The 255937-nt window shown below is 35.0% G+C and overlaps 7 protein-coding genes and 1 non-coding gene across 13 annotated transcripts in view; 6 read left to right on the top strand and 2 right to left on the bottom strand.

Moving 5' to 3' along the window:
* Positions 1-10459, bottom strand: part of LOC125658509 (putative pre-mRNA-splicing factor ATP-dependent RNA helicase PRP1) — a 16188-nt gene extending 5729 nt beyond the window's left edge. The window contains exons 1-7 of the mRNA XM_048889786.2: positions 10359-10459; positions 8241-8338; positions 7173-7321; positions 5087-5277; positions 4282-4483; positions 2925-3101; positions 1432-1686 (exon numbers count right to left, since the gene is read on the bottom strand). Of these exons, the coding sequence (XP_048745743.1) occupies positions 1432-1686; positions 2925-3101; positions 4282-4483; positions 5087-5277; positions 7173-7321; positions 8241-8338; positions 10359-10411 (1125 nt within the window). The 5' untranslated portion in view covers positions 10412-10459. The remainder of the gene's footprint in view (positions 1-1431; positions 1687-2924; positions 3102-4281; positions 4484-5086; positions 5278-7172; positions 7322-8240; positions 8339-10358) is intronic.
* A 3826-nt stretch (positions 10460-14285) lies between these two features.
* LOC125659131 (probable ATP-dependent RNA helicase DDX56) lies at positions 14286-41327 on the top strand. The gene is made up of 17 exons (XM_056148760.1): positions 14286-14443; positions 17525-17686; positions 19719-19799; positions 19934-20007; positions 21521-21691; positions 24238-24328; positions 24416-24480; positions 26889-26993; positions 29649-29720; positions 29814-29933; positions 31261-31380; positions 33508-33608; positions 38605-38678; positions 39927-40016; positions 40110-40215; positions 40504-40616; positions 41208-41327. The coding sequence occupies exons 1-17, from the start codon at positions 14387-14389 to the stop codon at positions 41280-41282; spliced, it is 1677 nt and encodes a 558-aa protein (XP_056004735.1). The 5' UTR covers positions 14286-14386; the 3' UTR covers positions 41283-41327.
* Positions 41328-41865: 538 nt separating this feature from the next.
* Positions 41866-41938, top strand: Trnaf-aaa (transfer RNA phenylalanine (anticodon AAA)). The gene has a single exon. It is a non-coding gene; the product is annotated as a tRNA-Phe (tRNA).
* An 8395-nt stretch (positions 41939-50333) lies between these two features.
* Positions 50334-200919, bottom strand: LOC125657502 (26S proteasome non-ATPase regulatory subunit 1-like). Its single transcript, XM_048888095.2, has 31 exons — positions 200773-200919; positions 198852-198895; positions 198215-198288; positions 197999-198062; positions 196988-197093; positions 195389-195531; positions 194854-194916; positions 194552-194695; positions 193106-193174; positions 192312-192484; positions 189741-189807; positions 186066-186203; positions 182991-183079; positions 181374-181452; positions 180778-180877; positions 174861-174934; positions 172566-172626; positions 163082-163132; positions 162781-162857; positions 162137-162352; positions 156319-156383; positions 82525-82639; positions 72830-72946; positions 70472-70574; positions 64135-64304; positions 56455-56631; positions 54601-54744; positions 52948-52998; positions 51324-51399; positions 51056-51144; positions 50334-50533 (listed from the first exon to the last, which is right to left on the bottom strand). The coding sequence occupies exons 1-30, from the start codon at positions 200795-200797 to the stop codon at positions 51074-51076; spliced, it is 2946 nt and encodes a 981-aa protein (XP_048744052.2). The 5' UTR covers positions 200798-200919; the 3' UTR covers positions 50334-50533; positions 51056-51073.
* On the top strand, positions 94817-107355 carry LOC125657504 (5-hydroxytryptamine receptor 2C-like). The gene is made up of 3 exons (XM_048888100.2): positions 94817-96856; positions 97378-98005; positions 105374-107355. Exons 2-3 carry the CDS (start codon positions 97627-97629, stop codon positions 106615-106617), a joined length of 1623 nt encoding a protein of 540 aa, XP_048744057.1. The 5' UTR covers positions 94817-96856; positions 97378-97626; the 3' UTR covers positions 106618-107355.
* Positions 120623-142633, top strand: LOC125657503 (uncharacterized). 4 transcript variants are annotated; one of them, XR_007363355.2, is made up of 2 exons: positions 120623-121039; positions 121281-123227. XR_007363355.2 is itself a non-coding variant. In XM_048888099.2 (2 exons), exon 2 carries the CDS (start codon positions 138491-138493, stop codon positions 140714-140716), a length of 2226 nt encoding a protein of 741 aa, XP_048744056.2. In that variant the 5' UTR covers positions 120625-121039; positions 138435-138490; the 3' UTR covers positions 140717-142633. The 4 variants fall into 4 exon arrangements, 3 of the variants coding, with proteins under 3 accessions (XP_048744056.2, XP_048744055.2, XP_048744053.2); XM_048888099.2 differs by lacking the exon at positions 121281-123227 and adding an exon at positions 138435-142633 and having other exon boundaries at positions 120625-121039; XM_048888098.2 differs by lacking the exons at positions 120623-121039; positions 121281-123227 and adding exons at positions 129607-129982; positions 138435-142633.
* Positions 200920-203027: 2108 nt separating the features above from the next.
* On the top strand, positions 203028-226266 carry LOC125658432 (uncharacterized). Of its 3 annotated transcripts, XM_056148747.1 has the most exons (11): positions 203070-203273; positions 207519-207551; positions 208649-208702; positions 214207-214284; positions 214390-214512; positions 214609-214674; positions 214845-214947; positions 220862-220882; positions 221120-221464; positions 224137-224475; positions 225094-226266. In XM_056148747.1, the coding sequence occupies exons 1-11, from the start codon at positions 203190-203192 to the stop codon at positions 225345-225347; spliced, it is 1500 nt and encodes a 499-aa protein (XP_056004722.1). In that variant the 5' UTR covers positions 203070-203189; the 3' UTR covers positions 225348-226266. The 3 variants fall into 3 exon arrangements, with proteins under 3 accessions (XP_056004723.1, XP_056004722.1, XP_056004724.1); XM_056148748.1 differs by lacking the exon at positions 207519-207551 and having other exon boundaries at positions 203028-203273; XM_056148749.1 differs by lacking the exon at positions 203070-203273 and having other exon boundaries at positions 207539-207574.
* A 6693-nt stretch (positions 226267-232959) lies between these two features.
* Positions 232960-254775, top strand: LOC125659175 (aprataxin-like). Its single transcript, XM_048890764.2, has 6 exons — positions 232960-233217; positions 239356-239474; positions 252102-252155; positions 252651-252754; positions 252919-253000; positions 253651-254775. Exons 1-6 carry the CDS (start codon positions 233053-233055, stop codon positions 253730-253732), a joined length of 606 nt encoding a protein of 201 aa, XP_048746721.1. The 5' UTR covers positions 232960-233052; the 3' UTR covers positions 253733-254775.
* The last annotated feature ends 1162 nt before the right edge of the window (positions 254776-255937 follow it).

Genomic DNA, 255937 nt, shown 5'->3' with positions numbered 1-255937 from the left:
TCTTAAAGCGAAATCATGGCCCTGATTTTTTTCTTTTATATAACTAAGAAAATTTACTCTCAATCTCTCAGAGTGAAATTTGGGTTCCATAAAACATATTTCATTGTTTTCACTTTCGATCTCTTAAAAGTGGTGGTAGCGTATACAAACTATCACTCAAGCATATAATTATTTCAGCTTGGACACTACCTGGTTCACAGTGAATGCCTGCCGCTAGTTCGGCCTTGTTAATTAGGTGTTTATATTGTTGACAAATAGTCGCATTTCCTTGTGGGGTGCATAGTTAATTGTTTAATTGGTCAATTTAACCCTCCAATTGTGCTTTGTTTTTGATATATAATTCAACTATAGTTAAAATCTACAACTTGTTGGGACTTGACAAGGATATAACTTAGAGACATGCCAAGAAAACATCGTTATTCATTACAATGTGTACTTTGTGTAAAGCGACTGTAAATTGTGACCATTGTACTCTGTGTAGTAAGTGACTGCGAAACTTCATTATGTACAAGAAATATGTACATCTTTCTTACCATAAATAAAGAACAAATAAATACATGGACTTTAAAAATTTTTGTTTCATGTTGTTGAAATCAAGTAATTCACCTAAAAATATGACGGACAACAAGTGATAACAATGTGAGGATGTTGTAAATATGCACTACAGTTACTATAAAATTCTAACCATAATGGTCGGAACTTTAATTTCCAGATCTGACTCGACCTTCGATCTCTTTTTAACTCTCCTCCATTGTGGCCCTACTCTACGACAGGGGACCATAATTTGAACAAACTTGAATCTACTTTATGTCTGGAAGCTTTCATGTAAATTTCTTCTTTTCTGGCCCAATGATTCTTCAAAAGATTTTCAAAATTTTTCCATCATATTGTCATATAACGTTTAATTTTATACATAGCATTGTGTGGTCGTCCAGTTGGTTGTTGTTTTTTTTTTGTATGTTAATTGATGTGTCAACATGTGCCTACCAAGAAAAGTTGTTGATTATGATTTTACCAAAATATGTCAGCTTACCTAGATTAGTTTGTAATATTATCTATTGTTATGGTATTTACCTGTTGTTTCTTTGTCGTAGGGGTGATAATACAAGGGAAAGAAGGGTGGATATTTACATTTCATGTTTTTGGCAGCCATCATACTTTACTTGGATCGTCACTTCCGGTTTAATGACGCCTAAGCTATATGTGTCAAGTTTAGAACGTTTGCTTAGATTCTAGATTATACTTCCTAACTGAAGTTGTTCAGTAGTTTAACAAAGTTTCACGAAATTCTGTTGAGTGCTCGCAGAGGACTTACGCTGACAAAACAGGGACCAACGGATGGGTCAAAAACATTATACCCTCTGTAACTTTGTTGCGTGGGGTATAATTACATTAAATCTTGTCTATGTTCCTACAATACTATAAACTTACTTTCTGTTTAGCAAATCCCGGATCAATCACAAACACAACCCCATCTATTGTAAGTGATGTTTCTGCAATATTGGTGGAGACTACGACCTTCCTCCCGACAGCACCATTAGCTTTGGCAGCGGGAGGGGCTTCAAAGATTCTCTGTTGTAAATTGGGTGGTAATGTGGAATACAGTGGTATACATTTCATGTCTCCCACCTCTGGACCTAGATTGTCTATTTCCCTCTGTAGTCGTTTGCAGGCCTCATCAATTTCCTGCATAAGAATGGTAGAAAGAAAATAAACAAAAATTCTTTAAAAAACCTCTTTGTATAATCTGAAATGTCACCATCTTGAGTTAGAAGTCTTCAAGAACCTTAATTGAATTTCCCCTCCCTTAACTTATCTACATAAAAGAGAGGCCCACAGGCCTTATCGGTCACCTGAGTATTAGTTTTAAAAAAGCATCACTAGCCCCAAGGGCTAAGAGATCTATAATAGTTTTCCAGTTCTGTATATCTAATATGCATGTATTCAGCAGTAGAGATGTGCTCTTTTCTCTGGGTCCCTGAACGTGCCCATACTGATAAAGAGACTTTACATGATACACCGTCGCTGTGCTCCCAAATGTTAGTATCTCGTATTTTGATACCTTTCAGAAGAGACAAAAATCTTTCTTTTCTCATATCAATTCAGCTTACACAAAGTCATTGGCACTGTTTTTGACATGGTGGTTTACATTTGATGCTACCACGTCTTAAAGAGAATACAGCCAAAATACCATTATTTATCTTCATTTGTGATAAACTCCTGGTGCATGCCACTTTTTGTTATTTCAAACGTCACAGGTAATTTTAAAATTAATTCAAAAGAAGTCAGTAAATTATCCTGGAATTATTAATTAAAGTTTTGGAAAAATAAAACACGTAACTCCCCACAATACCAGCATTGGCTTTGATCTTATTTCAATATTTGGTCATATTGCCGTGTGAAAAAATTGTATTCCTGAATAGCTATACCCTTTCTGCTCAACAAATAAAACTGGTATTAATTACAGAATAGAGAAGATTTTAGAAAATTGGTCAATTTTAGGCAGTTTTTGCTCCTCCCCAAAGGCCCCAGGGGTGCAGGAGTCCTGAAATTTACAATTTATGCCCCCCTTGTCCTAAAGATGCTTCATACCAAATTTGAAAAGAATTGGGATAGTATTTATGAAGAAGTTAAAAATGATCTATTGTTATCACAGGACGGACGACAACCAATTGCAATAGGTCACCTGAGTCTACCCAGGTGACCTAAAAATGTTCAATAGTTATCACATGATGGATGACAACCATTTGCACTAGGTCACCTGAGTCTACCCAGGTGACCTAAAAATGCTGCCCAAGTTAAACTGGTTATATGGTAACAATTCAAGAACATAAATTTATCTAAAGGATCTAATCCATGAATTTCTGTCCTCATGGACATAAAAAACTTTACTATGAAACTGAACTTCATTGATATCCTCAAACCTCTTGTCCAGTAAGGAATAAAAGGATGTCGCCTGGCCCTTCCTCACACATGTGTATTTGGACCACAGTTCGGATGGCTGCTTCCAGATAGTCTCTTTCTGCCTCTGGAGTATAGAAAATTTCCACTGGATGTGTTCTTCCTGGCACGGTCATTAGTGGAGCATTGTCAAAGTAGTTCTGATGTAAAAAGTGAAATACCAGTTATTGTAAAAATATCACACTGGACGCATGTATGTGAATATGAAAGACCTATAATAGTAAAAGAATTTTGAAGATGATCAAAAGTCCTTTAAAACACAACTATTTTTTAAGTTTAAATTCTGGTTTTTGTACACTTATTAAAGCACATGAATACAATCAAGCCATATATTTGTATCATTAGGAGAGGAGAGGAGAGAGGAGGGGGGGGGGGGGGGGGGAGAGTTTATCTGTTTCACCGAGTCTCAGACTTTTCCTTTTCACCATTTTTATACTAGATATATTTCTGTGTTTCATAAAAAAAAAATAATCCTCATTTGTGACATTACAGATAACAAATTTAAAGTTTCTCAATGCATCTTGTATTATAACATAATACTTCAGCCATAAAATGATAGTGTATATCACTATAATGTTCAATATAAGCTAAAATAAAGGATTTCTTTGAAATTGCTATATGTTGCTTATTCTTTGTCTTTCAAAAGTTGTTAAAATTCTACTAGAAATAGTTGTAAACAATCACATTCCCATGTTCTGTGTTTCCTCCTCAGAGTGGCAAAGTTGCAATATTTAGAGTCTATTCTTTTTATTTGAATAAGAACATGTAATTTTCTAAAATATTGAAGAAAATCAAAGTCCTTGCCACATGCATATCTTTAATACTCTTACAAACACTCTGTAAAATAAGAAGGTTCTCGCTTGAAAATTGTGGGAGGAGTTTGCCAGAAAATTAAGTACCCTCCATCTAACATTGATTTTCAAATAGGCATGAAAAGTCGAAATGAATCAAAACTGCAACATGATTTAGAGTGACCCACAAAGATGTGTGACAGAGAAATGAAAATAGAATCAGAAAATCCCAAAGTGACAGGCATACAGACATCGCTGTACCATAATACATCCCGTCTAAAGACGAGCGTACAAAGAGGGAACAAAAATGATTTCCGATGCATCTAACAAAAATAGCATAGCATAAAAATTTCCACATATATAGTAATGTACATGTAGAGCATTGCAATCCTGAATGGGATTCCATTCCATCTATTAAGATTTCCATTCCACCTGTTGAGATTTCCATTCCACCTGTTAAGATTTCCATTCCACCTATTAAGATTTCATTCCACCTGTTAAGATATTGCATTCAAAACAACAACCCTACCTGAAATTTACCAGCATCCAGTGTGGCACTCATGACAATGATTTTCAAATCGGCTCTCTGTTTGGCCACCTCTTTCAGGAGTCCCATAAGAATATCTGTAGCTAACGTCCTCTCGTGGGCCTCATCCAGCATGACAACACCATAAGCTTCCAACAAGGGGTCTGACATAGCCTCACGTAACAACATACCATCTGTCATGTATCTGTACCAAAGGTAAAATATTTCACTGTTATGTCCAGAGTTTACACATCGATAAATTCTTCAAAAAGAAGGTTTGATTCTTATAATTCCAATTCGTTCCCTGTATTATTAATTTCAAAAATTTGAATAGTTTCCCTGCAATATGTTATTTGTGTTATGGCGCGTATGTATACATAGTGTTTTTGGATTTATTGATGTGTAAATTCTCATGAAGCTTTATTTTTGTCCAATCAAAACAACTGTAATAAATAACATTGGAATTATACATGTATATACTGCAGCTCCTTATATCACGTGAGTACTTCTAAAATTTATGAAATCACTGTTCAATTTCAATTACTGAGAATGTAAAATCATCAGTAATATAATAATATAGTAATGTGTCTATACTCATTTACTGTATACAGATAATCCCTAACTGCTATAATCTTCTGTAGTCAGTTCATTTTTCTTTCTTTCTTTTTCTATTTTTTTTTTGTGTGTGTTGAAATGTTACTGCTATCAATTTTGACTTTGTTCTTTTGCATGTTGCTCTTTATTGTATGCCCTCAAGGGCCCCAAATTTTATTTCAATAAAAGCAATAAAAATGTTCAATGATCTTACTTAAGGAGAGTTTTGGAGGATGTGCAGTCTTCAAATCGAATGCTATATCCTACTTCCTGACCCAGTCCCACATCCATTTCCTCCGACACACGCTGTGAGACGGACATGGCTGCCACTCTCCTGGGCTGTGTGCAGGCCACACCCTTTTTCTGATATCGACATCGGACCCACTCTAAACACCACTGAGGAATCTGTATATGAATAGTTCAATACCTGTATTTGTTATGACTAGAAGTCATTGCTTATCTAATAGGACTGGACACATAATATGTTCCAATATTGTACATGTATTTTTTGGGATATAAATCGTTTATCTAGTGTCTGGCTGCTGCTTTTATTAGTCTTCTGGTTCACAATATTTTTTTTTCACATACAAGGCAAATGTTGTGAATGACCTTGATCTTTGCAAAAATGACCTTGAGTGACCTTTGTCCAAAGGTCATTTGCCTATTACTTATGAAATCCTGTTCTGTATATCTAAGCTAAATTCTAATATTTAGAAAGAGTATAAAACAAGATGTGTTCTTGAAACTTAACGTAGTTCCACCCTCCTGTGACGTCATAAGATTTTGCGAAGTCAATGATTTATTAAGATTTATGCATGACAAGAAACTTTGTAAAGTTTTTCAATTCCTAGTATAGAATAATCATCAATACTATGAGAATCTGTATAGAAATGAATAGCAACAGTATAGAATAATCATCAATACTATGAGAATCTGTATAGAAATGAATAGCAACAGTATAGAATAATCATCAATACTATGAGAATCTGTATAGAAATGAATAGCAACAGTATAGAATAATCATCAATACTATGAGAATCTGTATAGAAATGAATAGCAACAGGGTCATCAGTTTCTCGTCTAATAAATGACAAATTCAAAACATGCCTTTGGTATAAAGTTACCCCAGTTTCTCCACATATACAATTTTGTTGCATTTTTTGCAAAACACTCCATAAACTACATTGCTGGATTTACAATTGATATAATTTTTTATATAATATTTGTTCCTGTTGCAGTCCTCAAATTGATTAGTTTTATGACATATTGACATAAAGTGCACTTTTAGCACTACACAGCTAGCATAAATTTTCTTTTCTAAAAAAAAAATAGATTATTGTGTTTCGTATGTACCAGAATGTCTTATAAATTTTTGTCTCTTTTAAAAGCCACTATGGGCACATCTCTAAAACCGTTTTTGAGTTGGTCAGAATTTTCAAGAATTTTTTGACTGTTTTTTAAAATCTTACAAATATTGGGAAGCCCTTTAGAATAGTTTACCAAAAAGGGAACACGGTTACCCTGCTTTGTCTTTTTTCTGTAGTTTAGGAAATTTGATCAGTCGAGTTTATCTACTTCCTTAAGTTCTTTTTCTACATCATTATCTAAATAACTGTTTTCTTAAATTTTTCTTTATATTTCCTTTAGTTGATTAACATAGATGACATTTATCGTCGCTTTAGAGAAAATTTATGGAAGAAAAAATGGAATACTTATGTATCATTCGGAATAAACAAAAGGGAAAAATTTTTGTCTTTAATAATTAATGTCTTGTATGCAAAGAACGTGTTATAATAACTGATTTTAACAATATTGATGTATTTACAATTAACTACTTACTGTAATATTTCTTGTTTGTATTCACTTAGGCCAGAAGTTAACTGCTTTGTGAACAAACATTTCTAAAATTTTGCTACATTACTTACCAAATATTTAATTGAATGCATAGTCATATTTTAGGATGTATCCATGAGGTCGGGTGAGTATTGTTCATTTTATTATTAGACTCTTACCTTTTTCAAATGTTTTTCGCACAATATCAACTTTGACGTTACTTTTCAATTATATAATACTTACTGTGACGTCATAGTACTTTCGTGTATGTAGTCTTGCGTTATGTTGCTATGACAAATAAACACGACTGAAGAAGACCAGTAACACGGTCAAAATATTTCTAAAAAGTGTTTAGAGTTTTTTTTAAATTTTACTTCGAAAAAAGAGACTTAAAAATAAAAATTCAAGCAAATATGTACCTTTTCAGTGATATGAATAAGTTTTTATAAAATTTTCACTTTACATACCTGAGTAGTTTTCCCACTGCCTGTTTCACCTACAAGGACAAGAATCTGATGGTTGTTTAGGACTTCGCAGAACTTTTCTTTGTATTCCCACACTGGTAGTAGCTTCCTCTTGTTAAAAAGTTCAAAATATCGAGGTGTGTAGGGTAAACCTAAAAAACAAAAATAACAAGAGACTCATGGGCAACATCGCTCATCTGATTCACCTTGGCCCTGATGTTGTGATTATTAAGTGTTTTTTTTAAAATTTCATCTTATTTATTGAAGAGCTGTTTTAAGTTAAAGCATTATCCAATCAGAATCAATGCAATGTGCATGCACTTTTCAGGTGAAAATTTCACTATATATATAATATCTATTGAATGATTAAGAGGAACTTATACGCTACAATAACTACTACTTGTTCTTGTCAGACTCATTGCTGACAATTGTCTAATCGTTTTCAGCCAACATTTTGTCCCTCTTGAATGAAAAAATAATATGTACAGGTCAAATCTGATGTATTTGACCGCACTTGATTTAAAAAAAACGTATTTAGTTGAATATCAAGGCAATGAATCAAACATTAAATTGAGCAATTATATTGAACTGTATTAATATTTCAGTGAATGTTTCTGCCCTAACGTGCAGTCACTAGTTATGAAATGAATACCTTCATTGTGGATATAATGTAACTCATTTTCATTTTTGCAAAGTATAACTCATAAAACAATGCTGATAAACTAAGATTTTCTCTTATTTAGAATAGATACATTTTCAGAAAAAATCATTACACACACCCCAGTGCATGGATAAAAGTAAACAAATCAGAAATTAGTAATTTATATCCCAATTAAAAAGTTTACAGGGGCAAATTTCATATCTCAGTATAATACTGGATAGGTCTATAAGGAGTTGTCTTTCCTAATCTGTGGGAGATGAGTTGTAAGAATTGTAATATTCAATAAAATTGGTAAAAAAAAAAGGTAACATATTGATGGACAGCCATCATGGGAAGCTAACTACACAAGGTTGACCGAGTCACCTTGTAAAAATGACACACTATATTCATACCACAGTCCTAGTACTCACCTGTGAAAGGATTCATCTGTATAGTAGGTTTGGCAATCCCAAACTGTTCAAACACAGACTTGTATGCCTTCTCATCTTTCTTTTCTTTCTCATCATCTCTAATCAATGTAAAAATAATTCATCAAACTACAATGCCAATGAGAGGCAACAACAGCATTACAAACAAGAGGCCCTAGGGCCACATCACTCACCCGAGTCACCTTGGGCCATATTTCAAGATTTTTCCCTACATATTCGATGTAAAACTTTAATCCTTATTGTGGCCCCACTCTACCCCTGGTGGCCATGATTTTAACAAACTTGAATCTGCACCATGTCATGAAGCTTTCATGTAAATGTAAACTTTTCTGTCTTGGTGGTTCTTGAGAAGATTTTCCCTTTATATTGCAATGTAAATCTTTGATCCCCTATTGTGGCCCCTCCCTACCCCTGGGGGCCATGGTTAAACCGTTTAACAACCTTGAATCTGGACTGTGTCAGGAATCTTTCATGTTAATATAAACTTTTCTGGTCCAGTTTATCTATATATTCACATCAAACTTTGGGGGTCGTGGTTTCAACAAAATTGAATCTGCACTATGTCAAGCAGCTTTCTTGTAAATTTCAGCTCTTCTGACCCAGTGGTTCTAGAGAAGATTTTTAAATGAACTCACCCTATTTTTGCTTATCTCCCCTTTCAAGGGGGGGGGGGGGGGGGGGGGGGGCATGGCCTTTCACTTAAACAAACTTAAAAGCCCTTCACCCAAGGATGCTTTTTGCCAAGTTTGGTTGAAATTGCCCAATGGTTCTAGAAAAGAAGTCGAAAATGTAAAAAGTTTACAGACAGACGACGGACAACAGGCGATCAGAAAAGCTCACTAAATTTTTTTTCAAAAATCAGGAACAGCTCAAAACAAGGATAAATCAGGAAAATCGGGAGTTGCTTGATAAATTTTTCAACCTTTTGGGTAGAACTTATAAGAACAAGTCTCAAAGCTCTAATATATGTAAATGAAAACAAAAGGAAAATAAATCATGTGCAGTGCAGTTTATTGTCTGCAATAAATCTACAATATATATTTGATTCAATTTTCCTGTTTTCTGTTTTCAAATAAAATAAAAATAAACATGAAAGTCTGACAACAGTTTCCTGTTATCAGACTTTCATGTTTATTTTAAAAATATAACTGTCCTAGATTTTGTACCTCACCTAGCAAACTGATACTGTACCTCTGTTAGTAGGTGGCACTCGCGGCATAAACAAAATTCAGGGAGGGAGGGGGGTGTCTTAGGCCACAAGCGTGTACAGGATAGAACCCAGGTGGGGGTAAAGGATTAAATAACAAAGCAAGACCAAGCAGCCATCTTTGTTCCAATACTCAAGATGTCTCATTGCAGAAAATGATCTTTCGCAAGGCACAGAACCAATTGACTTACAAGTTACTTTCCTGCATGTGTAATTTCTTTGTTTTGATCTCACTGCTTTGGTATAGTCTTATAATCTTTTCCATCAAGGATATTGACAAAGAACAATTAAGATATTCATATGTAATTGAAACAATGATATTTGTGTAGAATTTTATACAAAAATACTGTCGTTTTCCTTGTCCGTAGCTAAAATAACCAAGGGTAGGTATGTATATTAGCGTTTTGAAGCTATATTGATGCTTATTTTTAATAAAATAACGTCATATTCACATTCTGCACACCCCAAAAAGGTAATACAGACATCAAGTTAACTTCTTTGTGATCTGTTTTAACTAATATCACATAAGGTCAAGTATTTACACAAATCTGAAAAATAGCTTCATTGAAATGGGTGAGGGTACTCAGTCTCATGTTTGCCTGTCAATTGTGATGCAGGGAAAGAGATATTTTAAAATGCTTATTGATTTTGAAATCAGCACATCTAAATTATGTGGAATAATTAATAAAATGTTGAAAAAATATTGTTTTTAAAAATCACCCCCTGTCGCTTTTAAATGATGGGTCGGGAGAGGGCCAACATGCAATAAGAGGCCTAATAATGGAAATCTTAGAAACCAAGATACAGGGTAGAGAATAAGCCTTCAGTTTAAAGACCTTTTCAAATGGTTAACGCTAAAACATTAATTACTGAAATAAAATCAGTTTCTTCACCTGGATCGTTTATTCAACGAGTCGCCGACGTCTATACGGTGTCGCTTCGACATTTTCTAGCGTGTTGTGGTTTATGCATTGTGGGTAATATTTTCCAATTGTGAGAATGAGGTAAATCAAATAACCCGGATGAAGAAAGATTCAGACGGTTCCTAGACTATTCGACCCAAGACAATATTAGGCGCTCTTGAAATTTTCCAATATTGGGCAAGAGCTCAATCTTAGGATAGGAATTAAAGAGACCAAAAAATTAAGGCAGCTCCACCCCCATGTGACTTTATCAATATCAATCACGAGGATTGTTCTATACATTTGTATATTCGCAAAAGCGACAGGCGGTAAATCTAGTGCTCTCCACTCCCAATGGCCCCAGATTTCGATGTTTTATAGATATACTATTGAAACTGGCGAACAGAATAACTTCATACTTCTCAGAAACCATCATTGTGTCCAAATTGATTCACACAATAAAATTAACAACAACAATAATAGGTATGAATTGCCGCATACTCAAAAGCGGCCACGGTAAATTTAGTACTGTGTTGTAAAACGGTTTTAAACTTTTAAGGATGTACTCTACATCTTCATAATGGTTGATTTCCTTTTAAAACATGGATAAAAATAAAAATATCAGCAATATTTGTCTATTCATTTCAAAATAATCGCCTAACTGAGTAGCTCAGTATAGGTTAGCACCGCGTCGACTACTGAACTGTGGATCGGGGGCTCGAGTCCAGCAGGAGTTTTAACTTTTTTCTCCAGATTAATTTCTACTAAAACTGCATTTTTTGACTAAATAAAGAAAAAAAGTACAGTTGAAAATTTTCAATTTCAATGTTGTACATGTCCACCACTTTTCATCCATATCAAATTTATTTGGTGTAGCATACATCCTTAATGTACCGCCTACCAACAGAAGTTTGTTATTTCTTTTAAAAGCAAAGATTGTTGACGAAGTTTTCAAAATAAATGGATATCAATCCAAATTTATAATAGATATCACATTACAGTAAACCTTAGGTAAAGTGTGTCATATCTGTCTATCTTTATCTGTATAGGTACGTTGAATCATCACCTCTGGCATGTGATCAACGAAAGTGTTGAAAAGTAAAATTTGTGACTGTACAAAATTACTGAAAAAGACTAAAAGACTCGCGTCTTTCTTTACATAACATAGAGTTAAAGCTGGAATATTGCTCTTATCCTTGCATTCAGAAGGTCCAAATTTTGGTTGTCAACATTTTAAATGAGTTATATTTTTTATTTTTAACATATAAACGAAAAATATTTTTTTTTCAAAAATAAGACACCTCTATTTCTGGTTATTTTATCTGATTAACAAATTAATCTAATAATCGCTTTATCCCCCCCCCCCCCCCTCGACACCGCAGTTAATTGAGATATTAATAAAAAGAACAGAACTGAGATGAAAACATTAAATCCGCATTCAAATAAGGACTAGCATTTATCATAAATATTTATGAAAAGCGAAGATAACGAACACTGATCAATCTCATAACTCCCACATTAATGCATCACTTCGTTACAAACTCAAAATAATCTAATAGCAATGCTAATGTATTTCATAGAGGTTAAATGTAATGTGATAAAAGAATTATAGATAGGTCACACGAGGAATGTATTTTGGTTCCAGCTGACAAAGCTTGTAACAACATTGTCTTTGTTTGTAATGCTCATTAATACAGCTGTATTTTAAACGAACTTGGCATTAATTCCACTTTTGGTAATCGTACTTATACTCCAACTGCCCTTTCAAAAGATGAAACTCTTCCAGACCATGCTTCAGTTTTAGGCACATTTGGTATCCCAGTCGGTGGGTCGGATGCATGAGTTACCGTACATATACTGGATTCCTAAACTTCATAAAAATCCTTACAAATATACATTGCAGGATCCAGTAAGTTTTCTACCAAGCCCCTATCTTTGGTCCTCACGAAAATATTAACAGCTGTGGAGAAACTTCAAACGTACTGTGCGACTACATGTACATGTACATATGTCAGAAGTGGTGCAAATCAAATATAGATTTTAAAAACTTTCAAAAAACTTTTAGTAAACTTGAAGTCACAAAACTTGTCTCAAATCAACACAAAACGTATGACTTTTCAACACTTTACACGATCATTCCTCACGACAAATTAAAGACTATACTTTTTTTTTTTTTTTTTTTTTTTTTTTTTTACATCATAGACAGTTGCTTCTTCAACAAAAATGGAAAGCGCAAATATTCATATCTAGTGATCAGTCATCCAAAATTACTTTGTTAATCACCACTCTGATTCCACGCACAAGTACTCTGAAGTTGAAATCAAAAATATGCTGGAGTTCCTCATTGACAATATCATCGTGGTCTTTGGTGATCAGGTCTTCCAACAGTCTGTTGGAATTCCCATGGGCACGAATCGTGCTCCTTTGTTAGCTGACCTGTTTTTATATTCCTATGAAGCAGGATTTATTCAAAAACTTCTACGTGAGAAGAAAAAATCTCTTTCTGAGTTTCATTGTGGCCTTCAATTCGACATTTAAATATATCGACGACGTTTTATCCATTAAAGTAATTCCACCCTCCTGTGATGTCATCAGATTTTGCAAAATCAATGATTTATTTAAATTTATGCATGATAGGAACATAGATTTTGTTGGGGTCTTTTCTGATAGGTATTGTAAAAATTCTTGTTAAAAATAAACTATTTCAAAAGTCTAAGTTATTGATGAATAATCAATGATAAGTTTCAAAATATTGAATCCAAGGGCAATAACTCTGTTTTTATTGATTTCTCCATGAAGACTATTATATGATAGATTTCCTTTATTTTTACAGACATTTTGTATATTTTTGTGAAGATACGTTTCATGAAATTGTTTTGAATGCTATTATATCGTCATAACCAGTTTGTATGACATTTTGATAACGTTGTTTAAGGAATATTCCAATTTTCTGACGTTGATATATGATTCTGTTTATGTACGTCTCGCATCTTAAAAAGCGTGATGACCTATGTATTTTATTTGATAATTTGTTAGTTTTAACTCAAATGAATGGAAATAAATGCAATTTTTAAACTTGTATCAGATAAAACTGCAAGTATGGAATTACCTTAACAATAATAATTTTCATTCATTTGTTGATTCGATATATCCACGTGAACTCGAAATAAAAGACACCACATATTCCATAGAGAGGACAGCTGATATATTCAACAAGAGATGTAAATACCAAGTCTTTTTATTCTTCATTTACTTAATATTATTTATAATACTTTACATATATATATATATATATATATATATATATATATATATATATATAATAATGAAATATCCTTACTAAACGTACTCTTCAAAAATTTTTACCTAGCTATTCACAAAACGGGTTCAAACTGTCCCCTTAGTCTGGTTTTATTTTTACACTCTTCGTGTCTCAATCATCGAAGCGATGTCCCATAGAAAGAAGGACGATCATTTATATATAACAAGTTGAATATTTAGTTTGAAATCTTTTTTTTATTATTATTATATCAAATTAAATATAATAGGCAATTTCCATAAACCAAATTCACAATGAAGATTCTTGGTGATCGTCTTAAAACATGTATAGTAAGATATTTGAAGAAAAAGTAACCTATAACGATAAATCAGCGAACATTAATATCGGGACATCGTGGGACCCCGAACTACATTTACACCCACCCTAAAAAAAAGAAAAAAGATGATAGGATATATAGCGTTACTGTCATCTTACTGCAAGCTCTGGGGTCGGTTTATCGTGATTTATTTTCTTTGAACATTATGTAGTTACGTATCTGGTCTAGCAATAGAAATTTTATTCCACACAAATAGCAAATCCTATGCACATCCATAGAAGGGGGCTAAAATGTTATTGGACCGAATCGTCGTGTTACCCATTTTAAAAGTTGATGAATACTTCCGGTTGTAAAACCCATCAAAACAGTGCCATGTGATTTTCGTTATTCACTGTAGTACAATTCTGTGTTAAATTTGTCGAAATGTCTAGTGATGCGCTGTCATTCCATGAAATGGGACTTGATGACAGGCTCTTGAAGGTATTGAATTTTGAACAGACCAATTGTTAATCAATTATAATATTCACTTGAACACATGTACCCTTTACAGTAATGACAGGTAAAAATTTTAAGTTGTAAAATCTCACATATTTTATATCAAAAGAAAGGTAATTTCACAAGGATTAAAATGATGCCCAAAATAAAAAATGTTCAGATCGCTAAATGTATGTCAAAGAGATGGATATTTGAAAATATGTATTTTTAATAAACTTATCTGCCATTTCCCCCCAGTTATCCTCAAACTGAATAAAACACTTTAAAAACAATGTATCAACATTCACTTCAACTATCTAAAGCAATAATACAAGTTAGGAAATGCTTTGAGTATAAGAAACATGGAAACAGTCTATCAAATTTTAATTTTCAAGTCCCCGGATTCCAGGACCCAGTTGCTCGAAAGTTAGTCAACTTTAACTAACTGTTAATTTGTCATAAACTCTTACATTTATATAGTGTTGACTGGACGTTAACTGTCTGTTAAAGTTAACTTAAGTTTGTGCAACTAAGACCAGGTCATTTTTCAGCTTGTTAACTCCATCAAAAATCAACGAACCAAAACAAAATTCAAACTTGATCTGTAACTCATCAGTTTACATCTGCATACAAAAAATCAGCTTCAATATCTCAAGACATTTAGAAAAAAAGTCTGGAAAACTGGGTGTTGCAGAAGGACGCACAAGGGTAAAACTATATGCTCCGACCACTTTGTGGCGGGAGAATAAAAATAGTAACAGATCTATTTGAAACTATTATAAAAGCGAATGACGATTTCTTAATGTCCTTAAACATCAATGTTTGAAATTAACCATAGACCAATAGACCTAGTCTTTGTCAAATGACACTGGTCTATGCCAATTGTAATTGAGATAGACCATATTGTCTATGCCGATTTTCTAGATTTAAAGCAGTAAAGTTATTCCAAAGGACCCTGCATGGTTAGTCGACGTCTGATAAACGTTAACATGTGACAGAATGGGAAAGAGCCTTAAGTCATGCATGACTGTCATTGCTACCCTTACAGAGGAATAACACATCGTGTCATTATATATATGGGTGTGTCATTACATACATGATCGTGACATTTAATAACACATCGCGTTGTTATGTAAACAGTGTTCGAACTTGGTATAGACCACTGTTCTATGCGAAAACAAGATGACATAGACCTCATTGAATTGACATAGACCACAACATTTTAAAAAAATAACACAAATTTAAAACATTTTCATTTATTTCTAATGTACTTGGAAAGCATATATTCTTTCAATTTCAGTATCCTCCTTTCCTCATAACGTTTATCAGATGTCGACCGACCATGCAGGGTCCTTTAATTCGGATAATTTTATTGCTTTAAATCTAGAAAATTGGCATAGACAATTTGGTCTATCTCAATTACAATTGACATAGACCAGTGTCATTTGACTAAGACTCGGTCTATCGGTCTATGGTTAATTTCGAACACTGTTTATATGGGTGTGTCATTACATACCCATATTAAAATAAATATTATTTGACATTTAATAACACATTGCGTTGCTATATATATGGGGGTATCATTGCATACATGATCGTGACATTTAATAACACAATAAACACATCATGTCGCTATATATATGGGATTTTCATTACATACATGATCGTGACATTTAATAACACATCGCGTTGTTATATATATGGGATTTTCATTACTTACATGATCGTGACATTTAATAACACATCTCGTCGCTATATATATGGGGGTGTCATTGCATACATGATCATGACATTTAATAAAATCATTTATTTCAAGTCTATTGTACTGACATAAACAAGCACATAACATCATTTTTCAAAGGGGGAGGGGGGGGGGAGGTGAAGTTGGTAGTTGACCAGCAAAAAATAAAAAGAATTAAGCAGTAGTGCACATTATTCATTTCCACATGGGCTATATAAACAGTTCAGAAATATAGTTGTAGTTGATATTGGTAATTTACTTTATCGACCAATAACACTGAATATAGTCAGTGATCTTTAGAAAACTCACACAAAACATTTTAAACTTATACAAATTTATCCTGATTTGATGCTTTTAAAGTTTTAATATCAAGATATGAGCATTTTCTATTCCCTTGGACACCTTTTCATCAATAGGCCTAATTTGTGTGCTGTTTTTGTATAAAATTCAAGATCATATTGAAGTTGATAGAAATGATGAAATACATATAATCATATTTGCATGTAAGTTGCTCCTGATGCATTTTATTTAAGTTAATATGTTGTAATTAATGCTAATTCATTACTTACCATATTCTTTGCTTGGTTGTCAATATGCTTATCTAGGAGTGTTAAGTCTCTCTTGTGAAATCTACATGTTATGTGAAATCTACCTGTTATGTTAAATCTACCTGTTATATGATTCATAAATTTTTATCAGTGCAAGCAAAGTGAAACAAAAATAATGGGTTTACTTTCAGTTATGAAATGGTTTTGTTGCAGAGTGACCCCATAGATTACATTCTTATCCGCACGTTTGAAAATCTGGACCATCAAGTAGTATCATCTTTAATATGTGTTATTTACCACAGAAATGGAGTCGATGTGGAGTACAGGGCAAAAGGCGTATTTTTTAGCTATTTTCTGAGAAAAATTCTGAAATTGGTCAATTCGGCTGACGGCAAAGTTACAATTTTCAATAAAGCATGAAATTTGATGAATAAAGCAATTTCTATAAGTATTTTGCTTTTATCAAGATGTTGAAGGTAAGGAGACAGGGTAATTAGGAAAGTGATCACATGATATGAGAAGAGGTACTGAAATACATTTGCACATACACATTGATGTTAATGTGTTTACATCAGTAAAATTACACAATGTGAGATTTTATATCAGTCTGAATGAGCATGATGAAGCATGGTCATTTAGAGAAAGTCGGAGACACTTAATAATCTCAGCTGGGTCATGAATTTGTGGTAAAGGTACCGTAGAAGTTCATACCTAATACAAAGCTTTTAGGGGGTCTCATAAGGAGGTCTAGGTCAGGGGACATTTGAGTAGAGATTATAATCCAAATCATACTTGCAGGCTGTTTCTCACCTGGGCTGGTCTGAGCCAACACCAATACAAGAAAAAGCCATCCCATTAGCATTAGAAGGAAAAGACATTCTGGCACGAGCAAGGACTGGATCTGGGAAGACTGCTGCCTTCTGTATTCCTGTCATCCAGAAAATACTCACAGCAAAACAGGTATTATTGCTAAATCATCTGTATGCCCCTACAAATGAAGTTAAGTGGTATATTGGAATCTTCTTGTCCGTCTGTCCACTCGTCCAGTTAAGAAGTTTTATGAGCTGGTTTTACACCACCTGCTACTGCTAAATTGTCAAAACTAATGCATGACGAACATTAGTTACTAATTGCAGGCATGATTTTTCTCCACTTTAAAGCAGAATTCCATTTTCTGGACTTGAAAAGTCCGTCCTCTATAGAACAATTCTGCTTCCTGAGATTTCTAGGTTGTAAAAAATTTCAAAGATGGGACATATTATGGTATGGTGCCGTCCGTCTGTCTGTCTGGGCTTGTAGGCAAAATATAAAATGAACTGTGATCTCTAGGATCTTACAACGTGGTATATTTGATCACCATGATGAGAGGAAGATGCCTATTGTTTCTCAAGGTCGAAGTTCAAAATCATAGTATCACTTAGTAGGAGAACCTTGTAGGCAGGATACAGACCGAACCATAAGTTCCAGGATCTTACAACTTGGTACATTTGATCACTATGATGAGAGGGAGATGCCTATTGTTTTTCAAGGTCAAGATCATAGTATCATGTAATATGAAAACCTTATTAGCAGAATACAGATGGAATTATTGTGACTAGGACCGTCAAACTTGGTTCATGTATTGCCTTGAAATTTTGTCACAGCCTCCCTCTCAGAGAAATACATAATCAGTTCACATTTCAACTTGATTGGTGCACTGTGACCTACTTTAGGGCTAAAAGTAGGTAAAATAGTTTCCTGGACTTTTGCTCATCATGGATACAGATATTGCACTGAAGGTCTGACGGGCGTATGTTGTACGGTTTGCGGTACTCTTGTTAGCCATAGATTTACCTTTTTCACACACAGGTTCAATGTGGGAGAAAGATAAAATATGTAACACTTTTATAAATGATTAAGAGAGCCAAATGTAAAGTCATCAAAGTACTGCTAAAAGCATTAGGAATATGCTCTTGGGGTGTGTTCGCAGCTTACTTCTCTGATATTGAAATTGGTTATTGTGAAATACACCTATTAGTTGTTTTGAATTAACATATAGGAAAAATCTCGAAAAAGCAGCAGGGCCATGATAAGTATTACAAGCATCCACAGGTAGTTCAAATCATGACACCACTCCCCACCCCCACAGGTAGTTCAAATCATGACACCACTCCCCACCCCCCACAGGTAGTTCAAATCATGACACCACCACCACCACTACCTCCCCCCCACCCCTCCCCTCCCCAGGGTAGGATGGGGCTACAACAGGGGATCAAAGTTTTATATTGGAATATAATTATAGGGAAACATCTTTTTAAAAAAATTCTTCTGAGAGACATCAAGGATTAGTCACATTGATATGGAAGCATCTTCAGGTAGTGCAAATTCAAGTTTGTTCAATTCAGGGGCCCAGGGGGAGGGTGGAGCCACAATAGAGGATCAAAGCTTTATATTGGAATATGCAGGAAATGAATTAAAACAAATTCTTTTGAAGAGAAGCAGGGCCAAACTAAATCATATCAAAATACATATGTTCCTAAGTTGTGTGGATCCCCCCCCCCCCCCCCCCGGGCATATTGTTTTTGTTCTGTCTGTCAATGTGAACTTTAACCTTGCCCTTAACTTTTGAATGGTTTCAGAGCAATAGGGCTGCCATATTTCATATGTGAATTCCATATGACAAGACCTTTCTTTTGTTACCAAAGTTTTTTACCTTGCAACCTTGACCTTGGAGTTTGACCTCCTTTTAAGGAAGTTTCATCAACTGTTTAAGTTAGGGCTTTCCTATTTTGGATGTAGATTACTCATGGCAAAACTTCATTTCATACCATGGTTTTTGACCTTGTGTCATAGTTATCTCATAAACCATTAGGGCAAGTTTGGGGTCACAATATTGGGTCAAAATATTTTATAATTAGGATTGAAAAACAAAATCTATCAAAAATCATAACAGCTCATCAGCAAGGCCAAGGTGATTCAGGTGAGTGATGGACTTTAAATTTATATTTTCCAGTCGAGCACAGAGCAGTGTGTTAAAGCTCTGGTGTTGACACCCACCAAGGAACTATGCCAGCAGGCCTACAAAAACCTAATGGTAAGGATACCAGTGTGGACATTTTGTTTGAAAAAGGAATATCATAATTCTGTTTTTTTTATTCAAATTGTCAGTTCGATGAAATATTGTTAGGGATTAATTTTGTGAATTTATATATGACCTTGTAATTTCAGGATTTGACATCAAGTTGTTCTAGAGAAGTCAGAGTGCTTGACATTTCACCTCAAGTGTCTCTTCCTACACAAAAGTAAGCTGGTATTTGAAACTGCAGTAATTATATATATATAATGTATATATGTGGGTGTGTAAATAAAGATAACCTAAATGAATTCTACGTTTAATGTCAAACCATGTATACACGTTTTTTATTTAGTTTACAAAATACAAAAGAACAGGTTGTCATTTTTTATACCCCATGCAACAGATTTTGAACCCGTCCATCTTGCAGTCTTGATCTTGTCAGCACAAATCCTCTGAAACTGTTAAACAGAATTTCATGAAACTTTGTTGTTAATAAGGACTTACTGTGTAGATGTGCATATTCACAGGAAATTCAGATTCAACTTTTTTCTGGGAGTTATACACCGATTTAGCCTAGAAGTTTGGCCTTTGTCAGTCCTGTTCTTGTCAATGCAACTCCTCTGAAACTGCCAACAGATTAGAAGTTTGGCCTTTGTCAGTCCTGTTCTTGTAAGCACAACTCCTCTGAAACTGCCAACAGATTAGAAGTTTGGCCTTTGTCAGTCCTGTTCTTGTCAGCACAACTCCTCTGAAACCGCCAACAGAATTTCATGAAACTTTGTAGTTGATAAACTCATACAGTGTATATGTTCATATTGGCAGGAAATTTTGATTTGAAGTTTTTTTCTTGGAGTTATGGCCCTTTGAACTTAGAATTTTGGCCAAAAGTAGATGTACTACTGTAACAGTTTGTTAACTCCTCAGAAACCAATCTACAGATTATCATGTGACTATATCATGTGGACATACTATGTAGATATGAATATTCACAGGGAATTTGATTTAAAAAAATTTCTTGGAGTTATGCCCCTTTTGAACTTAAAAGTTTGGCCAAAATATACTTTTTTGTGCCAGTTTTCAAGTCATATAATTTTTAAAAATATTTGTTTTAATATTTTACACGAATTACATTTCTTAACAATATTACATATCACTTAAGTAGTGTCATCTAATTATACGTGTGAAAATAGTTACAGTACAGGACATAATAATTTGTTGTATTTCATACATAGCATTGTCATTCATTGTGGGATATGTGAGCTTGCTAACTTCTTCTTTCATTTATCAGTGTTTGGAAACTGGAAAGTTTATTTGTTAAATTTTTCACTCCCTTTCACGTAGCTTTAGAAAATTTACCTCATGTAAATCGTAGAATTTAATTTGGTTGCTGTCCAATGTGTTATTCGTAAGTAGATGCCACACTTTAAGAAAAGAAGTCCCACTTTGTTTGAGAATACCTCAACTTTGTTAGAGGAAATGTACCTAATGGTTTAAAGGTAATTTTCCATCCAATGCCGTTCTGTCATGATAGATATTGCAAATATATATTTATATGTATAGAAGCATTTTATTTTGTATTCTAAGAACACTGAAATATAATGGTATGTATGGTTGTCTGGGTGGGTGTGGATGTCTATACACACATTGTTTTAAATGTTGCAATAAAATCATCGGACTGGTCACCTGGTCCAGTATTCTTTGACATTGGTGAAAGGTGTGTGCCTCTTGTTACTTTATAGACCCATGTTGACGGAGAAGCCAGATATCGTTGTTGCCACGCCCACTCGAGCCCTGGCACACATCAAAGTCGGTAACCTTAATCTCAAACAGTCTCTAGAGCTGCTGATCATTGATGAGGCAGATTTACTCTTCTCCTTTGGTTATGAGGATGATGTGAAGGGAATTCTCAGGTAAATACATGCATTTCATTTTTGTTTGTGATTTACAATGATTGAAATCTGTCTGTAAGTTTAGATTTAATCGTAACTTGATTCTGATAGATTGATTATTTTTCCTTAGCTGGCATACTTCATGAAGCACATTAACTCCTCATGAAAATTATACTGGCATGAAGCATTGCAGTTCACAGCCTCATTTACATAAAAACACCAAGATTCGCGATAGGAAGATTGTCAATATAACAAATAAACTAAATGCGTAAACAAATAAAATATCGGTTTGCCTTCAGATTAATGATTGCGTTTCCAACTTAAGGTATTTCCACTGGCAAGAATATTATTCGCTAATGTTTATATGCTTATGTGTACGATGAAGAATTTTTATTCTACTTGTGGTGAAAGTTTCCTGTTGAACTTGATCATTTATTACAGCAATTACAGAAAAATATAAGGTCATTATTTAAGCGCATATTGGTACTTGTATTACCTTCCAATTAGAAATTTCTTTTGGATATACATGTAAGGGATATAATGAATATTGCAATCCTTCACTATCATAACGTAATGTGCAAATCTTGTTGTAGCTATCAAAATTTCATTAAATTGCTTCAAAATCTACAACATTTCTATCAAGTTTTCCGTTTAACATGAAAATTGTTTATCGTGTTTTGTGTTTATCAGGTTTATAGTTTATCCTATCATATTGTACATGTATCCTATCCTATCGTGTGTGTATCCTATCCTATTGTGCGTGTATCCTATCTTATGTGTAAATCGTGCTCTGTCGTTTATCATTTCAAGAATAACACTGCGGGTAGTGTAGTATATCATCATGAAAACCCGGCTTTCAGTCCCCTTGGTACTTTGATTGTTTAGAATTGTTTTTATTGAGTGATGATTTGATTGATTTTATATTGTTTAACGTCCCTGTCAAGAATGTTTCACTCATGTGAAGGGCTGCAAAATTTAGGCCTATGCTTGTCGCTTAAAATCTTTGAGCAGGAAGGGATCTTTATTGTGCCACACCTGCTGTGACATGGGGCTCAGTTTTTGCGGTCTCATTTGAAGGAATGCCCCATTTAGTTGTCTCTTACAACAAGCAAGGGTTACTGAGAACCTATTCTAACCCAAATCCCCAAAGGACTTAAGTTATAGGGAGAATGAATTTAATTGTAATTAAATATATTATTGAGTAATTGTTTTGGATCAGAATTGACCCAAAGACCAGCAGAAATAAAGTGTAATGAGTTCAAAGATTTAACAATTTATTTACAGAAAATATATCAATAATAAATCACTTACGCACAGCAGGCCCGGGCCAATCAAAGTTCACAAAACAGTGTCCGATGTTTGTTTACCGCCAAGCTGAATTTAAACACGAGAATAAACTGTCCTGAATCAGCCATCAATCTCGGTCACCAGTTGTAGAATATAGAGTACTTATCACTACAAAGTTTACAGTCTACTTATACTAAAATAAACTTCAAGAGAATTCTTCTTCTGGAACATACAGTGTAAAGGCAAATTTAACACATCATCTTTCTGATCGACTCTGACAAACATCGTTCTAAAATTAGAACATTTGGAGTCTTGGCTAGGTCACAGGTGTCAATCAAGTACAGAAGTATTACACAACAGTTATAATTAGCACATGATCTGCACTAGATTATGTTGTGACCTGATATCATACTTTGTTATTAAGAAGAGCAGGCCTGGTGGTTATTAAACATTTTTGAGCACGTTTTCATGCTCAAACTCAAATTCCACGCTCTAATTGAAATTGTACTCGTACTCAAAGTAAAGGTTATAAAACTTTTATAAAACTATTCTCGTACTCAAATGGAGTACAAGAATAGTTTTATAAAAGTACTCAAATGGAGTACAGTCCCATGGGGATCCGGGTTAGAATAGGTCTCCAGTATCTCCTTGCTTGTCGTAAGAGGCGACTAAATGGGGTGATCCTTCGGATGAGACTGCAAAAACCGAGGCCCCATGTCACAGCATGTGTGGCACGATAAAGATCCCTCTCTGCTCAATGGCCTTTAGCGCCGAACATAGGCCTAAATTTTGCAGCTCTTCACCAGCAGTGGTGACATCTCCGTATGAGCAAAATATTCTCGAGAGGGACGTTAAACAATATTCAATCAATCAAATGGAGTACATGCTCAAGATTTTTCGAGCATGCTTGGAGCTTGCACAGAGCTGTACTAAAACAAACATGGCTGAGTTTTGAGTATGAGTACGATAAAAGTTTTATAACCTCCAGGCTAGTGTAGTGTGATTTTCACAAGCCAATTGTGTACAAAATCAAATTTTTCGTTCCTATTTGACAAGTTTATTCTAACTTGCAGATTCGTACACATATTTTTACTTTGGTGCCAAAGCAAGAGCACTGATTTATGGTTGCACTATGACGATCCATTATCATACACAACAGACATTCTGATTGATGTGTGTGTCATATACTGGTTATGCATTAGCTCCAATCGCTCAAAATTTTGAATGAGCAGAAATGAATATACGAATATATGTATGCATTGTGTGAAGTGTTTTTTCAGTCACCTCCCCAGGATCTATCAAGCCTTCCTAATGTCTGCCACGCTGAGCGAGGATGTCCGGGCCCTGAAGAGGATGGTTCTCCATAATGCTGTGAGTACAATGAGAATTTTCAGGAGGTCTTATTTTTTGTGTATTTCAATGTAAAAACATTTGTAGGTGATCTTGAAACTTTTGTAGGTGATCTTGAAACTTGAAGAATCACAACTACCAGAGGCATCACAACTGGCTCAGTATCATATAAAGTACGTCAAAATGTAATAAACTGTTCAAAAGACCATGAGCAGAGAAACTGGCTGAAGTTGAATAGTCTGTTAGATGCATTTTCAATCTTTAGGATCTTCATGCTTCGATCATCTTCATCGAAATATTGAATCATTCTTCCAATAACAATACACTGCAAAGTAGCATTGCTTGGAAACATAAAGTTTAGAATTATATAAATTTGATTTTTGACTTACAGGTCAAATGCACTGAAAATAGATTTACTTCTAAATAATGACTCGTCGGAGGGTTCAAAGCCATCTCTTTTCAAATTGAACATCCAAATTTTCCTTAAAATTTTTGTCCTTTGGAAATCCATGACCCAATTTCATAGTGCAATTCAAAGCAGCGCACTGCACCATATTTCCATAGATACAGACAAACTCGTGTGTGGTTATCTTTTGCCTGCATCTCTCCGAGTGTCTCTGATGACCGGAAATTACCAAAGGGAAGTAATTTGAAAGTAAATAGATTGTTCATAACACAGGTAAAGATTTTGATGTCAATTCAAAATAGTCTATTGTTTGAAAATTACTATTTATGAGCAAGCATATTAGTTTCATTAGATTTGTGAGTAAATGAACCAGGAGACACGAATCCTTTATATACTGTTCAACTTGACCTTTATCGCAATTCACCTTTGAATTAGAACGCTTTGGTCGATATACTATTGCGTTGTGTGACGACACAATTGAATCTGTTTGTAATACAATTGCGAAATGCAACAGACACTCTCATTGGTCCATATGTATAAGTCCGCCCAAATTCCCTTATACGGGAGTAATCAGCATTTGAAAACATGACGGCCAGATGCTAGATGGAAAAAAACTTCAAAGGAAGAGAAAAAGTTGTATTCTTGTGTTGTTGTCTCATAACTTTAATATCAAAAAAATTCCTAACATATTTTCCTACTATACTTGTGTCCAAACATACCTTCAAATATTTATTAAAGCCCCAAAACTCGATCACAGCTTTTGATGATTTCGTTCGTAGATGTAGCCATGTTAGGTAGCCAGTCAATTCGAATCCCAGTTCATTTCCATACTAGCACAATAGCGTCTAGATGTGTACTAATACCCCACAAATATTTTAGCTAAATAGTTTAGATAATATACCACCCCAGTCCCATTAAATGATAATTATTAAAATAGCTAAACTCACGGCAATGCGGCTTTCATTAGCCATGAGCGGCCGCGCCGGCCGGTCTCCATCTAATGGGCTTATGTATCATTTTCGTTAATCAAGAGCTTATTTTACCTTTACAAAAACTGGTACAAAAAATGTTTTAATTTCTATTAATTATTCGTGTTGATAATAAATGAAGAGCGAATACATAATTACATACATGTACAACCAATTTTATGAATAGATACCAATAGCAAGAGTTCGAATTGACCGGCTACCTAACATGGCTACGTCAACAAACGAAATCATTTGAAGCTGCGAGTTTTCGGGCCGTGTGTGGCTTTAATGAAAATTTGAAGGTATGTTTGGACACAAGTATATAGTAGGAAAATATGTTATTAATAAGATTTTTTTATATTGAGTTTATGAGACAGCAACACAAGAATACACCGATTTCAGGCCTCAATCGTCCGCAGCTTTTTGTGACCCGTAAATCGAAGGTTTTTATAAGGGGTGGATCTTTTCAGAGAGCTATGTACATTTCTCCAGCTACACTGACTCTGCTCGAGAAAGTGGGCGGGCTGTAATCGGCCAATGAAAACTCTTGTTGTATTACATCAAACATGTCATTCAAATTGTTCAATCGTCTCATTCAATTGTGTTGTCACACAACGCAATACTATATCGGGTAAAACGTTCTAATTCAAAGGTGAATTGCGATAAGCAAATCTCAGTTCATAGCATGATAATCACCATGGGTGATGGCAGAAGAACGAGTCGGGTCAAAGTGTCGTTAGAGACGTCCTGTTGATATTCTTTCTACAAGTCAATCTTTCGGTAGAGAAGTCCTGGACTGCGTTCAAGCTCAAAGCGGCTAGCTTAGCTGCTAGGCTAGATATCTAGGTCTATTGAACGCACTGTATGAATTAACGCTTGTTATCCCTATGTAGCACATTGTTCAAGATCGTATCTCTACCGAGCCCTACGTAGCCGCTACGATCTTGAAAGCAGCCCTGTTGATATTCTTTCTACAAGTCAATCTTTCGATGCAGATCTTATAAACTCTTATTTCAATGTAAATTTGTATATAAACAGTGTTTAAACTTGTTTTATGAAATTTTTAAATGTTTAGTATAGTCACTGTAACAGTATATGAAATGCTTAATACATCTTAACTATCAATGGAAAAGATTATGCATATTCATAATGTTTGTAAATGAACTCTGCATTAAAACTGATGTTCACTGAAAGCTTGATATTTTAGATGTGAAGAGCAGGATAAATTTACCTTAGTGTATGCTCTGTTGAAACTGAATTTACTTCAAGGGAAGTCCATTATATTTGTAAATGAAGTCAACCGATGTTACAAGTAAGTATACTGTATAATATTAGAGATATTATAATCATTCATTATGATCATAGGAAAACCACCATATGTATATGAAGGGTTTTAAATATAGAAATATATATTCCTTTTCTCTGCTTTTTACCATGTACTCAGAAAGTTTTTCTACATGTAGCAGTGTAACAAATCTACAGTATTCAAATTGTTTGATAATAACTGTCACACAAAAACTTTTCAAGTGTCATGATAGTATGTTTTAAAGAAATCATTGGAGGTCCTTTCACCTTCGACAAATAGTTCTTAAGTGATGCTGTTTTTAGCTCACCTGAGCTGAAAGCTCAAGTGAGCTTTTCTGATCACCCGTACTCCGGCGTCCGTCCGTCCGTCCGTCTGTCCGTCTGTAAACTTTTCACTTTTCAACTTCTTCTCAACAACCACTGGGCCAATTTCAACCAAAGTTGGCACAAAACATCCTTAGGTAAAGGGAATTCTAAATTGTTAAAATAAAGGGCCAGGCCACCTTCCAAGGGGAGATAATCAAGAAAAGGTAAAAATAGGGTAGGGTCATTAAAAAATCTTCTTCTCAAGAACCACTGGGCCAGAAAAGATGAAATTTATAGATAAGCTTTATTAGGTAGTGCAGATTCTAAATTGTTAAAATCATGGCCCCCAGGGGTCGGATGGGGCCACAATAGGGGTCAAAGTTTTACATACAAATATATAGGGAAAATCTTTAAAAATCTTCTTCTCAAGAACCACTGAGCCAGAAAAGCTGAGATTTATATGAAAGCTTCCTTATATAATGCAGATTCTAAATTGTTAAAATCATGGCCCCCGGGGGTCGGATGGGGCCACAATAGGGGGTCAAAGTTTTACATACAAATATATAGGGAAAATCTTTAAAAATCTTCTTCTCAAGAACCACTAAGCCAGAAAAGCTGAGATTTATATGAAAGCTTCCTTATATAATGCAAATTCTAAATTGTTAAAATCATGGCCCCCGGGGGTCGGATGGGGCCACAATAGGGGGTCAAAATTTTACATACAAATATATAGGGAAAATCTTTAAAAATCTTCTTCTCAAGAACCACTGAGCCAGAAAAGCTGAGATTTATATGAAAGCTTCCTTATATAATGCAGATTCTAAATTGTTAAAATCATGGCCCCCGGGGGTCGGATGGGGCCATAATAGGGGATCAAAGTTTTACATACAAATATATAGGGAAAATCTTTAAAAATCTTCTTCTCAAGAACCACTAAGCCAGAATAGCTGAGATTTATATGAAAGCTTCCTCATATAATGCAGATTCTAAATTGTTAAAATCATGGCCCCCAGGGGTCGGATGGGGCCACAATAAGGGGTCAAAGTTGTTTTTGTTTTTTTTCTTTTTTTTTTTCGTTTTTTTTTTTTTTTTTTTTTTTGATATAGTGCAGATTCAAGTTCGTTAAAATCATGGACCCCGGGGATTGAATGGGGCCTCAAGGGGGGCATCAAAGTTTTACATACAAATTTATAGGAATAATCTTTTAAAATCTTCTTCTCAAGAACCACTGAACCAGAAAAGCTGAGATTTATATGAAAGCTTCCTGATATAGTGCAGATTATAAATTGCTAAGATCATGGCCCCCGGGGGTCGGATGGGGCCACAATAGGGGGTCAAAGTTTTACATACAAATATATAGGAAAAATCTTTAAAAATCTTCTTCCCAGAACCACTAAGCCAGAAAAGCTGAGATTTATATGAAAGCTTTCTGATATATAGTACAGATTCTAAATTGTTAAAATCCTGGCCCCTGGGGGTCAGATGGGGCCACAATAGGGGATCAAAGTTTTACATACAAATATATATGAAAAATCTTTAAAAATCTTCTTCTCAAGAACCACTAAGCCAGAAAAGCTAATATTTACATGAAAGCTTTCTGACATAGTGCAGATTCAAGTTTGTTCAAATCATGGCCCCTGGGGTAGGATGGGGCTACAAGGGGGGATCAAAGTTTTTCATACAAATATATAGGGACATTCTTTTAGAATCTTCTTCTCAAGAACCACTGAGTCTGAAAAGCTGATATTCACATGAACAGCTTCCTAACATAGAGCAGAGCTAAGTTTGTTCAAATTATGGCCTCCTGTTGTAGGATGGGGCCACAATAGGGGATCAAAGTTTTACATACAAATATATAGGAATTTTTTTTTAAAAATCTTCTTCTCAAGAACCACTGAGCCAGAAAAGCTGATATTTACATGAAAGCTTTCTGATATAGTGCAGATTCAAGTTTGTTCAAATCATGGCCCCTGGGGGTAGGATGGGGCCACAAGGGGGGATCAAAGTTTTACATACAAATATATAGGAAAAATCTTCAAATATCTTCTTCTCGTGAACCATTGGGCCAAAGAAGTTCACATTTACAAGAAAAATTTCTGACATAGTGTAGATTCAAGTTTGCGAAAACTATGGCCTCCAGGGGTAGATTGGGGCCATGATAAGGACTACGGTTTTACATGCAAATATATATAGAAAGTCTTCTGATATGGACCAAGGTGACTCAGGTGAGCGATGTGGCCCATGGGCCTCTTGTTATCTGTGATATTGCTGTCTTTTCTTCAAATACCAAACAGAACTTAGTTCATGAAAAATTTAAAGCAATTTCTCTGATTAATTTCTATCAAATTATTTTCAGACTAAAATTATTTCTGGAACAATTCGCAATACCCTCCTGTGTGTTAAACTCAGAACTTCCAGTTAATTCTAGGTACGTATCACCAGCTCATTAAAATGTTCAAAATTGTCTACCACAGCCATCACAGTTTAAAGATGTAATCTGGTTCCTTTGTGATTGTTACAGATGTCATATTGTGAACCAGTTTAATGATGGACTTTATGACATCATCTTAGCCTCTGATGAAAACTTGTTGATGGATCCAAAGGCCAAACCACAGGATCAAGAGAAGGAAAAAAAGAAAAAGTAAATTTGACTTACTTAAGCTGATTGCAATAGACCAATATAATTATTCAGAACAATTCTGATCAGATGTATTAAGTATACACTGAACATCACCATGTGTCAGGTAATACTAGTACCCAAGATGGCAAATTTTTCTCCAAATTATTTTTGGTGAATCATATTCATCTGCCAAAAAAGCCTACCTTTACCAGTTGTTATTTTAAGCTTTCTGATTGGCTGAGATCCAACAAAAAATAGAATGCTATATTAACCTCCATGTGTCTTCAAGGTAAATATAATGTTTGATTTTTCCAACATTTGACAAAAATAAATTTGGAATTCCCAAAGGATGAAATGAAACAGCTATATGAAATGGTGGCCAATACATTTATAGAAATAATTTTTTTTTGTTTCGTATTAAAATTTACATGATTCAACTCATTGACATTTGCACTTTTATGATTTAAATGTTACATGGTGCATAAATTCGCCACAAACGGCATATCACTCTTGAGTTTAAGCTTGGGGTTTCCTCAATAGCTGAAATTCCCATAGGAATTTGGCTCCACCCATTCTTTAATGATCTGGAAATATATGGACGATGGTAGGTACAGCTAAAATCATTTAGGCTATAGTTGTCTATTATTAAAAACTTTTAAATTTTGTATGGCGATAAATGTAGCCCACATCGTCGATATTTTGAAATAAAGATTAACAAAATTTTCACTAGAAGCCTCTCCATTATGGAAACCTGTTTGAACTCGATGACCTACCCAGAGTAGCTCACTTTATACAGTACAGATGTGATTATTGCTGGGTGTTAGGTAATTGGCATTATTATCGAGGGTAAAACCTATTAAATTTGACCTTTTTGTGTGTGAAAATCAGTGGCATATGGCATTATGCAGGGTTGGCATTATAACAGGGGTGTTAACATGGGGAGAAATCTGTTCTTTACGATTTTCAGGCAATAAGCGGGGCTGGCATTATAATGGGGGGCAATATATCGAGGGAGCACTGTATATGAGGGCATGAACTGCAACACTTCCCATTGGCATGCTTTCATGTTCATGAAGTATGCTGCTGTGACATGTTACAGTTAATGCCATCATGTATTTTCAAAAATGAAATTTATTTCTTGCTCTTGACAAATGCTCTTGACAATTTTAAAATGACTAAAGGATATATTAATGTTTACTCTCTCCTTCAATAATCGTGTTTTCTGAATATTCTAAACATTAGAATATATGACTGTCTACAAGCTGTACATCTAATTCCGATTTAATCATGTTTGAAATTGCACTAAATTTTAATTCTCGAAGTAGAAGTGAAATGTTGGATATTGTAGACCTAAAAAGAAAGACAAGGAATATGGAGTCTCCAGAGGCATTGATTTTCAGAATGTTTCCAATGTCATCAACTTTGATTTCCCTCCTGATGTAGACACCTACATACACAGAGTCGGAAGGTGAGGAATTTCAAGCCAAGTTCATCTCTGAAAAACTATTTCATGTAAACAATTACAATTCTAATATTGCTGACTTGACTTTTCCCTGTGTGTCAAAGTCATTACTGATAGTGAAGGCTTAAAACACAACATTAGAGTCTGCAAGTCAAAACTTAAATATTTCATTCTCTCTCTCTCTCTCTCTCTCTCTCTCTCTCTCTCTCTCTCTCTCTCTCTCTCTCTCTCTCTCTCTCTCTCTCTCTCCTTGCCATTCATTCAAAAGGGATGGGGTGAAGGGTAATTTTCAAGTTCTGTTATTTATAATAGGTATAAAGCTCCAAGAAAATACCCCTGTGTATTAATTAAATCTCCTTTGGAAACTTATTATTTTTACTCAGTTCTTCTTCATATGATTATTGATTTTTATTTTTATTTTCGCCTTCTACTTTCTTGCTAAATTTGTCAGGAGAGCAATCTCAGAATTGTTAGGTGAAAAGTTCACAATATTTTATGGTTTGATATAGGCCTGCATGTGTTCGTAAATGATCCTAAGCATTCAAGTTTTGCAATATTTGGGAGGGAAAGTATATTTCTGGAGTATCAAAAGGGATTCAGTTTCAAATTTTTACTATAGAAGTCTATTGGAAAATTGTAAAACATAAATTTTAATGCCTCAAACTTTTACATTGTCCATGAAAGGACTAGGTACGTAAAGGATTATTTTTGGCCCTACCTCAAAAATAAAAATGATATTCTTAAGAATTATCAAGTATTATTCTTTTTTTATAATCTGACATTATTTTTCAAAATATCTTATTTAAACTATCAGTTTGGGACAAAAGACTCAAAATGGATTTCTGGAAATGATTTATTGAAATTCCATGAAATGGTTTCAGGGTTTTTTAGGGTCTGTAGGGGGCTGATATAAGGTCCCATTCCCAATGCTAAAAAGCAGGTATTATTCCCAATTTTTGCTTTAATTTCTTTGGCTAGTCCAGTTAGCTAATTGGTAGAACATCAACATATGAACAGATTTTAAAAGGTTTTGGGTAAATGCTAAATGAATGTTCATCTTGCATTGTTTTCAAATTTGGTATGAAGCATCTTTGGGACAAGGGGGACATAAATTGTAAATTTCAGGACTCCTGCACCCCCAGGGCCTTAGTGGCAGGCAAAAATTGACCAATTTTTAAAAAAAACTTCTCTACAACCGTGCATCTGTTAGAAAACTTAAATACATTGTGATGTAGAGCAGGAAGGCCTCTATCAGAATTGTATATTTCATGATCGCCAGGATAGAGGTTCTGACTCCAGGATGAGGCCAAACTTGGTGCATAGTGTTTATGTTTAAAACATTTAATTTACATTGTCTTTCGTGCTATTGATACTAAAACAAAATTTATGGATATTAAGAAAGATCAAGTAGTCCTTTATCAAAATTGTAAATTTCACAATCCCAGGGGTAGGAGTTTTAGTATCAGGATGGGGCCAAAATGTTCATTGATTAAATGTGTTAACAAGTGAACATTTTTAACTTCTTGATAACTACCATTCCGATTCTTATCACATGTTACACCCCCCCCCCTCCCCTTTTCGGTTATTCATTTAGTACATTTTTAACTTCTTGATAACTACCATTCCGATTCTTATCACATGTTACACCCCCCCTCCCCTTTTCGGTTATTCATTTAGTACATTTTTAACTTCTTGATAACTACCATTCTGATTCTTATCACATGTTACACCCCCCCCCCCCCCCCTCCTCTTTTCGGTTATTCATATAGTGCGTTACTGTATTGTTGGGAATTTTGCTTCCTGACATTGTGTAAACAAACTACGTAAAATTGATGTTTGTTTGTGATGTCACAAACGACGTAAAAAAACATAATTTAATAATTAAAATTTATGTAATTATATGATAGGTGATATCCACTAGATATAGGAGTAAACATGTGGTAAATATGTATATTACATGTTACAGCTTTTTGAACATCTGACAGCATTGTGATGCCAATATTATCATTATTGTTGCGGATGTGATTGTTATTTTGGGATTGGGATTTCCATTTGATGTTGTCCTACAACATGATTCAGATTGAATTTAAATCACTGTCAAAAAACTACTCATTTTTTATTTCACTTTTATAGGACAGCAAGAGGAGGTAACCAAGGCAATGCCCTTTCCTTTGTCAGTGTCAAGGATATGGAGTTACTAGAGGAAGTGGAAAAGGCACTCTCAGATTCAGGCTGTTAGTATGCTCTTGTATTGTTTATTATCATGAACCATATAAATCAAAGGTATAATATATATGCATGAAATAATTTGTACAAAAATACATAATAATTTTCAGTGTGATATATATATATATATACTAGCGAGAAAAAGAAACTGTGCATTATAAAATTTAGTATAGAGGTAGAGTGAGGTTGTTAGTATGAGCAGACTCTGGTGAGGGGGAGGTAGAGTGAGGTTGTTAGTATGAGCAGACTCTGGTGAGGGGGAGGTAGAGTGAGGTTGTTAGTATGAGCAGACTCTGGTGAGGGGGAGGTAGTGTGAGGTTGTTAGTATGAGCAGACTCTGGTGAGGGGGAGGTAGAGTGAGGTTGTTAGTATGAGCAGACTCTGGTGAGGGGGAGGTAGAGTGAGGTTGTTAGTATGAGCAGACTCTGGTGAGGGGGAGGTAAAGTGAGGTTGTTAGTATGAGCAGACTCTGGTGAGGGGGAGGTAGAGTGAGGTTGTTAGTATGAGCAGACTCTGGTGAGGGGGAGGTAGAGTGAGGTTGTTAGTATGAGTAGAATCTGGTGAGGGGGAGGTAGTGTGAGGCTGTTAGTATGAGCAGAATCTGGTGAGGGGGAGGTGGTGTGAGGTTGTTAGTATGAGCAGACTCTGGTGAGGGGGAGGTAGAGTGAGGTTGTTAGTATGAGCAGACTCTGATGAGTGGGAGGTAGAGTGAGGTTGTTAGTATGAGCAGACTCTGGTGAGGGGGAGGTTAAGTAGAGGGGGAGGTAGGGTGAGGTTGTTAGTATGAGCAGATTCTGGTGAGGGGGAGGTAATGTGAGGTTGTTAGTATGAGCAGATTCTGGTGAGGGGGAGGTAGTGTGAGGCTGTTAGTATGAGCAGACTCTGGTGAGGGGGAGGTAGAGTGAGGTTGTTAGTATGAGCAGACTCTGGTGAGGGGGAGGTAGAGTGAGGTTGTTAGTATGAACAGACTCTGGTGAGGGGGAGGTAGAGTGAGGTTGTTAGTATGAGCAGACTCTGGTGAGGGGGAGGTAGAGTGAGGTTGTTAGTATGAACAGACTCTGGTGAGGGGGGGGGGGGTAGAGTGAGGTTGTTAGTATGAGCAGACTCTGGTGAGGGGGAGGTAGAGTGAGGTTGTTAGTATGAACAGACTCTGGTGAGGGGGGGGGGGGGTAGAGTGAGGTTGTTAGTATGAGCAGACTCTGGTGAGTGGGAGGTAGAGTGAGGTTGTTAGTATGAGCAGACTCTGGTGAGTGGGAGGTATAGTGAGGTTGATAGTATGAGCAGACTCTGGTGAGGGGAGGTAGAGTAGAGGGGGAGGTAGAGTGAGGTTGTTAGGATGAGCAGATTCTGGTGAGGGGGAGGTAGAGTGAGGTTGTTAGGATGAGCAGACTCTGGTGAGTGGGAGGTAGAGTGAGGTTGTTAGGATGAGCAGACTCTGGTGAGGGGGAGGTAGAGTAGAGGGGGAGGTAGTGTGAGGTTGTTAGTACAAGCAGACTCTGGTGAGGGGGAGGTAGAGTGAGGTTGTTAGTACGAGCAGATTCTGGTGAGGGGGAGGTAGAGTGAGGTTGTTAGTATGAGAAGACTCTGGTGAGGGGGAGGTAGAGTGAGGTTGTTAGTATGAGCAGACTCTGGTGAGGGGGAGGTATAGTGAGGTTGTTAGTATGAGCAGACTCTGGTGAGGGGGAGGTAGAGTGAGGCTGTTAGTATGAGCAGATGAATACGTTAAAATTTGTGTAAACTAAATTGATTACATTTTTTCTTAGAAATCAAGATGAAATGTTATGATAAGATTGTTTGAATTAAAACAAATAATATATAGAAGATATCGAAGAAAAAAACACATTGGAAATGTAGATATATTGATATGAATTTTGAAAAATACTAGTAGATAAGGAAATATTCATTCATGGCATTTCTTTGTTATACAAACATACATGTTCAAGAATTAATGAAGATAAAAAAAAATAAGAAAAAAAGGCAAACTTTGGATTATAGATCTTTTCACAAAAAAATATTTTACCATCTATTTATTGTAATTATGCCCCCCTTTAAAGAAGAGGGGCATATTGGTTTGCACCTGTCAGTCGGTCGGTAGACCACATGTTGTCCGCTCAATATCTTGAGAACAATCCACTTGATCGTAATGATATTTATACCCCCCGCAACAAGTTGTGGGGGGGGTATACTGGAATCGGGTTGTCCGTCTGTCTGTCCGTCCGTCCGTCTGTAGACGCAATGGTTTCCGGGCTCTAAAGCATTATCCTTTCCACCTACCGTCACCATATCATACATATGGACTACCCATGGGATGAAGATGTTCCCTATCGATTTTGGGGTCAAAAGGTCAAAGGTCAAGCGCACTGGACATCGAAGTAGCAATATGGTTTCCGGGCTCTAAAGCGTTATCCTTTCCACCTACCGTCACCATATCATACATATGGACTACCCATGGGATGAAGATGTTCCCTATCGATTTTGGGGTCAAAAGGTCAAAGGTCACGCGCACTGGACATCGAAGTAGCAATATGGTTTCCGGGCTCTAAAGCGTTATCCTTTCCACCTACAGTCACCATATCATACATATGGACTACCCATGGAATGAAGATGTTCCCTATCGATTTTGGGGTCAAAAGGTCAAAGGTCACGCGCACTGGACATCGAAGTAGCAATATAGTTCGGTTTGTCATGCCATTTGTTTTTTACACTCAGAAAAGAGGTAGTTTATACCTATTACCAACACCCTTTGGGAGATTGGGGTAAGCGGGGGGTATTCTTAGTGATCATTGCTCACAGTACCTCTTGTTCATATGTGGGTTGGTTATGAAAAGAAGAGGACCCCTATTGTTTTTCAGGTCAAAAGGTTAAAGGTCAAGGGTCAACCTACTCTGGACATAGGAATATACTGTCCTCTCAATATCTTGAGAACCCTTTGCTTGACAGACATCAAAATTAGTACACTGGTACATCTTCAGGAGAAGATGACCCCTATTAAATTTGATGTCACATGGTCAAAGGTCAAGGGTCAAACTGGACATAGGAATATACTGTCCGTTCAATATCTTGAGAACCCTTTGCTTGACAGACATCAAACTTGGTACACTGGTACATCTTCAGGAGAAGATGACTCCTATTGATTTTGAGGTCACATGGTCAATCCACTTTTGATATAGGAAGATATTGTCTGCTCAATATTTTTAATTGATGATACTACTCTCAGTTAAATGATGTGTGTGTATAACCCTTTATAATTTTGCACCATGGGGGCCATATGTGTTTTACAAACATCTCTTGTTTTTCACTTCCTTCCACTCCCGATTCGACAGTCTTAAAGTATCAGCTTTTATCAGAACTATCCGCGATAAACTAACAGAATATATAACAATAAAAAACATATTGAAGAAATGTGTTAAAAATTCCAAACTTTCGAACTTTCACAAATCAACTCCAAAGCGCTGTGGGGAAAAGGGTAACGTCATCATTCAAAATGCAACTGTTACGTCATAGGTGGCATGATAGGCAAAGAGTTAATCTATGACTGCCAGTATTACAGTGCAATCTCTTAATTGTTATTTCAAGCTATATGGTAGAGAACACCAAATTCTAAGACAATGCATAGAATCCAGAGACACAACATCCACAGGAGTTTGGATTTATAACTTGTGGGGGTTTGGATTTATAACTTGCGGGAGTTTGGATTTATAACTTACGGGAGTTTGGATTTATAACTTGCAGGAGTTTGGATTTATGGAGTTTGGATTTATAACTTACGAGAGTTTGGATTTATAACTCACGAGAGTTTGGATTTATAACTTGCGAGAGTTTGGATTTATAACTTGCGGGAGTTTGGATTTATAACTCACGGGAGTTTTGATTTTGGATTTATAACTCATGAGAGTTTGCATTTATAACTTACGGGAGTTTGGATTTATAACTTGCAGGAGTTTGGATTTATAGAGTTTGGATTTATAACTTACGGGAGTTTGGATTTATAACTCACGAGAGTTTGGATTTATAGAGTTTGGATTTATAGAGTTTGGATTTATAACTTACGAGAGTTTGGATTTATAACTCACGAGAGTTTGGATTTATAACTTACGGGAGTTTGGATTTATAACTTGCAGGAGTTTGGATTTATAACTTACGGGAGTTTGGATTTATAACTCACGAGAGTTTGGATTTATAGAGTTTGGATTTATAGAGTTTGGATTTATAACTTACGAGAGTTTGGATTTATAACTTGGGGGAGTTTGGATTTATAACTTACGGGAGTTTGGATTTATAACTTACGGGAGTTTGGATTTATAACTTACGGGAGTTTGGATTTATAACTTACGGGAGTTTGGATTTATAACTCACGAGAGTTTGGATTTATAACTTATGGGAGTTTGGATTTATAACTTACGGGAGTTTGAATTTATAACTTACGGGAGTTTGGATTTATAACTCACGGGAGTTTGGATTTATAACTCACAGGAGTTTGGATTTTTGATTTATAACTCACGGGAGTTTTGATTTATAACTTGCGGGAGTTTGGATTTATAACTCACAGGAGTTTTGATTTTTGATTTATAACTCACGGGAGTTTGGATTTATAACTCACGGGAGTTTGGATTTATAACTCACGGGAGTTTGGATTTATAACTTACAGGAGTTTGGGTTTATAACTTACGGGAGTTTGGATTTATAGAGTTTGGATTCATAACTCACGAGAGTTTTGATTTATAACTCATGAGAGTTTTGATTTATAACTTATGAGAGTTTTGATTTATAACTCATTGACACGAAATACAGATCTTAAGGTCATGAGACCAGCTAAGGCATTCAAGGATAACATTCATTATTATAACTGTACATCATTCAAAACACCATTGTTAAGGTTGAGCATGCACAATAACTCATAATTAACTTTGCACAAATGCATGTGATGACTGTCATTCATGACAGTTTAAAATGTAAAAAAAAAACAACAATGAAAATATCAACTTTTATATTTTTCTATTACAGCTGAGGAGGAAAGTGTCTTTAAGCCGTATAATTTCAAAATGGAGGAGATAGATGGATTCCGATATAGGGCAAAGGTAATGATATTAATCAACTCAGTAACTCAGAGGGGTAGGGCAAAGGTCATTTTGTTGATTATTCTAAAGTGATTCAGATATGTGGCAAGGATAAGCATGTTATTCTGATTGTTAGGTACAAGACAAAGGTAAAAATATTCAAATTTACTGCAAAGGTGTTGATGTTATATCAGTAGGAAAGAATTAGATATAAGGGAAGAGTACTTATGTTAATCAAGCGATTCAGATGTAGGGTGTTATTGTTATTGACTAAGTGATCAGATATGTGATTCAGATGTAGAGCTCAGGTATTAGATATAGGTTAAGGTAATCTGTGAATTCAGTGGTTCAGATCTTTCCTGACAGTATTGATAACATCAGTTGATATCTGACAGTATTGATAACATCAGTTGATATCTGACAGTATTGATAACATGTTGATATCTGACAGTATTGATAACATCAGTTGATATCTGACTATTGATAACATCAGTTGATATCTGACAGTATTGATAACATGTTAATATCTGACAGTATTGATAACATCCGTTGATATCTGACTATTGATAACATCAGTTGATATCTGACAATATTGATAACATGTTGATATCTGACTATTGATAACATCAGTTGATATCTGACTATTGATAACATCAGTTGATATCTGACTATTGTGATAACATCAGTTGATATCTGACAGTATTGATAACATCAGTTGATATCTGACAGTATTGATAACATGTTGATATCTGACAGTATTGATAACATGTTGATATCTGACTATTGATAACATCAGTTGATATCTGACTATTGATAACATCAGTTGATATCTGACTATTGATAACATCAGTTGATATCTGACTTTTGATAACATCAGTTGATATTTGACTATTGATAACGTCAGTTGATATCTGACTATTGATAATGTCAGTTGATATCTGACTATTGATAACATCAGTTGATATCTGACAGTATTGATAACATCATTTGATATCTGACAGTATTGATTAACATCAGTTGATATTTGACTATTGATAACATCAGTTGATATCTGACTATTGATAGCATGTTGATATCTGACTATTGATAACATCAGTTGATATCTGACTATTGATATCTTGAGTTGATATCTGACAGTATTGATAGCATCAGTTGATATCTGACAGTATTGATTAACATCAGTTGATATATTTGACTATTGATAACATCAGTTGATATCTGACTATTGATAGCATCAGTTGATATGCCTTAATGTTTTCTGTATCTTAGGATGCCATGAGAATGGTGACAAAAACAGCTATACGAGAGGCTCGCCTGAAGGAAATTAAACAAGAGATGTTAACCTCCAATAAACTAAAAGTAAGGAACAGATTTCAAACATGACTCACAATGATAATCAATAAAACATCTGTGAACAATTGATTGATCATGTATTAAATGATTCCATTTTAGAGCTACTTTGAAGACAATCCTCGTGATCTGCAAGTTTTAAGGCATGATAAAAGTCTCCACACGATTCAAATACAGAAACATCTGAAAAATGTTCCAGATTATCTAGGTAGGTACTGAGAGATGAATCCTGAGAAAGCCGAGAAATGTTGGGATTTAATTTTGTGTAATGTGAATGAATCTTGTTGTTAAACAACCCTCTCTCGGAACTTTATTCCCCCCTCCCCATTACCACCAGTTGATACTAAACATTTTTACTCCCACAAAAGTCGATACCTACAACAATGTGTTAAATGTTTTTATTTTGGATGTATGTTTGATAATGTATCAAGACGAAGAACACAATTTTGATCATATTTCTATAATTATGTTGATTTATGATGGCTTATTACTTCAGTTCCCAAAACTCTGAGACACATGCGCAGTACCACCACCAAACCTGGAAGGTCAAAAGAAAAGAGGAGAGCCTCAGCACCAAAAGGGCCCACCCGGGCAGAAATTAAATACAAGGTACTTAGTGCCATTCATAATAGACTAATTAAATACCAGATTTAGACTAATTTTAAACATACAAGGTACTTAGTGTCATAATAGATTAATTAAATACCAGATTCTTAATGTAGTAATAGACTAATTAAATACAAGGTACTTAGTGTCATAATAGACTAATTAATTACCAAATACTTGATAGAGTAATAGACTATTTTTAAATGTAGTAATAAACTAATTATTAATAAATACAAGATACTTAAGGTAACAATAGACTAATTAAATACAAGATATTAAATTTAGTGATGTAATTCATTAGATTCTAGGTAGTGTAGTAATGTGCTCAATTACATAACACAGGTATTTACTGTAGCAATGGACTAAATTAAGTACATGTACATCCAGTGAAAAGGACTGCCCAATTACAATACTCAGTTTGCAGAAAGGAAATATTGGTCATAAAGCAAGAATAATATTCTTCTGAACCTGTAGAATTGGTGATTGAATCTGCAAAATTACAAAACTGACACTTGCAAAAATCAATGTTTGAAATTTTTTGTTTATACGCTGAATAACATCCACTTGAAATTATATATGTGTTGATTCTTCCAGAAAAGAAAAGCGGATCCGTTGAGAAGTTTTGAATCAGCAGGATTAGTAGGTGGAGGCAAGAAGAAAAAGTTATAGTTGTTAAAATTTATGTAATAGAAATAAATACATTGTTAAAATTTGTATCATGTGTTTATGCTTTAGTATCTTCAACAAATGTAGCAGTCAGATGGGTTCAATTGCTGGTGGCTAGATAACTCAGTTTGTAGAGCCCCTGACTATATATTCAGGGGTATCGAGTTTGAATCTTGGTCTGGTTTGTTACATTTTCTCCCTTCCTGTTACATTTTGTGCCATAGACCACCCCCTGGAACTGAAAGGTGAAAATGCCTGCCTGGGGATAAAGATCCTGGGTTGATGTCTTCAAAGGGTGAAGACTTTTAAGGAGGGAGGAATTTAGTAGTCAGCCGTGTTCGATCGCCAGTGCCGAGATAGCTCATTTGGTAGAGCACCTGCCTAGAGATTCTGGGGGCCCGGGTTCAAATCTCAATCTGTTCCTTTGTATTTTTCTCTTCTTGTTACACTTGGTGCCGTAGACCAGCCCCTGGAACTGATAGGTGAAAGTCTTGCCAGGGGCAAAAAGAATCTGAGTCGATGTCTTCAAGTGTGAAGACAATTCAGGAGGGAGGAATGTAGCGGTCAGTCAGGTTCGATTGCCAATGGCGAGATAGCTCAGTTGGTAGAGCACCTGTCTAAAGATTCAGGGGGCAAGGGTTCGAATTCCGTTCTTGTCTGTTGCATTTTCCCCTTCCTGTTACACAATGCAGAAAGAGGAACAATTTTTATGCCCCCTTTAAAAAAGGGCGCAAATTGTTTCGCAACTGTCGGTCAGTCTGTAGACCAAGTCTTGTGAGCGTGAGAGAGAGAAACGGGGGCGCAAGACATGGAAAGGGAGTAGGGAATGCGCAACAGAGACCGGGAGCGCACGACAGAGAGGGAGTGTGCGAAATACAGAGAGGGACAAGGAGCATGCGAGGGAGAAGGCAACAGTGAACGCGACAAAGAGAGAGGGAGGCAGGGAGACAAAGTGAGCGTGACAGAGAGGGGGAGGGGAGACAGGGAGACAAATTGAGCGCGACAGAGAGAGAGACAAAGTGTGCGACAGAGGGGGGGGGGGGACAGGGAGACAAATTGAGCACGAAGAGAGAAGGGGAAAGGGAGAGTGAGTTCCAGAGAAATAGTGGGAGAGAGACAGAGTGAGCTCGGGATAAAGTAGGGAAAATACTGGATATAGGAGACTCCGAGAGAGAGAGTGAGTTCAGGAGCGGGAGAGGGGGGGGGGGGACGCGGGAGGGAGAGAGTAGACTAGTGAGAGAGGGCACGGGAGTGAGAAAGGGAGAGAGTGGACTAGTGAGAGTTGGCACGGGAGTGAGAGAGTGGACTAGTGAGAGTGGGCACGGGAGTGAGAGAGAGGGCACGGGAGGGAGAGAGTAGACTAGTGAGAGAGGGCACGGGAGTGAGAAAGGGAGAGAGTGGACTAGTGAGAGTTGGCACGGGAGGGAGAGAGTGGACTAATGAGAGTGGGCACGGGAGGGAGAGAGTGGGCACAGGAGTGAGTGGAGGAGAGTAAGCGTCTACAAAGATGTCGGTACTGTGTCTGAAATCACAATCGTTTAATTACTGTTTTGAAGTGTAGAGAGATGCTAGAGGACATATGTGTTGCTAACGCTCAAGAAAATTTTTCCGACAAATTAGGATGTATTCCATACGAAAAAGCAAATATTTGATGGATAGGAGGAAATCAAAATTCAGTGGTTTTCTGTGCCTGAGTTAAAGAAACGATCAAAATCTCTCCCTATAAAGAGCGGCGATTGTTCACACAATTTTACTTTATTACTTTCAATTATCACAAATTGATGTCATTTGGCAAATCGTAGTATATTTTGTGTGTTGTTAGACCTCCGATTTCACGTTCAGTAGAAGGGTTAATTAGCCTGGTAATCCAGTTAACATAATATTTTGAGATGACCACAGAAAGTCGGGGTTCCGGGCGCTTATGGCTGTGGATGCTTTTTGATAAGAATATCTGTATTCAGAATTGTGTTGTCTATAAAGTCGAGTCTACTGTCCTGTTGTTGTCATCTCATGCCTTATATATATACACGTATATAGATGTATTAGTAATCCTGACTGTTCCAGCCGTCATTTTATCACGACAAAATGGACTAATCCTGTTCATTTGGAGGTAGATGCTGCTTAAATGTAGACAGACAATACGATCTAGAAGAATCGGTTTATTTCTGTGGTGGTAAATCTTCATATAGACAGCGAGCTTGGTCCCTGCTATTGGAAGTGGTGTCCATGGGATGCAGTCCTAAAACCCTCTTGAAAAACGCCTCTCCATTGGAACAGTTATAACTTACGTCGTATATATCTTGTAATAAACAATGAAGTTCAATATTCAAATTTTAAAAGCATCACGAAAACGCCAGACGGTGTCACAAAAACCCTGCATCGTAGCAAATTGTTAATGTATTAGGAAATGTTGTATCCTCTGTTATACGTTCATAGAATGGTTGTATCCAGCGTTATAATTTAATTATATCAACAATCGCCTTTTCATTCATACTTTATTTACTCCTAAAGGATATTTACATACAAAATGTATATACAATAGAAGAATAGACATGACATAGATTGTATATAAGACAGAAAAAATCAGGAGAATATAATGTAGTAGGTAGGGCTATACGGACCGTGGATATCGGCCTGGTGAGCTCGGTGGTTAGAGCACCTGACTAGTAATGCCGGGCTCGATTCCCGGTCCAGCCACAGAATTTATCCTCTCTTCTATATACTACAATATATCAATATAGGGCTCACGGCGGGTGTGACCGATCGACAGGAAATGCTTACTCCTCCTAGGCACCTGATCCCACCTCTGGTGTGTCCAGGGGTTCGTGTTTGCCCAACTCGTCATTTTGTATTGCTTATAGGAGTTATGAGATTGATCACTGTTCGTTATCTTCGCCTTTATAGGAGTAATGAGATTGATCACTGTTCGTTATCTTCGCCTTTATAGGAGTAATGAGATTGATCACTGTTCGTTATCTTCACCTTTATAGGAGTTATGGGATTGATCACTGTTCGTTATCTTCACCTTTATAGGAGTTATGAGATTGATCACTGTTGGTTATCTTCACCTTTATAGGAGTTATGGGATTGATCACTGTTCGTTATCTTCACCATTGTAGGAGTTATGAGATTGATCACTGTTCGTTATCCGTTATCTTCACCTTTATAGGAGTTATGGGATTGATCACTGTTCGTTATCTTCACCTTTATAGGAGTTACGAGATTGATCACTGTTCGTTATCTTCAGCTTTATAGGAGTTATGAGATTGATCACTGTTCGTTATCTTCACCTTTATAGGAGTTACGAGATTGATCACTGTTCGTTATCTTCAGCTTTATAGGAGTTATGAGATTGATCACTGTTCGTTATCTTCACCTTTATAGGAGTTATGAGATTGATCACTGTTCGTTATCTTCACCTTTATAGGAGTTATGAATTTGATCACTGTTCGTTATCTTCACCTTTATAGGAGTAATGAGATTGATCACTGTTCGTTATCTTCACCTTTATAGGAGTTATGAGATTGATCACTGTTCGTTATCTTTACCTTCCTTTGAGTAATACCAGAGGTACTCGATTTAGAGAAAAATGTTTTCTTCACATCATACGTTATACGTATATTATACATGAAAATATACACACATATGCACACATCTATATTGACAAATACACGTATATCTTCATATGCATATCCAGCTTTAAATTTTCATTATCGAGTACAGTGTGAAATACGACATTGAGATATCTAAACTGGGAAGTTACATTGGTTTGCGATTGTTCGCTCATGTAGCTAAAGGAGACATTCTGTAGACCAGGCTGCTGCATCCCTTGATGAACGAAATTAAGGAGATGTAAACTGGAGGATTGTTCAGAAAACGTAAGGCCTGGCAGATACCTTCCACCTAAAAGAAACGTATATAGGTCACGACTGCCAAGTCCACACAACTCAGCGGATAAGCTGATATCAAAATTTTCTACTATTGTTTGCCACCAAGCCTCTCTAAATACAAAAGTTCCTTTGCATGCTGTTGAAGCATGCTCAAAAACATCTGTAAAAACACGATGACAAATTCTACACATTTCGGGTGGAGCATCGACAAGAATTCAGAGTTTTACAATGAATTTGCAAAGTTGAACTTCGTGCATGTCGGTAGGAATTTTCCAGGGCATGTTGGGATTTCTACTCTGGGTTATACATCTAAAGAATGTGAAGTCAGGGTCTCTGAGTATACGTGCTGATCTAGTTTCTGAGAAATGGTTGGACACAACAGAGTTTACAGTTCTTTTCCGTTCTACTTTGGTGGGAAACATTCCACTTTGGAGATATGAGTGGAGATGCATTTGAAGGCAATACTTGTTGAGGAGATCGAGCACACAACCTATGTTTGTGTTTTAGAAAGTCGATGCATAAAAAAGCTGATTAAGAAAGATTTTAACATCCACGATACACGGCTTGAACAACATTCTCTTATTTTTCGCTGCGAAATCTTTGCATTATTGCTCGCATGTTAATGCTCAATGGAATGGTGAATACGCATAAAGCCAGGGTCGTCAGCCGGTCTCCACTCATCGTGAATTTCATACAGCTTTTAAATCCCCCTTGAGCCAGAAAAAAAGTGCTCAGTTTCACTGGAGGTCGCTGTTAAGGTGCAGCCTATGTACAGGAGTGTTTTGATGTCCGGGAAGAATTCTGTAATCCTAAACGTTGCCAGCAAACTGTCAGGTCTGTCCCCTTCTTTCATGTTTGCACAAGTTCTCCTCCACTTAATTGCATCTAAGGTAATCAGGATGTACACTTTCCAAATCTTTCCCTCCAAAACATCAGGTAATTTGCTACGCGACAGAATCGCCCAGTTTAGCCAATTGATCAGGGACCAGTGATAATACTGAATAGCCGAGACCATCATCTTTCTGGAACCTGTAACGTAATTCTTGATATAAATAATCAAGAAAGGGAATAGTAATAGTGTCCTTAAAATAATCACAAGGATCAGCGCTATCACCAGCATTGTCTCTGTGTGTTTGCCTCTTACACCATCTTGGGACCTTTGCATCGATCTCCAACTCATCAGCCATCTTTTTGCGTTCCGTAAACCAACTTTGTGTGCATATCTTTGTCATTATTTGAAGGACAGTCTTAACGCACAGAAATGTCACAGGAAAAGAGAAAGATGTCGATGTAGACCAAATATCTTGGGCAGAGACGTTCTTCTGAGCACCCCGTGCCCAATTGTCCTGTATTTTTTTTTTTTAACTAATTTGGTACGGTAGAGTTCTCTTTGGTTTGTCCTGGTTTTTGTTTTTTTTTGTTTTTTTTTTTTACTAATTTGGTACGGTAGAGTACTCTTTGGTTTAGCCAAACTTGTTTTAAGAATCTGATGCTGTATACTCGCCGCCTTGTGATAATCGGAACTTTCGTGTTCTGCCAAGGATCCATCCTTGCCAACCGCTTTTTTGAAGTTAGTGAATGGTTTGGATACAAAATTGTTGTAGATTTTCATATCCACTTGTGGGGAAGGGAAAGAACGCAGATTTTACAAAGACCGCCTTGAAGTTCATGCCTGTTTATTAGCCATTTGTTTTTGCGTCTATGATGCTTGGAAGTAAAGCTCCCCCCCCCCCCCTTTATCCTTGCCAACACAAACATTTGAACGGCAAAGTAGTACCACTAAGGGTCAAATTTGGCCTATTTTCAGAAGTTGGTAATCTTATGTCCCAATACTATGTAGGGTGTGTACTTTCTATATATAGTAATAGGAAATGTCAGATTTTATAATTGCACAGGGAAGGCGATTGATGAAAGACCCTTTTTATTATTAATTGAAAGATTTCGTTTACTAGTAACACACGCAAATATCACCCATCGCCTTGTATGTGCACATATCAAAATATTGACATACTTAAGTAAAATTTTGAAGTTTTGGTTAAAAAATAGCGATCCGGTAAAATCGGGAGCGTATTATTCTGCTATGTGACGTTTTGGTGCCATTTCGTTTGTATATTTGAAGAGAAGATGTTGCCCCCAACTGACTTCCATAGGTAAAAGTACGTCATCTTCTACTTTATTTTTCTTGATTTTACTAGGCCAAATTTATATACTAAGCGTACCTTCTCCTTTTGCGATGATACTGTTTCAAGTGTAGTTTCTGCTGATTTGACCTTTTCTGACGATGATAAAGAGGAGATAGATATTTTGTCAGTAACAATTTCACCAAAGTGGATCCCGAGAGTGGCTGTTTGTTACCAGGCTATTCCTCTGGCATGTAAAAACGTCTTTCTCCTGCTCACCCGGTTGTTACTTGGCACATCTTTGTCGAGATTGTTTGGGTCATTTGAACGACAATCCTAGGAAGGAAAATCATCCGATGTTTTCTGTTTTTTCAAGGTGGACTTTTTGAGGTATACTTTTGAGAAGAATTGCCTTCCTCGTAGCTGCAATAATGTAGCCCTATCCGGTTTTTATTCCGGTGTTTTCGGGTGTGTGTGTGTGTGTGTTAGAGAGGGCTACATTATTGCAGCTACCTTCTCGTGACAAGATAGGAAATGGTTTGGTCCCCTGAAGTTGGATGTACGAGTCCACATTATAAACATTGGAGGACTACAAGTAAAGGTTGAGAAAGAGGACGTATTGTCTGATCGTGTATATCCCTGTATACTGTCACATTTTGTATTGATGGGAATACTGTGACAACTGCTCTACTCGATTCAAGGCATTTGCAGGTGCAGATATGTATCAATGACGAACAGTAACCGTCTTTCACCGATCGCAATACCGGTATCTCATTCTGCAGAGTTTATAATGTCATCCGACACCCAAGTTCGTCAGACCGACACGCTAGCTTCGTCAGACCGACACCCTGGCTTCGTCAGAAATGGACGTTTCAAGAACATACCGCGAATATGTCCGGTTGTCCAACATGTAATGTGTATATATCGTGGCGGAGATATTTGTTAATGTTCATTTCTAATTCGATAATACAACGGAACGACATGTCTGCCCTGTGAGCCAAACAGTGAATTGAAAACCGTCCGAGTAAAAAAAAAACCCCACCCCAGTTCCTATCCCCAATAGGTGCAAGATTTTGATGCAAAACGTCATTTGGCATCAGTAACCTGAACTTTGTATCTCTTCCCTAACAGACGGCGACAAATTGTTTAATTTCATGCTAGTTACAGGAAAAACACTTCGTGTTAGCGATTTCTCTCTTATTGAAATCTGAAACAGTGAATTCCAACCTTCTCTTGTGGGTTTGGAAAGAACTGAATGAGCCGATTCGAACGCTTTATTCCATCCATTTGAAAGTTGTGGCTTAACCTATTTGAAGTAGTAACGAAAGTTGTGTCGCAAAATCTACCCAAATAAATCTAGTGTTTTTAAAAATGTCAAAATAGCACTGTGTAGCTCGCAGCTGTAAAGCTACATATATATCTCACTGACAAGTCACGTGTACATACATGTATTATCTGTCAGATATACAACTACCATCAATTATTGGTATCGCTGCACAATGACCTTGAGTACCAAGTAAAGGTCAAAATTTGAAGCTATTCCACCAGCACCGGTGACGTATCTATATGATTGAAATTTTCCCCGAGAGGGACATTAAACAACACGCAATAATCATGGTACCTCATGTCTGAATCGGGAGTCAAGTCAACTCGTACTCTGACCGACTCGTACCCAGGTCAACTCGTACCCAATAGGTCAACTTGTACCCAAAAGGCAAAAGTCAACTCGTACCCAAGAATTTGCCCATAATGCAATATATCTATGCGCATATAAGTGACATATCGCTTAGGTACGAGCTAGTTGTCATCATATTGAAGAGGAGGAGTCAACTCGTAACCAAATTCTTGGGTACGAGTTGACTTTTGCCTTTTGGGTATGAGTTGACCTATTGGGTACGAGTTGACCTGGGTACAAGTCGGTCAGGGTACGAGTTGACTAGAAATCCTGAATCGCAATCATAGTCTCAAAATTCCTCGGAAATCGGAGGAAAACTGGTCAAAAAAGGACGAAAACACCTCATCCTACCTGGAAAAATATTTTCTGTCACTTTAAATCAAACCCAGAGTGTTTCATTTTTTTCTTTCGAAAACTGACCAAATCAGAGGATTTCCTCTGAAAAGAGGAAAAAGCACACCCTTGATATAGTTGAGATAACATAAAAAAAATTTCATCCCGAGAAAACCATTGTCAACTGAGGTACAAATGAGGGGTGAAAATTTTCAATGTTACTCGTAACTACATGCACTATTTGTTTTATCATACTTAATTTACATACATTCATTTACTAAATATAACAAAGCACAACAAGAGTACCGCAAACGGTACATCATCCGCTAGTCGGAGAGTGATGACAAAATTTCAGTGCAATATCTATCCATAACAACAAATAGTCCAGGAAACTATTTGACCTACTTTTAGCTTTAAAGTAGGTCACAATGCACCAATCCAGCTGAAATGCAAATTCACTCTTTCGCTTCTTGAGGGAGAAATTGTGCCCAAATTTCAATGCTGTACCTGCATCTGTTACGGAAAAGTCCAGAAAAACACGACCTTGGATGGACAGCGCCATAACAAAACATGTCTGACGACGGGCGTATAAAATAGTCTAACAATTTTTTTAAAATTCAGATTGTCGTAAACATACATGTACATTGGAACAGGAAAACTTTAACATGGAGATATTAAGTTAATCCCGTCAGACTGCCGGTTCTTGTATGTTTCTTCAATCTTTGTATTCAGCACTGTAAAACACACAGTCCACACCTATTTCACACGTCTAAATGAATCTTCAGCAAACCTTGCATGCATCAATTGTATGCATGTTTTATTTTTCATATCATCACCTGCTGTCAAGTAATCCATGATTTTACTCCCACAGGAAAACATGTTTTTTCAAACATTTCTCGGGCAATCAGAAATGAGTATTTTACATGGCCGTATGATAAAATAAATAAAAACCATGAAGTGGGATACCATAATCCTTTGGGTTTATTGTTTCTTGGGGGAAGAGGCTAAAAAATAAAACATTCCAGAAAATGCAATATTTCTTTGACATAATTTATTATGATTTTCGATTTTGTTTAAATTTCACAAAAATGTATATATATCATGTTGGTATAAACCCAGTCTCTTGTATCTATCATGTTGATGAAGGCCACACCTTCTGAAAACAGTCACTAATGTCATTGTTCACTTTTACACACTTGTGATACAGCTGTTGTTGGGTACACAATCAATTCACATCTACAAGACAAAACAAAGCATTGAAAACATTTCAAGTCAGCATTGGTAGCTGATATACATTTATAAATAATGCATACATTTCCAATAGTGCAACAGATGACCAACTACATGAAATTTGACCTCAACTTGGTTACATGAACAAAGTTTTGACCTTGACTTTTCCACTGACTATAACCTTGACAGTCACACATACCTGATGCATAGTTTTAACCTTTACAGGCACGCATACCTCCAATCTTAGGATCGAGATAAAATGGATCTTATATATTTAAAAAAAAGTTTTGTTTCATAGATATTTTCGTGACCAGGAGTAAAGTTAAATTTTGCAAAACATGGAACATTACTTGATTTTCACTGTATGAACAACACACTGGTACATGTATATATCTGTCTAACTTGTAGACTGTCTACTAAGAGTGACACAGACTGAAACACATTCTGTGATACCCATATAATCCTGTCTCCTCAGACTTGTAGACTGTCTACTAAGAGTGACACGGACTGAAACATATTTTGTGATACCTATATAATCCTGTCTCCTCAATCCTCAGTCCATTCAAATGGCTCCGGAGGTTCAGGTTCTTCCTCCTCTTCAATCTTTGGTCCTCCAGCTGAAAAAAACCCCATAGAGTTAAAACATACTAGTCTCTAGTCTAACAGATCTCCTGTACGGTTAGGGTTAACTGTGTCAATACCCTACATATGTTACTTTGTATTGTAATATTTTTTAGTTTAGTAAATACTAAAAATTCTAGATCCACCCCCTTATCAATCACTCTATCATGCATACCTGCAACTGGCTCAATAATTTCCTCTTGTTCTCCTGGCTTGCTGTTCCTTAACAAAATGATGCCGCCATGCGAAACCTAAAATCACAGTGTCCACATCACACAATGCTTGTTTCATAGTACTTACTCAAGAAAGAAATTTCATTTTTGAAAATACTGTCAGATTTCCCTGCCATTAAAACAGATGTACTATAATCATCAAGTAATTCTGAATTCATTTGCACTTTGTTTACAATTGTACCATGTTGCTGAGGAGATGCCTATCAGTACAATTTGTAAAGATATAAAAGGCAAATACATTGGAAATGTAAATATTCAGTTTCAACACAAACCCTTCAGTCACACTTGTAGAGTTGACCCTCTATAAACCACCACCTTTTGTTCTTTTGAATTTATAAAAATATAATGAATTGGGCGATGAATTGAATTTCTGCCATCTTAAGGAGAAAGAGTTAGTATTCTTGTATAAGTAAGAGTTAATTTTCCTATACTTACAATATTTATGTAATCACAATACTGCAAAAATATCTCGTAAAAAACCATTAGGCTTCATTTCTAAGTTTCATGTAAATTTCAACTTTTCTGACTCAGTGGTTCTTGAGAATATTTTTAAATGACCCCATCCTATTTCTGCCTTTCCGTACATAATATGTCCCAAGGGAAAGGGTATATGATATTTTAGGCTCAATCATGTGATTTACTCAACCAGTAGTATTTCAATAATCTCGTACAGTACTAGTGTCATTCCCTTAAGGTGTGATAATGAATAATTTATAATTAATCACATCAAATGCTGAGGTTTGAACTGTATCACATGATATCGACCTACACAGTTGAACTGCATCACATAATATTGACCTACACAGATGAACTGTATCACATAATATCGACCTACACAGTTGAACTGTATCACTTAATATTGACCTACACAGTTGAACTGTATCACTTAATATTGACCTACACAGTTGAACTGAATCACTTTATATCAATCTACACAGTTGAACTGTATCACTTAATATCGACCTACACAGTTGAATTGTATCACTTAATATTGACCTACACAGATGAACTGTATCATTTTAATATCGACCTATTTCTTTATTACACCTTTATCTACATTCTTTATTCTTCAAGAATACAGTGTAATCGTGAGTACTGTTTTGTTTCAATCATATTGTTTTAGAAAGAGTTTTCTTTCAATGAATTTTTGTGATTAGAAAAATTAATACTTTGAAAAACTGAATTTCTGAAAGATGATGAAGAGACAAAGACTGAATGATGAGTGAATGGTAAATACACAGTGGGAGAATGATGAATGCTTTGTGAACGTAAATCTGTGAATGGTGAGCGAATGAAAAAAATTGAAGACTCTCATGGTAAATCACAGAAACTTTACAGAAATCTCCCAGAGAGACACATTCAAAAGCTTTTAACATGTCTGCACACAATTTGTAAAGATTTAATGATACCTTTCGCAATGCAAAGACTGCTAAAAGTTACTAGTGACATGTTTAGAAATTGCAGAACGAATTCTTCTGGTTTTTTTTTTTACTAAACCAATCCTACAGTTCAGCTAGATGTAGAATTTTACATGACGTTTTTCGTGTGTGTTAGATATGTGCTTACATCTTTGACAGCTGAGTACTTGCTTCCCTCTGGCATCACCAAAACCTTCAGCTGCAACAGAAGAAAAAGAGAATTTGAGTTATGTTTCTTTGAAAAAGACAGGTTCCACAACGCTTGCATCAACTTTCATGTTAGACATATATGGCTTACTCAGTGCCTTGTGAAGTTCATGAAAAAAAAAAAAACAACACCCAAGACAATCAAAAGTTGCATAAAGAACAAAATCACATGAGATAATGTGCAAAAGATGTATCATTTCTGCAATACTAAAAAATATTGCATTGAAATCATTTGGTTACAAAATTAACATTTCCAAGGGACTGTACATGATATGGTTCTAAGACGAATTTCAATATTCGAAGGCTTTGATGAAGGATGTATACACAACTGGTATCTGCTTTATACAAAAAGCTGATGATCTTATATGATATCATAAATGTATGGTTTTTCCCTGGATTGTTGATGAAAAAGTGTAGATTAAATTTGTTTTAACCATTTCTTTTTTGTGAATGGAGAGTGCATTAGACAATTTGTGAAGTTAAATTACAAGAAATGGTGTGAATCTAGGTGTCAATATTGTTTTGTCACACAAGAATTTAAGTTTGAAAAAAATAAAAATCTAGATTTCACATTAATTTACAAAACTTTTAGGGGCTAAATTCCACTTATATATATATGTATACGGTCGAAATATTTCTACGTGTTTAAGAGTGTGTTTTTTTTTTTTTTTTTTTACATATATCAATATATATATATATATGTGTATGTATGTATGTATGTATGTATGTATATCTTTCTTAGCATTTTCTTGTGATAAAAACTACCATTTCGTTTAAATTTCCTCTGATATTTTTCACGGAAATACTCTATACATCACACATGAAATTTCTTCTCTTCAATGAGAACTACGTTTCTTGAACCCAAGAAATCAGATCCCTACACAAAATCTATAAAAATGAACTGTTTGAACTCTATGCAAAAGGAGGTATGTCTAACAGCAGATCACTCCTATGATATTCACACATTCATGTACATGTCTATTTGATGTGAAATTTATCAATTTAACAACCCCTGTGTACAAGCATTAATGGAAGGGTGGTATCTACAGCCCACTTACTGTGTTCCTAACCTGACCATCAAAGTGGTATGAATTATCAAAAGTGGTGCAGAGTACATAGTAATACTGTAAACATACATTATTACGTGTGGTACTTATTTCTGCTATGTCCATCGTCGCATAAAATCTGCGGAATTTCGTGCCAGTGAACTTAAAAGCATGTTATCTATTTCCATGTAAGCCATATGCAACTCGGCGGAATTTCGTACCGTGGACCGAATAAAAAATGGTAATCCGTGAAACAAATAAAAAATGGTAATCCGGGAAACAAATAAAAAATGGTAATCCGGGAAATCATGACTCCCTGGAATTAAATACTTTTAAAACCTACAGTATCTGGAATTACATGGTGCGCATGTTACTAATGGTGTTACTAGTAGTATGTGTTATGCCAATAATTACCAAAATATCTGATATATGCAACACACTAAATGATATACATAATAGATACCATTGAAGTGGAATGTAAATATAAAATCTATCAAATCTTTGCTGTGCAATTTCACTTGATCACATTTTCTGATCCAAATATTTACCTGAGCTTTCATCACTCTGGCTGGATTGTTTAATATTTGGAAATTTGCCTCTGGTTCTTTCTCCAATTTCTCTTTATCTTGTTTTTCTTTTTCTCCTTCCTCTGTTTCCATCTTTTCATCCTCTTTATCTTTCTTTTCATCATCCTACAACAGAGTCCCATCTCCACACATAAAGCTAGAGTTTTATCTTGATGTGCATTGAAATTTTATCACCAGCTATCAACATAGCACAGTATGGATTTGGTTTATTGAGGTCATGTAAATTGTATCCCATGCATCTTCCCGAGATGATATATCTTGTCAAAAAGATGTTCAAGGTAGAAAAACTATATATGTGCTATAATAAACCAGTCAATACATGGTACTGCCTCGATCTCACTCATGTTCTTCACACCAATTTTAAAAGTTAACCTATGTCCACTGAATCTGATTTGGGAAATTTTCTTTAATATTGGGATTTTTTAAATGCTGAATTCTCTCATGAACACACACGAGGTTCACAGGCCTTATTGATCACCTGAGTACTAGTTTAAAGTATCACTACTCCCAATGGCTATGAAATCTAAAAAAAAAAAAAAAAAAGAAAAAAAAAAGAAAAAAAAAAGATGTGTTTGTGAAACACAAATGCCCCCGATAATGGCGAATTTTGAAGATGGCCAAGGTCACAAGGGCAAATATCTTGGTACCAGTAGAAAGATCTTGTCAAAAGAAATGCTCATGTACAATATGAAAGCTCTAATATTTACCATTTAGAAGTTATAACCAATGTAAAAAAAATAAAAAGTAGGTCAAAAGGTTTAATACCAACGGAAAGGTCCTGTCACAAGGAATACACATGTTAAATATCAAAGCTCTATCACTTACTGTTCAAAAGTTATTAGGAAGTTTAAAGTTTTCAAAAAGTAGGTCAAACTCCAAGGTCAAGGTCACGGGGTCAAAAATGTTGGTACCCATGGAAAGGTCTTGTCACAAGGAATACTCATGTGAAATATCAAAGCTCTATCACTTACTGTTCAAAAGTTATTAGCAAGGTTATAGTTTCAGACAGAATGACAGAATTACAGACAGGACAAAAACAATTTAGTATCAATAGTGTTACAGCAGATATTATTTGTATGTTTTGTACATATATACACTATATATACTAAGTTTGGCCCTGCCCTGGAACCTCTACCTCAGATATCATGAAATTTACAATTGTGGTCAAGGCCTTCCTGCTCAACATCACTATGCATTTAGTTTTTCTTAAAGATATGCAGTTGTAGAGAAGATTTTTGATAATTGGTCAATTTTTGGCAGTTTTTGAGAATAAGTTAGAAATGTTCATTTAATCACCGACTACTTTGACCCAACCCTGATACCAAAAACCCCTACCCCTGGGGTCATGAAATTCAAGATTTTGGCAAAGGACTACCTGCTCATTCTAAATATACATTTAGTTTCAATTTAGTACTGACACTGATAACATTAAAACACACTGAAGAAATAGTTCATGCTGTCTACTACAGGGGCTAAGCCTGTCTTGGGCCCGAACTCTGTGATACCATAAATATTCATTCGGGTCCAAAACGGGCTTAGCCCGTGCTGTCTACAAGTCTTTAAGATTTTTAGGGATTTAACAGCACACATTCACAGTATACACACATTGCATTCCCAATATCTTTATCTGTCAAGATAATAGAATGATAAATTGAAGTATTTTTCAACCTCCAAACTTCATATGCAGTATCTAAATTAAAGATGGTCAGTGAATTCCTAAGGACCCATGATCTTAAAGTCAAGGTCACAAGGTCAACATTAATCATGATTTTGTCAGTATGTTATGGGATTACCATAGTTTACTTGTTAACCTACCACATCCATCTTCTCTTCATCTTTCTTCTTTTCAGCCTCCTTCTTCTTCTGTTTGGCAGTGATGCTAAGAACTGCAGTCAGTACTTTCTCTTTTGTTTTCTCCTTCTTGTCCTCAAGGGGCGGAACATAGGCATATTGTGAGGCCTTGGCATTAGAACGGAACTCCAACTTTGGCATCTGTCACCAGAAAAAACAATACCAAAATAAACTTCTGAAATTCTCACAATATTAAGCAAATCATATGTGCTATTTAAACATTAGGCCATAGTACACCATTTCTTGGTTTTACATCCCAGGTAAGAACTGTTAACTGTATATGGTCACATGGATGATGTTCCTCAGTACAGCTAGGGGGTGGGGGTAAATATTGTTTGAATATGGTTATTATGTAGCAGGTCAAGGAAATTCTTGTCCTGAATCGAGCAGGTCAAGGAAATTCTTGTCCCGAATTGAGCAGGGCAAGGAAAGTCTTGTCCTGAATTGAGCAGGTCAAAGAAATTCTTGACCTGAATTGAGCAGGGCAAGGACACAAGCCTCATTTCTACCATCATGTCTGAGTTCTTTTTAAGAATTTCACTACAAAAACGACGAAATCTGTAAACAAACAGTAGTAAACCACATATCAGGAAGCTTTCATGTAAATTTCAGCTCTTCTGGTCCAGTGGTTCTTGAGAAGATTTTTAAATGACCACATCCTATTTTTGCATTTTTGTAATTCCTTTGAAGAGGCATCGCCCTTCATTTAAACAAACTTGAAAGCCCTTCACCCAAGGATACTTTTAGCCAAGTTTGGTTGAAATTAGCCCAGTAGTTCTGGAGAAGATGTTGAAAATGTAAAAAGTTTACAAACAGATGGACAAATGATGCACAACAGGTGATTAGAAAAGCTCACTTGACCTTTCAGCTCAGGTGAGCTAACAATAGATTAGACTTTCCTGCAAATATGCCCATTTACACAGTATTTCCTTATTAACTACAAAGGTTCAAGAATTTCTGTTACATGGTTTCAGAGGTGTTGTGCTGACAAATTTTTTCAATAGTAAATCTAAATTTGGTCAAACTTCTACGTTTAATAGAGACAGAACTCCCTGAAAAAAAACTGAATCAGACTTTCCTGTGAATACGCACATTTACACCGTATGTCCTTATTAACTACAAAGTTTCATGGAATTCTGTTAAGTTGCCCTGACAAACTGTAATCAGTAGTATATCTAATTTTGGCCAAATTTCTAAGTTTAAAAGGGGCATAACTCCTAGAAAAAATAACCTGAATCGGAATTTTCTGTTGTGAGTATGCATGTCTAGCATGTCTACACAGTATGTCCTTATAAAGCGAAAAGGCGAAGATAACGAACAGTGATCAATCTCATAACTCCTATAAAGGTGAAGATAACGAACAGTGATCAATCTCATAACTCCTTAAAAAAAAAAAACAAAATTGAGAGTAAGGCAAACATGGATCTCTGGACATACCAGAGGTGGGTTCAGAAGCAAAATACAAAGTTTCATGAAATTCTGTTCAGCAGTTTGAGAGTTGCGTTGATAAGAACAGGAGTGATGGAGACCAATTTATTGAATTCAATAGGGGCATAAGTCCCAAGAAAAAAATTGAAGAAGAATTTTCTGCGAATACACACATCTACACAGTATGCCCTTATTAAGTACAAAGTTTCAAGAAATTCTGTAAGGCGTTTTCAGAGGAGTTGCGTTGACTTGCTGGTAAAAACACTATACCCTCTGCAACTCGTTGCATGGGGTATAAATATTGTGGAAAACCAAGTGTGGCAAACTGACTGACAGACAGAGGAAGAGGAAACCTAAAGTCCCCTTCGGTTTCACTAGTGGGGACTAAAAACACATAACCTCACTTCTAAAAAATTGAGAGTGATGTCAGATTATAATTACATTCAACATTATTTTTCCTTTTAGATTATAATGAAAGCTTTAGAGATTTATTCCATACATACCCCCCCCCCCCCCCCCCCCCCAATGGGGAATTATTAGAATGATCAAGCATTGACTTAATGGACTTATTATATTGACATTCGTTGTGCAAATAACACATAATGGTATGCAGACAAATTTTCAAAAGGAGCTACATGTATTGTGTTACTACCACAATAGACATCAAGATATAATTATCAAAGGCTTAAATAACTCTGCATCCAGATATCAATTTTCATAATTGCAAAAAATTCCAATTACAAAATTGAGTCACTGCATGTATTCCAAAGTGATATTGATTTTTTTTTAAGAGAAAAAGACTTTTAGTTTAAAACTCCACGAAGGTTCAATTCCATCAATGGCTGAATTTTCTTTTATTTCTTTGTCTTAAAATTGTTTACATTTAATTTGTAATATTCTTAAACAATGGAATTAGGGTTACACTGAACAGGACTCTGAAAAACTACTTGGTAAAAAAGTCCTAATTTTCAAAAGTACGAAATAGAAACTATTTCTAGGAAGAAAATTATACTTTTGATATTCGAGAGCAGCTGAGAAATGAACAACACCCTATTCCTCTACTGGTAATGGAAAAATTTGACGGATCACGATTCATTAATCCTGTTTACAATTCTTCCATGTTTTCATATTTTCTGTTCAATTACAAACAAGCATGACCCTGCATATTTCACTATGTATTTCTAATTTGTTTTTTAATAAATAGATTTTAAAGATCATCAGCTAGCACTTGCATTGAATTTACAAACCCCCAAACTACTGTAAGCATGTCTGCATCTGGAAAATGTCCATCTCTTCCCTATTTTTCCTTCTTTTCACTACATTCAGTTAAAGCTAAGTTGATTGAAGTCTGGAGTGAATTTAAATAATTGCTATGTATCTGTTGTGGTCAGAAAGATTTCATCTTTCACCCATTAGTTGATTGATGAGTTGGTTTCTTTCATTAGTCTGCACGTACAGTGGAACCTGGTTAATACGATGTTTTATTTTCCAAACTATTTCATCACATTAAGTGGAGCATTGTAATAAACAACTTCATACAAAAACAGGTTATGCTGAATGTAACATGCTTTCTCTATTAGTTTCAGTTGAATTGCTAGATGTAAATGCAGAATTAAAATTTACTAGTTGAATTTATGGAAAGAAAATACTGAAAACCTTTCTTCTTTTAAAACCGTTTCATGGCAGCTTCATTTTACCGGTCTTAGCTTAAAACTTTGACAAGTAAGATGGACAAACCAAGAGTTTTTTCTTTGTCCTTTGCTAAATAGATAGATTAAATGATATTTTTTTTGACCTTTCATAGAATTGAATTTATAATGGTGAAATAACTTTCCATAATGCCTGATTAATTGATATTCAATTAGACACATAAATCAGATCTTACAACACTCATTGTGTAGAATTAATTACACTCGTGTTCCATGTCCATTCACTTAATCTTCTTCTTTATTTGAAGAACTGATGTTTACGTTTATCTAGCATATATCTATGGTATCTTGTGTTTTCATGTTTTATACATACAATCAGGACAGGTACAGCTGCGGACTGTTTACATGTGATAACGCCTTTTATATCATTGCTTTTTAATGTTTTATTTATTTTCTATGTATAATGTGTATAACATTCTGTTGTAAGGTATATATGCATTGTAAAGCACCTTTGAGCGTACATAGTGTATGAAAAGGTGCTATATAAATATGGTATTATTATTATCTATTATTATTTGTACACAAAGTTGAACATATTTTAATTTTTTTAGTCAAATTTGCTCAATGAAGAAAAAGGAAATTCAAAAAATGAATTAATGGAAAATGGAATATATATGTTCTGTTCATCAAGTTGAATGATATGAAAAAGCTTTATAGCTGTATGCATTGTGTACTGAAAGTCTGATTTTACTATAAAACATAAATTGAATTCTACCTATAAATTAAATAGATAAGAATATACAATTAAAATTAACAATCTTTGCTTTTTACACCCCACCCCCAAACAAATATAACAAAACCAATCAGCAGTTTCTGCATTCAAAAATTTTAATTTGAAAAAAAAAATTGTGAAATATGTTAACTTACAAAATGATCATACCCTGTGGTTTTATCATGTTTAAGTTTCAAAACAACTGCTATCATTTCTTTACATTTTTTGCATTTAATAGGTTCATTAGCATCATTAAACATAAAATCCAGGTTTCGAGCGCAATATCATAAACCAACATTCTTCTTGTGAGGAAGTCTTATTCTAGAGTCAGATTTCCAGGGGGAAATCTCAGTTTCTATAACACATCAGAATTAGGAGCTATATAAAGTACAGCAGAGGAAATAAATACAAGTCTAGTTTTATCTGTAATTCAATATCGCCATACAACTACTGACTAAATTTCACTTCAATATCTGCTGGCATGTCACCACGGACACGTCTTATTATCATCCAAGTTCCTACACTTATTGCATGGCTTCTTGGGGAACAGTCAAAAAACAAATGTCTTGAGATAGGGAGAAAAGATCGAAGCCGAAGAACAGTTTCCCAGGTCGTCTCTCCTACCCCTGCCAGTTTCTACTTACTCCAAACAAAACATTGTTTAAACAATTATGAGTGCATAATCATTTATTTGACCACATTTACAAGTCATATAATACAGGGAGATAAAAAATATCACTTACTAAAAGTCTGCAATAACATAAGTCAAATACAGTCAGAACTATACTCACATAAAGCCTAAATCAATTACTTTAGAACTCCTGTGTTTTCAAACAATTCTAACAAGTCCATTCTGCCTTTAATTTTGCTAAGACAAGTCACATGGCATGGACTGGCTCCAGGACGAAGAGTTTGAGAGATACACAAGAAACACTGTCAATAGCTTTTTGAGAATGAAATCAGCCAACCAAACTTTGAATTCCTTTTTTCAATGCACTCTAGCATTCTTTGTTCACAAGTTTACCTGAATACTAGTACTTGAGTTAGAAATTGATCATAAGATCATATCTATTTGCAAGTAATTCTGAAGCTATTTTTTCATAAACCGATGTAATGGGATGGACAAACTCGCAACAGTAAGACCATTTCTGTGTAGGAAGGGGTAGGGGTAGGTAGAATGAAAGCTTTAAGCAGATAACTACCTTGTCAAGATTGCAGTTAAAATTTAACCTGTTTATTACAATAAATGGAAACCATGCCAACTATGACATGTCTCCCTGATCCTATCCCTAATTCTCATCACATGCGTGGGTGGAGCTCAGCATCCTATTTAATGAAAATCTTGCAAGCCAATTAAATAGAAAGATTAAATATCCACTTTCCACAGTTAATTATCTGTCACCCGCATGCCATTTATCATTATGACATTGTGTTCCACCTATGATGTTTACAGATAATACATCTTGGTTATAAAGGTCACATGACCTTCTATTATAGCAAATGATAGCCCTTTTCAAAAGCAGCATGATGTACTAGTCCTTGTATCAGACCTTTTTTCATTTGTTTAGTTTTAATTACATTTTGTGCAGTGACTTTACATTTGAAAGTTTTAAATGAAATCCAATTCCTGCTGGTTCTAATGAAGAATCCAATTCCTGCTGGTTCTAATGAAGAATCCAATGAACCAGAGCTTAAGTAAGCTCTACCAACAAGTTTGTTTAAATGTCAGGATTCCGGTTCTAGACTCGTGCAAGCTTCATTAAATGTCAGGATCCTGGTTCTAGACTCGTGCAAGCTTCATTAAATGTCAGGATTCTGGTTCTAGACTCGTGCAAGCTTCATTAAATGTCAGGATCCTGTTTCTAGACTCGTGCAAGCTTCATTAAATGTCAGGATTCTGGTTCTAGACTCGTGCAAGCTTCATTAAATGTCAGGATTCTGGTTCTAGACTCGTGCAAGCTTCATTAAATGTCAGGATCCTGGTTCTAGACTCGTGCAAGCTTCATTAAATGTCAGGATTCTGGTTCTAGACTTGTGCAAGCTTCATTAAATGTCAGGATCCTGGTTCTAGACTCGTGCAAGCTTCATTAAATGTCAGGATCCTGGTTCTAGACTCGTGCAAGCTTTAAATGTCAGGATTCCGGTTTCTAGACTCGTGCAAGCTTCATTAAATGTCAGGATCCTGGTTCTAGACTCGTGCAAGCTTCATTAAATGTCAGGATTCTGGTTCTAGACTTGTGCAAGCTTCATTAAATGTCAGGATTCTGGTTCTAGACTCGTGCAAGCTTCATTAAATGTCAGGATCCTGGTTCTAGACTCGTGCAAGCTTTAAATGTCAGGATTCCGGTTTCTAGACTCGTGCAAGCTTCATTAAATGTCAGGATCCTGGTTCTAGACTCGTGCAAGCTTCATTAAATGTCAGGATTCTGGTTCTAGACTCGTGAAAGCTTCATTAAATGTCAGGATCCTGGTTCTAGACTCGTGCAAGCTTCATTAAATGTCAGGATTCTGGTTCTAGACTCGTGCAAGCTTCATTAAATGTCAGGATCCTGTTTCTAGACTCGTGCAAGCTTCATTAAATGTCAGGATTCTGGTTCTAGACTCGTGCAAGCTTTAAATGTCAGGATTCCGGTTTCTAGACTCGTGCAAGCTTCATTAAATGTCAGGATCCTGGTTCTAGACTCGTGCAAGCTTCATTAAATGTCAGGATTCTGGTTCTAGACTTGTGCAAGCTTCATTAAATGTCAGGATTCTGGTTCTAGACTCGTGCAAGCTTCATTAAATGTCAGGATCCTGGTTCTAGACTCGTGCAAGCTTTAAATGTCAGGATTCCGGTTTCTAGACTCGTGCAAGCTTCATTAAATGTCAGGATCCTGGTTCTAGACTTGTGCAAGCTTCATTAAATGTCAGGATTCTGGTTCTAGACTCGTGAAAGCTTCATTAAATGTCAGGATCCTGGTTCTAGACTCGTGCAAGCTTCATTAAATGTCAGGATTCTGGTTCTAGACTCGTGCAAGCTTCATTAAATGTCAGGATCCTGTTTCTAGACTCGTGCAAGCTTCATTAAATGTCAGGATTCTGGTTCTAGACTCGTGCAAGCTTTAAATGTCAGGATTCCGGTTTCTAGACTCGTGCAAGCTTCATTAAATGTCAGGATTCTGGTTCTAGACTCGTGCAAGCTTTAAATGTCAGGATTCCGGTTTCTAGACTCGTGCAAGCTTCATTAAATGTCAGGATTCTGGTTTTAGACTCGTGCAAGCTTCATCAGTAATTTCAAACTTAATACAGTCATGTAATAGCCCAGTTTTAAATCTTTGGTGATCCAACAGTTAGCAACCATGCTATTGATTTCCAATATTTAGAAAAAAAGAAGAACATCTTACCAACTGTCTGCAGAAAACTTCTTCTGTCACCAGACATTTAGTTAAACAGGCTGTGAATCTTTATAGGACTACATGATTATCTGTCTGACCAATTAATTAATCAAAAAGTGCAGGACCTAAAAAGACATCTGGTCCATGCAGTATCTATCCAAAGTACATAAGATCAAAGTGAATTTCTACCAGATGATTAGTCAAACAGTCCAGTCTTTTAAAGGAAATCTGCAGTGAGTCATGAATAAAATATCTATTGATGATTGGATAAAATTCCCATTTATGATACTAAATTAAAGGTCATCATACAAAGCCCATTCTTAAAAAAAATACTGATCTTATAAGATCCAAATCTAAGCCTGTATTTTTTATATATTGACCTTATGGTCCTAATTGAGCTCCATTCTTGTTAGATACTGACCTTGAGGTCCTCGTTGAGACCCACCAGACAGGTTGGAGTGAAGGCCATTGACAGGAAATGTGTCAGGGGATACCAGAACCAAAACTGTGTGAACACCAGCATGCCCACCACTGCCTCCATGTTCATGTGGCCAGTGCGAGACTGCAGTGAAATTGTCATGTTACGTCCTCCTGCGAAAAAATGGTATAAAACACATGTCATTCATCTACATACAACACTAACTGTCATTTTAGCTGCATGATGTATACAACATGTATGAATAAACAAGAAATGTTTGTAAAACACATATCCCCCCCACCACCCCGTGCAAAATTTAAAAGGGTTATGCACATGCACCATTTAATTGATAGTAGTGCCAAAACAATTCAAGATATTCATTATCTTCCCATGTCCAGAGTAGATTGATCCTCGACCTTTGACCATGTGACCTAAAAATCAATAGAGGTTGTCTACTCATTAGGATGTACCAGTATACCAGGTTTGGTGTCAATCAAGCAAATGTTATTAAAACATTGGAGAAAATATATTACTATGTCTAGTTTGACCCTTGACCTTTGAACCCAAAATTAATAGGGGTCATTTACTCCTTATGATGTACAAGTGTACCAAATCTGATGTCTATCAAGCGAAGGGTTCTAAAGAGAGCAGTCTCTTCCTATGTCCAGTTTGACCCTTGATCATGTGACCTCAAAATCATAAAGAGTCATCTACTCTTTTTGATGTACCAGTGTTCCAAGTTTAATGTCTGTCAAGCAAAGGGTTCTCAAGATATTGAACAGACAGTATATTCCTATGTCCAGAGTAAATTGACCCTTGACCTGAAAAAAATAGGGATCCTTTTCTATTCATTACCAACCTACATATGCAATATTATTATGATCAAGTGGATGGTTCTCAAGACATTGAGTGGACAACATGTGGTCTACTGACCGATAGGGGCAAAGCAATATGTTCCTCTTTGAAGGGGAGCATAAATATCAGCTATAATACCATATAGCATTTTCTTTTCCACAGGATGATAATTTTGGCTTCTTTCATTCTGCCAAATTGTTAAAATAACTAAATTTGCACCCAAATATGTCTGCATACTATATATATATATATATATATATATATATCTTACCAAGAAAGATAACTCGATCTGTATATCAGTTTTTATGTGAAAGGTATATGCAGCACTCTTCACCTTGTTCGATAAATAAACTACGGGGATTATTTTTATGATAACTGTTTTTTATGACAGCAAAATGTTTTACAAATAAGTAATTAACACTACACTGCTCATCAATTTTTGTGTTTTGAAACTCCATGTCCACTAAAATATATTCTGTTAAAATTATTTGTATACCTTTTTGAGTTAAAAAAAAATTGCTTAAGTTTACACTTGTGAAAAAAACTCAATGCTATATGGTATTGAAAATAATGTTCAAAAAGGCAATAACTCGGCTATTGATTCAGACTTGTAACCTTGATCACATTGAAATGAAAAGTTGAAGGTAACGATCTGATCACCAATCTCATAACTCCTATAAGGAATACAAAATTAAGAGTTGGGCAAACACGGACCTCTGGATATACCAGAGGTGGGATCAGGTGCCTAGGAGGAGTAAGCATCCCCTGTTGACCGGTCACACCCACCGTAACCCTATATCTTGATCCGGTAAACAGAGTAATCTGTAGTCAAAATCAGTGAGTAAAGAATGGCCCAACAATTGGTATGAAACACGTCAGACAGAATTTTACCCAATAACATTGACAAGTTGTATTGGCAAAGTAATCATTATAACGACCATAGATTTTGTGAAATGCTGGCTTTAAACGAGACTTCAGAAACCCCTGTAACACCAATGAAACATGTCAGACAACATCTGACCCAATGACAGCTTGTATTGGTAAACTAGATTGTTATAACGAGTCTATGGCCAAGTTTATGGTATGGGATGTTTTGTTTATTACAGGTTTTCCTTTTAGAATAATATGACAAAAATGCAGAATACAAAAGTCACTAACCTAAATTTATTTCATTTTCCAAATGAACATGTTTAATTCATTATGTAGTTGTTAATCATATGAGCAATAAGTCTTTATAGTCAATATCATAATTATGTTCATCATAACTTCATGACCAGAACCTTCACACTGTATTCTGATATCAGTATGTTAAATAGTTCCTCAAACTGGTGTTTTGTCAAATCTGTCATGTTGTGGAAATCGATGTAACATGAAAAAACCCTAAAATATATATCTGTAGGTCTCGAACTTGGAATCACAAAAACTTACAACTAGCTCTAACCACGTAGGCATTGATATGAAAAAGATTTATTTATGACAGGTTTCTCTTCAGAGTAGAGACCAGATTCATACTGGTTGTAGATTTTAATCATTTTCAACATGCAGGGCACCTTTAACCAAAATTTATGCAATGGAATTAAGAACAGTGATACCCAAATAAAACCATTTGAAAAGTTTGTATTCTAGTTAAAGGTGGCCTTTTCCAACAATTTGTGATTGGTTGGACGATACCTCTATATCTACCATATACAAACTCAATGAATTTTGTTCTTATAAAAGAACTACATGTAGCGATGTTTAAATATAATTTTAGTGTAATCTGAGTTCACACATGCATTAAGATTATATAATAAAGTAAGTTCTGTAGGAGAGAGTATTAACAACTTCAGAGGATGACTTTGAAAGTTTCAGAAGACGCATGCTGTGAAAAGTCATTTCCAAATATACACCAGTCATTGTTGCTGATTCTAATAGCACCATCTAAAATTACACCAGCATCAGATTTGGACCCGAGATTTGACCTTTTAAAATGGAGGTCGTGTCACGGCAGGCATTGGCATGTTAGAGAACCCTCACTTCTATGGCCATGAGCACCAAGCATAAGTCTAAATTTGTGGTACTTCACCTACAGCGGGTGACATGAAGTGTTTTTGAAGGGACGTAAATCAAGCACACAAGAAACAGATTTAAATGAACAGCTTACTAAATTTAACAAAGAATGTAAACAATAGCTAAAATTCACAATGTTTGTTTTCAAATATCAATATCAGCCTGATTTGCATAAAAAACCAGTCTCACTGAATTTCATCTTGGGTGGTTTCAACTAAAGTGAAACATACTTATAATAGACGTTTTGTTTTTGCATATTTTATCTCCTTGTGATACACAATAATTAAGATTACTGAGCTAACTTCATTTCCAAGCCTATTAATTGAAAGTACCGATCCTAACCATTGACCCTCAGAAAGAGATGGGCCTGATTTCTAGTAGCTTTTTTGTTAAAATCAAATTCAGAGAGCACTTGCCTGAAAAGCCAGTTTAATTCATTTTTTGTCTTAAAATTCTTCCAATGTCTGAAATTTTCAAAGCAACATAATGCAGAATTGCCCAACCTTTGATTTTCTGATAAAAAAAAAAACCCACCCCCACACAACATGTACAAAGCTAAGAGGAAGCATCAAGAATTGTCAAAAATTATCTCTAAAGCTTCACAAGTTCCTTCATTCTGAACAGTATCTAGTCTCCATCTCACAAAATTAATAGCATACTCTTGTTAATTTTGTTAGCTGAACGTACAAAAACAAACCCAAAATGTGGTCAAAATATCTCAATGCAACAAACTTTTTTCATGGCAAACAACATAACTAATAAATCTGGGATTGTGGCAGGGACCAAAATCCACTAAAACAAATCTTACAGATCGTTTTTTGATAATCTTTGGCAAAACCCTAAAAGAAATCTGTGTACACACACTGAAAAATCTATGAAAATCTGCATCTTGTAAAATTCCAAAGAAGAAGAAGCAAGCCAAAGTCAATAGATTATTGTATGCATCTTGTAAACAAATAATGTTTTTCCAAAGACATTCAATGTAAACTAAAGGATTTCCAGAATGAATAATAGATGCATTTACTTCCTGCATACATTTCACAATAAAGAGCTATTCTGGAAACTCAGAATGTACTAAAAACTTGTAAAAAAAATTTCATTAAAGGATCGATTCTTTTCATGTTTATTGGATGCATTGAGATGTTATATTTTATCTACAATAAGTGTAGAATGTATACATTCTTTTGACAAACAGAAAAGTGGATTCCCTGGTTCTTGTTTTTGTGAAGGTCATTTCAAGGTCACACTCTTTTCAAATCAAAGAACATAGAAACTTTGTTTGAGCAAACAGAAATTGTATGACATTATATACTTGTGATTTATAATATTACAATTCTTTTCTCAGTTTAAAGCATAATCACTATGTGTGTACATATTTCTGTTTGCATAGGAAAATGAACACAGGTAATCTCAGTAAGTTATCTGGTAGACTGAGTTTCCTCTTGAAATCACGAAATTTACAATTTTGGTAGAGGACTTCCTGCTCTACATCACCATGCATTTAGTTTTTCTTACATATTCACAGTTGTAGAGAACATTTTTGAAAATTGGTCAAATTTTTGCAGGGGGTGGGGGTGGGGGGCAGTAGTCCTGAAATTTACAATTTATGTCCCCCTTGTCCAAAAACTGCTACATATGAAATTTTATAAAATTGGAATGGTAGTAGTTATCAAGAAGTTGAAAATGTTTAATTGTTGTTAGCACACGGCGATGGATGCAGACCAATTGCAATAGGTCACCTGAGTTTAGGTGACCTAAAAAAGCAAAATAATAAGGATGTATAACAAACAAAAATGGAAATAAAACATTATTTACTTTTCAAGCATGAAGGGATGTAAGGAAAACGTGTTTATTCCTCCGAATGTCCATAACACCATTTTCTGCTGCCTTGAGTTTCAAATTTACGGAATAGATTTCAAAATAAAATTAATCTAATATATCACCCATGAATGAGTAATATATCCATGTCGCAAATATAACATTTTCAACTTCTTCTCCAGAACCACTGGAACAATTTCAATCAAACTTAATGGCACAAATCATGTTTGGGTAAAGGGATTCAAGTTTATTCAAAGGAAGGGCCATGCCCCATTTAGAGGCGAGCTGATAATCAAAGCAAAAATCAAGTGGGGTCATTTAAAAATCTTCTTCTAAAGAACTCACGGGACTAGAAAAGTTGAAACTTACATGAAAGCTTCCTGAAATAGTGTAGATTCAAGCTTGTTCAAGTTATGGCCCCTGGGGGTAATAATAACATCTGACAGGATGATAAACACTTCAAACAGAAATAAAGGTGCATAACCTATAGGCTTGTGAGTGAATGGTAAATAGAAATGGATCAAGATGCTTACTATTGACCTATTGACACTGATAGCAATCATACATAAATCTAAATTTCCAAAAGTCGAAAAGTCATCCCAGATCTTTACGAACAAGGAGTCTTGAGAATTTGAAGGAAATTCTAATACACTTCATGAAGCATGTCTTCTGGAAGGTTTGCAGTTCATACTCTCGTGTATTTTCAAAAACGAAATTTATTTCTTAAATGACATGCCATGAGATCAACCTGAATTTTCTCATAGTATTTGGAGCTCTATTGATTCATTTATTTTTGGATTCTATTAAAAAGCACAGCATAACACTGTATGTAGGGTTTGTTAAGCATTACAATCAATTTATCCTTGCAGGTTTTTTAACACTAGGATTTAAGTGCCCAATTCCATATCTTGTGAAGAGCAAAGTCTTATCAGCCACATCACCTGTTCTTTTAGTCTCAAGGGCCATCAAGAATTTTTCTCTCTGTAATGTTTACCAGGAAATCATACCTATCGCTTCATGAATCAAACTGTCAGATTATAAACATGCAGATTATAAAACATGCAGATAACCCATTCATTTCCATCTCTTCCAGATTCAAATTTGGCATGGTTAATATTACTTTGATCACCTCATTCAGGGTTAAAATACTGTTATTGACATTAAATGAAGAAAAGAATGCTTATGCAGCATTGATAAAATAGATCTTGATCAATTTTTGTTATCACTGAGAGTATTTACTAGTTCTAAGAATCACAAAAATTTACATACCAGTCCATTTCACCTCGGTTAATGAAATTTGATACACAAACTTCAGTTGAATTTTGTGGCAAGTTTAATTACTTCAGAAAAAGTTATAGAATTTCGGTGCAAGAAAACCTTAATTACTACAATTTTTGGTTTCCTATTGGTAAAACCAAAGGGGAGCTGACATATGTTTCCTCTCTGTCTAACAGTCAGTTGACAGTTTTAGTTCTGAGACACTGATATGAAACTTCCAATGTAGCTTTTCTAGTAAATAATCCACTTTTGTGAGAGTTATGACCCTTTTGTATAAAAATTGGGGGTCCACTGTGAAACAATATATTCTCAAAATGGTCTTTTTTTTTAATCTTCTCACCTGCATCTATAATTCCTTGAGCCAAGATTGCACCAAACTTTGCCATAACATCATCATGTTTGTCACTAATGATTTTTGAATAAAGGCTTCTGTAGTGAGAGACCTGCAAAACACAAGACAAAATTACATTGTTGATCCGAGATGTAAATAATAATAATACCCCCCCCCCCCAAGAAAACAAAAACAAAAACAACAACAAAAAACAAACCCACCAAAAAAAACCAAAAAAAAAAAAAAAAAAAACCTCAACGAATAAAAAAGAATTTAATTCGGGTATAGAAAAAAAGTCAACCCCCAATACATGCATCGATTTTCATTTCACACCTTGTATTTTCTGTAAGATGCTACTTTCTGTGTAACAAAGAACTATGTTCAGTATGTATACATCAAATATTAAACTTTGGTAATTTCCAGTTCAAACATGCTTTCTTGAGCCAAACTTCCTATCATTCCATGAAGCATTTATTCAACAGCTTGTGGAGGAACAGCTGGACTTACAAACAAGGAACAGGGCATGCAAACTTCAAAGTTCTTGATTTTTAACAAAACCAGAGGCCCACAGGCCTTGCAGTCACCTGAGTATAAGTTAAGAGTATCATTAACTCCAAGAAATCTAGAAAACAAGAGGCCCATGGGCCACATCACTCACCTGAGTCACCCTAAGCCCTGCTGATGTTCAGCTGTTGCGATTTGAAATTTTTTTGGTTATCAATCTTTATTCCTATGAAAACTTTTGATCCCACATTGTGGCCCAATTAAGCCTAGCCCCAAAGGTTCACAACATAATTGAAAATGAATTAATATAACACAGAGATGCCTTAACACCAATATGACTAACATGATCTTGCTGTTCTGGATGAAACCAAGGTCACAAGTTGATAGATCATGGTATGATATGAAAGACATTGCCATGAAAGCTCTATCTTAAACAAGGGCACCACTAAGCGGAGCATCCCCTCGCGGCAGGAAATATCATGAACATATGCATGCATTATCAAGGCATAAATGTGGAATGAGGCCAACACACACACACACACACACACACACACACACACACACACACACACACACACACACACACACATATAATAATTCCCAGATTTTTATACCATTTAATAAAAATTAAACTTTTTCAAAAGAACACGACGATGAAACACTGACATTTATAGTTTGACATTTTGAATTCTTTTGTGATATAATAAAACGTTAGTAATCATTACACATGTACATGCATAATAGACAGCGAATACAAGGGAAGCAGCTCTCATACTTTTCAACATTCTGCACTCCATGTAAACCGGCCAATTTCTTTGGAACCACACACAGCCGGTTAAGACAGATTATACTGTAAAGCTATATTTATTATTGATTAAAATTCAGATACCTCTAACATCATTTGGTGGTGGTGGTGGGGGGGGGGGGGCATAATTAACATGGTATTTTTAATAAACCTATCAAGGTGCAAGTTTTTTGCAAAGACTGGATAACCCCACCTTATTTTTTTTGCCTTTTTTTTTATTACCCCCACCCCCTTGGAAGGGTGGATGGCCCATCATTTGAACAAACTTAAACCCCCTTCCCTTAAAGATATTGTGTGCCTAAATAGGTTGAAATATTGGCCCAATGGTTCTGGAGAAAAGATACAAAACTTGTTACTATACTTTGTAATTGTATTATGTTGAAACTTACATGCTCGCTTTTAATGTTGAATTCGTACGATATGATAATATAATAATGATAATAATTGGTAATCATTTGTGCTGTTCTGAATCTAAGAACCATCCGATCATAGTCAGCTTTTCCTAGCTGATGAAATTGTAAAAATAAGTTTACACTGACAACAATGGACAAATTTTGATTAGAATACCTATGGCTCAGGTGAGCTAACATGATGTGAAAAATAGCAATTTTTTTTTCAAAATACTGAAAATAACAGCGAAATGTCATGTTTATAACACTATAATTCCATTTCTACAGTGCAGGGATCAACTTCTGTCACAGTATGAATGCTGTTTTTCTTAATGGACCTTGTCATTTGCCAGTTTAAAGTCCTTTTTGTTTGGGTAACCTGAAACCCATCTGGGTAACCCGAGATCAGTACCTAGAAACTGTATGTCATTTTCAAATAGAAAATAACAAATGGGTTGCATTGGGATTATTGCACAAAATGCACTTAATTTTGAAAGAAAAGCATAAATGTTGATGTTGGTGGGCAAATAAAGCTTTATCATATATAGTCCTTTCACCTGGGGTAATTGCAATTTTATTTCTTGTAAATTTTCTTCCTCTGCCAAACAAGCCCAAATTTCTGTTGAATGGAAACTGTGCTGTATAATATACACCTTTATATATTCTTACCTTTGGACAGGTATTTTCATTCTGTTGAACTAACACCAAGGCAGATGCAATCAGAGCACCTTGACGAACATAGTTCACAGGGTCATTGGTCATGGGTTCCAACAAACTGATGGCTTCCTGTTTAAACAAAATATGATAAGAAAAACATCAAGAACACACAAAAATTTATCTCTCAATTAGTTTGACATGAAGTAATTGAAAACAGTTCACTTTCTTGAACCTGGCCGCAAAATCTAAAAGTTAGAAAGGCTATAGGGTTCATTGGGGGTTGGTGGAGTTGGAGTGAAACCTTTGTTGTTGTAAATATTTTTTTCTTTCTTAATTTCAAGACATACTCATTAAAGATACATCAGATTGTTCACAACATTGAATGAAAAGAATTACATAATGTGACCACATTATGTAATTCTTTTTGTTTGTCCTGAAGAAGGGAGAGGTCGTCCCGAAAATTTGACAATCTGGTTGTTTGTGTCGTTGGTCATTTTAGTGCTTTATATAATTATTTGTATTTGACCTTGTATCCATGTTGTGGATCCGACACTTTTAGGTATCGGGTGTTGTTGGATAATAAAGAAAAAATTAGAACGCCGAAAATAACTCCATCGGTAAGTTTAATAATTATTAAGAATAATTATTAAGAAAATTATGTTTAATTACTTTGAGTAATAAAGTATATATATATATTATATATATATATATATATATATATATATGAAAACTCTAAACACTTTGTAAAAATATTTCGACCGTGTTACCGGTCTTCTTCAGTCGTGTTTATCTCTCATAGCAACATAACGCAAGACTACATACACGAAAGTACTATGACGTCACAGTAAATATTATATAATTGAAAAGCAACGTCAAAGTTGATATTGTGCAAAAAACATTTGAGAAAGGTAAGAGTTTAATTATATATGTATACATACATTTGAAAAAGCTTAATCAGTCTAATTTTGTTCCTACTGGAAGAAAAACCACTTTTGTTTTATTGCATAGTGTTGAAAAAACAATTTCTGTGAAGATAATTGCCCAATGACCCTCTTAAAGAGTAAGTCAGAAACAACAGGCAGAAGTGATAACTATAAACATTTATTCTTATCCTGCAGCCTTATCACTCAAGTACCTCAACCAATGAATCAATAGGAAACTTGGAGGGTCCTGTTCCACGTTTTTTGTACATTGCTAGACACTGCTCCAGTCAGCAATCATGATCAATTTCATAGTCAATGAGATCGGAGGAGCTAAACCTTGAATGGAATCTTAATTGACTTTTGTTTACGTTCACAACCCAAATTCATATATTGATCTGAATGATGTATGAAAAAAACATGACAAAAATAAAATAGACCCAATCTCAGTTTCACACAGTTCATAGGATTAAATAAACTATTGACTGAAAATCACTAGAGGGATATGTATTTGTGAGATTAGTATCTTTGAAAGTCACATGATAAATTAGTTGGACAAAATTACAAATGTCATACATGACATTGAAATTTTTGTTCATCAACATTGTTTTGGTTTCAAAGATGCAACCAATCCTTTATTCATTTGTGGAGTTTAAGGGTGCAGCCCAGAAACTTCTCTGACAAGGGGACCCAGTGATATCCCTCCTGAAGGTGGAATCATTCAATACATTAATTCTAAATTGTAAGGCTACATTTGATTACATGTCCTTGCATGACCTTTAGTTCTGTAACTTTAGATAAAACTGAGATGTGTCGGCACAACACGAATGCCCCTGCCTGCAGTAAAGTCACATGTAGGAAATCTATCGAAGTACAGCGTTGAATGTAGTATTCAGACTGTATGTTACCTGCATTTAGTACAAAGAAGAACTTAACAATCCTCTACATATGTTTTAACTATGGTGTCCGGATAGGGCCATTTGCAAAAGCGTGACTGCGAGTTTGTCACAACACGCCGTCGTGCCAACAAGCAATGCGCCTTTGTGCTCTCACGCCAACCAGCAACGTGCCTTTGCGCAGACAAGCAACGCGCCTTCGCGCTCTCACGACAAGCAACACGCCTTGAGAGTGCAAAGGAGTGTTGCTTGTTGTCGTGAGAGCGCGAAGGCGCTTTGCTTGTCTGCGCGAAGGCGCGTTGCTTGTTGGCATGAGAGCGCGAAGGTACGTTGCTTGTTGTCGTGAGAGCGCGAAGGCGCTTTGCTTGTCTGCGCGAAGGCGCGTTGCTTGTTGGCATGAGAGCGCGAAGGTACGTTGCTTGTTGTCGTGAGAGCGCGAAGGCGCTTTGCTTGTCTGCGCGAAGGTACGTTGCTTGTTGGCGTGAGAGCGCGAAGGTACGTTGCTTGTTGGCATGAGAGCGCGAAGGCGTGTTGCTTGTTGGCATGGCGGCATGTTGTGACTAATGCGCAGTCACGCTTTTGCAAATGACCCTATCCGGACACCATATTTAACAGCCATAAAATTAATACAACTACATCAAAAATCAACGAACTGGAACAAACTTAAACTCGATCTGTAACACATTAATATACATCTGCATACAAAAAATCAGTTCAATATCTCAAGGTGTTAAGAAAACACCCAGAAAACTGGTTGTAACAGTAATTTTTCTATGTTAAAGGGGCACAACTCCATAATAAACAAACTGGAACAAAACTCAAACTCGATCTGTAACTCATCAATATACAACTGCATACAAAAAATCAATTCAAATATCTCAAGGCGTTTAGAAAAACATTTGGAAAACTGAGTATCATCAAGTTTGATGTCTGTCAAGAAAAGGGTTCTCAAGATATTGAGCTAACAGTATATTCCTAAGTCCAGTTTGACCCTTGACCTTTGACCATGTGATCTAAAGATAAATAGGGGTAATCTTCTCCTGAAGATGTACCAGTGTACCAAGTCTGATGTCTGTCAAGAAAAGGTTCTCAAGATGTTGGGCGGACAGTATATTCCTATGTCCAGTTTGACCCTTGACCTTTGACCATATGACCTCAAATTCAATAGGGGTCATCTTCTCCTGAAGATGTACCAGTTTACCAAGTTTGATGTTGGTCAAGAAAAGGGTTCTCAAGATATTGAGTGGACAGTATATTCCTATGTCCAGTGTGACTCTTGACCTTTGACCATGTGACCTCAAAATCAAGAGGGGTCATCTTCTCCTTAGGATACACCAGTGTACCAAGTTTGATGTCTGTCAAGCAAAGGGTTCTCAAGTAGTGAGGTGGACAAGGTCTTCCTATGTCTAGAGTAAATTGACCCTTGACCTTTTGACCTGAAAAACAATAGGGGTCCTCTCCTACTCATAACCAACCCACACATGAAATATCATTAGGATCAAGTGAATGGTTCTTAAGATATTAAGTGGACAACATGTGGTCTACCGACCGACAGACAGGTGTAAACCAATATGCCCCTCTTCTTTGAAGGGGGGCATAAAATCTTAATGAGTTTAATCATTCCAAGGGGATCTGGGTTAGAATAGGTCCTCAATTTCCCTTGCTTGTCATAAGAGGCGACTAAATGGGGTGGTCCTTTGGATGAGACTGCAAAAACCATGGCCCCATGTCACAGCAGGTGTGGCACGATAAAGATCCCTCCCTGCTCAAAGGCTGTAAGCGCCGAGCATAGGCCTAAATTTTGCAGCCCTTCACTGGCAATGGTGACGTCTCCATATGAGTGAAATATTCTTGAGTGGGACGTTAAAGAATATACAATCAATAAATCATGAGTTTAATATCCTCTCATATTTAAGGTCTTCCGTCTCCTGCGGAAGGCCTTACTATTATTGTTCGCGTTCTTCTTCTTCATTATTAAGGTCTTCCGTCTCCTGCGGAAGACCTTACTATTATTGTTCGCGTTCTTCTTCTTCATTATTATTATTAAGGTCTTCCGTCTCCTGCGGAAGACCTTACTATTATTGTTCGCGTTCTTCTTCTTCATTATTAAGGTCTTCCGTCTCCTGCGGAAGACCTTACTATTATTGTTCGCGTTCTTCTTCTTCATTATTAAGGTCTTCCGTCTCCTGCGGAAGACCTTACTATTATTGTTCGCGTTCTTCTTCTTCATTATTATTATTATTATTATTTTCCTTGGTAGTACACGCGTTTTTCTCAGCCATTTCTCGATCGATTTTCACGAAATTTTCAGGAAAGATGTCGTTTGGTGACGAGACTTTGCTTGCAAAATTTCGTGCTTGACGTCACTTCCGGTCAGGAGTTATCTCTCTTTTAGTGACTTTTTGAAGGGCCTTGTTGTCCACGCATCTCCTCCGTTAGTTTTGAAGCTAGAGTCTTGAAATTTCTACACAAGATAGAGTAAACATTTTAGAAGATTTGTGGGGGATTCGATTTTACCAGAGGCGATTTGCCTAAACGCTCGCCTGGACCTGAAAAAATGGATGCCAAAATTTTTCGCCGATTTCGGCGATTTTTGACCTTTCATCTCCAATATCTTTTTTCTTGCAAATATTTTGTTAAGACATGTAGAACAAAAGTTGTGCACATTTACGAGATCTTTTCGAAAATATCAAGATTTAGGGGTTAGCCCCTTAAATTAGGGATCTAGAAGGGCTCAAAGTCTAGATCAAATATCTCAAAAATCGTTAATATTTTGGTATAAGTCAAAGAACAAAAAATCTTCATCTCAACAATCCAAATCTATTCATATAAAAATTTAGGTCATATGTTACGTAATAAGGGATTTTAAGGGCCAAAACCATAAATTTTTTACCCCTTGTATCTCGAAAACGACAAATATTTTGAAAAGCAATAACGAACAAAAGTTGTTCAGAATGATGATCTGAACAATATGCATATTTCGTTTTTACCCTATGTGGCCCCGTTAGGGAGCTACAGTTTGGCCCCTAAAATTTACTTCTAGAAATAACTCGAGAACGGTAAAGAATTTCTAAATACTTGTTGAACAAAAAATGTTTGAAATGTCATGACCTTTCTTATGATATCAAGCAAAAGGGGCTGACCCTTTAAATTAGGGGCCCAGAAGGGTCCAAAGGTTTATGAGAAGATCTCAGAAACTATTAATATTTTGTAATAAGTCATTGAAGCGGAAATGTTCATCTAAACGAGCTTGTTCTTATCAAATCAAAAAGTAGGTCATATGTTACGTAATAAGGGATTTTAAGGGCCAAAATCATAAATAATTGACGTCTCATATCTTGAAAACGACAAATATTTTGAAAAGCATTATTGAACAAAAGTTGTTCAGAATGATAATCTAAACAATATGTACATTTCGTTTTTTCCCTATGTGGCCCCGTTAGGGAGCTACAGTTTGGCCCCTAAATATTTCTTGTAGAGATAACTCGAGAACGGTAAAGAATTTCTAAATACTTGTTGAGCAAAAAATGTTTAAAATGACAAGGCCTTTCTTACGATATCAAGCAAAACGGGCTGGCCCTTTAAATTAGGGGTTCAGAAGGGTCCAAATGTTTTTGAGAATATCTCAGAAACTATTAATATTTTATAATAAGTTGTAGAAGCGGAAATGTTCATCTCAACGAGCTTGATCTTATCAAATCAAAAAGTAGGTCATATGTTACGTAATTAGAGATTTTAAGGGCCAAAATCGTAAATATTTGACGCCTCATATCTTTAAAACGACATATTTTTTGAAAAGCATTATTGAACAAAAGTTGTTCAATGTGTCATAACCTATCGATCAATATCAAAAAATGGGTCTGTGGGCCTCATGGCTCGCCTGTAGAGTCGATTTTTGTCGATATCAGTCGATTTCAAAAACTTGTAACTGGTAAATATTTTGTAAGGACATATTGAACAAAAGTTGTTCAGTTTATCGAGATCTATCGATTGATATCAAGAAATAGGCCTATGGTCCTAATGGCTCGCCTGTAGAGTCGATTTTTTGTCGATATCGGTCGATCTCAATAACTTTTTACAGGTAAATATTTTGTAAAGACATATAGAACTAAAGTTGTTGAGTCTATAGAGGGCTAACAAATGACATCAAGAAATAGGCCCGCGGGCCTTATGGCTCGCCTGGAGAGTCGAATTTCAAACGAATTTCACCACAACTTTGCTTCAGAAGCTTATGATATGAAAAATTGATTATATCTAAAGTGTCTTAAAGTCGGAAACTAAATTGGGACTCATTTGTCTTTTTTTTTTTTTTTTTTTTAACTCCGAGTGCATCAACAAATCGGACGGAAGACCTACTCATTGCTCGCAACGAGATCGTGTCTAGTTATTATTATTTTTTTTTTTTCCCTTTCGTCTCCTAGACCGTTGGATGGATTTTCCTGAAACTTTCACAGGTTATAGACAACGATGGTACCTCGAGGCATTTTTTTCATTTTTTCAAAATTCACTTCCGTTCGTGAGATACGTCCGATTTTCCGGTTTTTGAAAGAAACTTTGTCCGGGGGTAAACTTGAAAACCACAAAAGATAATCGAATGAAACTTTCAGGGATGATAGATCTATCTTCTCTATGGTGCATGCACGTAATATTTTTTGTCGCCGTCACTTCCGGTCGTCACCGGAAGTGATTAAATAAATCATCAATTTCAAACTTTTTTCTTTGAAATTGAAACCTATATCGGTTTACTAGGTCTAGTTCTAATTCTCAAAAAATGTTGATACCACCGGAAGTTGAATCTCCAACTTCCGGTTATATTAAAAAAAGACTATTCATTCTCTCATTTTTCAGTGCCATAAATCTCGGTCATGAAACTAGTTAATGAGTTGAGTTTTACATATATTATAGTCACTATAAATGTCTAGAGCAACGTCAAATATTTTTGTAAAATTCACTTCCGGTTGGCAAATACGGCTTATTAGCTGTTTTCGTTGTCAAGCGTTTTTCTCAGAAACGGTAAAAGATAGAGTCTTCAAATATTCAGAGTTAATAGATCTCACTTTGTAGGCGTGCAGTAGGGGGTTAAGAATGTCGGCTGTCACTTCCGGTCGTCACCGGAAGTGATTAAAGGAATCATCAATTTCAAAACTTTTTTGTTTGAAATTGAAACCTATATCGGTTTACTAGGTCTCGTTCTAATTCTCAAAAAATGTTGACCCGACCGGAAGTTGAATCTCCAACTTCCGGTTATATTAAAGAAAGACTATTCATTCTCTCATTTTTCAGTGCCATAAATCTCGGTCATAAAACAAGTTAATGATTTGAATTTTACATATGTTATAGACACTATAAATGTCTAGAGTAAATTTAAAACATTTTTGTAAAATTCACTTCCGGTCGTGAGATATGGGGTGGACATATTCAAACCTTGTTTTTTCAGTTTCTCAATAATGAATATAGATAGATGCTTGAAACTTGTAGAGTTGATCAACTAACATTAGTTTATTGTACACATACATTCAATATTTCGTTCGTCACTTCCGGTCTCTACCGGAAGTATTTGAAAAAATGTCGATTTTCCGATTTCTTGGAGTCTGCATATATTTTCTTGATATTTTCAGGAATAATGTCTTATGAAATGACCTTGCTATAATTATTTTTGTTTTTACAACATTCACTTCCGGTAGGAAAATATGGCCGATTTTCTGTTTCTCAAAAGGAATTTTGTCCAGCATTTTTCTTGGAAAAGGTAAAATATAGGTTCATCAAATATTCAGGGATGATTAATCTCCGTTTGTAAGCGTGCAGTAGGGGGTTGAACATGTCGACTGTCACTTCCTGTCGTCACCGGAAGTGATGAAAAGAATCGCAAATTTCAAACTTTTCCCTTTAAAATGAAACCTATACTAGTTTATTGACTCTCTTTCAAAGTGTCAAAAGAATATTGACTCTGTCGGTAGTCAAAACGACTACTTCCGGTTTCTTGATAAAATACCCTTTTACTTTTCGTCTCTTTGTCCTCATAAATCTCGCTTATATTTGAAGTCTTTCATATGATTTTCAGATGTCTTAATAAAAGTATCAACTTCTAAAGTTCTGATAATTTTGTTTTTCAAAATTGACTTCCGGTCGGTAGTAACCTACTACCTTTTCTTTCTTTAGTCTACTTCTTTTTGTTGAGAACTCTTTCAGATAGAGACGTGAAATTTTCAGGGAATATAGACAGTAAAGAGTCGCTGTCATTTATAGGAAAACGCATCTGAATATTACTTCCGGTCGTCACCGGAAGTTACGAGAAAGGAGTAAAAAATTCGATAATACATTTCTCATTCATTGTTAAGGCACATTTTCTGATACATTTAAATGGTTTTCGTAGGAATAGAAAGCTCTTTACCGGAAGTGGTCTAACGGAAGACCTACTCATTACTAGTAATGAGTGTCTAGTTAGAATACTGTTTTGGAATTCAGAGTACAATATGTTTCCTCTGATCTTATGAAAATTGCAAATTCTCCTAAACTTTTAGTGTACTTCCCTCTGTCCAATGTCTACCATAATGTCTACCACAAAAACAAGGAGATGATTAATGAAAGTGTTCTCTTTAGACTTCACTATGCAGCAATATTTGTCTAACACTGCTGGTCAATGCTGCACTAAACCTTTGTCCTTATAAATCTTCCAACATTAAAAATTCACTTAGAGAATTAATGGCCCATTTCTGTTATTATTTGGGTATTGTACCATAAAAATGTTGCCAATCAATCAAAGGGACAAAGACTAAACAAGGAAATTAATTAGCTATCCAAAATTTATTCAGTGCTCTTGAAAGTTAGATTTATCAATAGTGCACACACCTGCACTTTTGTCCATCATTAGTTAAGGTGCTGGGCCAAATCATTTGTTCATCTGAATAATTTACTTTAAATCAATGTTTTTGAAATCCTGAACTATACTAAACAGCTTTTTGCAAATTTCCAAAAACTTTGAGTTACTGAAGAATTTCAAGATATTGCGGTTCAGATTCATTAAGATGCATAAAGTACATGTATTGTAATTTTCATTATTGCACTATAAGTTATTAATGGATACTTAAGTCTGTGTGTATTCAAAGTTACAACCACTTTTGTTTCATTATTCTATAAAACTTGAGAATATTTATTTACTAAATGTCATCTTTTTTTTTTTACTCACATCACTTTGAATTCAAATCAAAATGTGCCCATGCAGTAATCATTGAATACCCAGATATGAATAAGATTGAGACTCTTTTCATTCACTGGTAAAAATTCATAACCAACTCTTGTGTCAAAACAAATTCTAGCGTCAAATGAGCCATCAGAGTGTATTGCTTTCTATGAAATCATACGATATTAAATTTCCCTCAGCGTTACACTCTTATTTTTTTTTTATTTATAAGGCTGAATTCAATTCGTAAAGGTCAATTGACCTCTGACACAACTGAATCTAGCGGGTCTACTGCACAACCGGATATCGATCACACAATTTTTGTTCACAACTTTCGGTTGTGCAGTAGCTTGATTGGTGCCTATATGTATTAGGACATAGAAATTTGTTGTTATTATGGGAATATGCCCAATACTAGGCACATTATTCATTGGAATAAGGTTTCTCGTCATTGCCTCTACAACATGTACAATATTGTAAAAACTTTGCACAAAAACTTGAATAGTACTGCCCATATGGGTGACTCAAGTGACCTACAAAAACCAAACTACCCCTCATGTCATGAATAAACAAAACAACAAAAACAACCAAAAGATAATATAAAAAAAACCGAAGCAAATCAAACACTTCTACATTATTTGTATTCAGAACTTGTGGTTGAATCAACGATTCTAAACTGCAAATCCCTTTGGCTTTCCCTAAACAATTTACCTTAAGACCTGTTCCAGCACAAGCAATTCCCAAGGCCATGGCTGCCCCAAATCGTACATGTGGGTTGTAGCTCTCCGACAGCAAGGATACCACTTGAGGGCATTGCTCAGGGGTTCTGAAAAAAAAAAGAGAGATTATATTGGTGGCATAGGAACCACAAACTGTTGGATATACATCCAAAACAGCAAGTTTTATGAAAAGATGCATTTTAGAATTATTCCCACATACATGTACATAAATCATATTGGAAGATCAATTATTTTTGTGGAGTTAAAGTAACACACTTTGAGAAAAAAATTGTTCAAATTGTCTTGATTCCATAGTTACACAGTTCTCATTCTTTCTTCTGTTCATGCAGGATTTGAATTTGTCAGTCCATACCAAAATAAGCATGGCTATGTTCAATTGTGTCAAATTTGACCTTGATGACCCCAAACTACAGCAGTCAATTAGCATTAACCTTGACCTTTCAATTCACCACTGTATGAGGACCCTGCCTTACATTATATGTAATTCAAAAGTTATGACCAAAGTTAAAGTTGTGGACATGCAAAGAGAGAGACAAACCCAATTAATATCTTCTGGGCATAAAAACAAAGGAAATAATATTCAGTGATTTACAGTACTTTAGTTTACATCATTCATGTAAACCTTGTAAATACACTATCAATTTCACATCAAAACCAAACTGGAAAGTATCGCTTAATCCATAATTCCACAGCATTTTCCTGGCATTCAATTGTGTGACAGAGGAAATGTTTTATTGCTTTGGTTTGTGTTCCGTTTATGATCATTCTAAGGTCTTTTCTACACAAATTGAGCAAATATGTAAGGATATTGCTCTTGTTTATTTAATTTGTTTGTTCCAGCTTTAAATAATTTGACAATAATCTGTTTAGGTTGGTACCCAAATCACCATCAAGCTCACAAGAGAGCAGCCATTTCATGTACCGTCAACAAGCATGAATATAGTCCTAATGGCACAAAGGTCATTGATTTCCTTGTTGATGGACCATTATTGATAAAAAATTCAATGCAATTAAGATATGGACATTAGTCCCTCTGAAAACAAAATACAACAACAGATTATGTAATGCAGCCTATACACTATATTAATAGTAAGTTCACTGTTCTACACACAAAATGACTTCCTACCGGACATTAACTTAGCTTTGTTCAAATCTGGTTTCTGCGGATATAACATAGCCTCAGGCCACTAAGTGATCAAAATTTTCAAAATAAGTACTCCCTCAATGTTTAGAATATCCATGTCATTTCAAAAAATCAAATAAGTTACTGTAAATCATGTATATTTCATAAGACATTATTTTCTTGATGTTGCCTTGTTGGATTAGCGCGAAATGAATTTTGAAAATTTGGGACTCCAGTAGTCTCAAGGGCCTATAGAGCCAGTGACATTCGTGAAAGTAACAACAATAACAGTTTTTAAAAATACCAAAAAGATGTAAAAATCACCATTATTGTGGCCCCACCCTACCCTTGAAGACTGTGAACGTTCACAAACTTTAATCTGCACTGTGTCAGTAAGCTTTCATGTAAATGCATCCTTCTTTGGCCCAATGGTTCTTGAGAAGATTTTTAAAAGATCTTTCTTATATATATTCACATGTATAACCTTGATCCCCTATTGTGGCCCCATCCTACCCTCCATGTCATGATTTTAACAAACTTGAATCTTTACTATGTCAGGAAGCATTCATGAAAATTTAAGATCTTCTGGCCCAGTGGTTCTTAAGAAGAGTAAGATTTTCCATATAAATTCGCATGTAAAAATTTGATCCCCTATTGTGGCCTCATCCTACCCCCGGGAGCCATGATTTTATCAATCTTGAAACTGCACTATGTCAGGAAGCTTTCATGTAAATTTCAGCTCTTCTGGCCTAATGGTTCTTGACAAGAAGATTTTTAAAGGACCCCATGCTAATTTTGCATTTTGGTGATTATCTCCCTTTTCAATGTCATGGTCCTTCATTTGAATAGACTTTAAAGCCATTCTCTCAAGGATGCTCTCTGCCAAGTTTGATTGAAATAAGTCCAATGTTTCTGGAGAAGAAATCCAAAACGTGAAAAGTTTACAGACAGACGGACAGAGAGACATGATGGACAATAGGTGATCAAAAGAGCTTCTAGTTCAAATTAGCTAAAATATTATTTTCTTCATTGGTATCAATAATTGGTAAGGAAGAGATTTTCCAAACACCATCTTGACAACTATTCAAATCATACCCATCACTATTCATACATGAATCATAATTGACAATTTATCAAATTTGGTTGCATTTTATCATAATTGACATTTTATCAAATTTGGTTGTATTTTATTGTAATTGACATTTTATTAAATTTGGATGCATTTTATTTTGTACGATTTGTTGTTTGTTTGAACCAAATAAATTAGGCATTATTGTGAAAGTTTAGAAAATCCTTATGCGAGCACATACAGTTGAACTTCGTGGGAGAGAGATTACTGTAACTTGTTGACGTCATTTTCTGTATGGCGCAATCATTAAACAAAAGGTCATGTAGACGTCACCCAAAGAGGATTATTTCAGATCCTTGTGTAGCTATCTACGTGAGCAGATCAAAGGATCTGATTTTAATCAGATTGCATTGATTTAAATTCTATATTGTAGTAATGTTACTATATTTTACATGTATCAGCCGCCTAGTTAGCTCAGCGGTTAGATCACAAAACTAGTATTGCAATTGGTTAGTAAATCTTCATTATATTTTTCAAAAATGAAAATAAATCAACAAGAGTTACTAAAAATGGCACATATTTAAATATGCCTGTGAAAAGCTAAGTGTTTTTCTTCAGCCATGATTTGTGGAACTTTGCTTCAGGTAGTACAGTCACGCTTTGACATACTTTCTTTGAATAAAAGGTCCTAGCTTAAAAACTTGAAAGGAGGTAGATATATAGACAAACCAAGAGTTCTGTGTGTAAAAACATTTCCCAAAAATTTTAAACATTAAAAAAAATTAATACAAAATCCTAAGCACTATGCACATCTTCAATTTATTTGCAAAGGCCCTTAGCTTCAAAACTGTGAGAGGAATCATGTCCTTTCTTTAATATAGTATTTCCTCAAAACAGACGAAGTTCAACAACCTGTAATTATCTCAAAAATTGAAGAAAATCAAAATCCTTGCCACATGCACATCTTTAATACTCATACAAACACCCTGTAAAACAAGAAGGTCTTCACTAGAAAATTGTGGGAGGAGTTCGCGGGACAAATTAATATGTACCCTCCATATTACATTATTTTTTTCAAATAAAGGGGAAAAACCCCTGCAAGAGAAGTAAAAATGGATCAAAATTGCAACATGATCTAGAGTGACCAACAGAGAAGCTACATAGCAAGCTTCAGTTTGATATATGTGACAGAGAAATGAAATTTGAAACAGAAAACCCTGAACAAATGGACGTATATATGTACAGACATTGCTGTACCACAATAGTCCTGTCTAAAGATGGGCATATAATAACAAAAAAAGCCCCACACCTTAAATAGATGGCTCTTAATTCTACAGCAGACATTCCTAATGAGGCCTTTTTCGATCAGAGACTCTCATTATAAAGACTGGGATCATGTTAGGCCACAGAGAAGACAGATGCTTGTTTTGATTCATTTAATGTTGGCATGCTATTTGACTTTCTGACAATCTTGAGAGTCTCTTTCAGTTCTATCCAGAAACTGTTAAATAACCATAGAAACAAAAGAGCAGCACCAGAAACACCCAGCACAAATACAGACTCAATAAAGAAAGGGTTTCAATATTTCCTGTGAAATATCATGAACAGTTTTATCAGGATGGACATCAACTACTCAGATATTTGTTGTGGTATTTTCTTCCATCACTAGAGATACTGGCAAACTATCGTGAAACTTTTAATCCTGCTTCAGTCTGGTATGCTAGCTAGGATGCTTGCAAAACAAATATTTTATGACTTGTTAAGCAAATTATTCAGCACCTTCCCCTGGCTGAAACTCTGTAAGTCTGCTTTATGTCACAAGGAAATTGCGTCTTGTTTATCTGAATGTTCAGGAATCGACAAAATGGTTCATTGTTACTATCCCATCCTGTTGTAATATTATTGTGAATTCAAGTGATCAGAATTATCATTGAATACAAAATCAAACAGATTTGAAATGAAAACAACATCATTTGTTTTCTTAGATAGAATGTTTTATAAGTGCAAAAACAGAATTTTCCAAGCTTTTAACAACCCTATAATAAATCAATTTTTTGTTATCACTACAAGAATGAAATAAATAAGTCTCAAAACTTTGTTTGGGAGACTTAACTACTGATACAATTATATAGTTAATGGCACCTAAAGAATTACTCACAGAAGGATAAAACATGGAAATGTGAATTTTCTTCCTTGTAATTGAATACATGTATAATTTAAAGTATTTAATTGTGTTACATATGATATATCTATACACAACTTATCTATCAAAATAATCTGAATATTTGGCATAATCAGCTTCTTTGTTACTTATGCAAACACTATACCTTACAGAATCAGCAAATTATATTTTTATTCTCTTTTAAAGCCAAAATATTTTACATAGTTGTTGAAACCCCTGCACCCATCAACTTGTTTATCAGTAGCCTGCCTCGATTTAAAAACTGATCATATGCAGAACAAGCTCTTGCGTATCGAATCAGTTGAGAGATATAAACACCATATGCAGGTGTTGTTAATAGTTAAAATGTCGATATATCTAAATGTCACATTGAAGGCCACAGCAAGAGATTTTTTCTTCTCATGTAAAAGTTTTTGAATAAATTCTGCTTCCTAAAAATATAAAAACAGGTCAGTTAACAAAGGAGCACAATTCGTGCCCATGGGAATTGCAACAGACTGTTGAGATATGAATATGTAAATTTCAATTTCTTTCCAGTTTGTGTAATATATACTATAGGCTGATCCTTCCAATATTTGAATGATATTAAAAACAGTTTATTGGTGAAACTTGTAAAACATCAAATGACAAACATTTGATGCCCAAAAACTACATAGGTCATAGGAGACGATTTTCAAAAAAAGTTTGTTTTGCATAAAAATGGTTGGTCGGTTGTATACTGTTTAACGTCCCACTCAGAATGAATAGGATCTTGATCGATCTTCTTGTTTGCCCTCCAATGAAAAATCATCGATGTGGCCGACATCTGCATTAATAAATTATGAATTCAAAGTGATATCCTTGTACAAAAAACTTCGGACCCTCATCCAAAAACTCCTCCAGATGCAAAATAAATCATCTACTGACTTGCTTTTGTTTTGCTTCACAGATCAGATTGTGGTCTCTTATGACGTCAAAAACTATAGGCTGGGTATTTTCAGGAAATTTCGTATTGCAATATTTTTAACTGTATTGTGATAGGCATTGTAATATCTTTAATAAGAATTAAATTGATCTTTTCATATTATTACTAGTAAGAAAATAATAAAGGCCCCCATCAGCCACATTGACTCAGACATTGCCGCATCGTGGCAGGGCATTCAGTGTTTCAACAGTGTGATATACGTCAGCTTATGATATTAAAATAATTGACAAATAGATAGAATTTCAGCTGCATGCAAATCCACCTCATCAGGAGTCTTCACTTTACAAACTTTATCATGCATTTTGATTATTTTTATAATTGATGATTAGAGTATATCCCCTAAATTTTTATTGCATTTCGTATGACACAATAGATATATCAGAAAAAAACGTCTTTGTCTCTTTGGAGGATGTGCCAGTATTTTAAATAAAATTTTTTTAATTCCACAGCTGAATTTGGTGACAAACACAAAGAGTACATGCCCTGTTTTTTGCTTTTATTAGAATTAACTTTGGTGAATAAATCATGGATTTCTTTCTCTTCTCAATAAAATATAAAGTCATCTCCAATTAAAAAAAATACGATCAATGTAAAACTTTATTTCTTGGTGTAAATAAAATCCTAATAACAAATATAATTTAACTTTATAAATATCAGAGAAATTATGTCTAATCTCATTTGCTCCATGGATGGATGTGGATTTGAAAATAAATGAACTTAAATTCTAATGTTGAATAAGAAAATTTTAATTTGTTTCAGTATTTCCTTTCATTTGTTGCCTCATCACAAAATACTGTTTATGGTTTTTTTTAAAATCAGAAATTGGATGAATATATTGTCTACTGAAAATGTCTAAGTCATGGGGTAAATCCGTGTTTGCTGATTTAGTGGAGTTGATGTCCATACACTGATAAAAACTCGATGTCATCTAAAGCTTCTATTCCTTACATTTTTTAAAAAGTCACTATAAACTTGTCAACCTTATTTCAGTGAGATAATTAATTGATTAATAACCCTGCTTGTTTCTCCCTTAATTGATAATTGCTATTCTTCCTTTCAACATCCCCTCTTGTACTCCCCATAAACCAGCCTTGTATGTTGTCACAATAAAGATTCTGTCCAGGTAACTCTGGGCAACCCCTGACGTCAGCTGATATTGCACTAAACTGTGCCTTTGATTTTATATGCATAATGAAGTTCTGTGCTCCATTCTATGGAGGAAATAAGATCTGATGAACAGATAGGGAAAATCGTGGGATACCTACGTGAGCATATATCACATAGTTCTAAGAAAGTACTAACGTACTTTTATCCATCGAAAACATAATGAAATTTAATCTATAATAGGACAAATAAAACTTAAATCAGCATTCAGACTTGAGACAAAGACTTCAAAATTCATTTGGGTTTTCTCTGGTCATACTGTAAGACCCCATACCAACGAAATGTATACATATTAAACTATTCAGACTCTTTATTTTCTTAAACTACATCGGTCATAAATACAAAATATTTACAAATATATACAAATAAGACAGTAGAGGGTGAGTAGACATACAGATACAATTTTGAGGACATAAAATCAATGCATTTCAACATACACATAACAATACACTTGAATAATATGTTGTTGCAAGTACAAAATTCATAAATTATTAGCCTGTTGTAGGAACTTTCCTAAATTATTGAGTTCTTTTGCATTATTTACACTAAGAAGCTTTACTAATTTGAAGACACTGGGTTTAAACAATACGATGCAGATACATGGGAGTCTATACAAGGTACACTTCAAAGTGACCCTATTTACTTTATGACTAGATTTTTCAATTATCTATTTCTGTCTGTCCCTGCAATAAAAACAAGTGACGTCAATATTTGTCCTCATTCATGTCTCTACAATTAGCAGCAAGTCCATCCTTTGCTTTTACAGGTAACATGTAGTACTATATAACTGTGCATGATGTCAGATCGTGCCTGAATCATTTTGAAAACAAACTCTCGGTGTAGAACTAATAATTCTTTGATAATAAATTGTATTCGCTAGATTGAGAAGTATGTAGAATGATTTTGACAATAATAACTTAAATAAACTGATCAAATTTTTTTTCTTTCAGTTTATAATAATCATTGTAGCATTGTTTCTACATAAATCACACATATACAAATTGGACTATACTACGGAAGCAGATAGGTGCCAGGGTATAGAATTAATATTTAATTAACTCGCGGCCGCCACTTAATTTATCTGGCGGCCGCCACTTAATTTATATGGTGGCCGCCACTCAATTTGAATCATTTATATGGCTGTCACCAGTTATTCAATTCCTCTCTCTTTCTCTATCTCTCTCTCTCAAAACGAAAGGGGTGCAATCCCTCCCCAAAGCTTAGTAATATGTATGTGATATATATATATATATATATATATACACAATTCAGAGCATTAAATTATTGTTTTTCGATTGTGCTGTTAAATACGTAGAACCTCGGGGCTGACCCTCCATTTTTTTGACAATGTTCAATTTCTATTATTTTCACATGCAAACTAAATTATTTTCACATGTGAAATAAGATTAATTGGCAGATTGGCCCCAACCCCACTCTTTTGGTGGTAGTAATGAATGGTAAAAATGTAATAATGAATGAACTGATCAATTGAAGGATGAACGGAGCCCCCTCCCTCCAATTTAGGAGTATGAAGTTTGGACAAAAGAGACATTTTAGGTTCCTTTTCTGCTTGTCAACAATTGTAGAAGACAATTTCTCCTCCGACTGTCCCTATGCACTTTGAAAAACGATGCTGCGTGTTTGCGTACTATTCTAAATCTTTCCAAAATAATCACTCAGCGATACGAATTACACTGTTTTTGTAATTGGCAGCCGCCATATATAAATTAAGTGGCGGCCGCCAGTTAATGCATATGGCGGCCCCCAGATAATAAGTGGCGGCTGCCACATAAATTAAGTGGCGGCCGCCAGTTAAATAAATATTAATTCTATTTGATATATTGAGCAGACAGTATCTGCCTATGTCAGGAGTGGATTGACAAAGTGATCTAAAATCAATAGGGGCCTGCGATCTGCTTCTTATGCTTTACCATTGTACCAAGTTTGGTGTCAATCAAGCAAAAAATTCTTAAATTATAGGAGACAATATATTACTATGTCCAGTTTAACCATTGACCTTTGACCATGTGACCTCAAAATCAATATATAGGGGTCCTGTATATAGTCGAACTATATGGTACTCCTGAAGATGTACCAGTGTACCAAATCTGATGTCTGTCAAGCAAAGGGTTCTCAAGATATTGAGCAGACAGTATATTCCTATATCCAGTTTGACCCTTGACCTTTGACCATGTGATCTCAAGATCAATAGGGGTCATTTTCTCCTGAAGATGTACCAGTGTACCAAGTTTGATGTTTGTCATTAGCAAAGGGTTTTCAAGATATTGAGCGGACAGTATATTCCTATGTCCAGTGTGACCCTTGACCTTTGACCATGTGAACTCAAAATCAATAGGGGTCATCTTCTCCTGAAGATGTACCAGTGTACCAAGTTTGATGTCTGTCAATTCAAGGGTTCTAAAGATATTGAGAGGACAGTATATTCCTATGTCCAGACTGCATGACCCTTGACCTTTGACCAAGTGATCTCAAGATCAATAGGGGTCATTTTCTCCTGAAGATGTACCAGTGTACCATGTTTAATATCTGTCAAGCAAAGGGTTCTCAAGATATTAAATATTCCTATGTCCAGTGTGACCCTTGACCTTTGGACCCCAAAAACATAACAACCTACATATGAAATATCAAGTGAATGGTTCTTAAGATATTCAGCGGACAACATGTGATCTACAGACCGACCGACAGGTGCAAACCTAAATGCCTCTCTTCTTTGAAGGGGGGCATAAAAATATCAAAATAGTTCTATGATCTGTGGAAAGCTTAAACAAGAAGCCCATGGGCCACATCGCTCACCTGAGTCACCTTGGCCCATATCTGAAGACATTCCATATATCCAAACATCCCTACTCAATATGTGTAACTACAGACCACAGTCTTAATCATTTTTTTAGCTTACCATAATCCTCAGTGATAAAAATCAAATGATTTAGCTTTACAGAATTTTCACATCAAAAGATGTACTATTCATACATGACATCCATAGTACCACTACATATGCAACCATGCAGACATGTTTAGGAGAACTGGACTAAATATTGACAATTCATAAAAACCACTAACTCTATTATTTATAATTGAACTGATTATTTCAAGCATCAAATTCTATTACACATAACATATCGTCAGCTGACGTACCTCATCACTATAAGTTCTATGAACGAACAAACATTTCTAAAATCTTGCTATATTATTAATACTAGGGTTGTCAACGAGTAACCCGTTACTCGAGTCTCGTCGGAAGGTCCGAGTATCGATTACTAAAATCAGTAACCGAGTACTTGAAAAAAAAAATTGTTTATTTCTTGTATTTTTTGTTTTGTTTCACTCATTCTATTTTCGCAGATCATCGTACGTTATCTCAAGTACTGTTCTCTCAATTACCTACAATGTATACATGTAGCCTGAATTAAAGGCCTGTCCTGTTTTGACAACAATTATTAGCACCTCTGTCGGTGGCAGCACATCGCTTTGTTTATAGCCAGGGGCATACCATGATTTGAATTCAACTTAAATACAGTTCAAATTAATTCAATTAAAAAAAGCGTGGACTCGTACAATTGTTAGTAGTAAAAATGCCTCCGTCCTCTAAAGTATGGAAATATTTTAAATGGACCGGCGATTCAAAATCTATAAAATGTCAACTCTGCGAGGTTGAATTAACGTTCACGGGAGGTACAACAAATTTGCTGAATCATTTGCGCATAAAACATGGTGATATTGAAGGAACTCCAGAGAAACAACCGTCTGTGGTTAATTTTCTAAATTCTCCGCGTACAAGAAATCTATCAGGCAAACAATCGGAAGACATAACATAGGCAATTGTTGACATGGTTGTTCTGGATTATATGCCGCTGCGAATAGTCGAAGGGAAGGGATTTCAGAGGCTAATGTCGACCGTGTTGCCTAACTATAAAACCCTCCAGAAACACGATTAAGGCAAGAATTGAAAAGACCTACGACGAACGGAAGGCTACTTTGCAATCGGAACTTGATAAAGTTGATACTGTCTCCCTAACAACAGATACATGGACATCACATGCAACAAAAACTTACAAGACAGTAACTGAACACCACATTGACCATGACTGGAAGCTAACATCAAATGTACTTGTCACTCGCGAGATGCCGGAGAGACATACGGGAGAAAATATCGCTGAAAAGTTAAAACAAGTCGTTGCTGAATTCAGTCTAAATAGTAAAGTGACCGATGTCGTACATGACAATGCAAGAAATATGACATGTGCAGGGAATTTATGCCCAAAGTGGACGGACGGTTACTGTTTCGGACATACACTTCAACTCTGCATTAAACCCGCACTGCAAATACCAACAGTCTCCAAACTCATATCGCGTGCGCGCAAGCTTGTTGGACACTTTAAGCATTCAACAACAATCAACGCAGAGTTGCGAAAACGTCAAAAAATATTGGATCTTATTCAAGATGTTGTCACGCGATGGAACTCTACTCAACTTATGAAAGAAAGGTTAGTAGAACAACGCCGCATCATTACTGATGTTATGCTTGACAATTCCGTAACAAAGAAAGCAGACGTTTATATGCTGCTTAAGGACAACGAATGATTCCTTATCACTTTCCGATGTGCTGGGGAAAGTTACAAAGGTCACTACTTATATGTCATCCGATAGTGTTGTTTTGACCTCTGTAATTTATCCAATTGTTTGCGGCCTCCTGAAAAACCATCTCACAATATCTGATGACGATACTTTGTGTTATAGCAAAAGTCAAACATTCTATTGCTAATGAACTGCGTTCGTTCATGGTTCAAACCTGACAATGATGCAACTGCATCAACCTCTCCGATCCTTTCCTCCCTTCTGGACCCAAGACATAAACATCTTCTGTTTCTATCTAAGACGCAGCGTAAATTAGCAACCGAAACTCTGGAAGTTGAACTTGAGGAAGTTCCCTTAAAACCAGCTTTGAATACTCCACGAGATTCGTCGCCGCCAAAGCCAAAAGCTCAGTAGATGCTTGACTTTCTCATTGAAGCGCCTTTAGACAAACGACATGACGATTGTGAAATTTCCTCTTACTTGCGCAATTGTTCAGAAATGGAAGATCCATTAAACTGGTGGCAGGAGAACTCGGCAAAGTATCCGCGACTTGCTGTATTAGCTCGCCGATACTTAGCGATCCCAGCAACATCTGTACCATCCGAGCGCATTTTTTCATCTGCCAGTCTAATTGTTACAAAACTTCGAAGCAGGCTATCTTCCTCATGTATAGATCAAATAATTTTCTTGAATAAAAACTAGTTTAAAAGAGCTCTAAGATGACGAACATACAAATTCGTAAATGTATATACGTTTAATACTTATAATGCTACCAAATTAAAGCTGGACTAAATAAAAACTGAATGTTTATTTTTATAATCATGTACATTTCTATTCATTAAAAAAATTATTTTTTTTCTTTGTACTCTTATTTAATGTCCGGATCGAGATCCCGAAATTACGAATACATAAACAGCAGGATGATGGATATAGACTGTGTTATTAAGTAGAATCAACTATGTTTAAGATTTGAATGTTCTCTTGAATGACGACCGAGTACGCGATCAGAAAGACAACCGAGTAACCGGTTACTAATTTTTGATCAATTTGACAACCCTAATTAATACCATATATATTTAATTGTACGTGTATTCATATTTGAGGATGTACGTGTCCACGGGGTCGGGTGAGCATTGTTAATTTCATTATTAGTCTCTTTAGACGCAAAACATATTTTTGTATTCATGCTGTTGGTACAAATGCTTATTGCTGCATTCATATATTGCCTAAAGGATAATTGCCTGACGTCATGCAACCACCCGAACTGCAGGGACACACAAATTTAGTAAGTTTATGAGTATTTGATAATAAAATAGTTCAAACAAAAATAGATAATCACCATCTTTCTTTGATTGAAGTATCACTCGTGTAGAAGAGGAAATAAATAATAATTTCATATCTAATTTAATGGCCTAATTGAAACAAATTATCCTTAATATATGGTCAGTTTAATGTATTCCAATTTAACGGCCGATATAAACAAAATTTCTGCTTTCATCACTTTTATCCTTATTTACATAGCCAGTCTATACTATTATGTATACATCTTGTACCCACCCAAGCATTCAACAGAAAGCAGAACGTACCTCCATCACCAAAGAGCTGATATCTTAGAAATTGCATATTGTAATACTCATTTTGACGTCATAGTATTTTTGTGTATGTAATCTTGCGTTACGTTGCTATGATAAATAAATATGACTGAAAAAGAGCAGTAACACGGTCGAAATATTGCAGGAAAGTGTTTAGAGTTTTAAAAAAGAAATTTTTTACTCCCATAAAAGAGACCCAGGAGCACGAGTTTCACAATATCACTTAAATTCAGTTCAGCTGTTTGGTGTCTACAACTCTTCTAGAAAAATTTCATAGAAATGTATGAATCATAATGTCCCATTCCCTAACCCAAGGCCATGAATTGCATAATACTGTATCACTATTAATAGTTTCAAGTTGTCTGTGTATGTAATTAGATGATAGCATATCCGTGGAGATCAACAAAATTTGCTAAATGTGAATTAAGAAATGTGGATTTAATGTCAGAAAGAAAGAATGTCAGGTTCATCCAATTTCAACATGCTCACCAAGCTGTATGTGCATCATGTGCTTGAAGGTTTCTTAAACTGTGACCATGCAGAACACATGCTAATGCAAAGAAAGATGAAAGATGGGCAAACATGCATGTCCCATATTGTGCATGCATTAATGCTTGGAACAAGGAGTAGTTTGGTTTTAGGCAGCCAATTAACATTCAATCAAAAACTAGTAACTCAAATCACAAACATTGATTGATATAATGCAGATTGCAGACAATGACAGGTATTGGTTCCCTTCTGATTCCACTGTGCAAAGTCTGACAATACAAGTACATCAGGTGAAGTATAGATGTAACAATTGATATCAACAATATATAAAGTTATCAGTGGTTGGAGAGCCTCTACAGAACACGACAGATAGGGGCTGCTTCTTCTGCCTCACACTACAAGACTGGAACTTTATCACTTATCTGATTCTAATTCAAAGGAGCATCCTGGATTGATGGTATTTTTAAAATCAGGTGTTTGAAGGATAGAATTCCACACACAATCGAAACTACCAAATGGATGCTTTAGATAAAAAGGAAAATTCTTCTCACCAAGGATCACAAATTCTTGTAATGAATAATGGACTTTCCATATACTTATTTTGCCAAGGATAATATGTGTTGGCATTTTTTAAAAGACAATTTAAGGATATTCAAAAAGAGTATCACTATTGTATTTCCATGTGGGATAATTTAACTGCATTGCAAAGATACATTGGTGGTAAGAACATATAAAGAAATTTCTGAATACTTCTCCTTCCGACAGAGAGATATGCCTTTGTAGCAGTTATCAAATATATACAAGGTGCCCGATACATGTGTACAACCACAAACTTTCAAGCGGGTGTAAATCTTATTAATCCATTGATCAATACAATCATCTCAGAAGAGGAAAAAAAAGGTACTTTCAAAATCAGATGATATAGCCCCCACTTGAATTTGTTTCCTCTGTATGTACGGGATTAATCAGATGCTGATCAGCTGTATCCCAGGTAGAAGGCATTGATGGGATAGATTTTACTTGTGTGTAGCTACCAGCACTACTGTGTGGACCAGTAAGTGCTAGTGATTCGAGGACTGCAGCTGGATATTAGTCTGCAGCTTGAAAGTTTCTGCATCAATCAGGTAAAAAATTATCTTAATAGTTTGTAATTACAAAGAAATGTGGAAGCTGCTTAAAACTTGAATCAGAGCAATTAAAATAAATTCATATTTGTTATTTTTCTATTTTTTTTCAGGAATGAGTTTATTATTACTCTAAAGTGCAATGTAATTGCAACACAATAAACAACTTTTAAAAAAAAAGCTTAATGTTAAAGTATCTGCCCTTGGACACAGGCATTATTTCTGATACACTATGATTAATTAGTGTCTCTTTATTAGTCTAATTAGCTTTCCAAGCAGAACAGAGCCCTTTGATTCATGGAAAATGTGAATGAAAATTAAGAAATTGTTCAAAATAAAAGTAGAGCATGCTTATTATTTTAACATAATAAATCTATCATCCCCATGGTGAGAAGTATTTCCAAATCAATAATATGTTGCAAATGTCAAATTGGTAACATATTTATTGCAGCTTTTCTTCCCTAAAAACTTGTTTCTTTAATGTATAGGTTAATTCATACATATTAATTTTTCCTCTGCAGGTAAAATTCTGTTGGAAGCTTAGATCATCCTTGAATGTGAGGAAATTTGGCTGCATTATTTTTCGACTGGAATATAGACAGATTGGTTGAAAATGCATGATTATACAAGGAAAATTCCTAACAATGGAATATAAGTTCAAGGTTTGCTCTAAGTGCCTTTACCATGTGAAAAGATAAAACGTAATTTTGGTTCAATAATCTACAGTACAAACCATTGTTTAAAATTCCAAAGGGACCAAATTCTTTTAAATGCCGATTGGAAATGTGAACACCTATGATAACATTACATCTTCCAGTGGATTAACCAATGGAATGTTTGTGCTGGAAAATAGCAGTGTCAGTCTTAGGACAAAGGGGTGTCCATTTAACCAAGGAGAATTCAATGGATCAGTCAACTGCACAGATATTCTTACCATTGAAGATGGACATCAGGGATATAATTGGCCAATACTTCTCCTGACCCCTCTGATATTTTTTGGAGTGGGTGGGAATATTTTAGTGTGTATGGCCATTTCTATGGAGAAACGTTTACAAAGTGTAACAAATTATTTTCTGCTGTCTCTTGCCATTACTGACCTCCTGGTCTGCATCATAGTAATGCCATTCACAGTTGTGAATGATTTCACAGGTAAGAAACCAATGCCCAAAATTGTCACTAAAACAAACTCTCCGAGCTAACTTTGATCAAAATCAGTCAGACCCAAAGGGAATAATAATGAATTAATAATAAACAAACAATTAACTCACAACAGGATATTACTATCTCTCAGAGATTAAACAGACATAACCTTTTAAAATAAATCCCCAAATGCTTCCCTTTCTTCCAAACAATTATTTAGTTGTCAGGTATGCTCAAAGAACAAGTTAATAAGCTTAATCAACTTTGCAGACAGTTTCAACTTAGTGACTTGTTTAAAGAAGATACTAAAAGAGATTGCATGGGCAATTCCATTGTTTTTCTTTCATTACCATTTGCTTTTCAACATTTAGTTAGTGTCTGCCACTGTGGAGATTAACAGAAAACAGACTAGTCATATCTCATACTGAAAATGATAGCTAAACTCAGGTTGTATGCTACCAAAGTGAACCAGTTATAAGTTACTATATGCACCCCCCCCTCCCGATTTCTTCATTTTGATAAAGTTATCTTTATCATGGTATAGAGCATGAAGTAGCTGCTGTACTTCAGAAAGGCAGGTTCTCTAACACCTACAAAATTCAAGCCCTGAAATAACTTTTATCATTATATTTCATTTCATAGCAAAAATAAATCTATGAATATTAATCCCGCAATTCAGACTTGCACAATGGCATCTTTGCAAAAATGTACAGAACGTTCAATGCATTATGATCCTACAGGTGGTGAAGCAATTATCAGCTGAGATCTTGTCATCACACCAGACAGACTTCAAATGGAACATCAGGCATCTGCCCAATTAGGCCCTTTCAGCATTTTCAAATCCCTACTTCCCCTTCAAGTACACAGACAACCAGGGAAAGCCAACAGAGAAATGCTCCCATCCCAACATCCAGTGAATTAATCCCTGTCTGATAATGTTGTTTCCATGACCACAAAAAATTCTAACAAGGATTTAACAAGAATTCCAGTTTTTAGGAAATTATTTTCCACTAAAAATACTTTCTACCACAACAAATCTTCATCATTATTCACCAATTTCTGTTGCTTTTTCTGGTTTAGAAAGACCTAGAAATTAAGTGATAAATAAAATAGTTTTTTAATTTAAAAAGAAAATATGAACATTAGCAGCATGTTCATAGGGGTTTCAACAGTCTCATTTAAAGTCAGCATTTTGCCACTTCTACGGTCATTATAGTGATCTAGTTTGCAAATACAACCTGTCATTGGGTTAAATGCTGTCCAATGTGTTTCATACCAATTGTTAGGCCGTTTTTTACACACTGATTTTGACTATGGATTACTCCATTTACCTGATCAAGATGTAGGGCTCATGGTGGGTGTGAGAAGTCAGCAGATGTGATCAGTTGTCAGGGGATGCTTACTCATTCTAGGCACCTGATGCCACCTCTGGTATGTCCAGGGGTCCATGTTTGCCCAACTCCTTATAGGAGTTATGAGATTGACCACTATTCATTATCTTCATCTTTTCATTATTAAAAGGCAATGCAATTTTATATTATAGCAAAGCCATGGATGGAAGATGGTCACTAAATTTCAATGAAACCGTAACTGTAATTGATCTTATACTGAATTTACACATTAAGATTAACAATTTTTGATATTTTCTGTGAATTGCATAATTTTAGTATGATTTTCTCCCATCAAACAGAAAACATTTTTTTTTCAGCTATCTTTTTAACTGCATACAATAATTAATATAAACAGCATGTCTGATTAAATGAGATCCCATCAAGACACCGACTCATTAACTAGCAACCACTTTTAAATAACGGAGATAACAAAAATTCCAGGGTGAAATTGTTTCTAGAAACACCATTTCTGTTTCTATAAATGCATGCTTTTTTGCGATAAACGTGTCATGTATATATATATCTTAATTCATCTAAATCATGGTCGTTAAAAATACCTCTTCACTGCAAGTATCTGATGGTGGTAGCAAATTAACCAATTTTCTCATCCACTGCATACATTTTTTTTCACACTTTTTGAAGCCACTTATCTTGTACATTACAGATCAAAAAATCCTTCCCCCAGCACCTACACTGTTACAAATATTAGGATTTAGGATGCAAAGTGTTGAAACGTCAGTTGCAGTATGCTGATTTTGTTTTCATCAATTCCAAATACCACAAATTATACTTACCATTGCCTACTGCTATTTGTATCAAACGCTGATAATATATCTTTAATATCTAACTACTTACAGACAATTTACATTTGTCAAAACTTTTAAAAGCTTGCATTCCAGAATCTCGTGTAGAAGAGAATTATTTTATATGGGTTAATATTACTTTGATATAAAAAATTAATTCCTTTCATATTAAGCCGCTGAGAGCCCTAATAACATCTCAATTTGTACTTTATAAATGCCCAAAGAGACAGATCCCCCCCCCTTCCCCCCTGCAATAATCCTGTTACTACCAGTGTATCAACCCATATAGGATTAATATCTAACAGGCTGCAGTATCAATATGAAATAATAAATATATATATATATATATATATAGATGCAATATTGATCAGCATTCATTCATTGCCATTGATACTGTCCAGGTGTATTGGTAGGGACATAAACTGATTATGAGCTGGAGGCATCAAAAATCACCTTCTCCTATGAGTAAAAGCAAAAAAGTGTTCATTTGGCTTGCCAATAAATGAAAATGACCTTGTTGAAATTTGATTTAAAAAGAGTGGAAGGGTGATAGAGGATTGATAAAGAGAGATAAATCTAAATTGAGTTCTTTTATTACTGATGCCCAGCAGGCTCACTAGGGGAAGAAATAAGTTTTCCAGCTCTTTGAAGTCAATGTGGATATGAGCTTCTAAATAACACATATTTATTGATGAATGGTAAAGCATTCATTATGTACAACTTTCAATTCAGCTTCCCAGGTGCAGTGAACAAACCTTTACATCCAAATTGGTCAAACTGACAATGGTTTTTTTTTTCCACATTGGGACAATGTTTAATCATATTAATCATATCATTAGCTTTGGTTGCTGCAATTCAAATGAATGTGTCTGATCAATACATTCATTACTTCTGGCACTGTGAACTTGACCCAAAATTGACATTTATTCATTATTCTTTATTGAATTTGTGTATGCAATTAAATGATATACCAATTAAGCCCCCCTCCTTCTCGACCCAAATTAAAAAAGCATTCATGGACACCAAAAACATGCTCCAAATCTCCAAATCCATAAAGGCAGAACAATATGGAACTATTAAGCCTACAAGTCCTTTGTTCTAGTAATCTGTTGGAACTCAAGAGAGACTCTCATCAAGACGAATATACACATTAATATATAGCAAGATGTCATTATCAATGACGCATGAAATGGATTGCCTTCAATGACCAAAATTTTTCAGCACAAATAGCATTTACTGCAGAGTCACTCAGCAGATGTATTCCATGAATGCTATATTGCACATTTATTTCGTTGTCGGATTTTATAATTACATGAATGATATAATTGAATATATCACAATTATCTTTTAGAATTAACTCACTGAGGAGAACAATTACTAAAACATTTCAATGGAGATCGGAACAGAAAACTGAATGAGGTGATGCCACTAATGAAATCACTTGGCAGTTCGTGTTTTTCTCTTTAGTCAGATTAATTATCACAAAACTTAATGGCTTGGAAAGCTGTTGAAATAATTGAAGAATATACAATTCTTTCGATAAATTTTTGGCAGCACCTATGTAACAAGACAACAAAAATAATCTGAAAAGTCTCTAACTCCGTTTTTAATCCCCATAAAACATGCTCAAGTTCTCAGTAGAATTCCCAGCCTAGCAGACAGATTGCTCCCTGTAATTTTTATCTGCTCCTTTTAATTTTCAGCTGCTCCATTTGGGAATGTGGTTAATTAACAATATCACACCTCATGACTCCAGAGAAATTCTGAATATTTTCATTCAGAGACTGATCCCCCTGCAACTGATACAGCTTTATAAAACCACTTTTCTCTTGTTATTTTCACTCCACTAAAAACTTTCTACATGGACATATTCTGGTCAATGGGAAGAATAACATGGACCCCTCCAAGAACATACAGATGGAATGCTTGAAATTCTGACATCTGACCTTGTTTTTCACTTTTCATTTTGATTGCTGAATTAATCTGATAATTTCAAGCAACACTGGAAAGTAGCAAAATGTCAGCTTCTGTCAATATTTACTTGACTAATGTGCTATATCTAGGAGTAGGAAATCCTTTAAAATATCGAAATTAGGGCATCAGTTACAAAATTGATTACTGGTATTTCTGTTGTGAAAGCTTAATTATGAATTTAAAGTAGTAGGCACTAGGCACTGCCAGCCTACCTGAGGTTCCATCTTTCTAAATTAATAGCCAAGAAAATCTAAATCATGATCTTTGAAAAATTCAGACACTTCGAAGTCAGAATTTTTCCTATCTTCCAGTACATAAATGCATATGAGACAACACTTGTTGCAGTATATAACTTTATCAGTCATATATATAGCTTGGACTTGACCTCTCAGTTCACCAAGCACCAAATTGTATAGTTCAAAAGTTATGATCAAGGTTATACATTTGATTAAATGTTAATGTTAATTATATGCCACACTCTTTCATCTTAGGAGTATAAAAATCACATGCAGCATCATATCTTAGAAAATCTTCTTCATATCACACTTCGATGATTATGATCCCCTTTCATCAATTAAACCAAAATGATCAGATTTATTCAAGTTCCTTAAAAAAAAAAAAACCCATGCCATTTGCTTATCTTTTGTAAAATGTCCTGTTCAAATACCCTCCAATTGTTTAATTTTTTTAAAGAAGTTTTTTAGGGTTCACTTGGTGGTCAATTCTTTTATCTTGAGTAGAACTTGCGCAGGCATTATAAACCATGCATTTTATTTGTTTTATTGAATGGGTGTTCAGCATTGGTTAATTATATCCAGTAAAAACATGATGGTAATATCTTTATATCCACACTAATACTATACTGGGCAGCTTTATAATTCTGTTGACCCGAGGACACTGGTTAGAGTAGCCTCCCTTCTAGATCGAGAGATGAAATGCCTGCTACGACATTAATAGAGAGCCAACAGAGTTTATAACCCATGCAAATGACATACATGTACAGCTCTTACTTGAATTCACCTTTTCCCCTGATTTGTCCAAATGTAGGAACATGATTTCAACATATATTACCAAAGTTCACAAAACAATTCAAAGGCTGAGCATTTTTGCAAAAATAATAATATTAAAAAAAAAGAAGAAGATAGAAGTATTTGCAGACTGCATAATACCAAAACATTTCTATCATTTTTTAAAAATTATTTTTTAACCTGAATGCATATGCATGCACACTCTATAAAAGTCATTTACTATTGAGCCATGCAGTTTTACCAAGGAATCCTCTACATAACAAACACTGAAAATCCATAGTAATTGCAATTAGCATGGTAATAAATGATCGAACATGACGCAACACCAGATTCCCTGAATGCTCATCCTGAGAGACTGACCAAGGTTTATTGTCAGGAGAAGAAAGATTCAGGAGATACATTTGGTCTGACAATGAAACATTAGGTCCTTGGACTCCAAAAAGGATATGCCCTATAGAAACTGTAATCTTTTTTCAATAAAAGCCCACAATTAATGGACCGACAGATAACACCCAATATGAATAAAAAAAGAAGAATAACAACTGTACAGCCTTGAATATCAATTAATAGAGAAAAAAACAACTAAATAGGAATTCTGCACAAGGATTAACAATTCTGTTTTTATTGATGAAATATTATAAAACTCTTAATGGGTGCATTACTCCCATTAAACAAAGTATCATTTCTAAACCAAGCTTTCATTAGAGCATAAAAGGCAGATGCAATGTAGTAATTCAAAAATATTGAGCTATATGTAAATGATGAATTATTGAAACACTTGTACAAAAATGAAAGCTCAGACCCAACAAAAGCTAATCAAGCTATTAGCTACTTCATTCTTCATTGTCAGACAACTTGATGCTTCATAAAATACACAAACTAGAACCAATCAACCTCCCTCCCCCACCCCCAAAAATCTATATGAATTAAAACAAGAGAAAACATGATTTTTGCAAGGAATCAATCCATCTCTGCATACAGTCAACTATGCAATAAGCATCAGTTATACACTGCATAGAATTTTCCCACAATTATTGGCTTCATCTGTTCAATGGAATAAACAGATTAGTGAGTGTCCCAAGTTTAAATGATTACAAAAGAACTATTAATTCATGTAGCCATGTTTTCATCAATGCTTAATTTTGATAATATATAGGCTGATTATATCTACACTCCCTCCAAGAAAAAGCACATTGGAAAATTTTATTAAAGAGCTAAATATTAAAGGGGCATATTAGCTGTGTAAGTGATGGCAACCATTCCCCCCCCTCCCAAAACAATATAATCATTTGATTACCAAAATTACAAGTTCATGTGCCTGCTTTGAGGATAAAAAGTCTGATATAATTAAAGACTGCAAGGTACTATTACTAAAATATATAATATAAAGCAATTTTCAATGAATTCAATTTTTGGTGACAAAATGACAGCTACAGCCCCTTTAAAGGGACTGGTTCACGATTTTTGATAAAAATATTTTTCATTTTTGATGTTAAACGTTAGAAATATAACTCATTTAATGTTGACAGCCAAAATTTTGACCTTCTGAATGCAAAAATGAAAGCAATATTTTAGCCTTAAATATGTGTTATGTAAACAAAGACTCGAGTCTTTTTATGTAAACAAACAAGTGAAATATTGATTTTGTAATATAATGCATCGTGATTTTACATAGTCACAAATTTTAACTTTTAGATGACACATTTCACCTCTAAAATGCTTGAAATATGAAAGATATAATAATTCTTTGATCGATATCCATTTCTTTTGAAAATTTCGTACACAATAGCATACTGCAATCTTTGTTTACAAAACAAATAATAAACTCTCTAAATTGAGCTTCTGTGATGATGTATAACCTTAATTTTCATGTGAAATATTTCAAACACATTAGACAGTATATTTTGATCATTAAAAGTGAAAAACAAAATTTTGGGTAAAATCGTGAATCAGTCCCTTTAAAACCTGGAGCTATGTTTAAAAATCCAAGAAAAACTTCTAAAACTTCGGAAAGTTTCAACAGTCTGGAACTCCAGCAACTTGTCATTTTGATATATTTTAAAATCATACAAGAAATATTTCTTAAATTGTTGTAACAATCAGTATTTAATACCTGCATTCTCAAAAACTGAGAACAAATGATTTAAATCTTAAATTGACTATACTCCATCTGTTTTTCAGGATACTGGTTATTTGGGCCAATCATCTGTAACCTCTATGTGACTGCGGATGTTTTAATGTGCACTGCATCCATACTGCATCTCTGTACCATATCTCTAGATCGTTACATGGCCATACGATCACCGCTGACAACTAGAAACATCTCCAAATCTATTGTCATCATTAAACTAGCCATTGTTTGGATCACCTCATTAGCTATATCTAGTCCAATAACCATATTAGGTTTCATTAACGAGGGTAATGTTTACTCTAATCAGCACTGTGCATTATCCAATGGTAATTTCAAAATCTATGGATCTGTCTGTGCTTTTTTCATTCCACTAGTTATCATGGTTTTGTCTTATGGATTGACACTGTACACCTTAATAAGCCAGTCAAACAAACTCCATGCTCAAGGAAAGGAAAATGAGCAGCCTGTTATTAGACGCTCCTTGAGCAGAAAGCCAATAAAACGAGGGACCAGGGTAAGATTTCAGACAAGAAATCGGGCCACCCACCATCAGGAAGATGCCAATGAACACCTATATACACCAATCATCAATCGAAAATCCAATCCCAAATCATTACATTCAAGTATGGAAAACATTTCAGAAATTTCAAGCCAGAAAGGCATTTGTGCATCATCTCCATTATTAGACAACCACTTACAATCCAGGAAAAATCCAGTGAAAGATTTAGAACTGTCAGATTCTACATGCCATTTAAATATTGACCAAAGCCCTGGTGACAAGTCCAGAAAGGTCACACCTTGGGCAAGGTCCCGACTAATCATACCAAATGGTCATTCTAATCACCTCAGAGGACTTGTCAGAAAGCACCAACTGGTTTTAAAGGCCACCAGCATATTACTAATGAAGAAAACTCATATTCAGAAGCTAGATGATGTTCACACTGAGAAGAAGGCTTCTAAAGTCATAGGAATTGTATTCGTCATCTTCGTTGTGTGTTGGGCTCCATTCTTCATTCTCAACATCATGACACCGCTTTGTCAAGACTGCAATTTTAAAGCAGCTTTGTATGCATCCTTCAACTGGTTGGGGTATGTGTCCAGTACCCTGAATCCAATTATCTACACCATGTTTAACAAGACCTTCAAAATGACCTTCAAGAAATTACTGTTGTGTCGCTATGACCGTATTCAGAGGAAACAGAGAGTCCAGAGCTGGATGGTCAGTAATGGGTCTTTTTACCACAACGGATCAGACTCCAACAACAGTATTGATAAGTGTGAAACGCCATGTTAAATGTTGCAATAAAAACAAAATGGAGAAAGGCGATGATAATCAGCACTGTGGATTACGACCAGCAGCAGTTGGAAACAGTAGAACATATAGGATGTTATAACTAGTAACTATTGACAGAACTGGGACTGGTTTCCTTAGTTTCATCCTATGCGATCTATTGACGGAACTGAGACTGGTTTCCTTAGTTTCATCCTATGCGATCATTTGAATCAAGAGTTCTGCAAACAAACTTTATTAGAAAATGAAAACTAAATTCATGTTGTTATGAGTAAAATGAATACAAATTACCATATGGAATATAATGCATTCCCATGAGTTCTAAATGACTATAAGTACAGTGGGGAAAATTTGTTATAGATTTCAATAACTTTTGACAATAGAATTTTAAAAAATGAAGATTTAAAAGAATGAAGTCCCCTAGCATTTAAGGAATTTTGTACTTTTGTACTTATTAAAACCAAACTAATTAAGCCATAAAATTGATATCAACCCATACATCCATTTTTTTTTGTCCTTAAGAATTTTTGTCTCTTAATTGTTTTATGATTATTCATTTTGGTATATTATATAATTTATGTACTGTCATAATTGTCCTATCTAAAATAAATGTACAATAATACAGAGAGTGCTTCAAATACTTGTTGCAATATATTTGTCACAGACTTGAAATTTATATACAGTATACTTCATGAGTTGATTAACCTGAGCTGTGATAGAATAAACATTTCAGATCAAAAATGTATTTGTTTTACTGAATATGCATGTTTCAATGTAAATGACATGCTATCTTAATAACCAAACAATATGTTTTAGAATTTTTGTTCTTTCTGTTAATACTGTGTATCAGACGCAAAATGGGATGGGGTGGGCATATTAAACATAACTACTTATCATATTCGGGAAAATATGGTAAAAAAGAAAACTGTTAATGTGTATTTCATATCACATATCAAAGAAGCAAGCACATTGATTACAAATATATGAAGATACATGCAATCAGTTAACCATCCTACTGATGATTTGCAAGGAACCCAAGTGTCCAGATTAACGAAGCTCCACTGTAGTACTTTATTTCAACAGTTTTCAATTACTTGTTATTTTCCCCATTATACTGTTGTTCTTCACATTTTCATTGTAAAGTTGAGAAAAATTTTATATCAGAAAATGTCTATTTCACATCTCTTTTTATTGCAAAAAAATATCCCCTCAGAACAACAAATCAAGATAAAAGATAATTCTTCTCGACTTCCTGTATGTAAGAGAATCCACATGAGGTAAAATGAAGTTTGCAACATGTCTAACCAATCAATGTTAATCAAAAGTAATTCACAAACACATCTGAATCAACAAAATACTTAGAAATAAGTAAATTGAGAGGAAAGTCAATGAAAACAATCTGAAAAAACACAGTGTTTATCAGTAATTGCTTTGAGAGTGGGATGAAAATCTGATAACATTAGAATTTCTATGCACTTCAAATATTTATAGAACGGATATTTTTTTTACGCAATAACTTAACGTACATGATTTCTCAACTCAATCAATATACAGTGGACTTCATTTAAAATGAGATAAAATATCTAGAGATACCACTTATTATGAGATAATGTTGGGATCCTTCAGATTTCTTTTATAAACATTACAGTTACAAAAGATCTCTGCTTGTTTTAAAAGTGGTCATCTTTTGGCGTCTTTCGCTACACACTGTTGCACAGTATTATGATTAACTCAATAAATTTATTAAAAATCAAAGTACTGAAAGTACTGAAATGAGGTGACAACGATACTATTGCTATATATACTGTATATCTATTCTGTTTAACTCCTATGCTACAACACTCTTCAAAACCAATCATACTTTATTTAGCTAACCTCCATAAAATAGCTAAAATATTGCCAATACGGCATTAAACCCCCCCAATCAACCAATGTTGCTAGGAAAGAACTGATGCCTTGAAGGTGAAAAAGAAAAACAATAGGAAGTAGATCTAAATCTAACTAAATTTGAAAATCCACATGCTGTCATTGTTTAAATTAACATTTAGCTATACTGTCAAATGATTGGGGAGTAGATACATAGAATTCTAAATCCACAGTAGATATCGCAGATTGGTTGCAACAGAGAGATTTAAGGTAGAAGCAAGAAAAAGGAAAGGACCATTGTCTTCAAAACCATCAATCATATTACCTGTGTAAATATTAGATATTAATACATGTGTTAATCGGAAGGTATAGAAATGATAAACACAAATCATGTAGATGAAGATATGAATGATTACATGAAACTATGACATTTGTCTGTACAACAAATCACCTTTTTGGAGCAATCCACTCTCCTACTGATTTTTTCATTAACCTCTTAATGAGCAATACAAACAAGTGAATTTGCTACACAGCTTCCTTCACTAAAAAATCCTGGGTGAATGTTAGCAGTTACACATTCTCTACAGAAATCTAATTATTTCCTAATTCTCTTATATTTTTGTTGTCCTTTCGTCTCATTATTTTTAGTACAATCGAGTTTCTTTTCACATTGTTAACTTTTGTTCTAAGGACATTATTTTGAAACTTAAATACCACCTGGACTGCGAAAGCAAAAATAAAACTATAGGGCTTGAGGTATCACCATACCAGTATAAATTTCCAAATAAAGATCCTGAAAACGGGTTGAAATTGACTGTACTCACCAGGCACATTGGTGGGATTTAAAAAAAACCCAGTTAGTTCTATGTGATATATTTATAGGTGTCGTGGTAATACAGTGGAACCCCGTTATTACGTTTCTCATTTTGTCATGATAAAATAACGTAATACTGGGGGCAACGTAATACACGTTGCCAGTGAAATCCGTTAAAAATATCATTTGGAAATTGCATATCTTCCATTGATACTCAGTGAAGGGGTGTGTGTGTGTGTGAATATTTCTCTACTGTTTCTTTGTTTAAATGACACTTGATTTATTTACATCTTATCTTAAATGTCCGTAATTCTTAATGTTCTCATCCCTTTTCTTTATTTCTTGTGTAGGATACATAAGGATGCTTTGATAAGCATTCCTTATCTGCTTTCGTTTCCGCCATTTTGTTCAACTTTAACAAAATGCGTTCATATAAATTTCTCTCAATAACTCTTTCCGCTTCGTATTCAACATTTGTACATAAAACAAAAAATAACAAAACATTGTTTTTATTAAATTATATGTCTACTACACGATATAAAACACAATTTTAAAAATCCCACCCAAAAAACAACAAAACTACGACACAAAATGCACGCGATATCTAACACTTATACACACTTTTTCACCAACGATAAACACGGAGAACAAACGCAATCCACTTTTTAAAAAATAATAATGCACTAATATTAAGATCACATTTATAACACTAAATGATGGCACTAAAATCACATGCACATTAACAAAAATATCAAGGAATTTTAAAATGTTCACTGAGCTAAAAGCCGTGCACGAATCGGCCGATAACACTGTGCAGTTTGATCGGCGTATTTATGGATGAGATCTAACAACACCCAAGCTATTATGTCAAACTAACTGACAATTTTTTAAATTGAACACTGCCTTTAGTCACCTAACTATATCCAAGCCAACCCAAGCTGTTTAAACTGTGAGACGAGAAATTTGGTCCTACATGTTTGGTACCAAAGCTGTCCGTAAATAAGAGTTTTAATATCGAAAGCAATCACACAATGCTAAACATGCATGTGGTTGAGAAATTATTATTTCTTTGATCGTCAAAATATGAAAAATGAAGAAAATTTTATTGAGTACAATTTCTAAATAAACATCATTTAATTGCTTATCACTGGCTTCAAGACAGGGTATTCATTCACCCCTATGGATGTCACTAGATCTATCAAAGCATGACCAGTCAAGCGTCTCTAATCCCCTAACAGACTAGGAAAACAAGGTGACTGCCTGGGGCAGTCAAGGTGTGAATGGCTTATTATTTTGAGAATCACTATTGAATAATTAGGAGTTTAATTTATTATGTTTTTGTCAGAATTTTTACAACATAATACTGAGTCCCGGCATCTTGGGACAACGTAATAACGAGGTCTATTTTATATAGGTTTGTTAAGAAACAGTTTTGTGCTTTGAAATTCCAACGCAATATGCGGACTAACGTAATAAAGGGGAAATGTTATAACGGGGTTCCACTGTAATCCAATTTCTAGTAGTCTTCTTGTTCATTAGTCAACATGTTGGAACAGCCATGGAATAGCCTTTGATGCTTCTTTTAACATAATCAGACTGGTATTGTGACCTCTATATCAGTGGCATTGTCATGTCATTTCCAATTATTGTCAAATGAATCACTGCATTTTAAAGTTTTTCATACCAATAATAATGTTGGAATCTAAATATAACATGATGATATTCATTTCCCTGTAATGAAAATCGATATAACAACAAAATGTGCATTTGGCATGCATTGGTAATTAAACCTAATTATATAATCGTCACATCTCATCCTGTGTTCCATAGCTGACCCAAAATGACTAATTTCAGTAATTAGAGGTGTGAGATTCATAATGATTTGTGTTTCTATCATTAGTACTGTATTTTATTTTTTATTTTAATTCAGGGTTTCAAAGAATAAAAATATTTATAATACCAAAGTTGAAATAATAAGCAAAGTTGAAAAAGGAGTAAAAAAAAATAAAATGAAGCTACATAGTCCTTTCCCATTAACAAATGCAGTCACCAAAGCAGGACAGAAAATGATTTCATAAAGGTGTCATTCCTGTATAGCTCAAAGCAGTGATCGTGGTTAAAGATGTTGACATAAGAGCCGACAGACCCTGCTTGCAAAAACAATAAGCTCCAGAAATCTTCATCCTCTGCAGTGTAAAATACACACAGAGATATTCTGTATCTTTTCATTATAGATTAAATATCATTAGGAAGAACAATGCACAATAATTTGATTCTCAATATATCTGAAAGTAAATGGGTGGTCTGTTACTGTGCCCATCCAGCCTCACATCACATCACCACAACACAGACACACTGACACCTTCACTGATAACACCATGTTGGGCTGCTTCTTGTAAATTCTTTTTCAAGTTGCCATGATTAACCATGTGATAAAAGTAGTCTTTCTTCATTTACACAAGGAATTCATAGGATCATTGTGTTGCCTACAAGTGTATCTCCACACAGACTGACAGACAGACAAAAAAGTGATACAAGCACCATGTATATTCTGCAGGAAACAAAATGAAGATGCTGTCAATGTCATTACACACTGAATTATGAAATACAATGTATCATGTCTTTAGATGGGATGTATTATGGTACAGCGATGTCTGTCCGTCCGTCCATTCAGGGTTTTCTGTGTCTATTTTCATATCTGTAACATACCAAGCTGAAACTTGCTGTGTAGCTTATTTGTGGGTCACTCTAGGAGGGTACATAATTTGTCTGGCACAATTTTCAAGTGAGGACCTTCGTATTTTACAGATTGTTTGTATGGGCATTGATGATGATTTCCTTCAATTTTTGAGAAAATAACATGTTATTGAACTTAGTCAGTTTTAAGGAAATATAATCAAGTCCTTTTGACTCGATCCTCTCAGTCTTAAAGCTATGGCCTTTGTTGATTGATTGATTGATGTCTTCCGCTACACTCAACAATTTTTTCAGTTATCTGGTGGCGCCCAGTTTTTGTAAACAACTTGAAGATGAGCATATTGTAAGCATTTTGCTTCTCAACTATGGATGTCTTATTGGGGGAGGTTTAAGGAGATATATGAGAACCAAAAAAGGAAAGTATTGCATTCATGTAATATTGAGTTTATGTAATAGAATTTGCATAAACTCTTGCAAAGGTATACATTTTAATGTTATACATTAAAAAAAATCAAATTCTGCAAGATTAAAACCTATGATCCACAAATTAAAAGTTAAACCATATATTGAATAGATATGAAAATTCAAAAGACCAGTAAATAAATTGCTGGCCTAATTCCCTTATTCATATGATACAAAACAAAGTAAAGTTCTACAACTCCTGACATTTTTGCCGCGTTTACTAATCAATGTAAAAAAAAACAAACATCTTATAATAAAAACATACTATATAACCTTCCAATGGGCGCAATATGTACCATTATATGTGCCGTAAGCGCCGAGCAAAGGCCCAAATTTGAAGCCCTTCATCGGTCTTGGTAATGTCTCCATATGAGTGAAAAATTCTCGAGAGGGGTGTTAAGCAAGATACAATCAATCAATCAATCTCTAATTCTGAAGACAGATAAGATCTTACCTGCTTTTGACAATCTGTTTAAAATGTCAAGAAAGGTGGATAACTTTCAATTATGACCTTTCTTCTAAACTCACATTGAGAAAACTTACCTACAAAAGAAATTGAGGCAAAATATGAAACACTGGACATACATATTATGATACTGCAGTATTCCTTCATGTTAAAACCAAACAACATGCAGGTCCAGAGACCTTATCAGATGCCTGAGCTTTAATTAAAAGCATCACTAGCCCCAAGGACTATAAAATCTAGAATAATTTTCCTGTTCTGGATATCTGAGCAAAATTTTAATATTCAGCAGCAGTATAAAACAATATGTGTTCTTACAAATACCCCCAAAGGTGTCCAAACTGATGAAAGACTATACAAAATATAGTATAATTATATGTCATATTGATACTATGGCTATTTTGGACCTCCCCTAGTCAAAATCCCAGGGTTGCGAAATTCACAATTGTGGCACACCCTTTTCTGATTTTTCTAAATATGCATTTAGTTTTAATAAAGTATCAGCAAAATTAAAGAAGAAATCAGCTTTAAAGAAGTCTTTCAACTGATTAATCAAGACAATAATCACAATAATAATGTTGGCCCCATCCTGGAACCAAAACCGCTACCCCTGGGATCACAAAATTTACAATTTTGGTACCAAGATCCATTTAGATCTAACTCTTTTACACATAAATCCCGAGGTTCATGAAATTTACGATTTTGGTAGAGGCCTTCCTGCTCTACATGACTATGCATTTGGTTTTTCTGACAGGTGTGTAGTTGTAGATAAAGGATTTTTGAAAATTGGTCAATTTTGGGCAGTTTTTATCTCGCCCCCAAGGCCCCAGGGGTGCAGAAATCCTGAAATTTACAACTGATGTCCTCCTTGTCCTAAAGATGCTTCATTTGAAGTTTGAAAGGAATTGGAAGGGAAAATTGTTAACAGACACATCACTATGACCATTTTGGCCACACCTTGGTATCAAAATCCCTATATTGAGCAGGGAAAGGACACGAGCCTTGTATTTACCGATATATCTGATTTCTTCACGAATTTTATCAACGAAATTGATGAACAGAACACAATATAAACGGTTTCAACATTGTAATGGCTCGAGTACAACAATCTAATGACCAAGGCTTACATGGATCACCTAGTGAGGATTTGTTTGTAAATACGTGCTACATGTAACAACATTACGCTTTGTCGAACAAATGGTTTATAAATGGCGTACGTGGGTATCGTATCATATTTTTAAATTGTTTAAACAAGTCTTGCGGATAAGCGACATTGTTTATACTTTGTATGTTTAATACATAATTTTAAGTAATCACAAACAACGAAAATTAATTCACATGAAATTGTGTTCATGACAAAAACAACAAAATTAAATACGTCTACAGTAGCTTAGAACAGACATTTCTGATTAGTTTACCAGTAACTGTGACCTTGAGCAACTGACATTAATTCAAGGTTATATCACACACTCTCTAATCATCAGCAACTTTTGTGACAGTGTGTAATCAAGCTTCTATACTGTCTCTCCATTAAAAAGTTATAGCCAAGATAAATGTCCATTACCTCGTCTATTCTTATTCAGAATATTACCTTCTGATAGCTTGTGTGATATAACTATCATACAAGTGTCGGCAAATAATGGTCATCAAAACTTTTTCTCAGAAATTACAAGAATCAGGCAAATCAGAATATGTTTTGTTTTTCTTCTAGATGCTGAGAATTATATGAACAAACTATCAAAAGATTTTCTGTAAAATGACATTGAATTCTAACATTACAGTAATATCTTACAGATGATCATAAGCTTACATAAGTTCACCGAAGTTTATTCTCAGACTGAAAAGATAAAAACAGAGACTTGTGAAAGAGAAAAGAACAAAAAAATGTTTACATTTTCTAACCTTGCAACCAAAGTTTAATGAGTATAACCAACAGAACAATTAAATCAACAGACTACAGGACCCAAAGTTCCCCAATCACTGTTTACAATTCCAAGAGATCGCAAAGCACAAATCCAAGCTGTGGGACTCCAGGACTATTAAGGAGATAAATTTACACTCCAGTGTAGCCTCTATTCTGTTTGAGTTTGTTATTACCCAGTACTGATCTTATTCCCCATAAAACCCCACTTCCTGCAGGCTACAAAACACAAAAACTGTATGCATGTAAAACAGTTAGAGTTATCCTTGGAATTATTTATGGGAAATTCTTGAAGCCGCGTAAAGGATGTGAATGAACTCTAGTCTCTAATAAGAATGAAATTAGTGCAACCTTTTGTTGTAAATGAATACCTAATCATACGTACACAACCATCATAACAAATACTAAGAAAAAGTACTTGGATAACCTTCATTTTTTCTTCTTCCAATAATACCAAGTGCCAAAACAATAGCAAGAGTAGTAGAAAATTTGTAAGTATTCACAAATCCATCTTTCAACTATGAAAGCTACATCTCAAAGACATCAAAAGTTATTTGAATTGAAAACTTTACAGTCAAATAAGTTTCTGTAATCTGAAAGCCCCAATGCTTCTGCAGAAAGGATAACATGATGGGTAACTTGGGGCTGGATTTTTCAGATTTGGGGGTTACTACACATATGAAAGCTGCAAAATGCCCATGGGCCATAACACTCACCAGAGTTACTTTAGTCCTGGTATATCTTTAGAAGTTTTTTAAACATGTAAAAAAAATTCCACTTCCTTATTCCCAGATCAATTTTCACTCCGAATTATGACCTAGGTCATGACTTAACCTGCAAACTTGAATCCACAACACATGAGTGCTTTAATTGATATTAATATTCCTAACAAAGTCATGCTGTTCCGAAAAAGATATATAATTATATATATATTTTTAAAAAATTCTTTTTACCCTTTATTCATGAATTATTAAAATTATTAATGAATTATAAAAGTTTGTTCCCCAATTATCTCCCAATCCTAGTAACCCCAGGGTCCATAATTTGAAGCACCCCCCTCCCCCCCAAAAAAACTTCAATCCACACACCTTGGAAAGCTTGCATAACAATATGATTCCTAAACATTTTTTATGTAAAACTTTAAATCCCTATTTTAGTCCCATGGAATATGATTTGATCAAGTATGAGTCTACACTTCATTGGAATGCTCACAAATCATGACTGCAGTGGTTCTTGAGAACATTTCTAACTAGGGATATCAATTTTACTCAGATAGCGTATTGGAATGCTTGGAGGCTTTAATCTAGTACTCTGTAAAAAATCCGCAGACTGACTCTCTGGTACAAGTGTACTTAAGTCGATCACCAGCCATACCTCAGCACACACGGGATAGCCAAGTTCAAGTGATCTTGATAGCTGTTTAGAAATGTGTTCAATTGAATGAAAGACATCGTATTAATTGCACATAGCCAGAGCAGTGTGATACAATATTACAACAGATAGGCTTGTGTTTATTTATATATTCAAGTATGCTAGCACGAAAAGTACATCAGCATGCAATATAAGACAGAAATTCATTTTAATTTATCATTTTCATTTATGAATTTTTATTTCATTTCATTATCTTTTTTATGTGAAATAAACATAGGGCAAGCATTTTCTTTCTGAGAAAATTTTGGGGGTGCTCCATGCATTTTTTCCAAAGAAATTAATTAAGCAAACTTTGAGGATGTGCATTATTTACACGAGGGCTTGACCATAATCATTCTATCAGCTGCCGCAGCTATCATATCATATCATAGCTGATAGACTTTCAACTGAACACCTGACTCATGTTTGAGATGACAATGGTTATTATTTTCAGGATTTATAATTTGGCAATTTTGCAATGAACTCACCAGAAAATTTTCAATTGGAGATATTGACAAAGATTTTAACAATGATTCTGACAGATGCATACTAATCACGGCCCTGTTTTTCCCAGAAGATTTTACATTATTTTTTCTATATATGTATATATATATATTCCGATGTAAATGAATCCATATTGTGGCCCGAGGCATTGATTTGAACAAACTTCAATCTGCACTACCTGAAGACAACACATCTTATCAGTCACCTGAGTATTACCATAATTTTCTGTAATAAGGTCAATACTTTTTTTTCGCTTGTGTTGACCAATACACCATATCAACCTATTCATGCATGGCCTATACAGGTGACTCTCGATGGCTCGAACTTCGATCTCTCGAAGTGAAATCATGGTACCCATTTTTTCTTTACATAACAAAGTAAATTTCCTATCGATCTCTCGAATGTTCGATTTCTCGAAGTTCTTGATCTCTCGAAGTTAAGTTGAGTCCCGTAAAACACATTTCATTGTTTTTAACTCTCGATCTCTCGAAGTTGTGGTAGCATATACCCATCGTTACCCAAGCGTGTACTAATTTCCGCTTGGACCCTACCCGGATTTGTTGAATGCTGGAGTGGTAATTAGGTGTTTACATAGTTGAAACATCCACTGTGCCTCTTTGTGGAGATGACACACTGGAGTATATAATTGGCTAATTGGTCAGTTTACACCTTACACTGGGGTTTTGTGTCTTGATTAAAATTATGTATTATAATAATCCAACTATGAATAAAATCTATAATTTGTTTTGACTTGACAACGAGAGAGTAAGTTTTATACATAATTTAGAGATCTACAGACTGTTAAATTTTTCGAGTTTGTTCTTTGTGTAAAGTTACTCTAAAACATTGTTTTACTCATTCGTTAGAATTCTTGCTTTGCATGGGTAAAGCGACATAATGTTGTGCTTTGTTTAGTTTGTGATAGTAAAGCTTCATCGGAATTTGGTTTTGTATGCTAGCTATATCTAAGCATGATTAAAAAACAAATAAATACATAAACTTTGAAATGTTTTTATAAATGCAAAATAAGGTTTTTTATATTGACGAATACCTGACGAATATGAAGGAAAACATGTCAAAACGATATGATCTTGTTGGTAAACATTTCCGGTTACTATAAAATCTTAACCATACCGGCGGACCTTCAATTTATGAATTTCGAACTCTCGAAGTTTTATCAATTTAGGTCCCTTGAACTTTGAATTATCAAGAGTCACCTGTATTTTAAAAAAAAACCACCATCATATGGAGATGAAAAATTGCTTTCTAACACTTTCTAAATGGTTAATAAGGAAGCAGACAGGAAGGAAGGAGGGGGAAAGAAAAATAACTCTGATATTAAACACACAGACTGGTATACATTATTATTTCAGATATTTTACACGAATAAATGAAATCATTCATATGTTACATATGAATTATCTAAACCAAATGAAACAAAACAACGTATATACAATTACTTTCACTCAATTTTGCTGGGGTTGCATGCTGAAAATACCCAGTATGTAAAAAACAATATGGTGGCCGGATGATAATAAACAGTAAACAATTTGAAATACGCAATGCTTAAAGTTGGATTGGTTAAGTGTAATTTTACTTATCTTCATAATGAATGAGCCATGTTAATGTTTTCTGTTAGATTTATACCTTTAACAACTTACATCTACAAAAATACTCGTGCCTTATTGACCTCATAATAGCCATAGCCCTAGAAATAATTGAGAAACTTCTCTAAACCGGTGGCTCTCGGACCAAAAAAAAAACCCCAACGGTTTAGAGGGGTGGTCGGTTTACCGAGATTTTAGCAATTAGAGACAATTATCTCAATTTTCACAAAGTAGGTTCAAGTTATCTACCTTTAAACTGAAAATCTATAACAGGATACATAAAGAAAGCACAGAGGCCTATTACTGAAATTCCTCTTACCTATAAAGACTCTGTTTACATCCATCGCTTATATCATTAACAAATTTGTTTTGATGTTTTTGAAAAGTACAGTAGCAAATATGAAATTGTAATTTTAATATTTCTCAGGAATTTTAAGTCTATATATAATGGAGACCAAGAAAATTAATTTATCTTTTGATAATCATCATTACCAGTCATGTGTTTGTTTATTAATCATGGGTTTGTTCTTTATTAACTATAGGCCTACCACTTATATCCATACGAAAGTATGGTGCAACAATATGGCATTTGATACTGTATATTCATTCAATATGTTCATATTTGTTTATTTCATTTTGTACAGAATTTGGAAGGCTGCGTCACACCTCAGGAAGGAGGGTTCCTTCAATTTTTTTTTTAAAAAGTCAGTCTTGGTCCCTTCTTCTAACAGCTAGTACTTGTAACTGCTGGCGCAAAACACCCTAACGCAATGTTACCTAGAAGCCATTAACATGATAATTGGCTTTTTTAGTAGATTATAATTCTAGTCCATTTATAAAATGGTGAACAGCTAGCTGTTTTCAAACCTTCCCGCTCCAGGTCGTGATGTTGCACATAATGGCGCTTTAAATACAGGGAGAAAATATGAATATCGCAAGATTTAAATCTTGTCATTTTCAAACTAAAAAATTACGCAAATTTTCTTATTTAAAACACATTTAAGGTCATTTTAGGCATGCAAAGAATTAATTTTGCTACAAAAATTCAAAAGTTTAGTAACATGCGATATGTCCTTTATCGTTTCTTTCTATATTTTGTGCAGTTTCAAGATTTTTTCTTGTCTCATGCAATTTCAAGATTTTTTCTTGTCTTGTGCAGTTTCTTCAAGATTTTATTTCCTCAAACTGAGTTAAGGGCTCATCAAGACAGAACACCATGCATCTGGTAGCAGCAGACAGTCTACACATTTAAGGCCAAACTATAATTTCCTAATCCTCTGCTCGTAAAAACCAATTAAGCCTGCACATTAACTACAAAACAGACTACATAAAATCCATGAAGGAAAAATCTAATTTCTCTACGGTAGCCAGACAGCATTACTTTGCTAATATGCTCCCAAAAGACTTCAGTCAGTAATATTACAACATATATGTGTCTGACTCAGAAATACACTTGTTGTAACATACCAGACATAACTAATTGATCAGATCAGTAATCAATCACTTGTCGATTGATTACCTTTACTAATTGATCAAACTCTCCAAAGAGTTTGATTACATTTCGATAGATTTCTGATTGATAATAGCTGTAAAATCAAAGAACAAAAGTTTACATATGATTATAGATATTGTAAATGTAACTGGTGATGAGACTTCTAATTGTAAATCTGAATTTTATTAACTTTTCCAGCTATTGAACATTCAGGTTATAAATTTGAGTCTTTTAGATATGTTGCGTTATCATTACCTAACTAGGTGTGAATTAATTACAAGTAGTATCATTGAGAGAGAGTGTCGTTGTTCTTTGATTTTACAAGTATGATCGATCGAAATGTAATCGATCATACTCTTAGGCGAGTTTTATCAATTAGTAAATATAATCAATCGACAAGTGTTTGATTACTATCGATTAGTGATTGATTACTGATCTGATCGATTGGTCATATCTGGAACATATTATCTTTAATCTTTATGGGTGATTTTAATTACTAATGGTTTAATCAAACCTCAATGTTTGAATCTCATGTATCTACAGCCCTGCAGTTATAAATAGCAGTTATATAGAGCCCTATGTTATATTGCAATGTTAACAAACACCTATTTCACAGTGTATATTCCACATTGAGGAAGGGGACTGTGTGTTGTTCATGCACCACTGAACAATTTTTTGTGTTTGTTTTTACATAAATTGTGTTAATAACACAAAATGGTGTGCAGACAAACTGAATAACTCATTCATGCACATACATGCTAACTATCCCGATTTGAAGCAGTTGAAAAGACAAATCCTGATCGGAATTACAAAAATAACCCAAAATCCCGATTTCCTAAAAATATTTCCCGTTTAACAACAACAAACCCTGATTTCCAACCTGAATTTGAAACCCCGTATCATTTCTTTGTATCGGAAATTGGGACAATAATCAGCCATTGCTGCTGTTTACCCGTGTCGCGTGGTATCAGAGTGGTGTAATTTACCTGGTTTTCTCATGTTGGGGGTGTTTATTGGACAGTGAGGAGCATGTTTTGATACTAAGTAATCAGGAAGACGTATTTCAAATTGACATAATTCTTTATACAAATGTGAATGACAGTGATGATAGTGTTACCGCCATACAATCAGGCATTCCCTGAAATTTTCGCCTTTCGGGATGGCTGACAGCATCCAAGATATGCAATAGGTACGTCAACTATATTTTTTCAGTTATAATGATAAAGGCTATCCAAATCTATAGCAAAGTATCATAAAGTTATAGGGGGCCTAGTATTTAACAGACTTTATGATACGTAATCCCCAAAAGTCTGTACTTTAGCCAGTTAACTTATAATGTTGAATTTGATATTAGCAAGTAGCAAGTAATTTACTACTAAAAACATATTTTGATGATTTTTTCTACTTCTGATTAGAGATAATCATTTCAGATGTCATGGGTGCAAAGGTTTTGTTCGCAAACTGTGTGGCAGGGCAGAACACTCCTTTTCTGGTTGCAATGCAGATTGTTCCACCAGACTGATCTGCAAGGCCATGTTTACAGACAGCAAGATTGTTTTTGCAGTCAGAACTAAATGCATGTGCTTTAATTTAGATTTTGATATATTTATTCCAAAACTTATACGAGAGAAGAAATCTCTTGCTGTGGCCTTCAATTCAACATTTAAATATATCGACGACGTTTTGTCTATTAACAATGATAACTTTCACTCATATGTCGATTCGATATATCCCTGTGAGCTCGAAATAAAAGACACCACAGAGTCGTCCACTTCTGCTTCATACTTGGATATTTTATTGAAAGTAGACATTAACGGCAAACTGACAACTCAACTGTATGACAAATGGGATGATTTCAGCTTCTCCATCGTCAACTTCCCATATTTATGTAGCAATATTCCATTATCACCTGCATATGGTGTTTATATCTCTCAACTGATTCGATACGCAAGAGCTTGTTCTGCGTATGGTCAATTTTTAAATCGAGGCAAGCTACTGACAAACAAGTTGATGGTACAGGGGTTTCAACAGTCTCGATTGAAGTCAGCATTTCGCAAATTCTATGGTCGTTATAACGATCTAGTTCGTCAATACAACCTATCATTGGGTCAAATGCTGTCTGACATGTTTCATACCAATATTGTTAGGCCGTTCTTGGCACACTGATTTTGACTACGGATAACTCCGTTTACCTGATCAGGACATAGGGCTCACGGCGGGTATGGCAGGTCGACAGGGGATGCTTACTCCTCCTAGGCACCTGATCCCACCCCTGGTGTGTCCAGGGGTCCGTGTTTGCCCAACTATCTATTTTGTATTGCTTACAGGAGTTATGAGATTGATCATTGTTCGTTATCTTCGCCTTTCATAGTCCAGTCATGTTATGGGGTAAAAGGATACAACTTTAAGCATTATTTAATAATATGTAACTTATTTGTTGGAGGGGATATGTTAGTTTACTTTTAACTTTTTGCTGAATAGTTGATTTTAATAAAATAATTATGTATATCTCTCAAAGTGTTTTTTTTGTTTTTTAGTTTTGTTGGAAATTAATGGGCAAACATGCTTGATGTGTTAATATATGATACATGTACAATGATTAGATTAATTTTGATATTTTCTTTGCAAAGACAAGTATTTATTTTCATGACAAAATGTTGCGAATTTAACACTTTGAAAAAAGGTCGCTGTGGGCAAAATCCCCCATGGGGATTCTTAAAAATTGGCATGTATGCATGCATTTTTAATATTTGTCTTAGCAGCACAATATTCTTTTCCAATATCAAAATTTAAGCTTTAATTAAAGCTCATAATATTTATATTCTCTCCATAAAAGCTTTAATATTATAAAATTTACTGCTTACTCTGTACAAGTTTGTGCTCTCTCTGTGCAGTAGTGTCAAGGCTCATTTTCTCTGCTGAAGAGCAAAAGAATAATCCCAAGTTTTACTGTAGAATACTAAGGAAAAATACTGAACCAGCAAGTAGCTCAAGTCCAAGAGAGATAACTCTATTTCAATGGTAATCTTTTTATAAGTTGCATTTCTTTTTCTTCCCTCACCCAGCTAGCCGAGTATTGACAAAAGCAGGAGAATAGGAAAATGTACATCAACTCTCACTAAAATGCAAGTTTTATAAAAATCATGCACTTTTGAAGTTTCAAAAGTTATTTGACATATTTTGTCAATTTTATAATACAACAAATTCTGTAATCTGCTGATTCTTGGATCCTCCAAGTTTGTTTGAGTAAAACCCTCCACATATCCAATGTAATATCCAGTGTATGCTAGTAAAAAGCTTATCTTTTAAAACAGATTAGAGTGCTAGTGCCACAATGCACGTAGAAGCAGTTACGTAACATGCCAACTTTTAAATTTTGCTCGCGACAAGATTTTTTCAGAGCTCTAAATTCATGACATTTTGTCGTGAAAATAGATATTTGTCTTTTCAAAGAACATATCAATCTTACTCATTGAACATGCTTTATATATTAACTCAACAAGTGTGTTTCATTTTCCATTAACTTCAACAAAACTTAACCAAAAAAAAAAAACCCAACTCACATATTTTGAAAGATATGCACAATTATTTTATTGAAATCATCAACTATAGTCAGCAAAAAGTTAAAGCCAAACTAATCTATCCCACTTCAGACAAATTTGTAGATAATTGATTGGATAAAAGCTATCACATGATGACCTGAAATTTTCTACGTCTCTGTATGGAGGCCGGGTTCAAACTCCCCATCGAGGCCTCATTACATCACCTACGTATAGACCTCTCCCAAGTGAAGCAGTACAATATACAGATTTGTATATTCACTGGTATTAAACTGGTCGTTACTATCATCCCAAGATGGCGGGCGGAAATTCCGGAAAGACCACGTTTACTTATTATATCTATTTGTATTGTTTATTTGCGAATGATATGTAGGTAATTTCAATACACCTTGCTAAAGTATATTGGTCCGATAGCTATCTGTAACTTTCAATAATAGCTCTGCGTTCTGTTTCAACATAAATGATTGGTTTATTTAGTGTTATTGTTCACATTCTTAATTGATGTTTTTATATCGTGATTACATGATTTTCAATGTGATACATGTATATGGAATTCAATAGTATTTATCAAAGATGTTACTGAAATCTTAACAAATTTTCTAAAGGTCTTCTGCGGAATAAATTCATTTCACAGTCAATTTAGGAATATCATATATAAGGATAATTCATGTTATTTGTGAACCTACTATCTTAAAATGAAAAGTTTTAATATTAAGAGAAAATAAAATGATTCTTGTGTTAAATGCAAAACACAAGAAATTCTTTCCTGATTTCTGATAAGATGAACTTATGATACAGAGTATCTGCTTTCATGCAGATAGATATGATTTTTCCGTCCCCCCCCCCCAACACGAGTGTAATGTATGACTTGCACAAACACATTGTAACATTGGCCAGATTGTGTTTAACAAACATACATTGTAAAGTCAATTCTGGAAATTGCTACATTGCAATCTTTTTTTTTATTACACTGAACATGCACTCATATCTAGTACAAAGGTCATTTAGCAGCTTCAAGGTAAAATGTTAAACAGTAGCTCTAGGTGTGTCCTTTATGCTTGCCATTGCGAACAAGTTTAAGTAATATCACCCGAGGTTTGCAGAAGAAATAGAATGAAAGAAAAATAACAATTGTTTAATATATCATTTGTGAGTTGAAGCAAATACAGGCAAGAATCTTTTTCACCTGAAAGTTATAATTGTCTGCTTTGCCTATAGATCATGCTTAATGTCTCCATTCACATACACCTTTATATGATTATATAGTTTGGTATAGTGCAGTTTAAGACCTTTATAATCACCCTTCAAAAAGGCAACTCGTGCATGCATGCTTATTAAATCATTGACCAAGTTTCTACCAAAGTAATCTGGATGGAGATCTAAATTTACATAAAGTGGCTGTACCAAAGTTGTACATAGTTCAATCATAGCAATCTGTGAATGCAAATTGTCTACCAGTGACAACATGGACATCAATAGCTGGTGTAAATTGATGGCATACAATGCACAAATAATTGGACCTTAAGGCAGGACATCTACAGGGGACAGCTACATGCACATGGGCAAATTAAGCTAAATAAAATGTCTTCAGTTCCCTGATCAATATGTCTTAAATAGTAAAAAACTACCAAGGGGAAAATATTCACTTTCCAGCATCTTCGATAAAATAAATATATGTAGCAATTATCAACCTTTTCAGTTACAGCTAACAATCTTAAAACAAGAGGCTCATAGGCCACATCACTCACCTTGGCCCATATCTAAAAAATTTATACATTAGTATGTAAATTTATGATTCCCTATTGTGGCCCCATCCTTCCCCTGGGGGCCATGATTTGAACAAACTTGAATCTACGTCAGGAAGCTTTTGTGTAAATGTAAACTTTTCTGGTCCAGTGATTCTTCAGAAGATTTTTAAAGACTTTCCCTATATATTTGTATGTAAAACCTTGATCCCCTTTTGTGGCCCCATCCTACCCACAGGGGCCATGATTTGAACAAACTTGAATCTTTTCTGGCCCAGTGATTCTTCAGAAGATTTTAAATGACTTTCCCTATATATTTGTATGTAAAACTTAGATCCCCTATAGTAGCCCCATCCTACGACCAGGGCCATGATTTGAACAATCTTGAATCTGCACTATGTCAGGGCGCTTTCATGTAAATTTCTACTTTCCTGGCCCAGTGGTTCTTGTGGAGAAGATTTTAAAAGATTTTTCCTATATATTTGCATGTAAAACTTTGATCCCTTCATCCTCTCATCATTGTTGATGATCCCATGTTTTCTATCAGTCCCGGTTTTAAAGTTATACGAGTTTTTATAATCAAGGTCAAAGATCCAGGTCTCTATAAATCCTGGTTCTAAAGTTACACCAAATGTATGTTCAAGATAAGAGGTCAAGGTCACTGGAATCACTTTACCTTGATACCAATTTGTAGATCCCATCATCCTTTTATTATTTCTGAAGATCCTATCTCTTTATCAGACCTAGTTCTTAAGTAATACCAAATTTATGTTCAGAGGTCAAGGTCACTGGAGTCACTTGACCTTGATACTAGTTTGTAGGTCCTGTCATTCTCTTGCCATTTATGAAGATCCCATGTCGCTATTAGTCCTGGTTTAAATGTTACACAAGTTTTTATGTTCATGGTCAGAGGTTAAGGTCATTGGAGTCACTTAACCTTGATACTATTTTGTAGGCCCTGTCATTCTCTTTTCATTTCCGAAGACCCCAGGACTTTATCATATTTACCAAGTTATATCTGTTGACTTTTGGAATAATTATTTCCCCATAGAGTTCTATGTTAAACCCCACCCCCATTTGACCCCCCCCCCCCCCCCCCCCCCCAAAATGTATCCCAGCCAACTTCAATCTGAAAACAAAAACATTTCTGCACATCTAGATACATTGGCCTATCATATCCTAATACTTTTATCAACTGGTTACAGAGAACGGTGTCTGACAGTTTTAGGCACGAGAAAGAAGCAGTTCTGAAAAAGAAGTCTGGAAGCATTATAAAGAAGAAGAACTGAGCAAAAACAACAAGTTTCCAAACTTCGTTTGGGAGACTTAACAATTAGCTCACTGATTTCATTAAATTAATATTGCAAGATATGTATTATTGAAACCTGTATTAGAATAAAAATCATGGAAATTCTGGAAATTGATTCACTTGCATATACATTTTTTTAAAAAGGCACTCATAATTGGGAGTCAAATCACTGCAAATCTTAATGTACACAGAAACTGCTTCATTAATCTTATATCAAATTAGATGACACTCTCATGCATTGTGCATGATCGGCCCACACATTCCACTGTCTAAAATTAAACAACCTATTAAACTATGTCCTGAATACAGCTGCTAACATCACCATCAAGATCGTTAATAAATTACCCAGATACGCACAAAAGACTAGTGATTTAGAAAAAGAGGTAGAAATGTCAAATCAAATCAAATTCATATACAACTTAAATGCATTAACTGCTCTGATTAAGTACCACAACATTAAATACAATTATTCAAACACTATTACGTGTACATACTTACATTTACCAATGTCTTAATTGTCATTAAAAAACCTATCATATTTCAACAGGACAAACACATGAGAAACATAACAGCCCTATCACTTAGCATTCAAAAACTGAACCTAGGTTAAAGTTTTTCAAGAGAAGGTAAAATTGCAAGGTCAGGAGGTTAAACATTTTGGTACCATAAGAAAGGTCTTGTCCCAAGGAATACAACATGTGAAATATGAAAGCCCTAGCACCAAGCATTCAAAAGTTATGACCAAGGTTAAAGTTTTACAATAGTAGGTCGAACTCCAAAGTAAAAAATTTAGGTACCAAATGAAAGTTCTTGTCACACGGAATACCATGTAGAATATGAAAGTGACCATCCATTCAAAAGTTATGGCCAAGATTAAAGTTTTTGCAGACAAACAGACAAAAAATTATAAGCCCCAAAATGATTTAGGGGCATAAAAAAGTACAAACGAATTCAACTCTTGAATTTTGTAAAAGATTTTAACAAAGGTTTTTAAACAGAAAGCCATGATGTTGGTATGTATATATGCTAATTAAATCAATCTATTTTCCACACAAGCATTTTAATTATGTGACCAGCTTTTACAAGCAAAATTATAAACTGTAATATGGGATAACCAAGGCAACAGAATCATCATTTCACAGCTTTCTCTGAGTTTGCAAATGACAAGCCGAATGACAATGCAAGTTCAGTAACCAATATATTACCCACCCAAATAGACAATCATTAAATGACATCAGCAGAAAAACGTCATTCATTTTATGGCAACTACATGAACTTTTCCACTTTATTTATATTAACTGATCTAATTAAGGATACTGAAAGAAGTCAATATTCAGTTCACCTGTACATGCACTTTGCATTTAATTGTCACATTACAGAGGCTGATACAGTGGAACCCCGTTATTACGTTCTCCCTTTATTACGTTAGTCCGCATATTACGTTGGAATTTCAAAGCACAAAACCATTTCTTAACAAACCTATATAAAATAGACCTCGTTATTACGTTGTCCTAAAATGCCGGGACTCGGTATTACGTTGTAAATATTCCGACAAAAACGTAATAAACCCTTAATTATTCAATAGTGATTCTCAAAATAATAAGCCATTCACACCTTGACTGCCTGAGGCAGTCACCACGTAAATTTCCTGGTCTGTTTGGGGATTAGAGACGCTTGACTGATCACGCTTCCATAGATCTAGCGACATCAATACAGGTGAATACCCCGTATAGAAGCCAGTGATAAACAATTAAATAATGTTTATTTAGAAATTGTACTTTATGAAATTTACTTCATTTTTCATATTTTGATAATCAAAGAAATAATTTCTCAACCACCTGCGTGTTCAGCATAGTGTTATTACCTTCGCTATTAAAACTCTATTCACGGACAGCTTTGGTACCAAACAAGAAAGACAAAATTTATCGTAGCAATGTTACAACCGCTTGGGTAACTGCTTGGACATAGGTCACTAAAGGTGTTCAATTAAAAAAATTGTTCGTTGTTTGGACATGCAGCTTGGGTGTTCGTAAATCTCGTCCATACATACACCAATCTATCGGCCGATTTGTGCACGGCATTTACCTCAGTGAATATTTTAAAATCCCTTGAAGCGCACGTGATTTTAGTGCCATCATTTAGCGTTATAAATGAAATCTTCGTGCATCATTATATTTTTTTTTTATGTGGATTGCGCTTAAATTGTTCTCCGTGCATGTTTATCGTTGGTGAGAAGTGTGCAAAAAAAAATCCCACCCCAAAAACAACAAAACTATAGACACAAAACGCACACGATACCCAACACGGGTATCGTGTGCGTTTTGTGTCTATAGTTTTGTTGTTTTTGGGGTGGGATTTTTTTATTGTGTTGTGTATTGTGTAATTAGAGAACTTAATAAAAACGATGTTTTGTTATTTTTTAAATACGAATGTTGAATACGAACCGGAACGAGTTATTGAGAGAAATTTACATGAACGCATTGTTTTAAAGTTGAACAAAATGGCGGTCCAAACGAATGCAGAAAAAGCAACGTTTATCAAAACATCCTTATGTATCCTACACCGAATTAAAGAAAAGGGATAAGAACACGAAGAATTACGGACATTAAAGATAAGATGTAAATAAAACAAAGTATCATAGTCTTTTAAACAAAGAAACAGTAAAGATATATTCACACACCCCTTCACGGAGTACCAACGGACGATATACAATTTCCAAATGATATTTTTAACGGATTTAACTGGGAACGTTTATTACGTTGCCCCCGGTATTACGTTATTTTATCGTGACAAAATGGAAAACGTAATAACGGGGTTCCACTGTATATTTGTCGACATATCTCTCTCTCAATCTTTTGTATAATGTCTACTAGTTCTGTTCTGTCAACACTTTACATGTGTGATAAATGAATACTAAAATGAAAATGCATGTACAGTCAAAACTGCCTTAGCGACCCACTGTATTGTCATGTGACAGTCAACCCCCCCCCCCCCCCCCCCCCAAGACGTTACCCTATCTATTGTACCTGTATTAAATGACCACCTGTCTGAAGCGACCAACAACCATGATTTTTTACAACCTATTCAACGTATTTGTGTAATTTAAATTTTACCAGCTAGTATTTAACGACTGTATATTTTTCAATTACAATGCAATTCCTACTTCTGATTTCGGTCGAGCATGACAATTCTGGGAAGTATCGCACCTAACACTTTCGTTTTAAAAAATGGGTAATAGTTTGCCGATGATCTTGTTTAGTCAGAACTTGAATAAATTCTTATACCCAAGCTATCAATTGGTTAACGGGAAATCAACATGCAGGGTCATGTGGGGTTCATTAACAAAACCCAAGTTTTTGTTTATTTAACAAAATCAAGGATCAGGGAGTCAAGGCTATTTTCGAAGAATTTTGACAGACTTTAAGATATGTGGGGTAGATAGGATATGAAATCTCCCACCCGGTATACCATTATGTTCATCAGAGTTGAAAATTAACATGACTGGAATTATAAATCAGGTAAATATTGTGCTAGGGACTGAAATTAACTGAAGCATTTGTGACCTTCCTGTATGAGATACCCAAGGTTTTCAGAACCATGGAATCAATAGCGACTCACTTCGACATATCCCGAGTGTTTGACACATCCGAGTTCAAGAAAGTTGTCTGCATTAGTTCAAAAGTTAAAAGATTTGCTGTGCACAATGGATATTGTGATTTATTGAATGTCTTTCAATTTGAAAGAAAACCACATTTCTAGCATTGTACGAAAGGAGATGCAACATTTCATCACTTGCTCTTACCACCAAAGAAGCACTGCATTTTTTCAGCTACAAGTAGGCTATACATAAATACTCTTTACAACAAAATGGTTTTAAGTTTTAGAAAATTTGCATGCATTTCATAAATGAGATCTAAATCTCATGTAATATGAAATGCATGTAAATTTTATCATACTTAAACAGATTACATGTAATTTTTTATGAATAATAAATTTTGATTATCAATTTTATTTCACAATTATTAAAACCATTCTTGATATTCTTAATAATGAATTTCAAATACATGTATATTTATTTTCTCCATTGTACAATCTGTATATTATTTGTGAAATGCATTTACTGCAAAAAATAAGCAACCTGTATTAAGAGACCACCTGTCATATGTGACCGTTTTTTGATTCTCCGTTGGACTGTCTCTTGATAAAGGTTTGACTGTACATACATATCCTGCTATAGAATTACATCATTTATGGAATCACAAAAGGAGGCTTTTTAATGAGAATTAACTATATACAAATAATGTTAACCCTATCATGCCGAGCCATACAATGATTTTAATAATCAATATCATAAATTATAGATAAACTTATCTTTTTTCCCCCTTAATAATCATCCAAGCAAATAGAGAATAAGATTTCTTGCTCAAATTCTATAGCCATTTAATGATATACAAATTTTTCTTTCAGCAAAACTTGATATTCTTTCAATAATTAATTTTTACATTTAAACGAATTTCTCCGAAATATTTATGGCTTTTTGACATTAATACTGTATCATTTGCACACAAATTAAACAGTATATATGTCAATCAATAACTAGTGCCTGTGAAAGGCACTTTGATATTAAAGATAGCAATAATGGTATTCAATATTTAGCCATGGGTGAATCGGTTCATCTGTATAGCCAGTAAGTTAGGTACAGGACTTCATCTACTAAATAATCAGATACCCTTCTATACATATTAGGTTGATTTGACAAATCCTGCATCTGCATGCGAGCATTTTTTTTTTCTTTCTTCTGAATATATACATTCTTTATAATGGCTTCATCAGTATAAAATTAACATAGAGTGGTGCTAACATTTCCAGATGTTGATATATAATTTGGTATATAGTCCGATTGGTATTTAAACTAAAGTGTTTCTTTAATTTTCAACCGGCAATGAAGCAAACCTGACCCAGGGATCACGTAACAAACTCGGACTAAAGTCAAAATTTCAATCATCAGCAAGATGTTCATTACTTTTGAACTGAAACTCTTAATTTGCAGGCAAATAATATTAAGATTTTGACTTAAGATGTTACATGATCCAAAGAGGGAGGGGCAGAAGCCGTTCAAATTTTGACCGATGCTCCAAAAATAATGCAATGGTTGTTGAACTTTGGACACTTATCTATCCAAGGATAAATATATAATTTCAAGCTGTGAGAAATTGCTCAGTTCCGAATCCTTAGAAATTCATCAAAATATTGGCCCAGGGATGAGGATCAAAATAATTTGTCTGTGTTTTGAAGTCATGGTAATAAAGTTTAAAAAGTTCCGGTCTGTCTGCACCAGAACTCAGAGTTCTTGGAGGGATGAAAGGAAGCAAATGATAAGAGAGGGTTTTTTATCACTTGTGAAGGACAGAAGATATGGTACCAAATGTATGATCAAGTGAGAAAACAGACAAACTGTTGATCTTCTTTGTTACGGAATATATCATATTCACCATGTAGTGTATGCGTTCATATTACATGTATGCTGTAGGAACCAATAATGACCCAATATCCTAGGTATAACTGAAGAGCACCTGGTGGATATTTAATCAATGGATTCAGAGAATCACTGTGAATAGTGTTAACTAAGATGACTCAGTTCTAATGCTAAGTCCCTGCAAAGTTCCCATCATGCTGCTTTACAAGCTAAGCTTTCTCCGAGCCTGGCATTATCAATAAACTTTACTCCAAGGAGCTAGTTGGAGTGACTGAAAGAGTGAATCTTCATCGGAATAGCACAGAAGCAATTAACTTGATTTTATCAACATGTGATGAAAGGATATTATAACCATGTCACAATGCGGTAATTCACATTGTTCTAACCTTCCATGCTGAAGTGAGACCTAATATCAGAATGAACGATTCCAGTCATGTCACTGGGTATGTTGCCAGTATCAAAAATTTCTCAACATCAGTGAATTTCACCCCATCGACTGGACCAGAGCTACTTCCTCCTAAGTGGGGGGTTTTGGCTATAGTGCCGATCGTGTTCTGCACAGCACTAGGAAACCTTCTCGTCTGTCTCGCTGTGATTTGGGACCGCCGACTTCAAAACATGACCAATTATTTCTTGATGTCACTCGCCATTGCAGATTTCTTGGTTTCAATTTTGGTGATGCCATTTGGAATGTTAGTGGAACTCTTTGGTATGCCTTTTTATGACATATAGTTAAACTAATTCCTTTCATTTTTCTCAATAAAAAAATCGAAAAATCTGAACAAAAAACCTTCAAAATCAATTGTCTAAATTTTACGAAGTTATATCAATAATTCAATAATGATAAAATCAATCAAAGAATTGTATTCAATTAAAGCAAATGCCTAAGATTTTAATTCATTTCCCTTTTTTGTGGGGAATTTGTACAGAGTAAGGAAAAACATTTCAATCTTGAGAATTCAATTTAATAGATGATTGTTAAACTGATAATCTATAATTCCTATGATTACATAATGGATAGGAGGATACTGTCACAATTACAATAAACTTTATCGTACAATATAAATCACATTATGTGGTTAACCAAACCTCCTTCAGAATACAAGATAAAGGGATTCCATAGCCCTGAATTGGGTCATGGTACATGGTGAAATAAATCTAAAGAAGTTTTTTTCTCTGAAGATAAGAGCTAGATATATAGGAATTCAATTCTTGTTAATCAGATGATATCATTGAGCCATCCATCATTATTAAGTGTCTTAGCTACATTGATGAAAACTTCAATCAAGCCTAAAAGCTAATTTGACAAAAAGTTCCGAGTAATATTAATATAATTTATCTCCAGAATTGCAGTGGGGACATAGATTTTGCCTGTTCATTCATGTGTTTGTAAGCCTTATTTCTTGTCCAATTTCTAACAAATTGGCTGGTATGATAATGGAGCTTTCATCAAACTTTGAATTTCTATTGGATTTCAAGTTACATTGTAAATGTGAATGGTCAAGGTCATTTGAGGGGGAAATCTTTGTATACACAGGACAAACTATGATGGGGCTAATATGGCCCCCCTAAAACAATACAAAGTTTACATTATTTTGATGATTTTGTTTGTATGTTGTTTTATGTACCATTTTAGAGCTTTGGGTTTTCTTACATTGTTATGTTTGTATTTTGCTTGTCAAGAATTTTCAGACAATTGCGAATCTATGAAAATTAGACGAAACTAGTGATAATTGTAACAGGGACCATTATGGTTGTTCCCAAAACATCTCTCCATTTAAAAAGTGCATGCGCGATCAAAGCAGTGATTTTGATGGAAACTATTGAGAAAATATTGGGACAGATCAGAGAGTTACAGATTCACCCCTTATAAAAACCTGCACTTTATGGTGCAGAAAAAAAATGTGCCAAAAAAAAATCCTAACATATTTCCCAACTATACTTGTCTACTCATTAAAGACCCATACGACCCAAAAATTCACAGCTTCAAAATGATTTTGTTTGTTTGATAATTGGGATATTCAACTTCAGGGGTCAACGTCGACCCCAGAATTCCTTTAAAACGTTCACAAAAATAATTTTGATGCTTTTCTATTATTTAGATTAACATTCAGAGCAATTGTTGTTCTATAATGCTTTAAAATTATTTCTCGTTGAAGAGATAGAAAGCATCAAAGTTTTGTACATTATCCCCCTAAAAATCCCTTATTACATCACCAATGATATTTTGATGAGATCAGTAGACTAGTTAGAAAACATCAAAAAATAATTTTGCTTAAATAATGCTTAACGAATTGGATTTTGAAATATTTAGGAAACACTTTTGACCCTTCCTGGCCCCAAATAGGTCTTATCATTATCTACAAACATTGTTCTATAAGTTTTAACAAATTATTTTGGTATAAATAACAATGAAAATGTCAAAAATTGCACTAAAAAAGAAAAGAAAAGAAAAGCTCTTCCATCTCTGAAGCTTACTAGAGAAATTGCAAAACCATTTGGCACATCTACAACTACACAGTCTCCTCTACAATGCTGACAATTTCAAGTTGATAATTAAATACTCTCTGAAAACACTAGGGGACAAACTGACACTGAAAATTGAAAAAAGTCAATATTTTATGTAAAGAGTGACATAATAAAAGTTCAAGTGAATATCTTACCATCCCTTTAGATTTCACAAAAATCGCTCAATGCATTTCTGAGAAATTGTGTGCACAAAATTGTAAAGAAAATAGAAAAATAATAGAAAAAAAGACCCTAAAAATAATGATGAGGTTCCAATGGAAGACTTTAATAATGATAAGATGAAACAGAGTAAAACCAATATGTTTCCAAACTTTTTTGTTTGGGAAACAAAATAAAAATAACAAGAGCTCTGCAAAGAGCATATGCATGGTCTTACAATGAGAGTCTACAAGCTAATGATCATGACCTTTTGACCCCAAACAATAGGGTCCTCCTCTATTGATAAAAAGCTACATGTGAAGTATGAAACCAATGGAGCAAAACTTGTGACCTGTAGTGTCTACAAGCTTTTTCTATGAAGTCTCATTGTCACCATGACCTTTTGACCCCCAAAATTTTTCTTGGTAACAAAGCTACATGTGAAGTATGAAATCAATGGAGCAAATAGTGTGGCCTTTGGAGTGCCTTCAAGTTCAGTGTTACACACACGCACTCACTTACTCAACTCACACACAAATGGGCCCATTACTATATATCCTATTTTGCAATGAATTGCAAAGGGATAATAAAGAAAAGAAAAATAAGAAACAGGATAAAAACAATATGTTCCAAACTTCGTTTTGGGAACCACAATTATATTTCAAGCCTTTATTGAACAGATTTTACGTGATTTATATGTAAAATATACATCAGCAAACTGAGGCGGATGTTCATGGGTGATCCTTACTTGTGAATCTATTAAATTAAATACGTAATGGTATGAAGTGCCTTTTCTGCTTATATCAGTAAAAATTCTGAATGTTTTTGGCACACCTTTCTGATAATTATCCATAGTTTGATGGAAAACTATATTTTACAATACCAACACATTTTTTCTCTTCACCATGAAATACTCCAGGATACATCCTGCTGTTAGTTTCCATCTTGGTGATAAAATTCTAAATGATCAAGTTTTGGATTAAAGCATGCACATGCCGAAGTTGGGTTCCAGCAATCTTTGAAGTACATGAAATGATCAAAATGCGATCAATGTTGTTTCATTCAGAGTTTTGACATTTTCTCATTCATCATTACGAGAATCTAATAAATATTGATCAATGTTAAAATCAGTGATAATTCAGCAAAATATGAAGAAGATGTAATATGCGCATAATTTAAGGATATTAAATTACATCCACTGACTTTCTCTTTCTCTCTAAAGAGCCTGCGAAACCTTAGTTAAGTGAAGATGTCCTAACAATGCGCAAGAGAGAATACACACACTTGTCTAATTCGTGTGGTGCATATCGCTAGTTTGATATACCACAGCTCTATCAAACGCCTGTTGTAAATAGCACTTCTGGTCTGCACTAATTGAGATCATCCCCGCTTCAATTGTCCCCTAGTTTGTTTTCGTTTATTGATTGCATGAATAAAACCACCATAGAATCATTTTTTAAAAATGTTTTCAACAATATTTATCAAATTTAAAGTATAAACAATATAATAAATATTTTGTTCATTGGTTTATCAAACAAATTAAAGCTCGGTACATCAACTCTATCCGAAAAACCATCAGATAAACGAATCTGAAAGCAGTAAACAAGTACCAGAAAATATTGTGTACAAAAGTTGTGACATTTGAGATTATCTCAAAACTAAAGTGATAGAAAAAAAGAACATTTATAATTGCGTGGTTTGATATTTGCTCTCTCCAACTCATTAAAATGGTGATTTATGAATTTGCTCGACAAGTCTTGTGAATAAATACGCCATTCAACTCACTGGATAGAGGGAATATCAAATTACGCAATACAGGTATCCTCTATACATTATTGTAAATGCAAATAAATGCACTACATCGTAAGGTAGTGATAAGAACACCTATAAAAGTTTATCCAATACCCTCTCTCAAATTGGGAAAATAAAGATTTTTGAGACAAAATATCAGCAAGGGCATGTCCCCACACCATTGGTCCTCACTAGTCTATCTTGGGACATACACTACTTTTTTGTCCTCATGGTGCACTTTTCTGTCCTAACAATGAAGGTCAAATGGTTAAGAATTGTCCCCACTTTACATGTTTGATCAGGCCTCATAGTACATTATAAATAAACATTTTCACTATTTTTTTTCCCCTTCTAAATATACCCATGAAGCTTGAAAACATTTCTAGTTCCTAATGCTTGTAGTAAATTTATCATTTTTCAAGCACAGTTTTATCAGTGCCTATATGGAGAAAATAATAAATTTCACTTGTATATTGGCTCATTAATGTCACAAATACCGAAAAGAGAACTGAACTTATAGCTGTCAATATTACAGATTTAATGGTATCTGCATTTCCAATAGTGAGGGATAGAATATATCCGATGGCAATAAAATTTTGCAAGAAAATTAACTATAAGTGACTTCCATACAGAATCAATAATTTGTGAGATTTCTTTTTAAAGCCAGTTATGATTCCAAGAAATCTTACAAATTGAACAATAAAAAGGCTGAAGCATGATCAATTTTTTTGCCCTCACTAATTGGAATTTTTACGCAATGCTAGGTTGGGCTAAGTTGAGGATGAAACAAGTTGTAAACAAGTCTAGGTGTGCTTCATCCATTTCATCAATGATAATTACATCCTACAATAGTTCAAATCTTATTTGAAGTATCATCATGACACAATTTTCATCATGCTCATATAGTGCACACCCTCTAAATAACATGATAAAGAGTGCGGATAACCAATACTGATCAAAGAATATATGAGCATATAATAAACAAATTTTCCTAATTTGATGTTATTTAAGCATTGAATCATTTACTGTGCTAATAACACAGAACACTGAGCAGACAAAACCAATAAAGCACAAGTCACGATAAATAATTGGTACATGTACTGTAAAAGTGGTTATTTACGCTGGGGGTCAGTACACGTTTTTCCACGTCCAACATTACGTAAGGGGGAAAAAAATATGCGTTAACTGAATACATGTATAAGGTATAATATTTTATCAAATATTCATAACCATAAGCATGGGGGAAAGTTACATGCATATTACATGACTGCATAATTAGTGTAAATCCCCCCCCCCCTTTGCATAAATAACTACTTTTACCCATGCACCCACCCCATATTAACTACTTTTACAATATAAATTTTGTGTTACTTGCAAAAGTTGTCACAAAATAATGATTAAATTTTCTCAATAAAATGAAATGTGTATGTGGAATTGATAGAAAAGCAGCAGCTGTTCCAACTTCATTCAGTACTATAACACCAAAAGCTCTGTCTGTGTAATCACTCCCCGAATACGCTCATCTATAATGAAAGGTGGAGGACAAGAATACTTTCATTTTCATTGTGGAATAAGCAAAAAATCATAATAGGCAATAGTGGAATGTAAATCAAAATTACCACATATATAAATTGACGAAAAAATATAAACAAAAAGAAAACTACATGTATTTTATTCCACAAAACATTATCTTATAGGTAATTTTGTGAGTATAATCATTTGCAAAAATGATAAGTAGACGACTTCAGCAAATTTTAAACAACGATTTGCGAAGAATGCATTGTGAATAAATACACCATTGTAGTCTCACAAAAATAAGGTCTCATGAAATAAAAGTAATCTACAGATTTCCCCAATATTATTCATTTCATTGTATTTAAAATTACCAACTATACTTTTACAAATAATTCTGTTAAATGTACATGCCACAGATCGGTTGATGAATGCATTTTACAATTTCATGAAAAAATGTCTTTCATAATGAACATTGTTGCTTATTAAAAGTAAAGTTTTCTTCTTTTCTTTTTGTATTTTAGGGCATTTTCACCTGCGAGCGGAATTTTGCATTTTCTGGGTCACCACAGATGTTTTGATGTGCACAGCTTCCATCTGGCACATGTGTACAATGTCGATGGATCGATACTTTACCCTGAAATACCCCATGAAATACGGAAGAAACAAGACCAGAATGACAGTAGCCCTGAAGATTATGTTTGTGTGGCTGGTATCCATCATGATCAGCAGTCCTATTTGTGTTTACGGAATTACCGACACCATCTCCGTTCTAAATGAAGGTCAATGCGTTCCAACCATTCGTGACTTTGTCATCTATGGATCAGTTTTCGCTTTCTACATTCCCCTAACCATTATGCTAATAACATATATTCTAACAATAAGAATACTTCGGAAAAACCAGACACGAATGAAGAATATCGATAGGTCTGATTTTAAAAACATGCAAAGACATAACGAGAAGTGTGAAATGAAAACGTTTTCATGTCCACAATTGGAGGATGCTGATAAGAGCAACTGTCTGAGTGACACTGATGCCACAGTACTGGTGGGGTGTACACTTTTAAACACCCAAAGGTATGATGAAAAGGCGCAACAAAATCAAACCACTCTTCTTCCTAATGGAGAGTGTGGGGCCATTGCTTCATTCTCATATCCAGAAACATCCCCAAATCAGAAGTTTCAATCTAAATATCGCATTTCTTGTGCTGACAACTCAAAAGAATCTGACTTGGTTCAATACAAAATATCAAAGTCTATTATGAAACCAATTAGAGTGCATCGGACTGAGAATGTGAAGTTGGAACAAAGAAAGGTCACTTCATTATCTTGTCTGGAAACAAAAAATAAGGACTACCCCATCAATTCTCTGTGTACAAAATCTCAGAAGTCACACCTTCCACTACCAGGAAGGGGAGATAATTTGATAAGCATCAACTCTGATGACTCCTTGGGACATACATTGGCAGAAGAGTCTTGCATGCAAGAGGCTGTTTCATGTCCGTCTGTAAACACATCTTGTTCCATTCTTTCGAACTTGATTCCCTGTTCTGGTAACGGCCATTTTCACAGTTGTAGTGACATTGGCAGAATGGATCTAAAACTTGTAGAATGGAAGGAAAATTATTCCAAAATACAAAAAGAGATGGACCAAATTTTGAAAGGGGACTTTGACAAAGAAGATCTCAAATGCAACAGGACTCAAATTTTTGCTCAACCTCAAAGTTCAATACCTAGTTTTTACCACACAAAAGAATCCATTTTGAATCATAAAATTGAAGAACAACAAACTTATGAATCCCATGAAAATACTAAAGACGATGATAAAGACCTGGCTGTGAGGCAATGGCAACAAACCAGTGACAGAAGTGAGAATGGAAAGACTTCAACTTCTGAAGTTTCAACTTGGAACACCAGCCAAAGAGAAGTGTCCCATTCAATAAAATGTTCCACAACTATCAACAACAACACAGTATTTTCAAAATGTGAGACAGAGAGAACTTTACTAAATGTAGCTAGTGGGAAAAGAAGCTCTACAGACTGTCTTTATGCATGTCGGAGACAATCACAATTCAGCAACATCAGCATATCAAGCCAGCATTCCATGCCTCTTTCCGATTCAGGCGATTCAATAATTGACCCATCAGAGGTCTCCGACAGCTCTGAATGTTTGACAATCAAGTTACAACCTACAACCCTTCAAATGTACAAACTGACTAAGAAAAAGTCAAGTCCCTCTAGTCCACTACTAGGATCCAGCAATACACTTTATGATGGTTCAGCACATCAGATTTGTAATGGAATGGATAATCGTAATGGTCAAACAGGTCAAAATATCCCCAATGGACGGCTCAAAAACCATACTATAAACAAGCTCCTTTACAGATTCAACAAACCTCAGGGAATGGCTCCTGTTATGTCCAAGCGTGCAACTACAAATGAACAAAAAGCCTCAAAGGTGCTAGGAATTATTTTTGCTGTTTTTGTCATTTTGTGGACCCCTTTTTTCACAGTGAACATTTTGTCTGTGACGTGTCAGAACTGCATGCAGAATGTTACTCCAGAACTCATGTCGGTGTTTGTATGGATGGGGTACACAGCTTCTTTAGCTAATCCTATTATTTACACCATGTTCAACACTGCATTTCGCAGGGCATTTATTCGCATTCTTAAGTGTCATATCTGCATAAATGGCTCTCTGCGATCTGCTGATAGCACTGTCATGAGCTACATGTACCCTATGTCTCTAAATGATAGGAGGAAAATCTGTGGACAGATTTCAGTAAATCGCCATTCTCCATTGTGAACACTCCTCTGGATATTGTAATGCCTGAACATGCTCCACTGACCTGATAACTTAAAACTCTACACACTACAGTTTGAATGTCTATAATTTAATATTCAAACATCATATGAAGCTAAGATTCATTCATCTGTGATGGGATATAAGGGTGATTTGTATTGAGGTTTGACTGTAACTTTGACATCAAAAATGTGATTTTATCAGAGGTTTCTAACTTTAATGCTGAAATCCCATTCAATCTGATTTTTCTGTTGTAATAAAAAATACTGTGAAAACTCATTGCCTAATGTTTTCAATAAACATTAATTTTCAAAACTACATTTTATTTCTTTCAAACTTAGTATAGACTGATTGAAGATGGCAACTCTGTGCAGAAAACAATTTAAAATTTTCAAAGATGTTGCAAAAAGTTCTGAAATATGTAATGATTCCATATATCAATTTACCACTGTAATTTAATCTATCTGCCATTACCCAATAGACACACCGATACAAGATCGGATTTAATCCGAGAGTACCAAAGTTAAGATTTTAGCAATATTTCATTAATCTATTACAAGACTTCTTTTTAAACAACTAGTATGTGCAATGTAACATTTGTAACTGCTAATTTTTCTTCATTCCACTCTATATCTGATGGTCCTGATAAAGGTCACGACTCCTATCAGAATACAGAAAAATTCAGCCTAGCCATCAATTCTCAGTAATTTAAAACTCTCATCCATTTTCCAAAAGGGAAACACACTACACAACATGAAATTTCAGTCATCAACACTCCATAAGTATTTCAAAGTCTCAAGTGTAATGAAGTGAAAAGCTCCTCCTCAGATCCTGATGTCTGCACAAGACTGTGAATATTAGCTCAATTTAATTGAACAATGTTTCACAGTAGAAGTGTCTCCAACATCATTTTTGCTGAAGAGGGACTTAATAGATAAAATCCATGGCAAGCTTAATGTCTTCTCCACCCAATCAATAGACATTTCTTGAACCAAATAGGGTTCCTTTAGAAGCATGTTCAAACTCTCGTGAGAACATTAAGACATAAGTGAATTTCCTCTTGCTTTGACTGTTTATGGGTGGCAAAGATGACTTGCAGGAAGATTGAAACAAGAAGAAAAAAATGCATAAATTGAATAAACTAAGAACAAAAGGTTTTCTACTTGACTTTCAGAAATCAAAGACAATATGCTGTTAATTACTTGATTGGAAATTTAGATAAAGAGATAGAGACTGCTCCTTCACCGAATGTCTCACATTTGATGATCTCTCAGATAATTTTAAAAACAGAAGTCTCATATCACAGCAGCCACTGGCACATGAAAAAACTCTCACTGCTACAGCCCTCAAGTGCCATACCTAGGTCAAATTTTGAGGCACTTTCCCTGCAGGTGAAAACATCTCTATTGAGTAGAAAATTCTCCAAATAATAAAATAGATACACAAAAATATTAACTGAATTTATCTACAAAGGTAAAAACACTGGGGGGGTTCTATTCATCTTCTTTTTTTTTTTAAATTATTTTATTCAAATTTTAAATCAGATTCACCTGACATACAGTTTTATTTATTTATTATTTATTTATTCATTTTTTTTTTCTGTTCAAAGACCCAATTTTAAGTGACCTCCCTTGAAATTTAAGAAAACACACTGCCTGTCAACCAAACACAAGACAATAGGTCAGGCCCAGACAGACAGATTCACTCGAATTCAGATCTGTGTGCAGCAATTAACTCCAGCCATAACCATCCCTTTCTGTGTGCAGCAATTAACTGCAGGCATAACCATCCCTTTCATCTACCGCAAAACTAAGTTTGACACATTTTTTTAAAAAAAACTTATGATTCGATACTTAACCAATTCATATATTAGAAATAAATCAGTCACAGTCAAAACGTTACCTGAGAAAATGTCATAAACAAGAGGCCCATGGGCCACATCGCTCACCTGAGTCACCTTGGTCCATATCAGAAGATTTTCCATATCTATTTGCATGTAAAACCGTAGTCCCTATTATGGCCCCAAACCTTCCCCTGGAGGCCATGGTTTTTGCAAACTTGAATCTACACATGTCAGAAAGCTTTCATGTAAATGTGAACTTCTTTGGCCCAATGGTTCTTGAGAAGAAGATTTTTAAAGATTTTCCCTATATATTTGTATGTAAAACTTTGATCCCCTATTGTGGCCCCATCCTACCCCAGGGGGGCATGATTTTAACAACTTTGATGCCCCCCCTTGAGGCCCCATCCAATCCCCAGGGTCCATGATTTTAACAAACTTGAATCTGCACTATATCAAAAAAAAAAAAAAAAAAACCAACAAAAAACTTTGACCCCCTATTGTGGCCCCATCCGATCCCCAGGGGTCATGATTTTAACAATTTAGAATCTGTACTATATCAGGAAGCTTTCATATAAATCTCAGCTTTTCTGGCTCAGTGGTTCTTGAGAAGAAGATTTAAAAAGATTTTTCCTATAAATTTGTATGTAAAACTTTGAGGCTCCCCTTGAGGCCCCATCCAACCCCCGGGGTCCATGATTTTAACAAACTTGAATCTGCACTATATCAAAAAAAAACCAAAAAAAACGAAAAAAACAAAAACAAACAACAAACAAAAAAAACTTTGACCCCCTATTGTGGCCCCATCCGATCCCCGGGGGCCATGATTTTAACAATTTAGAATCTGCACTATATCAGGAAGCTTTCATATAAATCTCAGCTTTTCTGGCTTAGTGGTTCTTGGGGAAAAGATTTTTAAAGATTTTCCCTATATATTTGTATGTAAAACTTTGATCCCCTATTGTGGCCCCATCCGACCCCCGGGGGCCATGATTTTAACAATTTAGAATCTGCATTATATAAGGAAGCTTTCATATAAATCTCAGCTTTTCTGGCTCAGTGGTTCTTGGGGAAAAGATTTTTAAAGATTTTCCCTATATATTTGTGTGTAAAACTTTGATTCCCTATTGTGGCCCCATCCAACCCCCGGGGGCCATGATTTTAACAATTTAGAATCTGCATTATATAAGGAAGCTTTCATATAAATTTCATTTTTTCTGGCCCAGTGGTTCTTGAGAAGAAGATTTTTAAAGATTTTTCCTATATATTTGTATGTAAAACTTTGATCCCCTATTGTGGCCCCATCTGACCCCTGAGGGCTATGATTTTAACAATTTAGAATCTGCATTATATAAGGAAGCTTTCATATCAATTTCATCTTTTCTGGCCCAGTGGTTCTTGAGAAGAAGATTTTTTAATGACCCTACCCTATTTTTACCTTTTCTTGATTATCTCCCCTTGGAAGGTGGCCTGGCCCTTTATTTTAACAATTTAGAATTCCCTTTACCTAAGGATGTTTTGTGCCAACTTTGGTTGAAATTGGCCCATTGGTTGTTGAGAAGAAGTTGAAAATGTGACGGACAGACAGACGGACGGACAGACGCTGGAATACGGGTGATCAGAAAAGCTCACTTGAGCTTTCAGCTCAGGTGAGCTAAAAACCACTGTACAAATTATTGACAATTCAAGCTTTATTGATAGCTTATGATATGTGGAATTTGGGATCCAGAAAAAATAAAAGGTTCCCATAGGAGCAGCATCAGCTTTCGTGCCTACTATTCTACATGCAATTCCTTCTCAAGCATCATTTACAGAATGCCTGGATTGCCTCTGTCAATTATGTGTTGTCGTTCTGGTGGCCCAATCAACTAAAATAGGGGCAAGAAATCTTGGCCAACACACTCAAACTTATTTTGGTCACATCAATAACATTCATAATAATTTCAAATTAAATTAAACAATTTAAATAAATGAACTGATATATTCTTATTTCTAAATGATGTGCAGATTTTCAATTTTTTTTTTTTTTTTACTTTCCCTGTGTATCATTGGGTATAGAAACTAGCAGCTAGGTAGACCCGGGTAAATATGATCTTTCTTCATTAGGTCACATGTTTCAGAGCTGGACACAATCAATGTTAGTGTGTGAACAACTTGCTGGAGATGGAAGTATTTGAAAATGATTGAGTTTTAAATCTAGTAATTGTTACTGCTTGTCAAGCATATCTGTGTTTCTACCCTAAACAGTGCTTATACAAATGTCTGGAAAGAGCCTGACTCCAACTACAGGTTGTTAAATTTCATTGCTCAATGCAATTTTCAGATCCTCTGAAACATTTAATATGGTAGAACATCAACACATTCTAAATACTTTTGACATTTGATCTCGTCACCCCAAGATAAAGGTTCATAAAATCAAATGTTAGATCCTCTTTGTATTACTTATCTGTATCACACCCATCTGAAACTATAACTGTCCTAATACCCCCCTCCTTTTTTTTTAGTAGATTTGCTTTCAGTCAAAAACTTTCTGATTGCCATAATACTAAGTCAGTGTTCTCTCTCCTTATTGATAAAGGTGTTACCAACTCATTTGAATTTTTCTTTCTGTTGACTTTCGTTGCCATTTTTCCATCTAACTGATCATGTCAAAGTCACGAGATTGGTTTTCAAGTTATTCTCTGGACAATGACAAAATAAAACACCCCACCCTCAAAATGGATAAGAAATATCCATAACTTCCTTGAAGGTTAAAAAATCTCAATCAAAATATAGCAGTTGCACAACTTTACGATCCATATAAGATATACACTAAGTTTTAATCAAACCTGTTAAAGATATACTCTAGCTGGCATGTCTATGGATGGACAAGGTGATTCCAATACAACATACTTTGCCCCCCTCCCTTCCAAAGTTTGTTTACGGGGTGTGTGTGTGTGGGGGTGGGGGTGGGGGTGTATAATAATTATAAAACAACATAACAAAACATATTGTTTGAAAAGTTGTAATTATTGACTAGGATGAGGATCAATTAGCTTAAAATGCAATTGATGACTAAAATTTAGAAGATCTTATGAATTTCATATGCTGGGAAAATTCCAGTGCTTTGATCATCTACAAAAGTACACTACCCTTATAATTCCCATCTAATGCCTCCAACAGATGTAATTTACAAAAAACCTTGAAAGAGCTATTCTGTTATGTATCTACAGGTGCCTTCAGGTAATTTCTAAAACATTTGTACAGAACCCTAAATTACTATCAGTCCACCTCAATTCTAGCAAGAAAATTCAAAGCAATGTAGCATTGGAATCGAAAACATATACACCAAAATAATGAAGAAAGTGGAAGGCTAACCAAGTTATAATGATGTTTCACATCTCTATCTTCACCCTGACAACTACAGGAGTCTCAGGGGTATGCACAGTGATAACATCTTGAAGTTACTATAGATCTGAAATCAAACCTCAGAACATATTAGGCATTAATCGACTTTTCTCTTCAATTTGGTGAGTCAAAAATTGGGTACTATCTACATAATCTGACAAATGCAGGCACATGGAAGAGTAATATACACAATACTTGTTTCCTGTGCCCTTTATAAAAATACCAGGTAGAAATACTAGATTTTCATAGTAACATAGAGTGATGACGTCCTGAAAGTAATATGTTTCATATGCAGTATAATGACAGAAATAGGGCCCATAACAAATCACTTGATACTTAAGTGTTTATTGCAAAAGCAAATAAAACATATTACAAATAGTGCTTTTGCTGAAGAACTTGTCGATAATACTAACACGATTTAGAACCAACATTTGAACTGTTAAACCAACTCTCACACTCGTGGTCTATGGGCAATAGTCTGTCCTATTTCTATTGGCTACACAAGTCACATGATTTTTGGTATGCTGCTTTGTTTACGCAATGGCGAGGTTCACTGATTTGACTGATGATAAAATACAGAATTAATTATACGAAAACGTAGAACAAAAACAGGTAAAATATAATTATTGATTATTAATCAGGATATTGGGCACGTAGAATATAATTATTGATTATTAATCAGGATATTGGGCACGTAAAATATAATTATTGATTATTAATCAGGATATTGGGCACGTAGAATATAATTATTGATTATTAATCAGGATATTGGCACGTAAAATATAATTATTAATCAGGATATTGGGCATGTTTTCTTTTTAACTAGTTAATGTGTTGATGAATGTACACAAGCTCACTGTCTTCTTAAAATTTCAACTTCAAACTATGTGCATCTAGTAAAAAATGAAAGTGTGTAACAAAATAGTTATAGACAGTGTCCTCGGACAACAGCTTTTTCATTTGATCCTGGAATGGATCTGTTGCCCGAAGCCTACAGCTACGTCCTACGGCTTCGGACAACAGATCTGTTCTCGGGCCAAACAAAACAGTTGTTGTCCTTGGAATATGTAGTCAATAACTGTATAATATTCCTTCTTATATGTGAGTAATTGATATTTGTATTAATTCATGAGACACCTGTCAAGTTCAACTTTCCATAAATCAAGTCAGTGAACTCAAGACTTATCTTCTCCAAAAATCAATGAACACAAAAAATCATCCTTTGTTAAGAATTACTTCACAATTTTGGGCTGTACATAGATGTGTCCCAAACAATAAAGGGGTGACAAATAATTCTGCAGCCTTCTTACATTATACTCATTAAGGTGGCTTATTCAGAGTTGTCGAAAACTGTCGGTCCTGTCAGCAAGGCCGGCAAAATTTTCGCTGGACCGATAAATTTCAAGAAAATGTTGGTCCAAATGACCGTTTGAAAATATCGGGTGTGATCCGATTATTTTAGAGCTCGGGTTCGAGATGCGCAAGTGAAGGTCACTCAAACATGGCCGAATGGCCGATCAAATTTATGAAAGGTTCTCTACCCAGGAAGAAAAGACTGGTCGTGGTAGCTCAGTTGTAGACCGTTCGCTTCGTAACTGGAAGGTTGTGAGTTTGAGTTATGTTTGTGCTATGGCCACGTCAAACCTAAGATTTAAATATATCCTCGCCAAACACTCGGCATTTAGCAGTGAGATGAGAGTTACAGGTCTTTCGGATATGACCTCCAATGTTGCGGCAGGTTTTAAATTACACATTAAAGAACAGCCTTGAGTCAAAGTACAAAGCATAGGTCTAAATTTGTGGTGTTTCACCTACAGCTGGTCACGTCTCATTATGAGGGGAAAATTTCTGACGGGGCAGAAAACAAACAAACAACTTGTTAAGAAAAGAAAAAATGCTGAACCTGGACCACTTAGAGAATTACGAAGGCTTCCATGTTGTTCTGGAGTTCCAAGATGGTTGGAAAACTGACCATATTTGGCTGGATATTATGAGTGGGAGATACAATAAAAGGCATTTTGGTGCAGTTCTTTTTTCTTTGTTCTTTTTATGCAATACAAGGTACATGTATCTGGTCTGACAAAACTTTGTCCGGTCTGACGGAATCTTTAACTCTGTCAGACCAAATGTCTGACAGTGATTTAAAAATTTCAACAACTCTGGCTCATTACACCAAAATTTTATTTCATGGCTTGTTAAAGGTGTAAGCACCTTAACTTCACCATCGAAAGATTCATACAAGCTCTCAATTATTTCATATGAACTTTTATGACTTTTTGTGCTTTTTCTGGATTGATAAAAAAAGGTATTTTGTTTGCAAATAAGAGATTTCAAAATGTAAACTGTGCTTTGGTTTGATGCATAATACAAGAGGCCAACAGGCCTTATCGGTCACCTGAGTATTAGTTAAAAGTATCACTAGAACCAAGGGCTATAAAATCTAGAAAAAACTTCCTGTTCTGAATATCGAAGTTAAATTCCAAGATTCAGCAAATGAATAAAAAAAAGATGTGTTCTTAAAACCTTAATGTACATGTCCTTGAAAGTGCCTATTAACTGATGAAAGGCTTTACATAATATATGGAACATAAACACAATGACTAATTTGGACCTGTCCTGGAGTCAATTTAACTCTAGGGTTGTGGAATTTAAAATTTTGGTATCTTTTTCTGCTTTTCCTAAATATGCATGTAGTTTTTATACTGTATCTGAGCAAACTTAAAGAATTCTTTCAAATGATAAAGGCAATAATCACTATAATAATTTTGGCTCCATCCTGGAACCATTAAACCCTTACCCCTAAGATTATGAAATTTACAATTTTGGTAGAAGACTACCTTACTCCTTCTAAATATTCATTTAGTTTCAATTTAGTATCAATAGCAACAAGGATATTATTCGAATATTTTACACATATACACTATATATACCAAGTTTGGCCCCACCCAGGAGTCAGAACCTCCACCCTGGGGATCAAGAACAATTTTGGTAGAGGTCCTCATATTCTACATTACTATGTATTTAGTTTTCTTAGAGATATACAATTGTAGAGAAGATGACTTTTGAAAATTGGTAAACATTTGGCAGATTTTGCCCTGCAATTAAGGCCACGGGGGTGCAGGAGTCCTGAAATGTAAAATTTATGTCCCCTTGTACGAAAGATGCTTCATAACGAAGTTGAAAAGAATTGGAATGGCAGTTATCAAGAAGGAGTTAAAAATGTTAAATTGTTAACACATTCAAACACCGATCATTTTGGCCCCACCCTAATACCAAAACCACTACTCCATGGATCATGGAATTTATTTGGTAAAGGGCTGATTGCAGTTCACTAAACAATTTTCATTCTTCCCATGCAGTAATGTACATCAGTAATTAATGTGCAGAGACACAGCCTCACTAGGTGACTGATGGCTGGTTTACCAAATGATTTTTTTTATTTCATTATACATAGCTGGAACTGACAGTGGGCGATTGGTAAGCAGGTGCTAATGAAACTAGACACATCTAACACATGGTCGAATGTGACTCCAGTTCTATATGTTCGTGATGTTATATGATACACATATCTCAATCAATTGAGAGGTAATGCTGTCAAAAAGTAATTTCCTCACCAATATAACAGTTCTTAACAGTATCATATCATATTATATCAAACAATATGAACTAATCTCTGTTAGTGGCGAGATAATAAGAATGATGTCTGATAAAAATGTGAATTCAAAGTTTGGGGGAGGGGTAAAAACTTCCGAAAATTTTCGGACATCCGATATTGATTTTGTTAAGACAACAAATGAAATCATTTGAAGCTGACAGTTTTCAGTTTGCATGAGGCTATAATATGGGTTATGATAAAGGTGGGGGCGGATTCAGAACAAGATGCCCACAGGCCTTATAGGTCACCCAAGGATATCACTAGCCTGAAGGACTATGAAATCAAGCAAAATTCTCCTGATCTATAAAGCTAAATTCAAATATTCATCCGCAGTATAAGACAATGTGTGTCCTGAAGTTAAACCACAAAGGCTCCAGAAAGTGCCTTTACTGATGAAAGGCTTTACATAATATACATGTACATGTAATGTTATATTAACACTATATGACGATTTGGACCTGCCTCAACTGTCGAACCCCAGGGGTTGCAAAATTCATAATTTTGGTACATGTACATTCTGCTATTCCTAAATATCCATTTATTTTATACGGTATCAGCAAAATTGAAGAAGTCTTTTAATGATAAAGACAAAGTCCCTATGACCATTTTGGCCCCACCCTACACCCTTTGCCCCTGAATTGAACAAACTTGAATTTGCACTACCTGAAGATGCTTGCATATACAGTAGTTGGCCATGAATGAGTTTGCAAAAGGCAGTGTCCTTTGTATAAACATGTCCGTTTGAAAGTTGAAAGGAAAATTCCATCTTAAAACACATTCCTATCAAATTCAATTTTAATTGAATAAAAGTTTCTAAATTTTTACAACTGTTATGTTTATTTCTGAATTATACCTTTTGTCATCTGCATAGAAATGATGGCTCCTCATAGAAAAAAGTTTGACCACTGAGCAGAAAGAAATAATTATACCTCTGTCAAACAATGGTTATTCAAGCTTCAAAATTCAGGAGTTGACAAATATAAATAGCAGAACTGTCCAGAATTTTACTAAAATACTCAGGCAACTGATTCCATACAATTGTAAACGATACCTTTAAAGACTGTTTATAATATACTACTTTTTGTTGTTCAAGTACTAACTTGGTTGACACTTATATTCTGGTGTCATGTTTTTCAGAACCTTGAAAGCAAGCACAAGCTTTCTATATGATGTAGTCACTGACAAACCAATGGAACAATTCAAAATGTAATGGGAATTTCTAGATAAAACATCCTCAGGAAATGTAGCATCTTAGTAGAATGAAATCAACAGCTCAAAATCTTTTCATCAATTCAACAATTTACCGCAAACTTTTTTGCCAGAGAAAAAATTTACATACGAAAAATATCCTTGTGGCAAATGCACCGCAAATTAGGTGCACTACAAATTTGCAGCAACTGTGTGCCACAGGGCTTCTTATATATTGGTAAGGGTAGAACTCAGCAAAGCCTTGATCATCCTGAACTACAAATTTCCTCAATAGAATTTCCCAATCCCACCCTTGAATTAATGGAGGATTCTATTATTTATCTTTCTCTTTTTTCAACCTACTAAAAATCTTTCTTTTCAAAGTCCTCAGGCATTTCTCAAATGTTCTAGTATAGAACTGCTAGCATTACTCAACTTTCATGATTAGTCATGTACTAATAGATGAAAATTCTTACTTGCTCATTTCATTTCTGATACCCATGAATTCATGACATTTATCTGTTCAATAGTGCCCTATCTAACTCTGATTCATTTCAAAGATAATACATCCACAACTTGCATTTATTTTTGTGAATTGAGGTTCTTAAAACTGGCTGATAAAAACAACAATCAAAATGATAACTCCATTAAAGTCCTATATAAATCTAACGTCACAAAATGCAATCAACCAATTGCCATTCACAAATTCCATCCACAACGCGGAAAAAAAGAGAGAAGGAAATCATCCTCATGTTTTTTGAATGTTTAGGCTTGATTACTCGTAAAACAGTATCTAATCTAATCCTTTCATTCTTGGAAAGAAAAAAACTCTGAGATTGTGATGTAATATTTGTACTCTTGCAATGCGTTATCAAAACTCTGATTTACTACACGTCAAATCAATGTAAATCACAAAAATCTTTCGCAGACATCCAATATTTCTGAAGATAACCCAAGGATATTGAGACACGTACGCAAAGCAGGCTTCTTCAAAGCATGTTCATTCATAAACTATCAAGAAGTTGTTTTATAGGGGGGATTGCCTTTCAAAGCAGGGCAAATAGATTTTTTACATTTTCTCGTTATCAAATTATCGTTGTCTTTTGAATTTCTGAGGGAAATTTGTCTCCTGCCACTGTATCGCCTGGATTCTCATTACAAAGTAAAGGGACTCAAAAGGGTTCTTAGCTACGCCATCATACTATCATATACTCTTTTAATCTAGAGGAAGAAAAAACTAATGTTGTGGATTACAAATGGGACATAAACACCAACACCCACCCACCCCGTTTTAGATTGAAGAGTCTATCCTTTATCTGGCACGGTAAGCAGGAGGAATAAATCTGTCAGCAATTTTTTAACATATTCTGCGGTTCAAGGTGTACATCGGACTGGTAATCCATTGTTAATACAGGATGTTTCATAATATTTGTTACATTTTAAAGTGAAAATGTTTTTCTTATCTATCATAATTTTAATACAAAATGTATATCTATTCAACTACCAAATCCTGAATTTTTATCCATGTGGGAAAAGTTGGGAAAATTATTTGTTATAGGTCATATATTTCAAATATTTCCAAAATGGATTTATGGAACAATGGGCTGATATCGTAAAACTGTATCATCAACACAAATTGCCCAAACTTATCAGGAATCAATCATTTTATATAGAACTTTAAATGATACAACATCGACAACCTACAAAATTTCTCAAAGAATCAGATATTAAAGGGACTGGTTCACGATTTTTGATAAAAATGTTTTTCATTTTTGATGTTAAACATTAGAAATATAACTCATTTAATGTTGACAGCCAAAATTTTGACCTTCTGAATGCATGAATGAAAGCAATATTTTAGCCTTAAATATGTGTTATGTAAACAAAGACTTGAGTCTTTTTATGTAAACAAACAAACAAGTGAAATATTGATTTTGTAATATAATGCATCTTAATTTTGCATAGTCACAAATTTTAACTTTTAGATGACACTTTTCACCCCAAAAATGCTTGAAAAATGAAAGATATAATAATACTTAGATCGATATCCATTTCTTTTGAAAATTCCGTAAACAATAACATATCGCAATCTTTGTTTACAAAACAAATAATAAACTCTCTAAAATGAGCTTCTGTGATGATGTATAACCTTAATTTTCATGTGAAATCTTTCAAACATATTAGACAGTAGATTTTGATCATTAAAGTGAAAAACAAAATTTTGGATAAAATCGTGAATCAGTCCCTTTAAACACTGAGTTGAATTTGCAAGATGGATGCTAGCTGTAACATGGGAATGACATTTTTCAGGGAATTTGGATATTTTACTTGGATTAACAGAATGTGTCAACCAAAAAACCAGATTTTGATCTAGAAAAGCCTTCAAAACTAAGTATGTGGGCGGCGTTAAGTAGTCATGACAAGGAGTTATTTGACCTTTCCTGATTGAGAACATGCAGAGAAACCACTACAGCAAACTCTGTGTTATCACCACTTGTTGAGAACAAAATTCTTGCCTAACTTGCGCAGAAAGTATGGTGATCTAAAATCCATTTGGTTTCAACAAGATGGAGCAACAGCCTACAGTTTTTAACTGGTTGGAGGAAATGTTTGGGGGACAAGTTATATCCTAAAGAACCAATAGTCCTTGGCCTCCTCATTCACCAGACTTCAACCCATCAGACCTTTTTTCTCTGGGGGTTCCTATAAGACAGGGACGCGTTTCTCAAAAGAATATAATTATGGACAACTTTACACAAAGGAATTTTCCTGTTTATTGTAAGATCATTCACTCAAATGCAAAATAGTTAGATAAAATTAAATTGAAAATTAAAGCCTAGCTCAGAAAAGTTTTTATTCATTCAAACTAATAACTGTGTAATACAATTTAAAGGGACTGATTAACGATTCTCCCCCAAATTTGTTTTTACTTTTAATAATTCAAAAGGTTTCACAAAAAATTAACATCATACTGCATGGTTTGTTTGTAAACATAAAAAGACTCAAGTCTTTGTTTACATAACACAGAGTTAAGGTTAAAATATTGCTCTTATCCCTGCATTTTGAAGGTCAAAATTTTGGCTGTCAACATTAAATGAGTTATATCTTTAATGTTCAACATCAAAAATGAAAAAAAATAAATCAAAAACCCTGAATTGGTCCCTTTAACACTTGCAATTTTGTCGTAAGTTGTTTGGTAAAACAGGACCCAGGGTCGACAATTCTAAACCATAGTGACTGGATGAACTCAAAAAGAAAATGAAAGAATGTATGCCAATATTGTGGAAAAAGAAGTGAATTTCCACTATTGATGAAAGAAATGGAGGTCATTTAGTAGAACATATGCATAATCCAGACATGCTAAAAGTGATGCAATATAGAAAAATCTATATATTTTTCATCAATGATTGAAATTTTGTCCAAGATAAACAGTATATAAATATTGCATGTAGTTGAGGGTAACATTGAAAATTTTCAACTTGAGAAAACATGTCAACTACATGCAATATTTGTTTTATTGTACTGAATGTTATATAAACAACAAAGCAGAAAGATTTATGTCTGTTAACATTTGATCGATCACTGTCATGCGATATTTGATATATCAATGCGGGTATGTGCGTTTATTACAAACACTCAAACAACGTTGTCTAACAATCTACGGCGAACCGTATGTGCATAAATTTGACACATGTGATAATTTTTTATAATATCATCTGTTGCTAGATACTATTACCCTGGACCATGTGCTTTCTGTTCTCAGAGGGTAACAATATGTTTTTTCAAATGCTTCTCAAACAATCAGATTTGAGTATTTTACATGAAAGTATAATAATGTATTTTATTAATTTGCATAAAGAATCCATTGGATACATACATCGAAATGATAAAATCACTTGTCTGTATTTATTTCATTTGTCATTCAACATGTAACATATATTATGTAATATATATTATGAAACACGTATCGTATATGTTCGGAGTCCTACAGAGGTTCTTATTCTTTTTATATCATGCAATTGCCACATAATGTAATTATACTCTATTTCCAGCACTATATCATTATCAAACTACCCTATAGTTTTCAATCTTGAAAATTTTGATAGTTGGGATAAATCAAAGTTGAACTTTACACTCAATATCTAATCTCGCATGCTTCCATGTATTTTAGTGCTTTTCTCAAATTTCATACACTTTTAATATATATATATATATAATATGACTATACATTCATGTACTTTTAAGTCCACAAGGATATGCAAATGTGTTGCTTATGGCATTGATAAAAGTAAGTTATGAAGGTTTGGGTTCACTTATTGTTTCCCTCATCAAACCTGACCGTCTGAAAAGTTCACACTTGGCCTGCACCAGAACAGCTGATATCTGTTGAGAACAGAGAGAGAAGTCTCTGACAGATCTCATTACTGTGGTCAGTCACCAGGAAATCCTCACCACATGGTTGTTTGTGTCATTAAGTTAGTATACATACATTATATGCACAATTAGTTCTCCACATATTGATGGAATGTCACTCAGATATAACAAATAGAGGTTAGAGACCAGAACGCGGGGAGCTTTCCATACTCGTGTTTAGTATGAATACACAATAATATGCCAGACACAGTACCAACAAAATTTCATCGCTCCTTTGAGTTTCATGCAAATTCTAGTTTACCATCGGTCTGGAATACTGCTATATACATAAACAGCTTTTTTATCACTGGTACTGACAAAGACATTAGCATTTCTATACTCTTGCCTTTCTACATTCTTTTGCAGACATTGGCATTTCCACATTTTTGTGATGATGTAAACATTTCCACATTATTATGATGATGTAAGCATTTCCACAATTTATGTCCCCCATGTCCCAGAGATGTTTTGTATCAAATTTGAAAAAATTGGAAGGGAAGTTATCAAGAAGAAGTTAAAGATGTTCAATTGTGAACACAACATATTTAATCACTATGACCATATTGGTTCCAACCTAGTACCAAAACCCCTACACTTAGCTCGGACCATGAAATTTACAATTTTGGAAAAGTTACACATTAACACAAGATGCACTACAAGTTTGGCCCTGCCCTGGAGTCAGAACCTCTACCCCAGGAATCATAAAATTGACAATTTTGGTAGAAACCTTCATGTTCTACTTGACTATGCATTTAGCTTTCATAATAGGTCAATTTATTGTAGTTTTTGTCCCATCCCTTAGGCCCCTGGGGTGCAGGAGTCCTGAAATTTACAATTTCTGTCCAAATTGTTCCAATGATGGGTAGATCTACTTATCAAAAAGTCAAAACTGTTCACTTGTTAATGCACGACGAACAACGGATGACAACAGACAAATAGCAACAGCAATAGTTCATCCGAGTCATTCAGGTGACCCAAAAAGTAGTATCATCCTTGGATGGGGTAAAAGTGACAGTAGCTTATCAGTACCAGCCTGTCATCATGTAGATCGTAAAAATTGGAGAGAGAAATTGGCCCATCCTCATTCTCTTAAAATGGGGAGGTTGAGAATTATCAACCTACCTGAATAATAGGAACCCAAGGGAGGTGACTGCCACTCTTCTCACATCATCATTTACGTCACTGACCTGAAAAAGAAAATAGATCTTTAAATGACCCCACCCTACTTTTGCATTTTTGTGATTATCTCCCCCTTGAAGGAGGAATGGCCCTTCATTTGAATAAACTTGAATCCCCTTCACCCAAGGATGCTTTGTGCCAAGTTTGGTTGAAATTGGCCCAATGGTTCTGGAGAAGATGAAAATGTGAAAGTTTATGATGATGCCGACAGACAACAAATTTTGATCAGAAGAGCTCACTTCAGATCAGGTGAGCTAAAAATAAAAGAATGACAAGAACTAAAGGACCTTCCCACTGTGACACACGACTCCTGATGATTTAGTAAAACATCAAAGTTTGAATTATGCAATTTACAGAGCCTTACAACGAGGGAAACAAAATGTATTTCCACCAATCATAAAACAGAGAATATCTCATTGGGTGAATAGTGGAAACTAATTAAGCTAAGGATTTATTCTAGATTCATATGCCTGGACGGAATGATTTCAAACTATGCATCCAGGATTTTTTTGTGCTCTTTCTCTCTGCATCTTGAATTCCTTATTTTAAACATAATGAGTATTCCCAAAATTGCGACTATTGTATGACCTTCAAAACTTCCATTTCAAGTACCATTTATACATCTCTCTCTCTCTTTCTCATATTCTGGTCTCAGGATTGTGGCTTTAATTTGTTTGACCTTGAAACGGGAAAAGAAAAATGCATTGACCTTGAAAACTAGTACATCATCTTTAGATTTCTACACTATGATAAAACATTATTAGAAATATTCATAAGTATGGATTCATAAAGCTCTGATTTGATATTACTTTGTAGTATTGCGGCTTTAGTTTTTTTTTACCGGGTACCTCAAAAAACAAAAAAAATGTATTGACCTTGAAAATTAGTTCAGTATCTTTTTACTAAACTTCTCTCCCACTCATCTTTTGGATTGGTGATTTTAGTGCGAGATTCATTTGTTTATTAATTGATTATGTTCATTTTGTTGTTAATCATGTTCTTGCAGTAATCATATTATTTTTCGTTATCGGCACTGTTTACCATATCCGAATCCACAATGGTATTAAATACCAAATAATCTTTTGTAACTTAACCACACTAAATCACTATCGTCCCATCATTTTATTTCACCGTCACATTGTTTTGAAAGTTTTCTCTCCAATTTTGTTCAATTTCTATAATTTTGAAAAAAATATTTGTATTCTCATCCCGACCCGATGATGGTACAAACTCGAGACACCATCGTCTGTAGACACGCTTGCTACGAAGACAACCAGTTTTCCCCATTCAGTACATTAGTGTGTTTTTCCTGTTATCAATGAAAGGTGAAGATAACAAACAGTGATCAATCTCATAACTCCTATAAGCAATACAAAATAGAGAGTTGGGCAAACACGGACCCCTGGACACACCAGAGGTGGGATCAGGTGCCTAGGAGGAGTAAGCATCCCCTGTCGACCAGTCACACCCGTCGTGAGCCCTATATCCTGTAGATCATTAATATTTTTCATTTTTTGTAGTGTGTAGAATGTGATATTTGTTTATGTAATACATATATGTCTCTTGATAAAGACGCAGGTTGCATTGAAAATTTGAGGTTTAAATAACCAACAGTGTCGTGGCCTTTTCAGTGTTTTTATACTGGGGAGCTAAATGCTCTCTAAGTTACAAAGTTTTAATAACCAGCATTTCATTGTTGCATTATGAAATCAGCTAAAAGTCAAATGAAATATGAGAAAGGATCACTCAGATCTTTGCTCATATACAATTAACTGATATAATCCCCTCTCTGTTAAACATCCATGCTGTTATTTTTCTTTCTGCATGTAAAATTGAACACATCACAGAAACATATAAAATGATATCAAAACAGCATACAAACATAATGAATAGTGTAAAGTTTTTCTCTCTAATCTCTACAAGCTGTGTCTCCTGTGAAGTTTATCACGGCAACATGACAATGCAATCACATCAACCCAACAATACAGACACCTTCCTCAACCTACGAGAAGAGTTCACTTGGCCTCAGCAAGGGACCACTCTCTGCAATCCCTAAAAACCAGAAAACTCCCTGCTCACCTGCAAAGCAATAATTAGATTCCCTCTTTTTTATGTTCTGTCTTTTTTCTTCCCCTGATACACATATCTTCACGATTTTCTAAGAATTATTCACCTATTTACAAACAATATTTAACGTCCTGTACTGATTTGTATGAAGGTGCATATATACCTATCATAGATAGTTTACAGATTCTGAAATGTATCGAAGTTTTGAAATATAGATTAATCATTAACAATAGCTACAGTAACACAAATTCTAAGAAATCTAAGGTTTAGATCAAACAATATAGTTTTTTTTTAACCAAATATAATTGTCAAACACTATTAAATTGTAATGGCAACTATTATATTTATCAGAAAAGAGTGTTACAATTAAAATATATTGGAATTTGTACATCTGTCTGAAACTAACAAAATTTCAAAACTCTTTAGAATTCACCAGTCTGAGATACAAATCCAAAGTGTTTTTAAAAAAATCACAATATGTCGGTACTTGTGTAATCTACATATTGATCAAGGTTGATACAGTTTCATAACGAGTAATATGGAATTATATAATTGAGGTTGTAAACAAAATCCGGATATCAGAAGAATCTATGCAAGAAACAAATCTAGTTGTTTTGTTATCCCTCAGAGAACAATAAATCCGATGAAGTAACAAATGATGACATATTAACCTCCCTTTAAGAGACAATCCTTGTATCATTTTCCTGACATTTAATTCTCTTATGCTCTGTCATTAGTTGAAGCAAGAGTTCACCTTTAAAAGCCTCCTCTGTATAACAGCTCAAATTACCAACATAGAATCAGATTATATGACAAGAAAAAGTACTAAAATGTAGTAAAAACCCATCATGAGATCCCTGACACCTCTTTCGGCTTATGGCAACTCACGTTCGATTCAAGCAAACTGCTTCTTCATGGAAGATATTCTCATGCAAAATTTAATTACTGGGATTGTCTACCAATTCTAGATTTTTAGCTAAATCCAAATAAAAGTGACATGTTTGTTTCAAAATCCTAGACTTTATGACATGTACTGCCTGCTAGTGCCGCACGATTGAACAATTTTCTTGAGCTACAGCATACTATATCAAATCCTGCACTAAGCTGATCCCCTGACACATCATGATCTGATGTATTTATAGAGAGCACTGCATTCTTGCAAAACAATATTAATGTCTCATAATGGCTGTTTTTCTTCAGCTAACAAGTAACCCTTCACTCTCAACATCTGACATTATATATATTAGATTTCTTCAAAATAAAAGGTAAATCATATTTTCTTTAATTTTGAAGAAATACACAATTTCACAATACATCTTTCTAATAAATCATAAACCACAAATATTTGTTGAGGACAATGGAACAGTTAGCTGATAAGGATTGTTACAATCTACAATTAAGTTATGTTATTAAGAACGCATCATACAGAAAGCTAGACAACAACAGAGAGAATTCAAATTAACATCAGTTCAATCTGTATTTAGATATATTTTCTTTTAAAATGACAAACATGGCAATAATATCCTCCTGCAGTAATTCGATCTAATTTGTTGACCCTTCAAAGTTTTGACCTTGAATAATCACTCACTTAAATATAAAGTCTTTAAATTGTTTGGTTTAAAGAGGATGACCTGCTTAAAATTTGACTTCTGACCTTGACATATGAACTTTGCCTTTACCTTTGACCTTTCAATTTATCAATTACAAATTTTCAATCTTGTATAGCTCAAAAGTTATAACCAAGATTATAGCTGTGGACAGGCAGACTTAAATAAAATCCATGATCTTTACTCTTTAGGATATAATGACCATAATCATAACACATAAAAAGTCCAAATTTTAAGATTATACCATATTGGAATAATGAATATTTATGAGTTATATAAGGCTCTTTCTCCCCCATTGATTATGCATGACGTGAGTTCTTTGCAGCACATGATTTCCAATAACCCCAATTTATCTTCTCCATTATGTAGAGCAACACATAAGAGCTGGTAGAGAGTGGAGGAAATGAGTTCACTTGTCCTTCATTTTATGGCCCGGACAACATCCTTACACAACATAGTAAAATAAAGAAAGATCTATGTCACTCAGGTGTCTCATTCATTAAATTGGTCCGGAAAAATGAACAGTTAATGGTGATTGACCATGAAAATTATGCCATGATAATTATCATTATTGTTCAAGTGATGATTTTTCCATTAGAATGAATTTGCTAAGTGACTTACACAGAGCATGTCTTTAATGTTTCTACTCTGTCACTTGCAAAGAAAAAACCAGACAAACTGGGTTGATGTTCTATACTGAATCATGGCCTGTGGCACCCACCCACCCAACCTGAACATGCATGCATAATGGGCTAAGCAGCAGAACTTCCTGTGTCTTCCACTACCAAATTCATGGACCAACATACACAGTAAATCACATGAATAGTGACCGCAAAAATCATTTTACAAATTTCATGCTTGTCAAGCAGTACATGTTGTGTGCCACAAAGAGAAAACCATAAGGCCTTTTTTTTTTTATAGAGTTGGTTTACGGATGCTACGCACTGATTTTTTGGGATGTTGGAAAAAAAATTAAATGGTTTTTCACTTCTTTTTATATTTCCGACGCTGTAATTTTTCCTTTTCACAAAAAAAAAAAAAAAGAAAGAAAAGAAAATAGATTCCGCTGGACTGGATATTTGGACAGACGCCTCTGTTGAAATCTTGGGACAGTCCATAATATTCATGTGTGGAATATTAGTCAACTTCAGCCGGTGCTAACAATTATTCTGCACCTTAGTAACAATGCTTTTTGCTTCCAATAAGTTATCTGTTTATGAAAATAACTTCTAAGTAGCATTAGTTATGCATTGCATACCATTTAGATATGTAAATCCCAAAATAAAAACAAACACTTGTTTTCAGATGGCATCCATGACGTACGTTGGGTTGCACTAATCACCTAAACCTGACCTTACCATGCATACATTTTGCTGAGGATACACTTTTAAATTCTTATTAATGAATTTTAAAGAAATATTCTTCATAATTAATATGTGTAATTCTTCATATATTGAAGGAGGTTGAAAACATATTTAACATTATTGAATTCATTTATTGTATAAAATTTGTTGACTACCAACAATAAATTGATCTGACCTATATAAAAATTCAGAATTTTTGAATAAATGTTTATAGGGTTCATGAATTTTATTTATAACTTTAATTGACTTCATAAATAAGACTTTAAAACTTAAAAGTAAATTTTTAGACAAAATATATGCTTGGTAAGGTCAGTCAGGATATTAGTACTTCAGGTGATTAGTGTGTCCCTATATACGTCATGGATGCCATCTTTTGAATGGAAAAACGATGTGGTTCTTTTATTTTGGGATTTACATAACTAAACGATAAACAATGGACATTTGATAATGATAGAAAGTTAATTTAATAAACAAATAACATTTTTGAAGGAAACAGCATTGTTGCCAAGGTGCACAATAGTTGCTATATACCACCATCTGAAGTTGACAGTGAAGAGAATATTAAAGTTGATAATAAAACATTGACCTCAAATCAAGTTCATTTTATTAACATTTTGTCATTTGAACTTTTTTTTTTTTTTACCTCCTCCGAACGGATTTTTAAATTTTGAAATCTGTAAACCAATTTAAAAAGAAAAATTGGCCTAAAAACGTTATGCTTACTGCAACATGTAGGAGTTTGCGAATGGCTTGATTACTTCCTGAACCACAGTATGCCATGGCGATGGTGAACATGCCTGACCACCTAAGGATGGGGTCCTTGTCCATACACAGGCTTTCAATCAGAGCATCTGCCTCCTCAAGCCGGCCATACATCGTCAAGGCAATCCCCAAGGCTAGACCTCGCAGGATCTTCTCATGCTGAGTTTCCTTGGCATACTACGAAATACAGGAAAAAAGAATAGTTAAGAAATGTAAAATTGTTAATGGGTGCAAACACCAAAAAACATCACATTCTAAAACTACTGATACCTTAAAAGATCTGATCATATCAGGTAGAATTCACTACTTTACCAAAAAAATTTATAAGATGTGTTTGTAAAACACTGATGCAGATACAGGTCTTGCCACATGGAAAACACATGTGAAATATAAAAACCTTAGTACTAACCATTCAAAAGTTATGGCAAAGGTTAACATTTTTCAAAAGTAGGTCAAATTCCAATGTCAAGAGGTCAAAGAAAATTCTACCTAAAGAAAGATCTTTTCAAAAGGAATACACGTGTATAAAACATAGCAAGATCTCACCAAGGCAACTACCTTACTCATTTTTATTCTCTCAGTACTTTGATGTAAAAATAACTTACAGCCACCATGTCCTCAATGGCTGTGGACTGTTTGGTACCCAACATGACCAGTCCCATAGCAATGCCAGCTGCTTCACCTAGATACAGTCAGATATATAAGCAATATCAACCAATGTTTTCAATCCTTGAGAATACACTTATCTTAAAATATCCCTCTAATTATATTATCGAGAATAATGTAAATATTGAAAAAAAAAATCCTTTTACTATTTATATACAGTGATACACATATATATATTAGGAAAATTTGCATTTATTTGAATCTGACCCAAAATAAAAAGGATGAAATGATTAACCATACCTGTAACAGCATCATCTTGGTAGAGGTTAAACTTAAGTTGTTCATAAATATCTACAACAAAAGATTGAAGGAAATGTACATTAAACATTTAAAATCCAATTAAGGAAGAATGCACACCAGAGAAATTTGATATGGATGAAAACTGGAGGATACACTGCCCACCATAAATAAGTATACACTCACCAAAATAAGTTACTTGCGCATATAAAATATGTTACATCATTGATACAGATTTTTTTTAATGCAAAATACATAATTCTTACATATATATAGATGACATTAGGCTTTTAACTTTTTATATCCTTATTATGTTCCCCAAACAAAGTTTGGGAACATATTGTTTTTACTCTGTTTCTTATTATTATTATTATTATTCTTTTTCTCCGGTACTTTTTTGTCCGGTAGTGTTCTCAGAAACTACAAAAGGGATCGATATGAAACTTTCCAGGATGATAGTATAGCGTTTGTAGATGTGCATAGTGATAGTCATTTTGTTTGCACGTGCATGCACGCGCGCGCACGTGCATTGCAATTTTGGTACAAAAAATGGAAAATCAGAATATTGAAGGAAGCGATATAAAACCTAAATAGGATGATAGTATATCATTTGTACATATGAAAAATAATAGTTATTTTGCCAGCACGCGCACGCATGCGCGTGCACGCGCATTACAAAATTTGTACGCTAACTTTGGAATCAGTCTAACTTTTTTGTTGTTCATTGAAATGGCTTGAAATTCATATCATAGGTATATATTGAGACCCTTAACTGATTTACATGGTCAAAATTACCAATTTGCACGCGCATGCACGTGCGCTTCATTTTGATTGGATAATGCTAAAACGTTTGTAACTATCTTATTTATGAAGCGAATGAGATGATATTCACAGCATATGTAGACAATATGTGTATCTATATGTTGATGTAACAAAAAATGCCAACGCACACGCGCATGCGCGTGCAACGTTTTTTAAATGTTCAATTTTTAAAGGACGATAACGTTTTTGTTTTTCATCAAATTCTATTCATATTAGGGGTTTAGATGTATCTTGGTACTCCTTACAAATTGCTGTGGTTAGAATTACTGCTCAGCACGTACATGCACGTGTGCTGATTTCTGATTGGACGATTTTAAAATCGCTATAACTTCCTTATATTTGGTGGAAACGTTATGAAATTCATACTGTGGGTATATGATACAAATGCCAGTTGAACGACATCAACAAAAATTCGGAATCATACACGCGTGCGCGTGTATGCACGTGCAACACTTTCTTTCATTTCTTGGTACTGAAATGACCATATTGAACGTACTACATGTAATTAAAGGCTAAAATAAAATGATTTTTTCCTATAGATTCACAAGGACATCACTTTTTAATTGGGGGAGGTTTGGGGAACATCTGTAACGGTCCCCGTTACAATTAGAACTAGTTTTTTATTAAAATACTTCATTTTCTGAATTTTTGAATTTGGTGTGTATTTTTACAAGACCCTTTGATTTTTCACAGTAGATAAATCAATATCACAATTTAACAGACTTCACCAAAAACATTAAATGTCCATTATTTTTTCCCCTATATTGAAGTTGTACCCTTTACTGATTATTTTACTGAGATAAATTGAAAGTTATACACAGTGAATTCAGCTCTCTTTTATATTGAATATATTTCATGTCAAAATGTGTAAAAAGCTTATGTGTATACTTATTTATGGTGGGTAGTGTATGTACAACAATATTTTGAAATTGAAAACTTTTGAATTTACTTTCTTTAGTCAAAAAATGCAGTTTTAGTACAAAGAAATTAGGAAAAAATTTAAAGCCCCTGCTGGACTTGAACCCACGATCTACAGTTCAGCAGTCAACATGCTAACCTACTGAGCTACTCAGCTAGGTGAATTTTTTTTAAATGAATATAGACAAATATTGCTGAAACTTATATTTTCATTCATGTTTTAAATGGAAGTCAGCCATTATGACGATGTAGAGTACCTCCTTTAAATGTATCTAATATGATTTTCTTGAATGAAATATGCTACAACCACTAAATATGTGTATACGCTACTATCACATCAAGTTATCAAGAATGAAAACAATGAAATATGTTTCACGAGACCTAAATTTCGCTTCTCAAGATCAAAAGTTCGAGAGATAGAGAGTAAATTTGCTTAGTTATATAGAATAGAGGGGAAAAAACCAGAGACCATGATTTCACTTCTCGAGACCACGAAGTTAGAGCTAATGAGAGTTACCTGTACATGAATTTTCCATTATGCAATATGTGAGGAAGCTTATATCCAAGTTTTGATTTTTTTTTTGGTTCAATGGCTCTTGATAATAAGACTTTTAAACCCTTCATCCTATCTTCACATTTTCTTTAATCATCTCGTGGAATGGACATTCATTTGAATAGAACTTTTATCTTACGATGTTTGGCCCATTAGTTCTTGAGAAGATGGAAATGAAATGTGTATGCATAACAAACATCAAACAGACAGATGGACAGACAGACACACACGAAAAAATGTTGATATGAAAAGCTCACAATAACCTTTAGCTCGGGTGAGCTAAACCTTTCCCACATCTCATCTCAAATTTAACTACACCTACAAGAACACTCTGCTGAGTGGATATCAGCTAAATAGACAGGTCATTTACAATTCAGTGGATATCAGCTAAATAGACAGGTCATTTACTATTCAGTGGATATCAGCTAAATAGACAGGTCATTTACAATTCAGTGGATATCAGCTAAGTAGACAGGTCATTTACAATTCAGTGGATATCAGCTAAATAGACAGGTCATTTACAATTCAGTGGATATCAGCTAAATAGACAGGTCATTTACTATTCAGTGGATATCAGCTAAATAGACAGGTCATTTACAATTCAGTGGATATCAGCTAAATAGACAGGTCATTTACAATTCAGTGGATATCAGCTAAGTAGACAGGTCATTTACAATTCAGTGGATATCAGCTAAATAGACAGGTCATTTACAATTCAGTGGATATCAGCTAAATAGACAGGTCATTTACTATTCAGTGGATATCAGCTAAATAGACAGGTCATTTACTATTCAGTGGATATCAGCTAAATAGACAGGTCATTTACTATTCAGTGGATATCATCTAAATAGACAGGTCATTTACTATTCAGTGGATATCAGCTAAATAGACAGGTCATTTACCATTTAGTGGATATCAGCTAAATAGACAGGTCATTTACTATTCAGTGGATATCAGCTAAATAGACAGGTCATTTACTATTCAGTGGATATCAGCTAAATAGACAGGTCATTTACTCTTCAGTGGATATCAGTTAAATAACCAGGGTCAAAAATGATTAATCAAAACCATCCAATCTCCACACCTCAGGAGTGTATGTTGTATGTTCTGAAGAAGAAGAAAAATTGTCTTAACCGGTCAAAAAAGTCTTGAAATAATTTCAGAATTCTGACCACACACTTTTTCATGACCATTATAGAAACTCATGTTTTATGTTTTCTAGCTGTCTCTGCTTATCATCTGCCATGGTGGCCATGCTGGAATTTACTTCACTGCAGAAAATAACGACACTTCTATAGGACCAAAAGAGACACAATTGTATCATGTTTGGTGGCCTAGCTACCATGCAGTCTCTCTAGAGAAGTTTCGTCTCAGTCAAACAGATGCCACACTCGCCATATTGGCCAAAGGGTCCAAAAAGTATTGACATTTCAAGACCACAAGACAACATATTTCCAATTTTGAATACTTGACATGCAGTTATTTGAGAGGAGAAGATTAAAATTTAAAATGTTTAAACACATGGAAATACAGATGACAGATGCCTTGTGCTGGCAATAGCTCATTCCACTCTTCACTTAGATGTGCTAACAAAACAATGCTGTAAACAATTTTGTACATAAGCTAGTCTTAAATATTGTTGTTTTTTTTTTTTTTTAGAGAAAACTAGGTTGATAGAAACTAACAAATGACATTGTTTCTTTAGACTTATCTCAAGTGATTCAACAAGAAATTTTATTATCACATTAAAAATAAAGATTCTTTATATTGATCATTGGTGGCAGATAAATTTAGTTTCTCACTGTTGTTTTTCATCACAAGATTAAGTACATAATCTACACAGCATTTTCAAAACGATAAAAGTGATTCATTTTCTAAGTGTTCTTGCTATAAAATCTAAGTCAGAATTAGAGCCATTGAAGCTACGAGGCTCAGAGAGAGATGAACTTGCAGACCTTGCATAATAATCCGCTCACATACAAGCGATGCCACAAAAACTTCAACTGTTTTAATTTTAATGTGTTAATTGCATATCATTATGAATAACAAAGTATCTACTTGTTCTGAACGGAGTAACCCTGTAGACCCTAAATTCACATTTCTTTAAACGTCTTTCATACCGCAGATTACGGAATTCGTACTTGAGAGGTAGCAGCAGGCAATACAATACTAAGAGTTCTCTGTCATTCCATTCCAATGTAAGCGATTATGTAATTTCAGAAAGTCATTCAGTATTACAACATTTTTGCAGTCAACATGTTTCATAGTAGAAGTACTTTGTAAGTGTATTGTGTAGCAACAATCTCTTCTACTAATGTCTATTTTGTACCAACTTTACTGTCATAAAACTTCTCCAAGATAATACTCTACAATGCTAATTAAGGATTTTTGAATATCATTTTTTTTAAAATCAACAATAAATGTCCCCTACCTGTCCCAAGTCAAGTCATGTGCATAATATTCTGCACGAATAATACATTAACAGTCTATACACAAGAATAACCAGGTCCCATTAAATAAACAGGGATGTGACTGAATTCCTCAGAAATCAGAGGAAAACTGGTCCAAAAGGGAGGAAAACACCTCACCCTACCTGGAAAAATATAATTTTCTGCCACTTTAGATCAAATCCAGAGTGCAGTGATTGGGATAAGCAAATTGCTTAATGTGACAATGGTGCGTTACCAGCTAGTGTCAATGTGACATTTCTAAAATGAATGCGCCATATTGAAATTTTTATGAGACATTTTAAAAGGACGAAGTCCTAGAGACCTGTAAATTATAATCTAAACACTACTGACAGATTGCAATGCCATAGATAACTTTACTTTTATTATTTGTGTTAAATTTACGTTTTGTTAAAGTAAGGATTCTAATCGTGATTGTCCGCGTCATCGTCTCCTTCTGCTCCTACAGTGTCTACTGCCAGTACTGGCTGATCATTAAGGTGAAAATTAAAGTCAGTTTGCCTTTGTCAGGCTTAAGAATTTTTTTCCGTGGCATCTCCAGTCCGTGCGTATTAAAATTGCAATTTAACAGTATTAACCAATCAGATAACCTTTTACTGTTTGATTAGACACTGAGGAAATCTAAGTCATACTTGCGCTTAAAAGAACGTAAAGTTGTACTATTACTAAAGTATTAACAGCGATAAAGATTTTTCAAGCACTTAATCGATATAGATTAATTGGGGGATCAGCTCAAAAGTTGAAAAGTTCGTATATCTACGAAGTCAGTGGGGAAAAGCTCAAATTAGGTATATCGACGATGTGCGCCACAACGGCGCAGTGTTTCGATATTCTATGTGCCATTTTTTGATTTAATGCGACTATGGCGCAGGGCGCGTGCTTATCCCAATCACTGAGTGTTTAATTTTTTCAAAAATTGAGCAAATCCGAGGATTTCCTCTGAAAAGAGGAAAAATCACACCCCCTGAATAAATCTCATAACTGATAGATTCAAATTCCATATTTTCTCTGTCCAAGAAAATCAATGGACCAGAACAAAATTCAAACATGATCTGTAACTTGTAATGGTAAAGCAATGCACCAAATATCAAATGAATATCTGAAAGCATGACGAAAAAAAAGTGTGGAAAGTGATATTTTCTCAACTCCAAGGGCCATAACTCAACAAAACAAGAGGCCCAAGGGCCTAGAATCGCTCTTCTGATAAATTGTACAACCCCACCATTTCTATTCTTAGCCTCTTAGTATTCTAAATCTTTAGTTAAATCCCAAGAATTCAAAAAAAGTAGGTCAATGTGACCTACTTTTTGGTTTACACATTTTGAGAACCCAAGAAATATCAACTGACAAAGTTTGATGATTTTAAGCCAATTAGTATCTGAATATTGAAATATAGCTGTCAAATTCCAATCGTAGGTCATGGTGACCTACTTTTTGGTCAGCGAACTCCGAACATGCAAGACCAATCAACTGACAAAGTTTGATGACTGTATGTCAAAAAGTATCTGAAATATATAAATATAGCCGTCAAATTCCAAAAGTAGGTCAAGGTGACCTACCTTTTCGTCAACACCCTTCAAACATGCAAGACCCAACAACTGACAAAGTTTGATGACTGTAGGTCAAATAGTATCTGATAATTATATAAATATAGCCGTCCAATTCCAAAAGTAGATCAAGGTGACCTACTTTTTGGTCAACACCCTTTGAACATGCAAGACGCATCAACTGACAAAGTTTGATGACTGTAGGTCAAATAGTATCTGAAATATATAAATATAGGTGTCCAATTCCAAAAGTAGGTCAAGTTGACCTACTTTTTGGTCGAAACCTTTCGAACATGCAAGACCCATCAACTGACAAAGTTTGATGACTGTAGGTCAAATAGTATCTGAAATATATAAATATAGCCGTCAAATTCCAAAAGTAGGTCAAGGTGACCTACTCTTTGGTCGACACACTCCGTTGACTCAAGATGCATCAACTGTCAAAGTTTGATGATTGTAGGTCAATTAGTGACTGAAATATATAAATATAACTGTCAAATGCCAAAAGTAGGTCACAGTGACCTACTTTTTGGTCGATACACTCCGAAGACTCAAGATGCATCAACTGACAAAGTTTGATGATTGTAGGTCAAATAGCGTCTGAAATATAGTAATTTAGCTGTCAAATACCAAAAGTAGGTCATGGTGACTTACTTTTTGGTTGACACAAACCGAAGACTGAAGACGCATCAACTGACAAAGTTTGATGATCCTAGGTTTTACAGTGCCCAAAATATGCATCTAAAATTGAAAATGTGAAATTTGAATATCTGTAAAATTCAAAAAGTAGGTCACTGTGACCTACTTTTTTTTATAAATATGTTTCAAGGGCTCAAGATGCACCAACTTACAAGATTTGATGATTCTAAACCTCTCGGTATTTGAAATAACAACTTAAAATATATCTATAAATGATAAGCCATAAAATTCAGAAAGTAGGTCACGGTGACCTATTTTTCAGTTGACGCATTTCAAGGTCCCATGATCCACCAACTGACAAGTTTTGATGATCATAGGCTTCAAAGTGTCCAAGATATGCATCAAAATTAATTTTAAAATAAATACCTGCAAAATTCAAAAAGTAGGTCACCGTGACCTACTTTTGAGACAACTTGACACAAGGTCCTAAAATGCATCAACTGTCAAAATTTGATGATCCTAGTCCTTATAATGACTAAAATATCTAAGATTTAAGGAATTTAAAAATTTTTTAAATTTAGGTCAACTTTGAAGTGACCTCGAGACCACGCCCTTTGCCCCAGGGTAATGCCTTGAACAATTTTTAATCTACAACATATCCTCATCCTTATGTGTAAGTTTGGTGATAACCTGCCCTGTGGTTCTTGAGAAGAAGATTTTTTAGCAACCACTACTTTTGTTTTTATTTTCCTGATTATCTCCCCTTGTTAAAGGGTCACATCCCTCTATTTAGTATGTATGAAAGCCCTTGGGCCAATGATACCCTGTAACAAATTTGAAAAAAATTGGCCAAGGGGTTCTTGAGTTATAGCCCTTTTTCTAAAAAGTTTACGCACACCGCACACCGCACAAATGGCCATAGCATTAGCTCTTTGAGCCTTTGGCTCAGAAGAGCTAAAAAATCAATGGACTAAAACAAAATTCAAACTTAATCTGTATCTTGTCATGGTAAAGCAATGTACCAAATTTCAAATGAATATCTGCAAGCATGACAAGAGGTGCATGGGACACATCGCTCTCCTGAGTCACTTTGGACCTGCTGTTGTTCAGCTGTTGTGATTTCTAATCAATCTTAAGCTGTGATTTCTAAAAGATTTCTAATCAATCTTAAGCTGTGATTTCTAAAAGATTTCTAATCAATCTTAAGCTGTGATTTCAAAATCATTACAGCTGACACATTGAGTACCGGGAATATTTACGGCGATTCCCATTGGTCCTCGATAGATCATGTAAGATCACACATTTTAATGAGTTATGCGAAAATATCGGCCTTGTGACCCACGGTAGGTAATCGTCAAGAGCGACCGACCGTGGGTTTCCGACGATGATAATCAATGGACCTGAACAAAATTCAAACTTGATCTGTAACTTGTCATGGTAAAGAAATGAACAAAATTTCAAATGAATACTTGTAAACATAAAGAAAAAAAAGTACGGAAACTGATTTGCCAGGCTGACAGACAGACAGACAGATGGAGTCCATACCTGAAGTCCCCTTCGACTCCACCAGAAGGGAACTGAACTATGAATAGTTCTGTAAATACTTGTAAGATATTGCCTATGTAGATCTTGGTAGAGGTGTCCATGTTTATGATATCAATGCACTCATTTTGTATGTTATAGTAATGAATAGGATTTTAATAACTCTTATCACCAGTAAGTATTGCACAAATTATGTTCCTCTACCTCTAGAGATGCTAAGCACTAATTTTGGTGAAAAATGGTTGAGTAGCTTCTAAGAAGTTGATTTCTTTTTAATTCAATGATGCAATGAGTCAATGGACAATGATGGATAGGCATGGAAACCAGTAGGTCATCCGAGTCACTCCGATGGCATGGGTTGACTGTCACTCCGATGGCATGGGTTGACTGTGTGTTAACTATATAGTCAATTGTGGAAGTTAAGTTTACGCGTGTCAAGTCAAATAGTGCATTCGAATAAATTTTATTTTAGTTCTTCTGAAGAAAAACAGATAAGGTGTGGAAATTTGTCAATTCAGCAATGTCTTTGATGACAAGGTTGAAGAATTAAAAATGTACCAGCATTTATCGAACTACTACAGCTTGTTTCTCTATAACTGTGTCCCTCGTCAAAATACACAAAGTTAGCTCACCAAATGACCTTTGTAAAATCGAAAGTCACATGTCAAAAGGAAAGCACAAGTCGATAATTAACTCTTCCATTTATTATTTTGTATTGTTAACTTGCACATAAATGCAATCGAAATTATTATTGTATTATCAAAATTTTGAGAAATATTTCATCAATGACCTTGAAAATCAAGAGGGTTCTTCCTCATTCAAAGCCAAAGAAGTATAAGCAAACTGTAATCATTGTCAGTTTTATGGTTCTCTTTGAATCTTGCCCACAAGCTTACACACAAACAAACAAACAAACACACACAGAAATTCGTGATGCTATATCTCCTTCACAACTAGCTGTGTGAGAGGATAATACGGCCAATGGCTGATATAAGTACCTTGTCTTGCTGTTCCCATGGCAGCCAAACCCAAACCGAGACAGCCACCATGTCTGACCATCTGAAAACAATTTTTTTTTTATATATTTATTTAAACTGTTATCACATAAAATTCTCTATATTTAAAGACATTACTTTCATTTAGACTAAAATTTTAAAAATTGCAAATCTCCCTTAATTTGCATCATTTTTTCTCTCTGGAATTTAGTGAATTTAAAAAACAAAAAATATTCATCTAAACAGTTTTGCTGCATTTTCTTCATTGGCATTCTTAAGAAATTAACTTAATGAAATGAATTGAAATTGAGTAAATTCTACCAGTTCTCTAAATAACTTGTAATTGGCTTCACAATCTCTCGCCAACAGGGAATTATATTCTTATAGAATGTAACCAAAAATATGAAATGCAGTTCTCTCATTCATCAATGTACTCTTATTCTTTTTTTTTTTTTCTTTTTTTTTTTTTACAGATTGTTTCCACTCTATTCAAAGAACAACAGAAATGATGTAAAAGAATTGCTGCAGAACATCTGTTTTACATGCATCAAAGCAAAGGAAATTGAATTATAATCACTCTATAATTATTTATCCCTGTGAATTGACTGATATGGCATCAGAAAACACAGAACAATGCTCCCAAATTCCAACAAGGGGCCCATGGGCCACATCGCTCACCTGAGTCACCTTGGCCCATATCTGAAGACTTTCCATATATATTTGCATGTAAAACTTTAGTCCCTATTATGGCCCAAACTACCCTTTGCAAATTTGAATCTACTCTATGTCAGAAAGCTTTCGTGTAAATGTCAACTTCTTTGGCCCAGTGGTTCTTGAGAAGAAGATTTTTAAAGCTTTTTCCTATATTTGTATGTAAAACTTTGACCCCCCCCCCCCTTGTGGCCCCATCCTACCCCCCGGGGGCCATGATTTGAACAAAATTGAATCTGCACTATGTCAGAAAGTTTTCTTGTAAACATCAGCTTTTCTGGCTCAGTGGTTCTTGAGAAGAAGATTTTTAAAGATTTTTCATATATATTGGTATGTAAAACTTTGATCCCCTAGTGTGGCCCCATCTAACCCCAGGGGCCCATGATTGAACAAACTTGAATCTGCATTATGTCAGAAAGTTTTCATGTAAAAATCAGCTTTTCTGGCTCAGTAGTTCTTGAGAAGAAGATTTTTCCTATATATTTGTATGTAAAACTTTGATCCCCTATTGTGGCCCCATCCAAACCCCGGAGCCCATGATTTGAACAAACTTGAATCTGCATTATATCAGGAAGCTTTCATGTAAATCTCAGCTTTTCTGGCTCAGTGGTTCTTGAGAAGAAGATTTTTAAAGTTTTTCCTATATATTTGTATGTAAAACTTTGATCCCCCCTTGTGGCCCCATCCTACCACCGGGGGCCATGATTTGAATAAACTTGAATCTGCATTATGTCAGGAAGCTTTCATGTAAATCTCAGCTTTTCTGGCTTAGTGGTTCTTGAGAAGAAGATTTTTAAAGATTTTTCCTATATATTTGTATGTAAAACTTTGATCCCCTATTGTGGCCCCATCCAAACCCCGGAGCCCATGATTTGAATAAACTTGAATCTGCATTATATCAGGAAGCTTTCGTGTAAATCTCAGCTTTTCTGGCTCAGTGGTTCTTGAGAAGAAGATTTTTAAAGTTTTTCCCTATATATTTGTATGGAAAACTTTGATCCCCCTTTGTGGCCCCATCCTACCACCGGGGGCCATGATTTGAATAAACTTGAATCTGCATTATGTCAGGAAGCTTTCATGTAAATCTCAGCTTTTCTGGCTTAGTGGTTCTTGAGAAGAAGATTTTTAAAGTTTTTCCCTATATATTTGTATGGAAAACTTTGATCCCCCCTTGTGGCCCCATCCTACCACCGGGGGCCATGATTTGGACAAACTTGAATCTGCAATATGTCAGGAAGCTTTCAGGTAAATTTCAGCTCTTCTGGCCCAGTGGTTCTTGAGAAGAGGATTTTTAAATGACCCCACCCTATTTTTGCATTTTTGTGATTATCTCCCCTTTGAAAGGGACATGGCCCTTCATTTGAACAAACTTGAAAGCCCTTCACCTAAGGATGTTTTTGGCCATGTTTGGTTGAAATTGGCCCAGTGGTTCATGAGAAGAAGATGAAAATGTGAAAAGTTTACAGACAGACAGACGGACGCCGGGCAAAATGTGATCAGAAAGGCTCACTTGAGCCTTCGGCTCAGGTGAGCTAACAAGACAATATTTATTTTTTATGTTTGAACTCTGCAACTGCAAATACTTACATCAGTGGAGGCATCTTTTAACTGGTTCAGTAAATAATCAGTTATCTCCCCTCCATGATTCGCATGTATTAAACCTGAAAACATTTTTGAAAAATCAATATCAGAAATGGGAATGAGAGATTTTCAATCCCAACATGACAAAATTGTAAAAATCATCCCATTCTCTAACATGACTATATACACAAATTAGGTTTCATGTGAGCATGAAGCCATGAAATTTCAGAAATAGAGTATCAAATCTATTTCTACTGTACATTTCTTTACAGTCTTCAGAAATTTATTCATATTTTCTTGAGAAAAGTCTGTTGCTCATTCATCGATCATCTCATCCTCACCATTTTAATTTACTAAATGTACATGTGCCTCTGTGTTCAGATGGATGAGAATTGGGATTTCACATTCCTAAGATCATATTTTAAAATAGGTATTTAGAAATTACTAAGACTTTATAGTCAAATAATATTTTGACTCCTTTTCAATCAATCAATCATTTTCTAAATACGCTTCTAAATAATACTGGAAGAATTATTTCCCTTTACAACTGATTTGTTGATCATTAATATGCTTTTCCAGTCAAAAAAAAGAAATAGTAGGAGAGGAGTTTTCTCATGGTTTCTAATTACGTAACAAAATGGATGCTCTTATAAGAAGGTATAGTCATTTTCACAAAAACCTGAAAATCATTTTCCCAAACCATGTGGCTAAAAGCTTGAATTCTGACAAGCAATTTTCAGGATGATAAATGCTTCTAATATAACAAACTTTTGCTTTCAAGAAAACAAAGCATTAACATTTAGAATTTAATGTTGGAAACAAATTTTCCATGATCCCTCCAATGTTCAAATTGTCAGGCAGTTCTGTGGGAAAACAAAATTGGTTGCTTTATTTTTACAGTTAGAATGATTATGAAAATCATCAGAGAATTCATCTGCCATATTCTGAAGGAAAGGGAAGAACAGAAGCAGAAAGAGGCCAGTAGAGTTCTATTTATCAATTCTTTATCATGTTCCGCAAACAAATTTTGGGAACATATTATTCTTTATCACACGTCGACTCCTTTTATCCAGTGGATATCACCCATTACATAAATTTTAATTATTACACTATGTTTTCCTACACCATTTGTGACATCACAAACGTCAATTTTACATAGTTTGTTTACAAAATGCCAGCAAGTAAAATTCCCATTCCAGTAACATAAATTAATAACTGGGGGATTGGGGTGGGTTTTAACATGTGATAAAAAGAATCTCCCATGGTTTCTGGTTTGATATGATTTATATCCATACCATTGAGTTGAATATAAATCATATGAAACCATAAACCATGGGGGATCCTATATTACTCTGTTTCTTATCATTATGTTCCCCAAACGGAGCTGGGAACAGGTTGGTTTGACTGTTTCTTCTCCTTCATTTTATCATTGCATGTATCCTTTTTTCTTTCTTCTTTTGTGACTTTTTCCCCCTCGAGTTTTCTCAGAAACTACTCAAGGTATTATAACGAAACCTTTTTAGGATGATAGTGTAGCATATGTAGATGTGCAGAACAAACGTCATTTTTTCCAAAAATTTGGTCTACTAACTTTGGAATTTGTCCAACTTTTTTTGTTTTCCAATGAAATTGTTTGATATTTATATCGTGAGTATACATTGAGACCCTTCATTGATTATCATGGTAAAAAATAAAAATTTTGCCCATGTGCTTCATTTAGATTGAATAATACAAAAACATCCATAACTCTTCTGTAAATGAAATGAGAGATGATATTCATATATCTATAGATTGATGTAATTAGAAATGAAAATGTGTATGTGCATCCACATGCATTGTCTTTTGAAGGTTCAATTCTTTGAATGGCAACATCTTTTTTTTCAAAATCTTTTCAAATTCATCTTGTTGGTGTACGCTACAGCTCTTTACAAATCGCTGTAGCCAATATACTTTTTCAACATGTGATAAATTCTGAATTGTCAATTCCAAAATCCCCATTACTTTCTTATAAATGATGCAGACATAATGGAAATTCATACTGTAGGTTCGAATGTCTATTGAATGGCATAAACAATAGAGCTCAGTCATACTCATGTGCTTTTATGCATATGCATTGCCTTTCTTTCATTTTTCGGGTACTAAAATGGCCATAACTTTAAATTACAGACTCAAATGATTTCAAATTTTGCTGTAGGTTTGAAATATGAATGCCTAATGAATGGTATCAACAAAAATTCCTTAGGGCTGTTCCAGAAATGATCAAATGGGGGGGTCGGGCGGCAAATGATATTTTTTTGTGTGGGTGGTCGTATTTTTTCATATTTTATTTGGTCCATGGTTGGACTGTTCAAAAAATATTTATTATGGGTAGTGGGTAGTTTCTATTGTTTTATTTTGTGCCACGTGGGTGTTGAGTTTTCAGAATATTTTTATTGTCGCTCTTGTCGTGTTGGTTACAAAATGTCGGAGGGAAAATTGAAAACGTGCTTTTGAAATGCTGCTTTCGAAATCGGAAGTAACATAGAACTATTCGAGTTGTCGCTCTTTGCAGCGCATAACTTTCCATTACGGCACTCTTCAAATTAGAGGCGCGTTTAGTAGGGTCCCTTTGGACGTGATGGCGGCGAACTCTGTTCTGTAGATTATTACAGTTTACAGTGCATCGATTTTGGGAATATTTTGAAACCAATAGGTATTCCGTTTTCTAATAAAAATAAGCAAACCTTAGTTGATTTATACGAGGGTACCGATGCGTTATATTTATCAGTCAGTGTGATGGTGATATAGAGGCCTCCGGGCGCGGGCTCCATTAGAAGACGAACGATTCGTGGAAAAACATATCCATACCCATTTCATGATAATAGCATCGTTTGGACTCCCAATCTTTCCAACATTCCCGCCATAGATGCCTTTGATTGTTGATGTGACATCGTTTCTTCAGAACTACTGTGATACAATGTCGCACAGGCATTACCGCGTCATTGACTAGAATGTTTGTCCCGAAAACCTCGCGAGATTTGTACCGTTTTCATTTTTAAAAATATTTTTGTGGTGGATCTGGTTAGTTTTTTTTTTAATTAGATGGGTCATTGTAAAATGAGTTTATCAATTTGATGGGTCATGGGGTAATTTTTTATAATGGGTGCTTGGTATATACAAAAGGTGCCTCCCGACCCCCCCCCCCCCATGTATTTATTTCTGGAATAGCCCTTATCCAATTTCATGTTCAAGTGAATGGATGTGCATTGTAATTTTCAATGTCTAAATCAAGTATTAATCAATAACATATCTAATTCTGAATTAAACAGATTGAAAGTTTTGTTTTATGTATGTTTGGTTGAAATTATATACTAACATGCACAAGCACATGCGCTCAATTGTGATTGGCTGATACGTAATATAATTAATAGAAATGAAATGCACGTGCACTTTTTAAATTATTTTTTTTTTTTTGCAATTTCAGTTGCATATCTGTAGTCTTGCTTTGCTTTGTTTCCATATAAATAATCTATTGCAGAAATGTTCGGGAGATATGAAGATTTATTCATCAAATAAAAACTAGAACTGTCCTAATGGGACTAATACCCCCCGCGGGGCATATAAGATGATGGGAAATATTTAATGCAAGCACATTGGATATTTTCACATTATCTACAGGGCAATCAATGTGAATGCAGAAGTATATATTCTACAGTACAGCAGTACATGAAATATTAAAAATATGCTTAATATAAACAATGAATACTATTTGGCACATTTTAGGCTGTATGATTGCAAATCCCTGGTCAACTCTTCTAGTCTTTAGTTTATATTCACTTTGTTAAAGATCATTATGTTATGTCAACTTTACTTTGTCATTGATTTTGTCAGTAAATAAAGGACATTAGCTCAAGTATTGGTATTATTGTAATCTTTTCCACTGGTATAACAACTCTAAGTAGCTGTAATAAAGGCAGTTTACTATGAATCCCATTGCCAGGGATAGTTGAGATTATAAATACTATCTGACAAATAAGTATTCAACACACATGAGCCACTTTATGTTTTACCGAGAAGTCACAAGATTACAGATACAGTATGTGGATGAGAAAATATAATACATTTGTACGTTCTAAACTGACCTGCAATGATTTGAAATCTAACACAAATGAATCCATGGAAAATTCCTGATTGACTTAAGAGCGTAAAACGGTATTAGAAATAAACTCTGGACAAATTGTGTCTATTACTACAAGTACAACCAAACCAGAAAATGTCCGTAACTTCCATAACTGTTAAAATATTTCAATGAAAATAGAAGATGCACAACTACATTATATATATAAGATGAGAATAAAGTTTGAATCAAATCTGTTCAACGGTATTAGAATTAAACTCTGGACAAAGTGCACAACCCCCAAAATGAAAAGAAAATGTGCGTAATTTCTATAACTGTTAAAATATTTCAATGAAAATAGGAGATGCACAACTACATAATATATAGAAGATGTGCATAAAGTTTGAATGAAATATGTCCAGTGGTATTAGAAATAAACTTCGGACAAATTGTGTCTACGGACAAACAGACGGACAGACAGACAGACGGACAAAGTGATTCCAGTATACCCCCCAAACTTTGTTTGCGGGGGGTATAATTATATACCCCTCAGGCAATATGATTTTTCTTGGGGGAATAAATATTCCTATCTTCCTCACTATCATGCAATAAATGTATAATGTCCCCAAACACATAATGCTGGGAACATATTGTTTTTGCTCTGTTTTTTATTCTTATGATGTTCCTGAACACCTAGTGTCGTAGACATATTGTTTTTGCTCCGTTTCTTATTCTTATAATGTCCCTGAACACATAATCTCAGGGACATATTGTTTTTGTTCCTTTTGTTATTCTTATAATGTCCCTAAACACAATGTCGGGGACATATTGTTTTTGCTCCAGTTTTTTTATTCTTTTTATATATCCCTGTACACTTATTGCCCAGTACATATTGTTTTTGCTCTGTTTCTTATTCTTATTACATGTATATGTCCCTGAGCACATAATGCCAGGTACATATTGTTTTTACTCTGTTGTGGCCTCAGTTTTTTGGTATTGATAATTCTTTTTTTTTTTTTTTTTTTTATACAAATGTCCGTCTTGTTTTCAGGGTTGGTTGGTATGGTGAGAATTTCTGAATAAAATACATACCGTATTCACCCTAATGAGCACCCAAGGCACTTAGAAAATTGAAAAAAGGGGGGGGGGGGGTTATTTAGTACTTTTTCTTGCAATATTTCCAGTGAAATTAATGTTTAAATGAATATTGAATTTTAAATGAGTTATTGCTATACAGTGGATCCCTGTTGTTGCGTTTCTCGTTTTGTCATAATAAAATAACGTTAATAGCAGAGGCAATGTAATAGAAACTGCCAGTGAAATCTAATAAAAACATCACATAAAAATTGTATTCTACGTAATACATGGCATGTCAAACAATGCAATATTTGATTTTTTCCATTTGTATTGTATAACTTTTCATTTGTACAGTAGAACCTCGTTTTTACGTTCCCTATTTACTGCGTTAGACTGCATATTAAGTTGAAATTTTAAAGCACAAAACCGTTTCTTAGCAAACCAATATAAAATAGACATGAGGTGCTCGATAGGATGACTATTGTAATACTTTTGCTGGGACTTTTTAAAATCTGTCAATTTCAAGAGAAGACCAGTTTACTGCATTAGTATGTTTGCAAATTGATGGGCCAGGTTAAATGTTTTATAATAAGATGATACACAAATTGACCATATGATTGATAGACAGATGATGGGTAGATACTGTCCTTCATACCTTTGTCTAAACCATAGGACAAGAATAAATTCTGATATGTTGATATCTTAATTTTTCAAACCAGATAAAGTAGTAAAAATGAAAATGTATCTTACCTAAAGCAAATAGTCCCCCTCCTTCTGAGTATGCTGACCCGGGACCGGAATCTTTCGGTAAATAAGTAGACATGAGATTTAGTGCTTCCTTTTCATGACCCTGTGAAAAAACCATGGGTGTCAATTATCAAAATATCCATGATTGATGTTGCTTCTTTTTACAAACATGTCTACACCCTGAATGTTCTTCAAATTCAACAAGCGACCCATGGGCCATAACAGTCATCTGAGTACCATACGAACAACTCTTCAAAACACCAACTCCATCACACTGATGATGGATGCAGAACGATTGCAATAGGTCACCAGAGTTTATTCACGTGACCTACAAATTAATGTGTTATGGCAATGGCCCCTTGTGGACACATTATGTATTGAAGTTGATAAAATTTGAAGGCTTTATGCTTAATGTACTCAGCTCTTTGATGCAAAATGACCTTTTACTTTTAGGAAAGAATGTGATTATGTTCAAATATTAACAGACGACAAAGGACAAATACCAATCACAAAAGGTGAGGATCTAAAAAGAAATATTCTATTTAGAATGTATACCAATGGTTGAAGTCACTCATACAATGTTTCAACTCTTATCTTACCTTATGAATTACGCCTAAACTAGCTGTTGCTGAAAATTTTGCCCAATTCGTAGCTCTAGCTAACCATTCCAAATTATCTCTGTAAAACAAATAGAAAATATGTAAACATATTAAATGGCTGAGCCTTCATTGCTAACTATACAATACCCAAGTAAGAAATGCATACTATACTCTTAATCTGACCAACAGTTACATATCATATTACCACTTGTCATAAATAAATTTTAGATAGAAATTTTTGCAATTCATGTCAGTCAACTATTTCCTTTCTTAGCACATAGCAGTGTGTCATAAATGCTCATTCAAAATTAAGACATATGCCCGCTAAAATGTCAATGCTATGACATAACAGTTAAAATTTCCAGTATATTGTGGAGGGAAAGTCCTCTCCCTACAGCAGCACTGTCATCAGCTGATCGTCCCCCACCAGCAAGGGAAAAAAAATAAACACCTATCTACCCTAAACCTATACTTAAACTCGGACTAAGGAAAAATAAATGCCTGAACTACATACTACTAAATATCCATTTAGTTTCAATTTAGTATCAATAGCATTAAAGCAGATATTTATATGTTTTGCACATACACACTATATATACTAAGTTTGGCCCCACCCTGGAGTCAGAACTTCTGCCCCTGGGATCATGAAATTTACAATTTTGGTAGAGGCCTTCTGCTCTATATCACTATGCATTTAGTTTTTCTTAAAGATATGCAGGCGTAGAGAAGATTTTTGAAAATTTGTACATTTTTTTGTAAATTTTTGCCTCACCCCTAAGGCCTCAGGGGTGCAGGGGTTCTAACATTTACAATTTATGTCCCCCTTGTCCCAATGATGCTTCATACCAAATTTGAAAAGAATTGGAATGGTAGTTATTAAGAAGTTAAAAATTTCTATTGTTTACACATTTAATAACTGACCATTTTGGCCCCACCCTCATACAAAAACCTCTAATCCTGGGATCATCAATTTACAATTTTAGTAAAGGACAACCTGCTCTTTCTATATATCCTTTTAATTTCAATTTAGTATCGATAACACTAAAAAAGATGTTATTTAAGTGTTTTACATATAAACACTATATACCAAGTTAAGCCCCACCCTGGGGTCAGGACCCCTAGCCCGGTCATCATGAAATTTACAATTTTGGTAGAGGCCTTCCTTCATGCTCTACATCACTATGCATTTAGTTTTTCTTACACATGTGCAGTTGTAGAGAGGATTTTTTTTAAAATTCGTCAATTTTTGGCAGTTTTTACCCCACCCCTAAGGCCCCAGGGGTGCAGAAGTCCTGAACTTTACAATTTATGTCCCCCTTGTCCCAAAGATGCTTCATACCAAATTTGAAAAGGATTGGAATAGTACTTAATGAAAAGAAATTTAAAATGTTCAATTGTTAACGCACGTCGGACAAAGGATGACAACCAATTGCAATGAGTAAACTCAGGTGACCCTAAAAAAAAAGTCTGGAAAGCTGGGAGTCATGGAAGGACGGACAAAGGTAAAACTATATGCCCCAACTACTTTGTGTGGCCGGGGGAAGGGGGGGGGGGGAGACATAAAAAAATCTGGAAAACACGATGTATAAAGTTTCAACTAATTGACCGCCAGTTTACCTTAGAAATTGATCACACGTTGTTCCACAGTGCATAAGAGAGTTAGATATGACTGTTGCTGAATGACAAACAGAATTCCTTACTGCCTCCTGAAAATAAAAATTTCACAGAGATGATTAAGATTAAAGAGTGCTACTTCACCAATGCTATCTTTTCCATTACCCCATTTTTTTTTCTAGCATCTGTGTATTTATTTCCAATCTAGACTAATCATCACATCTTGTTTAACTAGAATTCTTTATAAAACAAAAGAGGGGATAACAGTTTTATGTAGTTTTTACAGGGTAAGTTTGTTTTCTCAAATTATCATAGGTGTTTGTCCAGCATTACACATGTAAGATTTTTCTATCTCACATAATCACCAGTGTGAGACCAATATCACCCATGTGAGACAGCATGTAAAATAAGTCCATCATTAATTACTTGTGTGGGATAGGGAAATTCCACCGAAGGGATAAGAATCTTGTTCCAGAGGCGGAATTTCCCTATCTCAAATGAGTAAATAACAAAGAATTATTTTTCTCACATTTTACAGTGTGCGAAATTAACCATGGACCGATAGACAATGTCTATAGAAAATCGAATCGGTTTATAACGATCAAAATAGCTATAGACCGACTTGTCTATAGGAATTCTGAGTAAAAATACTGGCTTCCTGCCGCTTATTAAACATATATATGAGAAGCAGAAGTTTATAGATATTACGCTAAACGAAAAATAGTAGAAGTGACTCAGATGAGGAATCAGACTGAAACTGAGTTGGAACAAAATGAAAAATAAAACGGAATTCTAATTGAAAAGCTTGTGCATGAAATTGAAAAAGAATATAAATAAAATATCATGAACGAATTACCAAAATCAAATTTGTGTCTATTATTTATTTTTTAATAACAATGAATATTGCAGGCAGCATGGCTTATTGAAAAATATATCTACCATATTTATATATATTTGTTATAGTATTATAAATATCGAATTTATGTATATGAATGTATATCTATATGTATGCATATGTATGTGTCTTATATATTAATTTTCTTAAAAGTAATATAGTATGATTTAAATATATATATATATATGTGTGTATATATATGTATACGTGTGTATATATATGTATGTATGTATGTATGTGTGTGTATATGTATGTATGTGTGTGTGAGTGTGTATATACGTATGTAATTAAAAAAGAAATTCATCCAACCCAATGGGCTCCTGGCACCATAGGTGAGGAATAAGTGGGAATATCCTAGGATATTTTATCCCAACCAAAATTGTATGCTTCCAAATAAAATATATATATAGTTAAAAAAAAAAAACAACAAAAAACAATGAATATTGCATGTTAAATTTTGGTCTATAGGAATTTGTTGTGGTCTATAGGAAATGAAATGACTATGGACCAAAAGTCTACAAGACTTTAAAGTTAGTTTCGCACACTGATTTTACAGTTTAGAGCATAAATGCAGGTGCTTTGAATCAAAATCCTTATTTGGACTATATTATTAAAAACTAATTAGACAGGAAGAAAGAACATAAACACAGATGGTAAAAGTGTAAACTATAAATCCCAAGGTTGTTCACCAGAAAGTTATATGAAATCAAAATATAAAGAACTTCTCCATCCAATTTTGAAAAGAATAATAAGATTCATTTCTCAAATCATAGAAAATATATGACATTACATACAATGATGTCGAAGCAGGGTAAGACAGAAAAGTCTCACATGGGTAAAGTCAATCTCACACTGGTGATAATGTGAGACAGGAAAGTCTCACATGGGTAAAGTCGATCTCACACAGGTGATAATGTGAGACAGAAAAATCTCACATGGGTAAAGTCGATCTCACACAGGTGATAATGTGAGACAGGAAAGTCTCACACGGGTAAAGTCGATCTCACACAGGTGATAATGTGAGACAGAAAAATCTCACATGGGTAAAATCAATCTCACACTGGTGATAATGTGAGACAGAAAAGTCTCACATGGTAAAGTCGATCTCACACAGGTGATAATGTGAGACAGAAAAATCTCACATGGGTAAAGTCGATCTCACAGTGGTGATAATGTGAGACAGAAAAATCTCACATGGGTAAAGTCGATCTCACACAGGTGATAATGTGAGACAGGAAAGTCTCACACGGGTAAAGTCGATCTCACACAGGTGATAATGTGAGACAGAAAAATCTCACATGGGTAAAATCAATCTCACACTGGTGATAATGTGAGACAGAAAAGTCTCACATGGGTAAAGTCGATCTCACACAGGTGATAATGTGAGACAGGAAAGTCTCACATGGGTAAAGTCGATCTCACACAGATGATAATGTGAGAATTTTCAGTCTATAGAGTGAACCATTTTCAGGTACTCTTTCATACTGTGTAATTAATTTTTGCATTATATGTTCAAAAGAGCATTTCGATAATTTTAAATTTTCTCTAAGCTCTTGAATGAATGCCCTAAACTGTGGATAAAATGCGAGAAGAATAATCCTTCATTATTTACCCACATGGGATAGGAAAATGCCTCATCCTAGACTCCAAATCTTGTCCTCTCTGTGGAATTTCCCTATCCCACACTCGTAGTAATGAAGGATTCTATTAATCTAACACTGCTATGACATCATTGATTAAGACATCATGTACTTTCTATGATTTACATTGCATGGTGAAGTAAAATATATTGTATGATTTTCTTCAAATCTCGATTTGATATAGCTTATTGAGGGACAGCCTCCAGGTTTTTAGTTTACACTATAAGTAAACCATTTTCCAACATGCTCTTTCTGACTGTTTAATTAGTTTTTGCATTTAAATTTAACTGAGGATTTTGATGCTCAAATCTCCTAAATAATGCACTAAACAGGCTGAGCTGTTTTCTCTACCTAGCTTCACGTTTACAGATGAGTTGTTTTCTCCACCTAGCTTAGAATTTGTTTTGTCAACTTCCTTCAATTTTACAGGACAAGTTTGTTTTTGTCTACCTACCTTATAATCTATTTTGTCGACCTTTCTTCAATTTCAAGTTTGTTTTGTCTCTTTACCTGTGAAATACCTGAATGTTTTATTATATCTACCTTTGTATTTTTCAGTATCAGGGTGTCTGTTTTGTTATTTCTGATAAGGAACTGTAAATGAAGTCCAATGGTCACCTCCCCTCCCAGAATAGTGTGGAGATTCTTCATCCTGTCTGTCAACATTTTTTCTTCCTCTGTCTGCAATATGAGAACAAGATGTATTTCTAAAGAGACACATTTACATCATTGGATGATTAGTTTGATAGCAATTAAAAGTATGCAAAATCTTCTTTCATTTATTACCTGGACCTCATTAGAAGTTTTGACAGGAAATGTTTTTTGCACGATATTACAGAATCTGTATACTGTGAGGGACTTCAATTTCGCGGGGTTAAAATTTTGCGATTTTTATCGTTATTTCAGGATAGTTTAAATTTCTCGGATAAACCCCTTCGCATAGCTCGTGTTTACTCCCTATTTCATGCATACTAGAATTACCTCCCATCTCTTGTATAAAACGTAGTACATATGTATTTACCTTCAGATAAGAGTTCACCATTGCTGATAATAAGAGTTTTCCCTTAAGTTGTCTAAATAAATACTGCCACTTGTAATTATATGTTCATTTTTTAATCCCATAGGCCATTTGCATTTTGTTCAGTGATGTCGCCTTGATTCCCAGATCCTTGATTTTGTTAAATAAACAACTCGGGCTTTGTTAATTAACCCTACAGGACCCTGCATGTTGATTACACATTAATCATTTGATAGCTCGGGTATAATAATTGATTCAGAGCGCCGACTAAACAAGATCACAACCAAACTATGACCAAACTATGACCCTTGCATTTTAAAATGAAAGTGTTAGGAACAATAATTCCTAGAACAGCTATACTTGACTGAAATCAAATAGGAATCACATTGTAATCGAAAAATTTCATGGAATTACACGAAAAGGTTGTAAAAATTATGGTTGTTAGCTGCGTCAGAGGTAGTCTTTTAATACAGGTACAATAGATAGGGTAACCTTTGGGGGGGGGGGGGGGGTAAGGGGGGGGGGGGGGGGGGGTGTTGAACGGTCACATACGACAGTGAGTCACTGAGGTGTGTAATTACACATACTAATACTGACTGCTAGTAGTGATTGATTGTTAATTTGTACATATTTGATGGAGTTTCATGTTTTATGTTTGAAAAACGAGGTAACACAAATTGTTTATAAATGTACTGAATACATAATGAATGTACATATAAATATCAAGTACAGTGAGCAGATTGAGCAAGAATCATTATGTTAACTCATACCCCCAAATACTCTGAACAGATTGAGCTAGAATCATTACATTAACTCATACTCCCAAATACTCTGAACAGCATTCTGCTATGGTTTTAGTTTCATGATTGTTAATATAATCATGAATATAACGAGAATAAAACCAAAGCAAATATTTCCCCCTTTACAGTGGTAAAGAAAAATATCTTTCAGATTTAGGAATGGCATGTTGACACATCAATAGTTTTAGATATAAAACTTTATAATTATAGTGCTTAGACTGGATTAAAAATCATAGATAAATCAATGAGTTAAATACAAGTTACATGTATATTAGTACAGTGGAACCCCGTTATTACGTTTTCCATTTTGTCATGATAAAATAACGTAATACCGGGGGCAACGTAATAAACGTTCCCAGTGAAATCCGTTAAAAATATCATTTGGAAATTGTATACCGTCCGTTGGTACTCCGTGAAGGGGTGTGTGAATATATCTTTACTGTTTCTTTGTTTAAAGGACTATTATACTTTGTTTTATTTACATCTTATCTTTAATATTCGTAATTCTTCATGTTCTTATCCCTTTTCTTTATTTCTGGTGTAGGATACATAAGGATGTTTTGATAAACGTTGTTTTTTCTGCATTCGTTTGGACCGCCATTTTGTTCAACTTTAAAACAATGCGTTCATGTAAATTTCTATCAATAACTCGTTCCGGTTCGTATTCAACATTCGTATTAAAAAAATAACAAAACATCGTTTTATCAAGTTCTCTAATTACACAATACACAACACAATAAAAAAAAATCCCACCCCAAAACAACAAAACTATAGACACAAAACGCACACGATACCCAACACGTACACACTTTTCTCACCGACGATAAACACGGAGAACAATTTAAGCGCAATCCACATAAAAAAAAATATAATGATGCACGAAGATTTCATTTATAACGCTAAATGATGGCACTAAAATCACGTGCGCATCAAGGGATTTTAGAATATTCACTGAGGTAAATGCCGTGCGCGAATCGGCTGATAACACAGGACAGTTTGATTGGTGTATGTATGGACGAGATTTACGAACACCCAAGCTGCATGTCCAAACAACAGACAATTTTTTAATTGACCACCTTTCGTCACCTATGTCCAAGCAGTTACCCAAGCGGTTTTAACAATGCTACGATAAATCTTGTCTTTCATGTTCGGTACCAAAGCTGTACGTAAATAGAGTTTTAATAGCGAAGGTAATCACACTATGCTGAACACTCAGGTGGTTGAGAAATTATTTCTTCGATTATCAAAATATGAAAAATTAAGTAAATTTCATAGAGTACAATGTCTAAATAAACATTATTTAATTGTTTATCACTGGCTTCGATACGAGGTATTCACCTGTATTGATGTCGCTAGATCTATCGAAGCGTGATCAGTCAAGTGTCTCTAATCCCCAAACAGACCAGGAAATTTACGTGGTGACTGCCTCAGACAGTCAAGGTGTGAATGGCTTATTATTTTGAGAATCATTATTGAATAATTAGGGGTTTATTACGTTTTTGTCGGAAATTTTACAACGTAATACCGAGTCCCGGCATCTTAGGGCAACGTAATAACGAGGTCTATTTTATATAGGTTTGTTAAGAAATGGTTTTGTGCTTTGAAATTCCAACGTAATATGCGGACTAACGTATTAAAGGGGGAACGTAATAACGGGGTTCCACTGTATGTCAATAGCTCTTACTTTACTGAGGAAAGAATGTTTTTAAAGTTTTACATTGCAGAGATGACATAAAATTAAATCATGAAGTAGCTTTTAATCAGATATTGTTTGAAAGTTTGAGGCTTCTATTTCTTCCATGAAAAGCTATAGAGAACAACTGTTGGGTATGTAATTCTAAATTGTGAAAAGAAAATGGATGGTTGATCACTCAGAGCCTAAATTGTTATTCATATTGCATTGTGTCAGTACAGAGTCGGACAGAAGACCCACTCAGTGCTTGCAACAAAATCATGTCTAGTCATTTTTATTATTTTGCTAATTCAACCCATCACACAGTAGTGGACGTCTCCATATGAGTGAAATATTCTCGAGAGGGAAGTAAAACAATATGCAATCAATCAACCCATCATACAGCACTGAGCAGTACTAAACATGTACAGTAAATCTGATTATCATGGTTCTAGTTATTTTGTTTACAGCTATACAAATGATTGAATATGCAAAAACAGTTTTCATAGATACAAAACATACTTCTCAAATCTGTCAGCAACAAAAATGATTCAAAAGTAAATCTGTATATAGTTTTGCCCCAATTTTGCAAAAATGTAAGCAATGCTGGAAGTCAGAATTATGGGAATTTTACTACTTCTTGCCTAACTACTTCAATTTAGATTATCTGAAATTGATCTTTTGATATTGCCCCTAAAGTGGTGAGAAAAGAAAACAAAAGCCCTGACCTGCAGTTTGGAAGAAGACACTGCCGGAGTCTGTGATGAAGGGGCCTCCATGGACTCTGTGTCCATTCTGAAAAACATGCATAAAAGTGCAATAATGAATTAAAAAACAAATTTTCAAATACCAATATATTATGCTCTTTATTAAATCAAACTGAGTGTCACTACTGGTCTTACACTCATTAACAAGAGCAATGCTCACACCCATCCAACATATTCAAAAAAGTAATCAGAGAAAAAACATCCCAATAATCCATTCTTTGTACAAATAATGGCTCTGACTATGTCCTACAAATAATGGCTCTGACAGTGTCCTACAAATAATGGCTCTGACAGTGTCCTACAAATAATGGCTGTGACAGTGTCCTACAAATAATTGTTATGACTGTGTCCTACAAATAATGGCTCTGACAGTGTTCTACAAATAATGGCTCTGACAGTGTTCTACAAATAATGGCTCTGACAGTGTTCTACAAATAATGGCTCTGACAGTGTCCTACAAATAATGGCTGTGACAGTGTCCTACAAATAACTGTTATGATAGTGTTCTACAAATAATGGCTTCAACAGTGTCCTACAAATAATGGCTCTGACAGTGTTCTATCAGTACTTTCTCCAATATCAAATTCAATGAAATGTAAGTAAACATCACATCAAAGACAGATCTCACTCTAATAAAGTATAACTTGAGAAGCAAAATTATTACATTTCAAAATATACTTGGCACCAACACATATTTCTCTGCCCTGTGGAGGTATCTGATGAAATCAAATAGTGCAGTGTACTCAACTATGGCTTCGTAAAACACAAGCTGGTCACCATCTCATTATTTCTTTTGCTCAAGATAAGCGATTTCCAAGTTTCACATTAACATTTCATTAAAAGATATTCATAAACCTTAGAGTAACAAACTTTTCAGTGGCAAATTATTTTCCAACCTAAATTCGTTTATTTAAGCAAGTGACAAGGCATTGTGTACACATGCTAGAATGGTGGCATACGAGGTGAAGAATATTCAAATCCAATGAATTTTAATTGGCTGTTTCATAGTAATTTGAGTATTTACATATTTTAAGTGTCACATTTTCTACAATTTTATGTTTTTGTAGTAATAACTAATATTCTTGAGATAAATTTTCGCTTCTAAATAGACAAACATGAAAAAGCATAAAGTATCTATGAAGGCTATGTCTCTGAGTGAATCTTTACGTGTACTTAACCACCAAGTTCCACCGAAAAAAAATGGTCAAAAATCCATTGTAGTATACCGTAGAGCGGGTTTATTCAGCGGGTCTAAAATTTGGCGATTTGGTTACTCAAAGGTATGCTAATAATTTTAGCAGAATAAATTTTGGCAGACAGGGAAGAGTTATCTTTCTTTCAAATGGATACATATTTGGCGAGTGAAATTGTGGCGGAAAACTATCTAACCGCTAAAATAAGCCAAATTTATAACCCCGCAGAAAAAACCCGCTATACGGTATGATATGCACCTCTTTCTCTTACGAAACAATTCTTGCAAAAAAAGTGTGTATTACATTCAGCAAAATACGGTATTTAGCTTCAACTTAATATCAACAGCATTAAAGAAGATAATATTTAAATGTTTTACTCATACACACTATATATACCAAGTCTGGCCCCACCCTGGGGTCAGAACCTCTACCCCAGGAATCATGAAATTTACAATTCATATAGAGGCCTTCCTGCTCCATATCACTATGCATTTAGATTTTCTTACACATGTGCGGTTGAAAAGAAGATTTTTGAAAATTAGTCAATTTTGACAGTTTTTGTCCCCAGGGGTGCAGGAATCTTGAAATTCACGACATTTGTCCCCATTGTCCCAAAAATGCTGCGTACCAAATTGAAAAGAAGGAGAATGCTAGTTATTTTAAAAGAAATTAAAAATGTTCATTTGTTATCGCATGGCTGACCAATTTCAATAGGTTACCCAAGTTTACTCAGATGACCTAAAAATATATAAAACAGACCATTGAAAAATAATCAGCATATTTTTGTGGACTGTGGGATTGATATCTACTCCTTTGCAGCCTCTGAAGTCACAAAATCCCAAAATTGAGAAAATTAGCACAAGTCCTATAAATTTTTTATTGACAACAGAAATATTGTTTGTCGTTTATATCTACATAACTTCATCTCACAAAATTCACATAAATTAGAAAACAGAAAATACAGAGATAATTTGACCCTGTGGTTGATCAAACTTACCCTAAATACTGTGTTTCTCAGACACTATCAGATATATTGTTTCTGACAACAAAAAACTCCTGTTCATAATTTTTTTTTTATAATTGTAGTTTAGAAAAAAGATGTGTTTGTGGAACATTATTATCTTCCAACCCAGGCCAAGCAATGTGGCAAACCGATGTTTACCTGTGTATGAATTAGATTCTAATCTTTCAGTTCACTAAGTACGAAGTCACTATCTTGTTTAATTCAAAAGTTAAGACAAAGACTTAAATTATAGATAGATGAACATATAAAAACCAAAATGTCACCAATCTTTGAGACATAAGAATACAGCAACATATCAAAAGACTTAACACATACTTTTCCTTTCCTTCATCTGAGCTTGGTTCCTCCTTTATATCTGTTGATTTTCTGAGGTCGGTTTCGGGAAGGGGGACTGTTGACCTGAGAGCATTCTGTACTCGCAGTAAGAACTGCTGTGTGGCACTTTCGTACATGTCAAAGGCAATCTGGTATGCCATCAAGACATTGTCCTAGTCATTAAGAAAAACAGTTTGAATTTCAGACTCAATCTCAGCATGTGAGCAATCTGAAAATTTCACATCCAGCATCTAATCAGGGTGTGCAATCTCAAATGTTACATAAACCATACACATATTTTAGCACCAAATTTTTAATTCTATCATAAGAAATTCTCTGTATTCTAATGGTTGTTGAATCTCGAGATTCTTTTCTGTTACAGCATACATGTATATCTAGATAAGGCAAGTTTTACTGTAACAAGTTCTAAACAGTGAAAATGCAACAGACCATGTTATAACACAGAAACTAAAGTAAGGTTTTCATAAGGACGAGATAAGCACATCACCATGTACATTCGTATTTTTCAAACTGAATAAAGCAGCAATATTATTGCCAGCACCATCGGGTACCCATGCCTGATTACGCTCATCAGTCAACCTTGGGAATCTGACGATGCATTGCAAGAAAAGATTACAGGATATGTATGGTACTAAAGATTTCACATTTTCAAGATCAACAAATAAGAATTCTCCATATATTTAATTATATTGAAGAAAAGCTGTGATTTATATTAAAACCTTCTACATCTTCTCAGACTGAAATTAAATGTTCTATAAATTTGTTAGTTGTACCTGGCTCCCCTTCAGTAGTTTCTCCAATATGTCTGCCACTGCCTGAGCATCATCCAAGAAAATGTAGCACTGTAATAATCAATTAATGTTTAAAAGTAAATAATCTCTAAATATTGATGCTTGAATTTTTTTTCAGATCAGTGCATCCTTTGACATAGATGTGAATGTTACAGTTGGTGCTGCAGACTGGGAATTTTAAATACATTATGGCAGACAGCATTATACTCCTAAATTTTTATTTTTGCATACTTTCATGAGAGCACAAACTTACAAAAAGTTATCCTTTCAAAATTTTCTGTTCTTTAAAATTTATGAAAACATGTGCACATAATCAACATCTCTTGGAAGTTTCTTCTTATACTAAACAACAACACCAATACAAAGATGATGAAGTCTCACAAAATGTTCCTGATATACAGTGCTTGAACGACTGATTGTGTATTGTTTAACGTCCCACTCAAGGATGTTTCACTCATGGAGACATCACCATAGCCGATGAAGGACTGCAAAAATAGGCCTAGCCTATGCTCCGTGCTTACGGCTTTTGAGCAGGAAGGGATCTCTATCGTGCCACACCTGCTGTGACACGGGGCCTCGGCTTTTGCAGTCTGATCTGAAGGACCACCCTGTTTAGTCGCCTCTTATGACAAGTAAGGGGTACTAAGGACCTATTCTAACCTGGATCCCCACAGGATTTCAGTGCTTGACAAATCTAGATGTAATCAGTGTCTTTAACAACTTAATGGAGAGGGAAGATAATGAATCTGGGGAGGGGTGGGAGCTTACTTAATTTCAATTTTTAAATTACTTGATAAGATACTGCTATAATTCTGAGCTTCCATATGGGGCTTTTATGAACATAGGTACAGAGAAGGGAGGCGAGTAAAAGGGTTGACAATAGATTTTAGAAGATTTCAGATGTGGTTAGAGTGTGATGGAGATTGTTAAACAATAGATTTCAGACGTGGTTAGAGAGTGATGGAGAATGTTAAACAATAGATTTCAGACGTGGTTAGAGAATGATGGAGAATGTTAAACAATAGATTTCAGACATGGTTAGAGAATGATGGAGAATGTTAAACAATAGATTTCAGACATGGTTAGAGTGTGATGGAGATTGTTAAACAATAGATTTCAGAAGTGGTCAGAGTGATGGAGAATGTTAAACAATAGATTTCAGAAGTTGTTAGAGAGTGATGGAGAATGTTAAACAATAGATTTCAGACGTGGTTAGAGAATGATGGAGAATGTTAAACAATAGATTTCAGACGTGGTTAGAGAGTGATGGAGAATGGATGGGGAGCCTGTAGATTTGTGATTATTCTAAATACAGCATCAACACTCTGACAACTTCAATCGCATGTTGAGCTTGGTCAGCAGTGGTAGAAAAGACAAGGGCGAGAAGAATGGATGGGGAATCCACTGATTTGTGACTAATCTGGTTACCTGACAAACATTGATATAGTCTGGGGTCTCCAATCCCATGTAGAGCTTGGTCAGCAATTGAAGAACTGTGTTTCTGAAGTGACGGTTCTGAATCAAGGACATGCAGACGGTAAGACTGTACAGCAACATAGCATTCACATCCTCCTGTGGACAAATTTAAAAATAATTCATGTCTCATTCTCAGAGATTCAATAACAAATATGAACTATTCTGCACCATGCTTTTCTATAAACATGCATGATCACTAATGTTTTAATTTCAGTGAATACGAATGAATGTGAATTAACAAAACCGTCACATACACTTTCCAATATGGCCCTCTCAAAAACATCTATTCTTCTGGTTTCTAGTGATATACCAACAGCCTACAACATAACACATGTTACTCTGCATAAATAAACTGTTCAGAGTCATCAGTGGTAAACTAATAGTGGTATATCAACAGCCTACAACATATAACATGTTACTCCGCATAAATAAACTGTTCAGGGAGTCACCAGTGGTAAACTTATCTGTGACAAAATACCCACGACCAAATCCATATTTAATGCCAGATATAGTAATAATGCCAAATATTCACAACAAAGAGACATTTTAATACATTTAACAGTTCAAACAATGAAATTTCCCTCATTTCCTACAAGTCTGGAAGAATTTTTGATGGCCATTTAAACTGTTCATACTGGCAGTTTACAAAAGCTCTGATGATGTGGATCTCACCTGTATTTCTCTTTATGAATTAAGAGCCTGGCATAAATATGGTAGGAAAATGAGAAGCTTGCCACCATTTAGAAATTTGAAATTTTTTTAAATTAATCTACAATACCATACATGTACCTGTTTATACTGTTTGTCATCAAAGCACCGTTGGAACATCCTGTTGACGATGGCCTCCAATCGTGGGTCAATTTCCTTCTTCTGGTCCTCGCTGCCATCAATGTTCTTGACACGCTGCTTGGTGTAGAAGTCTATACATTTGGCTGGAATATAATTTTATTCTATTATTTGTCAAGGGCAGATAACTCATTAAAATATTATCAGTGCATCACAGTAATTAACTCTTACAGTGAACCTGGTTCAAAATCATTCTAAAACGCCAAATAAATAAAAGAAATACATTTAAACATATCGTTGAATAAAGTTATCCTATCCTTCTGAAAATCCAAATAAATAAGTAAGGCTTAAAATAAAAATTGATTTGTTTGATGTACTCCGACTGACCCGTGAAATTTGCCCCGACCCGATTATTTTTTCCGCACTTGGAAATTTGAATTTTTTTTTTTGCTCCCTGGAAAATAGACATTCTTCGAATTAGTATTAAACTTGATGGCATTTTTTTTATCATTTGGACTAGTTGTTTTACAGAATTCTTGATATCAAAATGTCCTTGGGGCGTCTTTCGGTTCTACTTTCACTTTGATAATGACCATTTGTTCATCCGGGAACTTTTCAAACACTTTTCTATGTGAACGATCAAATATACCGCATCACAGCTCCAAATTACCACATTATGTACCAACAAGATAGAACAAGGAGCTACGAACTCCCCCGTCGAGGCCTGATCGTATTTATGTACAAAAGTTTGAAAGCCATGTTATTTAGATAAAAAATCACATGGGATAGCGCACCAAAATTATGGCGGACCACAAGTCGGCGCTTAAGTTGATGGTCTATATTTCTGAAAAGGCACGCATATTATTTTGATATAGGATTATCTAAATGTTATGACGATTTAATAGGTGAAGGGCACTTTTACTTTGCTCTTAAACCGAGACATACGAATGGAACACGATCGTCACAACAATTTGAACGAAGTGGGAAAGTCGGCATTAAAATTATATTGGGTAATATTAAAACTTATTGTAAATTGCTGTCATCATGCAATTCACTTGGATATTCATGGATCACATTAAAGTGTTTAAGTGATTGCTATTACGAATGTCGGAATCGACCGGTGGTGACAAAAAGGGGTGTTAATTTATTTATTAACAACTGTAGAGGTCCTCATCCGTGACGAATGCAAAACGTCCTGAGTAAATTTCAGGAGACATTGGAAGATTTACGTGTATTATATACAATGTGTACAAAATTAATGTTCTAAACCCTATTCTGTCTGTCAGTGTTATGTGTTTAATAAAAACATATGAAAATTTGTAAATCTGATTTTCAAAAAAAAAATTTTAAAAATACTGACCTACCTATCCGACTTGAAAAATGTGGGTCGGAATACATCAAACAAAAATTTTTTTAATGATGGCCTAATGAGTGAATGAATGGATAGATAAATAAATGAATAAATATATATTGTTCTGTAAAAACATTCAAATCTTTTTTAAATGTTCTTCATTATATATTGAATAAATTTTTAGATAATTGTTCACGTAAGAAAAGGCACCAGCACTGTACAACAAAGCTGGAAATATGTCAATGACATACCTATGATAGTTTCAACATATTCTGATGTGTCATTGACTTTGAAGAGAGAGCCTGCACCCAGGGCAAAGGTCAAGGACTCTTCAAATGCTCCCAAATGATAATACACCTGTAAAGTAAAAAATCAGGATCATTTCATTATCTTGCTAATCCATGAAACAAGGTTTAAAATTAACTTTTTCAAGCACTAGACAATACGGACTCGTGACTATTGATGTTCACTAGTCCGCAAAGCATTTCACTAGTCCGCCCAGTATATCATATAAAATGCTCCCATAAATTCATTTTATTCAAAAGTATTTAATCAAATTAAACACTTCACAGTTGCGAACAATTCAGTTTCTGACGATTACAGTTGACAGATCCTCAGAAGCATACAGTAACGCCCGAGTTACTCACGTAACCCCTTATATAAATGTTCATGTGTTTGAAAGGTCAGTATGTCATTGTCACGCAAACACTTAACCATGCAGGTAATCGACCATAATTCAAACATCTAAGAGACTCGGACAAATTTGCTAAAATCTTAACAAATTCAAGATTGATATCAGAATTTTTAATAGTCCAAATGGTCTAGTGCCATAGAAAGTTTGCTAGTCCGACATGTTTTTACTAGTCTCGGACTTAAAGATATGAAGTAATTTCAAATCTTGATGTACATGTAGTATTTATGCCTATTTCTTTCCTGGAAACTTTCATCTTTGAAGAAAATAAAGCCAAGTTTTGAAATTTTAGTGTAATTCAATAAGATCCATACACAAATTATAATCAAACTTTACATGAGTGTTGAAATTGCATCGTAAATCATGCACAAGTTTTTGTCAAATTCTATGTGAATGTTGAAATCGCAGGTTAAATCATACACAAGTTTTAATCACCTATACACAAGCTATAAAATGGTGGTGTAAAATATACATAAGTTTTAGTCAAACTTTATACTATGTTGAAATCAGTGTCATTCACATGTTTTCATCAAACTTTAAACAAGTGTTGAAATCTCAATGCAAATCATACCTTGGAGGCCACCAATGCAGCAAGTTCACTATTCTTAAATGATGCATCTTCATATAATACTTCTCTGTATAATAAAAAATATGAATGAAAGTCTAAGATTCTTAAATGATGCATCTTCATATAACATTTCTCTGTAAAAAACAAAATCCCAATGAAAGTCTAAGATTTTTTTATATTAGAAACCTTTACATCAACCTGCAAATCACTTATACTTACATTTTATCTACATTTTCCGAGATTTCAGCCCAAAAGACATCTACGATGTTGTTCAACTTTTCAAGAGCAAAGGCCTAATAAGAATACACAATGGAATACAAATATGAATCATAATCTTGAATAAGAAGCTTTTGCTTACCGACATTTTTCTAAGGAACAGATTTTTCTCAAATGTTTATTCAGATTTCCACATTCTGGCTTCCAATAATCTTTTTCCCCACAAAATACATTTTTCCATCATATTTTGCTTCGATTCTCTGGACAGTGAATGTTAATTGATGTAAAAACACTGACCTGTTTTTAAAAGACAATACTTTGACCTTTTATCAATGACTTCATGGAAGGTTAATTATTGGTCGATATCAATATATACATAGTGCACAAATTTCTTGCCTCCGTATTGTTATGAAAAATTATTTTTCACATCTAAAGATTAAATGTTATCGGCAAAATATTTACAATTAAGAAAGTAACATTGATAATATTGGTTTGCATATTGCTATTTATATGTTAAAAGATGTATTAGAGTAAAAACAATCCGGATAACAAAGTTTTTTATTCAGACAAGTGGAAGTTTGAGTTTACTTGGCATACGTGCCCTTTGAACAATGCTGATTCCACAGTATATCCCACTTACCTTTAACTGTGGCTCTGGTTCATCTAAAAGAGAGATCACCCCCGCTGGAAGTATAAAATAAAATATTCAAAGATCACAAACTTTTAAAGCTTTTGTTTTCAAACAGCATATCTAGTAATATCCACCTCATTCTAAATCAAACTAGCACAATCCATATTTATCTAATGAGGCTGATCACGCTTTGTGTTGGGACTTTCATAGGGTTTAGAAAAGGCCTATGATTGGCTTAGAAATGGTATTTAGTATGAAACTGCTGTAATTCACCTAATCAGAAAGAGTCTAACAAGTCTTTGTTAACTTTTACTTTATAAATATTCACAAATAAGGATACAAAGAAAACCAAAAGTATTGTTTCGTGTGAAGTGTTGTTTCACAAACAACATGACTTCGACATTTAGCTCAGGTGAAAGTGATGGAGAAGAATTTGAAAGATTTACAGGAGTGTACAGAAGCTGAAGCAAAAGATATCAAGAAACAAATTTTTTTTCTGACATTAGTTTGTCGGATATATCTGACGATGAATCGGAATTTGCTCATGATTCAGACAGACTAACCAACATTGTGAGGTGGTCCGAACATTTACGACCAGTAAACAATAAAAAATATCTGTGGTAAATTTTATCATTTTAAGAAAAAATGACAACATCAGCGATTTTTTTCCTTATATAACTGGTACCGATAAACGGTACCATTCCCAATGTCAAAAACCATTGATTTTTCCCAATTTACTTGCCGAAATATAGACCGCTGACATCGTAATTTATTCAGTCTGGAACGTTGTACAAATTAACTAAAATGTCCACTTCCGGTATTAAATCGAAAGTACAGATCATGGCAGTGCGCGTGTTTTGTAGAACTACGACGATTCTAAAACGAGCCTATGACGATTCCTTATGTCTCACAACAGCAAATATTAGCGTAAAAAAGTTTGTAAAGAGATGACTACTTCTTGTTTTGTTCTCTTTTTTCTTTTCTTTTAGTTGAAACCATTTGCCGATACATTTGTAGAAAATTCCCAATTTGTTCGATTTTGACGCTATTTTTCCCAATTGAGTGGGTACCGGTACCAGTGGGTAGAAAAAAATCGCTGAACATTGAATTTTAAAATTTGTGTTCTGTGTTTTGTAAATATCAAGGCTATCAATGGAATATAATCAAAGATATAAAGACAAATACAGAGCATGTGCATGTTTACAACACCACTAAGCCTCCTTCTAAAAACCTTGCACATGCTGATAACAGCAGCTTGGGCCCTGTATACATAAGAGTCGTTGGGACTGAATGAGTTAAAAAAAAGTTAAAAATATTCAATTGTTAACGAATAACGACAGACCAGTCTACAAAATACATAAAGGGTGCTGATCTCAACTTGTCACAACTCATCAAAACAGAAAGATTCCAACAAAAGCAAGAAAAAGTGTGACATGATTTATGAAAAGGAGAAACTGTCAAGAAGACCTCAAGATTCAGTTTCAGTGGCAGACTGGTTAATTTTTCTGCGGACCAGTAGAAAATGTCATATACGGCAAGAAATTGGAGCAGTTTCCCCGAGTGGCAATTTTGTAACCAGGTTACACTACAATACAAAGTTACTGGTACAGATACACCTACTTCTCTTCAGAATCAGGGTTAAAATGGCAAATTTGTAACCAGGTTACAAGGTTACAAAAATGTTGTATTAAAATAATTCAGCCTGACTGAAAAGTTAGTTTCGAGTCCAGAAATCTATTACAAAATCCGTACTACAAATAACTTAATCAGATATTTTTTTTAGGAAATATTAGATTTGCTTGGAATATCTAGATCTGGGGGAGTTGAGTTGTAATTTTCTTTTACGTTTTTAGTCTGTTGTGAATTCAAATCTTTGCTTCAGGGTTTGTGCCCAAAAACTTACTGGTTCAAAATTAATCAAAAACATTACCTGCGGAAGTGATATTCATCTTCATGTTGAATTCTTTACAAAATCAAACCAATTTTTCAACATAAATACCCGGCTTCTCTAAAACAATAAAAATGTGATGTTTCATACACCAACGGAAGTGTCTATCTATGTGAATGTCGATCCCGACGTTTAGGCCTAAATGGGACTCAAGCTATGAATAGAATAGAAAACAAAAATTTCAATTTTGAACCGAAGGAAAATATTGTGGAAAATATCATTATCTGATACATTGTGCTAATTTATATCATTTTTATAGGGTGTATTCATACAATTTCCTGAATGTTTTTTTTTTCTATTTTATTTTCAATATAAATATGAAACATTAAATTTTTCATAAAAGTATTCAAATCATAATGCATCGTACAAAATAATGTTCGTAATAAATAATTACACGTAAATGATATATGAATGCTACAAAATAGTGTACTAAGAAAATCATGTACTAAATAAATTGATACATAATATATTAATGATATAAGAGAGCTATGAGGTAATGTACATTATATAAATGAAATATGAAAGCATTATATATATAAACGATATATATATGAAAGCCACCAATGTCTACCGTAGGACATACCTTATTTACAGTCCAACATTGCCCTCAGGTAAACAAAGTGTTGAGGGACTGTCTCCCTATACACCGGATAGCTTTCTAATATCTTAAAATTATAGGACGTGAACAAAGTGCATATACATGTACATTAAAGGGAGATATATAGGTATATATTGGTATAATACTGATACTGTCCATCTACTTGTATATATACATGATTAGCAATTCATATATGTATGTACTTGTTTCCCCAACATGCTGCATCCACACGCAGTTTGCAGTCTTTGTAACCTGTAGTTAATGTTGTAAACATTCTTTCTTTTTTGAATTTCCTTCTTTATAAAATGTCTTACTGTTATGCCCTCTGGGCCCAAAATTGGAATAAACTTATCTTATCTTATCTTATCTATAGGGGAGAAAGCACGATTGATACTGGATATATTTGAATACTGTATGACAAATGACCAAGATGGTGTATTACTTTTTCTTGATTTTGAGAAAGCGTTTGACTCGGTGGAATATAATTTCATGCACAAAGTTTTGGAAAAATTCAATTTTGGTAATATGTTTAATAGAACGATAAAAACGCTTTACAATAAACCGATATTCAAAATTCAATAAAAGCTTTTTACTTTCTCTAAATAACGAATCACTTATTTAAGGTGCATATAACTGTCATTTTGTCACCAAAAAATGAATTCAATGAAAATTGCTCTATTATCATAAATTTCAGTAATAACACCAGTATTTAATTATTTCAAACACCTTCTTTTTTTCTTTTTCTTTTTTTTTTTTTTTTTTTTTTTTTTTTTTTTTTTTTTTTTTACCTCTGACAGTTCAGTTCAGTTTATTTCGCTCAAACCATGGAATGGTACATGAGGTACATGAAACATATTTACATATATACAGTAATAGGGGTCAAACAGATGAAAAATCTGGAGAACAGACAATGTTATTGATTTTCAAAATAAGCACACACAGCTTTCTTAGATATAACGAATCTTTAGAAGACATGAGTTCACAAATTTTTTAGTGTTTGGGGCAGAATAATATTCTATATATCTTTAAAAAAAAAATTCATCTCCTTGGTTACAGGTGCATTATGTACAAAAACGTCCACTCCTTTCATTATCACTCAGTCTGCCTACTTCAACGGGAAGGTGATGGTTTGTACTTCTAAATTTAACAAAGATTTTTCGTAACTTTCTTGGTAATAATGTTAAATATTCCTCACAGAATACTCCCTTTGAAGCCCTAGACATATCTTCATTTTTGTAAAACTTGATCTCGTAGATTTTGGTTAACAGTTGTCTTAGTCCGCATAGAGTGTTCCGTGCTCGTACCAAATGTTTGAGAGGCCACACTTGTCTAAAATACTTTTCAAAAATAAGATCATGGATTTCCACAAAGCAGGCACATGGATGTGTAATTTTGCCGATCAAATGATCATTGTTTTGCAAGACAGTGCGCAATTATTCGATTATCTAACGTATAGTTTTATTAGGTTTTCTCTTGAGTTTGCACAAAATATTTTTTTAATTAGTTATCAATATATATTCTTGTGTCATTGAGAGATTTTGAGGGGAAAAAATGGTTGACATCATTTTCACAGCTAATGCCCCTTTTATAATGTGAATAATTCTGCACATTCAATTCAACTCAACTGCGAGTGCATACTGTCATACATGCTCTAGATCAACGATGCAATCAAGCAAGAAGTCGGAGTATTGTGGACTTTTAAAATTCCAAGTACCTTTTGTCAATACATAACACATGAACACATATTTCCTTGTGAGGAGTCCGAGTAAAAATACATACTTCATGATAGACCGCCTCAAAAATGGCAGATGGTGATATTTCGAAAAGTTATAGGAATTGGAACACTACGGACTTCAACCTGAGTAATTCCAGCGCTTATTCCACGGTAAATATTGCAGTGTTCTCTCTGTAGTTTTGAAACCAGGAAGTGGCAGGTCGCTTCCATTTAAGTCGATATGCAGAAACATGCTTATTGATTGTTTTTTGTTTTTTACATGCCTATTTCAAAGTTAATGTTAATTATTGATCATTTTTCAACTCTTTTTATACATTCTGAAGATATACAATTTTCAAACTGTCGGTTTTCAATTACAGTATCATTATTAATTCAATATTTTTTGCATGAAAATACTACATATAGTATTTAAATGCTGCCAGATATATTTTCAATCTGTGAAACAAACATACATACATGTATATGGATTGTATTTACATATAGGACTAGCAAATAATTAGAGGGTTGTTGATATGAGAGAGGTTATATCATTTGTGACACATGTTGGAAAAGAGTGACTAATTAAAAACAATACACTATGTAAAAGTACACTATTGTCTTGAATTGTTGAGTTCAGGGCTATGGTTTACCAGGGAAATATCAATATACTTAACTGTGGATAGGTTTCTGACTGCCTGGAAATTCATCAAATCTTAGAAAGGTCGATTTTCATTCAAGCACCTCTCTCTCTCTCTCTCTCTCTCTCTCTCTCTCTCTCTCTCTCTCTCTCTCTCTCTCTGTATGTGTATGGCCGACAGAAAGATACCTATACGGATATAATTCAAATTGTTTAGAAGAATTCTTACACAAGTACAATATGACAATATAGGAAAACCTAGTTATCTTCATGCTAGTCACATGTACAAAAAGCATATGTCTGTGTATCTTTCCGGTTGAGATGAAATGCGGTTACGTACGGAGTATTGTGATTGATGCTAAACAGTAGCTACTTAATTTGTAACGTTTGACATTTGCAACCGGAGATTGTACATGATAGTTCATTATTAGTCCTGAGATTTGGAAATATCCCCACCCCCTTTTTATTGGGAAAATGTATAGTATACTCCCTATCCAGGGACATGACATTATGAGAGAAGCACATGACATAATGAGAGAAGTACATGACATAATGAGAAAAGCACATGACATAATGAGAGAAGCACATGGCATAATGATGTATACACATCACTAAATAACAAAAGAACACCAGGAGACAGTTAAGGCGTTCCATACAGGAGATCATACATCTCGATATTTGGTCTCATTCTTTGACTAGATACAACATTTTAAGTTGATTAAATGGCAATAACGTACGTGTAAACCGTTAACAGCGCCATACATTAACATGTATATTTATGTTTTATCCAGTAAGTCTGATATAGATAGATAGATATACGATATTTCAAATGTATTTTGGTACCAATCGCTATAATATACATTTTTATCTACCTTATATATATATATAGAGAGAGAGAGAGAGAGAGAGAGAGAGAGAGAGAGAGAGAGAGAGAGAGAGAGAGAGAGAGATATAGATAGATAGATAGATAGATAGATAGATAGATATAGATAAGGTAGATAAAAAAAACTTGTAACATGTATGACGGATATTAGTGCGTCTCTCCACATCAAATACTGATTTTAATATCCTCCATTCTGAATTTGCCTAGCACTCCCTTAATCAAAACAGATTAAGTCATTTAGAATAAATGCTTGATTCAGTCATTTTCCGACTTCCACCATTGTAGTTCTAATTGATATTCAAAATAGTTGTTAAATCAAAATTAAAATAAATTCCTAATGGTTTAAAGTTTGATGCCCGTTGAAAATTCATTTCGTTCATTATTTAGCGCATCATTTGAATATTCGTCGCCCATTTCTCTATATATCTACCTTCACGCATCTCTCTCTCTCTCTCTCTCTCTCTCTCTCTCTCTCTCTCTCTTTATCTCTATATCTATGTCTCTCTCTCTCTTTTCAAAAATGGCGTAGAGTGACAAATACTAAAAGAATTGGAACACTGTAGATTCAAACTTAAGGAGTCCCAGCATTATTCCACATTCAATTCAGACCAGGAAGTCGTTTGCTTCCATTTAAAGCTCTTTCCCAATCGCTGTACAGAGGCATACTCATTGACTTAAATCTTGTTATGGGTGCCAAGTATTTGTTTTGAGGGTTATTGACATTTAATGATATTGCGATTTATTCTTTGTTAAGGAGAACACGTACATAGAAATACGAATACTCCCAATCATTCACACTGTAACGAGGGTCCCACGGGCCAAATCGCTCAATACTCCCAATCATTCACACTGTAACGAGGGTCCCACGGGCCAAATCGCTCACCTGAGTCACCATCGCCCTGTTGTTATGATCTTTAGAATATTTTTTTTCCATTCATTATTCCCATGAAAATTTTTGACCCGATATTGTAGCCCAAGCTTAGCCCCAAAGGGACATGACATAACCGAACTTGACTTCATACAAGAAGTGGATGTCTGAATACAAATACGACTTACATGATATTCTGTTCTGTATCAAAAATCACAGTATCAAATGAAACTAGATACTAGTAATCAGCTACTAGTAACTGCCTACTTAAAAAGAGAAATGTTGGCTACTAGTAGCTAGCTACATGAACCAGAAAAAGTTAGCTACTAGTAACCAGCTACTAAAAGTAAGAAGAGTTAGCTACTAGTAGCCAGCTACTATAAGCTATAAAGGTTACAATCACTGATAGCCAGCTACCAGATAAAGGTTACTGGGTTTGAAAATTACGAAAATTATTATCTATCAGGTTTATTTCTAAAGATGTCGAAGAATCATATGAAATTCCAAACTTCACGCTCAATTTTCCCCAATTACTCAACTTTGCAAACTACGAGTAAACTTTCCCAACTGTTTACTTTGAAAATGATACGGATTGAATTCAGACCTTCAGTCATTTGATATACCGTCCATTCTGAGATATCAGCTACTTTTACAATTTGATTCGAGTTACCCCGAAATTACATTTGTGTGAATACCATAAGGAACTTTGTGTTTGATATCTGACGACTTTACGACTATACACATGACAAGAAGTGATATAGGGTGTCTTGATATACCACCAATTGCAGATATCTATCTTAAGGAGATCAGCTTCTTATGCACTTTCATTAGAGAAACCCGGTACAATAGAATTTTAAGATCTGCGTGAATACGTTAAGGAACTCTGTGTTTATATTTGATATCTGAATAATTTACGATGATACGTATGACGAGTAGTGATATTAGGTATATTGATGTGTCATCAATTTTCAGATATCACGCTTAAGGAAATCAGCTACTTATACATTTTGGTTTGAGGTGTGTACAATGAAATTTCAACGTTTGCTTGAATACCTTAAGAACTATGTGTTCATATTAGATATCTGACTAAACGACCATATACTGTACATAATGAGAAGTGATATTACGCATTTTGATATACAATCAATTTCAGACATTACGTTTTAGCTACTTGTACCTTTTGATTCAACGAACACAAGTATTTCTATGTGTGCGTGAATATCACAGGGAAGTCTGTGATTATCGTAGATATCAGACTAATTTACGATGATTTATATGGCAAGGAGTGATATTAGGTATCTAGATATGCCATCAATTTTCAGATATCACGCTTATGGAAGTCTGCTACTTGGACAATGAGTGATATTGCGTATCTTTACATGCCATAATTTTTCATTTATCACGCTTATATAATGAAATCAAATATTTACACTGTTTGAATGAAGGTACACTCTGACCCAACATTTCATTTTCACACCCCCCCCCCCAAACCCTAAAGGAACCACATGTATGTGCTTGTGTTATTCATGGCCCCATGCTGAAGCTAGCGCAATCTAATTAAAATCGGATCCTAAAATACGCTCACAATCGCTACAATACGTTACGCAGAGTATATGGCGCGGATCTAAGAAGTCTGATTTTCATAAGATTGCTGAAGCTAGCAGTCACTAACCAGCAGTCGCTAAGGAAAATCATCAAAGAACTGATAGTACTGGGAAAAAAAATATATTGAATTTGAAACCTGTTTTAAAAGAATATTTGAATTAAATTCATGTTTTGTTTATGTTTTGTTTTTTATTTGTTTTTTGTTTTTGTTTTCGTTTTTTGTTTAAAGTTTCAAAATTTTTATTTATGAAACAAGACAAAACATATGCAATTATACAAAACAGATAAAATACATGTATAAGATACAATGTGTTTAGGATATGGTTGTTATTTTACCATGAAATCAAAATAGATACAATATATGTCAAAAAATTGTAGCTATTAATTTACATATGAATTATTTGTTGATTTATTTATTTCAAGATTTCCACCAGTGACGGAATGATACAACACTGCGTATGAAACATATTTGTCATAGTGTGTGTATAGTCAAGATAAGTTTTTTTTTTCAAAAACGCCACGCTGTCACAATAAGTCCAAACATATCACGACAGTTCATATCCGACTCATTGGACATCTCTATTAGAGGACAGGACCCTCTGAATAGTGACTTTAGATATGACACAAGTACATATAGTACACAGATATACACATGTATATATACATATGCACATATGCATGTATACACATAGTAACAGTAGTAACAATGTTTGAATTTTATATGTTAAAAATTTTGATATAAAGGATATCATAGTATAACAATATAGCTTGGATGCAAAATTTTGAAAAAGTTTCGGTTCTTTGGTTTTATATAAAAGCCTGAGCATTTGACAGTGCGATCTCAAGTATTCCTTGATGGAACGAATTACAAAATCACTTGTTTTATCAACCTGTACAACTCTACAATACAGCTTACATTTATAAATTCTAAATGCAATAAAAGAGAGAAAGTAGTTATATATCTTTAACAATTCAGTATTATCTAAATAAAACCCCAACAGCAATATGTTTCTTAGTTATTGTGAAATTAATACAGACACTTGTGATCTTCCATATTCATGTTTGAATTTTTTAAAAATATATAAAACGTAACACGCATAAGTAACTAACTGTAGTCCACAGGGGAGATTACACATGAATAATGAATTCAATTGATATCAGTGATTGTTACTGAAACGAGAGAGAGAGAGAGAGAGAGAGAGAGAGAGAGAGAGAGAGCATAGGCGTAGCATGGGTTCGAATATTACCGAGGCAGGGGGTCTGGCTATCGACATTTTAACAATGTAAAAGGTGGATTTTTTTTTACCGAGGCAGTTGCCTCGGTTGCCTCAATGGAAGCTACGCCACTGGAGAGAGAGAGAGAGAGAGAGAGAGAGAGAGAGAGAGAGAGAGAGAGAGAGAGAGAGAGAGAGAGAGAGCATATTGTGTACTAACACAATATAAATGTAGTTGCAGACTTTCTAAGCGTCCAAAAGATCTCTCTCTCTCTCTCGATCTCTCTCTCTCTCCGATTTAGAAAAAAAAAATTCCGTGATTTACCTTTTACATTGTAGAATAGCCAGGACTATTCAGACGCTATTCTACCGAAAACCCGGCCGATATCACCGGTAAGTACATGTTCTCTGTGTTGGTTTTAGAACTTTTAAATAGACTTAGACCCCCCCCCCCCCCGATGCATTAAATATTCTGTTGGGCAGGTGCCCTGGGGTCACCCCGAAACCTTATTTCATAATTGTTGAAATATATCTAAACCAATTGAGGTGATGACTCCATAACCATGTGTATTCCTGCTGCACATGTCAAAATGGAATGAGAGATCCCGTGGGGATCCGGGTTAAATTAGGTCCTCAGTACCCCTTGCTTGTCGAAAGAGATGCCGGTGAAGGGCAGCAAAATTTGGGCCTATGCTCGGCGCTTATGGCCATTGAGCAGGGAGGTATCTTTATCGTGTCACACCTGCTGTGACATGGAACCTCGGTTTTTGCGGTCTCATCCGAAGGATCGCCCAATTTAGTCACCTCTTACGACAAGCACAATCTGACCAATATAGGTCTGTACTTTAGTCAGATTGCGACAAGCAAGGCCGGGGTACTGGGGACCTATTCTAACCCGGATCCCCGGGAGTGGGGTACTGGGGACCTCTTCTAACCCGGAATTGTTAGCTGGTAAATCGTTAGTGTCCACACTTCACTATTACACACCTGATAATAAAATGAAAAGACAAACAATTTACTAAATTGCATTATAGCGCACCGTGGGAGATGATACCTTTATCTATTTTGAGTACATATAGGCCACAACAACACATAATATAAAGCGATCATAAACACATACTCGTAATACTTATATTATTTTCAAAATATTATATTGTGCTTCTCTCGCCGCCCAGGAAAAACCATTGATAAAAACCACAAAGTTTATGAAAAACTATGGAAACCCGTGTGTGTGTCTGCGAGGTAAACAAAATAAATGGTGGACCCTCATTTTTACAAAAAAAAAGAAATTGCATTTTAATTCAAATATAACTAACATTAAAAACTTGACTTGCTCAAGAAGAGCGCGCGCTAGAAAGTAATCAAAGTACTGAAAGTATTGAAAAGCGCTAAGCCGACTTCATGAATTCTGTATGTAATGTTAATGAGCAGGAACAACATTAAAAAAAGGTTTATGCATTATTTTTTATTTTCGCATAACTAAGTAGTACATTTTCTGTAAGAAAATAACAAATATGGATTGGAAACAATGTCCTGAAACTTTTCAACACGTTGAAATATAAATTTTATATGATGTTGTTAAAACAATGGTCACTATGATAATTTTGATCCCACACTAAACTAAAACCCTGTCCTTGGATCATGAAATTTACAATTTTGGTAAAGGACACTTGTTCTTATTAAATATCTATAATCAGAATTTAGTATCAATAGCATTACCACCGCTGCGGTGGTCCAGACGTAAAGTGTTCGCTCTGTATGCGGGCGGTCGGGGTTCGAATCCCGGTCGCGACAAACCTAGTTCGTTAAACAGGTACTGACATTTCCATCACCAAACTCTCGGCATCAGGTGTGAATGTCACGGGTCCTCGGAGATGGCCTTTAAAACGGATGGGACATCACAGTAGGTATGGCACGCTAAAGAACCCTCACTGATCAATGGCCGTAAGCGCCGAGCATAGGCCTAAATCTGAAGCCCTTCACCGGTCTTGGTGACGTCTCCATATGAATTAAAAATTATTGAGAAGAACGTTAAACAAGATGCAATCAATCAATAGCATTTAAGGCTATGTTATTCAAATATTTGACAAATGAACACTTTATACCCTGTTTAGCTCCCACCCATCTTCCCAAGGCAAGGGTTTCTGATCCGCTCTGCTCCGGTCCCTGGATCATTAAATGCTCTACATGACTATGCATTTTTTTCTCTCTTACAGATGTGATGTTATAGAGAAGAACATTTTTGGTAGAAAATGTGAAAACAGTTGTAATGGTAGCTTTCGGTATAAAGTGTTCAATTGTTATTACACAACTAACTTACTGTTGTGTTCCAGTTAAATAGTGTATGAAATATTTTTAGAATACAACTGAAATGAAACAAACCAATAGTTTGATACATATATGTAAGTCACTTATAATAGAAAGGAACAAACAAACTGGACAAAAAAGAAAATTACACATAACCACATACACTAACAAATGCCACATGTCAAAACACACCAATAATGCAGGATTATGAAACGCTTTACATCCATTTCATTACCTTACCAGAAATCATTTAAATACACACATAAACATGCATCTGTATGACTTGTACTACAGAATCCAGTGCATAATTATCTGTAAATAGCAATCAAACCATGAAAGTGGAATTATTTTTTGTAATCAATAATGAAGTTATTTTCAATTCAAAATCAGGTTGGAGAGAATCTGAATCCAAATAAGTCCGATAAATACATGTATAACTGAAAACAAAATGTAGGAAGTTATTTAGAAAAGATGTTCATCATACATGTGCAATATTACTTTGAAACTGAATACTGCGTCATCAACAAGAGTGGAGATAGCTCATTTTTAACATGAAAGTTAGTGCAAGAGGATATACTAATTCAAATATGATGATGAATTAGACTAACGTATAAGCATGGATTTACATTTAGCAATTGTAGTGATTGTTTGTTATACGTAAATCTAAAAAAAAAAAACCTCTGTACTCATCAACTTGTGTGTATTACACTTCTTGTGTAAAAGCTCATATTCATATTGCAAAGGAGACTCATCCGTTTGTCTGAATGAGACATAATACACATTGCTATTGTTTTAATTTTATAAAACAGTTCTTTATATGAAAATGCTAATAACCTTAGCAAAAAACCATAAGATTCGAAGCTTGTGTAGGAGTTCTAATATGAAGAGAGAAAAAAACGTAACAGAAGTGACTCAATAAATATGCAAGATTTACAACATGTAAATGTAGCTAAATGAGAATCCCAAACTAGGCACTGAAAAGTTACAAAAGTAATTTTCAAACGGTAATGTTCTAGAAATAATGAAGAGGCATCTCACCAAAAAACTAAATGCATCTTTTTTATATGAAAAGATCGTTCAGCGAAAACAAAATGTGGGGACAGGGAACAACGACAGTACATCCATGCCCCTCCCCCTTCTTCACAATCTGTACGTTCGGAAATACATGTAGCATATGCATGTCATTGTCAATTGTTTGTTTGAAGTACGAAAAAATTGAAAACACGATTACTTTTCGTTGTATGTAAAACTTGTACGGTACCAATTTTGATGCACCAGATGCACATTTCGACAAATAATGTCTCTTCAGTGATGCTCAACCGAAATGTTTGAAATCCGAAATACTAGTAACTATTAAGTTTTAGAGCTAAATATAGCCAAAAACAGCGTGCCAAAAAAGTGGAGCCAAATTCGTCCAAGGATAAGAGCTATGCATGAGGGAGATGTAGCGTGCTGTGGACCGCAAACCATTTCATTCATGCTTGACACAATGGCAATGTTTATCTAACACTTGTTCTAAACATATGTATTTCAGTATACAGCCCTCGTAAAATTCCACGCGGTGTTTTGAATACTTGAAACCGGAGTATTGTCTTCCATAATATAATATAATATAATATAATACATGTTTAATGTTGTACCTTTTATCTTTTCCTTGCCCCAAGACTATTATTTTTAGTCTCATTTTTGAAACTAAATCACGAAATCAAATTTGATTGTGTTGACGATGATTCTGAAGAATATCTTGGTCGTTTAGAAATAATAAAGTAAGCTTAAGTTACACCGTTGCATCCTATAAATTTCTGCATGACCGACTTACATATATGATCGGGGAAGGTGTAAGCAGTTACGCAATATCATCCTTCTGAGACACCGATCTCTGTCCTTCGCTGTCAAAGCATAATCGTGCACAAATTCTTTCTCGTTCACAATGGACGCGGATCAGTTAATTTTTTTTACTGTGTTGCACACATTTTTGCTGCGTCGGGCAATTACTGAGTCGGAACAACAGCCAAAACACACGTGGAAAACCCTCCTGACTAGTGTATAGCTTAATGACGTGGCTTCTAATTATAGATTGCATCATGTAAATTGATTTTCCTGGCCTCTAAGCGCCATGCGAAGGTAACAATGCAAGGTATCACACCGGTAATTATTTTCACTATATATTACTATAGAGGAAAAAAAATTCATTAAAAATCAGTTTACAGAATTGATGCCGAATAACGCAGTCAGAAATGTTCTATGTTCTATGTTACTGCCGACACCAGAAAAACAACACCCTACGCGGCATTTTCGAAAATAAATTACCCGCAAACAAGACTACCCTCAAATCCACGTGTTTTTCACATGTGTGTAAACAGCCGGAGCACACCTCAGGAAGTAGCCTCAGCTACCAACAGCAAATAGTTCCTTTGTATACACTTGGTTATTTCTACAAATTACACAAAATTTCCTAATCAGGGGTGCAAAAATTAAGAGAAAAGAAGAAGAGGAAATGAGAAAAATCGCGCAGGGAAAAAAATATTTCTTTAAATATATGGAACTACAATTGACTAAGTTCATTTTGATTGGACAATTACCGGTGTGATACCTGCAAAGGCACCCTAGCTAAAACGGTTTCATATACATATTCTTATTCAATTTTAGATTTTGAATCACTTTAATTATTACAGACGCAGATTCAAATGGGAATTTTAACTGAAGAATGACCTGCATCTGTGTCTCACTTTCCCCAAGAATGAGGACAAAATATCACCCTTTTTATACATATTTTATTCACTGTTCAACGAACTATATTTCCGGGGGGGGGGGGGGGATGCAACTGCAGATATGAATGTTATCCCCGTGCTAGATCGGTTGCAAAATTACGACTACTTTAAACACGACTTGTTGACTACAGCGATGCATAAATTCGCCTATAGGTGGCGATAAACCGGAAACATGATGACGAAAGCAAAATTCAACTGGCGGCAACAAGCGCTTAAGCTACGCTTAACGCTTAAAAATGCAGCCCCGTGATCCTCAATCGAACACGTAATAATCATATACTTAAATCTCATTGGTCATTACTATTTAAACTTTTCAAATTAACCCCAATACACTTCCGCTATATTAAAAATCTAAATATGTCGTTAGGACAAATATTTCTCGCTATACTATCGTAACGCGTATATTCAATTCAATAGTCATGGTAAGTACGGAGAAGGTGAGTACGCCCGTCTCGCTGGGCCCCGTCTCTAATGGTTAATGGTCCAGTACACTGGGGTTCGATACAGGATATCTATATTTTAAAGGAGGTCCCAAACAGGGTAAAGGTGCGTTCTATTTACTCCAATGTGAATCGAGTAAAAATATATAAAAAGATATTAATAGAATTGAATGAACGTATCGCGAGGAAGGGACGGGTTTTCCCCAAGAAAATGTCAATTTATTGTTTATGTTGTTGGGTAATTTCAGTGTTTGTGTTGTTGGGTAATTTCAGTGTTTCACATAATTTCTCTCTTGACGTAATATAACCTTTATAAATCCGACAATTTTTGGTATAAGAATATTGTTAGTATTCAGTGCTTCTTATCAAATCATTACAGAGTGGAGTTGACTTTTCACAAAGAAGCACCGCCTCTTCAAAACCTTACACGCCCGGTTTGTTTCTTGATCCCAATAAAGTAAGTGTGTTGATAATCATTTGATTAAGGTTTTTGATTCGTAATAAATATTTCAATTATAATACTAAGAACCTTACGTTGAATGTAACGTTTGGATGTTTTCAGTTACAAAAAGAAGAAAATATTCGTCCCCATGGAAACGGAACAGTGGGTTTTATCAAGGACCGTGAGGAAATAACATTGTCCAATTCCTATGAGCCATCTTTAAGAACTACGATCGACGATACGGTAATGGCGACCCGGTACAATACATGCATGTCAAATAATTACCTCCCATGGTTAGAAAGACAGTAAGAAAACCCTGTGAATATTTTCCATTTTTAGAATTGTAAATCGGAAGACGGTGAAGATGATGAGTCGAAAAACACGAAAGAAACGTGCCTCAAGGAGGTGAATAACATTACCATTATTAAATGAATCATTTTTAGTAAATGAAAACTTATTTCAACGTCTTTCACTCAACCCAGCTTACAACGTAAATCAACGCAAGTTTTAGAATGCATTTATAAGACCTTCTAGAGTAATATATACAACATTGATGCTCTTCCTTTCTATTTCAGAGGGTCAAACTTTTAGTTTTCTTGTCCACCATGGCGATGGGAGTAATTGCAGTGATTGTACTGATCTCACAGTATAGCAATCCGCCGCCAAAACCGCAAAGACGTAAGTTAGTGTGCACAAATAGTGTGTACAGTATTTTCAAATGTTTGAAATTGGATTGTAAAAGGTGAAGATAACGAACAGTGATCAATCTCATAGCTCCTATATTATTCTTTTTCTTTTTTGTACGTATATTAATTACATAAGTCTTGTAAGCATTTATTACTGATAATCCTCATCTACTATAATCTTTTGTAGTCAGTTTTTGTTCTGCTATCTTTTTATGTATAGCCCGGTGCTCTTTACTTGATAGCATGTGAGCTCCTCTAAGTTTGTCCAAGTTCCAGGGCAAGCTAAGGGGGCAATATTATCAACTTCCTCTATAAACGTGTTGGGTGTCGGCCACACTGTACATTCTTGAGTAAATCTGGCGCCAGCACCCATGGTTCGGCTGATCCTATCACACCACCTCCCGAGATAGACACTTCCTCGTCTCAGGCGTTGATAATGCTTGTCATCGCTCTCCATTCCTCAGCATAAGTGTGTCACATGATATACAAAGTCCTCCAACTCCCTATTCAAATGGTTGGGACACGGGATGACGGAGACAACGGGGACCTGGGCAGCGTTAGTCAAGGAAACTTTGGTCTCATGTTTCTCCCCGGGACGTCCGAACGTAATGGGGACCGTCTGCTTTCCCATGGTCATAGTACCATGCTAAAGGTCCAAACGAGCTTTCTGCTGGTGCAGAAAAGCTATGCCTAACAAAACCTGCTCATGCAATGAAACCACATACAAGTCGACACTGTACTTCGCATCTCCTAAGCGTACTCCCACGGGACCAATAATGAACCAACTCACCCGCCTACACCAGGGTAACGTGTTCCTTAATGGTGGCTTGGGGCCGAGCTCCTTATAAAACCGGGTGGACAGATCACTAATCTCTGTACCTGTGACTACCACTGTCTGTAGTCGCACTTGGACTACTATCTCGATAATAAAACCGGTGGTCGGGCGTATCTGCTCGATGGACACAGGCGGATCTTCATGGGGTCCTTCAGCATGGAGACAGGGCATGTCCTCTGTCCCCTCCTCATCGGGGCCACAAACCACCTCCAGCCCATCTTCCCCCTTGGGCTGCAAAAGTTCCTGCACCGTTGCTGGCTCCGGCATTCTCAGGACGCTTGTTGTCTACCCGCCTCCTTTTTCTGAACAGGCCAGTCTTCCTGATCCGACAAGTCCCCCCAAATACTCCTGAGAGTCCTTCCCGTTCCCAGTACAAAGTCCTGGTAGTTCAGGCACCACGATTTCCTCGGGGAACTTGAATCCACCCGGAACACATTGATCATCCCTGGGAGAGTTCTCGTACCTGCCTTCCTCCAATCCGATAACCAAGTCCTCAGAATCCCCCTCCTCTGGTGCCTCCTGGAACCAAACCTGGAGTGTGCCCCTTCTGGAGTGGCCAATCTAAGAAAGTGGACGTTTGTGTTCTCTTCCTGACTGATTCTTCCCTGTGCGTCCACCAATGTTCGATGCGCAAATTCCCGGCCTAGCCAGGGAACGTTTTGGCGTTGGCATCCTCATCTCCCGCTTTGTAGGCCTTTCTATGGTCAATGGCGAACTGGTCTTGGTTCCCGTCTACGTGGTTCGATATATATGGGCAGGCTTCCTGGTTCTCCTTAAGTCTCACCTTTGTCCCTTGACTTTTGTTCGCTTCTGCTTTTCCCCGCAGCTTCGGATAGTCGCTCTTGAAGTGGCCCAGAGTTCCGTACTTGAAACAGCCTGCTGGCTTCCGGTTGCTACTTGATGGTGGCGAGGGGTCTCCAAGGAGAGGGGCTCGCCCTCGTAGTATCTTCTCCAATTCTTCAAGTCCTTGGCACACATCCCGCAACTCCTGGTCAGAATGTTGGGTCTCATCCTGTGTCACCTACCTCACACCCCTTTTGGGCTTGGAAGACTTGGTCTGCGCAAATGGTGGTAATATCGCATTCTATCCAATGAAAAGCAGAACTGGTCATGTTGTTCCACGTCAGCTCACTCTTGGCTGCTGGCCAGGCGAACGAACTTGTGTAAGGACTTCCAGCTTTACTTGCCATTATACCGCAAATCTTTGTACTAGGGTATGTTTTTACCATGCAGAGGCCATCGACAGCTCACCCGCACGAGAGTACTGGGGGAACTGGAAAGGGGTGAGACACTGGGGCTAGCCCCTGGGCAGAATGCCCAGAGAATTGAATGTACCGTGTCATTCTTGTTCACCTAACTGGGGTTGAATGTGGGGTACTCTACCCCCTCATCCCCCAGCCAGGGTAGACGGGGGCCCCTGCTGTTGATAGGAAGGAGTCATCGTGGTGGGGTGGGGCATAATTGTGCTAGCATAACCACCAGTCATGGGAAGCACCGAAGGTTACGTGTGGGGACATTCCCCCCACTAAAGCTGGAGGCCCTGTAAGATCATAATCCTGACGGGGCTGGGGGGGGGGGGGGCTGGCGAGTCCCGTAGGTAACCGCCAGCTCCGAGAATGGGGCAAATGGGGATACGGTCCAGGATTAGGACGCAGCGGGCGCAAACCCAAGCCCCCGTGAAAAAACCCCGACTAAGCTGGCCTAGGGCCTGGTCATGAACCCATGAACGAAGGGTTGGGGCCGGTCTACTTGACACTGGGGTGAAGGGAGTGGGTATAATGTTCCGGGAGATTCCCAGAGCTGGGTACATAATCACCCCCTGACTTGAGTAGGCTTCACCGGGACATTAGGCATATCTGACCCCTCACGGGGAACAAGAAATCCTCCTCCCACCTATCCCAATCACTAGAGCTTCGGGTGTCATGTCCAGAACCTTTCTTGGGTGAATCTAGTCCCATCCAATTCTCCGGGGAGTCACACTTGCGACGTATATCCCAATGTAAGCTATCACCCTCCCTATAGCCGAACTGGGGGCCAGTAAACATCACTTACCCGTCTGAGGCACCCCTAAACCTCCCATCTCCACCATCGAACAGGATGGCAAGGACGGAGTTAAATAGCGTTCGCCACCGCCCAGGGATGAGATAACGGCTCTAACCCGGGGCCTTTCATGCCGAAGGCTGTTCCACACCCTGGGTCATCATGTACGGCTTCCTCTTCAGGCTGATCGTCAAGGCCAATGTATCGCATGCTCGGGAGAAGCTATCCATGGCAATCTTCCTCTGTGTGTGGCAACTGCTGCATCATCAGCAAAGACCATATTCCTGATTAGCAACTCACGGACCTTGTCTTAGTTTTCAGGCGGGACAGGAACAGCTTCCCGTTTGACCTGGTATGGAGGAAGATGCCCTCTGTAGAATGTCCAAAGGCGTACTTCAGCATGAGGGCAAAGAAAATGCCGAAGAGGGTCGGTGCAAGCATGCAGCCTTGCTTAAAGCCGCTGCGGATGTTGAAGGAGTCAGATGATTAACCGTTGAACTGAACGACTCCTTTGATGTCGAGATGGAAGGACTGGATCATGCTGATGAGATTGAGTGGATATCCTATCTTTCCCAAAATCTGGAACAGACCATATCGGCTGACAAGATCGAAGGCTTTCGTCAGGTCGATGAAGGCCACCTAAAGGGCCTGTCGCTGCTTTCTGCATTTTTCTTGTAACTGGTGCAAAGAGAAGACCATGTCGATGGTGGAGCGCTCCGACCTGAAGTCGCACTATGATTCGGGATACATCCGGTCAGCGATTTTTGCAGTCTGTTTAGCATCACGCGGGCGATGCTAAGGAGTGAGATTCCACGATAGTTGCAGTCACTCCTGTCTCCTTTGTTTTTGTACAGTGTGACAATATTGTAGTCCCTCATGTCCTATGGTACTGCTCCCTCTTCCCAGCACTGGTATAGTAGCTTGTGCAGCTGACCTAAAAGGACTCCCTTTGCGATCTTGATAACCTCAGGGAGTATCTCATCAGATCCTGGTGCTTCCCCTGTAGGCAGTCTGTCTATCGCCCTACTGAGTTCCGTCACACTAGGTGACTCATCCAGCTCATCCATGGACATCGTTCATATAAAAGACCAAGTGTAAATGGTGTCACGTTTGATTCACTTTTACCTTACGTCAACAGACAATTACCTCCAGATCATATTCGTATAAAACTTTACTCTGTTCCATTGTTACATACGTTATTTGAAGAAGCTACAAACATTTCGGTTGAGCATCACTGAAGAGACATTATTTGTCGAAATGCGCACCTGGTGCATCAAAATTGGTACCGTATAAGTTTTACATTATGACCCCTGGGTCGAGGCCTCTGCTGGTGGATTGTTAGTCCCCGAGGGTCTCTACAGCCCAGTAGCTAAGTACTTCGTTACTAGCTTGAAAATACGGATGTATATTTAATTGCTGTTATAAAATTTAGAAATTCATTTCAAAATTAAGGATTATCTCCCTCATGCATAGTTCTTATCCTTGGACGAATTCGGCTCCACTTTTTTGGCACGCTGTTTTTGGCTATATTTAGCTCTAAAGCTTCATAGTTATTTCGGATTTCAAACATTTCGGTTGAGCATCACTGAAGAGACATTATTTGTCGAAATGCGCATCTGGTGCATCAAAATTGGTACCGTATAAGTTTTACACAGCTAGTCTATACTTGGATTTTTCAACACCTGAATATAGACTGAACTCTATGATTATGGATGTTGCCAATCACAGTCTCTTTAAACCACCACGGGTCATGGCTGAAATTCATTTTAAATCATGCCGTCAGTTCCTTAAGCTCAAATTTACAAACAGAGGAATAGATGCCGTCAACATAAGCAACATTCTTCGTCATAAAAAAGTTCAATCGTGAATTCCAGCTTATTTCAAGTTTAAGTCCACATCCAAAAATCGTAAGCCCACTCCGTGCATGTACTTTCAATATCACGCACACATGTCATTCTACTTCCGATTGTGTGGCCTATCAAATGATTGAAAAATCGTAGTTCCGACGAAGAAAAGAAAGTTGAATGTGTAAACACAGGTGCTTACACTTCCACTGAGTAAATGGGTCAGTTACATGGCATGAATGACTCGGGTACAATGAATGAAAATGTCTCAGTTACTCATAGAACTAGTGAACGAGTCACGTTGAATGAGTGAATGAGTCAGTTACACTGTTATAAGGTAGGGATTACTCAATTTCAACGAATGAAGGCCTACAACGAGTAAATTTCTTAGTTACATCGAGTAAATGACTCATATCGTATATTGAATGAACGGTTTATTATTGATTTAGTTACAATGAATGGATAACTGAGTTACAGTGATTTACAACGAGTGAGGGCTCTGTTGAATGAATGACTCAGTTACAACAATGTAATCATGTTAGTGGCTTAGTGACAAATGAAAGTACAATCTCATTCAGCGCGCTTGTCATTTTGTACATGATGTAGAATCTTTTCAACAGCACAGGAGAAGTTGAATGTACATTACCATCCTACATCGTTCATAGTTTCAGAGAGAGGGGAGGGAAGGAGAAAGAGAGAGGGAGAAAGAGAGAGAGATGGAGGGAGAAAAAGAGAGGGGAGGGAAGGAGACAGAGGGGAGGGAGGGAGAAAGTGAGAGAGGAGGGAGGGAGAAAGAGAGAGAGGAGGGAGGGAGAAAGAGAGAGAGGAGGGGAAAAGAGAGAGAGGAGGGGAAAAGAGAGAGAGGAGGGAGGGAGGGAGAGAGGGAGAGAGAGAGGGGGAGAGAGAGGAGGGAGAGAGAGGGGAGGGAGGGAGAAAGAGAGAGGGGAGGGGAGATGGAGGGAGAGAGAGAGGAGGGAGGGAGAAAGAGGAGGGAGAAAGAGAGAGGGGGAGAGGAAGGAGGGAGGGGAAAGAGAGAGAGGAGGGAGGGAGAAAGAGAGAGGAGGGAGGGGAGATGGAGGGAGGGAGAGAGAGAGAGAGATTTAGAGAGAGATTTTTGTAGTTTTTTCAAACTATTCTTCGTATCTAATTCATGATATGTGTAGCTGAATGTATATTTGTTTTTGTAGAGGTATTCCCAGACGAGTTCGGTAAGTTTATTTCAAACGATTTATACTTTATACTGAAATGTTCATTCTAGATATCGGTCGCCTTATTCCTTTAGATGAGATACTGGTAAGTGGTAGTTCCTATTTGTTACCAGTATTAGCAAAGATTTCCAAAACGAAATCAAACCAATCATTTGTTTATAATTAATCGTTTGATATTGGCGTGATGAAAACAAGATATGTTATTGATAATACTCATTTTTATTTCAAATTTTGTAGACTGTAACTTACAAACCAGGAGCAATCTTAGAACTGGAAAGCTGAAATTTAACACATCAATAGTGATTGCCTGTGCGTATCCAAACGATGTGACCATCAACAAGTCATCTTTGATCATGGAATTCAAGCCGAAGTATTACATTGTTCACGCACAAGATAAAATAGAAATAAACACTACTCTTCAAACAAATAGGTCTCGTGAAGGACGATGGGAAATTCGAATTTCTTCCCAGCTGATTGAATTTCATGGAGATCCCGTGAAATGTGGTGGGGATGGACAATACAGCCTGATATTACATACCTCAAATAAACGTTACTCCAGTGAGGTGAACATCGAAATTGAGAGTAAGTAGATATTTTAGACATGCATAAAACTCGTTATCATCAGAAGTACATGTATGTTGATATATGGATTCAGGGATGTCTTGTTTGTTGGTTTTGTGAGGGTATTTAAAAGCAGTGGAAGTAAAAGGTCTTTTGCATAATCCGCCAAGTCGAAAAGGCTGAGCGATGCTGCGATTGGTATATTACAGTGGATCTTTAAACATAAAATTATTTGTCAGGAGCCTGCCTCGATTTAAAACTCATCATACGCAGAATATGCTCTAGCGTATCAATCAGTTGAGACATCGTTTGCCTTTACTTCAATGCTAATTAAAAAGCAACCACATACAAAGCAAATGTGGAAGAGTTCGTGGTTTCTTTTATTTTGAGTTCACTGGGATATTTCGAAGTGATGTACATGTATGGACGACAGTGAATATTGTAAATATATAGTGTAATATATATGTATATATACCCGTAGTTGAACTTACGACATGCGGAACCAAATCTCCTAACAGCGTGTGACCAGCGCTCTAGACCGCTAGATCATTTAGGCAAGTCAAACATTTTGCTATCAATGTCGATGAAATTCTCGTCACGCTGTCACACGCTACATGGTCAGTGAAATTGGAAACGGGATACAGTTATTTCTCATGTATATCATTTAATAATATTACTATATTATGTACAAATACATTATAATATATAATGTATATGATACATGTACATTTAATATCAATATCATTTAAAGTAATTATGTCATTACACATATATAATTATCATTATAATATAATTATATTATTAATTCATATATATTATATAATTATATTTCATATCAAATAATAATATATATTATAAAATGATAATTAGTTAATAGATATTTAATACCCACAACATTTCACGGTATCATTAAAATAAATTGTTATCGTTGCTTTTCAAATTCCACTGGAGAGCCGTAAGGCGAAACCTCTTTGGAATAAATGTGAAATCTTCGAATGGATTTTGATATATGAAAGGTGAATATAACGAACAGTGATCAATCTCATAACTCCTATAAGCAATGCAAAACAGAGAGTTGAGCAAACACGGACCCCTGGATATACCAGAGGTGGGATCAGGTGCCTAGGAGGAGTAGGTATCCCCTGTCGACCGGTCACACTCGCCGTGAGCCATATATCTTAATCAGGTAAACGGAGTTATCCGTAGTCAAAATCAGTGTGCCAGGAACGGCACACTGAATCGACAGACAGACAGCATTTGACCCAATGATAGGTTGTATTGGCAAACTAGATCGTTATAGAAACCATAAAATTTGTGAAATACTGATTTTAAACGCGACTGTTGGAACCACTCCTGCACCATCAACTTGTTTGTTAGTAGCCTGCTTCGATTTAAAAACTTACCATACGCAGAACAAGCTCTTGCGTATCGAATCAGTTGAGAGATGTAAACACCATATGCAGGTGATAATGGAATATTGCTACATGAATATGGGAAGTTGACGATGGAGAAGTTGAAATGATCCCATTTGTCATAAAGTTGAATTGTTATTTGCCGTTAATATCTACTTTCAATAAATTATCTAAGAATGAAGCAGAAGTGGATGACTGTGGTGTCTTTTATTTCAAGTTCACTGGAATATATTGAATCGACATATGAATGAAAATTATTATTGTGAATAGATAATACATCGTCGAATATCTAAATGTCGAACTGAAGGCCACAGCAAGAGATTTTGTCTTCTCACGTAGAAGTTTTTGAATAAATTCTGCTTCATAGGAATATAAAAACAGGTCAGCCAACAAAGGAGCACAATTCGTGCCCATGGGAATTCCAACAGACTTCTGGAAGACCTGATCACCAAAGATCACAACGATATTGTTAATGAGGAACTCCAGCATATTTTTTATTTCAACTTTCGAGTACTTGTGCGTGGAATCAGAGTGGCGTTTAACAAAGTAATTTTTTGGATGACTGATCACTAGAGAGGAATATTTGCGTTTTTCATTTTTGTTGAAGAAGCAACTGTCTATGATGTCAAAAAGTCTAGTCTTTAATTTATCGTGAGGAATGGTCGTGTAAAGAGTTGAAAATCATACGTTTTGATGTTGTTGATTTGAGAAAAGTTTTGTGATTTTAAGTTTACTAAAAGTTCTTTAAAATTTTTTAGAATCCACGTTTGATTTATATCACTTCTGGGATATGTAGTCGCACAATACGTTTGAAGTTTCTCCTTCACAGCTGTTAATATTTTCGTGAGGAGCAAAGATAGGGGCTTGGCAGAGCACTTGCTGGATCCAGCAATGTATCTTTGTAAGGGTTTTTATGAAGTTTAGGAATCCAGTATCGGTACAATAACATATATGGCGCTTTTATATGTGATTAATGTATGCTTTATAACATAGATCGGGAGGTATATAGTTTTTGGTCTGTATTTCTTTCTGTCTGACACAGATATGTCTATCTGTTTGTGTAAAAATGAATCTTGATTCGTGAGAGATAGTAGTCTCATATTTGCACAATGAGTAGGTCTACTAAAAAGCTTGGTTTGGATTGTCTCGGGCATCACGGTCAAAAGGTGTGACTACTGTTACTAAAAATATAAAGTTAGTTTTTCAGCAGGTACATGAAAAAGGTCTGGAATTAAATGTTAACATTATTTATTTTTATTGGACTTTATTTCTTTTATGTAGGTGAAAATTCGGATGTTCAGCTAGAAGTGGGACAAGCAGAGGATGATGGGAATTACAAAATCACGTGTTCCTCTACTAGCGACTGTGCGCCTGCGCCCATCACTTTACTGGGAACACTGGGAAATAAAGTTGTCCCCCTCTATGGTGTAAATTTCACTTGTATAATCAGCTACAACGACTATGATGGGTGGTCTGTCAGCTGTGATGGAAGTATCCCCAAAAGTGTTGTGAGTAGCATCGATGAGATCACGTGTCGCCCGATACTTAAAGACCAAACCGAGGCTAACCAAACCGAGGCTAAAGTTTCTAAAGATGTACTTCTCTGCAGAGATGATAAAGGTTTGTATAGAAAACATACATAAGAATAAATTATGGATCTCCTTGAAATAAGAATAACTTTTCCTTGTATATTCATTTCTGAATGTAGAAATCTTCAATGTACTCAACTTGAGTTTATCACATGTTCATGCTTTGAGTCACTACAGCGTGGGACTAGTTGTTTATCATAAAAAATCCATGTTGTACCTTTCTATATACATTTTTATACAATTATTGAATTTTCATGAGGTCTAGTTGTGACTATACGGACTTGGTCAGGTAACGATGGACACCAGCCTACGGCCGCGGTCAATCAATACTTGACCAGGTCCCTATAGCCACTAGTAGACAGAAACTGCTTTATCAAATGATCAACAATTTTACACGTGTTGTCACGAAAAAATGAATTCATATCTTTTCAACAATTTTTTTTAAAAATTGTAGTTGATAGTGATTTGACCATAGTAATGTTTGGTACAGTCATTTATAAACCTCCCAAAAATAAATATTGAGGTACACTGGAAAAAGATTGCCTGGACCAGTCAGAAAGCTTAAAAATTCCTGATCATTTAGTAAAGTCAATTAAGATTTATTAATCAGGCGCAATATTTAGTATGAAGTATGCTTTTATATATACAGGTTGCACTTTTGTATGCCCTCGGCAAAACCAGGACAAATACTATACGGACCCTCGTTTCTGTAATATATTCCATCGATGTGTGAACGAGCGACTTTATACGGCACCATGTGGCAGAGGAACGTACTTCTCCAGTAAGACATGTGTCTGTAGCCATATTGACGACGTCATAAACGATGGTAGTTGCAATGCAAGTGGACTAAGGCTCAGGGCAGCCAACAGCAAAGTGTTGTGTGACGATTCAAACAGTGGTTGATAAGAACGATTTTTAATGTTTAAAAATAACTAATCCAAAATAAAGACGGAGAACATTTAGTGTTAGTAACTCTTTACCTTAGAGGAATATTTAGAGGAATAGAGGAATATTTAATGGTGATGAAATTGAACCAGAACGTTATATAAGATACTTAGGTGCATATTTGGATGAAACTCTCAATTTTAAGAAACATATAAAAAGGAAACGCCGAACAGCTATGATCAATTATCTTAGGATTAAAAGTATTCGCAAATATTTGACAAAGGAAGCTACAGAAATGTTGGTTTTATCTTTAGTAATTTCTCATTTGGACTATTGTAATGTGATTTTATACGGCATAGCACAGACTGAAATATGTAAAATGCAAAGAATCCAAAACATGGGTGCGAAACTGGTATTAAATCGTAAGAAATTTGACAGCTCTAGGGATGCTCTCATTGACCTACATTGGTTACCTATCGATTCTAGAATATCATTTAAATTATTGACCTTCATGTATAAGTGTCATGTGGGCGAAGCGCCATTGTATTTAACAGAACTTTTAACGAAACAGGTACCAAATAAAAAGTTGCGCTCCGCTCAATCTTCTGAGAGTTGCTACATTGTTCCTTTTAACAGACGTAAAACTTTCAGTGATAGAAGTTTCGGAACCATTGGTCCGAGACTGTGGAACAGTTTACCGGCTGAAATAAGACAGTCCAAATCTTTACACACTTTTAAAGCCAAATTGAAAACACATTTGTTTAGACAGTTTTAATGTACTTGTTTTTAGTTTAGTATATGTAGAGTGTGTTTGCATGTATATGATATATTGTTTATTCTTTAAAAGCTTTTTATATTATACATGTACAACACCATTGAATACTTTGTGTAAAATTAGGCGTTAAATCAAATAAAAACAGTTTCAGTTTCAGTTTCAGGAATATTTACATTCTAATTTTATATAAAATACTAAAAATCTCGATTATGGTCTCAAGGATTCAGCATGGTGTCTTGCGTTGACATCATAATACAAATCTAGCCAATTACATGTATGCACATGTATGTACAAGAAAGCCCTCCCACTTATTTCGTGGCTGTTGGAGCTTTAGTATCCCGATTTCTCTATACTGTACAGGCGACACGTCAGACTTGAGATGCTTCATTAACACAGGTAGTGAGACTTTCCTTCCCAAACATCCGATATCAGGGAATCACCGGTCAGACATCCGGTATTAGAAGGAATCACCGGTCAGACATCCGGTATTAGAGGGAATCACCGGTCAAACCATCCAGTATTAAAGGGAATCACCGGTCAAACATCCGGTATTAGAGGGAATCACCGGTCAAACCATCCAGTATTAGAGGGAATCACCGGTCAAACATCCGGTATTAGAAGGAATCACCGGTCAAACATCCGGTATTAAAAGGAATCACCGGTCAAACATCCGGTATTAGAAGGAATTACCGGTCAAACATCCGGTATTAGAATGAATCACCGATCAAACATCCGGTATTAGAGGAAATAACCGGTCAAACATCCGATATTTGAAGGAATAACCGGTCAAATATCCGGTATTAGAAGGAACCACCGGTCAAACATCCGGTATTAGAAGGAATCACCGGTCAAACATCCGGTATTAGAGGAAATAACCGGTCAAACATCCGATATTAGAAGGAATCACCGGTCAAACATCCGGTATTAGAAGGAATCACCGGTCAAACATCCGGTATTAGAAGGAATCACCGGTCAAGCATCCGGTATTAGAGGGAATAACCGGTCAAACATCCGGTATTAGAAGGAATTACCGGTCAAACATCCGGTATTAGAATGAATCACCGATCAAACATCCGGTATTAGAGGAAATAACCGGTCAAACATCCGGTATTTGAAGGAATAACCGGTCAAATATCCGGTATTAGAAGGAACCACCGGTCAAACATCCGGTATTAGAAGGAATCACCGGTCAAACATTCGGTATTAGAGGGAATAACCGGTCAAACATCCGGTATTTGAAGGAATAACCGGTCAAATATCCGGTATTAGAAGGAACCACCGGTCAAACATCCGGTATTAGAAGGAATCACCGGTCAAACATTCGGTATTAGAGGGAATCACCGGTCAAACATCCGATATTAGAGGGAATCACCGGTCAAACATCCGATATTAGAAGGAATCACCGGTCAAACATCCGGTATTAGAAGGAATCACCGGTCAAGCATCCGGTATTAGAGGGAATAACCGGTCAAACATCCGGTATTAGAAGGAATTACCGGTCAAACATCCGATATTAGAAGGAATCACCGATCAAACATCTGATATCAGAGGGAATCACGGGCCTTTCGGATATTATATTACATACAAACTAGCTGCAATAATGTAGCCCTATCCAATTTTTTTTTTATTCTGACGTTTTCGGGGTAGGGTTACAATTCCATAGGATCTCCGTAATGGTACAAAATAATTTTATGAATAACCGATAATAAACTCTGTGTATTAGTCCCAAATGTTGTTTACACCAAAAGGAGTACCAACTTTGTGCTCGGGCATGTCTAATAAAGGTGTTTTTCATTAAATATAATGTACAGCATGCAAAATTCTTCGTCTGCTCCGCCATGCTTGTTATCGTGAGATCTCGTAGGTGGATCTAATGAAAGCCTAAACATTGACAATCAGCGCGAAAATGTAGTTACTCGAGCCACTTCGACAAAGAAAGGAAAATCATATTGTTGCAGAAAGAATTTACACTCTGCTGTTCGGTTTTTAACTTGATATTTAATTCAAACCTTTTCAATACCGACGAAATGGCTTTCGCCTCCATACTTGTCCATTGATGTAAACATTACCTTATATGGCATATGCAAATGACTTTCCATCGGAAGTTGAAACTTCAGTAGATCAAACATGGCGCACAAATATGAATCGAGGAATTGGAATTTATCGAAATTGTTGAAAACGGTAGAATAGAGCCTCACAAATCTAAAGTTGAAGGTTGTAAATTTATATATTGACTAAGAAACATAGAATATCATTTTATTTACGTAAAGAAAGTCAGGAAATGTTTAGAATGAGCGCATTTGCACCATTACGGAGATCCTAAGGAGTTGTAGCCCTCTCCCTAAAAAAAAAAAAAAAAAAAAAAAATCAGAGAGGGCTACATTATTGCAGCTTGTGTTACGGTAAGCGTCGACACTAGAAAGAACCTTCACTGCTTCGGTTTTGAGAACAAACGGGACGTAAAACAACATAGGAACAAAGAAATAGCCACAGACAGTTGTAGGAAATTTACAAAGATACATGGTCATTGAAAATGGAAACAGGATACAGTTCTCTCCCTTTCTCTCATAGTGATGAAGTGTGTAAATAGTAAACCAGAAGTGATCAGATAGGTTACACGAGGAATATGTTTTGGTTCCAGCTGACAAAGCTTGAAAAAACATTGTCTTTATTTGTAAGGCTCAGTTTTACAACTGTATTTTAACAAACTTGCCTTTTCAATAGACGAAATTCTTCAAAACCATGCTTCAGTTTTAGACACATCAATATGCTGATTACCAAAAATAAAAAAAATAAGAAACTCGTGTGGTATCAGTAGGGTAGCGGCTCGCTAGGAATTTATTATTCGTTACAAATGTAAACATATCACACTTTTTCAACAAGAATGATGGTTATCAAAAATAAAACAAAAGATACATAGGTCTCATTACTGTAAAACCCTCCACCGCTGTGTCTGGGGAGAGCCCGTGAGAACGCCTGATTGTCCCTCAGGACTCATCTACAGTCAACAGAATTTTGTGTGTGTGTACCCGGGCAGCGAACATGACGACTGCACAGCGAAACAAGGTTAGTAGCAGTGTATGCAACCTTCTCAAAATTTAGACAATTCTGGCTACACCATAAAGGATTCAAATTGTGACAATTCTGGTGACACGATATAGGATTCAAAATTTAGACAATTCTGGCGACACGATTTATAGGATTCAAAATTTGCGCAATCAAGGAATCTCTGTTATATATCTGTCTAAATTGCTCATATCCTATACTGTATTTCGCAATTTTTGTGAATGAAGTATAAAATCATTTCGCTAATGATCATTACGTTGTTGAAGATTTCCAGTAAACAGTATATATACGTTTAAAAATTGTTTTTGTTGCATATTTTGTGGGCATTGTCTATGGCATTTTTAACAGCACGTAAATATTACCAAATACGCAAATTTTCTTGATTTACAGTAAGGAGATATGTCGTAAAACTGTTTCATTCACATTGAAGTATTGGAAGTATAAAATGGTTTTCCACCAATATGAATATTTGGGTTATAAAATAGAGGTGCATCAGTAGCAACAACAGACTTTTTACTAAGGTTATGCAATGTAAACCATGATTTAAATACATCTATCCTAAATTTAAATTATATTTCAATGATTTCAAGAATATTGTAATACATAGATGTATATTCAATTTCACGGTTTGTTAATCTCTAAGTACAACTTTGGAATAAAATATTCCACCCCTCTATTTGAAAACACGAGATATCTTATCAATAATAATTTCAAAGAAGCCATAAATGCCATTAGATTTACCATTTTGAATCCCCCGTCTTCATATGCATGTATTTAACAATGACCTCCTTTTTGACTCTATGTGTTTTATTATTCCATATGATAAAGAAAAATATATTTTCTAATTTCTTAAGGTAGAGTTCAGAAGGGTTTAGGATTGACATTAGAATATGGCTTAGTAATGGTAAAATCAATGTCTTAATAACTGAAATTTTCCCAACGGAAGTTAAAAACCATTTCTCCCATTGTTTGATCATAGATTTAATCTGCACTAATTTTGGTTCATAATTCAATTTTGGAATCTTATACAATTCCACATCAAAATGTATTCCTAACACAGTACTCCACCTAGATATTCAATAGAAAAACAAACATCATCGAAAGAACCTTTGTCACAATAACAATGACCCATCAGGACATTTCTCTATAACGCTAGATACCGTGTCATCAGGTCATTACTCTATAGCGCTAGATACCGTGTCATCAGGTCATTATTCTATAACGCTAGATACCGTGTCCTCAGGTCATTACTCTATAACGCTAGATACCGTGTCATCAGGTCATTACTCTATAGCTCTAGATACCGTGTCATCAGGTCATTACTCTATAACGCTAGATACCGTGTCATCAGGTCATTACTCTATAACGCTAGATACCGTGTCATCAGGTCATTACTCTATAACGCTAGATACCGTGTCATCAGGTCATTACTCTATAGCGCTAGATACCGTGTCATCAGGTCATTACTCTATAGCGCTAGATACCGTGTCATCAGGTCAGTACTCTACAACGCTAGATACCATGTCATCAGGTCATTACTCTATAACGCTAGATACCGTGTCATCAGGTCATTATTCTATAACGCTAGATACCGTGTCATCAGGACATTACTCTATAACGCTAGATACTGTGTCATTACTCTATAACGCTAGATACCGTGTCATCAGGACATTACTCTATAACGCTAGATACCGTGTCATCAGGACATTACTCTATAGCTCTAGATACCGTGTCATCAGGTCATTATTCTATAACGCTAGATACCGTGTCATCAGGACATTACTCTATAACGCTAGATACCGTGTCATCAGGTCATTACTCTATAACGCTAGATACCGTGTCATCAGGTCATTACTCTATAACGCTAGATACCGTGTCATCAGGTCATTACTCTATAACGCTAGATACCGTGTCATCAGGACATTATTCTATAACGCTAGATACCGTGTCATCAGGTCATTACTAAATAACGCTAGATACCGTGTCATCAGGTCATTACTCTATAACGCTAGATACCGTGTCATCAGGTCATTACTAAATAACGCTAGATACCGTGTCATCAGGTCATTACTCTATAACGCTAGATACCGTGTCATCAGGTCATTACTCTATAACGCTAGATACCGTGTCATCAGGTCATTACTCTATAACGCTAGATACCGTGTCATCAGGACATTATTCTATAACGCTAGATACCGTGTCATCAGGTCATTACTAAATAACGCTAGATACCGTGTCATCAGGTCATTACTCTATAACGCTAGATACCGTGTCATCAGGTCATTACTAAATAACGCTAGATACCGTGTCATCAGGTCATTACTCTATAACGCTAGATACCGTGTCATCAGGTCATTACTCTATAACGCTAGATACCGTGTCATCAGGTCATTACTCTATAACGCTAGATACCGTGTCATCAAGTCAATCCGATATCACCGACCCACGACAAAATGTGGAAAAATTTCACGCACAAAAATTCAAAAGTTGGCATGTATGAAAATGTAGAAACGAAAACGATTTTGGTATTGGGTAGTCTAGTGGTGTGTGTGTGTGTGTGTGTGTGTGTGTGTGTGTGTGTGTGTGTGTGTGTATGTGTGTGTAGATGTTTGTTTTGAGTACAACGCAGAGCAAGCAAGCAAATACCCTATTTTCACGGCGTTGTCGTATTTAAAAAAAAAATCTTTCTGCTCTTAGAGTTTTGGTTATCCTAGCCTGAAAATTACTACTTTATAAAGAACGAAAAACTTAGTCATTGATCTAAGAGCAAACTCACTAGTGTTTAAATTGCAAAATATTGTGTTCTGTGTTCATGAAATAGGCGTTCACTGCTACAAAATATGCGCTTTAACATCAAATGAAGCAAATCTGTAGTTCCTGATTACATGTACTTCCCAAAGAAGAACGAGTTAGTTTACTTCCGTAATATCAAAACTTTGACTTCATTCAAAGGGTGCAATGATGAAAATTCTATCAATTACATCATACAATACTATGCGTGATGCCTGGTAACTGTAAGTTCGGACTGTTTTCACATCCGAAAACAATAAATATCAACAGATCTTAATGTTAGAAATGTTTCATCAAGTTTTTGTTTTTTTTATAAGTTCATACCCCTACTAACCTCTATAAACTAATATATTGCAGACGACACAGAAGACTCTTTCTATCGTGTCACGTGACTATGGAAATCGACATGGTGTCATGCAGCATCTGTAACAGACAGTATGAAGCGCGAGCTTCGAGGACTTGCGTATTAAGGCTACGCCTAATTTAAAAGTTATCATTTCAAAATGAATTTTATGTCAATATAAATGTTTATATGAATATTCATAAAAGTTGATTTATTTGATTTGACAAAACAAAGAGAAATAACTGTAAAATTTGGGTAAAAATAATGTCATTTCATTATAGAAATCAATGGAAAACGGAATATATTTTTAAAACATCTCTCCCCCCCCCCCCCCCCCCGATGAAACACAAATTCCTTTGTAATGGTATTAGAAATAGTCAATTAGCAACTTTAAACCAAAACTTTTGTTGTATCATTGGGGGGGAGGGGGGGGGGGGTATGACACGACGAAAATGTTCTCTCTTTCATCAATTGCAAATGAAGTTAAAGTGTGAAAAATGAAGATTTACCATTTTTTACTCAACAATTAAAAGTAATTTGACTAATCAAATGGTTATTCATTTACATCAATAAGCACTTTAAAACATGACGTTTTAAAGTCCGGTTTCTTGTCACAGAACCGGAAAAATTATTTCTATTTATTTGATTTTGGAAATTTGTTGGCGAAATGTGTTTCCTGTTAAATCATCGTCGCCAATCTGACCAACTAACTTAGTAATTTTAGTATACTATATATATTGCTAGGTAGCATGGCATCTAAAAGGAAGTCGGAAGACAATTCAGTTGGCGACAAGGTGTCATCCAAAAAGTCTGCTCCATTTTGGAAGAATGGTCTCATGTCTTCGATGCACGATCCAGAATTGCAGGTTTACAAGGACGATAAAGTGATTATCATCAAAGATAAATATCCAAAGGTACTGTGTCTGACTGTGATGTGATCAAGCTTGGACTTTTTACTGTGTTTTATTTAAACAAGCAATTCTATATGACACATTACATGTACAATACTGCAAGCTAAACATTGGATTGCAACATGTTCAAGTTAAAAGAAAATTTTTATTACGGAGAAAGGTTGTGTCAGGACAAGTTCTCTTGATAACTTTAATTGAACAAACACGTAATCTAAACCAGATGTCAGAATTAATAGCGAGCGAAGCTTGCGTCGCTTTAAGAGCTCACTCCAATGATTATGCAATTGAGTCACGTGATTTGCTCTTCATCAGCTGAAAAATGATGGGGACTACCCATAATGCCTCCGGAAAAATGTCGCTTCACTACGGTATACTTCATTGACAACCCCGTAGATAAAACAAATAAATAGTTTGGAAAGTACCACAAATGATTCTGAATTCCAGACAAGCTTTCCCATACCTTCGTACGTTTTGTTGTGGATAATTGCTTGATTTGAAAGAAAAACAATCGCAGCTAATGATGACGTTACAGTGCACTGTTTACATCAACCGCGTTATATTTCCCGTGTTGAATGAATGGCCTCAAGTTATGTTGTAAGATGTTATGGGTCTTCGCTCATCTCAACGGTCACACTGTAAATATATTAAAAATATTCAGTTTCAATAACATTACAGTACACCTTCCCCTTTAAGATAAACAAATATCCCAAATCAAAAATGTTGGTTCCTTTCTCATTGATGAGTTAAAAAACTTTAATGTTTACGGTGCTATGGTTGGTGTAAGAACAGCCTGTGAGTGAATACTATTATGTATAGATTTATCCAGAACAGGCAGGTAGAATCAGAAAATTCCGAAGTTGTTCAGATGTGTACAGACAAAACACGGACAATCACGGAAAATTGTATACAAAACGTGAAAGAATCAGACAGATTTTTATACCCCCCACAACAAGTTGTGGGGGGATATACTGGAATCGGGTTGTCCGTCCATCCGTCTGTCTGTAGACGCAATGGTTTCTGGGCTCTAAAGCATTATCCTTTCCACCTACCGTCACCATATCATATATATGGACTACCCATGGGATGAAGATGTTCCCTATCGATTTTGGGGTCCAAAGGTCAAGTGCACTGGACATTGAAGTAGCAATATGGTTTCCGGGCTCTAAAGCGTTATCCTTTCCACCTACAGTCACCATATTATACATATGGACTACCCATGGGATGAAGATGTTCCCTATTGATTTTGGGGTCAAAAGGTCAAAGGTCAAGTGCACTGGACATTGAAGCAGCAATATGGTTTCCGGGCTCTAAAGCGTTATCCTTTCCACCTACAGTCACCATATCATACATATGGACTACCCATGGGATGAAGATGTTCCCTATTGATTTTGGGGTCAAAAGGTCAAAGGTCACACGCACTGGACATCGAAGTAGCAATATGGTTTCCATTTAAATTCTATAATGGCTTTTTTCATCGCATGGAACACCCTTTCGGAGATTGGGGTAAGCGGGGGGTATTCTTAGTGAGCATTGCTCACAGTACCTCTTGTTTAGTTACGGATTCAGGGATACCAAAGTTACAAACCAAATTCTTCCAGTTAGGCATTATGGGATAGGGATTTCCAAGGAACTACAAAACCACGCGGCCACGTATACTGTGTGACGTCACTGTAGAATTACGCAAAAACATAATGGTGAACGTAAACATCAAGTTCATTACTCTTCTATGCTGGGCCTATAATTTGAATAGACTCTCCATACTATTTAGTGATCTTTAGAAAGTTTATGTTTAGAATAAAATCCATACTTTTAAAGTAATGCTATATAAATGTCAATATTTTCAAGTTTTAACTACGTACTACTTGTTTAGTGTTATTTGCCTGCGTGAGAATCGTGGACTCGCAATATACAAATCTGTTTCTGTGCTGGGTCAGCCGGGAGAGGGCTATACGTAGATGAGGCCTTGATGGGGAGTTTGTAGCAACATTAATGTTCACAAATAACGTTAGCGTAATACACGAGTGCGGCTAATCCATGACAACCGTAACATAGCTATCCAACGTACAACTTATCTTAGTCATGTTTGTGAGAAAATGGCAGCCTCTTAAAGGAATTAGAATACCAAACCCACGGGTGCGTAACCTAGACGCAGTTTACTCTGTATTGAGCAGAGGTATAAATGTCTATGTATTGTTAAATCAATTGTTAGGATGAAAAATTATTGCACAAAATCAAGAAATGACTGGGGAAATTACTATGGTAGGAGTGTTTTTGAAATGAGGGTGTAATTTACTACAGATTGCCAAATTTTTTAAAGTACAAATATGACCTTTAAAAGCAATGGGATCCTACATAATTTTTGTCATTTTTAATAAGCACTTGGAATGAACTTATGTTGGCTGTCATTTGTCTAAAATTAATTAAGTTAATTACATCGTAGTACCTGATTCTGATAAAATCCGACCGAATTGAACTAAGCCGGGTATACCTGGCGATGCGCTTAAAATCAAGTGATCCGACCACAGTACAATAATGAAAATGTTGACCTGTTATATAAACATTATTTGGCATAGAAATAACCAACACATTTACAGATCCTGTTTATTTCACCAGTGTACCTGGATTAAAAACATTATGTCTTAGAATAAGTCACTCTCGATACTACTGTCTCCAAGGATGCCAGCCTTTGCCTATAAAAATTTTCTGGCTCTATCGGCTATCCCGGTGGGATGTGTGCGCAATTCAGGCTTACAAAGTGTGTTGCTGGTCATCGCTGATTAACCCGAGTGAGCCAGTTCGTTAGAATCAAGTATGCTAGTTGAGAGGGCCAAAGGTTAGTATTGATGTCTATGAGAAATGAATTGGTACTCTTTTCCCCACAACTGTCTTAAAGTAACATTCAGAAAGAAAACAATTTTAAAAAGAAAGGCATGATGTTGAGAATAAAAATGAATTTCAGTTAAAAATAAAATTAGGCAGCGTGACAATCCTAATTTACAGGTTGAATTGATACTGACAGCAGGATGGCCTGTACCGTGTGTTAGAAATTCAGTGCTATCGCCAGTATTTTATATTTTCTTACCCATAATGCAATTTACAGAATTGATAGCATATGTACACATTTTTATTAAGTTACTGACGAAAAACTAATTTTTAACACATTTGAAACATTTTATTTTTATTTTTTAATTTCAATAATATGTACATCTCTTGTCCGCTTTTTTGCGATGAAAAGATTTTTTTCCCTTTACCTGGCCTTTGTAATTTTATTATCTATAACTTTGACATTTGATGGAGGTTTTTTGGCCATGAATTGCACTCAACTACAATTTTGCCCCATATAGTTGTATGAAATTGGCTATGTATAATTCACAGTTGTAGCGTATGTAACTCTTAAATTTGGCATCATAAAGAAGCCCAGAAAACTGGGCTATTCATGGATTGTGGTTGACCCTGTAAAAGAAGAAAATCAAAATTACTGCTTGAAAGGTGTAATAGAGTAAAAATATTTCAGACAACAAAGTTTTTCCACAAGTGAAAGTATAGAAGGTACAGAACACCACAGCCAGACTTGTGATAATTAAAAGACCGAATCACTGTAGTCAGTACGCATCTCGTCCCTACATGTAATATAACAGTCTATAAAAGACCAAATCACTGTAGTCAGTACGCATCTCGTCCCTACATGTAATATAACAGTCTATAAAAGACCGAATCACTGTAGTCAGTACGCATCTCGTCCCTACATGTAATATAATAGTCTATAAAAGACCGAATCACTGTAGTCAGTACGCATCTCGTCCCTACATGTAATATAACAGTCTATAAAAGACCGAATCACTGTAGTCAGTACGCATCTCGTCCCTACATGTAATATAACAGTCTATAAAAGACCGAATCACTGTAGTCGGTACGCATCTCGTCCCTACATGTGCAAAATGAAAACAAAGATCCCGTAAATGCTCCTCATTTGATGCCCTGAGAAGTTGATCCTATCTGTATGTAATATGGTTAATATTACCAACCAAACATGAGAAATTAATCCAAATGTGGGATTTTTCAACAATGCTTCATTCAGTCATTGTACTCTCAATTTCTAGAAGTGACAACATGGCCGACTGGCACTGGTTCACTTTCTTATAGTGATTGTACCTACACTGTTTTACAGTTTACAATTAGATAAATTTTTGGGGGAAACTAGAACTGTTTAAAGCTCAGATTGTACAACTTTGTTTGAAATAATTTGATGTTTTTGATATTTAACATAGTTCCACCCTCCTGTGACGGCATAAGATTTCGCAAACAAAGTTAATGATTTGATAAGATTTATGCATGACAGGAACATAAATTTTGTTGGAGTCTTTTCCAATAGTTATTGTAAAAAATCTTATTGACCATAAAATATTTCAAAAGTCTAGTTACATAATTATGAATAATCAATTTATGTTTCAAAATATTGAATCCAAGGGCAATAATTCTGTTTTCATGAAATTATTTATCAAGTCCATTATGTGATAGATTTCTTCTTTTTTTTCACCAGCATTTTGTACATTTTTCAAAGAAACAGTTTCACGAAATTGTTATGAATACTATTATATCATTTTAAACAGTTTTTGTGAAATTTGATAATACTGTTTAAGGAAAATTGCAATTTTCTGATGTTGATAACAGGTATATGTGTGCTAATTGATAAAAACTTTATTGATACTGCAACATACTTATCTTATCATTTTTATTTGTTACTAAGATATATTATTTGAAGAATCAACAATCAAATATAAGATTGAACCTATAATTCAAGAGGGGTGGAATTACCTTAATGGAAAATAAATTCAAGAATTGGATTATTGAAATTTTATAGCATTGCATGTGTCACTCTTTTTCTTTTATGAGATGACATCATATATGCTGTTCCAGTGGCTATTCCGTTAATTGCTACTCACCCAAAGGATTAGAGGGAATTTCAAAATATAGATAAAAAATGTACACTCAAATATGTTTTTAAAATGTTTTTTAAAGATGTAGTCTCATAGCTGCAGTGGTCTAGCTGGTCTATGCAAAATTTTCATAAAGTGCATTCAATTTGTATGCACACATCATTGCAGTTTTGAGACTTCATCTTTCTAAAATAATAATTCATTGCTAATAGATATCTATATAAAGCACTAGATTCCAATTAGATACCTGAAAGAGTCAAATAAAAGGTGTTAGATGAGGACGCTCAGGGTAATGTTTTGATACAAGAATACGGTCAATACAGTTACATAGAAATCTAACAGAGGCGCAAACACAATGACATAGACATCACATGAATTAAGTTTCGAACATTTCTGACTGCCCCAGTTTTAAAGTGAATTTTCCTGAATTGTGGTGCTTTATTTGCTTGTCAAGAATTTTAGATAAGTTAACTTAATGACCTCTGGCTCCCCCTGCTCTGGAAAACGATGCTTTGTGCCCGTATTATTATATATACATGTATTGAAAAAAAAATTTCAAATTCAAATTGGTTGTGCCCCCCCCCCCCCCCCCCCCAACTTTTCAAGATGGAGCTATGTCATTAATTCATATGTATTATAGTTGTCATCAAATACAATTTTCTATTCAATCATAGTTGTGTTATGATTACTGGTAAAGATAATGAACAGTAGTCAATCTCACAACTCCTACAAGGAATACAAAATAGAAAGTTGGGCAAACACGGACCCCTGGACACACCAGAGGTGAGATCAGGTACCCAGGAGGAGTAAGCATCCCCTGTTGACAGGTCACAGATCCCGTGGGCCTTACATCTTGATAAGGTCAACAGGGTAATCTGTAGTCAGAATCAGTGTGCCAAGAACAGTCTTACAAATGAAAAGGGAAGATAACTAACAGTGATCAATCTCATAAATCCCATAAGCAATACAAAATAGGTAGTTGGGCAAACATGGACTCCTGGACACACCAGAGGTGGGATCAAGTGCCTAGGAGGAGCAAGCATCCCCTGTTGACCAGTCACACCCGCCATGAGCCCTATATCTTGATCATGTAAGCAGAGTTATACGTAGTCAAAATCAGTGTGCCACGAACCTGTCAGACAGCATTTATGACCCACTGACAGGTTGTATTGGATATCATTTGACAAGACTTTTTTATTGGCAGGCAAAATACCATTTTCTTGTGATGCCGAAAGAAAACATTGCAAACTTGAAAAGTCTTAAAAAAGAAAATGTAGACCTGTTAGAACATATGCATGAGAAAGGGAAAGAAACAGCAGAAAAGTAAGTGTTAGAATTTGATGACATTTGATTCATTTTAGCTCAAGTGAGCTTTTCTGATCACTTGTTGTCTGTCATCTGTCCGTCTGTCTGTAAACTTTTTACATTTTCGACTTCTTCTCCAGAACCAATGGGCCAATTATAACTAAACTTAGCCAAAAGCATCCTTGGGTGAAGGGCTTTCAAGTTTGTTCAAATGAAGGGCCATACCACCTTCAAAAGGGAGATAATCACAAAAATGCAAAGATAGGGTGGGGGCATTTAAAAATCTTCTTCTCAAGAATCACTGGGCCAGAAGAGCTGAAATTTACATGAAAGCTTTCTGATATAATGCAGATTGAAGTTTATTAAAAGTATGGCCCCTGGGGGTTAGGATGGGGCCACAATAGGTGATCAAAGTTTTACATAGAAATATATAGGGAAAATCTTTAAAAATCTTCTTCTCAAGAACCACTGAGCCAGAAAAACTAAGATTTTACATGAAAGCCTCCTGACATAGTGCAGATTCAAGTTTGATCAAAACATGATCCTGGGAGTAAGATGAGGCGACAATAGGGGATCAAAGTTTTACATACAAATATATAGGGAAAATCTTTAAAAATCTTCTTTTCAAAAATTACTGGACCAGAAAAGATTACATTTACATGAAAGGTTCCTGACATTGTGCAGATTCAAGATTGTTCAAATCATGGCCCCCAGGGGTAAGATGAGGCGACAATAGGGGATCAAAGTTTTACATTCAAATATATAGGGAAAATCTTTTAAAAATCTTCTTCTCAAAATCTATTGGGCCAGGAAAGTGTCAATTTACATGAAAGCTTCCTGACATAGTGCAGATACAAGTTTGTTAAAATCATGGCCCCCAGGAGTAAGATGAGGCGACAATAGGGGATCAAAGTTTTACGTAAAAATATAAAGGGAAAATCTTGAAAAATCTTCTTCAAGAACCACTGAGCCAGAAAAGCTGAGATTTACATGAAAGCTTCCTGATATAGTGTAGATTCAAGTTTGTTAAACTCATGACCCCTGGACTAGGATGGTGCCAGAATAGGGGATCAAAGTTTTACATTACTAATAAATAGAAAAATTTAAAAAAACAAATTCTTGTTAAGAACCATTTGGCGAAAGAAGTTTACATTTGCATGAAAGCTTCCTGACATAATGCAAATTGAAGTTTGTAAAAATCATGGTCCCCAGAGGTAGGGGGATCAAAATTTTACAAACAAATATATAGGGAAATAGGGAAAATAATTAAAAATCTTCTGAAAAATCACTGGGCCAGAAAATTTTACATTTACATGTAAGCTTCCTGACATAGTGCAGATTCAATTTTGTAAAAATCATGGCCCCCGGGAGTAGGTTGGGGCCACAATAGGGATCAAAGTTTTACATGTGAATATATAGTAAAAATCTTTAAATATGAGCCAAGGTGACTCAGGTGAGCAATGTGGCCCATGGGCCTCTTGTTGTTGAAGAAGCAGCTTTTTATGATATATAAAAATGTCGTTAATTTATCGTGAGGAATAGTTGTGTAAAGTGTTGAAAAGTCATATGTTTTGATGTTGTTGATTTGAGAAAAGGTTTGCGACTTCAAATTCACTAAAAGTTTTTTAGAGAAAATCTATATTTGATTTACACCACTTTTGGCATATGGTGTGGCATGGTACATTTGAAGTTTCTCTTTCACAGCTGTTAATGTTTTCATGAGGAGCACAGATAGGGCTTGGTAGAACATTTACTGGATCCAGTAATTAATGTATCTTTGTAAGGATTTGTGTGAAGTTTAGAAATCCAGTATAGGTATGGTAAAATCATATTCATGCGACCCATTGAAAGGGATATTAAATGTGTGTACATTTAAAACTGAAGCAGGATTTTGAAGAATTTCATTTTTTGAAACTGAAAGGGAAGTTGGAGTATAAAGAGGATTACCAAATGTGGAATTAATGCCAAGTTCATTTAAAATACTGCTGTAGTAATGAACTTTAGAAACAAAAGACAATGTTGTTACAAGCTTTGTCAGCTGGAACCAAAACATATTCCCCATGTAACCTATCCAATTCTTTGATCACTTTTGGTTTACTAAACACAGAAGGATAGATGGTACATACTTTTGTTTTGATGTTTCTAATACGGGATTTTGATATTCCTCTTATACTTCTAATTCATTCTGACAAGGTATCAAGTTCTTTTTCATATTTAGCCCATCGTCTGGCATAATCTTTGACAGAATTTATAATAGAGATGAAGTTCTGTCGCCAATTGAAAGACCGAGGTTCTCTGAATTTGGGACCTTTTAGAAAATTATTTTATTTGAAACTGAGCTAAATGTAAAGTGTGACAGAAGGACAGATGGAAGACGGACAAGACAAACACTATATGCCCCGGCAATATTCATGGCAGGGCATAAAAACCTAGTCAATCTTACTTTTGTTTTTGAAGAGTTTATCCTCTTTTTCATGCAATAATTTTCATTGGTCGGGATCTCTTGTTCCTCCAAGTTTTGTTTTTATCAGGTTACATGTATCACACTTTGAGAACCTATTGTCCTGTAACAAAAAAAAAAAAAAAAATACTTTAGCTCTAACTTTAGAGTTCTTATCTGTCTTTCTGTGGTTATAGCACATTTAAAAAGAGGTATAAAAATTACATTCATTCATAATTCATTTTTTTAAAAACTGGGTGTAGTTTAGCATTCCTCCTTTAGAAAAGATCTAGTCCACTAAGAGCCAATAAATAATTGTGTATTATATGTAGGAAGAGTGAGAGGGTTAAATATGTACCTTTGGAATTGCTATGTATGGGACCTCATCCCTCCACAATCTCAAAAAACGTGAATATGAAAGGGGTTCATCAAATTCCATTTGTGACTCTGACATCATGGTTTCATACACATGCAATTTTGTAGAGCATGGTGGCAAATGGATTTTGTATGTGCTTGGAATTTTTTCCCCAAAATTGGTTGCATAATTTTTCAACCGAGCCATTGCCGATTTGGATTTGGTGGTTTTCTGTCTCTCCCTCGTTTTGTTAATTACATTTTGTTTATCTAAAAGAACAGTATGTAAATAAATTATTTCTTAAAGTGATGACTGACAAATATTCATTTAATTAGATTCTAAGCATCCACCCCCATTCCAGTCAGTAACAAACCTAATAAGTTGGTTTACCCCCCCCCCCCCCCCCCTCACCCCATCCAAAACAGGAATACCTTCCCCAAGGATCAGGGGGGGTCCATCCTCAAAATATGTTATTTTCACCTTTTTTTAGCAAATTTTCTGACAAAAGGGGGTTCCAACCTCCCTTTGGATCTGCCACCGCACAATCCAGTGATGTAAATCTGGTAACTTTGACAGCAGCAGATCTAGAGGGGTGGCATATGTATCAAAGTAATACTACATGTAGCTCTCATTTTTGGTGTCGAAAAGTTTTGTTGCAAAATTGTGATTTACTATTTCAATGACAGAAAAAAATAAGGTGTAAAGAATGTACGTTGTTATACATGTAGTAAACTTATCCAGAGGCTCTGAATGATGCAACATGACATCATTGTCTTCCCATACAAAAATTGATTTCTATATAATGCCATACATTCAATAGAACGGAAATCTTTATTTTGATAAAATCTTGAACTTAATTTTGATTTTATCAGTGGCTATGGTTAAAGTTACATACAAAGCTATTGTATAATAGCACATTTTTCTAACAAAATGAAGTTTTCAAATTGAGAGCTATTATACTTTAAGGCTTAGTTTTGGGATTCTATACAATGTACATATTCTGAGCATGTTCGTGTAAGGGGCGAGATAAAAAGATCGATGTCTGATGAAAATCTAAATTCAAATAGTGAGGGGGAGGGGGGTAAAACTCCTGTAAGATTCTGTCATTCGTCATCGATTACTCTTTAGTGGGAAAAAAAGACAAGTGACTGTTAAAAACCCCATAATAACATAATAATATTACATTTTAATGTACAATTTTAAAGTATGATAAGTAGAAAAAGATATACGGCTAAATAGTGTTATACTCGTGTTTTTTGTTTTTGTTGATATGTGACATGTACGTTTGACTATGACGTAACAAGACGTTGTGTATTGCTTACTATGTAGGGAAACAAATTATATCAACAAAACGATTCGGCGGTAGAAATACACTCAAGATAAATGGAGACAATTTTAGTGTGAGAATAAACAGTATTCTGTACAGTATTGTTATTGCTGTCCAAATGCTATCAGTTTATCCCATAATCAACATTTGATTCAAATATTTCATTGTTCCTGAGTTTCTTAGAATATCATTTGCAGCATGTTAGGTCAAATAGTAATATGCATTAGGCGAAAATAACAAATGCATGGCGAAAAACAATGCCTCCCAATAATGTAGGGTAATACCACTAATATTCCGTGAAAGTCGAGTTAAAACAACTTATTCCTTCCTTTTCGGGCAAGAGCCTCATTCGTCAAGGACTCCAATGCGTTCATCGTTCGCTCTGCGTGCGTTCACCGTTTAATTGGGAAAGTACATGTAGAACGTTTCAGGGACTGTAACACAAGTTTTTGGGTCTCATAATTCAAGGGATTTCATCTCTGTTTTTCCCCCTGGGCTTGATATATTACACGATGTTTTAGTCAAATTTTCATGGATTTGTGAAGTAGAATTTTGCACAATGCAAGAACTATCATTGTTAGATATTGTTAGATCTAGTTCGTCAATACAACCTTGCATTGGGTCAAATGCTGTCTGACGTGTTTCATACCGATTGTTAAGCCGTTCTTGGCACACTGATTTTGACTGCGGATAACTCCGTTTACCTGATCAGGATATAGGGCTCACGGCGGGTGTGACTGGTCAACAGGGGATGCTTACTCCTCCTAGGCACCTGATCCCACCTCTGGTGTGTCCAGAGGTCCGTGTTTGCCCAACTATCTATTTTGTATTGCTTGTAGGAGTTATGAGATTGATCACTGTTCGTTATCTTCACCTTGCATATACGCATTATAAAAATCATTTGATATTAATAAATTGTCGTCATTTCATAACTACGGCGGGCTGTCGGCAAATATAAGAATTTTGTTTATGTCATCAGATGTCAAAATAGAGAGGATACGAGTATAAATTTATATGGACGAATGTCGGTTCTACGTCACGGGTGCAGGCACGGAGCTTTGATCAGGGAATATTCCCGCTTCGGTGCAACAACCTCTTTAGAATTCTGGTTGAAGCTTCCTTGTCCGTCATTACTATACACTCAATCTGATTTTTAGGATTACTTTAAAACTTCTAAACCCAAGCTTGTTTACTGCTGCCCAGGTGAGGGAGTGGCCCGTGGGCCTCTTGTTGTACATAGGTCAACAATAAACAAAAAAATTAAAAAAAACCAAAAAAAAACCAAAACCCCCCCTAAAAAACAAAAACATTGAAGCAAGATCGGTTTAATGAAAATTCATGCATTTCATAAACAAAGCATTATACATACTCAGGAACATCTTCATGACTGCATAGAACGTGGAAGAAGGAATGCCTAGGATAAGTCGGAAAGCTTCACTACATACACTGACGATGCCTATTACAAATAAATAGCTCCATTTGTTTGTCTCCTCCACGAATCTTGAACAGAATGACAACAAACGCCAATGAGGCTTGTTTGTGGGACCCGATTAATCTTTCATCGAACATTATTTAGAAACTTTAAAAATCGATATGGATCATAGTTACAAGACAAGAGACCCACAGACCTTATCGGTAACCTGATTACTAGTTAAAAGTATCACTAGTCCCAAGGGTTATGAAATGTAGAAAAAAAAATTCCTGTTTTGAATATCTAAGCTAAATTCTAATGTTCAGCAACAATATAAAACAAGATATATGTGTTCTTAAAACTTCGATGTCCTCCAAGGTGCATACACTGATGAAAGCCTTTACATAACATGCATTAACATTAAACGATCTGACTAATTTGGATCCATCCTTGAGTCAAAACCCTGGGGTTGCGAAATTCACCATTTTTTGTACAACATTTTCTGCTATTCCTAAATATGCATTAGATTTTATACGGTATCAGTAAACTTAAAGAAGTCCTTCAAATCAATATAATTATTTTGGCACCACCCTGAAATCAAATCCTTACCCTCCTAGGATCATAAAATTTACAATTTTGGCAAAGGACTACCTGCATCATCTAAATATCCATTTAGTTTCAATTTAGTACGCCAAATTTGAAAAGAATTGGAATTAGTAGTCAATTGTTAACGCACGATGCACCGCAACCTACAGGGGCTAAGCCCGTTTGGGCCCGAAATTTGTGATATCATGAATACAGATATATTTATGGTATCACAGAGTTCGGGTCTAAAACGGGCTTAGCCCCTGTGCCACAACCAATTGCAATAGGTCACCTGAGTATAATAAAAATTCAAAGTGATCTTTGTATAATGCAACATGGTCAATTACTGTGAATGGCTCCAAAAATAATCCAAAAGCCACTGCGTTTTCCCTGTGGAGCTTAAGGACTGGAAATTCTCCCTGTGTGCCACCATTATGTCCAGTCCTATTGTAGTTAAACACATCGCCGGACAGCACAAGCCTGACCCGAGGTGTTCAGTTGGGATGATTTTCTTCTTCCTAGGTTTTCTCGCTAAACCAGAAGTATACATGATACTGATTACAATAATGGACATCTATAATATATGATAACATGGTATACTGTACATGATTCTGATTATAATAATGGACATTTAGAATATATGATAACATGGTATACATGATACTGATTATAATAATGGACATTTAGAATATATGATAACATGGTATACATGATACTGATTATAATAATGGACATTTAGAATATATGATAACATGGTATACATGATACTGATTATAATAATGGACATTTAGAATATATGATAACGTGGTATACATGATACTGATTATAATAATGGACATTTAGAATATATGATAACGTGGTATACATGATACTGATTATAATAATGGACATTTAGAATATATGATAACGTGGTATACATGATACTGATTATAATAATGGACATTTAGAATATATGATAACGTGGTATACATGATACTGATTATAATAATGGACATTTAGAATATATGATAACGTGGTATACATGATACTGATTATAATAATGGACATTTAGAATATATGATAACGTGGTATACATGATACTGATTATAATAATGGACATTTAGAATATATGATAACGTGGTATACATGATACTGATTATAATAATGGACATTTAGAATATATGATAACGTGGTATACATGATACTGATTATAATAATGGACATTTAGAATATATGATAACGTGGTATACATGATACTGATTATAATAATGGACATTTAGAATATATGATAACGTGGTATACATGATACTGATTATAATAATGGACATTTAGAATATATGATAACGTGGTATACATGATACTGATTATAATAATGGACATTTAGAATATATGATAACGTGGTATACATGATACTGATTATAATAATGGACATTTAGAATATATGATAACGTGGTATACATGATACTGATTATAATAATGGACATTTAGAATATATGATAACGTGGTATACATGATACTGATTATAATAATGGACATTTAGAATATATGATAACGTGGTATACATGATACTGATTATAATAATGGACATTTAGAATATATGATAACGTGGTATACATGATACTGATTATAATAATGGACATTTAGAATATATGATAACGTGGTATACATGATACTGATTATAATAATGGACATTTAGAATATATGATAACGTGGTATACATGATACTGATTATAATAATGGACATTTAGAATATATGATAACGTGGTATACATGATACTGATTATAATAATGGACATTTAGAATATATGATAACATGGTATACATGATACTGATTATAATAATGGACATTTAGAATATATGATAACATGGTATACATGATACTGATTATAATAATGGACATTTAGAATATATGATAACATGGTATACATGATACTGATTATAATAATGGACATTTAGAATATATGATAACATGGTATACATGATACTGATTATAATAATGGACATTTAGAATATATGATAACATGGTATACATGATACTGATTATAATAATGGACATTTAGAATATATGATAATGTGCAGAACTGTGACGATATATAACGAACTTTCTATTATGAATTTTAGATCGACAATAATTTGTTAAATGTAAATTTTTCTTTGGAGTATACGTATACAGTCAGTATGTTACAAAAAACAAAAAAACCCTTTCTACACTACATTGTTAAAATGGATGGTGGTGGTGGTAAGGTGTCGGAAATCTGAGGTCTGATATGAGCTCCCTATTGGACACAGAAAAGCTCCTTTAAGGGTGGTCCAGGGGACGCATCCTCTGAAAAGCAGCAACAAACTGGCAAAAAGTACAAATGTTGGTGTTCGTAAATATTTTAATACATCACAAAAGGGTAAAGGGGTAGTGCCCTGTGCACAAGTTCTGGATCCAGCATTATTTTTAGGAGATGTGAGGGGGGGGGGGGGGGGTTACAATGATCCACTATCCCAAGCTCTGACTGGATTAGATATAACTAGATACAAATACAGCTGAACAAGCCCTGACTGAATTAGACATGAATTGATACAAATACAGCTGGACAAGCCCTGACTGGAGTAGATATAACTAGATACAAATACAGCCAGAGAAGCCCTGACTGGAGTAGATATAACTAGATACCAATACAGCTGAACAAGCTCTGACTGGATTAAACATAACTAGATACAAATACTGCTGGACAAGCTCTGACTGGACTAGACATAACTAGATACAAATACAGCTGGACAAGCTCTGACTGGATTAGATATAACTAGATACAAATACAGCTGGACAAGCCCTGACTGGATTAGACATAACTAGATACAAATACAGCTGGACAAGCCCTGACTGGATTAAACATAACTAGATACAAATACAGCTGGACAAGCCCTGACTGGATTAAACATAACTAGATACAAATACAGCTGGACAAGCTCTGACTGGATTAGATATAACTAGATACAAATACAGCTGGACAAGCCCTGACTGGATTAGATATAACTAGAAACAAATACAGCTGGACAAGCTCTGACTAGATTAAACATAACTAGATACAAATACAGCTGGACAAGCTCTGACTGGATTAGATATAACTAGATACAAATACAGCTGGACAAGCTCTGACTAGATTAAACATAACTAGATACAAATACAGCTGGACAAGCCCTGACTGGATTAGATATAACTAGATACAAATACAGCTGGACAAGCTCTGACTGGATTAGATATAACTAGATACAAATACAGCTGGACAAGCCCTGACTGGATTAAACATAACTAGATACAAATACTGCTGGACAAGCTCTGACTGGATTAAACATAACTAGATACAAATACAGCTGGACAAGCTCTGACTGGATTAGACATAACTAGATACAAATACAGCTGGACAAGCCCTGACTGGATTAAACATAACTAGATACAAATACTGCTGGACAAGCTCTGACTGGATTAGACATAACTAGATACAAATACAGCTGGACAAGCCCTGACTGGATTAAACATAACTAGATACAAATACTGCTGGACAAGCTCTGACTGGATTAGACATAACTAGATACAAATACAGCTGGACAAGCCCTGACTGGATTAAACATAACTAGATACAAATACTGCTGGACAAGCTCTGACTGGATTAGACATAACTAGATACAAATACTGCTGGACAAGCTCTGACTGGATTAGACATAACTAGATACAAATACAGCTGGACAAGCTCTGACTGGATTAGACATAACTAGATACAAATACAGCTGGACAAGCCCTGACTGGATTAAACATAACTAGATACAAATACTGCTGGACAAGCTCTGACTGGATTAGACATAACTAGATACAAATACAGCTGGACAAGCTCTGACTGGATTAGACATAACTAGATACAAATACAGCTGGACAAGCCCTGACTGGATTAAACATAACTAGATACAAATACTGCTGGACAAGCTCTGACTGGATTAGACATAACTAGATACAAATACAGCTGGACAAGCTCTGACTGGATTAGACATAACTAGATACAAATACAGCTGGACAAGCCCTGACTGGATTAGATATAACTAGATACAAATACAGCTGGACAAGCTCTGACTGGATTAGATATAACTAGATACAAATACAGCTGGACAAGCTCTGACTGGATTAGATATAACTAGATACAAATACAGCTGGACAAGCCCTGACTGGATTAGATATAACTAGATACAAATATAGCTGGACAAGCTCTGACTGGATTAGATATAACTAGATACAAATACAGCTGGACAAGCTCTGACTGGATTAGATATGACTAGATACAAATACAGCTGGACAAGCTCTGACTGGATTAGACATGACTAGATACAAATACAGCTGGACAAGCTCTGACTGGATTAAACATAACTAGATACAAATACAGCTGGACAAGCCCTGACTGGATTAGACATGAATAGATACAAATACAGCTGGACAAGCCCTGACTGGAGTAGACATAACTACATGTAGATACAAATACAGCTGGATTAAGACTTTTATTTAATGGTCTCATAAGTCCAAATTCTACACAGTGCAATATTTTTCTTCATTCCTGGAAAAGACGGAGGAAAATAAAACATTAAATATCATGTCATCCTCATTGTTTCCAAATGCATGATTTAATATAATCCTGAATATCAAACTTTGCATTTTTGAGTTGATGTGTAAGGTGAAGATAATGAACAGTGATCAATCTCATAACTCCTATAAGCAATTCAAAATAGATAGTTGGGCAAACACGGACCCTGGACACACCAGAGGTGGGATCAGGTGCCTAGGAGGAGTAAGCATCCCCTGTTGATTAAATATTACATTTAATTTTTTATTCAACATAAATCAGAATCTTGCTCCGTGGTTACAAATAAAGTACATTTAGAAGTCAATATCAAATACTAAAAAACTTGAACGAAAATGAACAAACGCAACATAGAGTAACCAATTAAGAAATCTTTGAAAACTCCCCCGGAAGTGAAAAAAAGAAGAAGACTGAAGCGCACTCTGATAACCGAGATTCCGCAGTGTTGTGAAAGAGAGGCACTTTATGTAAATTATGATTATAATAATCAGTATACTACATGAATTTAAAGTAATTATGATTATAATAATCAGTATGCTACTTGAATTTAAAGTAATTATGATTATAATAATCAGTATACTACATGAATTTAAAGTAATTATGATTAGAATAATCAGTGTACTACATGAATTTAAAGTAATTATGATTATAATAATCAGTATACTACATGAATTTAAAGTAATTATGATTAGAATAATCAGTGTACTACATGAATTTAAAGTAATTATGATTATAATAATCATTACACTAGATGAATTTAAAGTAATTATGATTATAATAATCATTACACTAGATGAATTTAAAGTAATTATGATTATAATAATCAGTATACTACTTGAATTTAAAGTAATTATGATTATAATAATCAGTGTACTACATGAATTTAAAGTAATTATGATTAGAATAATCAGTATACTACATGAATTTAAAGTAATTATGATTAGAATAATCAGTATACTACATGAATTTAAAGTAATTATGATTAGAATAATCAGTATACTACATGAATTTAAAGTAATTATGATTAGAATAATCAGTATACTACATGAATTTAAAGTAATTATGATTATAATAATCAGTATACTACTTGAATTTAAAGTAATTATGATTAGAATAATCAGTATACTACATGAATTTAAAGTAATTATGATTATAATAATCAGTGTACTACATGAATTTAAAGTAATTATGATTAGAATAATCAGTATACTACATGAATTTAAAGTAATTATGATTAGAATAATCAGTATACTACATGAATTTAAAGTAATTATGATTAGAATAATCAGTGTACTACATGAATTTAAAGTAATTATGATTAGAATAATCAGTGTACTACATGAATTTAAAGTAATTATGATTAGAATAATCAGTGTACTACATGAATTTAAAGTAATTATGATTAGAATAATCAGTGTACTACATGAATTTAAAGTAATTATGATTAGAATAATCAGTATACTACATGAATTTAAAGTAATTATGATTAGAATAATCAGTATACTACATGAATTTAAAGTAATTATGATTATAATAATCAGTATACTACATGAATTTAAAGTAATTATGATTATAATAATCAGTATGCTACTTGAATTTAAAGTAATTATGATTATAATAATCAGTATGCTACATGAATTTAAAGTAATTATGATTATAATAATCAGTATACTACATGAATTTAAAGTAATTATGATTATAATAATCAGTGTACTACATGAATTTAAAGTAATTATGATTAGAATAATCAGTATACTACATGAATTTAAAGTAATTATGATTATAATAATCAGTATGCTACTTGAATTATAAGTAACTATGATTATTATGTAGTATAGTATAGTAGATGGATTTGATACATGGAAGGAGGTATAACTTCCTAATCATAGGCATGCTGTGTTTGTATATTAATATTATTTTTGTGATTAATTTTAGATCAGATGCTGAATTACAGTTTCGTCTAGGTTATCATGCAGTACCAAGCATGAGGTAAACTATGATAGCTTTATGTAACTATGCATTTTATTCACGAAAATTAAATCCAGCCAAAGCAAGCGGCTAACTTCTCTTCCGATAAGTTGACAGTTACATCAATCTAATCGAAATTAGATGTTAGATCCGCTCATGCACTCGCATACATATGTCAAAGGGTTTAGTAATAGGTTTTACAAATTTGTTGATGCAGTGCACTATTTTACTTCATGACCTCAAAACCTCGCAAATAATAATCAGAGGAAGAATCTTTTTTGGAGTAAATTGGCAAGGTCAAGGTCAGAAGATTGGCCTCATCAAGTTGTGAAAGTCAGATGATTCAGACATCAGATAGCTTTACAATGCCGTAGACAATGTGTAAAGCATACTATTAACTTTTCTGGTCGATACTCATTATGTTGGAAAGAAATGTAATCCAAAAAAATGTATTTCAATTATTCATGAAAATGTTAAGATTGAATTTTAGATCTGTAAGGTTTTATTTTCTTTCAGCCATCTTCATTTACATGTGATAAGCCAGGATTTTGATAGTCCGTGCCTGAAGAATAAAAAACACTGGAATTCTTTCAACACAGAATATTTTGTGGACTCAGAAGGTATGGATTGAATTGTTTTAATAAGTGCAGAAAAATTTAGTTTATGTTTAATTCATATCCAACTAAGATTAAATTCAAAATTAACTCTAAATCAAAATTTGGTGACTTGCACAGTAAAATATTTTGAAAGAATATTTATTTATAGAGGTTTTTTTTTACTGTAGAAATTATCAAAGAGCTTGAGCAGAATGGGAAGGTTGTTAAGGAAGTTACGTCTTCACAGGAATTGTTAAAGAAAAATCTCAGGTAAAGTATATGTATTATATAATTCAATAATGTGTGGAAAATAGGGGGGGGGGTTGCTTGCTCCTCCTGGAAACCTGATCTCACCTCTGGTGTATCCAGGGGTCCGTGTTTGCCCAACTCTCTATTTTGTATTGCTTGTAGGAGTTGTGAGTTTGATCACTGTTTGTTATCTTCACCTTTCAAACAAATGTCAATTTTAGGTGGTTTGTTTACCAAATGTTGGGAAGCAAAATTTTCAACAAAACAGTAATGTTGATGAATTACGGGAGGTGGGGGGGGGGTGTAAAAGAATCTCCCATGGTTTGTGGTTTGATTTTTTTTTATATTTAACTCGTGTGTTTTCTGTTTCCTTGCTAAGGTTCAGGGATAGTGGGAAGAAACACAACTCGTTGAATATAAATCATATCAAACCACAAACCAAGAGAGATCCTATATTTCTCTTTAATCTCTTAATGAATAGATATTTTGCATTTAATTGAGAATGTATGGAATGAATACTTCAAATATGAAATAATGGTATTTATTTGCTTTTAGAAACTCTAAATTAAAATAGGTTTTAAAAGATCGGAATCATCAAATCGATTTATGTGTTATTGTATAATGTACATTTGTATATTGTAGTATATATTGCTTGTGGGTTTTTTCTGTAGATGCCACGTGTGTAAGAAAGAAATGACAACAATTCCAGCCCTTAAAACACACATCAAGCAACACAGTTACAAGAAAAGTTGACAGAATATTCTCAATTTGAAAACCGGCATCATAGAATCTACCTTATTGTGCAACAGTTGAATATGAAACTAGTGGTGATAAACAGAAAATTGTCATGCCACTAATAGTATACAGGATACAAATAACCTGTATTTGTTAATATTTGTGAGGGTTTTCTTTTCATGTTGATAGACGTTTAATTTTCTTTCAAAAATAGCATAATGGAGTAGAACATACTAGTATTCCGAGTTTGTATTTACAAATTTGTTTAATTGATTGTGCTCAATTTCATCTCGGGATTAAAAGAAGGATGGTGGTTTTGCAGAAAAGAATGAAATTCCAGTTCTTCTTTGAAATTCTACTTTTCAACATTTCTGTCAATTTATGCTCTTAAATGATTGTGAATCTAAGACGCAGGGTTCCACCTGAGCACTAGTAATTTCTCAAGTCGTAGTATTCTGAGTTTGTATTCACAATTTTGTTTAATTGCTTGTACTCAATTTCATCTCGGGATTAAAAGAAGGATGACGGTTTTTGCAGAGAAGAATAAAATTCAAATTTTTCTTTAACAACTTTTAAAAAAGACTTGTACTTTTCAACATTTCTGTTGATTTACATTGTATGCCCATAACCTATTCACTGCATAACCTGTTCTATTCATTTTATTGAATAAAAATGATTTCCCTTCCCTTCGATCTAATTAATGTAAGGAACTGTTTCGTGAAAGAAGTCTCGTATAAATATTTCAATAACAGATTTGTACTCGTGTATATATTATATTTGTTTAATATCATCAGGACGGATAAAGCAATTAAGAATTTAATTGTTTTTAAATTTTTCTAATTCTCATATTAAGGTTAATCGATCCTCGTGTGATGTCATAGGTTTTTGCAAAAATCTTTATCAAATTAAACTGCGCATGATAGAAATATATCTTTCAGACGAATTTTATTCACTGCATAAAAAAAAAATTGGTAAACTATTGATATTGAAAAAGTTTATATTTTCCATAGATAATCAATTCTTTATAATTAAAAAAATATTGTCAAGGGTAATAACTCCTATGCTGGTATTTCTTCTACTGAATGTCTATTATACATGATTTCCCTAATATCCACAATTAATTCATGCATATTTATGAATTAACAGGTTTTTTTTAAACTGTCGACATTTGAAATTTGTCATTTCAACAAGTTTTTATCTATTTTAATTATTTTGTAAAACGAAAATGTGTGATTTTCTGATGTTAACATAACCTTCCGTTTTTTTTGTTTTTTTTATGTCTGACAACTTTAAAAATGTGGCAACAGACATATTTTCTTTGGTTATTGATTATATTTAACTATATTGAATGGAAATTAATACAGATTTTGCATTTTTAACCATTAATATTGATAAATCACGTGAGGATCGACCCACCTTAAAGAGTAACATCAGACACATAGTGATGACTCTGAAGTACATGTATTTTACTTTCATCTCTTTTCGTACCTGTGTCTGAGTTCCTTCTGGGAGGAGATAATGCTGGACTGCATTGTAACTATATATACAGATGCCTCGAGATAACCCGAAGTTCAAGGGAGCTTGATAAAACTTCGAGTGATCGAAGGTTGAGTCAAATGCGGAAATTAAAGGTCCGATAAATGGTTCATATTTTATAACAACCGGGGTTCACATTTATAACATCCTGGCATTGTTCTGACACGTTGTCCTTCACACAGATAATTAAAAAAGATTTTTTAAAAAGTTTATGTATTCATTTGTTCTTATTCAGTCATGTTAATATAGACGTACATATACATATTTACAAGATCTCGTACATAACCAAGTTTCGCATTCACTAAATTTTATCTATAGTCAAATTATATACCATAAACAAAGTGCAGGTGTTAAGTTGACCAATTAAACAATGAAATATTCACCCCACCAGACGATACAGGCCCTAATTAGAACATCCGAACTAGCCCCAGCCATTTATTGTTATTCGGGTGAGGTCCAAGCGGAAATAAATACACTGGAGTGATGGTGTGTATATGTGAAAATTCCTACTCTGCCTTTGGGAAATCTAGAGATTATAGTTTCCCCGCTAGATGGCGTTTTTGTAAGTAGAATATAAGCGGGAGTTTTCTCAATCTCTCACCAGAGGGCATACTACGCTACGCTACAACACATCTGTCAACGTCTAAATGTCAAGTTCTTGGCAAAACTTACTTTTACCTATTGCAT

This window comes from Ostrea edulis, chromosome 9, assembly GCF_947568905.1.
Source record: "Ostrea edulis chromosome 9, xbOstEdul1.1, whole genome shotgun sequence".
NCBI classification, from domain to species: domain Eukaryota; kingdom Metazoa; phylum Mollusca; class Bivalvia; order Ostreida; family Ostreidae; genus Ostrea; species Ostrea edulis.
Note: the sequence above shows the minus strand (reverse complement) of the source record. Positions and strands in the feature narration are given on the sequence as shown.

Bases quoted from the DNA above. Each gene is read 5' to 3' on its own strand.
- LOC125659175 (XM_048890764.2), top strand. From the start codon at position 233,053: ATGGCATCTAAAAGGAAGTCGGAAGACAATTCAGTTGGCGACAAGGTG. The intron at 252,156-252,650 runs GTAAACTATGAT...ATTTTCTTTCAG, and splicing joins CATGCAGTACCAAGCATGAG to CCATCTTCATTTACATGTGA. The intron at 253,001-253,650 runs GTAAAGTATATG...TTTTTTCTGTAG, and splicing joins TTGTTAAAGAAAAATCTCAG to ATGCCACGTGTGTAAGAAAG.
- LOC125657502 (XM_048888095.2), bottom strand. From the start codon at position 200,797: ATGAAGATGAATATCACTTCCGCAG. The intron at 180,878-181,373 runs GTAAGATAAGAG...GTTTTTTCACAG, and splicing joins GTTTAGGCGTAATTCATAAG to GGTCATGAAAAGGAAGCACT. The intron at 52,999-54,600 runs GTAAATATTTGG...CTTCTGTTGCAG, and splicing joins CCAGAGTGATGAAAGCTCAG to CTGAAGGTTTTGGTGATGCC.
- LOC125658432 (XM_056148747.1), top strand. From the start codon at position 203,190: ATGGCAGATGGTGATATTTCGAAAAGTTATAGGAATTGGAACACTACG. The intron at 214,513-214,608 runs GTAATGGCGACC...TTCCATTTTTAG, and splicing joins GAACTACGATCGACGATACG to AATTGTAAATCGGAAGACGG. The intron at 214,675-214,844 runs GTGAATAACATT...TTTCTATTTCAG, and splicing joins AAGAAACGTGCCTCAAGGAG to AGGGTCAAACTTTTAGTTTT.
- LOC125657503 (XM_048888096.2), top strand. From the start codon at position 132,358: ATGAACGATTCCAGTCATGTCACTGGGTATGTTGCCAGTATCAAAAAT. The intron at 132,650-138,434 runs GTATGCCTTTTT...TTTGTATTTTAG, and splicing joins AATGTTAGTGGAACTCTTTG to GGCATTTTCACCTGCGAGCG.
- LOC125657504 (XM_048888100.2), top strand. From the start codon at position 97,627: ATGCCGATTGGAAATGTGAACACCTATGATAACATTACATCTTCCAGT. The intron at 98,006-105,373 runs GTAAGAAACCAA...TCTGTTTTTCAG, and splicing joins AGTTGTGAATGATTTCACAG to GATACTGGTTATTTGGGCCA.
- LOC125659131 (XM_056148760.1), top strand. From the start codon at position 14,387: ATGTCTAGTGATGCGCTGTCATTCCATGAAATGGGACTTGATGACAGG. The intron at 31,381-33,507 runs GTGAGGAATTTC...TCACTTTTATAG, and splicing joins TACATACACAGAGTCGGAAG to GACAGCAAGAGGAGGTAACC. The intron at 40,617-41,207 runs GTACTTAGTGCC...TGATTCTTCCAG, and splicing joins GGGCAGAAATTAAATACAAG to AAAAGAAAAGCGGATCCGTT.